This window comes from Canis lupus, chromosome 11 (genome assembly GCF_011100685.1).
Source record: "Canis lupus familiaris isolate Mischka breed German Shepherd chromosome 11, alternate assembly UU_Cfam_GSD_1.0, whole genome shotgun sequence".
NCBI lineage: Eukaryota > Metazoa > Chordata > Mammalia > Carnivora > Canidae > Canis > Canis lupus.
In genome coordinates, this window is record NC_049232.1 from 6,041,349 (window position 1) to 6,329,706 (window position 288,358).

Sequence of the window (288,358 nt, forward strand, 5' to 3'; positions counted from 1 at the left end):
TGGAGGAGCCTCTTCTTTGTGGGCTAGACCATATGTTGGCTCTTTAATATACAACCTGGTGTGATGTTAAGACAGAACTCAGAGTTTGTTAAAGCGATGTCCTCCACTTTGTGTTCCCTTCACTGCAGTAACCTAGAATATACCACACTGCTTCCAGCCTGATGCTTGGAGATGAGCCTTGTCTCTAGCCAGAAACCTGTTGTTTTTCGTCTCTGTGATCAGTGGAGGTGGTGGCAGTGGGTCTCCTTGCATCTGTGCAAGGGTTCCAAATCTTATTTTTATGTCCTGGACTGGGGCAACCCTGGTGGCTCAGAGGTTTAAGCGCCACCTTCAGCCTAGGGCCTGATCCTGGAGACCTGGGATCGAGTCCCACTTCGGGTTCCCTGCATGGAGCCTGCTTCTCTCTCTCCTCTCTGTGTATTCTCGTGAATAAGTAAATAAAATGTTTATATATAAAAAAAAATCAATGAAAAATTCTCGATAAATATGTCCTGGACCCCTTTGGTCAACTGTTAGATCTATGGACAATTTCTCAGAATGTTTGTTTGTTTAGAATGATGTATTTGTTTTTTATTTTTCTAATTATTTTTTAAGATTTTATTTGAGAGAGCATATGAGATGGGGGAGGGGCAGAGGGAGAGGGAGAAGCAGGCTCATCGCTGAGCTAGGAGCCCAAGAAAGGGCTCCATCAGACCCTCTGACAAATGTGTGCATTTATATCAAAGTTCCCACACAAGAGTTCCTTTTTAATTCTTTTTAAAATTTTTATTTATTTAAATAATATTTCCACCCCATGTGGGGCCTGAACTCACAATCCCAAGATCAAGAGCCATCATCTCAGGATGCCTGGATGGCTCAGTTGGTTAAGCATCTGCCTTCCACTAAGGTCATGATCCCAGGGTCCTGGGATCAAGTCTCACATCAGCTCAGCAGAGTCTATCCTTCCCACCCTACTTGTGTGCACTCTTTCTCTCTCTTAAATATATAAAAGAAATCTTTTTTAAAAAATAAAGATGAAAAAATAAATAAATAATTTTAAAAAGAGCCACAAGCTCCCCTGACTGAACCAGCCAGGTGCCCCTGGAATGATGTTTTTAATCATATGAAATAAAATCTGTAAGGTAACAAAGGAAGTCAATTCTATTGAAATACACTTACCAAATGTTAAAAACAATTTGTGACAGTAATATATGTGTTTCATTATTAGCCTATCAAACAAATCCTAGCAGCAGGCCTAAGAACTACCATCATTTTGAAGAAGCGAGAAGTGTTAATAACATTTTAACATAGATCTACAGCAACTCTAACCGGTAATGAAAACATCTGTGTTTTCTCAGGCAAGAAAGTCACAAGTCCTTGCTAACACTGTTATTATTTGTTGGCTGTGTTATAACAGAAGGAAATGCCAGAATTTCAGTTAGAGGTTAGTGGGAATAAATATGTACTTTATTCTTTACTCATCCAAGATCAAAGGCCCTGTGTTGCTACTCTGGTTAAGAGCCCTTATCTTTGGAAAGCTAAGCAAAAAAAAAAAGGGGGGGGGGATTCTGCACACTTCCATTACTTTTCCTGGGACAGATATCTCGGGCTCATAATAAAATCCAATTAAATTTCAGTCCTCAGTGAAATTCGATTATAATTTTCTTTTGCTTTATTTGGAATATAAAGGAGCAAGTCATCCCCCCCACCCCAACCTGTTTGTGGAGAACTGTATTTCACAAAGGAGTTAAATAAAATAAAATAAATTAGGCAGAGGATTTGCATAAGATACTCGTTTCTCCCCTCGCAGTTATATGGATGCTATTTTAGGAAAAATTCTAGATTGCAAAGATGGTCAGAAGATCATATTTTTCCCATGAGGAGGAAAATTTGTCACATGAAGATGGTAGAGGATTTAGGGTCCCTTTGGGGGGAAAATTTTCTTGAGGAAGCACCAAAGAGAGCCCAAGGGAAGAAGGGGCCTTCAAAGACTAGACAGGTCAGGGGAGGTTTCTAGAGGTTTCTTGGAGCAGAGAACCAAGGCTCAAAGGGGGAAGCACCAAGTTAGGTAAGAGATGGGAGGCATGTTTGTTAATGGGAGTGGTGAGCTCAGGTAAGAGCTAGGAGGTGGAGGTGGAGGTGAGACTAGGCTGGAAAGTTGGAGGTAGGTCATTGTAAGGAATCTTCTCTGCTATGTTGAGCTCATGGGATATTATTGGCAGAAAAGAATCACGGATGTCTTACCAGGAATAGGATAAAGAAATATATTATTTGAATTTAAATTCAATTAATTAACATACAGTGTATCATTTGTTTCAGAGGTAGGGTTCAGTAACTCACTGAACCCAGTGATTCATCAGTGTAACACCCAGTGCTCCTTACATCACATGGCCTTTTCATCCATATACCTAGTTACTGGACCCCTACCCCCTGAAATAAAGAAATATCTAATTTAGTAATATTAACATAACTGCAGTGGTTTGGATGGATTGAGGGTGGGAAGAAGATACAGGCAAAGGTTTTAGGATCAGATGGTAAGACTGGATACAGAAAATTATACCTACTTTCCCTAGCCTATCTTTTCCCATAGTTGCAGGACTCATTAACTGTATAGACTACCGAGATTCTTCTCTACAAATTATAACCCCAGGAGACCTTGAATTTGACAGGGTAACTGGGGCCTTGGGGTGCAAGGGCCCCTGGTTCCGGGGGTCCCAAACAGACCAGGTTCGGCCACTATCCACTGACAAAGTCCAAAGGCAGAGAGATGGGTGGTGGCCAAATGAGAAAGGAATTTATTTCAGCGAGGCCAAACTTGGGAAGACAGCAGACTAACATCTCAAAGGCCATCTCTAAACTGTTAGAAATACTTCTAGGTTTATGCAAGGAAAATGTGAGGCCAAGATCGGTGGGTAAGTGCAGGTGGGCAATAGAGGTCAGGTGTATCATTGTCATGGGGTCAGTCACGGAGTCTTGCTGGCTCGACTCAGTCCTGATGGCTTGAGGGGAGACTTTTGTTTACGTCAGGGCACATTTTGCCTGCAGGGTCTTTGGCCTGAGTTTAGAGATAAGCTGGAAAGAAGGGTTCAATCAATGAGGACGTACACACTGAGGTCACAATGGAGTGAGGTTTTTTTTTTTATATTTTATTTAAATTCAATTTGCCAACATAGAGTATAACACCCAAGAGAGTTTGAGGTCCTCTTTCAACAAGGACTTTATAATTCTTAAAACCGCTCCCTGTGATTTTATCATCAAAGTGGGAAATGCTCCACAAGAACGTTTGGCTGATCAGATGTGAAAATGCATGAGAGGTTATCAAAGTAAAAATTGCTCCGGAGTGAAGTTAAACAAGGCAAAGGAGACTTTATCCAAGGCTGTGGTGATAGGAGAGGGAACCCAGGACTTGGTGTGAATCCAGTGTGAGACAAAAGGCAGAAGGAAAAGACTAGGGGACGGGCGGGAGGTTGGTCCATGGGAAGTGTCGAGCACATGGAATTATTCCCGAGTTTGCAAGTGTTTTTCTCTGTGATGAAGGCACCTGTGTTTGCTAATTGGCACCCACCAATTAGCAAGTTGGGCTTTTCCCTCCCCCAGAGACTGGCAAACGCAGGCGCCATCTTTCTGGCTGATTACGTCTCATAGGGCTGCCTCCTCGTCTCTGGGCAAGATGTTCCTGGGTTGTACAACTGGCAAGAAGCTCCGAGAAGATTTATATCTCAATAGGACAGAGAAAGAGCTTACAGTAATGAGTTTACCCAAGTAAAAGCTCTAAGGAAAACGAGGTCAGGGCCAAGAGTCAGGAATAAGCCTGGTCTTGGGTTTTGTCAAGCTGACAGGAACGTTAAGGCTGTCTCAGTCAAGGGTAAGGACTATTAATACTACTACCCCATCTTTAGGGTAGATTCCAGCCGACAGAGAGTGAAAAGGAAGATCACTGTTAACAATGGTAGGAAAGAAAAATTAACTTCTTAACCTAATCCTGGAAACTGGAGAGCAGGATACAGAAGAGTGGGCAGCCAAGGTCTAGTGACCCAGACCTGGGAGTACAGAGGTGGAATGCCCAGCTGGAGGGCAGGTGGTGTGCCAACCCCAGGCCACCTGGTGACTCAACCCTGCCTCCTTTGGTGGAAACAATGCCCTGCTTAATGCCCATCATTAAGGAGGGCACATGATGAGATGAGCAGTGGGTATTATACTATATATTGGCAAATTGAATTCAAATAAAATTTAAAAAGAAAAGAAAAGAGTGCCCTGAAGACAGCCCCAGCAGTGGATGAGGGAGAAGAAAAGCGGCAGGACTGTGGAAGCCCCCTTCAGAGCTTGGTCCTCTCTGAGACAACACTGCAGAGCAGCCTGGGCTGTGCATTTGCGATTAGCATCATGTGTTAGCTTCACCAGAGTCACACACACACACACACACACACACACACACACACACACACAAAACAGTGCCCCATGTATACAATAAGTATTTTGAAGTAAATTAGAGGTATGTCAGCAGCCAAGTTTTCTGGAACACTGATGCCTTCTCCTTATCCCCAGTTGTACTAGAAATTTGTCAGAAAACCTGACTGAGGAGGTCAGGGATTTTAGAGGCACCCTGGGGGACTCTCTGCACTGCAAAGAGGTGACACTGGAACCACAGGAGTGGATGAGATTTTCACAGTGTTACTGGGGATATAGGGCATTCATGTCTTCCTTTTTTTCAAGGGCCTAAGTATAACCCGGGAAGAATGAGGGTCTAAGAATTCATCCTTGTCTTAAAGAGGAGAAGGTCTTAGCATTGCCTGCTCCAGCGAGGTCTGTGATGCTGAGAACTGTAAAAGGTATGTTTGATTTGCTCATGAAACACCCAGAGGAGAAGAGTGTCAGTCAAGTCAAGGGATCTGGGAGTTGGTGGGGTGAGGGTGGGGCGCAGATGCTTGGTCTTAGCTTGAGAGGTAAAAAAAAAAAAAAAAAAAGGTGAGGAAGCTGGATGGCTTTTTCAGGAAACCTGGCTTTGAAAGAAAGAAAAATGTAGGGAAGAAAGTCACAGGACTAAGTTACTGGGGATGTATGATATATATTTTTTAAAGATTTTATTTATTTACTCATGAGAGACACGAAAGAGAGGCAGAGACACAGGCAGAGACTCCCCACAGGGAGCCTGATGCAGGACTCAATCCCAGGACCCCAGCACCTGACCTGAGCTCAAAGCTGATGCTCAACCACTGAGCCACCCAGGTGGGGACACCCAGAGAGGATGTATGATATTAATGTATTCCACTTTATCTCCCCAATTATTTTTTCAGTGATCAGAAATGAATGACCAATCAGACAAAAACAATTCCACTCACGAGGGACACACAAGTCAAAGTCCTCCTGAGAAAAACTGTCACATTGGACAGAAGCAACTGGTATGGCAAATGGATATTAGGGTTTCATGGTATTTGGAGAGGTCTCAATTTGGAGATCTCTGAGGTGAGCGTGGACTTGGGTGGAAGGTGGGTCCAGTCAGGATTTCACAGGAAGGTTCTCTGCTTCTCTATGAATGGGACCTTCCCCTTACACTTTCCACTCTGGTCCCTGCGGGGCTGGTCCCATTTCACATGTGCCCCCCCTCCTCCACCCCCCCGCCACTTACCTCTCTTGATTTATAGCCCAGTGTTCTGTGCAATAAAATCCTGCCCTTGAAGAAGAGTATTTTAAAAACCTTTGTTTTTTTTTCTTCCCTATTATGTGCTGGTCATAATTCTAAAACTTTGTATATATTAATTCACCAAATCCTTCTCACAAACAAGATGCTCCTGTTAGCCCATTTTGCAGAAAGGAGACTCTGAGGTTCAGAGAAGTGGGAGCTGGCTGGAGGCATGCCACTACCGAGGGGCAGCGCCAAGACCTGGACACAGCTGGCCTTGCCCTCAGGTCTCTGTCCCCAGACTCTTGCTATGCAACGGAGAATGGTAATCGATGGTATGGAGTTGCATTTTTTCATGGCCATACCTAATCACCGAGTTGTTTCATGAGGTTAAGTTTGTAAAGCAAACCCATACATACACACACCGCGATGAAAATGTCAAGAAACGTGTGTATGTTATCTTAGGCAGCCTGGACTAGTATCAAGCTCAATGGACTGCCGATCAGGCCGCGACTCTGTCACTGGTTTGTACACTGGTTTGTACAACATCCCCTTTTGTTTCCAGGTAAAATATTTCATCTGTATGTCCATCAGCCTGTGTGTTTGGGGGCCATTCAGATGCTTCTCTCCTAAAATCCTTGAGCAGGGCATGCCCTTTCCTCATGACATATGTGCTACATTTTTGAAATAAGGTATCAGGATTTATCAAAGCATCTTTGTTGCTTGTCTCCATTAGGCTTGGTTTCCCTTCCAATTGTAAATGGACCGTTTCTTTTGAAAATTTCCACTAACACTCTAGAAAGCCATTCTAGGAAAATTTTCTTTTTCAAGTGTGGCTTTCACTGAGAGCGGATCTTTCAGGCTTCATACTGCCTCAAAGCCCTGATGGAGTCCACACACCCAAGTAATGACTGTTTTGAAACCTCTTCGAGAACATGGAATTCAGGGGGAGGGGCCGTGTGCACCTGGGGTTCTCACTGTGGTTTGAGGTGCTTCAGACGCTCCACCTGGGTTTCTCAAGCCAACAACTGCAGGACTTTACTCCCTTGTTTTTGTCCTCCATAAAACGCTAATTCTGACTTTCATCCCCACCAGATTTGAGAAGCCACCGGGTATTTTGCAAGTACAAAAGAAATTTTGTTCCTGCTTGGTTTATATATATATATAAACAACTAAGCAGAACAACAACAACAGCAATACACACACACATACATAATACATATACATAATATATACATATATATATAGCTATTTATATTTATAAATTTAATTTATTTATTTGTTTATTTATTTTATTACTTATTTATTAAAGTAGGCTCCATGCCCAGTGTGGAGCCCAATGTGGGGCTTGAATTCACAACCCTGAGATCAAGACCCAAGCTGAGAGGCACCTGGGTGGTACAGATGATTAAGCATCTGACTCTTGATTTTGGCTCGGTTTGGGATCTCAAGATAGTGAGATTGAGCTCTGTCCTCAGCAGGGAGTCTGCTTAAGACTATCTCTCCATCTCTGTCTGCCCCTCCCCTTCCTTTAAAATAAATACATAAATCTTAAAAAAAAAAAAAAAAAAAAGACCCAAGCTGAGATCAGGAGTTAGAAGCTCAACTGACGGAGCCACCCAGACACACTCCTTTATTTATATTATATGAGTTTTATACTATGGATTTCTTTATTCAGAATCCCCTGCTTTGAGGAAATTTACAACATCTTTTGAAATGTGATGAAATTAAGCTGTTTATTTCTCTAAGTAAAACATCTGTACTTTCATGACATTATGGCAAAAGTTACAGAAGGTTTATTTTGATACAACATAAAACAAAATTATCCAGTTCTTACTACCAATATATGTTATTTGTTTCATAGCAACAGATAGAGCGGCAGTTAAAATGCTTGGCGTTTCAAAACCCGGGCCCACAGGTAGCAGACTTCAATCCTGAAACAAGGCAGCAGAAAAAGAAAGCTCGGATGTCAAAGATGAATGAGTATTTTTCTGTAAAATACAAGTAAGATCATGATTTCTTACATTTGATTTGTGGGATTATAAAATACATGAGTTTTGGCAAAGGAGAGGTTGCCTCTTTTTTATGTTTTAAAAATATCTTTTCTAAAGTACAGTATCACCCAATGTGTTTGGAAGTTAGTAACTTCAAGAAATAGGCAATAATCCCAAACTAGGAATCAATTTTTTTTAAAGAAGAAGGAAGGAATCAATTTTTTTCAAGAAGCCCTTGGATTAGAGTAATAGCTTCAGTAAGAAAGATGATGAAAAGTAAGAAAGATGTATCACCAGAAGGAGAAATAATATAATCGTGGGAATGAATTCAGGTATCAAATATGCAAGGATATATCATAAGTGCAATGATTGCTGATATAGGAAAGATGATACGGTTCAGAGCCAATGGCTAAGAAAGAAATCTTGAGACATCTTTGGTACAAAAAGGTGGTTTTATTAAAGCACAGGGATAGGACCCGGGAGCAGAAAGAGCTTCACTGGGGTCATGAGGAACGGCACATTATGCACTTTCACGTTGGAAGGGGGTTATGGATAGTGTTAGCCTCCCAGGTATTTTGGAAACAAGGTTTCCAGGATCCTGAGGGCCCTAGCTATTGTTGGGAAAGGTCATTTATTACTGTTTAGTAAACCTTCAGTCATGAGTCCATGCAGATGTATGTCAGTGGGTCATATGCTTGGGGATGACTGCCAACATGGATCTTGGTGGGTAGAGATAAAGGAAGTTTCAAAAGGAATTGTTATATGTTAAAGTAGACTCACAGGGTCCTGGGGGTTGGGCTAAGATTGCCTTTTGCCCTTAGCCAAGAATCAACATCAAGGCTGCTGAGTTCCCAGAGGACTGTCACTCTGCCTATTTCAAGGACTTGTCAGTGGGCTGTAGGTAGTAAAAAAATTTAATAATTTTTTCTGCTTTGTTTCCGACATCAATTATTAGCACATCATAAGTATAAGCAAACCCTAAAGAAAAAGATTGATGAATTTGACTATATCAAAATTAAGAATTTATGTCCATTAAAAGACACCTGAAAAATAATGAAAGACAAACCACAAGATAGGAGAAGCTATTTATAATTTGAAAGATTATGTATCCAAAATATATACAAGTCAATAAGAAAAGGTTAAACATCCAAAGAGAAAAATGAACCAATCAACGAACAGGCATTTTGTAGAAGAAAAGGTTAAGAAACATTCAGGATATGGAATCACAGGGCAGCCCCAGTGGTGCAGCAGTTTGGCGCCACCTGCAGCCTAGGGCGTGATCCTGGAGACCCTGGATCGAGTCCCACGTCAGGCTCCCTGCATGGAGCCTGCTTCTCCCTCTGCCTGTGTCTCTGCCTCTCTCTCTCTGTGTGTCTCTATGAATAAATAAATAAGTAATCTTTAAAAAAAAAAAAAGGATATGGAATCACATCAGTGTAGTACAGGGCAGTGCCCCACTTCCCCAGAGAGGCAGTACTTAGTCTGATAATGTCAATGTTGATGAAGCTATTGGTCATGAACTTAGTCTAATATGGTGCAACCACTCTTTAAAAAATTTTAGTATCACCTATATACCTTATGACCTAACATCTTCACTTTTGCTTATATATCCTAGAAAAACTCTTATACATGTACAACAGGGGACATGTTCAAAAATTTCATAGCATTGCTATAACAATAAAGAAAATAAGATAGCAATAGTTGGGGATCCCTGGGTGGCTCAGCGGTTTAGCGCCTGCCTTCAGCCCAGGGCGTGATCCTAGAGACCTGGGATCGAGACCCACATCGGGCTCCCTGCATGAAGCCTGCTTCTCCCGCTGCCTGTGTTTCTGCCTCTCTCTGTGTGTGTCTCTCATGAATAAATAAATTTTAAAAAATCTTAAAAAAAAAGATAGTAATAGTCAAAATGCCCATCCATAATGGAAAAGATGAGAAACTTGTATATTCTCAGTGGAATATACAAGTTATACAGTGGAATGCACATAGAAGTGAAAATATTTGAATAACAGCTAGATGTACCATCATGAGTAAGTTGCAAATCACGACATAGGGAAATGCAATGTGCTTGGGGATTCATACACATGTAACCGAAACAGGGAGATGATTTTTTCCCCACCCAACACGGGGCTTGAACTCACGATTCCAAGTGCCAGGACTCCGAGATCAAGAGTTGCATGCTCTACCAACTGAGCCAGACAGAGACTTGATTTTTGTAACCTGATTTTTGTAACATGATTATGACATGATTTTTATAACAGCAAGCTGTGGTTCCTCTTAGAAGGTGGGGTTGAGGGATGCAGTGGGCAGGGCATGAAGAGGATGTCAACGCTGTTAGACCCTTTATCAGGTTGGGCAGTGGGCATGTGGAGGTTTGCTTCGTCTTTTTTATTTGTGCATGTATGTTTTGCACGCTTGTGTGTGTATGATAATTCAGAATTTTATAGAAGATAGCATCAGGTGGGCAGGAAATTATAAAATTTGCCTGTTGGTATCTGAATTAAGGTGAGGGAATAATTTGGGTTGAGGCAAAGGGACCAGGACAAGGTCCCATATCGGCTCTCCGGTGGCTTCATGACCACCCACTCCCCGATTTCCATAATGGATTTTAAATCCCCTGGTGTGCTGACATCTGAATCTCCTGGTGGGCGTGGCAGGGGGTGGGAAGCCCTCCTGCCACGGATGAAGTGCTTTAAATATCACTCTTCAGTGGAAGGTATTCCTGTGGAAGGGAGAACATGAGGCGTCAGGCAGCGGGTCTCCATAGCGATCCTCTGTTAGGGATCCCTGCTTTGTTAGGAGAAGGAAGGAGGGAAGGAGAGGGGAGAGCATTACTGTGTCTGCTTCAGGACAAAGGGTGGAGAAGTCTCCTAATCTTACCACACGAGCTGAGGGCCAGCCTTTTTTTTTTTTTTTTTTTAATTTCCAATTCTTTTTTTTTTTTTAAAGATTTTATTTATTTATTCATTTAGAGAGAGAGAGAGAAGCAGAGACACAGGCAGAGGGAGAAGCAGGCCCCATGCAGGGAGCCCTATGCGGACTCGATCCAGGGTCTCCAGGATCACGCCCTGGGCTGCAGGCGGCGCTAAACCGCTGAGCCACCTGGGCTGCCCTTAATTTCCAATTCTTAATAATGGATATAGGCTGTCCTGAGACACTTTTCTTACACTAAGGCTTTCAAGCAGCTCAATTTTGAAAGGGTTTATTTCAAAAGAACCTGTATTTGAGAGGCTGGTAAAATTCTTGTGAATGCTTTCGCCTCCTGGACGATGGTGGGGCTGGCAGAGGAAGGGTGGGAACCCAAAGCTGGGGTGCAGCCCCTGATGAGCCTCTAGCAAGGAGCTTCCTGCCCGCGCACAGCGCTTACCAGGGGTCCCACCTCGGTCACCTGCTTTCTCCCTCCGCCCTGGGTAATGGGCAGAACCAGAAAGGAACAGAGGCAGGGGCCCCTGGAGACTGTTAACAGAGGAGGGGTGTGTGTGTGTGTTTTCCCGTTGATGGAACAGAGACAGTTCTAACATTTATCTTAAGTCATTAAAAAACAGAATCATATTCACCAGAGTGCTTGTTTGTAGAAAGAAAAAAGTGTAATTTATCAGGGAAAGTTCTTATCAGGAATGCTTATAGTCTTTTTTTTTTTTTAAGGTTTTATTTATTTATTCATGAGAGATAGGGAGAGAGAGAGAGAGAAAGAGAGGCAGAGGGAGAAGCAGGCCTCCTGCAAGGAGGGACTCCCGCCTCAGTGGGACTCGATCCCAGATCCTGAGATCACACCCTGAGCCAAAGGCACATGCTCAACCGCTGAGCCCCCCAGGCGTCCCAGGAATGCTTATAGTCTTAAAGACAAGTTGGGGGCAGGGCATTTGTAGGAAGAAGCTTCTATCCAGCTGGTCTTTATAACCTGCTTTGGTGCAATATTACTCTCCCCGGCACGCTGGAAGAACGAAGGGTACTGTCGGGGACTAGCCTGGCCCTGTTGGAAATTGGTAGAATTTCGACGGGGCACCGCTGCGAGAGACTATTCTTTTTATTTTTTTTATTTATTTATTTTTTTTATTTATGATAGTCACAGAGAGAGAGAGAGAGAGAGGCAGAGACACAGGCAGAGGGAGAAGCAGGCTCCATGCACCGGGAGCCCGACGTGGGATTCGATCCCGGGTCTCCAGGATCGCGCCCTGGGCCAAAGGCAGGCGCCAAACCGCTGCGCCACCCAGGGATCCCGTGAGAGACTATTCTGAAGCGTGCCTGGGTCATCCTTGGGGTGCTCTTTCCTAGGAATTAAGGGATCGTACTTACGAGGTTTGCTGCATGCTGGTTCTTTTTTTTCCATGCTGAGGAAACTGGTCCTGTCATCTGTTTTCCTGGCAGAGTCAGGAAGAAGTACGACAGAAGTGGCAGGCTGATGTGTAATGACGCTGATCTGTGTGACTGCCTGGAGAAGAACTGTCTGGGCTGCTTCTACCCTTGCCCCAAGTGCAATTCCAACAAGTGTGGGCCCGAGTGCCGCTGTAACCGACGGTGGGTGTACGATGCCATTGTCACCGAAGCCGGGGAGGTGGTCAGCTCGCTGCCCTACCCCGTTCCTGACTAGGAGCTGTTGCACCGGCTGCTTTGGTTCTTCTCTACAGCCAAGCCAACCTGGATTTTAGGGCGTGGGGAAATGTTGGGAAGGTATACGGAAGACTCCTCTTCTCTGCAGCTACAGAACAGTGTAGAATGGGCACTCACTCTGGGGCCTTCTCACCGTGTCTTCTCAGACGGCTTCACTTTGTAACCAGAGGCTGACAGCGTCACCTCAACCACACCTCTATCTCTGCTCTCAAGATGAAAATCTCTTTACTCTTCACTGCCTGAGACAATGTAGTTTTAAGATGTTCAGAATTCTGCAGCTGAGAGCTTTTCTTACATAGCACACAAAATCATAAATTAATAAGACCCAGTTACCCTTACAACCTTACCTACCACCACCAGTTCCAAGCCAGAATTGCTCTTTCAGTTATAAAAGACCCCCAACCCCCATGCCTTGTGATTTTGCACTGTATACCCCATAGTCTTATTTTTTATTAATGTTTTGATAACAGTAAAATTAAATTTGGTAACACTTGTCAATATTTTTATGAAGAATTTGTACTTATATAGCTGGACTTGAATGTCCTAAAAGCTAGTGGTTTACTTTTTTTTTCCATTTCAGGATCAGTATTTTCAAAATTTTTTTCCAAAGGGAGGAAACAAGTTATTACGTAAAAGTGAATTGCATGTTAGCTCATGTTGATGTGCAGTTGATTTGACATGTGATGTGATTTTTCTCAATTCCGATACATCGTAGGAGGTATACAGAAATTTGAATTAAGGCTTCTTTGGATTTGTTTTTTGTTTTTTTGTAAGATTTTTATTTTTAAGTAATCTCTAGACCCAACACAAGGCTTGAACTCATAATCCTGAGATCAAGATTTGCATGCTCCACTGACTAAGCCAGGTACCCCTCTTTGTCAGTTCCAAAAGCATTCATCTCTGCACAATCCACATGTGCCAGGGAAAGTTCCTAATAATTCTTGACTTGTTACTTGACAGGATATTTTGGGACTAAAACAACAAAAATCCTAAAAGCCATGCTATAGTCACAGCATTTTCCTATATGTGTAGCAGGAAAACTTACTCTGTCTTCCACATAATTTCCTGGGTTTTCCAGTTTCAAATCACTTTCACTGAGCCTCTTCTTACTTTTGTGAGCCAGGTGCATCCAGTTCACTACCTTGAACCATCATGTCCTGCGAAGAAGGCAGAGATCAAGCTGCACGAGCATGATCCTCTGAAATGCTCACCAACACCGTGCCAGTCAAAAGGAGTGGGTGCTTCATTTGGTTTATATTTTGTTTTGTTTTGAGAATAACTATTGTTTTATAAATGGCTGACCAAGTGCACTGTTATGGCTTATTTATTTTTAGAAGCATGTAATTTTAAATTTGAAAAGGAATCTCGCATGTTGTCTAGCTAGTGAAGTAGTCAGCAGATAATAATCGAGAGGTTCTTGTGTGCCAGGCATCAGGCAAGGCACAGGGTACTGGGCTGTGAGCACAGCCCAGCTGGCTCCTGTCTTCCAGGGGATTATAGACTAAAACTCATCCTGTGTTTTATACAACTGAGGATTTAGCCCCAGTGAGATAAAATGAGTCAGCTAAGGACACACAGAAGAGCTGGTAGCCTGTATTTTGAACTCCATGACTAGGTCAGTGTTGTTTCCCTGACGCCAAGTATTTCCCTGATTTGCCTGATAGTAAAGCTTCTTTAACTGCTTTTAAGAATGACCCCATCCCAAACTTCAGGAATCAGAACCTCTGGGGATGAGGCCTGGAAATCCATGCTTGTCATCCATTCAGTCATCCAGGTAAGTCTCATGACCAGATAAGTTTGAAAAACACTGCCTTATCACTAGCTGTCCTATTTTCATGTTAAAAACAAAATTAATCTTAGGCAAATTAACCTTCAAGTATCTTTCCCTTTTGTCTCTTGTCATCATTTATGTCTTAAACATTAGATGAGATAATCTGATTTAAAATGGACCTTTTTTTTTTTAAGATTTTATTCATTTATTCATGACAGAGAGAGAGAGGCAGAGACACAGGCAGAGAGAGAAGCAGGCTCCCTGTGGGAAGCCTGTTGAGGGACTCGATCCCAGGACCCCTGGAGCGTGACCTGAGCTAAGGCAGATGCTCAACCACTGAGCCACCCAGGTATCCCTAAAATGGACCGGTTTAAAAAGTGTGTTGGGAAATTATGTTGGTGAGTTTTCTGAGTTAAGCAAAAACTAAAAGTAAAAGACAGCATGATTACTATGCAAACACCTCATACTGCTTTTATGGAAACCCAGCCAGAACATTTGATGGAGTGCTTTTTTAGAAATCACATTATTTCATCTTGATCTATTGCCAATTCTATGCATTTTTAAAAGGTCCTTGCACTAAATGATCATTGCAAAAATAAATTTATGTGAATTGTCAGATATTTATTTGGCAAGTGTCTAATTTTGTCACAAAATGAACAAAGCTCTCTAGTGATTTGAACTGAATTCAGATTAACAAGGAGTATAGCCGAACTGTCTGATGACATTAACCAAGGAAATTATCAGTAGAACAGGATATTCCTTTTGCTGCTTGGCTCTCTCTTAATGCTGGTGGTGTGCCTTCATGTATATGTATAGAAATTGTAGGTATCAGGTTGTCATTTTGTAATGCCTTGAAAACTGAAACATATATTTGAGCAGGTCTGCAGTGTTTAGCCATCTAGGATATGTGCTGTGCGGCCAGAGGGTGCCTTTCGCACAGACGGCACTGTCAACAGCACCACCTACAGTTGTTCAGTAAAGCAGCCCTGCAAGCAGGTGTCATTTGATGTGTGGATTTCTTGATTGCCTAGGATTTATTGATTCTTAGTATGTGCTAGGCATTGAGTGCTTTAGATTACCTCATATTCTTGTATGAAATAATGAGAAGAAAATCCTTATATTTTTTTTTCCAATTTTATCTTTTGGGGGGTGGGGAGAGAGAGAGAGAAAGAGAGCATGAGTTGGTGGGGAGGAGCAGTGGTAGAGGGAGAAGCAGACTCCTTTGTGAGCAGGAAGCCCGATGCAGGGCTCAATCCCAGGACCCCAAGATGATGACCTGAGCTGAAGGCAGATGCTTAACCAACTGAGCCACCCAGGCACCCAAGAAAATCATTGTATCTTATTTCTTTTCCTTCCTTCTTCATGGTGTCTACAACAGCAGAAGTCAGTTTTCAGGTTATTCAGGAGAATGGTCTCTAGTTATGATGTAGCCAAGCAGTTTTATACTGTTTCTTTTTTAGAATCTCTATTTTAATCCTGTATTTGGAATATTCTTTTTCATCTTCACAGATTGCCTAAAATTCTTCCTTTTTTCCATGGTACTGTAGAAAGGAAATGACATCATCACTGACATGTCTATGAAGTGTTGATTTTTGTTTAGACTTTGTAGTTTGAGCAGATATCCGCCCTCACTTTGTATGATTGTGTGTTCTTAAGTTGGCCAATGTTTAGGGCATATATAATAAATTCAGAGATCAGGGGCTGAGTTTATTTTTATTTAAATATTTTATTTATTTGAGAAAGAGTGAGAGAAAGCACGAGGGAGGTGAGGGGCAAAGGGAGCCCAGGACCCTGTGATCATGACCTGAGCCAAAGGCAGACATTTGACTCACTGAGCCACCCAGGTGCCCCCAGGGACTGAGTTTAATTTTTTTTTTCTCCAACACTGCTTTCAACAGTCGTGCATGCTTAATCAATCCACCACTTAGTGATCCCTCATTCATTTATTCATCCGTTAATTTACTAAGCACTTCTTACTTGCCAGACACTTTATTAGGTGCTAGGGATAGAGCGGGTAAGAAAGAAAAAAAATCATAGGTGATATTAAGTAAAAAGAGAACGCACTCCAATTCCCACTGTGTCATGCCTTCTGTCAGGTCCTTATCCATCTGCCAGCCTCTCTCCATGTTTCAGAGTTTTATGCTTGTTTTATTTATAATGTCTAGCCTTTTTAGCTGTATTTACTGAGAGAAATAGAAAAAATATATCCACCCCATCTTTATTGGAAGTGGAAGTCCCTTGTTTAGGTTTTGATATACAGGTAATGCTAGCTTCCCAAAAGGAGGGGGAACAGCTATCTCTTTTTTCTTCTCTGGAAGACTTTGTTTCAGATGACATTCTTCTTCCTTAAATATTTGTTGGAAATTGTAGGTAAAGTCATTTGTGCCTGAAGGGTTTGTTTTTTAAAATCCATCTTTAATTAAATTTTCAAATTTTGAAACTTAATTCTCACAAAATTAACTCTTATTATTTATATGCAGAAAATATCTCCCCCACAGTTTAAAAAAAAAGATTTTTATTTATTTAATAATGGGAGACACAGATTGAGAGGTAGAGGCATAAGCAGAGGGAGAAGCAGGCTCCCTTTGGTGACCTGATGCAGGCCTCCATCCCAGGACCCCAGAATCACGACCTGAGCCAAATGCAGATGCTCAACTACTGAGCCACCTAGGCACCCCTCCCCCACATTTTAACTCTAAACCACTAAAAGGATAGTACAAACCAGTATCCTTTCAATAAATCCCTTTCCCTCTCTTACGTTGGGCAAAGTTGGATTATCTTGTTTATAAACAAAACATCCAAAACCACTTAGAAAATGGAGAGATATTTATACTTGGAGCACTTTCTTTTTCAACCAACCTTCATCAGAAACGTGTTCCTTAAAAAAAATAAAAAAATAAAAAAAGAAACGTGTTCCTTTTCTTTCCTGAGGTATACCTAAGGCCTGATTTAAGAGGTCTGAGTTAGAGGCTCTCTGGCTTCTCAACTAACCTATTTCCAATATGAACCAGTACGCTCCCAGCAGTGACAAATGAGAAACAGTTGTTATACAGCTCAGAATGTGCCAACTGAAATAAAATACAAATTACCTACTTTTTAGGAGTTATTGCAAGCAAGTCCCAGAGGTGGAAGGGAGAGAGAGAGGAAGGGAGGTTGGGGGGTAGAGGTGGGGATGCTTCTTTTTAGAACTACTTGAGATTCAGAATCTCCTCCAGCTTTAAAATTTTCTATACAGCACTTGGCAGCAGAATAGCATTAAGTTATATGATTTCTGTGATTTTTGCATATATTTTGAGAAGATGAGGTTCATTTACATTTTGCAGTTTTTAATAACCCATTTTCTTAAAAGGTTTGTGGAGAAAAAGTTACATGCTTGGTTTTGGCTCCCTCTGCTGGCCACTCTTGGGCATTTGAAGTTTTACACAGAGAACAAAACCAAGACTGTTACTGAAATAGATTTGGGGTTTTTTCCCTCAAGGTTTAATTCAACATTTTAGTTTAACATTTCCAAATTTATGACAGACCCTTAGGTATGGTAAATATATCTTTATCTTGGTACTTTGTTTTTTGCTTCAGGACGATAACTGAAAATGATACATTTGGCTGAAATATAGTTGAGAAAATATTTCAGATAAAATGTATAACTCCCATTATGTCTCTTTCTCAAGCTGTCTGTGTTGAAGATACCCAGTTAGTTATGTGGACTGATATGGACTTTTTTTTTTTTTTTAGTTTCTTTGTTGGCTTTTCATGATCAGCCTATAGATACATTCAAGACAGCTAGGGTTTTGCAACTACAAAGAGCTCTGGCTAACTGAAGCCAAAAAAGGGCCCATCATGTGTAAGGAAATGCACAAGAACTGGCTTTGAGAAGAACAGGTGCCAGGGCAGCTCTCTGGGGATGGGTAGTATTGCATTATAGACCGTGGCCTTCAGGACCAGTGGTCAGGATCTCCGCTGATTTGGGGGAGAGCTGAGTGGTCAGGTTGACATAGTAGCTGCTTAAAGCAACAAATAGAGCCAAAGAAGAAGACTCAAGTCTTTAGGCACTGCAGTGGAATAAGAGGGAGACTAATACCAGACAGAGCAGGACTCCCTCTGTTCCATGTTCCTCCTGGGCAAGGTTCAGGTAGATCTGTGCAAACACTGCCGAGGGAGCCCTGAACGGAAGGCTCCTGCATAAAACTTTATGCCCCTTGTGTTGGGGGAGACAAGGTGGGTAAGGTCTAGACATGGAAGAGTAATGGCTACCAAGTCAGAGTGGAGAAAGGTGTCTTTCAGATTCCTTCCTCCTCCCAATAAGGAGTAGAAGTAACTGAAGAAGATCTGTGCCCAAAGCCTCAGAGAAAGGGACCAAGGAATGGAGGCACCTGGCCAGAAATGCAAGTGTGCCAAGAGCATGAGCCAAAGGGGCTTAGTCCTTGACTACAACTCCCCCTCAGACTCAGTGCCCTGGCTGTGCACCCAACTGGTGTGGGACAGGCAACTTTCTTCCCTGAGGCCTGCCAGGGAAAGCTTCCACATGGTCACGCTGAAAACTCATAAGAGGTTTTTAACCATGGGCTGGACTCCTCCTCATTGTTGGGGTGAATCAACTCTAACCATTTTTATCCTAGTGTCAATCAAGTTCTAAAGTCCCTGGTGACAGTATTGAGTGGTCCTAAGGTGGGTCAGAACCTGCGCCCCAGACTGGCAATCCCAACAAGACAGCATGGAGTGGGAGAAGAGGAATAGTCATAAAATTAGATGCTGTTGCAAAACTGAGTGGAAGAGAAGCTAGGTGGGTCAGCTCAACACCCACTACCCATGCTCTGGTCTCTCCATTTTTAGAAAAACAAAGCAAAACCAACTGTAGAAAATGATCTCTCTTTGGGTAGACGTTTGTTGCTGAGTTCTAGAAATAATGCTCAGCACTCAATGTATCTCTCTTTCTTTCTCTTTTTTCTTTTCTTTTCTTTTCTTTTCTTTTCTTTTCCCTTTCCTTTCCTTTCCTTTCCTTTTTTCTTTTTTCTTTTCTTTTCTTTTCTTCTTTTCTTTCTTTCATAAACTCTACCCTCAACCTGGGGCTTGAACTCACAATTCTGAGATCAAGAGATCCATGCTTTATTGACTGAGCCAGCTGGGTGCCCTCTGTATATCCATATCTGTCACGTATTTCTTCATTGTCAACTCACTGTGTTTGGCATTGGCTCCCCCCAACCTCCATGCACCCCAAACTTCCCTTGCCAAGATCCCCAAGAACACCACTATAGTTAAAGCCCAAGGACCTTTAAAAAAAAGATTTATTTATTTCAGAGAGACAGCGTGAACAGGGAGAGGGGCACAAGGCAAGAGAGATGGAGAGAATCCCAAGCAGACCCCCTTCTGAACATAGAGCCTGATGCAGAGCAGATCCCACGACCCTGAGATCATGACCTGAGCTAAAACCAAGAGTCAGACACTCAACTGATGGAGACACCCAGGCGTCCCAAGCCCGAGGTCCTTTATATCATTTTTTTTGCTTGACCTCCTCTTGGTATTTAATGCTGATGGCCACACTCTGGTTCTTGAAGCCATCTCAACTCTTGATTCTACCGCATTCCTCTCTGACTCTTCCTTCTTAGCCTCTTCTGTTGTTATGCATTCATCACAAAGTTTCTGTCTGTGAGCTCTCTTGAAGATCATGCTCCTTGTTACCTTCAGCCTTTCTGGAACTCTCAGCAGGACAGTGGTGAAAAGTCAAGTCTTGAGTTAGCACATGGCATTCAGGTCCTGGCTCTACCTACCACCACCACTGAATGACCGTGGGAAAGTTATGCAAATTCTCTTTGTTAGTTTCCTTATCCTTGCAAGTGGACCTGCGCATAGAACTGTTGTGAGGTACAATGAAATAATGCTTGTAAAGCACTTAAAACTATGCTGGGCACACACAGTAAGCATAGCTTGATAAAGGGTGGCTATTATGGTACCATGAATACCATGGTGGATTCAGAGCATCCACAGTGACCCGTGTTCACATCAACCATGGCGCTCTTGTCTACTTTGCATTGTCTTTTTTTTTTTTTTTTTAATTTCACCTTAGTTCGTAAGTTCCTCATGGGGTAGGACTGTGTTTTTTAAATAACAGATATCAGATGAATATGGCATATTTGTTACAATTAATAAACCAATACTGATACATTACTATTAACTGAGATCCATACTTTATTTGGATTTATTAGCTTTTTTAAAGCCTAATGACCTTTTTCTGTTTGAAAGTATCACAAAGGAGAAATGACTCCAGTTCTAGACACAGAACTGAGAATGGGCTGGCGTGTTGTTGGAAAAATGAGGGAATTTGGTGACATGTCAAACAAATCCTATGAGTTACCTGGGGTTTTAATGAGACCAGGTAGGACCTCTCTGGCTCTTTGACTTGTTAGAAGAACCGCATTATCTTCAGTAATGTTGTGCTGTCTGATGCTGAAGAAAAGTAACTGTGCCCCTCTTGTCACTACTAATATCTAAACAAACGCTAACGGGAAAAGCTCTTAAATCTCGTGTAAACAAAAGATGGGAGGTTATGCTGAGGAGACAAGTGATTACACTCTTTCTAAATGCAGTAGTATTAATAATTTACTTTGAACCTTTCTTTCTTTAACACAAAAAAGATCTTACGTGAATTTTGATGATGAGTAATGAATAAATATTACTCAAATTACCACAAGAAATGATGTTAATATTTCGGTCACTCAAAGTAATGTTATTGATAGGTAAGCTCTTTTAGCATCTAATGTAAAAAAAAAAAAGGCACAAAAGTAATTCACTTTGTTTTCATTATGTTTTGAATGATGACTTTACTGTTTCTGTACAAACAATACATTCTCATTTTTGGAAATTCCAGCAAGGCAGGGAAATACAAAGTAGATGATGAAAATTATAGAAAAAATCTTACTAGTCAGGAATCTTGCGAACATTTGCCAAATTGAATTCCAGTGATCCCTGTATGCATATTTATGTCTGGATCTTGATCTGTATGTGATATATGCAATCTACCTATAGACATGTAAAATGATTTTAGTAAAGTGGATAAGAGAAGGAAAAGAAACCAAGGAAATTATTTTAGATCATTGCTTCTTTAACAAAGGCATGTGTTCCTAAAATACTCCTCTAAAGCCAGAGTCTCAAACTCAAGGGCCTTCAGGAGTAGAATATGATTCATGAAGCAAGATGTAAATATTAAGTCACTTCATATTGTTTTCAAAATAAAAATCTCTCTGATTATGTTGCCTCTGTCATCACTGAGTAGATCAAACAAAATGAGTGAAATAGTTCCACAGGAATACTGATGGACCATATTCAGACCACAGTTCTGCAGATTGTTACCCTTGCAAAGATTAAGAAAAGCCTACAGAGTTACAGCCAATTTATTGCTTATGCCATGTATTTCATCTAAGATAGTGTGAAAGATTTAGAAATCAGTACTCTTAAAATTTGATTGCACTTATTTTGTCCATTCTGAAACTTGTTCTCTTAGCAGTACATTAATTTTACATCATCAAACATTAAAATACTCATATTTAATTTTATAAACCTAATTTCCATTTTAACTGAACCTTAGTTCTATATGGATTTAGTGTTCACTACATGCCAAAGGACTCCCATTCCCGACTTCTTTATTTTCATTAATGTCTTGGTTGATTTGTTTTCAGCCACCACTTTTCCCAAAAGGAACTCTTAAAAACTATTACTGTAATTCTGGTTGAGAATATGTAACTTTTGCCTAAAAATTGAATAGCTTCTTGGCTGGACATAAGCATTTTTTCTCAAAACTTTGTAGATCCTGCTATGGAGAAGTCTGAAATTTGTCGATTCTTTTTCCTCTCACTTTTTTTTCATTTGGATGCCCAAATAATTTACTTTATTCTTGGAGTTTGATAACTTTACCAGAATTTGTCCTGGGATCACCATTTTGTATCAGGTTCTTTGGAACACAATACACTCTTCCATCAAACTACACATAGAATTTTTTCAATCTTATGGAGAAATTGTCTTCTGGCTTTTATTTGTAATGATACTCCCATCGAAGTGAGGTGGACTTGTCACCCCCAGCTGGAACTGGGTTTGGTGTAGAGACTGATGAAGGTAAACACACAATGGGAAAGTATGAAAGGTTTGTTACTCACATAGTGGGGCTTTCTGGGAGGAGTAGGGCAGGCACCCCAAGCAGGTCCAAAAATGGCCTGGGAGAAGGGAAAAGGGCTCTTGGCAAGGTGTTTCATGGTGTTTAGGGAGTGAAACCAGCATGGTTATCCCATGCACACCAGCAGCTTATGTGGTTTGGACTTCTTCCCAGTGCTAAAGGAGGGAGCCCCTGGGCTTCCTGATTAGTCTGGCCCTACTGGGCAGCAGGGGGAGGTGGTGATGGGGGCTTGAAAGCTGTTAGCTGTCAAACATCAAAAACAGAGTCAGACTTCTATGCTATTTGAATGTATTTTTGTGTCTATCTATTGGGTTCTTTGACTTGGGGACATAGTTATCTTTGTTTTGGCCTTTCTGTGTTCTCAGTATCTACTTTGTGTTTGTCTCTTTCCTTTGCTATGAATAGTCCTTCCTTTCTGTTAAAAATTCAATTTGCAATTGTGTTTAGTCTGTTTTTCTCAGTTTCTGGCTTATATATTAGTTAGGAAATGGTGCAATTTTAGTCCTCTATCTCTTTTTTGGTTTCACAACACCTTCTACATCTAATTTTGATGTTTTTTTCCAAGTTCTTTTAGCTCTTTTTCCACTGAATTTTCTTACTAAGTGCTATCTTGAGCATTCACATGGGATTTTCTTCTGCCTCTTAGGCTATATTTTATTCCAGATTGCACTTTTCATGTGTTTTTTTTTTTTTTTTCATACTGTATACCTCTTTTTCATGTAGGTTTCTATGGGATGACTATGCAGTTGCCATGTCCCTTTTTCTCATCCTGTTTGGGTGGAATGTGGACAGCTCTGCCCAGACCTCTGATGTGGTGCCAGAGTTTTTTAGTTCTTTTGCCTGCTACTGTGAGATCTGTTTGTTTTTCCATCCAGGATGCCAGCTTGATGGCTAAGTGTTGCTTTCTATCTACTTCTCTCCAAAAACTTAGGGGGAAGCCAGGGCTGAGGGTAGCATTTTTTGGTGGATTTAATTTCCAATATCTCAACTCTGAGATTTTAGTCACTGTCTTGTATCACAATTTACCCCTGAGCAGGGATGCCCCAGGCTCTTAGATTAGCCCTTCATTTACTGTGGCACCCCAGAGCCTCTGACTCCTCCTGAGCCAGGCCTGATGTTCACTTCTCTATTCCTTAAGATTTATCTTTTTTGTTTTGTTTTGCTTTGTTTTGTTTTAAGGTGGAGAGGGGCAAAAGGAGAGGGAGAGAGAATTTCAAGCAGGTTCAATACTCAGTGGAAAGCCCAACGTAGGGCAGCCAGGGTGGCTCAGCAGTTTAGTGCCTACCTTCGGCCCAGGGTGTGTTCCTGGAGTCCCAGGATCGAGTCCCATGTCGGGCTCCCTGCATGGAGCCTGCTTCTCCCTCTGCCTGTGTCTCTCATGAATAAATAAAATCTTAAAACAAAACAAAACAAAACAAAAAACAACAAAAAAAAAGGAAAGCCCAACATAGGGCTTGATCTCAGGGCTCAACCCTGACATCATGACCTGAGCCAAAATCTTGAGTCAGGATTCTGAGCCACCCAGGTGCCCCTCATTTCCATATTTCATTCTCTCATTCCCACTTTGTATAGGGGAAGAACTAGGGTTCCTGTGGACTTCAGCCAGTGTTAATAGTGGAGGGAGGAGGGGATACTGAGGGAATCTACTTTCACTACAGCTCCAATGTAATCGTTTCCATTGGCTTTGTCTTCAGGTATCTTTTCTTCTTATTTTCTCTTTTTAAATTTCTAACTCCTTACTCCTCATTTGGGATACTAAATATAATTTTGTTTTTTCTGCCTTACCACTCACTTTTCCCCTTGCCGGGACATGACAAAAGAGTGATTCCTGGAGGTTCCTCCACCGAGTACCAGCCCTCATAGACTTAAAGCCCCCAGGATTTCCCACACTTTCCTCTTGGCTATTTACCTCTCATCCTGCTCCTCTTTAAATTGGGGAATATATACACTGGGGAATTCTCATGGCTTTGTGGACACCTCTTTCTAGCACTGTTTCAGTAGGTGGGGCATCACCTTTAGGGTACATATTAACCAGGCAGATGCTTTGTTTCTTTTCCTGGAAGATACTTTTTCAAATGTGTTATTAAGTTACGCTTCTCTTCTCATTTGCTGCCACTGGGTGGAGTTTTCTTTTTCTGTTGCATGTTTGTTGTGTCTACTACTTTTATTTCTTTACTAGAGATGGGGTTAAAGGGAAACTGTAACAACACCACACACAATATGTCTGTATGGGAAACTTATTTTCCAACTGTGTTCAGTGGTGGAAATTACTGAAGAAACCATTCAATCTTTCACACCTTCCATGTGTAAATATCAGTCCTGTTAATGGCACAGGCCTAGGGGAAGTAGAACGGAGGAAACTAGGTGCAAATTAAAATGGAGGGGTGATAATTTGAGATGATTTTCAACTCTAAGAGTAGAGTAGAAAGGGATCTGTTCATTTAGCACAAAGTATATCTTTATCACATTTTAATAAACATTTCCCTCCCATACCCCTGCCCACACTCCATTTGCTTAATATTGTTTGTTATGGGCAAATGTGGCCTGCAACCTTGATGCTATTCTTTGCTTTGCTTTTCTCTTCTTTTCTCTTCCTTTTCCCCTGAGCTTCTTGCTTCCTTTCCACATCACAACCTCATGTGCAAATACTCAGAGAACAGATGATGCTCATGTGTTCTTTATTCCTGATGTATCTCACATCAAACAGGAACCTTCCCATAACCGACTCATAAAAAATATGCAGTTTTGAGACTTCATTCCCCCGAGAATCAGAGGAGAAATGTGGAGTGAACAATCTCATGTTTCTCATCTAGAAGGGTGTTCTTCGGTTCCACTTCAACCAATTCACTCACACCTATGAGGCAAGTGCTTACTTCAGAGCTAAAAACAGGGCTAGCAACTGTGACCAAGGGGTGTTGTGGAGAAGGGGGAGGTGTGTGTTCCGTGTGGTGTTGAGGAGGAGAAAAACTGGGCCAATGGCTTCTGCAAGAGAATGCGACAAAGCAGCGGAATGTGAATTTTGCATTTGCTAGTCATCTGGGGACAGGGTGTAAGTAGTTGGTAGTTCTAGCCTTCTGCCCTTCTGTGACTCTAACCTTTGAGAGTTTACCTGAGAAATGTGGGATGAGTTGTAGGACTACAGACTTTCAGAGTTAAGGACCTAGGCCAGGTGCTTAGCCAACCCACTGCCAGAATATTCGAGGTGCGTAATAAAATGCCTATGCTCCCAGTTTGACAATATGTATCAAGAGCTTGCTTACAAGGCTGTCCTGGCTGGACTGGGTTCCCAGGACTCAGATACTAGTCTGTTGGGTGAGTAGGTATTACCCTTCCTCCAAATTACCCTTCCTTGCATTGATTTGGGCTGGGCTCCTAGGTGTACCCAGGGTTTCCTTAAGGGTTGGAGGAGACTTTGTGGGGGATAAAAGGCCCAGATCTTGTATTTACTCCACTGGGTATCAAATATGTAAATCATGTGGTGTGGGGAGAGAGTGGGTGCAGACTATATTGTAGGAAGTGGCCATGGGGCTCTTGAAAAAGAACTTGCCCAAAGGGAGGGTCCCCAAACAGGACAAAGGTCTTACCCAGATGGAAGTGTTAGCTCCTGGGATACAGTGCTCCAACCTTGCTGTTACAGACACAGGGTATATGTGAACTAAAAAGCCTGCATCACCAAAGAGCTAAAATATTCAAGGCTCATTCAACTCTTGGGTTGAGATTCCACCCAAGGAGCAAAACTGTCTCTGAGTTATGTACCTCCCCAGATATGCTCAGCTTTACTTCATCCTGAGATGGTTCATCATCTTGGTTCATTGTTCAACTTTCCTGATAAAGGGGCCCCAGTGAACTCTGAACTGTTGCTCTTAAAGCCCCTGCCACTTGCTGTCACCCTTGGCGGGGTGTGTAATGGGAGAGGAGATATCCAAGAGGTAGGGGCAGGGGTTATGCCAAACTCATGGAAGTTCTGGATTTTCCCATGAATGCCTACAAGTGCCAGGTAACATACCCCTGGAATAGAGGGCAGGTGTGAGCCGATGGGACAAATTTTGACCAACAAGAAGATTGGAAAGAGTCTGCAGACAAATGTGCTCACTCCCACCTCCTGGCTGTTCTAAGACACCGTACCTCAAAATAGTGTGTCTGGAAATACCACAGCACTGAGAAATAAACTAGGTTTTCCATCTGTAACCAGCTGGATAACATGTCTCCTTGTATTTGCTTCCCTCCTTTCCTTTTGCATTCACTCCTAATGCAAAAGTGAATGCAATTCACTTCCTCAGGCTGTTTTGTAGACAACCCAGGCTAACACAGGATGAAAAAATAGAAGAAGTTGGATTTGGTGGAAGTTGCAATGAAGGCAAGGATATGGAAGAAGTTTGGGGGCATTCAGCATGTTTAGAAGCCATAACAGATCAGGGCAGCTAATCTGGGCTCTGGACCCATCATCAAGACAAGTTGACAAGTCTGAGGGTTAGGGGTAGTATAGAACTGTGCCTCTAGGAGGTGCATAGACCTCTAGGAGGTCTCTAGCCGGTGGCAACAAGGACTTTTTCGTGGTCTCATATACCTATACTCCAGAGACCACAGAAATATTTTGGGTGAGAGTCTCATTTAAGGGGTAAAATTATTCTCTGCATCAAGCCTTTATAGCAACAAGTACCAATAGAAAGTAATAACCCCATCAATGAAATTAAGAGAAACCCTGGAGATTTTTTTTTTTTTTTTCTAAAACCTTGGAAGTCGGTGCTTTGCATTATAAAGGAGGGGAGAGTACTTCTCCCACATAAACATCACACTGTTTTACTTCTTACCGCAGCCCAGGGGAGCAAACACAGATATTATTCTTATTCTCATTTTTCAGATCAGGAATAAGAAATTTAGGGGAGGCTTCATTCCAGGTTACATGGATTTAGGGCTTCAACCATTCTGATGCCCTTTAGCTCAAAATACTAGCTATGGTTTTGAAGGAAACGAGGAGGTAAATTTCATTACAGATTCAAAATGGTTTTAGCTGGTTAGTGGCTCTACTTCAGGCAAGGAATTAAAACACAAGGGAAATTATCCAGAAGTTGAGGCAACTGGGACCCTTCTAAAATGATGCCAGGTAAAGTAATCTGTGTTTGTATCAGGCACCTATAATTTATGTAGATTCACATACATCTTTTTCTGATACTGCACAAATTGGGGAGTGTGTGGAGTGTTGTAGAATTAAATGTATTTGTATGTGTTCAACACACTGTATAATTGACTCAATTATCCATGTGGGGATTATTCACTTTTAATTTGCAATCTGGCTTCTCCTTTCACTTAGGATGTTTTTGGGCTGCTCTAGGAATGCCAACTAATTTAAATAATAATTTAAGTAAAACATAATTAGGTAGGAAAATTAAATTCAATCTTTTGCCAGCTCCCGAAGATTCTACAGCTGAAATATAACTCTAACTCACTTGCTATTTTTTTCATCCTCTAATGCTATTTTACTACCACAGGATTTTACTGCCTTCCATAGATTATTGCAATAGTTCCCTGTTTGACTTCCCTGCTTACCTCTTTCCAATCCAATCATCATTTGGCTGACAGTAATCTTCAAAAGACAAAAACCAAAAACAAGACAAAAAAAGAACAGTAGCTCTCATCACAAAAATTTCTCTACTTGAAAACATTAATGAGTCCGCATTTCTCACTAGCTCAAAGGCACCAGCCATAATCTATCATTCAAGACTTCATGCCACCTGTAACAGAGAGGTTTCCAGGTCGTGCTTTACCACTTCTCTCACCTCCGAATCCTTTCAATGTACTATGTGTTTTTCCCCAAGGCCTACAAAGGTTTGTATGAACCCATGTTGTGTCCCTGCTCTACTGTGAGATTCTAAATGGCAGTCTGGGTGGGTATCAATTTTCCCTATTAAGCAGGACCTAGCTCAGCACCAGACCACAGAGGGGAGCAATAAAATTTGTCCATTTGAAGTACCGGCAAATCCTGAGGGCAGGCATTTTGTTTTTTTTTTTTGTATCTCCAATGCCTAACACAGTATCTTGCATACAATAGGTGCTCAACAAATTCTATTGGAGGAATGAAGGTATACACTGCAAGCTCTGCCTGGTGCCCTACAGTCGCAGGGATACAGATACAGGAAGGGCTGGTTACGCAGTGCCTAGGCTGGAGCTGGTGGCATGACCTCTCCTGGGGGTTGATGGGTGACACCCCCCAGGCTGGTTTTGGGGGGAGCTTACCACTGCCTGCCCCTCCGCAGCATAGACCAGACACTGGCTGGGGTGGGGTGCTTAAACTTTCTCTGCTAAGTAAACGTTTATGTATATGCACAGACACCTCAATATGTTTATACATGCCTACAACATAAAAACACACATTCAGCGCAGCCCGGGTGGCTCAGCGGTTTGGCGCCGCCTTCAGCCCAGGGCGCGATCCTGGAGACCGAGATCGAGTCCCACGTCGGGCGCCCGGTGCAGGGAGCCTGCTTCTCCCTCTGCCTGTGTCTCTGCCCCTCTCTCTTTCTCTGTCTCTCATGAATAAATAAATAAAATCTTTTTAAAAAAGATACACATTCACATCCAGATATATATACCTTTGACCTGCGCACAACTCACGTTTGAACTGCGCAAGTCCACTCATACTCAGATTTTTGATATAGTACCGCACTGTAATGTATTTTCCTTTTGATTTCCTTTTTTTAAAAGATTCTATTTATTCATTTGACAGAGAGAGCGAGAGAGCACGCGCGCGAGCACCAGGCAGGGGGAGCAGCAGAGGGAGCGGGAGAAGCTGACTCCCCTCTGGGCAGGGAGCCCAACCGCAGGGCTCCATCTCCGGACCCCGGATCAGGACCTGGGCTACCAGGCGCCCCTTCCGAGGATGTCCTTAATAACATTTTCTCGTCTCTAGCTTACTGCAGCTTATTATAATAATATAGTATACAATAAATAGAACCTACAAAATGAGTCAATCTACTAGGTTGTCGCCAAGCAAGGCACTCGGTGAACGGGAGGCTGTCAGTACTTAAGTTTCTGGGGAGTCCAAAGCTCTTTTTTTTTTTTTTTTAGGGAGTCCAGAGTTCTACCTGGATTTTTGACTTTGTGGCCGGCTGGGCATCCTTAACCGCCAGCGGTCCAGGGTCAGCTGCGCATGTCTAATAAGCAAATAGATAACTAGTTGACAGGCACACCGGCTTGAGGCGGAACAGCGACGGCGGAGGGAGCACGGCGAGGACGGCCCCTCCCCTCCGCCCCGGGGCAGGGCCAGGCCCCGGCGGCCCCGGCGGCCCCGGCGGCCCCGGCGGCCCCGGCGCCCGAGGCGGAGGCTGCGCGGCTGGGCCCTCCCGGCTTTCCGTAGGCCCGCCCCCATTGGCTGGGCTGACAGCGCATGGGCGGGGCCAGGCGTGGGAGCGACAAGGATGGCGGCCGCCACGGCGCTGATCCTGCCGGAGAGCCCCAGGTAGCTGCCTGGGGTGGCGGGGCCGCGGGCGGCGCCGGGACGCCCCTGCCGGCTGTCGCCTGGGCTCCGAGACGCGCCCCGCCGAGGGGGTGGCCGTGCGGAGTGGCGAAAGGGCGGGGCGGCCCCGCAGGGGTGCGGGGGACTGTGGGCGTCTCCCGTTCCCGGTGGTTCACCTACGGGGCTGCGGGGCGCCTGGCGGCTGGGGGCCGTGGGCCGGCGTGTGGCGTGTGTCGCGATGCCCAGTGTGCGGTCGGGAGGACCCGAGCCTCCCTGGAGTGCTGCTGAGTGACGCGGGAAGCTGTGGCCTTTCTGTTTTCGCCGCGCTCTCTCGGGCCTGATTATGCTAAGGGCTCGCGTTGGTGCCGGACGGACTTTAATCCCTAACACGTGTCAATATCCCTTAAAATAATTTTTTTTTTAATCATGTATTTGAGGGAGAACGAGAGAGAGCTTGCGGGAGGCCGCGGAGACAGAGACCCAGCCTCCCTGCTGGGCAGAGGCCCCCTCCTGGTTCATCCCAGGACCCCAGGATCAGGACCTGAGTGGGAGGCAGACGCTTAACCGAGCCACCCGGGCGCCCCTTCAGATCCTTTTCAGTCAAGATAGAGTAGCCCTCAGGCCGATAGAGTAGCTCAAGGCCGGGTTTTGAGCTGGTTACAGTATCTAGCCAGAATTTGGTAACATGCCTTTTGATTTCATTTATTTTTGGTTCATTTTTGGTGGGTGAGGTGGGCTGTCCAGGGTGGTGATATAAAGGCCTCTCTTAAAATGCAATTATTTACATAGAAGTGATTCTCATTTCATGGAAAACAAATACTAGCGCAGGTGGTGTGTGCCGGTAAGTAATTGAAGTTGGAAAGTAATTTCCTTGTGCCCTGACTGGGCAGGAATCTTCTTGAAGAAGAGAGTTGTCATTTTAAAGTTTTTCCTTCTTCCTGGATTCCTTGATTTGTGATGGCCAGTTCCTCCCATCAGTGACCTGTTTAATCCCCACCACATCAGTAAGCTATATCCAGTATAATGCAGTAAAATAGTTCTTATCGCCTAAAGTTGATTATTACTGTTGAAGCAGGGTTTTAAAACAATTATGTACTGTTACCCCAAATGATTTTGTCTATCACACACACACTTATAATAGCATTATCTGCTGTGCAGCATTCTTTTCTTCGTATTTTGGTGTCATTGCCACTTTCCTCCTTCCACTCTTTCCATAGTTCCTCTGTGGGTTAAGTGAGTATTAAATACTCGCTGCTGAGTTAATGTCACTCCCCACAGAATGCAAGCTTCCCTCAGTAGTTCACCTTGCTTCAAAGAAAGAGAAACTGCCAAATGGAAAAGTACTTTTGGGTGGCATCTTTCTGGAAATGTCCTGCTTCCTTTGCTGGCCATTATCTTCTTTATAGCAATCAGAGTTGTTGAAATGGAAACTTTGAGACAATAGTAATTATGGACAAGTGTACTTATGGCAAGTACAGTATCACTTAGAAAACTCATGTTAAAATTTTGTTTTACAAATTTGTTTAGCATGAAAAAAGCAGTGTCGCTGATAAATGCAATAGAAATAGGAAGGTTTCCACGGTTGCTCACCCGAATTCTTCAAAAACTTCACCTGAAGGTTTGTATTTTTCATTTCTGTAGTTTATAATACTTTCTTGTGATTGCACTGAAACTCTGTTTCTACTTGAGAAACTTTCTCCAAAGTACAGTGTTCCCCAGTGCTCACTGAGTCTATAGAAAATTTTGTAATGTCCCATCGTCAAAAATTTGGGAAACTCTCTCTTCGTTAAATTTAATCTTTTTTTTTTAAGGAACTTTTCAGAGAGTGTGTGTGTATACATATGCATGTATAAACATATTTATAAATATATAAATATTTATAATATAAGTATATAAAATATAAATATATTTTATGGTAGTGTTTACAGTAAACATTTAAGGGTGAATATGGTGTGCAAGATTTTCCAAACGTGTTTGACCTTGGAACTGTGATATTATGGTATATATTTTGGGACTCAGGTTCTGTGTAACATGCTTTGGGGAAATTCTGATTTCATTCTTCCTCTTAAAAATAATGATGTGGTTTTGCTATCACCCCAATATTTAATCTTTTATTGAATCTGTCTCTTCTATTTCAAGGGTGTGATTATTTTGGACATATTGATGTTTAGTGATTTACTCCTTGGTCACCAATCTAAGTTAACTTCTTTAATGCGTTGTGAAAATTTAATTCCATCCAATACATGTTTATGGAGCACCTAGTAACTAGTAACTGCTCTGCCTGGTGGTGCCAGGCGTCACCATTAAATGAGAACCTGAACTTTAAAATTTTTTTTTTTTAAATTCCAGTTAGTTATCATACTATGTAATGTTAGTTTCAGGTGTAGAATATAGTGGTTCAGCACTTCTGTACCACACCCAGAGAACCTGGACCACTTCCTCTTCCTTTTCCTGGGAGCCAACCGGCTTCAGAGCCCTTTCTTCATCTGATGTGTCTCTCAAATTCAAGTTCTCTTCATAGTCTTAGTTCAGATCCTTTATGTCCCTGCTGTAGAATGCATTAACTGTCTTCAAACTGGTATCTCTGCTCAAAGTCTTCTCCCTCCTGTTGTTGCTTCATGATGCTAGTCTATTTATCTCTCCAAATATTTTTTTCCTAAAAAACAAAAAAGCCCAGTTGATCATATCTTTTTGTTTGTTTGCTTGTTTGTTTTTAAAGATTTATTTATTCATGAGAGACACACAGAGAGAAGCTGAGACATAGGCAGAGGTAGAAGCAGCCTCCATGCAGGGAGCTTGATGCGGGACTCGATCCCAGGACCCTGGGATCACGGCCTGAGCCAAAGGCAGACGCTCAACTGCTGAGCCACCCAGGAGTCCCTGATCATATCTTTACAGTGTTTAAAGCCATCATCGACTTCCCATTACCCCATGGGAAAAAGTTCAAAATCTTTAGCATTGTATTATAATCACTTTATAATAATAGTATAATATGGCCACAAGCTATATTATTCCCACTTTGCAAGTGCTCCAATCACACTGTACTCTGCTCTTTTACTAGAACATGAACTTTTCTACCTCTGTGTCTGTGCATACACTCTTTTCCTTAACTGCAATGTCTTTCTTCCCTTCTTCAGTGAATAAACTAGGCATCTTTCAAGGATTTGGCCATCTCGCTCTCAATAATTTGTTTTCTATGCTTCTAAAACACTTGGTTCATTGTCACATCAGTTTAGTACAGCATAGTATTTGTTTTCTGATGGCAAAGTCTTTCGCTGACCTTGAATACCTTAATTATCATGTCTTACCCATCTTTACCTTTTCCATACCTAATACATTGGTGCTTATGGAGTCGGTGCTCAATAGCTATTCTTAGAGTTATTTCTTTTCCTTGCATGGAAAACAGAAAACAGATATAGGTCCTCAAATTCCTGGCTATAAGGAATCTGTGATGTAGAGGGAGAGACTAGACACCACAACCTAAGAGCAGCTCCATTCCCCGGTATTTGTGATTCCCAGTTTGTTTGCTCCCTCCAATACTGTTCTAATGGCTTTGTGTTACTAATTCATCTGTTCCTTACAGCAACTTTATCTTTCTACCTGCCCAGTCACTACTATTGTTTTGTCAAAACAACTTATTTGATGTATGTTAAAAGGAATCAGATTGACCAACTTGGAAGTTAAATTATAAATATTCATTGCATTTTGTGACTCAGGAATATTATTATAATATTCCTCATATTGATAAAATCTGGTACTATAGGTCATTATTTCATAATTTTAAAAAAGACTTTATTAGAGAGAGCGAGCACGCGTGGGTGCGCACACACACATGTCGGGGGAGGGGCAGGGGGAAGAGAGAGAGAGAAAATCTTAAGCATATTCCACCCTGGAGCCTCACATGGGGCTCGATCTCATGACCCTGAGATCATGACCTGAGCCAAAATCAAGAGGCAGATGCTTAACCGACGGAGCCATGTGCCCCTACGTGATTATTTCAAGAAGATGTATGGTAGTCACAGAAATCCTCCAACTTTTAAGCCAAAACATTTCTCTTGAGGTAAGTGATTGGCATTTTGGCCAAATTGGGTTCATGATTTTCCCAGTCATAAAACAGGTAGTAGGGACTAGGAGTTATGACTGACCTCCCAAAATATGCTACCTTTAGGTTCTAGTGCTGCTTCAGTTGAACAGCCATGTAGTTATTGTCCTAAGCTTTCAAGGCGGGGACTTGTGGAACTTCTGAAATTTCTCCACATTGCTGTTAGGGAGGGGCAGCCGTAAGGGAAAGGTGTTTTTAGTATGTGTGGATAAAGTAGTTATTTTTATGTAAAGTTATTCTGGTAGTTTATATTTTTCATACTTAATAAACCAGTGTCTTTAGGTCAGGGAGATTATTTTGAAAGAAGGGAGGTCAGGGAAAGAAGGGAACTGGTCAGAGGTTCTACTCAGTTTGGTAACCATCTTCTCTGATATTTTGGTTATCAAATTAATGTGTATAATGTGTAAGTCTTGAAAATTATGTATTCAAATTATAAAAAAGACTTAATTTCCTGTTCTATAGATGCTCTTTAAAAAAAAAAAGATTTTATTTATTGATTTGAGAGAGAGAGAGAGAGAGTATGTGAGAAAGAGAGAGAGAGCAAGAGCAGAGGGAGGGGCAGAAGGAGAAGCAGACCCCTGCAGAGCAGGATGCCCAATGCAGGTCTTGATCCCAGGATCTGGGACCATAACCTGGAGCCGAAGGCAGATGCCCAACTGACTGAGCCACCCAGGTACCCCTAGATGCTCTTGTAAATCACATTTTTGAAGAACTCATCAAAATAAAAATTACTTGAATAACTATTTGTTTTTACATGCTTTTCTTTTCTTTTTCTTTTTTTTTTTTTTTTTAAGATTTTATTTATTTATTCATAGACACAGAGAGAGAGAGAGAGGCAGAGACACAGGCAGAGGGAGAAGCAGGCTCCGTGCAGGGAGCCCGATGCGGGACTCTATCCCGAGTCTCCAGGATCACACCCCAGGCTGCAGGCAGCGCCAAACCGCTGTGCCACCAGGGCTGCCCTTTACATGCTCTTCTAACTAGAGTATTGTATACTTGAGGGCATGAAATGTATTTCTCTGTAGCACATAATAAATACTCAGTAAATATACTTGAATGAGGAAGGTGGACATTACTATTAATTACTGTCAACATTTTGGGGTTTTACCTTCTAGTATTGTTTTTTGTAAATGTCCATCTCTTTTGGTAGTTACTGTTAGTTTCCACCTCCTATAAATCATAGAACTTAAAATGATGATGATGGTTTTTTTTTAAATTTAAAATGAGCTTGATTTGGCATGATCCAAATATTGAGTTGTACTGTGATTCTTGAGATAATGAAATTTACAAACACATCAGTTTCTTTCACCCTGCATTCACTTTTTCTTTCAGTTTCTCATCCACATATGAATACATGAATCTCCAAATACTCTTCTGTTGAGTTTTTAAGTTTTGAATACTCGAATGTGTGCTAATAGCTTGCTTTTTATGTTGTAGGCTGAGAGCAGTTTCAGTGAAGAAGAAGAAGAAAAACTTCAGGCCGCATTTTCTCTAGAGAAACAAGATCTTCACTTAGTTCTTGAAACAGTATCATTCATTTTAGAACAGGTATTCTGAGTGCTCCATGCTTCCTAACCATGGTTCGTTTACTGCAGATTGGTACTGCTCTGATAGCTGTAAACATCGTATTTCTTCCAAAAAAGGGTACAGATGAAAGCTGCGAATATATTTTAATTGATAATTTTAATATAGTAAAAAAAATTTTGAATGTATGACTTTTTCCCTACCGTATTGCATTCTAGAAAACAATCTGCATGTTGAGTAGCATGAGTAAAGTATTTGACAGCATGAATCAAGACTTCACTGACTTGAGACGGGCATAAGACATTTTTGTTGTTACCTTGTTTGATAACTTAGAGAAATTTCTCTTATTTAAGAAATTTAATAAATGATTTTGGGGGATTTCTTTAACGAGAATGATAAATAAAACATTTAGAAGAGAAGTAGTTGTTAGAGGACCCTTTGTCATACTGTTTCTTCCCACTGAGCTGCCCTTTTGGTTCCCTAGTTTTTGTCTACATTCCAGTGCATTCAGTTTTCTTTCAAGTCCCACTCCTCTCACTGCCACCATGATCTTTCCCTGGGCAGCCTTCCCCTCATCTGGATCCCTTCTATCCTTGGCTTGTCAGAGTGGAGCACATTGTCACTTCCTGTATGTCAACCTTCATACAGGATTTTGAATCTGTGAGGGACCTATCAGATCTTTAGTTCCTCTTGTATAAACCTAGCACATTGCTGGGCTTAGAATAGAGTCTCACTAAATTCCTGAACGTTGACTTGGTAGAATATTTGTGAAATAAAAGTTTAAATAGTACTGTGGCTTCTAGAGTCTTGTAGAGAACAGATACTGTTAGGAAGACAAGCTCCCAGGCATCTACTACATATAGGCTTGATTACGGATCATGAAGGTGACTACAGTTCTTAATCCTGGTGAGTTTTCATTACTAGTAAAAGATAATCAGGTAGGACAGAGCAACCATGAAGTTTATGAAAAAAATTGTTCCAGAATGATGATAAGAAATAGATGTTACTAGAAATGTTTATAATATTTTATTATATATTACCTAGGAAGTTGATATTGATAATTTTGAGAAAGTGCTTCTTGGAAAACTTTTTCTTATTTGAGAAATAAATGTATATTTCTTTGTTTTTTTTTTTTAAGGTTTATTTATTTATTTGAGAGAAAGAGTGAATATGAGCAGAGGAAGGGCCAGAGGGAGAGAGAGAATCTCAGGCAGACTCCTTGTTGAGCAGGGAGCCTGACTGAGGGCTCAATTCCAGAACCCTGAGATCATGACCTGAGCCCAAGTCAGATGCTTGAAAGAACTGAGCCACCCAGGTGCCCTGTACATTTCTTTGAGATAGTTAAGTGAAATAAGGAAATGATATTTTAATTATGGTACCATTTACATAGCTACAAAAAAGTTTTTCCATGAAGTGGACTTAGGATTACTTAAAACACAGGCAAAAATGGAAAAGCATAGCCTGAATAATTTAGGCCTTTTAACCCTGCATCTTCCAGTTGTGTATATTATTACTGGTAAAATTTTTAAAACTCTGCAATAGAAATAGGAAATATTCATTTCATTCAAATCATTTAAAGATAATTTTGTATTTAATTATAATCTGAGGTCTCTGTATGAATCTTGGAGATATGTGTGATCTTTTTTTCCCTCTTGAATAGGCAGTGTATCACAACGTGAAGCCAGCGGCTCTGCAGCAGCAGTTAGAGACCATTCATCTCAGACAAGACAAAGCAGAAGCGTTCAGCAATGCTTGGTCTTCTATGGGTCACGAAACAGTTGAAAAATTCAGGCAGAGGATTCTTGCTCCCCACAAGGTAGAGGATTCTATTAACCGAAAGATATTTTTCAATAAGAATGGCAAAGATTGTTGTACCTTAAGGGTTTTAGAGTGGTAATGTTTTATGAGAGGTAGTCAGGCAAAAATAAAAAAAAGAATATATACAATATTCCTTTTATTTTTTACTTATTTTTAAAGATTTTATTTATTTGTTTGAGAGAGAGAGAACATGAGCAGGGAGGAGCAGCAGAGGGAGAGAGAGAAGCAGACTCCTTGGCTGAGCAGGGACTGCAATGCGGGGCCCCATCCTAGGATCCCAGGACCATGACCGAACGAAAGGCAGATGCTTAACTGACTGAGCTACCCAGGGGCCCCTATATACAATATTCTTGTAAGATTATTTCCAGACGTATTGGCTACCACAGTGTGATTTAGTTTTAGTTGCTAGTTTAAAATATGTTCGGTGACTTCAGAATGGGAATGAGACAGTCTTCCTTTTTTTGCTTTTCTGAGTACTCAGGCAGAGTTGTTTTTTTTTTTTTGTCAACTGTGTAGCTGTCTGTAAGACTTACTACATTTTTACTGAATAACATAATTACGTTGTTTTTGTGTGTCTGTGTTAGTGCGAGCAGCAGTTAGTGAACAAAGTGAACACTTAGGGACAAATGTAAAATAGCAGCAACATTCAGAGCTCTTCAGCTCTACCTTTAGTCACTGGAGGTTAAATGATCCCACAGATTTTGGCCTTTTTATATTAGATTCTATTGCATAACTGATTTTCAGATTTACAACCCACTCTGTTTTCCTGGGATGGGTCTCACTTGGTGTGGAATATCATCCTTTTTATATGTTGCTATTTGATTTGCTAATATTTTGTTAACAGTTTTTCCATCTGTGTTCATGGGAGATAATGGTTTCTTTGTGGTATCTTTGATGGTATCAGGGTAAGACTAGAATTGTGAAACAAGCTGGGAAGTGTTCTCTCCTCGTCTCTGATTTGCTAAAAGGATTTGTGAAGGATTGGTATAATTGTGCATTTTCCCCAGCATTCTCTGAGAGTTCTAGTACCCTGTTAGCACTTAGTATTGTCAGTTGCTTTTATCAAAGCTATTCATCTAAGGTTTGTGGTGGTATTTTGTGTTTTTAATTTGTGTTTTCCTAACAACAAATTATGTGGATGATCTTTTTATGCGCTTACTTGTCTCTGTATATTTTCATGAGTAAAACATCTGTTCAGAGCTTTTGCCTGTTTTTTCCATACTATCACAGATAAGGAAACTCCACGTTAGTAATCTAAAGGGCAGTCTCAGGTGTCAATCCCAGCATATGGAAATGCATGGGAGTGTTTTTGTTTTGGGTTGTTATAATATGGAGATAGTGTTTGATTTCTTTCTGTTGCGTTTTTTAATTCTTTATGTATTCTGGGCATGTGTCCTCAGATGGGATTTGCACATATTTTCTCCTCATCCATAGCTTCCCTTTTCCTTTTCCTAACAGTGGCTTTTGCAGAAGAAAAGCTTTTAATTCCAATGAAGTTTGCTTTATCAGTTAATTTCTTTTATTGATCCCGCTTTTGGTTTTGTATCTAAGAATTTGTAGCCTAATTCAGTGTTACAAAGATTTTCCCTTTTGTTTTCTTCTGCTTTATAAGTTAATGTTTTATGTTTAGCTCTAAGATCCCTTTTGAGTTAATTTGGTGTACGTTGCAGATTAAATTTCCTTTTTTTCTGCATAAATATGTTCATTTTAGATATTCATTTATACATGTCCAGCATAATATGTTGATAACATCCTTTGTCACTGAATTGCCTTGGCCCATTTGTCAAAAATCATTTGACAGACTTGTGTGTCTCTTTCTCTGGACACTGTTTTTTGGTTCCATTAACCTCTGTGTCTATCTTTATGCTTTTATGCCAATATCATACTGCCTTAATTACAGAAGCATTGTAGGAAGCCTTAAAATCAAGTATTGTGAGTTTGCTAACTTTAGGTTTTATTTTGTGTTTTTTTTTTTCATAATTGTTTGGCATATTCTAGTTTGACTTTTCATATAAATTTGAAAAGGAGCTTTTCAAAAAAATTTACAAAAAATCCAGCTGAGAATTTGATTGAGATTATGTTTAACTTATAGATAGATCACTTTGTGGAGAAATGACTTCTTAGTAGTATTGAGTATAGCTCTCTCACATATTTAGGTTGTCTTTGATTTGTTATAACAGCTTTGTTCATTTTTCAGCATATAAATTCAGTATGTATTATGTTAGACTTGTGCCTAAGTATTTTTTGTTTTTAGAGTTATTGTAAATGGTACTGTTTTTCATTTTATTTATTTATTTATTTATTTTTATTTATTTATTTATTTTTTAATGGTACTGTTTTTAAAATTCTGGGTTGTAGTTGTTTACTGCTAGTATATGGAAACACCGTTGATTTTTATATATTGATCTTGTCTTCTATGACCTGTCCATGAATAGAGACAGTCTGTTCAGGTTTTATTTGTTTTGCTCAGTGTTTTACTATTTTTATTTACCCTATTGCACTGAGTAGTACTTTTAATATGATGGTAAGTAGGACTCATAAGCCCAAACATCCTACCTTGTTTCCAGTTTTATTTATTTAGTTAATTTGTTTGCTTGTTTTAAGATTTTTTAAAAATAATCTGCACACCCAATGTAGGGCTCGAACTCAGGACCTTGAGATCAGGAGTCGCACATTGTGCTGACCGAGCCAGCTTGGTGCTCCACCTTGTTTCCGGTTTTGGAGGTGATGATTCAGTCTCTTACCATTACGTATGATGTAAGCTACAGGCTGTTAGAGAGTGCTCTTTATTATTGTCATTTCTCTCCTTTTTTTTTTTTTTTTAACTGCATTCTGAGAGTTCTCAGGTGTCCTCCACATCATGGCTTCATGTTTCATCATTTAAATTTCTACTTTTCTGTATATCCTGTACAGATTTTAGTTTTCCATTCTGTGTCCTTGAGGTTCTTCTTTCAATTTAGCAACCATTTCAATTTAGCAAAATCTGTACTTGCCTTTTAATATTTGCCTTTTTCTTTATATAATTTTCTTTCTTGAATTTATACAAGTACAGTATACTTATACACTTAAAAATATTTCTTCTTCCTGCTTCCATTAGTGTGTAATTTTTCAGTGTCTTTTGGATGATAGTTTTTTTAAAGTAATATTTTTTATCCAAATTATGTTGCATTATATTAACATCTAAGAAGTGGCTTAATCAGTTGTCATATAAAATATGCAAAGAGGAGGCTGTAAGGACATGATAAATTGTGTATTATTCCCTTAAGAATGCAGAAGATTCTTTTTCTATAAGAAAAATTCTTTTTCTATACACACACACACACACACACACACACCATGTGTCTTTATCCATTCATCTATTGGTGGACACTTATGTTGCTTCCGTATCTTGGCTATTCTAAATAATGCTATAATAAATAAAGGTACATATATGTTTTCAAATTAGTGTTTTAGTTTTCTTTGGATAGGTACTCAGAAAATTACTGAATCATATGGTATTTTTACTTTTACTTTTTTTTTTTTTTTTTAAAGTAAGCTCTATGCCTAATGTGAGGCTTAAATTCATGACCCTGAGATCAAGAGTCACATACTCTACAGGCACTTGGGTGGTTCAGTTGGTTAGGGTCTGCCTTCGGTTTAGGTCATGATCCTGGGGTCCTGGGGTTGAGCCCTGTGTTGGCTTCCTGCTTCTCTCTCTCCCTCTGCCCCTCCATCCTTTCATGCACTCTCTCTCTCTCTCTCTCTCTCAAATAAATAAATAAAATCTTTTAAAAAAAGTCCAATACTGTACCAATTGAGCTGGCCAGGGGCCTCTCTATTTTTAATTATTTGAGGCAACTCTATACTGTTTTCCAGAGGCTGCACAAATTTACATTCCCACCAGCAGTGCAGGAGGAGGGTTCCTTATTCTCCACATCCTCATCTTGTTACTGTCTTTTTGATTCTCTCCATTCTAACAGGTGTAAGGTGATATCTCAGTGTGGTTTTGATTTGCATTTCTCTGATGATGAATGATGTTCAGCATCTTTTCATGTATCTGTTGGCCACATGTAGGTCTTTGGAAAAATGTCCAAGTCATTTTTTAATCAGATTGTGTTTTTGGTGTTGAGTTTTATAAGTTCTTTATTTTGGGTATTAGCCCCTTATCAGATACATCATTTTTGAATATCTTCTCCCAGTCAATAGGTTTTCTTTGCATTTTGTTGTTGGTTTCTTTTGCTGTGCAAAAGCTTTTTATTTTGATGTAGTCCTAGCAGTTTATTTTTGCTTTTATTTCCCTTGCCTGAAGAGACATATCTAAAAAATAATGTTGCTGCGGCTGATGTCAAAGAAATTTACTGCCTATGGTTTCTTCTAGAAATTTTATGGTTTTAGTTTCACATTTATTTCTTTAATGCATTTCAAGTTTATTTTAGTGCATGATCTAAGAAAGTGGTCCAGTTTCATTCTTTTGTGTGTAGCTGTCCAGCTTGCTCAGCACCATTTATTGAAGACACTGTCTATTCTCCCTTGTATATTCTTGCCTCCTTTGTCATAAATTGATTGACCATGTAATTGTGGGTTTCTTTCTGGGCTCTCTATTCTGTGTCATTGATCTCTGTGTCTGTTTTTGTGCCAGTACCATGCTGTTTTTGTTACTAATGCTCTATAGTATATCTTAAAATCTGTCATTGTATTTCCAGCAGCTTTGTTCTTCTGTCTTAAAATCATAGCAAACATTTCATGTATTTATTGTAGGCCAAATGCTCTGCTAAGTGCTTTGTATCTTGTAAAACCTTTTAATAGTTATAGTTTATATTGAAAATAAAATTGAGGCTTAGAGGGACTAAATAACTGGTTCAGGATCATGCATCTGAATAAGTGGCAGAGCAGGGATTTGGCAAAAGTAGTCACACTCCTACACCATGATAGTATACGTCTACCTAGATGTTAGCTACACAGTTTTTCTGTGTCAGGCACAATTTTACTATGTAGGGTGGTTTACAGAGTTTTCTGTGTATGTATGATATCTTTGAAAAGGAAGAAAATAATACTTTATAAAGGGTATCTTTACCACCTTATCGCGCTTGGTCTGTGGTGAAGCTTACATGAGAATCAGGTCTGTTTCTTAAGCTTTGTTCCTTTTAAATCATGCTACCTCCTGCAGCTATAATGCTGTCTTCCTTTTTGGCTCTGATAACTATTTAGGCTGTGTGAAAATAGATAGTGTCATTTAAATAGCAACAAAAATATATGGCAGAGACTTCTTACGTAGTGAACGAAAGGTGTATCTATAATGACTGTTGGTTTGGGTAATTTAGGGGCTCACTTGCATGAACTCTCTATGTAGTACTTGCAGTGGAACATCTGTGGGTAATAATTATAAATTCAAATTGTCAGATTCGGTTAAGTAATAAGTTAAAAAATCAAAGGTGCTTATTTTTAATTTTTAAAAACACCCCTTTTTGTCTTTTATTATTTAGGTCCAGTAAGTCAGAGGCAGACTGAAAATTAATCTTCATGATAGATTTTGCCAGATATGATTGAAGGGATTTTTAAATTTTATCCCATCTCACTTTTTTTTTTTTTTTAATATACCTTATCTCTTTGGAGACTTGATACTGAAATGTCACCACCACTTATTCGAATTTTGTTTTCTTCCCTCTTATCACTGTTGCCTGTGTCAGCAGTGCCCTCCTAACAGGCTTTTTGTTAATTTTTTTGTTATAATGCCTGTGTTACAACATTTATTAAATTGTGAATTTCCCTTGAGATAGAACTTGAATACCGTATTCAGTTTTACTCGTAAAATTCTGTTTAGAGTTCCTTTACATTTATTCCTACTCTATAAAATGTAAAAACTTCTATTTCAGTTATTACTGACATATTTGTCTGTTCTCTGAGACTGTAAAGTGGCAGAGCTGGGATTTGACACAAGTAGTCGCATTCCTAAGCCATTAGTCTATACTACAACCTAGGTGTTAGCTGCGTAATTTTTCTGTGCCCTGTGATTTTACAAAATATTTTGTATAATTTTTCCCCAAAATAATTTTACGTTTTAAGTTAACTCTGCTCCTTAGTTAGTAACAGATGTGATGATGAGAAATGCATGTAAGGCATATGTTAAGCACTCTGAGTAGCCTGCTCCTTTTCTTAAAATGCACTTTTGTGTTTGTTAGAGGTTTTTTTTTTTTTTTTTTTTTTTTAAGATTTTATTTATTTATTCATGAGAGACACAGAGAGAGGGAGGCAGAGACTCCCAGGATCACACCCTGGGCCGAAGGCAGGCACTAAACCTGAGCTGAGCCACCCAGGGATCCCCTGTTTGTTAGAGTTTTTAAAAATATATTTGACACTTAAATTTGTTTGGAATACGTTTAATGTGAATTTCTCCCGTTAAGAATGTTCTTAACTTTACCAAATACCTGGTGAATTTATTCATAATATTTATTCATTTCATTGTACACTAGTGAAATTTCATCGTATCTTCTTCCAGGTTCTTGAGAAAATTCCATTTAAAGATGGATAGCCAATATTTCTAAAATCATAATCTTCTATGACATTCTTAAAAATATATCTCTTTAGGGACACCTGGGTGGCTCAGTGGTTAAGCATCTACCTTCAGCTCAGGGTATGATCCTGGAGTTCTGGGATCAAGTGCTGCATTGGGCCTCCTGCATGGAGCCTGCTTCTCCCTCTGCCTGTGTCTCTACCTCTCTCTCTCTCTCTGTGTGTCTCTCATGAATAAATAAAAAAAAAAAAACTTAAAAAAATATGTCTCTTTAAGGCCATTATAGTACAATACACTTTGTTAAGTGTAACAGCTAATTGTTTGCTTCATTTATTGTTAAATACCTGTTTTTTATATGGAGTATAAGAAATTAGACATTTGGATTGGATACTTGTAAATTTACTGTATTATTTTGCTTTAGCATTTTTTAAAGTATCATATTTCATTTCTTTTAGAATTCTAAGGATGGATGAATAGCGTTATGTAAAGAGGGCAGGAACAGTGTACTTCATGGAGCTAAATCTTGAAGCACAGAGAGCTATGAATGCGTGTTTGAACACTTCTTCAAGATTTAAATATTTATTATCATCTGCATTTATGGAAAAAGTATTTTGTTGTAATTATATCCACGTACAAGTTGAATTTATGCCTCTGTGTTGTTTAGTTATTGGCATGTTATGAATCAAGTGAAAGACATATTTTTTCATGTGCTGGGATTGACTGAGTATAAATGTTTGTGAGGTTTAAATACTGCTAGATTTGTTTATTGCTTTTTATTGAAATGTAATTTACCTGTAGTAAAATGCACAGATTTTAAGAGTTCAGTCAGTGAGTTTCAGAAATTATATACACCTCTTTAATCACCATCCATAACAAAATAAAGAAAATTTTCATCCCCTGAAAAATGCCCAGGTGTTGATTCCTCTACTCTTGCCCTCACTTTCTGTCATCACAGATTGGTTTTGTCTGTTCTTGGATTTAATGTACATGGACTCAAATGTCTTACTCATACCTCTTCACATAATATTTTTTTGGATTCATTCATGTGGTTACTTATATCAGTCATTTTCTTTGTTGCTGAGTGGTACTTCATCATATAAAAATATCAGTTTGTCTGTCTATGCTCCTGTTGATGGACATCTGGGCTGTTTCCAGTTTCAGGATTATGAATAGGGCTGTTATGAACATTTTGTGTACAAGTCTTTCTGTGGACAGATATTTTCATTTTTCTTGGGTCAATACTGTGGAATGGGTTTGCTGACCCACAGGGCCAAATCTGAGGCTTTCTCTTAGTTTGAACAGTCTGTACTGTGTCATAGAAATGTGAATCTGTTACTATGTGTGCTTCCTGTCTTAAATGAGTTGAATTCCCTTAACTTCTACCAGCTTTTAGTTCTTACCCAATGCTTTCAAATCATTTTTTAAAAAAATGTTTTCTCTTTGGGGCACCTGGGTGGCTTGGTTGGTTCAGTGTCCAACTCTTGATTTTAGCTCAGATCCTGATCTCAGGGTCTTGAAATCAAGCCCCATATCAGGCTCTGTGCTGAGCCAGGAGTCTGCTTGACATTCTCTCTCTCACTCTCTAGTTGCCCCTCCCCCACTCTCTAAAGAAATCATAATAAAATAATGTATTTTGTCTAGTGGTTATAATTTTTATTTGTAAAAAGGGTAATATGATATAAACTGTGTCCTACCATTACCAGATTAGGAACTTTAAAAGTGATTTTTTAAAATTCTAAGTCTTATTTTATACCTCCTTTGCTCCAAATCCACCAAAAGCTTTCCATGGGTTAACAGTAGAAGTCAAATTTCTTATGATTGCTTTTAAGGTTACTCCTAATCCATAACCCCCTCAGTCCACCACCTTATCTTGTTGACCTTCACCTCTTAACATCCTTCACCTGCCTGACTTTGGTCACTGCCAGTCTCTTTACTTGAGAAGCTCTTCTCCTAGAGGTTCATATGGCTGGCTTCCTTTTTCAGCTGTTTGTTCTGATGTCACATTTGTCATTGCGTCTTGCCCTGGTCATCACAGTGAAAAGCACTCACACGTCTATGGTACTTTCTTACTTCATTTTTTTAACATAACATATATTCCTGTGTGGCACGTTATATATTTTGCTTGTCTGTTTTTACAGTTCTTTGTCTCTATTACTATACTGTAAGCTCCACAAGAGCAGTTGTTCACTATTATATTTCCATTACTTTAAATAGCCCTTGGAGGACAGTGGGTTCTTAATAAATAGTTGTTGAATTAGTAAACAATAATATCTCTGCTCTACAAATTGTGGCGTTTTGAAGTGCAGTGTATTAGATTTTCTTATAAAGAAGGATTATTTGTATTGATTGGTGGAGAAAGAACAAATAAGGGAGTGGGTTTCTTTATTTCCTAGTATTCTCTCTCTCTCTCTCTCTCTTTTTAAGAATTTAGAGAGAGTGTGTGCAAGTAGGAGAAAGGGCAGAGGGAGAGTAAGAGAGAAAATCTCAAGCTGACTTCACTATGAGCATGAAGCCTGTCACAGGGCTTGATACCATGACCCTGAGATCATGACCTGAGCCGAAACCAAGAGTCAGACACTAAACCAACCAAGCCACCCAGGTACACCTATTTCCTAGTATTCTTTTTTTTTTTTTTTTTAAGTTTATTTATTTTAAGTAGTCTGCACCCCCATCATGGTGCTCATACTCACGACCCTTAGATCAGGAATTGCATGCTCTTCTGACTGAGCCAGCTGGATGCCCCACCCAGTATTCTTTTGTGTTTTCGCTTTGGTTGTACTTCAAACCTTTTGTGGTTCATTTATTTCACAACTCTTGAGTTTTGCTGGAATACTTGGCTTAACCATTTACATTTTTCCCTTTTTAAAAGCGGAAATGCAGGAAGAATTGCTTTAGCTTAAAACTGAGATTCTCCAGGAAAAGAAGGTAATGTCATTAGCTGTATTGCAGCAATCAATTTAAAGAGCTTTATTTCTAAGAGACTCTTAATCATTCTTATTTGAAACAGAAATGTGTTCTCTGCTTTATAAATTATTGCCTAAAACCAGAACCATTAACAAATTAAAGATTTTACTAATGCCAAAAATTGCGTCGTTAGCAAAATTACTCTTATTATGTGCATAGTATTCAAGGATTGCTAAATCGAGTTGATGTACTTTTCAGAGTGTTGCCAATTGTGAGAGCATTAGTTAAATGACAGTGTCCTCAAACTTACGCTATTATTCTCATATGTTCTTGGTATGCAGCAGTGGCCAACAGTTTGAAGGATGGTTCATTGATGTTTTCCCTCATCACTTTACAGCTTGGGTGTGAAGACCATATGATTAGGTATTTTGGCCACGTCTGTGAGTCAAGGAGTATGATTAAGTTCCATGCGACCCTAGTGGCGAGACTAGGTTGACTTTAGTCGCATCTGAACTTAAGGATTTAGGTTGGGAAGTATCCCTAAGTTATGATATGTATAAGAAAGCATTTGTACCTCTTATTATGATTTGGTGTAGCAGCAGCAGTAAAGAAGGGCATTGATTTAGTCACTTTTGGATTTTTGATGTCTTCTGGAGAGTGCCTAATGTGTGTCCCTTTGTAGTATGATTTATGCAGTATGTTTTGTCAAGGTGGGCAGTCACCTAGGGTGCAGATTAACTCCAATATTAATTCAAGGCATTTATCTGTTTGCATCTTTTGATATATGCTCATGTGCTCCCATCTATGTAGTATGGATGCTGTATTGCCTAATAATTATCTCTGGATCCTGGCATTGTCTTTGTGTACTTACAGATGTCACAACTGAAAATTCTTTCATAGGACTTGGGAAGTTGTGTGGTTTGGTCCTTGGAGACCTATTGCCCCCTATTCTTGCCAATGATCAGAGGATGACATAGAGGGTGACAAGAGGGGGCAGCTGAACAACATATAAATAGCTAGTTGTCCCAGCATCATTTACCTGTCATCTTTGTCAGAAGTCAATTGGTGTGTCTATATTTCTATTCTTTTGCCTGTGGCACATTATCTTTATTGCTGTGGCTTTATTATAAATCTTGAAGTCAGGTAATGTATCTCTTCCAAACCTGCTTTGACTTTTTTAGGTTATTTCCATTCCACTTAAATTTTAGAATCAGTTTGTCAATTTCTATAGAAAGTGCCTGCTGGGAATTTCATTGGATTGCCCTTAATCTGTGGATCACATTTGGTAGAACTGACATTTTAACAATATTAAGCCTTTAAATTCATGAACATGGTATATCTCCATATACTGGTACCTTCTTTAATTCATTCCAGTAACTTGTAGTTTTTCAATGTCCAGGATTTAGTCAGATTTTTTAAAGTGTATCCCTGTGCTATAGACTGAATATTGGTGTCTTCCCAAAATTCATATTTTGAAACTTAGCCGAAGGTGATTATACACTAGGAGGTGGGGCCTTTGGAAGGTGATTAGTTTATGGGGGCAGAATCCTAATGAGTGGGATTATAAAAGAAACCAGAGAGAGCTGCTTTATCCCCTTCTGCCATGTGAGAACACAAAGAGAAGTCAGCAGCCCTCACCCCACCATGGCGGCACAGTGATCTTGGACTTCCAGCCTCCAGAACGGTGAGAAATTTTTATTATTAAGCCACATAGTCTATTGTATTTTGTCATAGCAGCTGGAACAGACCAAGACACTGTGTATTGCCATGATTTTGCTTGCTACTACAAGTGGGATTGCATTTTTGATATTTTCTAGTTGTTTCTAATATCTTGAAATACTGTTGATTTTTCACGTTAATCTCATGTGCCACAAGTTTCCTCAAGTCACTCACTAGTTTCTGTAGCTTTTTAGTAGATTACTTAGGATTTTTTACAGACATGATGACATGTTACATCAAAATTGTTTTTGTACATGTTTGTCTTCATCACTATACTTGGAACTTTGAGAGCAGAGATTTTAAAATTACTCATTTTTATGTCACTAGTGCCTAAGATGGATATAAGGCAGATCCATATTCCTTTGGTTTTTCTTCTTCTTTTTGTAATCATATTTGCTACTTTCTCTTCATTTCCACAATTTTGCATAATGCGCCAGCACTCAGTCCCTAGTTTTCTTCTATTTTCTTTTGTACCTTCCCTGGCAATTTCATCTAGACATCAGGGCTTACATGTTACTTTATAAAATTCTTTTTCTAGCCTGGGCCTGCCTACTTAGTAATTTTATTGGGTGTCTTATAGGCATCTCAGACTTAACATTAAAAAAAATAAACAAATTGATCCTTGGATCATTCTTCTTGAAACTATTACTGTAGTTTTTTCATTTCAATTAATGGTGACATTGCTTTGATTTTCTCTATGTGCACAAGCCAGCCTTTATATCATTTTGCCATTATTTAAAAATGAAAAAACCAGTTTGAAAGTCTGATTCTCATGATAAGAAATGGAGGTCTCTTAAACTTAATGGAATTTACATAAAGATAGGAAACATTAATACCGTGAAAGCATCAAGCTTTTTCTCAAATTGGATACTTGTGTGTAGGATGATATCTATGTATGTAATAAAGAAAACTGCATGGATACAATGATGGAAATTGAAGATTTGTCTTAATCCTAAGATATTACCTGTCTTTAACCATTGGGTAAGGGAACTTGACTTTGTTACGTTTTGAGTTTTAGATACTCCTCCAGTTAGGAAAAAAGTAGGGAACCACTTGCATTGCTTCTGTTAAACTACTTGGTAATTTAATCACCATTTACAATGTTATTCTGTTTGCAAATTCATTCTAAGTTCTACATGAGATGTTTTAGAATGCAGCTTTGTAACTTGGGCACAACCAGCTTAAAAATGGGGAATAAAATTTGAGATCTCCTGGAGGGCCTCCAAATGATAGACTGTTTAACATTTTGCTGATATGATTAATGGATCTTTTTGAGCTGATTTTAAGTACCTTCTTCATAGTTAATAGCAATTTCTTTCCAAAGAAAAGAAGGTAAAAAATTGAGGAATAAATCATCTGTATACTCTTATTGGTACACAGAATGTTTCCACTGAAATGTACTCCTAAATTGGTGGTGTCATCTTGTGTCCTTTGGCAAACCCTGTATCTCTTTTGCCTGAGGAAATAAATCTCCATACAGTATAATTGAAATAGAGGAAACTTCTCTGTTTTAGACAAATGTAAAATTACTGACTCTATCATTTTAAACAAAGATTAATTGCATAAACATACATGTACCTGTGCTATTATTCAGGGATCATAAATATGACCTTTTATATATTCAGAAATTGATTTTTCCAGCATGTATTGGTTTCTTGGTGATACATATTTATAATGAGAAATGCTTCAAAGAAGCTAACCTTACTAAACGTATTACACTGAATTGAAAAATCCCCTTCTCCCCTGTGTGAAATTTGCAAAGGAAGATCTTATCTCATGCTTCATTTTTATATATATAAATTTTAGAAACAAAGAATGTGGAAAAGCCAATTAGAATCATAGGGACCGGGCAGCCCCAGTGGCTCAGCGGTTTAGCGCCGCCTGCAGCCCAGGGTGTGATCCTGGAGACCGGGGATCGAGTCCCACGTTGGGCTCCCTGCATGGAGCCTGCTTCTCCCTCTGCCTGTGTCTCGGCCTTTCTCTCTCTCTGTGTCTCTAATGAATAAATAAATTATTAAAAAAAAAAAAAAGAATCATAGGGACCTTGTAGAATGGTAGATTTTCTTTGAATGTCATAATCATGTACCCAAGGATGAGGTATAAATATGAATTTAGCAGAATTTTCATAATTATTTACATTTACTAATTCTCTTTCTCTAATTTATGCTGTTCCTAAGTGAACTAGCCTTTTGATAATGATAGATATACATGCAGTAGTAAGAAGTAATAGAGAGGGATCCCATGTACCCTTCACCTAGTTTCCCCTAGTGATAACATCTTGAGTAACTATAGTACAATATCATAAGCAGGACATTGACATTAATACAGTCAAGATACAGAGCATTTTCATTACCACAAGGTTCACTCAAGTTACCTTTTATGGCCATACCCACTTCCTTTTCATGCCCATCCCACACCCTTCAGGCAACCATTAATTTCTTTTGTATATCTATAGTTTCTGTGATTTCAAGAAGTATAATATAAATAGAATCATACAGTATGCAATGTTCTGGGATTGACCTTTTTCATACTTACCATAATTCTCTGGATATTCATTCTGGTTGTTAGAGTTTTGTCTTGTTTTGCTTTGAGAAAGGAGGAGGTGGGAGTAGGGACTGAGGGAGAGAGAATCCTAAGCAGACTCCTGGCTAAGCATGGAGCCCAACACAGGGCTTGATCTCATGACCCTGAGATCACAACCTGAGCCAAAATCAAAAGTCAGACTCTTAACCAACTGAGCCACCCAAGCACCCCTGAGGTTGTAGAGGTATTAATAGTTCATTTCTTTTTATTGCTATGTAGTATTCTCTGGTATATATATAAAACAGATTGTTTAAGCATTTAGCTTTTGAAAGATAGCTGAATTGTTTCCAGTTTTTGTTGGTTGCAAATGAAGTTGCCATAGACATTTGTATATAGGTTTTTGCATGAGCATAAGTATTTATTTTTCTAGAGTATACTCATGAGTACAATTGCTGGGTGATACATGTTTCATTACATGTTTTGTTTTATAAGAAATTCTCAAACCCTTTTCCAGAGTGGCTATATCATTTTGCATTCTGATCAGCAGTGTATAAGGGATCCATTCCCTCTACATCCTTGGCAGCATTTGGAGTTGTCACTATTTTTTATTTTAATTATTCTGATAGGTGTGCAGTGATATCTCATTGTGGCTTTAATTTGCATTTCTTGGATAGCTAATGATGTTGAATATTTTTTCTTGTATTTATTTTGCTATCTCTATATCCTCTTCAGTGAAATGTTTCTCTGCCTTTTGCACATTTTCTAATTGGATCACTTCTTTAAAAAAAAAAAAAAGAACTATTAAGTTTTGAGAGTTGTTTATATATTTTGGAGACTAATCCTTTCAGATGTGTGATTTGCAGATGTTTTCTCCCAGTCTGTAGTTTGACTTCTCATCTTTCTTAATTAGGGTCATTTGCAGAGCAAAAACTTTCACTTTGTTGAAGACCAGTTTATCAGTTTTTCTTGGAATGGACTTCTGTTTTTTTTTAAAGATTTTATTTATTTATTCATGAGAGACACAGAGAGAGGCAGAGACATAGGCAGAGTGAGAAGCAGGCTCCATGCAGGGAGCCTGATGCGGGACTTGATCCTGGGACTCCAGAATCACGCCCTGAGCCAAAGGCACTCAACCCCTGAGCCACCTAGGTGTCCCTCTTGGAATGGATTTGCTTTTGGTATTGTGTCTCAAAACTTTTTCCCTTGCCCTAGACCCTAGACCATTTAAGCACTTTGGCTTAGTGGTTTTTTTTTTTTTTTCCTAAAAAATTTGTAGTTTTGGGCAGCCAGGGTGGCTCAGCGGTTTAGTGCCGCCTTCAGCCCAGGGCATGACCCTGGAGACCCGGGATCGAGTCCCACATCAGGCTCCCCCACAAGGAGCCTGCTTCTCCCTCTGTCTGTGTCTCTGCCTCTCTCTCTCTCTCTCTCTGTGTCTCTATGAATAAATAAATAAAATCTTTTAAAAAAATTTGTAGTTTTATATTTTTTTATTTATGTCCATCCATATCCCTTTTGAATTAATTTTTATATACGGTATCTGAGTTGGTTGAGGTTAATTATTTTGCCTGTGATTCTTGAGGTTCTCAGATCATTGATTTGAGATTTTTTTCCTCTTTTCAAATTTAAGTATTTGGTACTTTAAGTTTTCTTCTCAGCATTGCTTTAGCTATATCCCATAATTTTGATATGTTGTGTTTTTTATTTTCTAATAGTTCAATGTATATATGGGTTTTCCTTGAGACAGAATGATTATTTAAAAGTATGTTGTTTAGTTTCCAAGGGAGATTTTCCTCTTTCTGTTATTGATTTCTAGTTTAGTACCATTGTGGTCAGAAAACACATTCTGTATGATTTCATTTCTTTTTATTTGTTAAGCATACGTTTTATGGCCCAGAATATGGTTTGTCTTGGTATACATTTTGTGGGTGTTTGAAAAGAATATGTATTCTGATGTTGTTGAGTGAAGTGTTCTATAAATATCAATTAGATTCTTTTGGTTGATGATGTTGTTGAAGTCTTCATATCCTTGCTGATTTTCTGTCTAGTTATTCTAATATCAGTTGTTGAGAAATAAGTTTTGAAGTCTATAACTACAGTTGTGGATTCCTCTAGTTCTTTTAGTTCTATTAATTTTTGCTTGACATATATTGTAGCTCTAAGACCTTTAGCGTTGTTATATCTTGGTGTATTGGTCCTTTTATTGTTATATAATGTCTTTCTCCACTTTGGATAATTTTATAGCCCCCACCCCACTTTGTTTTGATTAATGTTTGCATGATACATCTTTTTCCATCATTTAACTTTCAAACTGCTCACATTATCTTCAGTGTGTTTTTCTCTAGACAGCATGTCGTTGTGTCATTTTTAAAAAATGAGATCCAGTTGGTCTATAACATTATATCTGTTTCAGGTATATTGTAATGATTCAATATTTGTATACATTGTGAAGTAAACACTATAGTAAATCTAGTCCATATATAGTTATCAGTTGTTTTTCTGTGATAAGGGCTTTTAAGATACACTTTCTTAATAACTTTCAAATATATGATATAGTAGTAGTAACTGTAGTACCATGCTGTCCATTTCATCTCCAAGAATTATTTATTTGATAAACTGCAAGTTTGTAGTTTTTGATTACCTTCATTCGTTTTACCCATCTCCCTCCCCAATAGTCCTCTGACAACCTGTGGTTGTCATTCTTTGTAGCAATAGGTTTGGTGGTGGTGGTTGTTGTTTTTAGATTCCACATATAGGTGAGGTCATACGGTGTGTCTTTCTGAGCCTGACTTATTTCATATAATGCCCTCAGAGTTCACCCATGTTGTTGCAAATGGCAAGATTTCCCTTTTTTGTTATTGTGGTAGAATAATATTCCTCTGTGTGTGTGTGTGTTTCACATTTTCTTTAGCCATTTAGTGGTCTATGGGTGCCTAGGTTGTTTCCACATCTTGGCTATTGTACAATGCACATGGGGTTGTGGATATCTTCTTGAGTTTGTTTAGATAAATATCCAGAAGTGGAATTGCTGGATCATATGGTAGTTCTATTTTTAATTTTTTTGAGGAACCTCCATACTGTTTTCCATAGCAGCTATACCAATTTACATCCTCATCAATAGTATACGAAGGTTCCCTTTTCTTTGTATTCTTACTAACACTTGTTATTTCTTGTGATTTTGATAGTCATTCCAACAGGTTGAGGTGATATTGTGGTTTTGACTTGTATTTCCCTGATGATTCCTGATGTTGAGTGCCTTTACATGTACCTGTTGGCAATATATATATTTTCTTTGGAAAAATGTCAATTCATATCTCTGCTCATTTTTAAGAGATTATTTATTTATTTATTTTGCAGTTTTGTGAGTTCTTTATGGATCTTGGATCCATATATGATTTGCAAATATTTTCTCCCATTTGGTGGGTTGTGTTTCCATTTGGCTGGCAATTTCCTTTGCTGTGCAGAAGATTTTTACTTTTAGTCCCACTAGTATATTTTTGCTTGTGTTGTGTTTGCTTTTGGTGTCAAATCCAAAAATTCCTCACCAAGAATGATGTCAAGGATCTTACCACTATGTTTTCTACTAGGGGTTTTAGGTTTCAGGTATTATGTTAAAGGCTTTAATGTATTTTGAATTCGTTTTTGTGCATGATGTAAGATAGTGGTCCAGTTTCATTCTTTTGAATGTGGCTGTTCAGTTTTCCCAACACTGTTTACTGAAGAGATTGGCCTTTCTCTGTTATATTTTTGACTTCTTTGTTGTAAATTAATTGACCGTATATGTGTGGACTTGTTTCTGGACTTTGTAGTGTGTTCCATTGACCTGTGTGTGTGTGTTTCTATGCCAACATCGTGTTTTTGATTACTATAACTTTGTAATATAGTTTGAAATCAGGAAGCATGTTGTCTCTTAGCTTTGTTCTTTCTCAAGATTGCTTTGTCTGTTTGGAGTCTTCTTTGGTTCCATATAAATTTTAGGATTGCTCTATTTCTGTAAAAATACCATTAGAATTTTGATAGAGGCTCTTTTCCTCCCCGGCTGCTTGAAGCTCGGCTGCCATCATGAACGACACAAACTATCCAGACCAGGAAGTTCATGACCAACTGACTGCTTCAGCGGAAACAGATGGTCATTGATGTTCTTCACCCTGGGAAGGCAACAGTACCTAAGACAGAAATTCGGGAAAAACTAGCCAAAATGTATAAGACCACACCAGATGTCATATTTGTATTTGGATTCAGAACCCATTTTGGTGGTGGCAAGACAACTGGCTTTGGCATGATTTATGATTCCTTGGATTATGCAAAGAAAAATGAACCCAAACATAGACTTGCAAGACATGGCCTGTATAAGAAGAAAAAGACTTCAAGAAAACAGCGCAAAGAACGCAAAAACAGAATGAAGAAAGTCAGGGGGACTGCAAAAGCCAACGTTGGTGCTGGCAAAAAGTGAGCTGGAGATTGGACAACAGAAGGAGTAAAGACTCTGCAGTGGCTTTATCTGTGGTGATTGTGCAGATTTTTCACGAGAGGATTAATAAACTAAGAACGTTAAAAAAAAAAAGAATTTTGATAGAGAATTCATTGAATTTATAGATTGCTTGGGTAGTATGGATATTTTAACAACACTTATTCTTCCAATCCACGAGCATGGAATATTTTTCCTATATTTGTGTCTTCATTTCTTTTCATGAAGTGTCCTGTGATTTTCAATGTGTAGGTGTTTCACTTCCTGGGTTAAATTTATTTCTAGGTATTTTATTCTTTTGATGTAGATGTAAAGGGATCGTCTTAATTTCTTTCTGATAGTTCATTATTAGTGTATAGAATTGTAATAAATTTTTATATGTTGGTTTTGTATCACACAGCTTTACTGAATTCATTTATTAATTCCAAGAGCTATTTGGTGGAGTTGTTAGGATTTTCTACATATAAAATCTTGTCATTTTCACCAACTGTTTTATATGTTCCTTTCTGATTTGGGTGATTATTATTATTATTAATTGTAATTGTTCTGGCTAGGACTTCCAATATTTTGTTGAACAAAAGTGTCAAGAGTGGTCATTTTTGTCTTGTTAATGATCTTAGGGGGAAAGCGTTCAACTTTTCACCATTGAATGTGATGTTAGCTGTGGGCTTGACATATCTGGCCTTTGTTATGTTGAAACATCTTCCCCCTATACCCAGCCTTTTGAGAGTTTTTTTTATTTTTTTATTTTTTTTTATTTATTTTTTTTTTTTATTTTATTTATTTATGATAGTCACATAGAGAGAGAGAGAGAGAGGCAGAGACATAGGCAGAGGGAGAAGCAGGCTCCATGCACCGGGAGCCTGACGTGGGATTCGATCCGGGGTCTCCAGGATCGCGCCCTGGGCCAAAGGCAGGCGCCAAACCGCTGCGCCACCCAGGGATCCCGAGAGTTTTTTTTAATCATAAATGGATGTTGAATTTTGTCAGATGCTTTTTCTGCTTCTATTAAAATGATCATATGATTTTTATCTTTGATTTTGTTAATATGGTATAGCACATTGATTGATTTATGAATGTTGAACCATCCTAGCATCCTTGGAATAAATCCCACTTGATCATGGTGTATGGTCCTACTAATGTATTGTTAAATTTGCTTTGGTAATATTTTGTTGGGGATTTTTGCTTTAGTGTTTATCAAGGATACTGGCTTGTAATTTTCTTTCCTTGTGGCACCCTTGTCTGATTTTTGTATTGATAATGCTGGCCTTGTAAAATGAATTTGGAAGTGTTCCCTAATCTTTTGTTTTTGGAAGGGTTTGAGAAAGATTGGTATTCATTCTTCTGTAAATATTTGGTAGAATTCACCAGTGAAGCCATTGGTCATGGACTTTTGTTTGTTGGGAGGATTTTGGTTAGTGAATCTCCTTATTAGGAATTTGTTCAGATTTTCTTTTTTTTCTTTTTTTTTTTTTTGTGATTCAATCTTGGTAGGTTGTATGTTTCTAGGAATTTATCCGGTTCTTGTAGGTTGTCTGATGTATTGGCATGTAATTGTTCATAGTATTCTTTTATGGTCTTCTGTATTTCTGTGGTATCAATTGTAATGTCTCCTCTTTCATTCCTGATTTTATTTATTTGATTCTTCTTTTTTGGGTGAGTCTAGCTAAACGTTTGTTAATTTTTATCTTTTCAAAAAAAAAAAAACTCTAGATCTTGGTATGATCTTTTTTTATTGTTTTAGTTTCTATTTTATCTATTTCTAGTATTTATTTTTTCTATCTTTCTACTTACATTGGGTTTTGTTCTTTTTCCAGCTTTTTGAGGTGTAAAGTTAGGTTGTTTGAAATCTTTTTTGTTTCTTGATGTGGGCATATATCAGTATGAACTTCTCCCTTAGAACTGCTTTTGTGGCATCCCACAAATTTTGGTATGTTGTATTTTCAATTCTGTCAAAGTAGCTTTTTTTACTTCTCTTTTATTTCTTTGATGCATGGCTGCTAACGTTGCATTATGTTTTGATTCTCCAAATTCTATGTACTTTTTGTGCCTTATAGAGCCCTCAGATAGTTGTTCTTTGTATTTTGTTAAGGGATGTAGGTGCTGTTTGTAGAAAGATTTCTTTTTTTCTAAGTTCATAGTCCTTGATACCAGAAGTCACTATTTCTTAAATTGGGCACTTCATAGGATCGATCAGATTTAAAAGAAGAAATCGAAGTCAGAAGTGGTTAAGAAAAAATTTGTGGAGCAAGTATTTAGCTAAGCTTTACAAATAGGTTTATGTTCTCATATGAAACATTTAGTCAACTGCCTAATTTTTGTATTTCATTAGAGTAAATAGAGGTGTATAGTTTCTGTAATGAGCCATATGGAAATGAAGTTTCTATTGTATTTTCTAGTTATAAAGTAGATGGTGGCTTATAGCAACAATATAGATAGTGTTTTCTATTTTAGCAGATATGGCTCTAATTTTGTGTGTTTTCATGATTTATTATGATAAATAATAAAATTTTTCATGATTACCTACACATGTAGTTCCTAAAACTCATTCAGTATTTTTGAGCAGTATTTTCTAACTGTAAATAGCCTGAAATATTAGTGGTTTAGTGGTTTAGAGGATTTTCAAATAGCATTTTCAAAATGAAACATAATGAAACGTGTTAAAGAACACACCTCCAGGTAAAAATTATTCTGTGGAACTTTGGGGCATATATGGTTGTTTGCAACATAAAAAGTATTTCTTACTGTGTTGTATGATCCAAACAGTGGCTTCTGTTTTAGAGCACCCCACTAGTTAAAATATGGTATGAAACTTTACATTTTCTTTTTCCATTTAAAACGGTTAATAGAATTATAATTTTGGGTGATTCTGTGTGATTTGGAATTGTGGTTTACAAAGCACTTATGAAAATTTAAGTTTACATTGAGGTCATTACATGGAAATATGAGAGAGAATGAAGTCATATATATGTATTTATTTATTTATTTATTTTCATATATATGTATTTAAATCATATTTTGAACTGACATATTAGTAACATTGTCAGGTAAGAAGTAATGTTAGCGAGATGTGTAAGAACTATCATTTAGGGGCACCTGGGTGGCTCAGTGGTTGAGCATCAGGTCATGATTCCGTCCTGCTTCTCCCTCTGCCTATGTCTCTGCCTCTCTCTCTGTGTCTCTCATAAACAAACAAACGAACAAATAAGATCTTAAAAAAAGAACTATCCTTTAAACAGTTTGACTTGGGTTGAAACACCTTAAAAATATCAGTGTCTTATTTTTCTTGTGTTTTATGTTATTTTGGTGACATTTATTTTCTATTTTTTTTTAAAAAGATTTATTGATTTATTTATTCATGAGAGACAGAGAGAGATGCAGAGACATAGGCAGAAGCAGATGCAGGCTCCATGCAGGGAGCCGATGTTGGACTTGATCCAGGGACCACGGGATCATGCACTGAAACAAAGGCAGACACTCAATCACTGAGCCACACAGGCATCCCCTAGGTGACATTTAAATCTAGGATGTTGATTAAGATATAAGGACTCTCAGATTTAAATCTGAGTGTGAAATAAGAAAAGAAATATTAAAATGATTCCTGATATTATAATGTATAAATGTCTGCTGTACATGAGGCAGAATTTTATTCTAAATAGAAGCATATATAGTCGAGCTAATGTAAGTCAAAATTGTACACTAGATTTTCTTATTTTATATTTAATTGAAATATTGGTGACTCTTGTATTTTGTAGTTATTAATATTAATGGAATGATAATTCAATAGTATACTATACAGTTTTCACCCACAGTAGTATACTATACAATATCATCCCATTTTAAGTGGGATTTTGCTTATATTTCTATTACTAGTGCCTATTAGAGATATGGCCAATAATATAGCAGTGTGTTATAAACCATGTAAAGAATGACTTCTTTCCAAACTTTTGTTTCTTAGGATATTTATGTTTTTGAAGTGTATGTGTCAATTATTTTTTATAATGGTTCTCAATTTTTCTTTGTCTTCTAGTTTCACTGAAAAGGGTTTATTTGTTTTCCTATTATTACTCTGTGTAGTTGTTAAGTATTCTTTTATAGTTCTAGTTGTTCTTTCTGTATTCCCTCTTCATTTAAGGTTTCTGAATACTGATCATTTTCTAAGAAATTTTGTGTGTGGGTGTGGGTATGTGCATATACATACGTATGGAACTTAGCAATTTTGTTTGCTTCTTAAATTACTCTTTAAAATGGACATGGAACAAATATTTTTAAATCACAGTTTCATGGAAAAGGCTCTGGAATTTAAGAAAGGCAACCCACCAACTCTTTTAGTCATGACTCTTAAAAATTACCTTTCTTTCCTTGTGAGGATTCTTTGATTCATTTCCATTTCAGTTCAGTTCAACAGATACAGAATGTCTACTGTATTTAAGATACTGTAGAAAAAAAGCAGGTAATCAAAAATGCCTTAAATTTATAATACTACTGGTACAGCCACTCTGGAAAACTGTATGGAGGTTCCTCAGAGAGTTAAAAATAGAACTGTCCTATGACCCAACAATTGCACTGCTGGGGATTTACCCCAAAGATATAGATGCAGTGAAAAAACCGAGACACTTGCACCCCAAAGTTTATAGCAGCAATGTCCACAATGGCCAAACTGTGGAAGGAGCCTTGGTATCCCTCAAAAGATGAATGGGTATAGAAGATGTGGTCTATGTATACAATGGAATATTACTCAGCCATTAGAAATGACAAATACCATTTGCTTCAACGTGGATAGAACTGGAGGGTATTATGCTGAGTGAAGTAAGTCAATCAGAGAAGGACAAACATTAAATGGTTTTCATTCATTTGGGAAATATAAAAAAAAATAGTGAAAAGGATTAAAGGGGAAAGGAGAGAAAATGAGTGGGAAATACCAGAGAGGGTGACAGAACATGAGAGACTCCTAACTCTGGGAAACGAACAAGGGGTAGTGGAAGGGGAGGTGGGAGGGGGGTTGGGGTGACTGGGTGACTGACGGGCACTAAGGTGGGGCACTTGATGGGATGAGCACTAGGTGTTATACTATATGTTGGCAAATTGAACTCTAATAAAAAATACAAAAAATGCTAATGAAGTAAACAAATATTATACTAACCTTAAATATTTGTGAAAATAAATTGTTGAACACTCTGCTGACCAAAAAAAAAAAAAAAAAAAATTATAATACTTTGCAGTTTCCAAAACACCTTTGAATATGCATTTTCTTAATTGTTATTACTAATAATTCAAGAAAGCAGATAGTTCACATAGATTAATTCCTATGAAAAAATTGAGGTCTTAAAAGATTGTGACTTAACCATGGTTCCATGGTTCCCATAGCTAGTGAATGACAGCTGAAGCTTGAACGAAAGCGTAAGCTCAGTGCTGTTGTAAATTCTCCTTTACCACTGTTATGCAAAGACAAAGCATGCATTAATTTATGCAAATTATTGGCCATAATGAGGCTGTGTTTTAATTCATTCACTTAATATTCTAAGTGCTTCAAGGGCTAGGATAGGATCAGTAAAATAAGATCAAGACAATATCTTTTAGGTTCATATGAGTATCTGGAAGGTACTTTTCAATTAAGACAGTGACATGTATCAAAATGCTTGGATATATGAGAATGGTTATGGCATACTTTTTCTTATTTATTGGTAGATCTATTGCACATAACTGTTCAAAAGAGTGGTGGGCTGGTATTAGAGACTACACTTACTCTGATGTGTGTTAAAGATCAGTATGTTAAGGGTCCTTAACATACACCATTAAATTGTTTTATTTCTGGTATTGTGGGCTATGTCTCTGCAACATCTTTCCTCTTTTTACCCATAACCCCTCAAAGGCTCAGTGCCAGAAAGAACAAAACCGTATCTTTATTTTGTCATCATATCCTCTCTCAAATAGATCATACTTTCATTGCTCTCTTTCCAATTTGGCTTTGAGTCACTGCTGTGATTCTAGCTGTTGAACAGTCTTTCAAGGTAGCAGTTAGTATTTTGGTTGAGTAAAAATTGTTGTGAGGTTGCCATTCTTACCAATGTAGTAAGTTAGTTTTACTCATTCAGTTATTAGAGCCATGTTGTCTGAGGCATATGACAATTGCATGTTACAGTCTTCCCTAAATATTGATACTTGAGACTCACTGGAAGTTAAATCTCAAAATTTATACTCATAGTTCTGAGATTAGAGAAACCAGTCATCTATCGAGTTTAATAAAGCCACATTTGTGCTGTTTAATATTTTAAGAGAAAACTTAAACTGTTTTAGTCTGTCTTTACTACTTTTGCCCTACCTGATTAAGTTTTGCTATTATTATGTTAATTAATAAGTTCAAAGGAAATGTTCTAATTAGTTTCTGTCATAACCGGGAACCATAATAAGAGTACTTTGGAAAGCATGATAACACCTGCTCACTAATAAATATCATTTCTTTGTCTGGCTCTTTTCCAGTCTCACTAACTATGTCTAAATGTGTGAACCTCTTACCATCTGGGTACTTCAATTTTCCTCTAAATTTAAACAAACAAAAAGTCTTACCTGTATTCTACCTAATGCAGAGTTTTGAAAGATAATGAGAGGTCATTAAAGTGTGAGTTAAAATCTCTAACTATTTAAAAATCATTGGCTTTACATATATACTATCTTAAAATAGTAATTTACTATTTAAAAGCCATTGTCTCTTTTAGTGTACTTCATTGCTTAGCCTAAGACCTCTATTTTTAGAATACAGCGTATTTGAAGACCATCTTTATTGTTGAATTTGATAGGTGTGGCACAAGGCCAGTGTTATGAGCCCAAAGGGAGAATTTGCAGAATATGCAGGTTGAAGGAGCCCGGGAACTGACTTTCCACGAAGTCCAGGTTATTCATGTTCATTCCCATGGATGGGAGATATGCTTAAAGTTGACCGTTGTCTTCCTTCTATACCATCTGATTCCAATCTGCACTTGTCTTTTCTAGCTTGAGACAGTCGAATGGCAGCTTAACCTTCAGATGGCTCACTCTGCTCAGGCGAAACTGAAATCTCCTCAGGCTGTATTACAGCTAGGAGTGAGCAATGAAGATTCAAAGGTAAGAAATGGTATCTCATTGAAACAGTGTATTTTGTTTACTGGGTCATGTACTTTATTGTTAGCAAGGTCTTTGCTCTCTTGGTTGAAAATTTAAATACAATCAAATAAGGATTAACAAATTAACAGCTCTTTATTTATAAGTGACAGTTTTTGATATCAGAATGATTTGTCACTTTAGTATTCATTTGAAGAAATGTCTTGCAAGGTGCCTTTCTTGCAAAAACATATCATAATGTCTCCTTTTAAATTCTGCAATAAGAAAACTTGGTAATGCCAGATACAAGATTTTAATGATTCAGATATTTGTGGATATTTCTGAGTGTTTTGTGTTTTAAGCTGCATACATATGCTAGAGGGACTATTGTTGTCTAACCAATGCCTAGATTATGAAGGTGGCATGAATTGTATTTGTATGTGTATGTGTGTAGCACTTGTGTGCATGTGTTTAAATTCCTATTCTTGCAAAACGGAATTTTGGATTTGTTTTTTACCGCATGGTGATTTCTCCTTTAGTGTTAATTTCAAGAAGCTTGAACGTGTAATCTACTTGAAAGAGTTGGCCTGGAATATTTTCTTTACTGTAGCATATAGAGAAATATATTTTAAGATATCAATAAAAGCTATTTGTTGTATTTTTATTGTAATTGATTCTCTTTCTAAGGGAGTGACTCCCCCTCCCCCCCTTAACGGAAGGAGACTTCGCCTCATGTTAAGACAAATAAAATAAAGATGAGAATGAGGTAGGAGGATCAGAGGCAGGAGAGATTACTCTGCCTGGATGTGATCAGAGGATGACGGGAGAAATGTTATTGTTTATAATGGCCATTGAAGGATGGGATTATTATTACTTCTTTGTTAGAACTTTCATTATGTGTTATATCATGCACATTTTTATTAACCGTAAGAACTAGAACCAATACCTAGCCCACGTTCCATGTCTACAAAATTTTAGGCAATTGAGTTGGGTCTCACCACATATAATTAATTCACCACAGTGTTTCAAAAGTATTTCATTTCATACATTTGCAGTTAATAAATATAAATAATATGTAAAATAATATAAATTTAGTGGTTAAGAGTTGAACTGACTAGTATACTGATATATGTTGAACTGACTAGTATACTGAATTTGGTAGCAGAGTTACTTAAATCTTTATGAGTGTTAGTGTCTTCCCTTGTAAAATGGGGATAATAATAACCTGTCTCACAAGGTTTTATATGAAGAGTAGATACCCATTGTATGTAGTATTTTGTTGAATGCCTAATATTACGTAAATGCTCAAAAAAATGCAGGCTGCTTCCATCTTCATCATCATTATCATCGATAAAACTTTTTTTGGCTGCTGGATAAATAAATATCTTTGTTTTAAACTGAAGCTGACAATAAACTTTTTTCCTGATGGAGTTAATCTTTTGCCTTTCTTTGCCTTCTTTTCCCCTTTTATTTTTTGGTCATGTATTTTCATATTTAGGCTAACTGGGAATTGGGGAGGCAAAGGACAGCCTGGGAAGTCCTTCTTTTCTTTCCCTGAACTAGGGAAGGCATTCCTTTAGGTTTAGGATAATATCTGGACCTCACTGGTGTAGACTGGGACTGTTCTGAGTGAAAGCACATATATGCACCTGTGTATGTCATACATACCTACACAGATTCATATATACTCCAAGGGGGGATCCCTGGGTGGCGCAGTGGTTTGGCGCCTGCCTTTGGCCCAGGGCGCGATCCTGGGGACCTGGGATCGAATCCCATGTCGGGCTCCCAGTGCATGGAGCCTGCTTCTCCCTCTGCCTATGTCTCTGCGTCTCTCTCTCACTGTGTGCCTATCATAAAAAAAAAAAAATATATATATATATATATATATATACTCCAAGGGGCTGTACACTTTCACTGTTGTATTCTCATGACTACCATATACTATGTCTGAATAGCTAAATGTAAAATATAGGTGGGATGGATACTATTTTGACCATATACTGGGTACCTTGAGTATCACAGTTTAGGCAGTGCTTGACTTCGGGATGCATGAATCCTCCTAGGTCCCTTATGTCTTCAAAATGTTTATATGGCAGTGATATTTTTAAGCAATAGGGAGGAATGAATCATGCTTCTAGTAAAAGAGTCATGTTTTTAATTCATATTATTTAGAAAATCTCTACAGATGTAAAATTCACCTCTTTGGAGATAGAGGCTTGAGTACATTTGATGTTCCTGTGCATTGCTGGTTTGAAATTTTGAATGAATGTGTGGTTATCCTTATAACTTGTAGAGCTGGGGAACCATTTTCACTGGCAAACAGATCCTTGGGAAGAAGAGTGGCAGCACACAAAAGTAAAGGGTATTTTTATTTTGTATGCAGACTTACGTGAGCCTCTGTGTATTGCCTATCTTCCCTATAGCATTGTGGGGGTTTGGCCCATTTCTTGTATCTGCTAAACAGAAGACATTTAATGAAGTGTCTGCCCCCTGTCGGCCTGGACAGACTCTTGCCATCTCCAAGTGATGTGTGTCTACACTTGACTACCACATCTCTGTTCTTTCACCAAACTGCTGCTGGGAAGCTGTACTTTTTCCTTTGTTTACATTCTCTCTCTCTCTCTCTCTCTCTCTCTCTCTCTCTCTTTTTTATGATCTGGTACTCTATTCTTTGTACTTGAATGAGAGTTTGGGAATTCTTGACAGGTTGGAATATTAGGTGAAAGGAACAGGAATATGGAGCATATTTTCAAAACCAAGTTTGTTAAAAGAAGGGAGAGTTTTAATTTAAAGAACGACAAAAAGCTAACACTGTTAGTTTATGATGCAAAGTATCATAGAATACAGTTGCCATATTCTGAAATTGGCATTTGTTTAAAACAGGAAGCATTAAATAAAATTATTTTAAGTGAAGATGACACAAGGCAGTTATCCTGAAAATAGATGTGCATTTGAAATAATTCTGAGAGGATTAGAGTAAGTAAAAATTATGAGAAAGACTGTTTTTGATGTTTACTTTTGAGCTGTTGAACTGAAAACTTCCTGTAATTCACTGAAGTGTGCAGTTTCTAAGAGTCTTTCTTCTTATTCACTTCCAACATACACATGAAAAGTGTAGCCTGCAGTGAAGTTTTAATTGCTATCACATTAGATAGCATTGTTGTACTGGTCTCCTTTCTCTTGGAACATTCTTATCTCAGGGCTTTCCTGTTTTGCTACTAATTTTATCATGAAAACTGGGTGATTGTAGCTTTTCCTACAGTATTTTGATATATATTCTAGTTGTTTGCAGTTAATTGTCTTAGCGTTTGTCTACTGCATTTAGCAAAGTAAGATTATCTTCCTGTTTCAAGATAACTCAAAATGAGATTTTTTTTTTTTTTTGGTTTATTTCATTAGAGGGCAGTAGAGCTCTTTGCTTACCTAACCTCTGGCATTTACAGTGTTATTTGAAATAACATTCAAAATAATGTGTGAAGTCCGTAGTTGTGGGAAATGCTAAGTGTTCACATTTCTAATCGGCATATAACAATAGAGTTCTCTTGTTTCTATCAACAAAATTAATGCCTATTAATCAGATATGTACAGAACAAATAAATGAAATCATTATGATTCCATTGTTTGTTAATTTCTTTATGATTATTTGCCAAAATGAAATTTATTAAAAAGCCTTCAACACTGTTGATATTTTTGTTACATTCTGTCACTTGTATTAATTTCTTTATGAGAAAAGAGAACAAAATAATCCCCATGATAGTTGAATGGCTCTAATAACTTATATAGTATAACTAGTTCCAGGCTAATCATAGACAGTTAAAATGTCTTTGTGTAGAGAATAGCAATTTTATACTTAACAATGTTGGCATTTTTGAATAATCAAAGCACCTTAACTTTGAATATCCCAGAAACACTAAAATATTTACATTTTGCTATTGAGTGAGCATTATTGCATTTTCCCCAGTAACTTTGCAATGCCAAGACAGTTGTGTTTTGTTAGTACAGTGGTTCTAAATTTTTTTGGTACGTCTTTTAAGAAAGAATTTTTGTATTTCAATCTTGTCTTCTTTTGAAACAACTGAGACAAAATTCGCCTTGAAGAGGAACGGTCATTTATCTTGATGTTAAGTTGGATTATGCTCAGGTTGTACATGGTACTTTATGGATGGGCACTTACAATTTCGAGTGAATTTAGGACTTTCAGTACCAATTTTTTGAGTTAGAGATCTTTATTCTTTTTTCCAAAATGGATGGCAAATTCTATTGAGAGTGAAGAAAAAGTAGGGAAAGCCCTGTTAGTGCTCACTCTGTGCTAGCTACTCCTTTATTTAAAATACTTCTTTCAGGTGTGAATTCTTATTATTATCCTTATTTTATAGACAGGGGAATGGAAACACATACATGCTAAATTATTCTCTTAGGTTGTACAACTAAAAAAATTGCAGAACTAGAAACCAGACAGTTTTACCTCAGAGCTCTGTGCTTTATTCATTGCTGTTCTTTATTTATACTGTATCTTTTGCTTATTTAATAATTTAGAAATTGATCCTATAATATGCATATATATTTGAGGGTGCTGAAAGCTGTTCTTTTTTTAAATTAATTTATTTGAGAGAGTGTGCATGTATGCATGCAGGAACAGGAAGAGCAGAGGGAGAGGGACAGAGAATCCCAGGCAGACTGTGTGCTGAGTGTGGAGCCCAACATGGTGCTCCATCCCAGTACCCTGACATCACGACCTGAGTGGAAACCGAGAGTTGAATGTTTAACCCACTGCACCATCCAGGTGCCCTGAAAGCTGTTCTAATTGTTGGTTGTTGGTTCTCCAAAAAATGATAGAGATATGGATTCTAAATTTCCTTTTCCTTTGATTAAGTTGAAATAATTTTACACTTTAAGTCAATGTGAGATATAACTGAACACTTTTACATAGTAAGTACAGTTATATGTTCTGATGTTTAGTAGAAGCTCCATTTATTAACATACTTCACTGTAATAGCTACTTGGCATCATGATGCTGATACCTTATGAACAAAGAAATAGGCTATCTCATTACAAAGAAAACATCCTTAGATCTGCTTATGACAGATAATCTTAGTAAGAGGAAAATACGTATGTTGTTCATATATGAACTCTTGTATTAGAAATGTAAAGAATTTTGATCTCCTTAAAAGTGATGTTTGTATTGACGGATTTTGAAGGACCTTCAAATTTCTCTAAGCTACTCTGATGAGCAGGACTGCATTTTACAAATGTTGTATTTTTACAAATTTAATCCATGTAGTGAATGTATTTCAGCGTAGTCCCTTGATAACTTGAGTTAATTTTCTCTAATAGCTGTATATTTATAATGGATCTTTTGAAAATTATAGGGGGAGAAAAGTCAAAGTCAAGTAAAATTCCAAAACCCACAACACTGTTAGGTGTTGCTATAGGACACTCCAGTTGTTTTTTCTAATGGATCTCTTAGAAGTGATTTTTTAAAAATAATGATTATATTTGGCCTAGGAACAAGAATTGAGGTATTATTAGTACTGTTCAGTACTCTATATGGTTATGAGGCGATAATCTCATTCACTAATCAAATTTTTTTTTCTCATTTTGATAAGTAGCAATTATTACCTTTTCTACAACTTGCTATCTTGTGATCTGAATAAACATTCTGCAAAGTTCTGGGCTTTTTACTCACTGATTTTGAAGAGTGATTTTATAAATTTAACTTTGCCTCCATCAACTCTGTATCAAGATACTAATTTTCATCTGTATCATTTGAGATGATTATTTAGGGTTCAGAAAATTTTGAAGACTGGTCAATGGCTTTTCTTCTCAAATGGAATGATTGATAAATATTGATTGTCTTTCTTTTTAAAAAAATTGTAGGTTTTTTCATTACTTAAGTTGTGTATGTATATTATAGAAAACTTGAAAATTCCAGAGATATACAGGAAAACTCATAGATTTACTACCAAGATGCAGCCAGTCTATTTGATCTCTTTTATTTTGGTGTTTATTCCATGGATTATTTTGAAAGTGATCCTATGAATTCTTTGATTTTTACGTATAACTGCTTTTCTTCATGTAACTCTGTAAAATCTTTTCCATATTGCTTCATACTTACATGAATATATTTTAAATGACTGCATTGTCCTTTGGTTATGACATACTATGATTTTCTAATTGTTCCTCTATTGTCACATAATGGGTTTGTTTCCATGTTGTGATAAACATCTTTGTGTATATTGAATAGGTACTAAACAAACATTTATTGAATGACCGATTAATGAATGAATGGATGAATGAATGAAGCCTCCTTGGTATTAAGGGTTATTCCCCACGAGTGTAATTAGGAGTTGAAAGGTCGTGACCTAAAAAGAGGTCTTTTGAGTTTGATAAATGGCTTTCCATAATTATTTTGCAAATACACCTAGAAACTCAAAGTTTGCATTCAAAGAATTTAAGAGCTTATGGAGAAAGGTTTACCATCTCAAATATAGGTTCTTTGATAACTAGTTAATTAATTACTTTGGATAATTTTGGGAGACCAGTGAAAAACTCAGGTATTTCTGTAATATTAGAGAGCCCTCTATTTTATAATTTCTGTATTCGTGAACAAATTAAATGAACATTAGTGAAAAAATTAGTGAACAAATTAAACGAACTTTTGCTATACTTTTTTTATTTTATTATAGAACATGCAGAAGCAGTTTGATCAAATACTCTAGCAGTTAGAGAATTATAGGAACAGCCCTTATTTGTGAGATAATTATCCAGATATTCTGGGAACAAAACCTATTTCTTTGGTTGTGTGTGTGTGTGTGTGTGTTTTAAACCTGGTTCTTTGGAATCAAATTTATTTAAGTATTCCTAAGGCTTTCTGGCTCTAGTTTTCTAATTCTTAACTTTGTTTTGTATCTTTTTTCGTTGTGATCAATTTCTCGATGATAGTGGCCTTCAGGTGTCATATTTTCTACCTAAGAGCAATACAAAATGTTTTTCCCCAATTTAGTGGAATTTATTTTTTTAGTTTTTTGGTCACTTGGACTTTCTGAAAGATCTTATGTATTCAAGTACATTGATGTGTTCAAATCATCTATGTATAGCTCCTTGATATCACAGTGAACCTCCCTGTATCTGTGTGAGAAGAGTGTTTGTGTGTATGTAAACTTTTTACGTATTTCAGGTTCCCTAATGGAAACTGCATTTATCCATGAAAGGACTTTATAAGCTAAAGAAAGAAAGAAAAAAAATATATATATATATAGTTTTGGATGCTATCTTTGATGGGTAAAGACAAACAGAATTTTTTTTTATAAATTTATTTTTTATTGGTGTTCAGTTTGCCAACATATAGAATAACACCCAGTGCTCATCCCATCAAGTGCCCCCCTCAGTGCCCGTCACCCAGTCACCCCCATCCCCCGCCCACCTCCCCTTCCACCACCCCTAGTTCAGACAAACAGAATATTGATACACAATTAGAATGTGATAGAATTGAGTGTTCATTTGGAGGAAATGATAAAAGAATCTTGGAAAAGAAAATCCGTTTAAAAAATACTCCAGAAAGCTCATTTCAGCATTAAAATATCATCTCTTTACTAACATTATTTTAAAAAATTTTGTGGGATTCCAAAGTAGGGAGACAAATAATATCACCCTTATTTGTCTTTGGACAATAGCTTGGAACCTTTTTAACTTTTTATATCCAGAGGCAGTTGATAATTATAATATTCCATAGACATAATAAGAATGTGTTTAGAAATACCTTTACATTTTGTTTGATGTATTTTTATGGAATATAAATGACAATAACAGAAACTCATGGTTTAAGTAATTGAAATACAAGTGTTTGCAATGAATTAGACAACTGCACAAATAAAATGCAGTTTCATAAATTAAGCAGTAGGTTTTTAAAGAGCTCAAATTCCATTCAAGAGATATTTATTAAACATTACCTGTGTAAGAGATACTAGGCAAGATCCAAGTGAGATAGAAAGGTCTTATTTTCCATCATGGTCTAGCAAGCCAGTAAATAGAAGTTTAGTGACTATTACAAAAGAGGAAATATATGGAGCTCCGGAAACAGGGCAAGGAGTTTTAGAGACAGTGACAGGCAGGGGAGTTTCAGGTGAGGGAAAAAGCATATGAAAAAGGATAGAGATATCTTTTGAGCCCATGGAGCATGACATAGCTGTGATATCCAGGTGGAAATGGTTGGCAATCTGGGGCTTGGGAGAAAATTATAGACTAGAAATCGAGATTTGGACATCATTGAATTTAGATTATAATTTCAGTCATGAGAATGGAGGAGATCAATCACAAAGGGACAGAGTATAGAAATTTATGAGCTCCTAAATTTCAAAGGCAAGTAGAGTTAGAGGTGCTTATGACAGTGATTGGGAAGGAGCAGCCAGATACCAAAGGAAGAACATTTCTTAGAGAGTGAATTATGTCACATGCTGCTAAGAGGTAAAAGAGAAAAAAATAAATTACCTAATTTCACCCTCACAGCTGTGAATTAGGTACTAATATTTCCCCTACTTTTCTCAGTAGTTAAATATAAGTACCTAGATTGGGTCCTAGAAAGTGATAAAGCCAAGATCTGAGTCCAGGTTCATCTGACTCAATAGCCTGAGCTTATAATCACTGTTCAGTGGTAAAAAGATGAATTGAGTGACATGAAGAGCATTGGTGATCACTGTCTGGGGCAGGAGGACACGTTTAAGATGGAGGGCAGTATCAAATGCTATTGAGAGGTCAGGAAAGAGAACAGACAGGTGAGTGAGGGATTTGATTCAATGATCTTCTCTGATAACTTTGACAGTTGTAATCTCAGTTACATTTGAGAGGAAGAAAGATGATTGGATTAAACTGAGGAGAGAACATGAAGACACAGAGTGAAAGCCACCATATAAGTAACTCTTAAGAAGCATAGAGATAGGATAAGCAGTGTAAGGAGTGTGGGTTTAGTGAGTGCTGGTGGGAGAGGTTTGTATGCTGATGGGATAGATCCCTCTGGTGGAGAAATTAACAACACAGAGAGGGCTATAATTTAATTGAGAAAGTAAGAAGATGTGGGCAGCCCGGGTGGCTCAGTGGTTTAGCATCACTTTCAGCAAAGGGCCTGATCCTGGAGATCCGAGATTGAATCCCATGTCAGGCTCCCTGCATGGAGCCTGCTTCTCTCTCTGCCTCTCTCTCTCTCCCTTCTCTCTCTCTCTCTCTCATAAAGAAATAAAATCTCTCTCTCTCTCTCATAAAGAAATAAAATCTTAAAAAAAAATAGAAAGTAAGTAAAATGTGAAATCCAGAGCTTGAATGGAAGGGTTGGACTGTGATGGGAGAATGGGGAAAGGGAACATACCATTTGTTGTAATAGGAAGTAAGGAAGAGTGTGGGTGAGGTAGGTAGTTTTGGGTGTCGGAAGAAAAAGTTGTGTCTCTGTTTCTGTTTTCTCTATATAGTCATTGGTGGGGCAGTGGGTAGGTCTAGGAAGCTTGAGAACAGAGGAGAAAGTATGAAAGAGTATTTTGGATACTGAGAAAATTAACAAACTAGGTATTTTAGTCTACCTTGCTGTGTTGAACAGTGATGATTGCCCATTTGAGATTTGTGGCCATGGATTTAAAATGAAAACTGTTGGAAGGTTGCACATTTTTCTTGATCCATTTTTAGCTGCTCTGGTATAGAGATAGAGTAGGTGGAAAATTGGATTTAATCAAGGTTTCATCTTTGCCCAGTGTATCAGATGAAGGTAGAAAGGATGGACTGTATGTGCACACGCACACATGAGTGATTCTAAATCAAGTCAGGTGGAAAGTGAGGATATGTGTGTTGGGGGTAGTGTGATGGAGAGGAACTGGATGGAAATAGAGCTGGAACCCTGGGCCATAGCCTCCCTAGAGTAGTTTGTGGTACAGATTACCCTCAGACAGAGATCTTAGTTTCAGGATCACTCAGGGATTTTTTCATTTGAATCTTCATACCTCTGTGACTTGGCCTGGTATATAGCATATCCTTTACAAGGGAGAGGTAGATAAAAGTAAAACCTAGTATCTGGTCTTGTATGAACTTTTACTCCTACATCAACTTGGAAACTGAAGTGGTCCGACCCTATGAAGATTTGGTCTATATTGTAGGAGTTCTGGAGTGTGGCCAGTGGCTGCTTCTTGATCTGTTACTTTCTTGTTTGATGATAGACTCAGCATCTGTTGGAAAATACTGGAGTAGTTCATAACTAGCCCTCTCTACAAATGATACTATAGCTAGAAATCAATTAAAATGTGAAAATTTTATATTTCAATTGAATTTATTAGCTTTTGAACATCATTGGTGATTTTCTGAATTGCTTTTCTAAGTCTAGTATTCTAATTTTGGGATGGTTATATAATTTATAATATAATATTTATAATTATAAATTTTAGATTCAAGACATAGTAAAGATAGCTAGATTAAGTTGTCTCTTGAGTAAGTTGCATTGTTGAATCAGTCCTAATAATTTTGGCAAAAAAAGGAGTTGGCAAACACTTTTCTGAGCTAGTTTAAATGAGATTTTTAAGTATTTTTGGTGTGAGATTGCCATATGAATTACATAAACATATCTTAAATGGTAAGTTGTGTTTCTTTCAAACTTTTTCTTTATATCAGAATTATGTAGAAGAAATTAAACTTATATGAAGAAGAAGAGTCACTTTTATTATATTTCTTCTCTCAGCAAATTATTGGGCACTATTGACTGTTTCTGTGGTATTGGGGAAATAGATTTTTCTAATATGTTCACATATAAAAATCTCTTTGTAGTTTTTTTTTTTAGCTTTTCAACTGTTATGATGATCCAAAATTATGTAATCTTTAAAAAAAACTCATGTCTGTATATAAAGTTCTTTAAGGATTTAATCTGATCCTCAAATCTTGGATCACCTGCCATTTTACTTGGAAACATAATCATCCCAAGATGCCTAGTCATTGTGAGCCTATGGCTGTTTATCTGTTTGTATGTAGCATCAGCTCCGTGTCACCAGTTTGTTTTTGGTCTGTCCTTAGATGACATGTCTGAGGTTCCGAAGGCAACTGTTCAGTTAATGCACAGAGCGTAGTCGCCTTCAGTTACCTTATATAACGGAGAATGAAATGTGTAAGCAGTGGGAACATGTCATAAGTAGGGCTTCTAGATGAACAAAGGGGTAGCAGTAAGGCTGGTGAAGGAGCATTATCCGTATCTGACCACTCACCCCCGCTCCTGCTAATAGCAAAATCAAGAGACAGAATGTAATCTCATTTCCAAAAATCTTGATAACTTTTCAGAAAAGTTTTGATCTCTAATTAATGGAAGTCCCATGCTATGTATACACTTTTTACGGTGTCATACTTTGTTTTTAAAACTTTTTTTGTTATCATCCAGAGTTTGTATATATAAAGTTTGCTTATACTGAAGAACTCTGCTTTTATAACATCAGTGAAACACTATGTATTTGTTATTATGGTTGTGGTTAATCAGAACTCATAATTGACAACTTACATAAATGGCATACAGATAATAATTTTGAATGAGAATTAGTATATGGCTTGCCAAATAGTACATTTATTATAAATCATTTTTTCCTGCCATAGAGCATTACGTTATAAACATCTTTCATTGTCAGTAGATAAACTTTTACTCCGCAACACCATTTTAAATGGCTGCAGAATATTATGTTTATATGTTCCATCTTCTTATTTTTCTTTTTTTGGTAAATAGGGTTTATTTTTCTAGTAACCCTTCAGCAGTACCTTTCCTTTTGAAGCCATATTTAAACCTTTTGGTAGATACCAGCATAAGGGAAGTAGATATTAGAAATGCTGCATGTGGGCAGCCTGGGTGGCTCAGTGGTTTAGTGCCGCCTTCGGCCCAGGATGGGATCCTGGAGATCCGGGATCGAGTCCTGCGTTGGGCTCCCTGCGTGGAGCCTGCTTCTCCTTCTGCCTGTGTCTTGGCCTGCCTCTCTCTCTCTCTCTCACGAATAAATAAATAAAATCTTTAAAAAAAAAAAAGAAATGCTGCATGTGTTAGAATTCTAGTAACTGCAAGAGTAATGAATTTTTATTGCAGGGTAAGCTGTCTTTTCCAGGGATTGATTATCCATGTTTGGACATAGAGTTTGGAATGTCTTTTTTAAATTATACTTATTTTATTTTTTACATTTTTATTTAAGTTCCAGTTAGTTAACATACAGTGTAGTATTAGTGTCAGGTGTACAATACAGTGATTCAACACTTTCATACAACACCTGGTGTTCATTACAGGTACCCTCCTTAATCCCCATCACCTATTACCCATTCCCCCACCTACCTCCCCTCTGGTAACCATCATTGTGTTCTCTGTAGTTAAGAGTCTGTTTTTTTGGTTTGCCTCATTTTTTTTTTCTTTAATTCTTTTTTTTTTCTTAAATTCCACATATGAGTAAAATTATATGGTATTTGTCTTTCTTGATTAACTTATTTTGCTTAGCAAAATGCTCTGTAATTCCATCCATGTTGTTGCAAATGGCAAGATTTCATTCTTTTTTATGGCTAAGTAATATTCCATTGCATATGTAAACACACACACATATTGATCAGTCAGTGGATATTTGAGCTGTTTCAATATTTTGGTTATTGTGGATAATACTGCTATAAACATAAGGGTGCATGTTGGAATGTTTTTAAAGTTTGTGTGTATTTGTTAATTTATGAGGTTCTCAAACAGGGAGAATTTGCTTGCTTCCTTCCTCTCTTCCTCTCTTCCTCTTACCTCCTCTTTCTGTCTTCTTTGTAATGGAGAAGTGCAGTTTCTTTCAGAGATAACCCATTTTATCTCAAGGAGTTCCAGCCCATCCATCTTAACAGGGTAATTTTATCCAAACTTAAAATGCTACCACTTCCTTAGTAAGGATAATGTAATAAATACTCCAAAATAACCCTTTTGTAATTCTCAAGCAGTAAAAGAAAAGAGTCATTCAGATACAACTTTATTTATGAAATGAGTAAAGGCTTATGGAATTTTCTAGCAAAAAGAGATCTTGGATTTGGCAACTGATTGGTAGTTATGATATCAAAAATGCAAACAGCAAAAGAAGATAAATTGGACTTCATCAAAATTAAAAACTTTTGTGCATCAATGATAGTATGAAGAGAATGAAAAGATAACCTGGAGAATGGGAGAAAATATTTGCACATCATGTATCTATCTAAGAGATCTGTATCTAAAGTATTTGAAGAACTCCTGCAGTTCAACAACAAAAAGACAACTCAAATTAAAAATGGACAAAGAACTTGGATACACATTTTTCCAAAGAAGATGTACAAATGGCCACCAAGCATATGAAAATATACTCAACATCATTAGTCATTAGGCAAATCAAAACTACAGTGAGATACCACCGTATATTCATTGTGGCTATAATTACAAAGAGAAAAGGAAGGAAGGAGGAGAAAGAAAGAACATCAGTGTGGGTAAGGATGGGGAGATACTGGGACCCTTGTAATTGCTGGTGGGATTGAGCTATAGTAGAAAATACTTTGTTAGTTCCTCAGAAAGTCAAACATAGAATTATCATATGAGTCTACAACTCCAGTCCTAGATATACCCAGAAGGACTCAAGTAAGGACATGTACATGCATGTTGACATCAATACTAGTCACAGTAGCCAAAAGGTCCCAAATGCCCATCAGTGGATGAATGAATAAACAATGTGTGGTGTATATGTGCAATGGGATACTAATGAGCCATAAGAAGGAACAAAGTACTGATACATGCTACAGTGTAGATGAACCTCAAAGACATTTGCTTAGTAAAAGAAACCAGACATAAAAGGTCACATATTGTGTGATTCCATTTATTAAATATACAAGTTAGGCAAATCCATAGAAACAACAAGCAGATAGCAGTTGCCAGGGCCTAGGGGGAAGGAATGTGGAGGAATGACAGCCTAAAGGTTTTGAGTTTGCTTTTGGGGTGATGAAATGTTCTGGAATTAGAACATTAGTTGTATAACACTGTGAATGCATTAGGAGCCACTGAATTGTATTAAAACAGTAAATTTGAGAGAGAGAGAGATCAAGAAAGAGAATAAAGGAAACCAACTTTAAGGACATTTCTTTTTAAGATTTATTTATTAAGATTATTTAAGAGAGAGAGAGTAAGTAAGAGAGAGCAAGCTGGAGAAGGGGCACAGGAAGAGAGAGAGAATCTCAAGCAGACTCCCCAGTGAGCCCATCACCAGGTTCAGTCTCACAACCCTGAGATCATGACCTGACCCAAAACCAAGAGCCAGACACTTAACCAACTGAGCCACTCTTAGACTTTAGGAATATTTCAACCTTCTGAGTTTATTGATGAGAAAACTCATGCCCAGTGAAGTTAAATAATTGGTCAGTTGATTACTAGTCTGACAGAATGAAGGGGACAGTGGATTAAAAGTGACAAACTGAGTTTAAATTCTTAGAATGTGGGCAAGAATCTGAATCTTTTTTTTTTTTTTTTTAGCAAATTTCCCAATTTGAAAATGTGGCTGGTAATACCTGTCTGTTAGGATTATTTTTTAGAATTAATTGAAATAAGGTCAGCAAAATGCCTGTTAGAATGAGCCTCACATAGTAAGGTACTTAATATACACTGAATTTGAATTTGCAATTCTGTAGTTTAACCTTTTGTTAAACTATAACATAAGTTATCCTGGAAAATATTTTTAGGAATATATTATGTTGGAAGATTGTTGAGTACTGGCTTGATAGCTTGTATAATAGTCTGCTCTTTAAAAAATATTGTTCGGTATTACACCATATTCTAGTTTGTAACCGCTGAGATTGAATTGTCTGTAGCCATCATTTTTAACAAATCACTGTTCCTTTTCTCTTAATTAGTAGAAAGGATTCCCAAATGAATGTAGAGGAAGAATACAACTTCCGTAATTGCTAATATTGCCGTGTAGGCTACTTGAACTCCCTGTGGGATTTTTTTTCACCCACAGTGACCTTTCATAGAGTATGTGCTCTGAAAGAACAAGTCCACAGGGGTAGCATGGCACTGTGCCAATTATCAATGTAATTTTCTATGATGTTAAATCATCTTTGCTTTTATTTGACCATTCTCAATGACAATACTTCATATTTACTTAATAGCTTTCAGCTACAGGGCTCAAAACTCTTTGCAAATATTGAGCCTCAAAACACTCCTTTGAGGCAGGCATACTGTAATTATCCTTTTGGGCTAAGAGAGGAGGAGGATGGTATCATGTAGTTGTTAATGCTCTAATGAGAAAAGAAATAGTCTATGAAAAATAAGTTGCTAGTTATAGGATGGTTTTGTTTTAAAATGAGAAACCTGAAGTTTTTCTGCCTCATGTGGATGATATTTAAGATTTTCATCCCCATTGCAATTTGGCATTTTCTACTTTCAACTGACTGTAAGGTATATAGACTTCTTTTGATTCTAAAGTACAAGAAAATAAGAAAATTGTAAACATGTACCTAAAGTAGTTTGATTGAACTATGTAAATTTGTCAATCCTTTGTGCTCTCGACAGATGAGTAGAATAATTAATGTATTTCATTTTTTAAGATTTTGTTTATCTATTTGAGAGAGAGAGTGCGAGCAAGCAAGGGGAGGCACAGAGCGGGAGGGAGAAAGAATCTGTTGCAGATTCCTGAGCACAGAGCCCCATATGGGGTTCAGTCTTATGACCCTCAGATCAGCAAATCAGATGCCCAACTGACTGAGCCACTCAGGCGCCCTTATATATGTCTTAGCTTTGACAATGACTCAAATGACTACTATTAGTCAGTTCTAAGTTACATAATAGTCACCTCCTCAGATATTTTAGGTTGGCATGGTAGTGACTCTTTAATAATACTGCTGCCACATAAATGCATTTATGCTTCTCTTTGATGATGCATTTTATGAACAAAGTACTACCTAATCATATATCTTTTAGCTGTTTGTTTCTTGAATGGTGACCTTTGGAGATGGAGAGATTACCCTATAAGTTAAGATACAGAACAAGTTTAAAAATACAGTTGAAAAATGTGGCCTAATTAGTAGTAATCCCTTAAAAAAGATGAAACATTTCTCATAAAGAAATTTAGTTTATGTTAGAAGCAAAACCCTGAGTTGCCTTGTGTCAGTTAACATGGGTCAGGGCCAATTTGGAGGCCCAAGGGACATCTAATTTCTTCATAATAGTATCTAAAATATGCAGGTGGCTGACCTACATCGTCATCCCTTCTGGAATTATCTCTTGCTGAATTTGAGTCAGCCTGGGTTGGGGGAGCCAATCCAAGCCGAATCTCTGTATCTGTGGCGCACAGACGAGTGACCACTACCCTGATCCCATCACATTTAGTCAAGAGGATGACGGTAGTAGATAACATTTCTTGACCACTTAATATCTGCCAGGTATTATTCTTTATGCTTTTATGCTTTGTCTCATTGGACCCTTGAAGTTAATAAACCATGAGTCACTTTTAATTATTTGCCCAGGAAGACTGAAAATAATTTACAATTTAATAAAGTAGCCACTGTGCTTCCATAATGATTACTTTGCCACCTGTCTTTAGTGAGGTCCAAGACCACTGCCTATTCTCACAATCTTTATGCTCTTAAACATTTGTTTTGAGAGCCACAAAAATCTCCGGAGGGTAGGTGATTTATTTCCATTTGCTGTGTCCTGTTCTTTCCTGGTGAGGCCGTCTGGGTGGTAAAGTACGTACAGTACTAGAGAATCTGAGAGTTTCTGGTAGGAAAACAGTCCTTACTGACTTGTTCTTAGAGCATCGCTCCTCAAATGAAGTGCAAGTAGGTAACAGGCCAGCTGAGGTACCATGTGAGGCCTCAGGGCCCCTGGCAGCCATGCCCTGTCTGGGGAGGTGGGGTGTCTAATGTTCCCAGCCAATCACCCAGCCTCAAGCTGACTTGTTGGCTCACCACACAGTCAAGTATGAACATAACCATTTATTCAGTACCAGGATGGCAGTTAGGCTCAGGAAACATAATAATTCCCCTTGAAATTTGTAAGAAGTAGCAATCATATTTTATCTTTTTATTAACCTAATTCTCACCTATTGTCTAATTGCTAGGGGGAAATTAAATTTAGACCTTCAAATTTGTATCTAGCAGCTTATTGTTAGTGATCTCAGAAGTTAGCAGTAGTGATTTGTATAAAAGTAGAACATTTCCTGACTGGTATGGCTGCTTGCTGATTGGATTGACAGAGGGCAAGCCTGACCTATTTTCAGAGGGTGCTTTTTACCTCCATTATTCTTTTGGGAGCAGTTTGGTTTTTACAAGTAGTTTTAGGTAGTTTTTGAGGCTCTGAAATAAAAATTCTTTCACCCAGTCAACTTCCTTTACACTGATTAACATCCACTAAGTGGTTCATGTGGCAAGTCAACCCAAATCAACTTCAACGTGGATTCAGAAACCACCAGTCTCATTTCTGCCAGTCTCCCCCACAAAACTTGTCTCCTTTTTGCACATTAATGTTAAAAAGAATGGTGGCCACTTTTTTTTTCTTTTACATACAGTGGCACCTCACCTTAGGGAGAGACGGGTTTTAGAGTCTCATGGCCATGCAGCTGGTGATGATCTTATAGAGACCGGACTATTCTCAGGCAAAGGGAGTCCCTTAGGAATGCGTCATGTTGGATACCAGCATCACGTTCCTAAATAGGTCCGTGTCTGCCATCTTACTGTCCTTTGGGAGTTTGTTGAACAGTGTGCTGGTTCTTTAACTTGTTAAGTACAGTTCATGTATGTCTTTTAGCGCGGTTAGCCCACATCTGCGTTCAATGATGGAGGATGCTGAAATTCGACATTTTCTAGGCTCATTCAGGGACATGGTGGGTCTAAATTACCTGCATTATTTAATTCTCTCTCTCTCTGCAAAGTGTGTAGGTGAAGTCATATAAATGAATCATAGTTGAATTCACATAATTACAATATCATGTCACTCCCCTGTATTACCTGATGACTTGTGCTGTACATGCTTCGTCTCGCACATGCCTCACTTCTCTATGCCTTCAGAGTTGTCAGGTTCTTCTTTCTTAGAATTTAGAAGTACTGCTGTGTTCATTAAGAAAGTCTCCTGCCTATTACCAGCCTCCTGCTGATTTATAGGATTAGAGTCTGTTAGGAGAGAGAAAAGGTTCTTAAATAGAAGCTCACTGGTATTCTGTATTTGTTAGCTAAATATATTCTTAGGAAATCTTGCAGGTAAATATTCTGTGTGCCCAGTGAAAAAGGGAGGGGATGAGATAATGAAGGTGATAGTTGCTAATTTTTAAACTGACAGGGAAAAGTGTGAGTATATTGACCTAATAAGTGCCAGTTTGAAGAATTCTAATATGATTCTCTGTTTTCTTCTAAATATATTGAGCTGGGTTCTATTGCTACCAGCTAAGTAATTTTAATTGGATTTAGATTCAGATAGGACTATCCTCCATGGTTTTCACTCTTGTAGACTCGACTTCTGCCACTTTGTACAGTAGGGGTTTGCCTTAATTTATGTTAGCAACATTAATCACCTATTTATTTTTCTTTTTTTTTTTAAAAAAAAGATTTTATTTATTTATTCGAGGGGGAGAGAGAGAGAGAGAGAGAGAGAGAGAAGCAGGCTCCATTCTTGATCCTGGGTCTCCAGGATCAGGCCCTGGGCTGAAGGCAGCGCTAAACCACTGAGCCACCTGGGCTGCCCTTTATTTTTATTTTTATTTTATTTTATTTTAATTTTAATTTTAATTTTAATTTTTATTTTTATTTTCTAGGCCATTAAAACATATCACATTCATTAGTATAAGAGGAATTCTAAAACTCAATTATCCTAACAAATTAGGACCTGAAAAATTTGAGAGCAACTGTTACATTTAACTTATTATATTTTAAAAGGTCTGGTTGAAGATTACTATTTGTGGGTGTTTTTTGTTTTGTTCTCCTTCCCCTGCAAGGTCAATATTGTTGAAGAAAGGGTTTAGAATTTGTTACTAACTAGCTGTGTGTCATGGAACCAAAGCATTTCACCTCCTTCATCTTGGTGCTTTCCTGTCCAAAATAAAGGGCTTGAGTTCAGTGATTTCTCCCATCCAGGTCATAAAGAACTCCATATTAGATCTGACAGAGTAAGGTGAATGATTTTGAAGGTGGCATTGATATGCAGTGAAAACAACACAGGCTTCAGAATCACACTGTTAGCCTTCCAGGAAGGAAGTAGCTGAAGAATCTCAATCAGGTTACTTACCTATTTGAGGCTCAAATTCTAATCTGAAAATTTGGACAATAATAGCGGCCTAACAAGGTTTGTCTGAGAATTAAATATGATAGGAAATGTAAAAGTGTCTATTACAGTACAGTTTAGTTCATGGGTATCTTTATCCTTTAAAGAGAAGGTTGGGACAAGATAATTTAAATACTCCACTCTTCATAAGGCTAATACTGAGTTTTGTCAAAAGTGGAGCTGGCTGTGAAAGTAGAAGGCACAAAGAAGATTTCTTTGAATTTGTAAATATCCTCTCTAATATCTTGAGGATAGATTGCTATTTGACAGCAATTGGAAGAAAATATAAGGGAAGTTTAGGTCTGTCATAAGACCTTACTGAATTTTTATCTTCGGTGCTAGTCACCTTCTTTTCTTTTCCTGAAGCATTTGAACTTAAATTAGAAATGAATACTAAGTAAACATTAGGCAAAAAGCTGGATCCAATTCTATTGCTTTTTGAATGACTCTGGGCTAATCACAGCTATGTACATCTTTAGAGATAATGTCAAATTTAGGCCTACTAGAATATATGCAATATTTTGAATATTTAAAGGAAAGTCATTTTATGTTTAGACATACAAAATCAAAGAATATGTACCATCAGAACATTTTGGAGAAAATGGCTCACTCATACAGATAGATAATAAAAGTGTATAAATTTGTCAACATTTTCTGTTAGTACCTCATTGGTAGATAATCTTAATACAGTAGACTCTCTTTTGAATTTATGACTTTATAGTTGATATCTTTTAAAAATTGATGGATATTTCATTATAATCTGGCTTGCACATAGCCTTGATCTGAGTATATTGGGTAAGTATCAAGTACTTTATATACTGATTTGTTAAATACATTGATAGATTATAATAGTGGTGTTTGAATTTAGGCTTTGTTTTGTTGTCTTCTGTTAGGATTGCAAAATGTTAACTTTTACCACTGGAGTTGGGTAACCATTTGGGCTTATTACTGTATTAGCTGTGTGACTTTTATGTAGAAAAAGTGAGATTCTACAATGAAAAAATTTGACTATATAAAAAGCTGTATGCTTAAGATAAAAGCCTATCCCTTTGCTTACAACAAAGGAGAGAATCTAACTTTGAACATTTGATAAACTCAGGACTTTGGCAAGAGGTATGAATATACCTGTTCAATTTTAAAATAAGTTAGAAGCAGGTAAGAGTATAAATTATTATGGAAAAGTGTATATAAGATAAAAATTAGGGATATTATAGGCATTCTAATTTCACATTTGTAATAAAGTTATGAAAAGTTAAATGAAGTGTCTTCAAATTTTAAATTTCTAACCAGAAAAAAGTTGTTTTCTATGAATACTACTTTAAAAAAAATAGTCACTGACTTGGTTCTTAAATATTTAGACTAAGTCCTGTAGAAATTTCATCTGAAATGGTTTTAGCAGCATGCAGTATTTATAATTGTAATATAAAATAAGCATGGTGTTTGGATCTTCAAAAACTGGTTCATGAAATTTGCTTAATGCAATTTCCCCAAATGTTTAAGTGACCTTGAGAATTTTTTTCTTTTTAAAAATTTTTTATTTTTTTAAAGAGTTCTTTATTTATTTTTAAAATTTATTCATGAGAGACACAGAAAGAGAGAGAGGCAGAGACACAGGCAGAGGGAGAAGCAGGCTCCCTGCAGGGAGCCTGATGTGGGACTCAATCCCTGGGACCCTGGGATCACGCCCTGAGCCAAAGGCAGCAGCTCAACTGCTGAGCCACCCAGGTGTCCCTAAAAATTTTTATTTTAATTCCAGGTAATTAACAGACAGTGTTATATTAGTTTCAGGTATACAATATAGTAATTCAACACTTCCATATATCACCTTATGCTCACAATGATAGTGCACTCCTTCATCCCTAAGAATTTTTTTTTTTTTAAACAGTATCAGTCACAATGGTGTCCTGTCAAAGAAGTTTAAGTTAAACTGAAGCTAATTTAAAATTACTTAAGATTGGTGCTTGGTCAGGAGGAATTGTTTCACCTGGCATTTCCCTTGGTTAAAAATCACCTAAGCAAAGAAGTAGATTTAAAAAATATTGGTGAGCTTGCTTTCATTCAAGCCAAGAAAGTATAACAAATTATAACAAATTCTGTTGTTGATATAAATAAAATATTTAAACTTAATGTTTTGAGTTTCAGTTTTTCAGTTAATGTTTTGGAAAAATATTAACCATTAAAGTATGCTTTCAAATACATGAATGGTGTACACAATTTTTTGCCTCAGGTTCTAAGCACTCATAAGAACTTTACAGTAGTATACTGCTGGTTCCCCTTTCCTAGACTTTTGCTATTGTTGCCATATATTTTTCTTACACATTTCATAAGCCTCACACTATGTGATTATTTTTGTTTAAACACATCATTATCTTTTAAAGAAATTTAAGGTCTCAAGTCAGTTGACCTAAGACAGGGAGATTATTGGGGTGGCCCTGACCCATTCAGGTATGCTTTTTAAATGCTTTTAAACAGTTTTCACTGTCTAATGGCAGAAGAAATCAGCAAGATTCACAGCCAGAGACTCCACATTCAATGTTTCCGATTTGAAGATGGAGAATTGGTGAGACAGAATGAGGGCAGTCCCTAGGAGGAAACATGTTCTCTGGTAGACAGCAAGGAAACAGGGAACACAGACCATTAGCTGCAAGAACTAAATTCTGCACCAACCTGAGTGAGCTTGGAAGTGGATGCTTCCCCAGAACCTCCAGATAGAGCCCCACCTGAATGACACCTGATGATAATACCTTCGTGAGACTCAAACCAGAGAGGCTAGCCATGCCTGTCTGAAATTCTGACCTACAGAACGGTGACCTAATAATTGGATGTTGTTTTAAGCCACTATGTTTCTAGTTGTTATATAGCAATAAAAATTAATACACCTTGTGAGACCTTTTACCAGTCTGAACACTTCCCTGAGGCTCTGTGTTAGCTCCCTCTGAAATCTCAGCATAGGATCTTCCAGTCCCACTCTAGATTTTATCTTTACCTGGAAGCCATTACGTTCTTTGAGAATCTTTTTATCACCTGGAGGTGCTTATTAGGTCACAAGGCTTTATTTAACCCGGTGCTTCCTTGCCCCTTTAGAATTAATGGTATATTCTTTAGCTTTCCTCTCATATGTTATCATATGCAGTGAGAATGTACATTAGGAATATTTCGTCTTCTCAAGTTTTCTGCCAACAACAGTATTTCTAAACTTTCTCCCAAAATAAAACAAGGATCCTGCAACCACTGATAGGTCCATGAGGCTTCCACTAACCCTCTCCTCAGTGCCCTTTGGCTTTAATGTTCTCCACCTCGTTTTCATGCCAATGGCCACTAAATTCCTCAGGTGAGCATCCTAATTCAGAAATACAGGCATTTCTGTTGGCCAGCCCCAGAAGTCAGTAGTACCATTTCTGTTGTCCCCTATTGGTTGAAGCAATCACAAAGGTCTGCCAGGTTCATGGAGGAGTGATACCGGCCCCACTTCTATATGGGATAAATCTTTTTTTAAGATTTTATTTATTTATTCATGAGAGACACACAGAGGCAGAGACATAGGCAGAGGGAGAAGCAGGCTCTCTATAGGGAGCCTGATGTGTGACTCGATCCCAGGACACCAGGATCATGACTTAAGCCAAAGGCAGACGCTCAACCACTGAGCCACCCAGGTGCCTTACGGGACAAGTCTTAAAGTCATGTTGTAAGAGAGGGATGAGATACTGTGTCTATATTTGGAGAATTAAATACACTACAGATCTCAGTATGTTAACTTGTATATTAAAATTGCATTTTGTCTGCTTTCTAATGCTCTTTCAAAATAAAATGGTACTAATCTTCTGGCCCATTTCACAATTACAGATTCATAGGAACATGTAAAGTTTTGTTTATAATAGTCCTATAGTATATCCACTACTAACATCAGCCAACTGGTACGTTCTGAATTTAATTAAAGTTATTAGGTGCCAGTTCAAGCAGAATTTTTTTTCTTGTTTAATGACTTTAAAATTTTTTTTTTTTAAAGATTTTATTTATTTATTCATGATAGTCACAGAGAGAGAGAGAGAGAGAGAGAGAGAGAGAGAGGCAGAGACACAGGCAGAGGGAGAAGCAGGCTCCATGCACCAGGAGCCCGATGTGGGATTCGATCCTGGGTCTCCAGGATCGCGCCCTGGGCCAAAGGCAGGCGCCAAACCGCTGCGCCACCCAGGGATCCCGACTTTAAAATTTTAAAGAAAAGTATTCTCTTAACTGAATCTGTCTGTAACTCTCTTATTTGTTTTATAGTGGTGCCTTTTTTTTAAAGAAAGCTCTAATGGAAACTAGGTAATATATTATTATTCTGTGCTATCCATGTCTCTTATCATATAGGTCAAGCTGATAGTATGGAGCCTTGAGGAAGTCTCAAGGGATACAAGGGAGCCTTGTATCTTGTGGAGTCTCTCATCTCTGGTCTTTGCCTCACACGGAGGCCTCCTGCTTTTAGCTATTCTGGCATGAGGAGAGACTCTTTCTCAAGTGTTTCTCCTCATGTAATATTCCATACGGAACTTAACTTACGAGGAGCAACTAGATAAATACCAGGATTTTCTGAATGGCTGTGGAACACACAGCTCAGTAAACTATTACTGAAAGCAAGTTGTGTTCCTGTTGAGATGCACTCACAGTTCATGTCATAATATAGTATCCACTAGATTTTATAAGAATGGCGCAAACGCGGGCAATCCTTTTTACCCCTTCTACTCTTAAACAGGCTGACACAATAAATCAGCGTTGCTTTGATTACATGTATCCAATAAAATCTCAGCAGATCATCTCCTTTTAAAAAATAAATCTCTTCTGTGGTGCTCGTGAACTGGGCACCTGCTTAGTTCTGTGGCTCCCGTAGTCTGACCTGTAGTGTGACTTACATCTCTCACACCTGTCAAATTATGTATATTCAGAAGAATGCATGAAACACAGATGTACAGTTAATCACAGAGCTAACATCTGTGTAACTACCACCCAGAGCAGGGTATAAAATATTGCCAGCCTGCCAGAAGTCTCCTTAGCTTCTTCTAAATAAATTCCCCTGCCTTCCTCTCCCATGCACTCACCCTTCTCTGGTAACATTTTCCTATTTCTCATGATAATTTTATCCCCTAACCATGTATCTCCAAACACCAATTTGGCTTTGACGGTTTTATTTTTGACCATATTTCATAAAAATCATATTGATTATGTTCTTTTGTTTCTGGCTTCTTCGACATTATGTTTGTGATATTCATCCTTGTCATGTAGAACTGTAGTCTATTCGTTTGCAGTGTTGTATAGTGTTTTATTATATGAACAAATGACATTTTACTTATTCTTTATACTGTTGATGGGCATTTGGATTGTTTCCAGTTTTTAGCTAATATATATACTGTCGCTGTGGATATTCTTGTACATTGCCTCATGTTACATAGGATCACCCATTCCTTTTGAGTTTCTGCTTTGTGAGTGGACTTGCTGGGCTTTATGATATGCCCAAAGCCACAGTGAAAATTCTTTCTGAGGCATGCCTCTTTCGATAGACTTCTTTTGGATGTGTCAGACTTCCGTGAGACAACTCTTTGAGAACTGGGAGGCTTTTGATTTAGCTGAGAGGGCCTAGTAAGCCCCTCCATAGTCCATTTAGGGCATTAACAAAAGGTTTTACATCTACTCACCTGATTTGATCTACAGTCCTAGATAGTATTGTGTTGGAGAATGTTTGCCAGCTGAGAGACTGGAGATGAGAAGTTACTGTATTTTTCAACCCAGCAAATCCTGGCCCATCTTTATTCCTCCTAAATTTTCCTTGTAAAGGGATTACTTTTTTCTTTGGTTCATCCCTTTCTTGCCATTATTACCTTATCATGTGTGGCTAGGAACAATGAGGTGACTTTCCACATTTGCCTAGAGATCTTAGGCAAATCCAAATCAAATGTTCATTAAGTAACTTCTTAACCTTCTGAGTATTATATAGGTAACATACTTTTACCTTTTTTTTTTTTTTGCTACATACACAGGCTCCTAAATTTTTTAGCCTCTGATGAAAATTTTCTTACTGTTTTCCAGTTTTTCTTACAGTTTGTGCACCATTTTTCAAGCCTTAGGCCACTTTTTGGTTCCAAAGCCAGTATTACATATATACTATATGTATATAATTACATATAATTATAGGTATAATTATGGCAATACTTCACTGTGGATACTGTTTGCCATTGCTTTATAACAAACCACTTCAAAATTCAGTGGTTTAGAATGCTAACCATTTATTATTGTTCATGAGTCTGTGAGTGGGCAAGATAGTTTGCTCTCTGGGCTTGGCTGATCCCAGCTGGCCTTGCTCATGTGTGGGTGGTTTGCTGGGGGTAGGCTAGTTTAGGACGGCTTCCTTCGTTGCGGTGATGGGGGTGCTTGGGCTTCATGTCTTTCATCATTGAGTGGCTGAGCCTGGGCTTGTTCACTTGGTTCAGAGGGAACGTGAAATGACACCAGGCTTCTTGAGACATAGGTGCAGAACTGGCTCCCTGTTGTTGACTTCACATTCTATTGGCCAAAGTAGAGTCAAAAATAGGGAAATAGACTCTATTTATGGAAGATGCTACAGAATCACATTTCAGAGGTAATGTCTATAACAAGGGGTGAAGAATTGGAGTCATTTTCACCATCTGCTTTAAAGTATGTGTATATTTAATTTTAAAGTAGTTGTATGGAATACACTTACACCAACAGTGTATCAGCATGCTTGTTTGGCGTCGTTACCAGAACGTGGTAAGAAGTCTTTTTAGTTTTAGACTTTTTGGTAAATGTAGCTTTTACTTTATTGTGGCTTAAATATTTATTTTGTAAATTGCTAATAAGATGGCTCATCTTTACCCCCTCCTGCACCTTTTTTTAATTACTCATTTGAATGTCTGCCTCTATTAAGGAGGAAAGGAGGAATGCCTCCAAAGGCTGGGTTTACTTCCCTGGACTGCTTTGGGATCCTGAACAAAAATCGCTACTTTGTTGTCAGCTCTCTAGTGCTTTCATGCAAATGTTTTTGAATTTTTGTTTTTGGATTTTTGTCACGTTTTTCTATTTAATCCTTAGTGGGAGAGTTTGGTCTTAGTCTCCCATTCTTGGAAGTAGATAATTCATTCCTATCTTTGTAGTTTGACTTTCATGAATCTGACAGATTTGGGCATGTGCATCTAAAGCTTTAAGAATTAATCTACATTATAGAAAAACTTTGTAAATGAAGTGCCATTTGTCTTGCAAGCAATTATTTTTTCCCCAGGTCTGGCTAATTTGTTGGCAAACAGTTTAGTTGTGCTTTGACATGTAACAGGTGCTAACATCTTTTGCAGTCTTGTCCACAGGACTAGAGGGTCTAGGTCACATGTTCATTAATTAAGTCCAGGAAATTTTATTTCTCCTGTGGCTAATCATTTATACTTGACAAGAATCTGTCATCTGTGCCTCTAATCTCCCTGCTTCTACCTTTGTTCTCTGAAGCTTATTTTTCACACAGTCATAATTTTTAAACATAGTTCAGATTATGTCATTCTTCTGTGCAGTATGCTCTAAGGGCTTCCCTTATTACTCAGAATAACAACCCGAAGGCCTTAGCTTAGCCCACAAGGTCCTCCAAGAGATAGCTCTATGCTGTCTGGTCAACCTTATCTCTTACCTGTTTCCCCTGCTCACTCTGTTCTAACCACAGAAGTTGCCTTGTTTGTCCTGCTGCACTTCAGTCATGCTCCTGCCTCATGGCCTTTGCACTCCATTTCCTCTTCTAGAATGCTTCTTTGCTTGAAATCTATGTGGATTGCTGTTTCCCTCTGTTAGGTCTCTGCCCAAATATCTTACCAGAGAGAAGCCTTCCTGGAACGCATCACACATAATGACAGCGGCCCTCCTGTCATTCTTTATCCACTTAACTTATTCTACTTTTCTTCGTAGAACTGTCACCCCTAACATAACTGTTACTTACTATGTTTGTTTGCTGTTTCCCTGTCCTAGAAAGCAAACTCCCAGAGAGCAGGAAGAAACATGCCTAAAACAGTGCCTGGCACATGGTAGGTGTCCAGTTATTACTAATTTTTTTTTTTTAAGATTTTATTTATTTATTCATGAGAGACACACACACACAGAGAGGCAGAGACACAGGCAGAGAGAGAAGCAGGCTCCATGCAGGGAGTCCGACGTGGGACTCAATTCTGGGTCCCTAGGATCACACTCTGGGCTGAAGGCAGCACTAAACCTCTGAGCCATCTGGGCTGCCCATAAGTTTTTAATGAATAAATCCCGTAGCCACCACAGTGTTTTTATTTCACACATACAGACTGTTCTAAAATGCTGAGCTAAATAGTTAAGTCGGACAACAGTAAAACATAGAAACTTTTACCAGCAGATAGAATGGAGACCTCTCTGACCTCACAGAAGAGCCAATTTGAGCCCTGAACACATCGGGCCATGGTGATAATGTTAAAGATCTCTCTTCATGCACTGACAGCGATGACTAAGACATTGTCTCTCTGATCTTAAAAATTAATAAACCGCCAATCAGGAATTGATTATAGAGGGAAATATTTTTTTCTGCATCTTAATCTTTATGAGAATTTAAAATGAGTATAATTATTTTAATTAAGCATGATTGCTAAGGAAGCTGGCTGTATAGACAAATACTTTGTTGAATGGAATATGTCTTTTTTTTCCCCAAGTTTTTATTTAAATTTTAGCTAACATACACTGCAATGTTGGTTTCGGAGTAGAATTCAGTGGTTCATCACTTAGATACATTATTCAATGCTCATCAAAAGTGCCCTCTTTAATACCCATCACCCATCTAGCCCATCCACCCAGCTCCTTCCATCAACCCTCAGTTAGTTCTCCTCATTTACGAGTCTCTTATGGTTTACTTCCCTCTCTCTTCTTACCCCTCCCCCCCATATGTTCACCTGTTTTGTTTCCTAACTTACACCCATGAGTAAAATCATATGGTAATTGTCTTTCCCTATTTCACGTAGCATCATACACTCCAACTCCATCCACAAAATGGGAAATAGGGAATTCAAATTTGGCATTTTAACAAATCCAACATTTTGCTAATAAGTGGTTTTGGGAATGGGCTTAAAAAGTTTAATAAATTTAATATCTTAAAATAGTGATTTCAGCTGTGATTTCAGTCATCAAGGGATAGTTTTCTCTCTGAGCCTGTACCTACCTTCTCTTGTCCTATAGTTACCTTCTCTTATACTCCCTGAGCCTGTACCTATCTTCCATCAATCAAAACTCTCAGGATAGTCACACAAATATTTTTCATGTTCTGTGTTAGACACATCTGTTTGGGTACCACCGGTCTGAAGTAAGACTGTAGTCATTGCTGGAATAGGGCTAAATCTGTGTCACAGGGACAATAGTGTCCAAGTACTAGGTATTTAGTATGTGCCAGCGCTTAAAATATATTATCTAGGGGTGCCTGGGTAGCTCAGTTGGTTAAGTTTCTGTCTTCGGCTCAGGTCATGATCAAGCCCCTCTCCTTCTGCCTTGTTTGCTGTCTTTCTCTTCAGATATATAAGTAAAATCTTAAAAATATATAAATTATCTAATTTATTCTTCACAATAGTTCTGTGTAATAGAGACTATTCTTTCCATTCTAGAAAAGCAAGATCATATAGCTAGTAAGTAACTGAGTTGAGATCTGAATACAGATCTGACTCCAATGTAATAAAGCATGTAATGAATAACTCTCCTGATTCAGAGACAAAGTTATTTCAGCAATTGATTTTCAATAGAAAATGGGGAAAAAGAGTCAAAAATGAGAATATGAAAAATATATAGTGGAAAAATATATTGATGTTGAGCAATTATTTATGTCAATTTCAGCCATAGAAGAAAATCAGGAATCAAATTTTACATTAGAATAATAAATACTGATGAAATTATATCTTATATTTTGGGTAAATTCAATTGTATATTTCTGCTAATGAAATGCATAGTGTTAATAAAGTATGAAAATATTTAAAACCCATTATGTGCCATGCTCTGTGATAGGTGGTTCTGCATGGATATAAAAGGGTATGAAGGTTTCTCCACAGGATGGACTCACAGTGATGTGAGCAAGGCTTGGAAACAATGCATTTCATTGGGAAATTTGTTAAGCACCTAAAATGGTGCCTGACATACTAGATACTTCTAAATGGTAATGAGTCATAGAGGTGTATTCAATGTGCAGCATGTACACATAGATGTGGGGGATTGATCTTTTCTATATACCTAGGGAAGACTCCACAGAGGAGTACACATTTCAAATAGGCTTTCAAAAGTGAGTGAAAAAAGGAATGGATAATCTGAGTAAAAGGAAGAGTATGCACAATGGCTGACTATATTCAGTAAGATTGAATCCTAAATATAGGACCTAGAAAAATGCTTAGTTCACTTCCTTTGTGGTTTTTCTCTTTAAACAATTAGAAAGCAGTTTATTTACATTGTGAGTAGAGTCTTCCAATAGCATTGTACTATACTTTGAGGGAGTTAGTGACAAAATCAAGAATACTTATTTTAAATTTTTTTTTTTTATCTTCAGGCATTTGGATACCTAACCTAACTGCACCATGTATAGTATGTCAGGATACTATTTAATCCTTAAAAGAGAAAATTTCCTAACTCTGTTGGCCTATAAGAATTATTTTGTAAAACCATGAGCTTTATTTCAAAGTGACCATGTAGAAGCTTTAGGCATCTAGTGCATATGTTCCATTCTGAAGACTTTTGAGAATAAATCAGGATGAAATAGTAGTGGGTCAGGGATTGGAAGTGGTAAAGTACCTTCATGTGGTGCCTGATACACTAGAGGCTTCTGAATGGTCATGAATTGTAGAGGTCAGTTTCAAGTGCAATTGGCCAGCAAACAGCAGGTGGTTTTCTGTCTGTGGGCCTCCCTTGCTATACTTGTGATCCCATCCTCTGCCTAGTAAGTCTACAAAAATACAAATACCGTGCTTAGAAAAAGGTCAGTATTTCTATTTCCTTTTAGAAAATGTTATCAAACCATGACTATTTATAATTTATTGCAAAATGCTTGTGTTAGTGACAAATATATAATTTAAGGGGCTGAATCAAATAATTAAGAAAATTATTTTTTAGTTGGATAAATGATTAAATGAGAAATACCAGAGAAACACATTTATCTGCATTTTGAATGATACCAAACATATATAGTGATTTTCCTTCTACCTTTGTAAACACTCTTGTGGTTGGTAGTGTTCCTGTCAGAATACAGTATCATGCCATTCTGTAGCATGTGGGACTATACGGCAGTAATTAATGGGGATGAGTTGTTTAGACTGCTAAAATATCCAGGAATTTCCAGAGTTCTCATGCCAGCAGAGAATCATTGAAATACAATCTGAAATTGCCTGTGTTTATAATTTAAATATGGAGGAGATTCTAATGAATATTTAGATATATGCACTCCCAGAATTCTTATCTTTTGTGAGGCCCCTGGGAAGCTCAGTCGGTTAAGCATCTGACTGTTTTGGCTCAGATCAAGATCTCAGGGTTGTGAGATTGAGCTAAGTGTTGGGCTCCGCTCTCACCACAGTTTGCTTGAGATTCTCTTCCTCTCCCTCCTCCTCTCCCCTTATCCCTGCTTGGGCTCTATTTCTCTTTCAAATAAATGAAATCTTAAAAAAAAAAAGGTTTTCTTTTTCTACTGGTCATTGTTTTAAGGACAAACTATGAATTTTTTAAAATATAAATTTATTCTGAAAATTTACTTCAAATTCATTAAGTTACATATTTTTCTAGCTTGGCAGTAGACTAATAAATTCATTATATACTGACCCTCAAAGAGTCACAGAATCCTAATGTGAGATGCTGCATCAAAACATGAGAAAGACACAGTACTTGCTCTTTTTAATTAAATGGGATAGGTAAGGCTGGAGGGACAGGAAAGCAGCTGAAGATGGGTAAGTCTCCCAGGCACGAGGAAATAGATTGACTCTTTTTAACTGCTCTTTTGATTGCATCAGGTGTAAAGATTTTAGTTGAAGGAGAAACCTCAAGAAGGACTGCTGTCTGTGAAGATACATAGTAATACTGGAAATGTTCATTTGTTGGTACCAAAGCTTCTTTACCTTCTTTGGTTTTTTTTTTTTTTTTGAAAGATTTTATATACTTATTCATGAGAGACACAGAGAGAGGCAGAGACATAGGCAGAAGGAGAAACAGGCTCCCTGCGGGATCCTGATGTGGGTCTTGATCCTGGCACTCTGGGATCACGCCCTGAGCCGAAGGCAGATGCCCAACCACTGAGCCACCCAAGCATCCCTCTTTACCTTCTTTGTAAACCTCTAGTAATTTATTTGTCCTCAGATCCTTGGCTTGTAAAACTTCAAGAAAACCCATTGCTTTAGTCAAGGTGACATGCATTCTTACCACCTTGGTTCTGAAAATAGGAAGAGGATGTAGGACAGTTGTTTTAGGTTCTGATTTTCTTCTCTCTCACTGGAAACTACATGCTTCATTTCACTTCTTCCAGCTAGACACCCTGTGATAAAAATGGCAGAATGAGAAGCCCTCAGAAGAAAGAAGTTTGACAAGCTTTGATGACTGTTCTTTCTTCCGAGGGCTTGTTCTTACTTGACAATTATGTCTTTGTTCTTTTTCATGACATTTTCCTTTTGTTTTAGAAAATAATGCTGTGGGTAGATAGAGCTTTAAAAAATATGTTATTTCTTAGAAAATAAAATATTGCCAGTGTCATGAGGCCCGCCAGTGTGTGTGTGTGTGTGCGCGCGCGCGCGCACATGCACATGTATGGTACTGGTCTGTGAAGTCCAGTCATGGGAACAAATGTAACTTTGTGTGTCAGCTGCATTCAGATAAGACAAAATAAAAGTCTGGGAACTGCTAACACAGTGGACAGATCACAGGCTTTGGACTCAGCAAGCCTGATTCAAATTCTTTCTCTGATGTGGTGTTCCTCTTTTTCATCTTTAAAATGGGTTGCAAATACCTATCTCCTAGGGTTATTGTGAGGATTGACCGTGACAATGTGAGTGTGATGGTGTAGTGCCAAGTACATGATGATGTGGAATAATTTTAGTTTCCTCTTTTTTATGTTTTTAGAAATAGTTGGGGGTAGAGGGAATCTCAGGTAAAGTTACCATTTAAATCGAATGTAAACCCAAGAGAACAAAATGAAGAAAGGAAAGGGCCTTGGCACTCTACGTTTGATGAACTTCTTAGTAAAGGGACATGGCATAGTGCCTTGTACATACTTGGAATTTAGTAAATATGTGTTGATTTTAAATTATTGGAAAATTTTGGGTAAGGGAATTAATATAATTGAGTTATAAAATAAAAATACATCAAAAAAATTTTTAAAGATTGATTGATTGATTGATTGATTTATGATAGACAGAGAGAGAGAGAGAGAGAGAGAGGCAGAGACACAGGAGGAGGGAGAAGCAGGCTCCATTCTGGGAGCCTGATGCGGGACTCGATCCCGGGACTCCAGGATCGCGCCCTGGGCCAGAGGCAGGCGCTAAACTGCTGAGCCACCCAGAGATCCCCAAAATACATCAAATTTAGAGAAAAATTGAGGTATTAAATTTTATTATTGTAGTAAAGTAAATCAGACAATGAATAAAATATCATTTTTACATGAATAAGTCATTTTGTTAAGGAATAATAGTACATTTTTCCAATCTCATTTATGCTTATAACCATAATTGGTACTAATTCAAATATGTGTCCTTTATTGTTCTAACATATTTTTACACATTATGTCATTGATGCTTCTAACTCTTCATGTACTGTGCATATTAATAATAATAGATGAGAGAAAGCTGAATTCACACAAGATGGTTAAGTGACTAGCATAGTTGTCATGGTCAGTAAGTGATAATCTGAACCAGATCTTAGAGTTATCTTTTGTTTCTGTTGCTATTGTGTGTGACAGAGACAACTTTAGTAGGACCCAGTGCATTTCCAGCATTTTACTTTTCTCTTTTGCTTCCTATGAATCATTTTAATTCTTATTCTTATAAATTGGCAGTTTTATAAAGAGAGAGAATGATTTCCCCAAGGTCACATTAATGATCTTATAATTCTGAAACAGAATATATTTAATCACTAAACCCCTTTACTTGTCCTGATCTACAGTGAGAACAATTGTTGCCATGACATTTGGATAAAATCAGCCAAAGGAAATCTTTCTTGTCATAGACAGTTGGAATAGATGTCCCAGATACCAGGTATATGAGCAACCAAAGTTTTCAGATTTACATATTCTAGAGAACCTTTTGCAAATTCCTTTAAATATCTAGAGGTTTTATAAAGCAATTCAACTGGACCAAACATATACACATCCACTTTCATTTAGTGAGATATATATATATATATAGTATATATATTATATATATAGTGTCAACTGTATCTTTTATATAATATGTATGTGTGAGGGAAGGTGTTTAACATTTTAAATGGCCAAAGATTATAACCTTTGGTGGCTATTGTCTCCATAATTAGGTTCTCAGATACCAGGCTTGGCTGTGATCTAACCAAATTGTTTTTGGTGAATTTCTTTGCTGTTAGAAAGAATGTATTTATGCAGGTGGAGGGTGACCAGGCCCCACGCCAACTGGGTGGATTATGTATATTCATAATTTTTGATAATTGAACTTGGTTAATTTAGAACTGATTGTGGATGAAGACTTTAAATTGTGGATAACCCAACAGTTTAATGTGAGCAAAAATGTGCATCTTGTGTGAAAGAACAGCATGTGTACTGCCTTGCCAATTTTGTGAGACAAAGTTGAGAAACATAAGTATTTTGGTTTTCTTTTAAAATTTTTAAAAGATTTTATTTACTTGTTACTATTTTTAATATAATTTTTATTATATTGATTTGAGAGAGAGAGAAAGAAAAAGAGAAAGCACAAGTAGGGGGAGGGGTAGAGGGAAAAGTGGGCTCCTGGCTGAGCAGAGACCTCAGTGCAGGGACCCTGAGATCATGACTTGAGCTGAAGGCAGGTGCTTAACAGACTAAGCCACCCAGGTGCCCCACGTTAGGTCTTTTGGAAGAAATACTGGTACATACATGTTCTCATCAGTGTTTGATCATCATCATGTAGAGGATTTTACTTTGAGATCCTACCTTAGGGATCTACTTTGGAGCAATAGTTTTGCATCTATTTTAGGTGGAAGACCTTGTCTTCAAATAGATGGGAAATTCAGAAATGCAACCCCCCCCCCCCCCAATTCTGCCCCACTCTTACTGTGTATGTGCAGGTGTGTGTGTATTTCACAATCATGGAGCAACTCTTGCTTAGTAAACTAGAGTGAGGGAACGAGGCATTGTTAGTAATTTGGCCAGTTCCATTTCTGGAAACCTCTCTAGCAACTAGAGGGCTCCTTATCACTTTTTTAGGGGTTCAAATAAGAAAAGAGGAGTCTTGCAACGTAAAGAATAAGCTAAAAGGAAATAATTATTTACCTTAGTGAGAAGTTTCTAAATACATCAATTAAATAGATATATACAAATACTGTTAATATCAAAATATAAAACATATTTGTTAGTACCTCTTATTTAGATCTGCTTAGATTTTTTTTAAAGCATCTTACTAAAATTTATTTTTAAAATGGCCTTTTTTTCTTGAAAAGATCGTAAATAATAATTTTTAAAACTCAAAAACCAACACAAGGGAAGTATCTTGATTATTTTGCAAATAGCTTATAGTTTGGATTTATTTTATGGCATGAAATTCTTGAATTAGTATGAGATTACTCTTCTGTTCTTGTAATTTATTTTTTTATTTTTTTAAAAATTTTTTATTTATTTATGATAGTCACACAGAGAGAGAGAGAGAGAGAGGCAGAGACATAGGCAGAGGGAGAAGCAAGCTCCATGCACCGGGAGCCTGATGTGGGATTCGATCCCGGGTCTCCAGGATCGCGTCCTGGGCCAAAGGCAGGCGCCAAACCGCTGCACCACCCAGGGATCCCATGTTCTTGTAATTTAAATCGCCAAGTAGTGATATTTCACTTTTGAAATCATTTTTTGTATAGTACCCTGTTTTAGTAAAAGATTAGATGATATATCTATTTTAATTTAAAAATTAAATGATGTGCAAAGAAAAGCCTATCCAGTTTCCATTTCAATGAAATTTGTAAGTTTTTGGTTTTATCTTGCATATGAGGAAACATAGTTTTTTACCCTTTCTTCATTGAAACTGTGGGCTTATAGCTATACAGGGATAATTGAGATTACTTTGTGTAACTATTTTCCCAAAACAATAGACACAAACTTTGTATTAGTCTGAAATTTGAATTTCTGGTTAACTTTTCCCCTCTCTCCATGTAAATGTGGATAATGGACATTTGTTTGTACAAAGCTTTGGGTAGATCTATGATGAAATTTTAAGTTTTCATCAGTTTGGAATAAGTCCTCCTAGTGAACTTGCCTTTGTTGTCTATTTTATTTTCATTCCTGCTAATGAAATAAAAATGTCAAGCTTAAATAGTACCTGTTTAGCTTTTTAAACATTAACTGTAGAAGCTGTCATATTTTGCAAATGACTTTATATATCTTTTTATTTTTTATTGAGGTATAATTGACATACAAATTTATATAAGTTTTAGGTGTGCATTGTAATGCTTCAGTATCTGCATACACTGGGAGGTGAGCACAATAAGTCTGCTCACCATCCTTCACCAGAAGTTACAAAATATATGTCTACATTTTATAACTTCATATATGTAGAAACATTACATAAACTTTATGTATATATATATAAACTATATAGTGTCTGAGTGAGAGAGTGAGAATAAGTGCATGAGGGAGCTTTGAATATATCTACTTTCTCAACAGCTGGAAATATGCACTACCATACCATTGTTACCATACTGTGCAACACACCCCCATGACCTATTCATTTTATAACTGGAAATGTGTACCTCCTGACTCCCTTACCCATTTTGCCCACCTGCCAATCCTCTCCCCAGCAACAACGACTACATTCTCTATATCCATGAGTTTTGTTTTGTTTGTTCATTATTTGTCTTATTTCATTAGATTGCATATAGAAGTTATATCATATGGTATTTGTCTTTCTTTGATTTATGTCTCTTAGCATTATACCTTCAAGATCTTTCCAAGTTGTTGCAAGTGGCAAGATTCCTTTTTTTTTTTTTTAATGGCTGAGTATATACCATCGTGTGTGTGTATATATGTGTATCTAAACAGATGTATATGTACATACACGCACACTATATCTTCTTTATACATTCATTCATCAGTGGACATTTAGGTTTTTTCCACATCTTGGCTATTGTAAATACTGCTGTAATGAACACAGGGGTACGTAAATCTTTTCATTTGGTGTTTTCATTTGCTTTGCATAAATACCCATAAGTGGAATTGCTACAGTCACATGGAATAGCCCTCCATACTATTTTCATAGTGGCCACACCATTTTACATTCCCACCAACACTTCAGGAGAGTTCCCTTTTCTCTACATCCTCCCCAGCACATTTTATTTCTTTTTTTAAATTTTTTTATTTTTTTAAAGATCTTATTTATTTATTCATGAGAGACAGAGAGAGAGAGAGAAAGAGAAAGAGACACAGGCAGAGGGAGAAACAAGCTCCATTCAGGAAGCCCGTTTTGGGACTTGATTCTGTGACTCTGGGATCACACCCTGAGCCGAAGGCAGACACTCAACCACTGAGCCACCCAGGCGTCCCAAGCACATTTTATTTCTTATCTTTTTGATAATCAGGTGTGAAACTATTGTTATCTATAGTAAGACCAGAATAGATTTGATACGATGATTACTAATGTGGAGCACCTTTTCATGTACCTGTTTGCAATCTAGATGTTGGCTTTGGAAAAATGTCTGTTATCCAATCATATTGTTTTTTGTTTTTTTTTTTTTTTTTTTTTTTTGATGTTTAGTTGTATGAGTTCTTTATATATTTTGGCTGTTACCCTTTATTGGATGTATAATTTCCAGTTATTTTCTCCATTGCAATAGATTCTCTTTTCATTTTTTTGATAGAGCTTCCTTTCCTGTGTAGAAGCTTTTTAATTTGATGCAATCTCACTTGTTTATTTTTTGCTTTTGTCACTTTTGCTTTTGAAGTCAAGTCCAGAAAGACATCTCCAAGACTGATGTCAAGGAGCTTACCCCCTATTTTCTTCTATGAGTTTTATGGTTTCAGGGTTTCATTCAAGTGTTTAATCCATTTTGGGGTTGTTTTTTGTGTGTGTGTGTATTGCATAATATAGTAGTCTAGTTTCATTCTTTGGCATGTGACTGTCCAGTTTTCCCTGCACCATTTATTAAGGAGACTGTCCTTTTCTCATTTTATATTCTTGCTCCTTTTGTTTTGAATGACTGTTTATTTCTGAACCCTTTCCTGTTGCATTGGTCTGTGTTTCTGTTTTCATGCCAGTACCATACTGGCTTGATTACTACAGCTTTGAAATTTCAGAGAACGTGAAACCTCCAGCTTTGTTCTCCTTTCTCAAGATTGCTTTGGCTATTTGGAACCTTTTGTTATTCCATACAAATTTCAGGATTTGTCCTATTTTGTAGGAAAATGTGATGGGACTTTGATGAGGATCGCATTGAATCTGTAGATTACTTTGGGTAATATGGACAATTTTAACTATATTAATTTTTCAAATCAGTGAGCACAGATCTTTCCATTTGTTTTGCTTTCAGTTTCTTTTATGAATTTCTTATAGTTTTCAGTGTATAGGTCTTTCACTTCCTTGGTTAAGTTTATTCCTAGGTATTTTTGATGCAACTATGAATGGGATTATTTTCTTATTTTCTCTTTCTGGAAATCCATTGTTACTGTAAAGAAATGGAACAGACTTTTTGTATGTTCATTTTGTACCCTACAACTTTAGTGAGTTGGTTTATTAGGTTTAACAGGTTGCTTTTGTTTGTTTGTTTGTTTAGAGTTTCTAGGGTTTTCTCTATATAAAATCATGTTCTCCAATAGTGACGATTTTACTTTTTCTTTTGTGATTTGGATGCCTCTTATTTCTTTTTCTTTTTCTTATCTGATTATTGCTAGGATTTCCAATACTATGTTCAATAAAAGTGGCAAGAATGGTCATCCTTGTTTTGTTCCTGATCTTAGCTATAAGCTTTAAGAGTAAGATGTCAGCTGTGGGTTTGTCATATACATTGTTTTTTATGTTGAGGTACATTCACTCTGTATTCACTCTCTTAAAGGTTTTTTTTTTTTTTTTTTTTAAAATAAATGGTCAATTTTATCAGATGCCTTTTCTACACCTATTGAGATGATTGTAAGATTTTTATCCTACTTATTGTTAATGTAGTGTATTACATTTATTGATTTGTGGATATTGAACCATCCCTATAGCCTTGGAATTAATCTTTTACTTGATCATGATGTATGACCCTTTTAATGTATTGTTGAATTTGGTTGGTAATAATTTGTTGAGAATTTTTGCATCAATGTTCTTCAGGGTTATTGTTCTGTAATCATCTTTCTCTGTGGTATTTCATCTGGTTTTGCTGTCAAGGTAATAACGATCACTGCATATGAGTTTGGAAGCATTCCTCCTTCACTTTTTTGTAATTTTTTTGAGAAGGATAGATATTAAATTTTCTTTTAATGTTTGGTAAAATTCACCAATGAAGTTACCTAGTCCTGAACTTTTATTTTTTAGGAAATTTTTGATTACCAATTTAATCTCCTTACAAGTAATTGATTTGTTTAGATTTTCTCTTTCTGTATAATTCATTCTTGGAAGATTGTATATTCCTAGGAATTTATCTATTTTTCCTAGGTTGTTCAATTTATTGGCATATGGTTATACTTGGTAGTCTCTTGTGATCCTTTGTATTTGCATGGTATCACTTGTAACTTTTAATTCCTCATTTCTGATTTTATTTTTTTGAGCCCTCTCTTTTTCTTGATGAGGCTAGATAAACATTTGTTGATTTTGTTTATCTTTTCGAAGAATTAGTTCTTAGTTTCATTGATTTTTTTTTTCTTCTGTCTTTTGTGTCTCTTCTTCTTCTCTGATCTTTCTTTCTTTCTCTCTCTCTCTCTCTTCTCTCTCTACTAATTTGGGGTTTTGCTTGTTCTTTTTTCTAGTTTCTTGAGGTGTAACCTTGTGTTTTTAGAGGTCTTTGTTTTGAGGTAACTTTGTATTGCTATGAGCTTCCTTCTGAGATCTGCTTTTGCTGTATCCCATAGATTTTGGTAAGTTGTATTTCCATTTTCATTTGTCTCAAGGTATTTTTTTAATTTCTCTTTTGATTTCTTTGTTGACACATTGATTGTTCAGTAGCATGGTTTAGTCTCCTCATGTTTGTATTTTCTCCAATTTTTGTCTTGCAGTTTTTTCTAATTTCATACTGTGTGTTCAGAAAAGATACCTGCTATGATTTCAGTCTTCTTAAATTTATTAACACTTGTTTTATGGCCTAACATGTGATCTATCCTGGAGAATATTCTAAGTGTACTTGAGAAGAATTTGTATTCTGCTGCTTTTGGATGGAATGGTCTGTATGTATTGATTAAGTCTATCCAGTCCAATATGTCATTTAAGGTCAGTGTTTCCTTATTAATTTTGTCTGGATGATCTGCCCACTGATCTAGGTTGAGTATTAAAGTCCCCTACTGTTATTGCTATCATTTTCTCCCATTAGGTCTTTAATTTTTGCTTTATATATTTAGGTGCTCCTGTGTTGACTCTGTACATATTTACAAATGTTACATCCTCTTGTTAGGTTGACCCCCTTTTGTTATATTTCATTATATACCCCCTTTTATGTCTGTTTATTATAGACTCTTTGTTGTAATGTCTATTTTGTTTGACATAAATATTGCTAACTCTACTTTCTTCTGGTTTCCATTGCATGGAATATTTTTTCCCCATCCCTTTACTTTCAGTTTGTTGTGTCCTTATATCTGACATTAGTCTCTTGTAGGCAATGTATAAATGGGTCTTCTTTTGATTGGATAATTTAGTCCATTTACATTTAAAGTAATGATAGGGATAAGTAGATAGGGATGCTGTTTGTTAATTGTTTTCTGACTGTTTTGTAGATCTCTGTTTCTTCGTTTTTCTTTTGCTCTTTTATTTAGGCTTTATTTATTTATTTATTTATTTATTTATTTATTTATTTTTAGATTTTATTCATTTATTCATGAGAGACACAGAGAGAGAGGGGGGAGAGAGAGAGAGAGAGAGAGAGAGAGATGCACAGGCAGAGGGAGAACCTGGCTCCATACAGGGAGCCCGATGTGGGACTTGATCCCAGGTCTCCAGGACCAGGCCCTGGACTAAAGGTGGCACTAAACCGCTGAGCCACCTGGGCCACACTTAGTTAGGCTTTAATGACTTTCTTTAGTATTATGCTTATATTTCTTTGTTATTTTTTATGTAACTATTGTAGGTTTTTGCTTTGTAGTTACCATGCGGCTCATCATGTATAACAGCGTATATATAAAACAGTCTATTTTAAGTGGTAGAAACTTAAGTTTGAACACATTCCTCTACATTTTTACCCCCACCCATGTTTTATTTTTTCTATGTATATTTTATGTCTCTTTGTGTATCCTTAACTGATTGTTGTTGTTATAGTTATCTTTTTTTTTAAAGATTTATTTATTTATTCATTCAGAGAGAGCGAAGAGAGAGGCAGAGACACAGGCAGAGGGAGAAGCAGGCCCCATGCAGGAAGCCCGATGTGGGACTCGATCCTGGGTCTCCAGGATCACACCCCAGGCTGCAGGGGGCGCTAAACCGCTGCACCACCGGGGCTGCCCTGTTATAGTTATCTTAATGCTACTTTTATCTTTTCACTTTCATACTAGCTTTATAAGTGATTAATCAACTACCTTTACTATATATTTGCCTTTTCTAGTGATATTTATATTTTCACATATTTTGTTGTTCCTAATTAACACTTTTTCTTTTCAGTTTAAAGAAAAAGTCCCTTTAACATTTCCTGTAAGGCTGACTTAGTGGTAATAAACTCTTTTTTTTTTTTTTTTTTTTTTTTTTTTTGGTAATAATCTCTTTTAGCTTTTCCTTAACTCTCTTTGAATTCTGAATGATAATTTTGCCAGGTATTCTTGGTTGAAAATTTTTGTGATTCAGTGCTTTGCATATATTTTACCACTCCCTTCTGGCCTGTAATGTTTTGCTGAAAAATCTACCTGTTTTCTTACTGGGGTTTCCATGTATGTAACAAGTTGTTCTGTTTTTGCCCTTTTAAGATTCTTTCTGTACCTTTAACTTTTGACATTTTAATTATAATGTATGGTGATATGGCTCCTTTTTGAAACTCTTTGCACTTCCTAGATATGGATGTCTATTTCTTTCCCCAGGTTATAGAACTTTTCAGCCATTATTTCTTCAAATAGGTTTTCTCTCTCCCTTTCTTTCCTTTTTTCTTCTGGGACCCCTATATTTTGAATGTTACTCTGCTTGAAGCCCTATGGGGTCCCTTAAGCTACCTTCCGTTTTTCAAATTCATTTTTCTTTGTGCTACTCTGATTGAGTTTTACTATCCTGTCTTCTAGCTTACTAATCGTTTCTTCTGTTTTATCTACTCTGCTGTTGAATCTCTCTACCATATTTTTCATTTCATTTATTGTATTCTTCAGCTCTGGACTTCTGTTTGGTACTTTCTTATACTCTCTCTTTGTTGAAGTTCTCATGTAGTCATCCATTGTTTCCTGTTTTGGTGAGTGTCTTTATTGCTTTGAACTCTCTAGGAGTTAAGTTACTTATCTCTGTTTCTTTAAAGTCTCCCTCTCCCCCAGGCTTTATGTTGTTCTTTTGTTTGAAGCATATTCTTTTTTCTCATTTGCTTGACTCTGGGTTTTTTTCTTTTTTTTTTTTTTTTTTTTTTTTTCTGGGTTTTTTTTTTTTTCTATGTATTAGGTGAAACTGCCAGCTTTCCCAGTCTTGAAGGAGAGGCCTTATGTAGGAAGTAGGTCTTATCTTTCAACCTACTCTAGTTCTTGGTTGTCTCTCAAACCTTTGTGATTTAGGCTGTCTAAGCAGCCTGTTTCATTCTTGATAGGTCCAGCTGTTGAGTATGTGCCAAGACCTGTCAGTTTTCCAAAATGAGGGATTTAAGTCAGCACTTAGTTTCAAGCTGATTGGAAGCTAGACCCTCAGCAACTATTTTAAAAGTATGCAAATATAGTCCTGTGGTCCTATAATGATAATCTCTGCTTGTCTGCAGACCAGGCACTCTGCAAGTGTCCTCTTAGTAACAACTGCAAAAATTGGGGCTTTTAGATGAACATGTATGCTCCTTTTGGGGAAGTGTGGAATTTGTAGCAACACCAAGGAAGAGTGTGAAGATGGCATTCCCTGTACTAGATTACCTAAGAGTACCTTTGTAGCCTCTAGATGTGTGGCAAACCTGAAGTCTGACCCTCAGGTCAGATAAATAAATAGGCCTTTTTCATGGAAAGAGTGAGGATGTTTCCCTCTGCTGTCTGTAGTGCTCTGGGACTGATAGCCTGTCAAGAACTGTCTCTCTCGTTGTTATAGTCCCATGAGGCCCAGGAATCCAAGCTCTGCTGGCCACTAGATCCAGGTGATCAGAGAGCATCTCCTGAGTGGACTGCATGCTCTCACAGGTTTACTAAGGCAGTGGACAGTGCAGGGTCAGGGTGTGCCCATCTGCTTTCATGAGGCAGCAGAAGAGCATAGCGCCAGAGCACACCGGCAAGGTGTGGGAGAACACAGGGCTGGAGTGCACCCCTAATGCTATCAGGATAGAGGGAGAGCACAAAAATGGCACCTGTCAGCACCTCCATATTCAGAGAGAGTCCTAACAAGCCCCCTCCCCTCAAGCAGATGCTTTAAGGTAAGCAAACAAATCTCCACCACAGCAGTCTATGTGCAGTCTATGTGCTTTTCTTATTGCTTTTGTGCTGGTCCTTGGGGTGAATGAATCTGCCTATGAACCCTTTAACAGAGGTATTAGTTCCCTACAGCCCTTGGATCTTCTGGATGTAAGCCCATTGGTTTTCAAAGCCAGATGTTTTTGTGGCTCATTTCTTCATTGTTGGTCCCAAGAGTTGAGGTGTCTCTTATGAGACACAAACCCCTCAGTCTTCATGGAGAAGCTCCAGAATTAGGAGATCTCTCCTCCTGATTGTTGGTCACAATTTCAGGGATGGGTTTTTTGGCAGGACCCTGTCTCTGCCTCTCCTTACCTGTCTCAGTGTGCCCCTTTTACCATTTGTTGTGAAAAACTTACTTAGCTACTTTGGATTTTTCAGAGGGAATTGTTCTGTATGTAGTTGTAGACTTGGTATGTCTGTGGGAGGAGGTGAGTTTAAGATCTTCCTGTATCTTGGAGCGACCCCTCCATCTTGGAGCGACCCCTCCACATGTACCTTTATTTCAAAGAAGCTTATGGATTACTTCATTTACTCATAAAATACAAAGTTGTAAAAAGAAGATGGCAACTGAGCTTTACCACTTTCTAAGATTCAGTTTCATAATTTGGCGGGGGGAATTTTAGACCTTTTTTTTTTAAGAGAGATTTCATTGTACTGATCAAATATATTTTACAGACAGCCACTTAATAAGCTATAATGTGCTCCTGGCAAAATAGAAAAAACAATGGTTATAGTCTGAGCCTTGGAATCTGTTTAAAGTCCTTGGAGGCTAGAGTAAAGCACACCTAAAGACTTGGAAGTGAAGAAAATGCTTTGCCCTTGAGAGTTATCTTGTCCTTACACAGAATGATTCATGACCAAGATACAAAACTCACAGATAAAGCCAGTATTTATCTCAATCCATAGCTTATAACAGTTCCAGTTTATTAACATATCTAAAGAAAGTGTGTGCCCCTCTGAAGTTGCTAATGTGGCCTTGTGCTGCTGTTGAAGGCCAAAGAGAGCCTCTGAGACCAGGGCTGTAATTGGCAGTGCATAAAGAAAGCAAATTTAACTCAAGAAAGTCTGAATAATCTGGTTCTCTGGTTGAGAGGGTGCCTCTGTGAGAAGAATGTTTCAGGCCGTTAAAACATCATACCCCTTAAGCCCCCCTGTTTTGTTTCCTGGCTCCAAGCACAGTTCAAGTAAGGAATACAGTTCACCATGTCATATTTTTAGTAATTGTAGTTTCTTTTCTTTTCTTTTTTAAAGATTTATTTATTTATTTATTCATTCATTGCATTCATTCATTCATTCGAGACAGAGAGAGAGAGAGAGAAAAAGAGAGAGGCACAGACACAGGCAGAGGGAGAAAGCAGGCTCCATGCAGGGAGCCTGACATGGGACTCGATCCTGAGTCTCCAGGACCACACCCGAGGCGCTAAACCACTGAGCCACATGGGCTGCCCTGTAATTGTAGTTTCTTAACATAAAATGATAATCAGCCACTCTTAAAACTCCTATGTACACAGTGTGTTAGTCTGCTAGGGCCACCATCTCAAAATACTGCAAACTGGATGACTGAAACAGAGAATATTTATTCCTCATGGTTCTAGAAACTGGGCAATTCAAGATCAAGGTACCAGAAAACTCAGTTTCTGGTGAGGGCTGTCTTCCTGGCTTTCTCACTGTGTCCCCACCTGGTCTTTCCTTGGTGTTTGCACTCAGAGAGAGCAGGTGAGTGCTCTGATCTCTCTTCTTAGAGGGATGCTAATTCTGTCATAGTAGGGTTCTCTGCCTTTGTAGCTTCATTTGACCTTAATTACTTCCTTAGAGGCCTTATCTAAATACAGCCACATGTGAATCTGGGGGAGCACAAACATTCAGTCACTGCTGTGAGTGCACTGCTATAGCAGACTGCCCAAGCTTGTCATTCTTTGCTTCTCATTTTTTCATCTACAGATGGCTCTGTGGACTTGATGAGTCTGTTTCCCTGTGAAATGGTGGTAATAATCGTTCCACGGAGTTTTTACTCATCATGATTTTTTTTTTTTTAAGTTTTATTTATTTATTTTTACAGAGAGAAAGAGAAAGAGAAAGTGAGTGGGAAGAGGGGCGGACGGATAGGGTGATAGAATCCCAAGCTGATTCCTCACAGAGTGCAGAGCCCGAAGTGGGACTTGATCTCATGACCCTGAGATCATGACCTAAGCCAAAACTAAGAAATGGATACTTTACTGATTGAGCCACCCAGACACCCTGGTCACCATTCTTTAAGGGAAAATATGTCAAGAACTATAAAGTAAGATGCAAAGATCAGTTATTTTTATAAAGATAGTCAGTGTTATTTTTGTATTTGCAAAGCTTAAAGAGTTGAACCCAAATCTTCTAATTCCACGTTTCAGGATTCTGTGAGTGGCCAAATATGCCCATTTTCCCAGAATGATTATAATTCTGTATGGGCAGGTACTCTAGGTAAAGTCCCAGAAGGTTTTATTTGCACCATATTGTGCAGTAAACCAAAATGCTGTGCTTTGTTTTGTGAATTATGTCTAAACTCAGCTGCCGTGGTTGGTGCCCCAATAAAAGATTTTACTCAGTGATTTTTCTAGAGCTATAGAAGAATATCCCAAGACTGGAAAAAAACATCTCTTAGCCCAGCCACTTTACATATTGCATATTGGTAAGTTTGAAAAATGTTATGGAAAAATCCCATGTTGCCTTTACCACCTGATATTTTTTTATAGAGAAAATTTGATTTAAGTTAATATCTAAGGTTGGATGGAGGTGGGGAGAAAAGGAAAGAAAAACTTTCAATTATTACAGGACTGGGAAGGATATTATATATACTGCCTCAAGGCTCACAAGAGGGTAAGAAGAGAGAAAGAAAGATTATATAAAGAAAAATTCTGTGCTGATGCTGACTGCATTCTTTTTCCTTCTCTAATTTTGCTACCCTAGATTATGAGATAACTTTAGTTTTTTGGTTCCACAAAGGCATAGGACTTGTTCCCTCCGACTTAGAGCATTTGCTTGGACTAGCAATTGCTCTATGGTATCTGTCCTAGGTAGGAGATATTTAACTGCTTTTTCTTCACTCCTACAGTTTTAGGCTGATACCTTAGAAAACAGGGCTAAATTCTCATTTGGAGAAATGATTTCCTTGAAGTGTTCTGTGTTGTGAAGCCATCGTGCTTCTGGAGTGTCGCCTTCTGTAGCCACAGCCCTGGACCAGGCTCGGAACCATGTTGCTGCGTGGAACAGGGACCGGTGCTCCTGAGTCTGACTCTGCGTGTACATAGGTTAAAGTTAAAAATACTAATAACTTCAGTCACTCATTTGGAGTAGTAAAGTTTTGGGGCTTGAACTCTCTGTGCTTTTTTAGAACTTTTTGAAAAACTATTTAATATTTCAGTGATGATATTCTTGTAAACATTTGAGTAATACATAGATGAGTATGAGAAGACATCTTTAGTAATTTTATTTAATATAATCAAACCTTTGTCTTTTGCTCTTATAAAGTTTGTAACATTTAAATTACCTAAAATTATGTCTCTATTGTAGTCTTCATTAATGTATATAATAATATAAATGAATATGTATAACCCTCTTGTATTCCTTTTTTGTTCTTTTTTTTTTTTTTGAGAAAGAGTACATACTGGGGGGATGTGGTAGGGAGAGGGGCAGGGGGAGAGAATCTTAAGGAGGCTCCCATGCTTAGCATAGAGGTCGATGTGGGGCTCAATCTCATGACCCTGAGATCATGACCAGAGCCAAAAATCAGGAGTAGGACACTTAACAGACTGAGCCATTCAGGCACCCCAATTCCTGTTTTCTTTTAATATATATCAAAAATATTTAGGTAATAAATGAGATAAGGGCAAGACAAAATCCTATAATCCTGATTCATCTAACAACTATCTCTTGTTCCCTACTTATTTCATTTTTTAAGGAATTAGAAAAAGCCTTGTCACTAAACTCCCTTTCTTAGAAATGAGGAAATGTCTAAGTTATAGTTCCTCTAGCAAACATATTCCAACATTATTTCTACAAGTATAGTAATTTTCAATTTTCCTGTTGTATATATCTTCATAATGCTGTATGATCCAAGTTGTACTAAGCAAGTTAGTAACAGAGTAGGAGAATAAACATTGGAATTTCCTGACTTTTAAAATTGTAACTTTTACTTTGCATTGGTGGACTGGATCATGTAATTTATTTTATATAGTAAGTATAGATATATTTATATCCAGAGAGGTCATGGTTATTTTCAGCCATCACACTGCTTGTGGAGAGCAGTGGTTTGCTTGTGGAACAAGTCTGCTTTGCTCTTGTAGTCTCTCAGAGCAATTTCCTCTCCTTCCCTTACCTTTCCCCTCACGTGGCACCATTCAGAGAGGGACTTCTCTCAGCCTCAGTACTTTCTGTCAGCTTACCTTCCTTTGTCTCCACTGAATTTTTCATCATCTGTCATATGTTTCTTATTTTTGTATCTATGTCATCCTACTGAAATATAAACTCTGCGAGGTCAGTGGCATTGTTTTCCTCTGTTGTAGTCCCAAGGTCTAGAAAGTACTTCACATGTAGTAGTTAATAAATAATTACACATGAATTGAATGAATGAATAGTTTTAGGTAGATATCCTTATGTGAAAACACAGCACAGTATGGCACAGAATTGGTGTTTATCAAATGGCAGCATGAAAAGAAAAATGGCCATCCTTATGCATTGCCAGGGAGAATATAAAATAGTGTAGCCATTGTGGAAAAGTATTGTGATGCCTCAAAAAATCAAATATAGAATTACTATATGATCCAGCAATTCCACTTCTGTGTTTGTGCCCAGAAGATGTGAAAGCAGGAACACAAACATATTTATTCACCCATGTTTATATCAGCATTATTCACAGTAGCTAAAAGGTGGGGCAACCCAAATGCTCCTTGACAGATGAATAGATAAAAACATGGTAAATATATATAAAACAGAATATTACTCAAGTCTTAAAAAAGGAATGAAACTCTGACACATGCTGCAACATGGATGAACCTTGGAGATATGGCAAAATATAATATGATTGTACTTATGTGAGGCACCTAGAGTTGTCAGATTCATAGAGACAGAAAACAGAAGGGTGGCTGCTGTGGGCTGTGAGGAGGGTGGAGTAGGAAGGCAGTGTTTAGTGTTTAATGGCTATAGAGTTTGTTAGAGATTAAAAACACTCTGGAGATGGATGGTGGTGATGGTCATGCAGTCATGTGAGTGTCCTTAATGCCACTAGGTGTACATTTCAATATGATTAAGATGGTAAATTTTTTGCTATATGTATTTTACTATAATTTTAAAAAGTAGAAAAATGGGCCTGATAGGCTATTCTGAGTTTGAATTTTACTTTGACCTTCTCAGCTCTCTGGACACTTTCATGGTATCACTTTAGGCTTTAACCAACAGAACTGAAGTATTCCCTGAGTCGAGATCTTACCAGTATTATTCTGAGGACTTTAATTTTGTGTTTCCTCATTTGTAGGTACTTTAATTCAGTTGTATTATGGTTATTTTATGTAATATAAAAATGTTATTATGTATCTCAGATTTTTATTCTAAAGCCTTAGATTCTCAAACCATAAGAGACTCTTAATCACAGGGAAAAAACTGAGGGTCGCTGGAGAGGAAGGGGGTGGGGGAGATAGAGTATTGAGTGATAGATGTTAAGGAGGACACGTGATGTAATGAGCACTGGGTGTTGTATAAGGCTGATGACTCCCTGACCTCTGCCTCTGAAACCAGCAATACATTATATATTAATTAATTGAATTTAAATAAAATTTAAAAATAAATAAATAAAGCCTTAAATTCTGTTTTCTCATGTTTAGGTCCTATCAGGTTATACTCCTAATAGATGATTCACTTTCATTTTCTCATTATTTGTGAAAAAATATTCCTTATAATTAGTTCTCATGTTCTTCATTGTGAAATAGTAAGTTACTTATTTTTTTACTATTGTTATCAGAGTTTTCTGGGTCCAGTCAGGAGACAGAAACCACAAAGTGATTTAAACAAGGGAAACTTAACATAGAGCTATTTAGCTACTATAGGCAAGTAACTATAAACTGTAGAGAGAAGGGTAATAGACACCCTAGGGCGAGAGGAGAATGTGTCCAGGGAAGGAATGCTTCCAACAAGGGGACCCCTCCCCAGAGTTGGGGTTCCAACCTTTCTAGAGAAGATATGATTGCAGCCTCCTGGGTGGTGGACACATTTGCTGGGTTGCCAGAGCCTGAGTAGGTCCCAGGCACTGGGCAAGCACTGGGCAAGCAGGACCTGACCCTATGGGTCAGAGTCGAGCTGAGGCTAGTGGGTGGGCATGCAGAAATAGTCAGGGGACTACTGACTGGCAGCATGGGGCCCGGAGCTCAGGCCACAGCAGTGGGTTCAGGAATCCTATGGATAGAGTCCTGATAGAGACAAAGAATCTGCAAGGGCTTAATGGTATTGGGCAGAGCAGAAAGAAGCTTGGGCGGGTAGAATGCGGTGTGAGAGAAGAAAGGAAGAGATTCAAGAGAAAGCGTTATTTCTCTGTCTACTAGTCCTCACATATTTAAAGTATATGTAAGTATTATAAATTCTACTTTTATTAATATCTTTCTCCCATCCCCATTGCTTTAGCTGAGGCTTTCATCATCTCCATCACAAGAGATTGAATTAATCTCCTGATTTATCATCTTGCCCTCAGGAGTCTTCCTCTTCCAATCTAGTGCCATTAAAAATAAATAAATAGGGATACCTGGGTGGCACAGTTGTTTAAGTGACTGAGACTTGATTTTGGCTCAGGTCATGATCTCAGGGTTGTGGAATCAAGCCCTGCATCAAGCTCCCCACTCAATGGAGAAGTCTGCTTGAGATTATCTCTCTCCTTCTCCCCGTCTTTCCCCTCGCTCACATACTTTTCTCTCTCAAATAAATAAATCTTTAATACATAAATAAATATATAAATGTCTAATGTGACATTTTGCTGCTTATAATTCTTCAATGACCCCCACCTCCATCCCCACTTCTGAGTGACTCCAAACTCCTTTGGTTGTGTCAAAGCCTTGTAGGTTGTACCTCTGCCTTCCACCCACCACCTTAGATGCTTTCTGGATTGAGTTTCTCTAAGATTGCCAGACATCATTTTATTCCCTGCATATTTTGTCCCTTCTTTGTTCCTTACCTTGCCATCTGGAAAATACCTACTCATCCTTTAAATCTTAAATTTCACCTATTCTATTCCTGTTTGCCCAAGGCTTCCTCAGTGCAAGGTGACCACTTTAACACATTTCTATTTGTTGAGGTATGTCTCATCCCACAATGGAACTGAGGTTTGGTTTTTTTTTTTGTTTTGTTGTTTTTTTTTTTAACTTTATATCTTAGTCTGTTCAGGCTGCAATAGCAAAACTACAGGCTGGATGGCTTATAACAGCAGAAATGTATTGCTCACAGTCTGGAGGGTGAAGTCCAAGATCAGGGTGCCAGCATGATCTGGTGAGGGCCCTCTTCTGACTCTCAGCCTTCTCATTGTATCCTTACATGGTGGAAAGAGTGAGGGATCTCTGTGGAGCCTCTTTTGTTAGGCATTAATCCCTTTCATGAGGCTTCCATCCTCATGACTTAAGTACTTCTTGAAGACCTCATCTACCAATACCACCTCTATCCCAATGTGGTGGAGGTGGGGGGACACTGAATATTCAGGCCATCACACCCTATTCATCTTTTCACCTTGGTACGTACTATACCACACAGCCCATAGTAGGGCTTAGATTTTTGTTAGGTGAATGAATGAACTGTATCCGTGCATACTTGGCTTCAGTTTTTTTACTCAAGTAACATGATCACCTGCCATAACTTTAAAAAAATAGACTTAAGAAGAATAAACACTATGAGAATTATTGGGGTTCTCTGTGTTTATATCTATGTAAGAAATAATACCTTAATTTCTATACTTCTATTTTCCTAATGCTTAAATATTGCATATATATTGCTATGTGATTTGTAGAACAAGTTAGAGATAAGGAAAACAAGGTGGACATGAGCCAATTTTATAGATGAATGATGAAGTTGAAATTAGAAACCACTAATCTAGTCTTTTTTTTTTTTTGTCACTAATCTAGTCTTAAAAATCAAGCAGACAGATAATTATTTATTGAACCCCTTTTATGTAACATTGTGTTAGATACGTGACTAGGTTCTCTTGCATGTCTCAGATTCTGATTGCTTTGTAAGATTTAAGCTTTAAACAAAACTTATTTAAATGTTTTCCCATTGTGGATGGTTATGAAATATTTATTAGCTCTATTGTAAAATTATCACATTAAATAAAATACTATATAAGGTTATAAAATATCTAATGAACATTATGCTGTACTCCTTGACAGTATTAAAAATGTAGCTTTTTATATGTCTGCACATGCTCATATTTACTCGCAAAAACATGTATGCATATTTATATTTTCTAAAATTGGCACATAAATTTATAATTAAAAAAATTGGCACATAAATATAGTATGGGTGATGATGTTCCTGTCTCTGAAAAACTTGTACCATTCTAATTCCTAAGAAGCATGTAAAATTTTAGAACCAGAAAGTACAGCCTCTTTGGCAAAGTTTATTTTCTAGCCTCGATAAGGCCTTTTTGCAGTTGGTTCTGCCATTCCTAGTAGCCTTAAGAAAAATTAGCCTGATAAGATTTTAACAAAAAATTTGATGCCATGACATATCCTCAAGAGTGGTTAGCTGTGAAAACAGCCACTAGAATATATTCATACAAATTATCTTCCATCCCTAAGAGTTTGAAAACATAATATTATATGCCTTAATCATTCAGTTGCATTAGATATAGGTTATTCTGTAATGTACCTGGACCACAGACATATGGATTCCACGTGCTCTTTGTTAAGGGGATACAAAGTAAGCATGTTTTTAAATATAATTCATCATGCTTCTGGGCCCGTGTTCATCCATGTGATTTTATGATCCCTTAACTAAAATAAAAGAGCTGAAAGGGAACCAATATGAGAAAAGGTCAATATTTTGCTGTAGAAGTTGCTAACTGAGCTAAACGGGGGTCTGCCCCTTTTGCCACAGAATAATTTTCTGAAATACTGATACTAAGTATTAGGAAATATATTCTTACGGATCTCCTAACAAGAAATTCTCAGTTTCTGCTTTATCACTTGCTACTTACATTGACTGAGGAAAAGAAAAGGAAGGGAATTGGGTGGGGGGAGGATTTAAAAAGCAAAACAAATTGCCCTCATATCCTAATTTCATGATTTTGAAAATTATGAGATTATTTTAAGGCTTTATTCCTTAAAAGGGGATTCCTTTATTTATCTTGATATAAATAGAGGAGTTGTCAAAGTTAATCAGTCACAGATGTTTATTTAGGATTCTCTTATCAAATTGTGCTATGTCTTTTGAGTTTGCAAAAACATCTAATACATAACTTTTATCCCCAGGATGTTTAAAACCTAGTAAAGAAGATTAAATATAGACACAACCTTTAATGTTTAAGTGTTGAAGTATTAAGGCAGTAAGTATTGTAGGAATTTAAAGAGTTTTCAAAGCAAGGGAGATTTTAGAGATAATCTAATTCAGTTTCTCATTATACTGATGAGGAAACAGAAATCTGGAGCAGAGACTCAGAAGTCTCTCCCAAGTTACCATACTGGATAATGTCAGAACCAGAGGCTCACTGACTTGTAGCCTTTTTGTAGTACTTCCTGTTTCTAAGCAGCCATGAATGGGTAGGCTTGGGTAGGCTTGATTCAAGACCTAAAGAAGGAGTACCTGGGTGGCTCAGTCTGTAAATGTCTGCCTTCAGCTCAGGTCATGACCCAGGGTTCCGAGATCAAGCCTTGCATCTGGCTCATGGCTCATCAGAGAATCTACTTCTCCCTCTCCCTCTGCCCTTCCACCTGCTTCTGTGTGCTCTCGCTCTTTCTTTCTCAAATAAAATCTTAAAAAAAAAAAAAAAAAAAAAAGACCCAAAGAAGTGAGTAGAGTTAGATTGTGGACCGAAAACCAGATGTTCTATGCTAGAGCAGGATTGAAAGAACTGGGGAAGAGCTAAGAAGGGAACAGCCTTATGAGAGCAGAGGGCACATAGTAGGGGTTGGAATAAGGAATCCTTTCAAGACAGGTAGATTTTTAGTGGTAGACAATGGGGTGCTTTTATAGATTTCTCAAATGGAATGACTTGATAAAAAATTATGTTTGGGGAAGATCAGTCTGTGGTGGTGAACAGGAAGGATGGAAGTAAGAGAATGCAAAGGGCAGGAAGACAGGATGGGTTGGGCTGTCAGGTTGTGGTAGTAGGAACAAAGTAGAAAATTCAAACCCACAAGGCATTTCTAGGTGGGGAAAACATAGCCTACGATTGTAGTTTTATAAAGAGAACGAAGGGTTGAAGAGTATAGATGAATGGTATTTCCATGGATAGAAATAAAATAGCTTGGATGAGGACTAATGTGTAGAATTTTTTGTGTAAAAATTAAAATTCAGTTGTAAAGGATTTTGGAAATCGTCTCTGCTGAGTTTGGGGACAATATTAGATCACCTAACTGAATGTGTCCCTTGGGAATTTGGAAATACAACATTGCAGTGAAAGGGCCAAAATAGAGGTTTTAGGATCTTGTCTATATAATTGTATTTGAATTGTCAGGAGATAGCAGCACACTGAAGAAATAGGGGTGGAGAAGAGACCGTCTTGGAGATATTACCTCAAACTGTAAGAGTGTTAAGCAATAGTGAAGAGCTGGATTTATGGACTTCACTCCTACAGGCCTAGATTGAAGGCCATCTCTATCTCGAGTTAGCTTTGCTTCATTGATAAATCATCTTTTTTTTAAGAGTTGATTTTTCTCCTATGTAAAATACAGTGGTAATAGTACCTACATTTTAGATAGGGAATACCACAAGCATTAAATAAAGCCAGCAAAATACTTAGCTAGCTCAGTGCTCAACACCCAGGTACATTCACTAAATCTTATAGTGAATAGGGCCCTAGAATCTACAAAGAATAAAGAAATGACAGTGTCTCTGAAAAGCAGGAAGAGAAACTAACAGGTAACATCTGAAAGATGGGTTTTGAGTAAAGCAGTATTGTAATAGAGTCCTAATTCTGTGAACCTAACACACATTTTTCACTGGTTGTGCCATGGTGAGTTGGCTTTGAAATAGAATTAAATCATTCCAACTCAAAGAATAAGAACTAAGGAAGCTTTTCCTGTTCTTGATATTAAAAGTATTAGGACCAAGTACTAATGAAGGCTTACTGTAAATATATTAACATTTAACCTAAAATAGGATTTTAGGTTTTCATTTGAGAGTTTCACATATCTTGGACAGTCAGTAATGAAGTCTTTGCATTTTAATTTAGGGTTAATGCTAGTTATACCTGCCGTGTACCCTTAGAGACCATTAGGTTATCTCTGTATGTTTCTCACTTATATGTATAAACAGTTTTGAGTAGAAGGCTATTTATATTCAAATTTATAAAAAACCACTATGGGGGTGCCTGGGTAGCTCATTTGGTTGAGTTTCCAACTCTTGGGACTCTTGGTTTTGGCTCAGGTCATGATCTCTGGGTTGTGGGATAAGCCCTGAGTAGGGCTCCACATTTAACAATGAGTCCACTTTAAGATTCTCTCCCTCTGCCCCTCCCTCCACTTGCCTGTGTACCCACACACTCTATCTCTTTGTTTCTCTAAAAAAAAAGTCTTTGGGAAAGAACACTTGGATATGGTTTAAATCTAAAAGCAATAATATACCTCAGTTTGTAATTATCATTGCTCTTTTGCTTAGAATGAATTGTTAACATGTTCACCAGATCCCTTCTACAATCAAGTTATTCATTTACATTTTGTTTAGATCCTAGGCCACCAAGATAGAGTAAAATATAAGAAACAGGCATTTTTTTCCAGTTCAGTTTTTTTTTCCTGTATTGAATAATGGATTTGCTTTTTCATACAACACACTAGTTTGTATAGTATGTTTTTAATAGTACTTGCCTAAATGAGAGTACAGCTGATAGAACATTTTCTATTAGCAATTCGTTCATAAACGTTTGAGAAATGTTAGCTTTTATCTGTTTGTGGCCTCTAATCTGAAAGTTTATTTGAAAAGCAAATGTAGTAAAACTAAAATTAAGAAAGAAAAATTTTCCTGGTTAAAAAAAATGAGTTTTTAAAACTGTTCTCAGAGAATCAATTCTTTTAATTCAGGGACATTTAGGGAGATTATGTATATTATAGTATCCTATCAGCTTTTGACTACATTTTCATTCTTGTGATATAAAAGACTTTTTTTTTTGCTGTCATTTTGAGAAGAAAATAGAGAAATGTTAATCTTTATTCCTGCTATACATCTATTTTAATCACATTTCATTTCCCAAATGTATTTCTATGTTGAATAAATTAAATGGAATTTATGGTGAATGGATATTTAGTTTGTGACTTCTGAAAGCTGACTTTTATGCTATGGGATGTTTATTTATCAGTATCCTTAATATAGACCAGGATTATGCTTTGTATCTGCCATTTTCTGCAAATGTAAGGAGTAGCAATATAAAGTAAATTTAAACTAGTGATTTGTAACTAATGTGTGAGAAATTAGAAGTGGGAGTAGTTTAAACCTATGTACAATATGTATTACTTCTGAGTCATAGATTTAAAAAGTGCAAAGCACACTTAATCATAAAAATCCACATAAAGAAGTAGGGAAACAATAATAGGGAGTCTATTCAGTTGAATGCAGCATTTGTTAGAGAGCCATCATTTTGAAAAAGCACTGTGATCCTGGTACTGCTGGTCAGGGGGAGACATATTTGAAGTCATCAAGATGAAAATGTGAAGGAAGATTTTCTAACATAAGAAAGTCATTTTTAACTTCTAGCATCCGTGGTCTTGTTTACCACAGTTATATGTATTATAAAACTGACCAGCGTCTCAGCATTTCTTCATCTAGACTTTCAAGTGTATTTATTAATTTATTCAATAAATATTTACTAAACATTTAATATGTGCCAGGCATATTTAGAGTAGGAGGTAAATAGTAAGGACAGAGGTAGCTCCTGCCTTCACAGAGCTCACATTTTCCTGGGGAACATATAGAGACACAAACAGGTAAACAGGCAAATTATGGAATTACCAGGTGAAGGGTGTTATATGAAGGACACACAGAGGGGAAGAAGATTAAGATCAGAGAGCAAAAACTATATTAGCTATGGCGAAAGGGATGACATGAAGTTGAAACCCAAAAAAAAAGAGAAGGAACTAGGTCTTTTAGGAGGGAAGAACATTGCCTTAATATGCTTTAATAGGGACAATAAAATGTGCATAGGCCCTGAGGCAAGATTAAAATTCTTTATTCTATGGATGCCTGGGTGGCTCAGTGGTTGAGCATCTGCCTTTGGCTCAGGTTGTGATCCCAGGGTCCCAGATGCCTTCAGCCCAGGGCATGATCCTGGAGTCCCGGGATCGAGTCCCACATCAGGCTCCCTGCGGGGAGCCTGCTTCTCCCTCTGCCTATGTCTCTCTCTCTCTCTCTCTCTCTCTGTCTCTCATGAATAAATAAATAAAGTCTTTAAAAAAAATTCTTTAGTAACTGGAAGTAGATTAGCCTACTTACAAATTTAGGATTGGGAACCAGGAGGGAGGCGAGGGGAAAAAAGAGATGTTGAGGGTGATCCTTAGGTTTCTGGGTTATGTAAATGGATGAGTGGTAGTATTGCTTATGAAAATGGGGAAGGGGATCCCTGGGTGGCGCAGCGGTTTAGCGCCTGCCTTTGGCCCAGGGCGTGATCCTGGAGACCCGGGATCGAGTCCCACATCGGGCTCCCTGCATGGAGCCTGCTTCTCCCTCTGCCTGTGTCTCTGCTTCTCTCTCTCTCTCTCTCTCTGTGACTATCATGAATAAATAAATAAAAATTAAAAAAAAAAAAGAAAAAAGAAAATGGGGAAGAATTGTATGGTTAGAGTCAGTGGGAGCTCAGCCCTGTTTTGAGAGAGTTTTGTCAAAGAAGTAGTCAGTTGACGTAATTAAAATTGTTACTACATCAAGGTAAAATTACGTGGGATGCCGAGGTGGCTCAGCGGTTAAGCATCTACCTTTGGCTCAGGATGTGATCCCAGGGTCCTGGGATCGAGTCCCACGTCGGGCTCCCTGTGAGGATCCTGCTTCTGCCTCTGCCTGTGTCTCTTCCTCTCTCTCTCTCTCTCTCTGAAATAAATAAATAAACAAACAAACAAACAAATAAATAAATTTTTAAAGAAAGTAAAACTACGTGGAGAAGAAACTTTATTGCTAAGAAACTTAGGAGATCTCTCAAATGTTAATAAAATTTAGAGAGCAAAGCATTTTTCTTGGTAAGCACCGAAGCTATCAAGGATTTAGAAAAACAGCAGTCTGTTTTGGGGGATTTAAAGTACCTTGACCCTCACAAAGATTAAAAAGTTAGAAAGTCAGGGCGCCTGGGTGGCTCAGGGACACCTGGGTGGCTCAGCGGTTGAGCACCTCCCTTCTGCCCAGGGTATGATCCTGGAGTCCGGAATTGAGTCCCACATTTGACTTCCTGCATGGAGCCTGCTTCTCCCTCTGCCTGTGTCTCTGCTTCTCTCTCTGTATCTCTCATGAATAAATAAATAAAATCTTTTAAGAAGTTAGAAAATTAAGTAAAAAGATATCAAAATTCCAGCCAAGTGACAAAAGGTAGATTGTAAGTGAAAGAAGGTAAGTGAAAATAATAAATTAAAATACATAATCATCAAGAGATTGTTGGTGAGAGAGGCCACTGGCTCATCAGATAATACAGAAAGTAATTATATCTAACATTATAGTTGGAATATGAAATATTGGAGATACTGAAGAGATGATACTAGAATTGAAAGGAAAAAAATTTTTAGAGGATCTAAATCCTATAGATTTTAGCAAACTCCTTGAGAATAAACTTTAAAGGCCTCAGTAGTTTTAAAAATCTGGGTTTAGCCAACTCATGGCTGAGAATTTCAGAGACTACATAGAATATGAACTCATTAAAATGAGAGTCAGTCTTGTTTTTACTTTTAATGTGATATTTCCCAGTTCTTTAAATCCTTATTTAGAAGGACTTAAAGAATCCATATCCTTCCAGAAGGAAATGATAGGCCTCCTTGAAATTAATAAGGGTAAAGACTTTTGGAGTAGCAGTCAGTTTAAACTTGTGACTTTTTTTTTTTTTTTTCTTCAAAAGAAAGCTTTGTTCTTTGGGAACACCTCTCTTTTTCATTAGAAAGAAATAGAGCATTTCTGTTTTGTTCATTATTATGTTCACCATACTGAGCACAGTGCCAGACATATAGGAGCTTTCAGTAAATACTTGTTGAATGAATATAAGTTTTACAATCAGTTTTGGGGTTTTTGGGAAGCTGATAATCTACAAAGCAGTTCATTTGTGGTGACTGAGGAGATGTCTTTACCGTTACTTCAGTCAGTACAGTGGTAGGGCTGTAACTGAATGATGTAAGTGTTGATCCTCAGAAATGGGGGAGAACATCTTTAAGATTATGTTTTCCCCTGCATTGTAGAGAATATTGGGGTTATTTTAAGCCAGTCTAACTTCCTCTTATAATTTTTGTGGATTTTAATGATTTTGATCATTCTCTTCTTTAAAGTTCATAATTTGGGGTTGACCACATTTCCTAAATTCCATATACTCAAGGATTGAGTTCGTGAGGCTTTTGAGAACAAATACTGTCAATGACTATTGAAAGACATTTTATGGATGACAGATGAGATAGCACAGGACCTCATTTTACTTGGACTTATTTCTGGAAGTCCAATAGATGTACTTATTACTGTAATCACATGCAGAAACATGGCAGACCTCTCTGTCTTCTCCATAGTTCTCTAATTTTTTCACCTAGCAGATAAGTTCTTCTGTTCTTCACTCCCTAGTTTTGTACCCATACCTTATTTTCCCTAATTGTGTACTGACCTACCTACCTTCCTTTCTCTTCTCTTCTCTTCTTTTCTCTAAAGCTCTTTACTAAAATCAACTTCCCTCTAGAGTAATTTGAATTAACTTTGAATTGAATTCCCTTTGTCGTGATCCTGTAATTCAGTGTTTATCTTCTCAAATACTCATTTCTTTGACCTCTCTTCCTTTTACATAGGCACATTTTAGTGGTTGCAGTTTCTTCTCCACCAGCCTTTCTGGGGAATCTTAGTGGTTTACCCTAACTCCTAGGGTGGAGCCTCATCACTTATGGACATGTGGAATGAGGAAATAACACTAAAGAGGCAACATCACCTTTCACTGGCAGCAGTGGGAAGCATCATGATTTAACAAAGGAAAACCAGTTGAGTGGAGATCTGTTAGAATGACTATCACGTGCTATTACTGAAAAATAGTTGATGCATCTCAAGGGTTGAGCTGTTTTTAATATTATGTATGAGAAAACATTCTATGTGCTTAAACCTGGGAATTTTATATATAAATGATAATAAAGGAAAAGTGTAACATTTATTAAGTTGAAGACAAAGTGATATGAATGGACTTTGGGGCTTTGTGATCAGATCCTTCAAATCCTGACCTCCTTCGCTTAGTAGCTTTGTAACTGTGGGCAGGTTACTTTGACCTCTCCAGGCCTCAGCCTCCTGTTTTGCAAAATGTAAATACTATGATTTCCTGACAAGAATTTTGAGAGAATTGAATGCAATTACATACAGAAAATGCCAAATGAAATGTTTGGCACATCTAGAATTTTCCCCCAAAGACAAATAGATTCTATTGCTAAATATAGAGAGGGAGATGTAGAAAAAAGTCTCCGTGATTCACTGGAGCTCTGTACCCATAGATCTGTATATTTTCTCAACCTGAGTGATTCAGAATGATCCCAGCAAGGATGTGTGTTTTAAAAGGGCATGGAATTTTTGTATTTTTGTTTGCTTTGAACAAAAGGTGAATTTGTACTCTGAATTTATATTATAGGTAGCTGCTAGATATAAGGATATGGGAAGGAGAATGATGAACAAGGGCAGTTTAACAGGCCCCCAGTCCTACTCTCTAGTAGAGGAGCTATACTTTTTTTTTTCAGTTTTACCTTTTATATTTTTGTGGAAGATAGCAATTCAATAAAGGGTCTGTGTTTTTCAAGCTTTTTTTGAAAAGCTGGCTCAAGCACTCTATTCCTTGACTTTGCTTTCTCATTCTTGCTTTTCCCTTAGCCTCTTCAAGTTGGTAGTAGAATGGGTGGGTCAGGAGGTAGCAGTTTTCCAGGCTGTCTTATTGGGAGAGTTCTCAGGCAACAAGGGCCCTCTCCCGAGAGGGCAAGGGGTCCTATGCAAAGAGAGCATTCCTGGTGAAACAGTTCCTTGACCTCTCCCTGTACAGCTGATCACCAACACAGCCACCTTTCAAGCCATCCTCAGAAATTTTTTGACTTTGAAATAACAAACACTGTACAGACATCTTGCTTCTGATTACTTCCTCCTTTCTGCCTTTATTGAGCTTTCTTTAGTTGACACTTCCCATTCTCCTTTTCTTCTTCATCCACCTTGGACTTTGACCCATCACTTGACTCCCTTTTCAGTGGCCTAAAGCTCTTTCCCCTATTCTCTTCCGGCACCCACCCTCATGAAATCTGACTGGGTGAATTCCTCTGACTCTACTGTGCCGCCCAATGCTGTTGGAGAAAGTAGCACATTGGGTGGATTAGTTGCCTGTAGTTTCCTGAGCTCTGGCTGTCATCCCTTCCATCTCTTCCAGTTATCTGAGCAGCTTCTCTGTGCTCCCTCCTCAGAGTCCTCCTCTCTCTTGGCCTCTTACTGACAACAGGTAACCATGCTCAAATGAATCCAAGAATCAAATGGAAGTAACAGACGAGTCCTTCCACTGTTCGAGATACAGCCCTCTCTCTCATCTCACAAACTTTTATTTAAAACACATTTATTTTCATAGTCCTTGCAGTTTCTGCTCCTATAACCAAAACTGCTTTTGTAAATTGGTTTTGCTTCCCTGCTTACTAATAATGTTTAGGATCTTCTCATTCCTGTGTGAGTCTCATATCCCTCACGTTACATTCATGCCCTTCTACTCCTCCTTTCCTGTCATGTACACTTCCACATATACTTACTTTGTCCTTGCCTCTCTGGGTTTGTACAGATTCTCTTTGTTCTGTCTGAAAAAAAAAAATACTTCTCAGCATTTTTACTTACCATTCAGTTGTCCAGTGTCATCTCCTGAGAGAAATTTTCTCCCAATTTGACCTGACCTGGCTTAGTCCTCCTGCCTTACTATACCTCCTCTTCATATCATATCACTTGTCACATTTGTGATCATTCATTTAGTGCCTTTTGTCCCATGTCTTCTAATGTGGCCTCTAGAGAATAAGGATCTCATTTGTCATGAGACCCAATACTCGCAAGGACCCCAAGAAATATTTAAGAAATGACTGAGTAAGGGAACAACATCATCTCTCCCTGGCTCAGTAGATCAATATGTCTTTGACCTTTTGAGAACTTGTTTTCCTTGGCAGGATCATAAGTTTTAAGTGGAGGTGAAACTATTAGTTTCTCTACTGAAGTTTACTGAGCCAAGAGTGTAGTGTAATCAGTAGTGCATGATAGCTGCACAGCATACATTCTTTTTCCTTATGGTCTTCTGCTTCTTGCCTTTTTAAAACATTAGAAATATGTAAGAATTTGAACTTTCACTAGAAAGTTGAATATTTTGTTTCTTGTGGCATTTTTATTTTCTTATTTTTTAAAGATTTTATTTATCCATTTATTTGAGATAGAGAGAGAGAGGGAGGAGGAGCTCAAGCAGGTGGAGGAAAAGAGGGAGAGAGACCAGCAGACTCCACTCTGAGCAGGGAGCCCAACTTGGGGCTCGATCCCATGACCCTGAGATCATGACCTGAGCCAAAGTCAAGTTAGACGCTTAACCGACTGAGCCACCTAGGTGCCCTTCTGTGGCATTTTTAATTAAACTACATTTATTGAATACTATTCAGTGTATGCCCCAAATGAAAGTTAAGATATAGATAAATGACTCAAGTTTCCAAAAACAAAAACAAAAAACAAAACAAAACAAAAACAAAAACACTTCAAAAACAGTGTAAAAATACATATCCCCAAAGGAAGCCCCAAAGATTCTGTTTTCTACCTAAACTTATCAGACTTTCCTCAGCTTCTCATGCTCTAATACATAAAATGTTACAAAACCTTTGTAATTAAGAACTGATGGCTAAAATTATAGCAAAAAATATAACCCAAATTAGTGAATATCAATAGGAGCAGATAGTAGTGGCGGTATTTTTTTTTTCTTTTTTTTTGTAGAATTCTCATTTACAGACAAATGATAATGTGTGTATTTCAATACTATCAAATGTTACACATATATACAGAGATTGCTACCATATTTTATGGATTAGTACATAGCATTAGAAGTTATTTTAGTGTTTAAAAGTAACTTTTATGTTACTTGCACAACTACTTTACCGAAGTAAAAAAAAATCCCCATCAACCTACTTAGATATGAATATGACAAAGAATAGTGACAGAATTTGGGGCACCACTATAAAGTAGATTACATGATCTCTTAATTACTTCATGTAGGGATCCCTGGGTGGCACAGCGGTTTGGCGCCTGCCTTTGGCCCAGGGCGCGATCCTGGAGACCCAGGATTGAATCCCACGTCGGGCTCCCGGTGCATGGAGCCTGCTTCTCCCTCTGCCTTTCTCTCTCTCTCTCTCTCTCTCTCTCTCTCTCTCTCTGTACGTGTGTGTGTGACTATCATAAATAAATAAAAATTTAAAAAAAATTACTTCATGTATTAACATTTATATGCAGATATGTTCCTAGCATATTTTTAAAAAATACTTTATTTATTTATTCATGAGAGACACAGAGAGAGAGAGGCAGAGACACAAGCAGAGGGAGAAGCAGGCTCTGTGCAGGGAGCCCGACATAGGACTCGATCCCAGGACTCCAGGATCACTCCCTGAGCGGAAGGCAGATGTTTAACCGCTGAACCACCCTGGCGTCCCTCCTAGCATATTCTAATTCAGACTCACAACAGAAATGTAGAAATGACTGTAGTTGTATTTAACTGAGTTAAGAAAACGTATTGTAGTAATTAAATTCTTTTTTTTAAACAAAGCTTTTTATAGATAAAATTGTTGGCTTCCAAATACTTGTACTTTAATGAAAACAACTGTATGTTGTAAGCCAAATTTTCCTCTTAAATACTTCCTTTATATCTTATGGTTTATTTTCCTTAAATTATAGCTCTGTGTTTTGGGTAGAATTCAAAGAGAATGATAAGGGATTTTATCCTGCAACCACAAAAGTGGTTTGGTAATATAGAAGCCAGGTGACAACTTTTTCTCCAAGTATGTAGATTCATAGGTTGGACAGGAATCTGAAGGGTTGAGCTAACACATTATTCTGTCAGTTGACACCAGAATATTGACTCCATCAGCTTCCAGCGGCCATAATGGAAATCCACCTGGATGCACAGTGATACTTATTTTGTAGTAAGTGACTGACCACTTAACCAGACACACTCATGGTATCTGGTTAAGATATCTGAGAAAGAAATGACTTGTTTATGACCTGCTATAACCTACCCCAGAAGTCAAACTTTGATTATCTCCCAGGTTTATCGATTGTATTCTTAAGCCCACTCAACTTAAATAAAGCCTGTTGTACAGGCAGGGTAAATTTTGTTGGGGGAGGAGATGGAGTTTATTTTTAAGGAATTCTTTCTGCTGCAATTAGAGCCAAATAGCTGGTTCTGAATACTTTGTTTTGCTTACTTTCTACCAATAATTGTATGATTTGGGAAATTATCTTTAGTTGTGTTCCTTTTTAATGATCATCTATCAATCATAGAGGACCATGGTGAAAATAGCACTTGCTGCATACTTACTTAAATTCTGCTTTTAGGAGAATAATAAATTACATTTATTAAGGGTTTATTATAGGTTAGGGTTTACTATAGGTGCTAGGCCCTGCCTCCCACTGTGTGGAGGCACTGTGGTTCTAGCATTTTCATTAGAGGCTTTCTAGGCCAACTCGTCCTTCAGCATGATATTGGGCACAGTTCTGGCTTCCTTGTGCCCTTTAGTTCCAGCTTGTTCCCATTCCTGTTTCTTCGCCTATTTCTTCGTCCTTTTCTGCATAAATTCTCTGCAACTAAGAACTCTGGTACAATTATTTTTTTGGCAAAAATTGGTCTCAGTCTCTAACTATTCAGAAATATATCCTTTTTTTTTTTTTTTTTTGACAGCCACAACTGTCAGTTAACACTGTAAAAGGGAATTTGTCAGTTAACATTGTATTTCAGTTGACATTGTAAAAGGAAATTTGAACAGTGGAAAATAGAAGTTTTAATGCTTTATGTCATAGTATTAAGGAAACAGCAACAAAAGTCTAATGAATACTGTTTTCAAGAAAGTATTTTTAGTTTTCAGCATACTAAAAACACCTAGGGCATTTTTTGGTAGTTTTTATTGTTTGTTCACATAATTTTTATTATGAAAAAGATGTAATTTGTATTCCTGATATTCTGAAAAACATCCTTTTGATTTTCCTTTGAAGAATCCATCCCTTCCTCACTCCTGGGGTCAGGCCACACCCACCTATCAGCTCAGAGATGGTGTATGTGAGCTCCACCAATCAGCTGTCAGCACATTGTGCCTCTGTGGACACACTGATTTGTCCAAATTGGCTAAATACCTATCAGTATACTTTGAAAGATGACTATAGTACCTTCAAGCAAGGAAGAAGAGGCCAGCATGCCAGAAAGTAGAATTAAGAGGGTAGAGAGAGAGAAACTAAGTCCTGATATGTATTTTGAGGCCTAAATCCAGTTAGTCCCGAAGCGATCCCTATTCCTACACTTTAATCCTATGAGACAATATATTACCATTTGGCTTATGCTAATTGGGTTCGGTTTTATATCATTGGCAATCAAGAGTTCTAGCTTTTTTGGGATATGAATGCTAAATCATCTTGAATTGCTGTCATGATAGATACATTACTAACCACACTTTATGGCATTTTGTCTATATCTTAATTATATATAAATTTTGTGTCTGAAATATTAATAAGGTAAGGCAACTAATACTCAGAGGCAAAATACCAATCCAGAAAGAGATGAGTACGAAAATTCAAACCTTAAATTCTGTAAAACTTTGAAGTAGCTGCATTTTTACTTTCTATATGATTTACATCTAAAACTTAAATTGGGAAATGAAAACTTAAAAAGAATATTTAACTTATGTAAAATCTGTATTTTAACAAACAAACATAATTACAGATATTTGCTGGATTATATTTGATTTATAATCAGATACATTTGATTATACATTTTGTGCTGTCTTGTTGCCTTATTATTATAACTTTCTACAGTCTTGACATTGTAACATAGTGGTTTTCTATCAATCATGACCGAAAGTAGGACTTTACAGATGAGAGTCATGCTCCTTTCGGATTTTGTACATAGATATCCCAAGTAGGAAAATATGTTGTGCCCAAAATTGCGAATCCAAGAAACCACCAAGGAGCCGACACCGATGCAAGCGCAGGAGGGTTTATTAGCTAGCTCCAGCTTGGGTCCAAGTATACCTGACAAAGCGCAACAGGGACTTGGACCCCGAAGTGGGTTACAGCTGTTTTTTTTATAGGCTGGTCTAGGGGATTTTCAGAAGGGATGGAGGAATTTCTCAAGTTCTATTTACATTTTGATATGGGGCTTTCAAGGACATTGAGCTCTGTTCTTATTCTAATAGGTGCTTCCTGCCCTAGGCTTGGGCTCTGTTCTTATTCTAATAGGAGCTTTCTAGGACGTTAAGCTGTAAGCTGTTTTCTTCCTGTAACTGAAGTACTTGTGCTAACGCTAAATTTGAGGTGGAATGGGCTTGATTTTTCTCGGCCTCCACAAATATATCCATAAATACTGCCTTTAGCCGCCAAATCTCATTCTGTATGCCTGTATTTACCATTCAGTAATCATTCTTGAGCTGGAATTGAAATTGCTTCTCTTCATTGCCCTGCTTGAATCCCACATCCTTGGGTAATGCACTGGAGAAAGCAAAGAACTAACAAAGCACTCCTGGTGGAGGATGACCTCAAGAGCAACTCTCAGAAACCTGTTAGTCAGCATTCTTTTGGGTGCTAGTATCTGGAGACCTAACACAAATTAACAAGTCACAACTCACTGGCTCAGGTAGAACTGTGAACCAAGAGGTCTCAGGGCAGGATTCAGGGCTTTGAGGAATATCACCACAGTTTTGTCTCCAAATCCTTCAGGGCAGCCTTGCTCTTGTGGGCTTTATTCTCAGGCAGGTATTGCCCCTGGGCTGCACATTCCACATGCAAATCATTCTTGCAGTCCCAGATTTCTGATGAGGTTGAATGACTGTTGTTTGCCTAAGGGACAATTAAAAATCACCAAGGAAAACAAAGTCCAGGCCCTCCATGGTTCTTATGGTCACCAGGGTTTTAGGGGAGGAAGGCCACGTGATTGGTAGTACCACACTGAATTTGGAGTAGTGATATTTACAGAAAAAAGAATAGATGCCAGGAGGAATGTATACATGTCCTCTTCTAGAGGACCAATCTACTTCCCATGGCAAGTCATTCTCCTCGTTTTTATTTCACAATCTACTATACCATCCTTGAATATAGTTATCTCCTTTTTGAAAAATGAAAATACTGCCTCTGGTAGGGTTTAGTTACTTAAGTTCAGTGGAAATTAGATCGGAATAGTTTCTCATGTGTACCATCTGTATTGAAGAATTGGAGATTTGGGCTGTGGAAAAGAGAGTATTTTGAAGCATGGCTGTGTCACAGTGTGATAGACAGCTGGACCTTGGAAGTCATGTGGTCCTGGATATGCCTTTAAACAGGTCATTTCATTATTCAGAGCTTGATTGTTTTAAATCTGTAAGATTAAAATAATACCTGTCTTATAGTGTGGCCATGAGTCACAATGCTCAGTAAGTGATAGCTAATATTATCCGCACTACTAATAACAGTAATAATAATCACTTTTCCCTCTCCACCCCTGTTTCTAAAGGGTTTCCAACTACCTAGAAATTAAGAGTTTTCAGTGGTTCCATAATTCAGCTACATTGAGGCTCACATCAAATTTTACAAGAGTCTGGAAATCTACTGTTCATGACTTTGATTCTATGGAGAAATATTTTTTCAACTCGAAGAAAATATATTTTTGTAATATAACTTCTTCAGTAAAATTAGCCTCTTTTTGCTGTGTCTTTGATTATATCTAGTTGTACCTTTTATGAGGGACAGGCAGCTAAGTAGTGAGGATCTGTTTAATAAATGCTAGAATAAAGTATTTTCACAGAGGCTTCTGATTGCTGTATGAACTTGTATTACAATCATGTGGCTTGCTTTGGGGGCTGCTTAACTCGGAGCCTTAATCAAGCTAGAAATGAAATTTCAAGCTTTTTCATTTGGTTATGTATTCAGATGTTTACCATTTCACTTTAAAAGTTCTGTCATAACTTGTGGCCCCCTTTATAGTGGTAAGCTGATTGACTTGATATGAAGAAATGTGGTTGTGGTAAGCTGACAAAGAATTCTCTTGAATTTGAGGCTGTTTATTGTCCTGAACACTGATCTCAATGAAAGCTACACGGATATGCTAGGATAAATGCACATAGCCATATAGTGGGTGGTCAAGTGGATCTGTTGTTCCTGGTTTTACCAATAATATACAGTATAGATGGATATTTTTATAGGCTATTTGTATTCAGAAAATTTAAAGGAATTGTACTTATGCATATTTGCAAAAATTATTTTCCACTTTTAATTGCTTTGTTGTCCATGGGAATAAATTCATGGCTAAACAATTTTTGATATGCAAAGCTATTAGGATGAATTTCTGGTATAAAAAAACTTAATAGCGAAATCTCTTAATACTCCCATGCCTGCTTTGATTAATGTACGTGATTATCCGAGGATGTTAAGGTGTCAGAGTTAGGGTGTTTTTACTGTACTGGCTTACTTTAAGGAAGAAAGTTCACTATATATAGCTATAAATTGTGTATGGCATGCTGTTTTCAAACATCTCTCATGTTGTTACTAGTATAAATGGCTCATCCCAGTCTAATATAGTGTTTGGAGAAATAGCTAACATAGTACATTCTGAATTATGTGTATGGGTAGAATATTATTAATTTTCAAATTTATTAAACACTAAAAACCTAACAAATAATGGATATTGTTTTAGTGTGACAGATGGTTTTCTAAATAAAGCTTAAAAGCGTTTCTGTACCTGTCTTCCAGTATATACACAAATAACATCTTGATGATAAGTGTTTTCCCTTTATAGATTGTTAATAATTTATATCAGAAGTATATAATCAAGAAAGGATAATTATTTCTGCCAGATAAGTATCCATACTTTTTCATCATTTCTGCAGTAAACACTTCTGGCATTTTTAAATGTAGGATTGCCTTTCATACTTTACATAATGTAGTTCATGATGATAGAGTCTTCAGTTTTGGAAGACACCATAAAGGTCATTTCATTCATTCTCTTGTCTATTTGTAGGTAATGTGTTTTGGAGATTTAAATGAACACCTTGGGTAACATTTTTTACTTTCTAAAATATTATTGTCCTTTGTAAACAGTTTGTTTTATTGCCAAAAAGAATTATAAGTATAGCCGAGGACAGAATTTTATTTTTACACAAACAGAATATCTGTAGAAGAACTCTGCTACTTTTTCTACCTTTCTGAAAGTGCAGTGAAGTGTAAATTACCATATAGGCTCCCATGGACGTGGCCAGTTACCTTTTGAGTAGAATCCAGTTCAGATACAAAAGCACGGGAAGCACGTTATGTGACTTGCCTACAGTAAGTATTGAGTTAGTAGTGGAGGTGGACTTGAAGTGTACTAGCCACGATTCTCAAGTGGGTTCAGCCCAGTGCCAGAACTATGGATGCTTTCTTTCCTTGCAATTATCACATGGAAGGCCTGACAACCAAAGATGTAAAGAGAATTGCCACCCATCGTGACCCCTTCATTTTTACTCCTTTCCACTCTTTTTTCTGCCACATGTACACATACTCCACAGTTTTAACTTTTTAAAAACTAAAGCCTTAAGTCAGGTTATCCTCAGAAATGCCCATTGCTTCCCTTAAAGGGAAAGATTTGAATATTAGTCACAGAGAAAGAAAAGGAAGCCAAGAAGAAGCTAGTTAATTTTTGAGTGCATTTTGGCTTCCCCCTTGCTACGTAGCAGAGATGCATGCTTTTTAGTAGATGTTCCCCTGTAGTAGTCTCTTTACTTTACCCAATACTATAAAGGGTTTCTAATAATGGACTAATGTCAGTTTGTTGCTGTGCAAATCATGTTAATGTCATGAGCTGACACCCTGACTTACTGTAGCATTAAGTGAAAGAATAGGAAGTTGCTGTTTGGTTTGAAGTCTGTAGAGCAAATTCCTGGAAGGTTTTTGATTTATCCAAAGTTACACAGCCTGTAAATGACAAAGGTGGGGGTGAACCTAAATATTTGCTCTCTCAATCAAATTTTCTTTCTCCTGAACTAAACTCCACTTTTCTGAAAAGAAATGTGAATGGTTCCTATAGGGACATGTTACACTGGGGCTTACCTTATTATTTCTGATCTCATACTCATTTAGATGTTTCCTCTTTTCCTCCCTTCTTCTCTGTGCCTTCTTTACTAACTTTCCTTTTGGATCTAATTCCTGGGCTGACTAGTTAGATATAAATGGCAGATATTTATACCATTTTGAGGAGAAAATAATGTCTACTAATGTTATTGTTTCTTTATATTAATAGGCAGAAGGATAACTGAGGACAAATCTGTCTTTCCCTTTATGCATTGGAATTTACAGAATATGTTATCAGTTGTAATATGCAAACAAAAGCATCGTGCAGTCAGACTACTTACATGCTTAATAAGAATTCAGCATGATAATTAAATCACAAAGTTTAACCTCATTGTACTTCATTTTAATGTGAATATTTGATTATACTTATAATGGATATCTGGATGTAAACTTTTTATTTACTGAGGAGGTCATAGTATAGGATATTAAAGAAGACATTCAACTAGAACTCGATTTGCCTTATGAGCTCCCAGGTTCCCATAGCAATTTTAGACAACACATGCTGTTTTACTGGAAGAGTAACTAGAGGATAGAGTCTGATCACTCTCTTCCTCCCCTGGTAAACCTTTTGTTTGTTTTGTGAATTTAGTAGCTAAAGGTGCATGATAAAACTTGCCATCTCTGTTAGATGCTGCTAAATCAGAGAGTAGTAAAATGGCTCCCAAGCTTCAGCAGCTCTTCTTTTTCTTTCATTAAACATCGATTTTCTAGATTTTTTAGACATACATCTGGCATGTCTAAAACCTTACTCTGAAAGCGCTAAAATCTAAGGCATACGTTTTAAACTGAAAGGGAGAAGGGGACTTCCACCTAAGTGCAAATGTTCTTCCAACAAATGCAAGAAAACAGGATTTTTCGTATGAATTTATTTTCACTTTTCTGATCATCATATGATTTGCCTGGCACTATAAAACAGATTCCCTGCAGCTCCTCCCATTTAATTGTTGAAGTAGAAAAGTACATTAAATCTTAATTAGCCATACTACCTATGGTAGCATCTGGTGTTAGTGAGTTTTTGCCTGTATCTAGAAGCAGTGCAGTAATCATTCCTTACCTGGAGAAAAAAGCTCCACCATTCTGTTTCATGAGGTAGTTTTTTTAGTCTCTCTTTCAGTTACATGATTTGTTGAACAAAAATTATATATTTCAGTTACATGATTCATTATAAGAATATACATATGCCTGCATACTCATATGCTACACATATATACACATTTTCATATACACACATGTATTGTATGTTTGTGTGTATTTACCTATGTTCCTTTCTAAATAGTATTATACTTTATACATTGGCAAAATATAAAATAACAACCCAAAACTAAGCTTGTGATGGCTTCTTTTTAAGAGACTAAGTTATGTCATCACTTTCTTAGCACCTACATTATATCATCACTTTCTTAAGCACCTTCACAACACAGATACTAGGAAAAGTTGACGCCTATTAATTTGGTTAGACGTTTTTTAAAAGATTTTATTTATTTGAGAGAAAGAAATAAAGTGCACCCACAAGAGAGCAGTGGGGCAGTGGGGGGAGGGGCAAAGGAAGAGGGAGAAGCAGACTCCCTGCTGAGCAGAAAGCCAGACATGGGATTTGATCCCAGGTCTCTGGGATCATGACCTGAGCTGAAGGTAGACACTTAACCGACTGAGCCACTCAGGTGCCCCTAGAAATTTTTTTTTTTTTTAGCATTTGTTTAGTTTTTACTATGTTTTCTTGATACTCTCAGTTTTATATTTGCTTCCTATTACTCACAGTGTTTCTTATTTGCCTAAAACACTTTGAATTCTACCTCCACTGATTCTTTCCCTTCCTTTGTTAGCTTATATACATGACTGGTGTGTTAGTAGCTGAAAGTAAAAAGGCAATTTAGAAACAAAGTTGGATAAGATTTCATCCTTCTTATTTCTGAAAATTGTTGACTGAAATTATTAGCTCCTTGCTGAATTGTCTTCAAGTCAAGCATTCAGAATATCAGCTACTAGGTGTTTTGTAATTAACTAATTACATTTACAGTATAATTACAGTATGTAATTACATTTACAGTAAATACAGTACAGTATTACAGTATGGTTGCAGTATATAATTGTGTATTGTGCAAAATTCATGAAGGAGATTTCTACAAGTTTATCCTGAATTTTTAGCCAACTGAACTTTTAAACTTACTTAAAAAAAAAAAAAAACATTTTTATTTACTTATCCATGAGAGACACAGAGGCAGAGAGGCAGAGACAGGAGAGGCAGGCTCCATGCAAGGAGCCCGACATGGGACTTGATCGCAGGACTCGGGGATCACCCCCTGAGCCAAAGGCAGACGCTCAACCACTGAGCCACCCAGGCCATCCCTGAACTTTAAACTTCCTAATCCAAAAAATAATAATAATAAAAACAAAAACAACTTCCTAATCCAGGGCAGCCTGGGTGGCTCAGCAGTTTAGCACCACCTTCAGCCCAGGGCCTGATCCTGGAGACCCAGGATCGAGTCCCATGTCAGGCACCCTGCATGGAGTCTGCTTCTCCCTCTGCCTGTGTCTCTGCCTTCTCCCCTCCCCCCCAATCTCTCATGAATAAATAAATAAATAAATAAATAAATAAATAAATAAATAAATAAAAAAAATATTAAAAAAAAAAAACTAAACTTCCTAATCCATTTGTTCTACTGAGTGGTATTAGAGTTGAAACAGCAATTTCCACTTCCCTTATGGGTAGGTGAACCCATGCACACATTCTCATTGATTTCCAGCACTGGAAAAATGTAGAGGTTATATGAGTTGGCTCACTTATATTTAAAGGAAGGAGGAGGGATGCCTGGATGGCTCAGCTGTTGAGTGTCTGCCTTTGGCTCAGGGTGTGATCCCGGCGTCCTAGGGTCAAGTCCCACGTTGGGCTCCCTGCATGGAGCCTGCTTCTCTGTCACCTATGTCTCTGCCAGCCTCTCTGTGTGTCTCTTATGAATAAATAAATAAAATCTTTTAAAAAAATAAAGGAAGGAGGATATTTTGAGATAGTTTTCTTGAAAATAGGATTAGTGAAATAAAATTAAAATTCATATTTACTTTATGAGAGATAAACTGCCAGAAGCAAATCTCTTTGGCAGATGTTTGGGTCAGAAATATATTCCAACCAAAGCAGAGTCTTCTGTCTGACTTTCCTTGAGAAACAGGGACACTCCTTGATGTTGAGCTGATAGGCATGAGGAAGCAATCAGCTCTTCTCCTCTCCCTTCCTCCTAAAATATTATAAATAGAAATATTGTGTCCAAATAACTGCAATAATACAATCTAGCTTTTTTTCTTCTCCTATTTCAGTAAGCCTTTTTATTTTTTTAAGAATTAGGGTTAATGAACTTGGAAAATCCGAAGTAAAAAAAAAAGAAAAGAAAATCTGAAGTACTTTTAAAAATGCTTTTGATCTTACTAAATTTAATTGGTTAGATTTATCAATATAATTATTGCATTACTATGTGCATTAAATTATATGCAATCTAGAATATTTGGTCTTTTTACTTCTCTAATCTTGAAATAAGCATTTAATTTTTAGGTATTACAATTGTCTAATAGCTGTGTTTTGAATTGACATGAATTATATTATGTTTTGTTACTAATAGTTTAGATGAATCTATATGTCCAAGTCTTGACCCACTAAAATAAGTAATCTCCTAGAGAGTACTAGGGTTAAGGATTTTTTGACTTCCTGGGTTCTTCCTGTGGGTCCTCCAAGAGATGGCATAAGGGTAATAATGTAGGTGTTCTGTCTCATCACGTTTTCTCAGTTGATTTCAGAACATTGCCTTATCAGAGGGAGGGGGGAAATCATTTTTTAATATTTTTTAAGATTTTGTTCCATCTTATTCTAAAGCTTTTCAAAACTAAACAATTAGATTAATACTCTTCTTTCTTCTTCTGATTCTGTGTGGAAATTTTCACTTTCATTTTTTCCCCCTCCTTTCTTTACAGATACAAGGATCAAGTATAACACTTTCTGGATAAGTACATACCAAGGCTTTGTAAACCAAGCACTTAAGATTTTCATTGTTTTAATAGAGAAAAGATGTCTTAACTGACTATTTATGACTATTTATGACTATTTATGCCATTTTGGTGTGCCATATCTGTCATTTAAGACTGATTTTCCAGATAGTGTTCCTTGGCATAATAAAACCAAAGTTATAGTGTACTTTATATGATTTTTAGTTCTAAAGAAGTAACATGAAAGTATTGCTATTCTTATTTTGTAAAGCAAAAAGTAGGCTAGAATAGTTAAAGAGACTTATTTGTCATTTGTCCTTTCATATTATTAGTAGTATTAGCCAGTGTGTGGTGGTATTACTAAACTTAAAACCAAGTTACCTGCCTTCTTGTTTAGTTGTCATAAATTAAAATCAAAACACTAAGAAAAAAGTCAACACTAAAAATATAATAGCAGTTGGTAATAATAGCATAGAGTATACAACTTTAGCGTTGTCATAGTATGCTTATTAAAACATTTAAAAATAACTTCCTCAAGGCACTTCTAAAGGAATTTTTTTAAGATTTTAATTTTTTAAAGATTTTATTTATTTACTCATGAGACACAGAGAGAGAGAGAGAGAGAGGCAGAGACACAGGCAGAGAGAGAAGCAGGCTCCATGCAGGAAGCCCCACGTGGGACTCGATCCCAGGACTCCAGGATCACGCCCTGGGCCGAAGGTGGAGCTAAACCACTGAGCTACCCAGGCTGCCCTTTTTTTAAGATTTTAATTATATGAGAAAGAGCACCAGTGCGGGAGGGGGAGGGGGAAAAGAGAAGCAGACACCCCCACTGAACAGGGTGTCAGACACAAGGCTCTATCCCAGGACCCTGGGATCATGACCTGAGCCACCCAGGCTCCCCTTAAAAGATTTGTTTTTATGTACTTAAAAAAAAACTTACTTGGCAGATTTAGCCATTTGTTTAAGATTTTGCTAGTACTCATGCATCAAAATGATAACATATTAATTAGAAAATAACATTTTATATAGTTACTTGTTTAAGCATTTGATGTTATTAAGATTGTGTATATACACACACACAAACACACATATACAGACATGCTCATATGTTTGTTTCACTTATAAATCTTTTTTCCTAGGAAGAATAAGAATTATTTGTTTACAAGAACTAAAGTTAGTATCAACTGATTGTTGGGATGTCAGCAGAGGAAGATTTGAAATACAATCTTAGTATTATTATAGAGGACATACTCAGCACTTTGAAGACTGCCTAATAAATTAGTGTGCATTTGTTGACAGGCTCATTCTACAAACTTATTATTAGATATTGTTATTCATCCAAACATTTATGAATAGTCTATCATAATCACTGTATTCACACCCCATATCCAACCCATCACAAGTCATATTATCTCAACTTTCAGAATATGTAGATGCTAAATGTAACTACTTCTCACTACCTTTATCTCTACTTCCTTACGTCAGAACCTTATTTCACCTTCTTAGAGAGACCTTCCCTATGCATTGTATCTAAAATACTCCCACATTCTTCCCCCTTGTTCCACTTAATTTTTTTTCATAGCATTTCTCCTTTTTGATATTGCATCTTTTTTAACTTATTATTACCTATGTTTTGTTGTTTGTCTTCCCATCAGAATGTAAGTACCATGAGGATGAGGATGAGGAGTTTGTCCTTTTTATTAATCTGATGGTCTCCACCTGTAGAACAATGCCTGGCCTACCTTAAGTATTCAGGAAAATGAATATAGGAAGGAATGATTGCTGTGGAGATACAGGAACTTGGTGCTGACCACTTTCATCAGTGTCAAGCATAGTACCTTAACACATTTTTGCTTGATGCATTTTTCAAAATTAGGGAATAAATGAATGAGTGAATGCAAAAATTAGGCTTTGGTAGTCCACTTTGGGAATCTATTTGTCATTATCTTCTAAAATTGAACGCACATGTGCTTTGTAACCTGGAAATCACCCTTCTAGATATATACCCAACAGAAGCACAGATACATGTTCACCCAAAGACATGAACAGTGTTCCTAGCAGTACTCTTCATGAGAATCCCAATGTAGAAACTAACCTAGTGCTCAAGCACAGTAGGATAGATAAATTCATTTTAATATGGTGATATAATGAAATACTGGATGTCAATGACAGTATAGAACTACAGCTGTATTTAGCACTATGGATAATCACATAAATACAGTATTGAAAGAAAAAAGCCAAAGGCAAAAGAACACAAAGTACATAATTTTACGTATATGAAGTTCACATTTATGTTGTTAGTTGTCAGGATAGTGTTTATCCTTGAAGTATAGTATAGCACTGGAAGAGGACATGAGGAGAAACTTTTAGGGTGCTCTAATGTTTTGTTCCTTAAAGATAAATTTTGCATTTAAAGATATTACAACACAAAGATCCCAGCCTTAGAAGAACTAACTTAATGTAAGAGCAACAAACCAGCTATTAGGCTGAGTAAAATAAATAATGTATAAAGTGCTTTCAGTAAGCAGAGGATTGAATTACTAATTTCATTGAGATATGTGTCAAAAGATGACATTGTAAGTACCTTTAATGTCTTTAATATTGCCTGCCCTTTGTCATAAGTGCCAAATATTTTTATAGCATAAGAGTTAGAAGTACTTTTTTTTAAAATTTATTTAATAGAATCCTCAAAACCAGATAAGTTTGTGTTGAATAGGCCAAGCACTTTTTAAGAGATACTGCCCTATCTAGTGGCAAAACTAGAACATTTCCTAAGAGGGAGAAATTATATTTCCAGACTGAAAAGCTAATTCTTAAATGTTTTAAATTATAGCAACTTGAAAATGGCCATTAAAATATGTAAACACTGTCACAATGCAGTGTCAGCACTAAGAAAAATGAAATTTTATATCAGTAATGATATAACCAATGGAGTATCAGGTAACGAACATGGATGAGATAGCATTTGGCATACACATCAAATTGACAAAAAAAATGGGAAGTCTGATACCGCCAAGTATTTATGTAGGGAAATGAGAACTCTTTATACATTTCTGGTGGCAAAGTTAAATGACATAGGCAGTTTAAAAAGCAATTACCTAACACACCTGGTAATTTTGAAGATGCACATCTCTATGACCCTGAAGTTCATGCCTTCATATAGCAACACTGGAAAGCATCCTAATATATAGGATGATAATTATATTTGTAATAGTGGCAAAGTGAAACAATGTGATGGCCTTTGTTAAGCAGATGATTAAAGAGGTTTCTTTAACCCTGAGATATAACAATCAAAATGCAAGAATTTGACTTCTATGTTACCAACATGGATACATTTCAAAAAGCAGTACTGATTTCTTTTTTAAAGCAAGTTACAAAATGGAATATACAGTTTGGTGGAATTTTATAAAATTTTATTTATTTTATTTGAGAGAGAGAGAAAGCATGCCAGAGTTGAGGAAGGGGAAGAGGGAGAGAGAATCCTCAGACTCCCTGCTGAACACAGAGCCCAGCTAGGGACTCAATCCTACAACCTTGAAGTCATGACCTGATCCAAAATTAGGATACAGATGCTGAACTTACTGAGTCATCAAGCATCCCAATTTTGTAAAGTTTTAAAACAAAACAATGTGTGCTTTTTAAAATATAATTGAAGTAGCAAGTCTGATACTGTTCTCATAGCTCATAAAATATCTCTACAAAGAAAATAATACAGTATAGTCTCCTTTCTTCTGCAAGTATTTGACTAGAAATTTGGGGAAGAAAAGTAAAGTATAAAAGTTAATGTTATTTGAAATTGCCATTAACTTAGGGAAATTTCAGTTTATTCCCTGATGTATTACCAGGAGATCATATTAAAATAGTTTGATAATAATTATTGTTTAGCTTGCTATTTTTACTCATTAGTAATTCATATAAGTTTGCATAAGGAATTTCTAGTGAGCTTCAAATCACATATTTAGGCATTTTTCAATTGCTTTTTCAAATATTTGCAGAATTTTAAATACATGGATTTGGAAGATCGATAAAGGTTTTCAACACATCTCTATTTTAAACTACATTTTAGGGGTTGCCTGGGTGGCTCAATTGGCTAAGCATCTGTTTCCACTGAAGTCATGACCTCAGGATCCTGAGATCAAGCCCTACCTGGAGCTCCCTGCTCCTCAGGGGAGCCTGCTTCTCCCTCTCCCTCTGCCTGCCGCTCTGCCTACTTGTGTGTGTGCTCTCTCTGTCAAATAAATAAAATCTTAAAAAAAAAAAACTACATATGCAGGAGCACCTGGGTGGCTCATTTGGCTAAGCATCTGACTCTTGATTTTGGCTCAGGTCCTGATCTCAGAGTCATGGGAACCCCTCAGGGCTCTATGCTTAGTGCTCAGCAGGAAGTGTGTTTGAGATTTTCTCTATCCCTCCTCTCCTCCCTCTTCTGCACTCTTGCTTGCTTGCTTTTTTTCTAAATCAAATAAATCTTTTTTTAAAAACTGCATTTTACATACACACAATCAGCAACTCAAAATAATTACATTATACAATGATATTAAAACTTAAACATAAAACACAATGATGTGTAGCTGCTAAGAGAACACACATGGATCAGATAGGACTGCGTTTGAATTCCAACCATGGCAAGTTTCCCTTTCTCTGGTTTTCTTATGACGTGTTAAATAGTGATAATAATTCTTTCATTGTATTGACCAAATGAGGATATATGTAAACCACCTCAGTCAGGGCCTCCGACCCAGCGTACTCAGTAAATCATCAGTCTATTAATTCTAACCTCTTTCTCCTGAAAAACAATCTGATAAATATCATTTGGATTTCTTTTCTGACACTCAAAAGTTGACTTGATCCGTAATGTAACTCAGGGTAATATTTATAGCACCTAGAGTAAGTCAACCATCTGTAGCTTTGATGAGGAAATAGGATCAGAGTTCATACTTGAGAAACTAGAAACTGCTTTCCCCTCATAAAGTTCTAGGAATAGAAGCAGGAATCTTCTCTTCAGGTACTTATACCTTTTGAGGTATAGGAGTGGATAAGCCCACATATTTAAGCCAGGGGTGATGGTTCTGGTTACCTGGGGCTGGAGCTTTTTGCAAGGGGCCTAGCAAGGAGATTGAAGATTAGAAATGAAGTTCCAGTGATAGGAGGTGCTGAAACAGCATGTATGTGCCCGGGAAAGGTATGCTGGTGGGGGGAAATGGATAAAGGAGAATGTAAAGTGGGGGCCCAGGTGATAGATGCAGTAGAACTTTTGATGAAAAAAAAAATACCAAACACGCCAACTCTACACTAGTTCAAGAAATTACTCTTGGCATTTTGTTAAAATTAGATAATGAATTCATTACATTTTATAATCCCAACCTTGTTTATTTTAGGATAACTAACTGAATTTCTAATGGTTTGTCTTCACATGACATAAGTCAGTACAAACATTGAAGGCTATCAGCAAATCCATGTTAGAACTGTAATGATTGGGGCAGCCCGGGTGGCTCAGCGGTTTAGCGCCGCCTTTAGCCCAGGGTGTGATCCTGGAGGCCCCGGGATCGAGTCCCACGTCAGGCTCCCTTCTTGGACCCTGCTTCTCCCTCTGCCTGTGTCTGTGCCTCTCTCTCGCTCTCTCTCGCTCTCTCTGTTTCTCTCATGAATAAATAAATCTTAAAGAAAAAAACTGTAATGATTATAAGAATTGAAGGATACTGTGGATGTATCTAACACTTCTAACTACTTGTTTTAGCGTATCCATAATAAAACTTCAGCCATGTGGTTCTTTGTGCTCAATATTTTTAGAAATAAACCTAGTATGGGGTGCCTGGGTGGTTCATTTCATTAAGCATCTGATTCTTAACCTCTGCTCAGGTTGTGGTCTCAAGGTTGGGAGATTGTGCCCCACATGGGGCTCCAGGCTCAGTAGGGAGTCTGCTTGAGATTCTCTCTCCCTCTCCTGCCCCCCCTCCATGTACATGCAAGCACTCTGTCTCTCTCTCTAATAAATAAATCTTAAAAAAAAAAAAAAAAAAACAGTGCATATCGAATGCTCTTAGAAGATTGAGTATATATCTTTTTTATTTCCATAAACTACACAATGATTAGGAAGTACCTTATACAAAATATGGATTTAATAAATATGTTAATGTCTATGAAGATAATGTACTTTATTTTTTTATTGGTTTATTTTCTTTTATAAGCCTGCTTTCTTTTAGAGAATCATCATGATATAATTTGAGGAGTCTTAAAATATATGAAAGCACATTGAGCCCTTTTTGTTATGAGAAATTCAGAGACCTTCAGAATATATTCATGATTACCACTAAAGTACTTCTTGATAATTATTCTGCTAATTATGAGTTGTAAAGCTGCCAGAGTCAAACTGAGATGTGAATGCCAGGCCTCTCCACTAACTTGTGACTTGCTGCTTCACATCAGTCTTTCAGCTTTATTTTAGTGTGACTCAAATGTGTGCCCCAGCAAAATGACAAGTTACCACAGTCTCTGGACCTTTGGGTCACTATGCAAGTAGCCAGTGAATACCAGGCATCTGTGTAAGGGCATGGGGTTATGTGTCCAGAAGGTCTGTGAAGCTCCTAAAATTGCTACATTTTGTGCACACACAATTTTTTTCTGAGAAGAAGTCTGTAGCATTTATGAGTACTGTCAAGCCTATAAATCCACAAAGGTTAAGGACCAATGAATTCATGACGTTACCCTTTGGATGTTTGCCATCTCATCTCCTTGATAGACAGCACATACCTCTGGAGGGATGAAGACACCATGTGGGTTTGCTTATCGGTCTCATTTTAATTTTACAGTCCAGAAAATTTGTAGCCTTTTCATAATAGATTGAGGTTTTTTTATGTGAATTCATATTTTAATGCAAATGCAGTATCAGTGAATGTGATTGATAAAATGTTTTATGTAGTTTTATTATCTGCATAGTCAGCATTGTGTAAAGATGTACATATATAAAGTTTACTTATATTTAAGATAATATCTCAGAATATTTTCAGTGTTATAGCTAGTATCAATGCATTATAGTCAAGTTAAAAAGTCACTGATGAAGATTATATTCAATATTTTGTTAATGCAGGTATAATATTTAGTTTAAAAATAAATGGCTTTTCCCTTTATTCTCATTTGTTTATAATCAATATTTTTAATATAGTCTAATTCTTTGTAGATCAATTCAGAGATTTTTTTTAATTAAAGATTGCCTTTGTGAGGAAAACTTTGGTATAAATCTTGGAAGATATACTGAGTGCCTGGAAGAAAAACAGTTTTTTTTTTTTCCTTCTTACTATTGAGGTAAGAATAGAAAAACTGCTCTTGAGGTTGCCTCCTGTGGGAAAGGAAAAGCCTTATCACTTATGGAACTTAATACCAAGGGGACAGTTGTTCTGAAGTAAGACAACCCAGACCATTACAGCACTGATAATTTTTTGCAGTTAGACAGCTTAGAGGTTTAATCCTAAAAGAACACAATGTCCGATTTTTTTAATATAGTGTTTTTACATACAAAAGACTCATTTTAACATTAAGGAAATCTTTTTTCCTTTGATACTTATTTTTAACCATTACATAAAGTTTTTATTATTGGAAAAAGAAGAGATAGCAAACTGATCAGATTTCACAGTGAGGAGAAAATTTGAATTTTTACGGAGTTTTTATTTGTAATATTTCCTGTTGTGTTTCTGTTAATTCAGAGAATTATTTTACCTACTTCTCAATTATCTGCATTACAAAAAAGAGGAAAAGCTAGTCATAAAAAATATATGTAGTGTGTATGTGTGTGCAGTGTTTACGTGGACCAGAAAGGTTTGTGTTTTCAGTGAAAACACAAGACAAATCTGATGTTCTCATAAAAACAGGTTTTTTGTTTTTTTTTTTTAAGATTTATTTATATTTATTTGAGAGAGAAAGAGATCATGAATGAGGGAAGTGGGCAGGAGGAGAGAGAGAATCTCATGCAGAATCCCCACTAAGCATAGAGCCCGATGCAGGGCTGGATCCCAGGACCCTGAGATCATGATCTGAGCTGAAACCAAGGGTCACCTGCTGAACTGAGCCACCCAGGCACCCCATCATATAGAAATAATTTTAAGAGCATTAGGTTATGTTTTTACTGGAGACTCCTATTTCTACAAAAATTATTATTATAAACAGCATCATCAATCACCAGTAAATTTTATGCATGTCTAGCATGGAACTTTCTAAAGTGGCTATAAATTAAACATACCAATCCTGAATTATAATTTTGTTCAAGTTCTTGTTATCTTTTGTAATTCTTGCATTATCAGCTGAAGTGACAAAAAGGTGAAAACTTGTAAATTAAATTTGTAGGATTCACAAAGATTTTAGGGGGGATAGGTTTTAATAGATCCTTTTAAAGATACTTTTGAGTAAACAGTTATTCAGTAGCCATTAAGAAACAATGACATATTTTTACAAAAGGGTTTTTTAATTCAAAAGTAATAGATAATCATAATAGAAGATTTAGAAAATACTGGCAAGTATAAAGGAGGAAAGAAAATCCCCCCAGTTTCACAATCCCAAATCAACTGCTCTTAACAGTAAACTCCATACAGATACTACTGTGTAGATTTGGGTTGTTTACCAATTTACACTGTTAAAAACAGTTTTGCCTTGCTCGGTTTGTAAGCATACTTACTGGTGAAAACACAATTTTCTAAGTAAGTTGACCCAGCTTAGTAAGCAAAACTAACAGGTCTTTTTTTGGACCTTTCAGAATAGCACAGGAGCTGGCTGTAGGAGTTTCCCTGATTCAGGTTTGGCATATGTTTTTGGGAAGTAGGAAAAGTAGAGTTATAGTTCTAGGAAGCAGTCTCTTGTGAGACAGGGTAGAAAAAGGAAAATAGACATTGGGATAACCATTTAGAGGTGAGTTGTAGAGTAATAAGGGCTCAAAAAAAACTTGCATTGAGTTTTTTGTCATTAGAACATTTTAACTAGGAGATCCCTGGGTGGCTCAGTGGTTCTGCACCTGCCTTTGGCCCAGGGCGTGATCCTGAAGTCCCGGGATCGAAAGAAACCCCGTCGGGCTCCCGGCATGGAGCCTGCTTCTCCCTCTGCCTGTGTCTCTGCCTCTCTCTCTCTCTCTATGTGAATAAATAAATAAATAAAATAATGAATAAATAAATAAAATCTTTTTAAAAAAGATTAATAAATATCATGAATCATATAAATAATCATGAATAAATATCATGATTAAATAAATCATGAATAAATAAATAAAATCTTTAAAAAAAAACAAAAACAAAACATTTTAACTAGCCTTGACTAGGGCTTTTACTCTTCCCCAACATGAACCTTCTTAGAGTGTGCTATGGAACTCATTTGTTTCCCCAAAATTCATATAGTTGAAGCCCTAGGCCTTAATGTGATTGTATTTGGAGATAGGTCCTTTAAAGAGATAATTATGGTTAAATGAGATTCTAAGGATGGGTCACTAATCCAAAATGACTAGTGTCCTTTTAAGAAAAGGAAGAGACATCATGGATACATTTGCACAGAAGAGGCCACATAAAGACAAAGCAAGAAGGAGACCAAGGAGAGAGACCTCAGTACAAACCAGTCCTGCTGGCACCTGATCTTGAACTTCTTCCAGAACTGTGACAAAATAAATTTCTGTTGTTTAAGCCACCCACTGTGTGGCATTTTGCATGGCAGCTCTAGTAAACTAATACTGAGAATGAAACTTTTTTTTAAAGGAAAAGTGTAGTAGGTAGAATAATGGGTCCCTCAAAATATCAGGTACTAATCCCTGGACCTTGTACATATTATAAGGAAAAGTATCTTTTCGGATTTGATGAAGTTAAGGATCTTGAGATGGAGAGAATATTCTAGAGTTCTGGGTAAGCTCTAAACATAATCACAAATGTCCTTATGAGAGACAATGGGAATTTGACAGACCTACATAGGACAATTTGATGGGATCCCTAAAGACATGGCCACAAGTCAAGAAATGCTGAAGTAGATTCCCAGAGAGTACAGTCCTGCTGACACTAAGGATTTGGCCCAGTGCAACTGTCCGCAGACTTTGTGAGTGAGTTCATTTCTGTTGTTCAGGCTATCAAATTTGTGATGATTTGTTACAGCAGCCATAGGAAAATAAATAAATAGCAACTAAATATACCAAGTCCTTTTAGCATCTTATCCACGTAATATTAGGATTTTGTATCATGTGTTATTGGCTTTTTATTTTATGAAATAATGAATTATATTGATTATTTTTCTATTGTTGAACCATCATGTTATTCTTGGATAAATGCTTCTTGATTCTGGCATTATATTTTGTTTTTTAATATCCCAGTGGGTTTGATAATATTTTGATGATTGTTTAGTGCTTTTTTTTTTTCCTGTATTAAGGAAATTGGGCGCTAGTTTTCCATGTTGATACTGTCTTTGTCAAGTTTTGGTCCTAAGGTTATATGCAATTTGTTTGAATGTGTAGCCAGAGCTCAGATTATGCTATCTTTGGAAGCCAAGCATCAAAGCTGAAGCTTCCTCTGACTGGAATTTGGGAGCTATTATTGGTTCTTAAGCAGTAAAGAGACCTCATAAAAGGGGCAGGGATTAGATAATAAGATATAACAGTGCATCCAGAGTCATCTATAATTACTTACACAGCATTATCAAGTATTACAGTCTCAGATAACAAATCCAGGTATTGAGTTTCTCAAACAGACTCTCCTCCATTCATGTTCTTCAGGAGTGAAGGCTTCTGTGTGTTACAGGGTATTCAGTCAGGAAGCAAGGGAACTTTGGGGCACGAGAGAATGTCCTAGTGGGTAACTAAGAGTTGACCATATTTATCTCTGTCTTGTGATTCTTTAATTCCATTCTGTTTTTGCCTGGAAGAGGTAGGCAACATAGATTAATAAACTCTGGGAATGTAAGGGGATAACAGGAACATATTTGTGTGGATCAGAGTTTCTGAGCCTTGGCCTGTGGTGGGAGAAAGACAAATAGAGTTATTGCTAAGGATCCTTTGACCTCTATTTAACCAAACATTATCTCAACACTGAAAAAATAGAATAGCGTACATCTGTTATTTCAGATTTTCAGATGTACGCAATTATTTCATAACTCATCTAAATCACCAACTGAACAATTAGGTTTTTGAATTTGCGGTATATTGGTCATTACTGTTTTAAGCAACAAGTAATGATTATACCTCTTGTCCCATGGGAATCTGTAAAGGGTCTTGTTTTTGTTTTTGTTTTCTTAAAGAAATACCAGTCCCTTCATCTTACTGCTGAGGATATTTATGGTGATAGTTACTCTGTTTACATAGCTAGTCAGTCACAGACTCCTGATAGAAGCCTGTGTTTTCAAGATCACCTAGTAATGCAATGAGAAAGACTCCTTAGATTTACAATACTAATTACTGGTGTTGAACTTGGAAAAAGTATAGATACTCACATCTCTTGATCATGGGCTATGTATAGATTGAAAGTTGTATCATCACTTTCTGAAAGTTAGAGGAGAGTTTCTGTTTTTTATAAATTTTTTTTTAACTAAAAATTGTTTTTGTTCTTTCGATTTAGTAAACTATGTTTAAGGTGGTCCTGCTGGTTGTTTCCAATGTTACATTTTAGTTCTAGCCACTCTTCTTTGTTTAAATGGGTTGTAAGTCAGGAAGAAAATCAGGGTAGATTTTTGGAGTCCTTTATTTTCTGAGATTTTTTTTCTTACCAGAGCAAAAATAACTAGATAGATAAAGAGATAGATGAGAGGACAGACAGTTCAACCAGAAAACAAAAACAAAAACAAATCTGCACAGCAGGTTCGTGAGAAGATGTACTGTACTGAGTCCTTTGATATGTGGTATGTCCTTCGGTGAGCATATGGGCATAGGGATGCCTGGTGCATCAGCCAGCATTGATAAGTGTGTGAATATGTTCCAAATAGATGTGTGATCAAGGGAGGAAAACTTGTTAATTCTCCCTGGGGTATTAAAGAGTTGGGGGAAGACACAGAGTACAATTAAGAAGAAATTGTGATGTCTGACTGTCTAGGGATAATTAAGTTCAATTTAAGCCTGTTGTTCTATTTTCATGAAAATGTTTCCCAAGTAGAAAAAAATAGTTTATGTGGATCTTAAGAAAAGTTAGTTTTGACTATTGGAATGAAATTTTAGTAGTTTAATTTGGAAATTTACTTATCCTGAAATTTCTGTTGGTAAAAACATGGAAACCTGTAATACAGGTTAGAATTATTTTGGTTAATAATTATGGCTCATGTATCTGTTAGACTATCAAACTCTTATATTCCAGAAGATTTTTAATGGACTCATTGATTCATCTAGTTAAATGGGAATATGCTGTTAAAAGTAAGAGAGTGTCTCCTTGTAGCCATAAAGTTGACATAGTGCTTTATGAGCAAATTTAATGTTCCATTCTGAAATGTGAGGTTGAACAGAAAGATAACCTTAGAAAAAATGATCTCAGTTATTCATTCTGACCTTTGTTCACAAAAGAAATTCGAATTCAAAAGAACACAACATTTAGACTTTTTTTTACATTACTTATTTTAGTTGATTGGTATCTGTAAATTGCTCTAAATTAGACTGTAAAATATTTAATAGTGTTTTGTGTTATTTAGCTTTGTGTCTGTTATTCCTTTCAAGTTGACCTCTTTCACTGTGTTTTTGCTGTCCACTTATAAATTACACATTGCAAGTCTTTATAGGAATCAGATACAGTCTATATTAAATGATGTGGTTTAAAAAAAAAACAGGAGGAAATGAAATCTAGGAAATACTTTGGAAATGTCAGTATATTTCTATTGATTCAGTAATGAGTACAAAATAAGTTAAATTTATATACCAGGGAAAAATACAAAATAATATGTGAAACAAGAAATAATGAGTATGCTTATCCATATTTTACCTGAATGCCATTTATCGAACAAATCTTTATTGAGTTCCAAACTAGATGCTGGAGACTTTCCTAAGCTCTGGGAACATATTTACAAACATATTGTTGAATCAGATATTTCATTTATAATTAGATATTTTAGGAGTTCTAGGAAGGAAAAGTTCGTGGTACCTTCAGAGCACAGTCTAGGAATCCTTAACCTAGACCGGGGAATGTCAGGAAAGATCTAAACTGAGACATGAGCTGAAACTGTAAGGTTGAATCAGAGCCAGAGAGAGAGAAGGGGTTTGGAGAGAATATTATAGGCAGTAAGAATAGCATGTTCAAAAACCCTGAAGAGACTATGATGTATTGTTGGGAACTCTTAAAGAAGTTTGTGATCACTGGCATGCAAACAGTGATAGAAGGTAAAGCCAGACTGGAGTGATTCAAAAGGCAGCATTTGAAATCATCTGATTAAAATGAAGCACTCAATGTAGCCTTAAGAATGAAGGTATTCCAGTTGTACTCCTTGCCTAATTGCTTCAAGCATTTTTATGTTTCTAAGAGCTGAGCTCATTGTACCTTTTTTTTTTTTTTTTTTTTTTTTTTAAAGAAAGCATGTGTTAGAAGCACCATTATAAGTCTTTGGAAATGGTTTTACTATTAATCCTTTTTTTTTTTTTTTTTTTTTTTTGCTGTTGAAAAGAACAAAGCATTTTGAGCTTCCATCTCCAGGTCTCTTCACTTAATGATGTTCTTTTTGGTTCTTTAGTCCAAGTCCTCTAAGGAAACTTGAATTTGGAAGTTTAACTCAACCTGTTTTTTTTCTTACAAATTGAACTAATACTTTTTCATTGAGAAATAGTCCATAAATCTTGCTGCTCAAATAAATCCTTAATCTACAGGAGGACTTTGGAAGGGAACTTGCTTTTCAGTAGAATTAGAAGGATGTAGGTAGGAACCACCTCTGTTTTTACTCATCATTGTATCTCCAATGCCAAGCCATTTCCTGATCTGTCACTTATGCTTTATAAATATTTGTTCATTGAATGAGTACTAAATTTTATTTTTGTTTTAATGCCTGCTGAATGTCTTATAGTTCCATGGTTTTGTGATAAAATCTAGGCCTAAGATGGATGAAGTATTACAATGAATTCTTTCACTTAACATCATGTTTTTGAGGTTCCTTGATGTTGTGGAATATATTGGTGATTACATTTTATTGTTTAATAGTATTTCATTGTATAAATATATTTTGTTTAGCCATTCCACAGTTGGATGGACATTTGGATTTTTTCCAATTTAGAACTGTTATGAATAATGCCTCTGTAACATTCATATGCAAGTCTTTGTAGGGATACATGTATGCTTTCATTTCTCTTATGCTAATACCTAGGAGTAGAGTTGGTGGCTCATATATGGTAAGTTTATGTTTAACTTTTTAAGAAATTGCCGGACTCTTCTAAAGTGGCTATACTATTGTACATTTCCACCAGCCAAGTAAGAAGTTTTCAGTTTTTCTTCTTCAGTAATGATTGATAATGGCAGCCTTCAGGATTATAGCCATTCTGTTAGATGTATACTGGTATCTTACTGTGGTTTTCAATTTGAATTTCCTTAAATATGAGTAATATTTTAGAGCAAAACTTTTTAATTTTGTGTTCCAATTAATCAAATTTTTTTCATTATACTTTTGGTGATATATGTAGGAAATCTTGGCCTAGCCCAAGATCAAAATAATTTTCTCCTATATTTTCTTCCAGAAGTTTTATAGTTTTATAGAAGAAAGGAGAGTCTTTCAGTTAGGGGTGCTGGGACAATTAGATAGCCATGTGGTCTGTTCTTTCCTTCATATAATTCCCTGGTGGTACCTTTGTCTGAAATCAATTTATCATAAATGGAAAGGTTTATTTCCAGACTATTCTGCTGCATTGATATAAATGTCCATCTTTAGACCAATACCACATCATCTTGATTACTGTAGCTTTATACCAAGTTTTTGAAACTGAGTTATAAAAGTCCTTCTACTTTCCTTTCTTAAAATTATTTTGCCTACTTTACATTCATTGCATTTCTGTATATAAATTCTATAAAGATCAGCTTGATAGCTTTTGGTGAAAAGATTGTTTTTTGTTGCTAAATTCCTAAGAGTTTAATTTTTTTTAAAAGCTCTTATGAGTAGAATTATTTTCTCAATTTCACTTTTGAGTTGTTGATAGTATATAGAGATACAGTTAACTTTTACTATGGTCTTGTAAGCCATGACTTTCCTCAATGCATTTCTTAGTTCCAGTGGTTTTTGGAAGGAGCAGATTTCTCTGGTTTTCTACATACAGGGTCATGTTGCCTGAGAATACAAACATTTTACTTATTTTCAGTTGTGTTTGCTTTCAGTTTTTCTTTCTGACCTTATTTCACATTCCAGAACTACCCGCCCATTGATGAGTAGAAGTGACTACAGCATATATATGTAGTTTGTTTGTATTAATCTTTGTATGTTATCATTGTTGTCTTTGACATTTTGTATGACAACTTCAGTCATGACCATAAATTTAACTTACTCATCCTGGCATCAAGACCTGCGTCAATGGAATCTGCTTGAGGCTTCTCTCTCCCTCTCTGTCTGCTCCTCCCCCCAACTCACGTGTGCTCTTTCTCTAAAATAAATAAATAAATCTTTTAAAAAATTGTATCTTGAATCTACTTTCCCCTCTTATAATCTGTTGCCACCTGTTCCAAAGTCTCATTGTCCTTTGACTTTCCTGATTCCCACTGGAGCCTCTCTAATCCATTTTTATACAGTTTAAAGTTGACCACCTAAAAATGTTATTTGGAGCACAATACTCCTTGCTTAGAACACTTTTTTGGTAACTCTCCATTGTATTTAGCATAACATCCAGACTCTTTTCTGTGGCTTGTGACACCTTGTCCATTGGGCCCAACTCTCTCACTCTCCCACCTGACCTCATTCATTGACCAGAGTAACACTCATGTCCTTGTAGTTCTTCACAGGATAGTATTGTTCTGCTGCAGTTTATTTGCCATTCTTGTTCATCTGCCTGGAACTCTTCTTCCAGTTTTGCACATAGCTAACTCCTTCTCTGACTTTCTTAACTTAAATGTATGTCCTTAGGGAGGTACGTCACCAGCACCATGTCCATCTCATCTATTGTTAATTTCTTTTTCACCTATTATTACAGCTTGCCATTCTTTTGCCTGTTTTCTTCTATTTTCATCTTTTTAAAATATACATTTCATTAAAGTAAAAGATCCCAAATGCACTGTCTGATCCATAATAAGCATTCATTTTTTACCAACTCCTTGAATGAAAGCTAAGAGTTTTTTGGACAAGTAATTCAGCTTAAGCTAGAGAGTCTATAGGGAGAAAAAAGGACCTGTAAAATGTAATTGATTTTATCTAAACTTGCATTTAAAATTTGGCCATAAATTTATTTTGCCACTATTAAATATAGCATTCAGTATGTATCATTAGACTGTAAATGTGTCTTAAAAATTTAAGTGCTGATGTTCCAGACTACTTATCAACTGAAATTATGTCTTTTTTTTTTTTTTTTTTCTGAAATTATGTCTTGCTTAAAGATTTAGCATTTTTAAATGATTGTACATAAACTAACATGACCATTTCATATTTGGCTTTCTCATTTGTGATATTTTGTATCATGTATGTTTATTATTTATTGCTTATTTTGAAAAATTTATCATAGTCTGTTTCCTATAGAGTCCATACAGAGAGTTTTTATAATTCAGGTGGTAAATATTTTCCAGCTTGCACTTTTTAGAAGCCCAGTGGTGGTTGGGCCTGGAGTGGAATACAGACAGTGGCTAGGTTGTGGGGAGAATTCAAGTTGTGGGATCCATATTCCCATTGGTGAACTGAGGAATGCTGAGTTCCTAAGGTTTGAGGAGAACCTGGAGATCAGCCTGAGAAGACTAAAGCCCTCTTCATTCCTCCAAGCCCCTTGAACCGGAGGAAATTCATCTTCTTCCCTTAATTTGAGGAGCTATGTCTTTCCTTAATATGGACAGAATATGTGGAGCATAGTCTTTAAGTCCCACACAGCCTGACTTAGAATACTTGAGCTCTACTCCTCTCTTGGTTAGCCTCAAGGTGGAGACTGAGGACATGGTTCATTGCTATGGCCCTGTTCCTGCTTCTGGCTTTGGCTAATGATACTTTCAGGTTTCCACTCTGTGCACTCTCAGTGAAGCTGCCAAACAGAATGCTTCTGGAGCAGAGGTCTTGCCAAAATGTCCCTAAACTGCTGCCATCACTTAACCTTCCATGGAACCTTGGATAAATCATAAACTCAGTTCCATTATTCATGTGAAGTGCAATCATAGCAGTACCTTCCTCCTAACTTCATTGTGAGAATTCAGTGAGTTAATGAATAATAAAATGTTTTTCATGGGCACTGGCACTAGGCAAATATCATTTGTTGTAGCTGTCCTCATCGTGGTTAAGAAAACCACCACCACCACCCCCCGCAACAGGACCATTAATAAAGAATGTCACTAGAGAGAAGCTTCTTTTTCTAAATATTATAGAAGTACAAGTCTGCTCTAGAGTATGTGCTCTTCCCCTAACCTCCACCCTTTGCTAGATTACTCCCTCTCCCTTATCACATCTGTCAGAATAGAACATTTCGCAGACTCAAGACACACCATTTTGAGGCTTCAGTGCAGTCATGTTAATGGTAATATCTCTGTTATACAGGTTCATGTCCTACCTGTCACCTCCCTATGATGTGTACCTCAGTTTATTCTGATAGTCTCCAGTGCTCTTTCACTAGTGCACACAGGCTCCGCCTGTTCCTCTACTCTTGTCTTGTCATGCATTCACAGGATCCTCACCACCACATCTGTAATGTGTGCCTTGGGTAGCATTTCTCATTAGCAATGCTGTCTCTTGATGCTCTTCCAGATGTGAATGTCGGAGCATCCAAAATGGCATTGGGTTCACTTTAATCATCGCAGCTGTGCTGGGTTCCGGGTCTCACAGAATTCTTCCTAAAAACAACTTTTGTCTCTGGACCACCTTTGTATAGGTCTAGCCTTACCCTTTCTTGCCTCAAGCCAGGTACCCGTAAGTGTGTACTCCTGTGCCAGTCAGGTCATACACACACTAGTGGATGTTCCTGCTATCTCTTACCATCCCACAGCAGGTGTCCCAGGTACCTCCAAATCCCACCTAGCGTGACTTCAACCACACTGAAATTACATATTTATTCATAAAATTGCAGTTATGATTTATTTAACCCCTAATACAGTATAAGGAGTTTTTCATATAGGCACATTGCTGATTTTGACAGTTTAAAAACATCAAGCACTCATTGGTAGACTTCGTATAACTGCACCTTCATTTTGCACAAATTCTCAAGATTTCTGTGCCCCAGGCCCAAGGTGTTGGTGAATGTACCTATACTATAAACTCTGCCTGACTCTCTTACTCTCTTGCATTCCTGGTTCACAAGGGTGGTAAGCAGGGCCCGTCTCTATCAGCACTCCAGCTTCACTCTCCTTGGCACAAGTTAGAATCAATCATTTAGGAAGTATCATCACTTAAGTACTGGACTCAGGCCAGGACAGAAATTCTTTTCTCTTTATTTCTCCTTATTTGAGGGCTCTGATCCTCCTTCCCTAGTTCCCTCCTTGATAGAGCTTCAATTTTCAGTCAACAGGGCCTGGGTTTCTTTGAGCAGACATTATTATTCCCACCTAATTTTAATGACTTTGTGGTACATTAGTTATGATTATCCGTCCTCTCTCTAATCCATCAGTCCATTGGAGGTACTCTTCTACTTTCCTTTTTCTATCTCTCACAGTATCTTTGAAAGACTCCCTGATTTTACAGCTGTAATCTGGTGCCACCTGCAGAGACTTCTTATTCCATTCATAGTTACTGATAATTTAACATTGAAGAGTACTGTCCTTGAAATACTGCATTTATGTTTTGTCTCAGATGCCTCCCGGCACCAGTCCACTGTTACCGGTGGGGAGCAGGGAACATGGCCAGAAATACTAAGATCCCCTACTTTGGCGGTTTCATTCCTGTTACCTTCATTTCCCAAGGTACTGGCTTTGGGATTTTATTTTATTTATTTTATTTTATTTTATTTTATTTTATTTTATTTTTATTATTTTATTTTATTTTATTTTATTTTATTTTATTTTATTTTATTTATTGCTTGTGTGTTATTACAGGGCTTAGTTTTCCAACTTGATTGATGATGCCAAGCATTCACGACTTTTCAGTTTCTCAGTTTGGAAGCAAAGAATTTTAAAAAGTCACTATCAATGCCTTTTATCATGAAAAGACAAGTAGAAGAAATTAGTCTCCCTCACCCAGGGATGTCAGTTGTCAGTATGTGTATACCAGTGGGAACCAGACAGCATGTCTAGGTAAAATCACTTATCACAATGCTGCTACTTTTTCACTGTGGTAATTTTAGCTGAACTGGGTCATGTTATAAATGTCAACAAGGCAAGAGAGGGAATAAAATGTCATCAGGATAATGCACATATGCTTACATTTCAATGGAGCTTAAAATCTTTTATAGGAATCAGGACTAAAAGGATTTTTTTTTTTTCATCGTGGCGATAAATGTGAATACGGTTACTGTCACTGACTCTTAGGTGTTCATTTTGGTTTCATTCCTGCTTTCCTTAAATTAGAGAAAAAAATCTCAACTTTGCCATTGGAAATTGGTACAGATAGGAGTTTTTCAGCTACATAGTCATTGTAGTGGCTTGATTTAAAAATACACATTGAATTCACCTTTAAAAAGTGGGTTAGGAGAAATAAAATCTAGTATAGTGTGAGCCATAAAACCATCATTTTGATGCTAACATCATTTATATTCTGGGCCAGAGTTTTAAAACTGGAAAAATAAAGTACAGTTTTATTCATTATTGTTGATTTTGCATGACTCAAACTAGATGTTAATTTTAATACAAATTAATTTAGGCAAAGTAATTAAAGTTAAGGAAATAACACATTTATCATGTTCATAAGTAGTATTTTTTTTCTTATTTCAACTGAAAGAATTAGATAAAAGGTGTAATAAAATAGATTTGTCAAAGAACCATTAATAGTCTACTGCTTTTTTTTTTTTTTTTGCCTTCAGAGTTTCAATTAAATCTGAAGAGATGATATAATCCTGCTATGACTTTAAATGGATGTTTTCATGGCTGCATAAATTGTGATTTGTCATGAGTTGTAGGATTGTAGATGACAATTAAGCCTGGATTCTGATCCTTTTCCTCTCAAGCTTATTAAAATAGGACCTTTTGGGACCATTGTGACTATCTCTTCAATTAGTTTCATGTTATAACTTAACCCTGATTATAAACAAGCTTTAACTACTTCATAGTTCAGTTTAATCTTTCTGCATTGGAAAGAAAAATTTATTCACTGTCAGTGAATAAGCACTGGGACATGGTCTTATTTTGGAAGATTAACTTACTGTGAGAATTGTGGTTTTGATTTTGACTCCCTGCTTATGATAGGATTAAGGTTGATTATTTTATCTCTCTGTAAAAGTGTAAAATAAATATCTGTCTATAGGCAGTACGGTCAGTTCACATTACCTTCACATTTGGGCATAAACATGCTGGTACACAGAGAACATTTTCAACTTTTCTACTTTAAAAATAGTGATTTTTATTATTTCCCTTCTTAACTATTTTTTAAATTCCCATTTATGGAGGCAGGCAGTGAATTTATATATAGGATTGATCATTTGTTTTGAGTCAGCTGCAAATGAATAATGACAAAGTCTACTATAGGTGTTTTGGATTGTCTTTAGGTGACAGGTACTCGTATGTAATAAAACTCACCACTTGAATTGGCATTGATTATCCTTGTTGATAATGCTGGCAGGAGCAACATTGAATAAATGTAAAGATTGAATTTGCCCTGTTCTACCATGGTGGTCACGGAAGCAGGACAAAGTATAAAAGCTGACAGCACCAAGGCATTAAATCTATTCAACTGTACTTCAGAGAACAGAGATGACAATGATGAAGGATATGTTCAATTCTACAAGCACTTACTGAGTGGTTCCATAGTCCAGCGGTATGTTAGCAGGAACAAATACAAAAGGAGAAGGCAGTCTGGTTTGCTTCAAAGAAGTTTATCATCTAATAGGGAGACAAATGATTCATATATGAAACAGCTGGGGAACAGAATATGACAATATATAATCTAGTGTGGGTTTGTTTGTGAACCAGAATACATGCACAGTTATTTGGCAATGAAAAGATATATTTGTACATGAAGTAACATAGCCTGGGTTATTTAAGATTTTTAATTATTTGAAATGAAAAGTAATTTGAAACATGTTTATTTAAAATATCGTTGAGCCCAACTTAAACACTAGTTAGGTACGTGAGACCGTAAATAAATTCAAGAATGCTTTACTCCCTTTTTCTGGCTCAGTCCATCGAATATATACTTTATTAGGTTTTATCCAGTTTTTGTTCTTTTCTCTCATATCCTAAAGATTCACTCTGTCAGTTTTCTACTATGTATTCTAAGTACAGTTTAATTTTTCCATTGTCCAGGTTTTCTGAGTTGTGTTTATTTGAAAGTTCCCGTCAAAGAGCATAGTCCTCTGCTTATTAGCTTTGCATAAGGAGGCCATGTGGCTGAGCAGCCTCACTACCTTCAGGTTTATTATTTTTTTCTTCATTGCTTGCTGAATGGTAATATTATTATTATTACTATTATTATTATTACTATTATTACGACCATGGCAAGAACAACTAACATGAGATCTGTGCTCTTAACAGATTTTGATACAGTATCATCAGGTGTAGTTAGGTGCTATGTTGTACAGCACATCTCTTTTTTTTATGATTTTATTTATTTGAGATAGAGTGAGATAGAGAGCATGAGCTGAGGGAGAGGAAGGGCAGAGGGAGAGAAAGAAGCAGCAGACTCTCCGTTGAGCAGGGATGAGCAGGGAGCCTAACGTGAGGCTTGATCCCAGGACTCCAGGATCATCACCTGAGCGAAAGACAGACACCTGACTGAGCCACCCACATGCACTTTTCTTTAATTAAAGAGATAATAGTTAAGAACATTGATCTCTTCAGTGGAAGACATTTATTTTTTAAAAATCAACTTGTTGATGCAGTATGTTGCTACAGGATGCCTTGAATTACTTCAAGCTTGAAACAAAACCAAAAACAAAACCTTGGACAGCTAAATGCAAAGGTTTCAGAACAGTTTGGGATCGTCCAAATGGTTAGTCCAAACTAGTGAAGGCATTAAACAGATCCATATTTGAAAATGACAGAAATGATTACTGATTTGAGTCTTACCCAGTGGTACCTTGTCAAAGCTCAGTCTCCATCATACTCTTGGTTCTGTGCTTTGATGAGCCCATTCCCTGGGGGTTTGTCCCACCCATATAAGGGTTATGGGTTTGGGTTTTCATATCATTGCCAGTAGAAATGGGTTTTTATACCAAGCAGAATTGATATTGCTTGCTTAACTATGAACTCCTGGAGAGCAAACACATTTAAAATTTTTTTAAAACAACCATTAGATTAACGTTGAAATACACGACTAATCCTGTTACAGCATGGTGGATACTTATGAGGTTCTCAGAGCAGAACCTTGAGGTTTGTGGAATAAAACTTAATGGGAGTTTAAGCTGGTTTCTGTTAACAGATGTGCCATTTAGGGAAACATTTTAAAATTACATTAAACCAGTTAAAAGTGGTCAGGACAGTCATCAAAGATATAAAAGTTGCTTGGTCTAGATTCACTGAAACTCCTGCCTTTAAGCCTATTAATCGTAAAACTGTTCTGTTAATTACTGTCCTCCAGGAAATTTGGGAATTTTTTTCTATGTTACCAATGTGGTGAACAATTGGGCTGACAATTTCCTGATGATGTTTTATTATGGTGGTTGCAAGCCATTCTGGAAATAGTATTTTAAGAAATATCTTGCTCAGAAGCATCATTTCTCCCAGGAAGGAGCCTTTCATATTGGTCTAAAAACTTCAAGGATATGGCATCCTATTGGAGCTCTGGGGTATTATTATTTTCAGACCTCGTTTGTGTGCATGAGCTATATTGATTTCCAGATAAAATGAATTTATTCAGAACAGAAGGTTATCACATACTAGACCAAATCATTTTTAGTCGTATTAAGTTCACTTGGATTACAATTAGGAAAATTGTTTGAAACACCAATGACATTATATTCTGACCCCTTAGCTTTGCAGTCATTTCACCTTAACAAAGGATTCTGTTAGCCTTACTCTTCTCAGTAGGAATTGATAGCATTAGTGTAAATCAGGCAGAAGATTTAAGAAGTGTCGGCTTGGAAGAAATGCAGTATGTACTTATTGCATTTAAAATATATATATATATATACACCAACTGAACTTTGCTAAATAATAATTTGACCATATAATAAAAAGCAGATTAAAGGTGATAACTACTTAACTTGATTGAAATGTTTTCTGGGGTGCCTGAGTGGCTCAGTCATTAAGCATCAGGCTCTTGGTGTCAGCTTAGGTCATGATCTCAGGTTCTTAAGATCGAGCCCTGCATTGGGCTCCACAAAGGACACAGGCGTGCAAACTGTCTCTCTCTCTCTCTCTCTCTTAAAAATAAGAAAGAAAGAAAGAAAGAAAGAAAGAAAGAAAGAAAGAAAGAAAGAAAGAAAGGAAGGAAGGAAGGAAAGGAAGGAGGAAGGAAGGAAGGAAGGAAGGAAGGAAGGAAGGAAGGAAGGAAGAAAAAGAAAAGAAAGAAAGAAGAAGAAAGAAAAAAAGAAAGAGAAAGAAAGAAAGAAAGAAAGAAAGAAAGAAAGAAAGAAAGAAAGAAAGAAAGAAAAGAAAAGAGGTTGCTTGTGTGGCTCAATCAGTTAAGCATCTACCTTCAGCTCAGATCATGATCTCAGGGTCCTGGGATCAAGTCCCATCTTGGGCTTTGTGCTCAGCAGGGAGTCTGCTTCTACTTTTCCCTCTGTGATCTCTCTTGCTCTCTCTCAAATAAATAAATCTTAAAAAAAAAACTTTTTTTCTAAGAGTGCTTCAGCTTACAAATCTTGCATACAATTTTTTGGGGGGCATCACTACAAATTGGAATAAAAGTATGCTGTGGTATTGTTCTTTTTCAAAATTTCTGGGCTTCTGATAGAAATAAATTAAAAATAAATCATAATTTTTATAACTGGAACATTAACTCTATTTTAAAAATACTAACAAAGAGGAAATGCATGATTTAACCATGCTTTTTACCCTGAAAAGATTTACCACTTCACTCAAATTGAGAAAAATTGAGAAGTCTGTTTTAGCCTACAAAATCCTAAATGGTATGGTGCCCTCAAGGTTTCCCCTCTCATATTTTCCACTCTTCTCTCTCCCTCACTCAGTTCACTTCAGCCTTACCAACCTTACTGTTCCACAAACATGTCAGAGACCTTCTACTTTACAGTCTATCACTTTCTAACATACTGTGTTATATTTTGATTTTTTTAAGAACATGATGTGTGAAATAAAACACAGAAGGATTCAAAGATAATGTGCATAAATAATATATGTGCACTACATATAGGAAGTTAAGGAAATAATAATTTTTTAAAAATCTCAAGACCTGAAGAAAACTATTTTAATCTTCAGGTGGAAGGGCTAAGCATATATCAAGCAGAATAAATGAATACAATATTCCCATATAAATACATACTCTTAGAGTTTCAATCCAGTAAAGGTAAAGAAAATCTTAAGAGATTCTAAAAAAGGGAAAAAATAGGTTACCAACAAAAGAACATGAATTAGACTGCTAAAGTCACCAGCAACCCTGAATTCTAGGGCACAACAAGGAAAGGTCATTATGGCTCTATACAAGACTGGTTTTGAAACTAGAAGTGTATATACCCAGCCAATCTATCCATGAAATGTGAATGCAAATAGTTAACTCAGACATGCAAAAACCTCTGAAAGTATCTCCAAAAAAATGGCAAAAATGAAGAGATGAGAGCCAAGAAACAGTGAATCTAGCCCTAGGAATTTAATAGGAAAATCAAATACCTGAAATACATATGTGACAGCTTTGTAGCTATCTGGGCAACCAATTCAGACTGACACTCAGCAGGTAAGCAGCAGTCCCACAATTAGCAGCCATAGGGAATTACAGCTTTTATAATTCTCAGTCTTGAAGGACCAGAGAGACCCCTCTAGGGAATTAAGTATTTACTATTGCCCTTTAATCTATGTTTCTGAATGATGAGCTGTTTCTTATTAACCCACACTCTTCTTAATTGTATCAGTGTTTTTTGTTTAAAAAAAAAGATAAGTAGGTTCTGGCACATTTCACAATTGGAGAAAAATAAACAGTGAAGCGGGTATAAAAAGCACCAATCTGAAATTACATCACACAAATGATTGATGTCTTTGTCGCCTTACAAATAGTACCTTCAAGATTCAAGTTCATTGGTAGGGTGTAGACATTTGGATAGATAGAGTGAGGATTTTGTAGCAAATTAAGAAGTCTCAGATCCCACAGAGACTGCATGACCTGGACTCTTTTTGAGTGGCTGGTTAGTAGAGCTGTTGCCCCTTCTCCTCTGGCACCCCCCAAGGTTCCACGTCAGCGGCTTCCTGTGTTCCACCAACCATTTATACTTTAAGGGATCGCTTCACAAAAGGGAACCTGAGACCCTTTTAAAATCAACTCTCTTTAACCTTAAAGACAAAATTATCCTATTGGGTATGTTTTTAGAACTCATAATATTTTTTAGCTAGTTCATAGCTCAATGTGTGTTTAAATTATTTACATATGAGTACAGTTCCAGCCAAATTGCCCTATTTAAATGCATCATTACTGGATACTTCAATAGTTTATCCATTGAACACTGAATTTTACTTCATTTCAACTATGTTTGCCTAAGCAATCTGTGTCATTCCTTATTCATCCATCTTAGTGTATTAAAGTAACAGTTTTACCCATCTTCAAAGCCATATGCATTAGATTATTACTACCCTGAGAATTTATATGCGAAGTATTTTCCTGTTTTCTTATTTTAATGACTGTTAGGAAATTGAAATGGTTTTCCTTTCAGTGCTAAACCAGTACTTTTTTGTTTGTTTTTAGAACAGGCAGTCTTTCAAATGCCTGACTAAGAGTGTCTGTTAGTTAGTAAAGCTGTCCAAATGACGTTCTCGGTCTTTCCCTGGGAATATTTCTTTGAGGAATTCATTACATTACTCTGGTGCTGCTGACTCTGCATTCCCATTACTTCAGCCTCTGCTGTCAACCTGGCATCCATAGCAGATTTTGATTCAGACCCATTTTCCAACTCCAGTGCCAGTGAAAATTTAGCCGCTTCTAACTTCGTTCTTACTGTCAATAGGGACCCTGCCCCTTCAAACATGTTTACTTCATTTATTACCATCTATTTTTGTTTGTTACTGTTAGCCTGTTGTGTTCATGTAAAAAAAACTCCAAGGATTCTTATAGAGCCCTTAAAACGCAAAATACTTTGCTTTTTGGTTTTCTGCACAAATCTCTCAAATGGCTTCCCATCTTAAAACGGTTGCCAAGATCCTAACAGTGGCCTTTTATAATGTATCCCACTACTACCTCTCTTAACCAGTCATCTGTTAATTTCCCTCTTGCTTTCTGTGTTCCAGTCATAATGTCTCCTTGTCGTTTCTTAAAAATACCATACATCCTTGCTTCTCAGGGACTTTGTACTTGCTTATTTCTTTGTCTAGAATGTTCTCCCAGATAATCCTGTGGTTTATTCTTTTATTTCTGTCAAATGTTTAGTCAGATGTCACCTTTTCAGCAAGACTTCCCTGTCTACCTTAGGAACTAATAATTCACCATATTTTTAGCATACCCCATGCCCTATAGCTTCAGACAAGCTATATATTTTATTAGATAAATTACATACTTTACTTGTTTATTGTCTGTTAGCCTCCCCTGGAATGCATGCATACTCTGCAAGAGCAGGGAGCTTTAGTTTTATATGTTACCTTCCAAGCACCTAGAATAGTGCCTGGCCCATCATAAATAAATACTTGTTGAATGGATGAATATAATAAATGCTACTATGCCCCATATTTTATATGGGTGTACATTTTAGCTAGAATCAACCAATCTCTTCCAGTATGAGCATGGAAATTACAATCCGATTACTTGGGTTCAGATATAATTCATGTGACTTTGCACAAGTACTTAACATTTCTGGGTCTCATGCCTTATCTCATAGGTTGCTTGAGGATTAAATGTGTTAATATATATAAAGCAATTTTAATCGTGTCTGGCACACATAAGTACTTTATAATTTTATGTCTAAGAAAATACTCAACATCATCGAATTTGCATTTGTCATTTTTTTTCCAGTTTATCAAGCATTGTTATTTCTGAACTTTTATGCTAAGGTTCTTTTGAGCAGAGAGTACTGGTCCTGACACTGTGGATTGGATTTTGTTCTAACTCAATTGCTTATCTTTTTTTTCTTATGACAATTTTGATACTTCAGTATAAAAAATTTTTCTTTAGGACAGAGATATTTAACTTGTATGTCCCAACAGTTACATAAACCCACATGAAGGCCCCAGCCTTGTAACGTCTTTGAAGCCTTCCATTTCTAATCAGAGCTGCTTTGGCTCAGCCCAGCTTGGTTCAAACCTATATGCCAATGGGTAAGTCACAAATGGCAGCTGATGTGCTGCTGGTAAGAAAAGAAGTATGCAAATAGAGCCCAAGACTTCTTTCTTAAATAGCTCTAGTATGCAATCCTGACATGCCATTAGGGACAAATCCTCCAGATTGTGGCTTTGAAGTCTGTGGCTTTCCAGCTCCCATATAAAATTCAGCTCAGGGATCCCTGGGTGGCGCAGGGGTTTGGCGCCTGCCTTTGGCCCGGGGCGCGATCCTGGAGACCCGGGATCGAATCCCACGTCGGGCTCCCGGTGCATGGAGCCTGCTTCTCCCTCTGCCTATGTCTCTGCCCCTCTCTCTCTCTCTCTGTATGACTATCATAAATAAAAAAAATAAAAAATAAAAAAATAAAATAAAATTCAGCTCAGTATGAAGTGGCTCTTAAGCTTGACACAGTTGAGTACAAGTAATTTAGATAACTTCTCTGCTTTGGAGGGAGTGTGAAGCAGTGTTGTTGAGTTCAGAAGGAGTTGTTTTCATACGTATCTTAAACAGTTCTTTAAATACGACTTGACTTTTCTTTTTCTCCTCTTTATCTGTTCGTTTCTGGATCATATCAAAGGAACTGCTCCAGTATTCATATTCACCTGTTACTTCCCAATTAGTTTCTCTGAAGACTTATAAGTTTCCAATGCCAGTTCTACAAAAATTTTAAAAACACATATAATGATGATTTTTTTTTAATGAGAAAATTTTAGCTATCATACTAAAATAATTTTCTCTTTCCCTCTAATCAGGGTTTTCTGAAAAGTCAGAAGAAAAATTTGCCCATTGTTTAAGAAAATAAATTTATCTTCAGACTAAAGTTGCTAAAGTTAGCCTTTGGTCTCCGTATGTTTTAATGAAGTATAGCGTATCTATAGTTCAGTGAGTTACTACAAAATGAATACACCTGTGTAACCACCACCCACTGAAGAAGGAAAACATCTGCATGTTCAGAAGCCCTCTTTTTTTTTTTTTTAAAGATTTTATTTATTTATTCATAGAGAGAGAGAGAGAGAGGCAGAGAGACAGGCAGAGGGAGAAGCAGGCTCCACGCAGGGAGCCCGATGTGGGACTCGATCCCGGGCCTCCAGGATCACACCCCAGGCTGCAGGCGGCGCCAAACCGCTGCGCCACCGGGGCTGCCCACAGAAGCCCTCTTATTGATTCCTGACCACTACCCCTACTTTGCTCCCCAAAGTTAACCACACTTTCTACTATCTTAATATGCTGGATTAGATGTGTTTTTTGAATGTCGTATACATTGAATCAGTTAGAATGTACTGTTCTGTCTCTGGGTCCTTTTGCTTAACTTTGTGTGAGAGTCCTCCATATTTTGTGTAGCATCACTTTTGTCCCTGGCTGCAGATCATTTCACCATATGGCCATACCATAGAGTATTTAACCATTTTTCACATTGGTGGGAATTTGAGTTTGTACTATGACTGGAGCACATGTGCATGCATTTCTATTCAGTATATACTTAGATATGAATTGTTGGATCACAGGTTCAATTTTAATAGATAGTCAAGTTTCCCAGAGTGGCTCTACCAGTTTACTTCCCACCAGCTCTGTGTGAGAGCTATGGTTGCTACACATCTTCAAAACTTGGTATTGTTGTGTTTGTCATTTCTGGTGACTTTGTAGACAGGTGTCACACTGAACTTGTAGTTTGCATTTCCTTGCTTATTAGTGAGTCGAGCATGTTTGACAAGTGATGTACATGTGACTGTGTAAATAACCACTTATAGAAAGTGCCTTTTTAAATCTCTTGTCCATTTATCTCTCAAGTGGTCTATAGATATTGTAGATACATGCCCTTTGTTGGTTGTATATGTTGAAATTATCTTTTTTCTTTCTGTGGCTTGCTATTAAACTGTCTTAAGGCATCTTTCAAGGAAAAGAAATTTTGAATGTAATGTGATACAATTTATCTCATTTATTTCTCAACCTTTTCTTTCATGGTTTTCCACTTTGTATGTCCTAATTAAGAAATAATTCCAGTCTAATGTCATGAAATTTTCTTCAGTGTTGTTGTTGGAAGTTTTTTTTTTACCTCAACCTTCCTTGATTATATACACTACCGATAAAAATTTAGGAGTATGTCCACTCTATATGTAATTTATTTATATGTGTCATATGTGTGTAATATACTCAACAAATAATATTGTCAAGTAAGTTATTTAAACCATGAAGTAGGAGGGAGCCCCCCCCCAATACTTGCTAGATGGGATACAGCCCAATTTGTGAATCACATAATAAAGCCAATTAAATCTTCAAAATAAATAAATGAATGAATGAATGAATGAATGAATGAATGAAAATATACTGTCAAGTAGGAAACTTCACTCATTGACAGTCCAGCCAGAAAGTTTTATTGGGAAATTCACTTGATAATCAGTTTGAGGAAATATTCTATAAGGCTGAAGTTATTCTACAAGTTGTAATTTAGGAACTACCATAGTCTCAAATTATTTAAGCGTGTGACAGACAGCGAATACTTGATTTTTTTCTAAAATGCAGATTTAATCATTTTATTTCCCTACTTTAAATCCTCAAATGATTCACCAAACAGCTCCTCACATCATACATTTGTCTAAGGTTTTTTATGTCTAAGATTTGGTTGGGTATGCTAAAGACTTGAACTAAGCATGAAATTTTAAGTAAAAAGAAAAAGAAAGAAAGAAAGAAAGAAAGAAAGAAAGAAAGAAAGAAAGAAAGAAAGAAAGAAAGAAAGAAAGAAAGAAAAAGAAAAGGCAGTATTTTTTTTCCTTTTTAAAAAATATCTGAGCAAAGACTTTTGTGTTTTAAAGATTTGTTCTGTCTTCCCATACATAAATTTTTGGATTATGTTGACTTCAATCACTAAACCCAATACATGGCCTCCAGCTCTTTCTTTCCTCAGAAGGCTTCTTATGTATGGGATCAGCAGTCCCAAAGTTAGACCTTTTACAAATGGTGTTTGGAATAAAAGCATATTTATATTATCTGTGTTATGCAGGAATTCACATATTTTAAAATAAATCTTCTCTCAGCTTACAACAAACTCAGATTTGTCTATTTATTTGACCTTCTAATCTATTCATATCTTGGACAACTTAATTTGGCATCTTTACCCAAAAAAATAGTAGAAAATAGAGTTATTTCTGGCTCTTAAGCTATTATCATTTTAATGTTCGAGTATTCCCTTGCGTCAAAAATAAAATCCTGTGACTTCTTCTTTAATCTGTTTTTTGAGGATAAGGTCAAAATAAAAACAATTTAAAGAATATCTTTGTATTAGTTAGGTTTCAAAACATTCAAGAAGGAAATAGGTTTCCTGGAATTATTTAAGCATCTGGTTTTCCAATAACCTACAGTATGCAGCCATTAGTTTTTAAAGGTGATTACATAATTATCAGAAAATCTGGATACTGATGAATTGGAATTTTAATGCATTTGAGCTAGAGTAAGACATTGTAGGTTTGGATATAAAGAATGAAAAACAAAGGCCAAAGTCTGATGTCACCAGAACTCATTGTACTCAGGGTACCTTCCGAAGTATATGCATTTCATTATTGTGTATACATTGTCTGAAGGTTGGTAAATTGTGTACATTAGCATCATAAGATTGGTGCTGTTATTATGATATTCATATGAGCTTACCACTTACAGAATAAGTAAGAAATTAGAAATTATTAAGGTAGAAGGGTGCCTGGGTGGCTCAGCTGGTTAAGAATCCCACTCTTGATCTCAGCTCAGATCTTGATCTCAGGGTTGTGAGTTCAAGCCGTACATTGGGCTCTACTCTGTGTGTGGAGCCTACTTTCAAAAAAAAAAAAAAAAAAAAGAAATTATTAAGATAGAATAAAATCTGTTGCAAAAACATTATAAACATTTCCAAAAATATAAAAGATTGAAGGGCATGAATTTCAGACAACAATACATCTAACCATTTCTAGGCCACATCTGTTTAAAAGAGGGGTACTGTGCAAAGCCACTACAATAGATCCCCTATAATGACTGATAAAGACTTTCTTATCACTGAGAGATGTTTTCTACTGAAAGATGATCAGTTTTTTCCTTCCCATTACTGAGTTCTAAACCATCTTGGGGTACCCACTGGAATCTGCCAGGATATATCTTTGAGTTCATCTGCACTACATTTCACCAGAAACTCATGTTCTTTGTCATATATTGCTTTTCGTAACTGCATAAAGGATCAAAACATGTGTATTTTCCCTCTACTGTGTACTACCGTGTGCTCACATCAGAATATTCATTAAACAGTCAACCCTCCGTGACCTTGAATTCCCCTTACATGAAATTTTAGAGTGCATAAGTTGACTTCAGTGTAGCTTTGGGGCAACATTGAAGTTTCAGTTCTGATATAGATGAACTACAGGGCAACCCTGTGAGGAATAATTAGAGAAAGTACAACGTCAAAGTCAGGAAAGGTGACAGGGATTAAGGAGTGAGTGTACTTGTGATGGTGCGGAAGTAAGTCTTGAATCACCATATTGTACACCTGAAACTCATATAACATTATCTTTTAACTAACTGGAATTAAAATAAAAACTTAAAAATCAAAAAGAAGAAGAAGACGACCAAGAAAGAAAGAAAGCAGAAGTAAACTGGATGACAGAGGAAGAATAAAGAGTTTACACCAAAGACGTGGAAGATATGAGAAGGTAAAGCTGGTCTGTTCCTGGTGTTCCAGACCTAAATAGGCATCAGAACAGCCCATGCGGTTTGTGTTTTCTGATGCAATTTTATTTTGTTGTAATGAACTTATCCTGGTCTAAAGATTTGAGAATGGGCCTGAGCATAGAAAATGTTTGCTAGTGGTCTCTGTTGGTTCTGTTAGTACCAGAGTTGAAAACCACTCTGACTGTGCAGATAATCTTATTTTTCTTAACTTTCCCACCAGGCTTTGAAAACAATACTAAAGCAAAAAACAAAAATAGTTCAGTATACATTATTATAATTTTATGCTGCATTAAATGTTAGTAATACTGTCTTTAGCAATTTTTATTGTTTTTAGTGAAAAAAATTTTCTTAACTATGTTATTAGTTCACTTCAAAGCATGATTACTAGCATATTCTTCCTTTAAAGTCAAAATTTTTATCACCATACTCTCTTTACCGTGGTCTCTTCAGGACTCTTACGGTTGGGACTATTTCAAATATATAAATGATTACAAGTAAGTATTTACTTTTTATTGAAAAGTACTTTACTTTTTGTTTTATGCCAATAGTTAGGTAGGTTCCCAAACATTATTCCAGTGATTGTTGTGGATCAGCATTTGGATCTTTCATCTGTCAGACATCTGGATAAATTAAACAACCTGACCATGGCAGATCACCAAGTCTGATTTCCTAATGTTCATGTGTCTTAATGTAAGATCTTAATTCTAAACACATTTGTCTCATGTAGGATTTTGAGGTTACTGTGAAGTGAAAAGTAACTTTTACTTCTCATGGTACTAAAGCATTAATAAGTAAAGAACTGAGAATGTGAAATAGTCTAGAAAATTTAGAAACGAGAAGACATTGTGGAGGTCAGTTTATTTACTTTTCCCACCTTTAGTAGGGCTCTTTCTCCACCACATTAAATTTGAATTCTAAAACACTTAAAAGATAATGGCAGCATGACAGAGATGGCTGTAGGTTTATATCACATAAACTATACTATTTTGTAATTTTTCAGAACGTTTTTCTATATCTTATTAAAATCTTTAAAATAGACTATAATATGGTGCAGACTTTAAGCAGGCTTTATACGACTTGTACTTCTTGTTATTCTGTTTCTTTGGGAATTCTTGGCTAGAGACCAGTTCCACATCTGATTTTATGCACCAGCAATGAGACAATGGCAGTAAAGTAATAAATCAACATAATGATTCAATTAATTGTGATTCACATAGTCACTTAACAATCATATTTGTTATTCAGTGGTGTGTCTGTCCTAAAGATAGTTTCTGTTTCTAGAATTTTTAAAGATTATATTATTGCTATTTTTCATATTTGATTTTATGAATAATGGCAAACTTTATTTCCCCAAATTTCCATATACTATTGTCATTGATCCCTTTGATTCATTGCCTTCTCTTGTTTGTTTGTTTGTTTGTTTGTTTGGGGAGGGTTGTGATTTTTAAAAATTTTATTTAAATTCAATTTGCCAACATTCAGTATAACACCCAGTGCTCATCTCATCATGTGCCCTCCTTAATGCTCATTACCCAGTTACCCTATCCCCCCACCTCTGCAACCTTTTGACTTGTTGACTTCTTGAGGGGAAAAAAGGCAAGATTTTTATTTTCATTGTCTCACAGCTAATTGCTTATTGTTCAATTGCTGAGTTAATTGGGAAAAAAATACATTTTATCTTTTAGTTTGTAAAGAAACCCTTGAACTTGAAATAGAAACTGAATCTTCTTAAGATTCACTGGAGGTAGATTAGACTTAAGTGAGCATTGGGTGTAGCAATAGTAATTTGTTATCATTCAGTTATGAAAATCGCTACTGATTTCCCATCAATTTATATTAAATTGAAATGCTGTGGAGTTTTAAAATTTATTTAAAGGTGAGAAAGTTTAGCTGTTCTAAAGTTAGCAGAGAAGACTTTTATACACAGTTACAAGCACTAGATGGAAGAAGTCTGGTTAAAATTTTTGAAAAGGAGTCCCAGCCGATACAAGATGGAAGCCTGAATAGACAGGTGGACTTCCTGTCCCTCCTGACACTTCAAAAAAAAGAGGCACATCGGAGCACCTAAAGCGGTAGATCCCGTGCAGCCAGAGATCCCAGAAAGCCAGAGAGACTCACTTGCACTTGCAGGTTTTCAAGAAATTTGTGGGAGAAGGAAAGATGGGAGTAAGCTGACAAATGAAACAAGCCCTGAGGGAGCCACAGGGGTAAGAGGACTTCTCTCCACCTGGCTAAATCTGAAGGAGCCTCTGTGCAGAAAATCTGCGAGTGTGAAGAAGGGCAGGAAGAAGATATAGAGCTGAAAAAAGAAAGATTCATTACAAGTCTATACATGAAACCAGGACACTCCAGGTCTACATCCCCAGGCCAGAAACCAGAGCCTCATCCCAGAAGAAAGGGAGCAAACCCTATGGGAAGGGGTAAGGTTTCCATTGTACATCTTGGCACTGCATAAATAGGCCTGCATTATTCTGGCCTTTGAGGGATTACAGCCCAGCAGACGGCTTCCTGTATACCCACTATGGCTCCTGCTGTCTGATCTGGAGCTTGCCTGTATCCACACGGACCCTTGCACACAGAGCTCCTAGTTAATGCTACCAATTAGGCAGAATGACAGAGGAAAACCCATTTTCGTTATTATTCTTCTCCATTGTTTCTGAAGCCCTCACATTATTACAAATGCTTAATTTTGTGTTACTTTATCTTCATTTTTGTTGTTCATTAAGTGTTTGTGCCCCATTGTACAAATTTTTCACAAATTGAAGCAGACTCTCTTTTTAAAAGAATAAATCAGCCTTGGGAATCTACCATTAACTACATGTTTCCCCTGAAGATGTTTTCCTTTGGTCATCTATTGATGCAGTATGATTTAGGAACAATTAGTCTTCACATATCATGATCTTAGTTTGAATTTAATGATAGCATAAGCTGACACTGATATTTAATAGTGCACATCTATGCCAACTGTAAATTCAGATTTATTTGGATTCTTGGATTGTGTCTTTTTTGCCTGTAAGAGATATAAAATGCTTTATTAAAATATTGAGAAATGTTGATCTCATTAACTGGGAGAGAAGAGCATATTTCTTATCTTTGAAACATTTACTAATGTGAGTTGAGTTGCAGTCTACAGAAACATTGCAGTTAGATCCAATCTTAATTTTTCTCATTTTCTTAAATTTTCATGGGTATGCATATGGAGCTATTTTTGTATTCTTTCTCAGCTAAATAAATTAGCCCAAATATGCATGACTGAAATTACCTTCTATAAAAATTTCCAAAAGCATTTGAAAAATATCCCAAGGGTGGCAAGTCCATAATATTTTACCATATTAAAATGCTGTGCCTGGCTTCTAGATGGATATATGATCAGAAAAAAAGAATCTAAAATGTAATGAAAGTTGACCATACTGTTGTAAAGCCCAAGATGATCTTGTATCACTGAATGACACTGAAGTTGGAGACTTGGGCCAACTTCATATGTAGAGTTTGCAACTTCTCTTCATTTTGGAGTTACTGAATATATGATGAACACTGTTATACCTGTTCCTAAAGTTCAGTAAGCATGGACAGGATTATGCTGAAGTATAATTTGGGTATTGTTTTAATCTGTACTGGACTTTAATGTTTTATATTCTGGGTGCTATAAAAATTATCAGCTCCAAGCATGTATATGACAGTTGAAATCTGAAGACTGGTAGTTAAAAGGTCCTTGGATTTATGTTTCAAGAAGCCAGAGGATGGGCAACTTCTTCCTTCTGTGTCATATTGAGATTTGGGTGTGTTGTCTACGTTTATTTATTTTGGAAGAAGGACAGAGGGCTCTGAGTGCAGAGCCCAAGGCAGGGCTTGCTTGATCTCAGGACCCTGAGATCATGACCTGAGCTGAAACCAAGAGTTGGGCACTCAACCGACCGAGCCACCCAGGTGCCCCATATTGACATTTGAAACAAAATTTTAAAAATGTCTGGGGCTCTTGAGTGTCTCAGTTGGTTAAGTGTCTGACATTTGAGCTCAGGTCATGATCTCAGGGTCCTTTGATTGAACCAGATTCATGCTCATCGAGAATCTGCTTCTCCCTTTCCCTCTGCCCCTCCCCTGCTTGTACTCTCTCTCTCTCTCTCTCTCTCTCTCTCTCAAATAAATAAAATCTTTTAAAAAGATACAAAAAGTCTTTTAAGGGGCACCTGGATGGCTTAGTTGGTTAAGAGTCCAACTCTTGATTTCAGCTCAGGTCCTGATCTCAAGGTCATGAGATGGAGCTCTGTGATAGGCTCCCTGCTCAGTACTGAGTCTGCTTAAGATTCTTTCTCCCTCTCCCCCTACCCCTCCTCCTTCCTCTTTAAAAAGAAGTCTTCTGAATCTTACAAAGACCCTTTATAGATATTTTAAGTATGTAGCTTGTTTACTGAGCAGTGTTAAAAAAAAAAACAGAATTTAACTGAGTAAATTTTAAAGGTTTTATTAGCTTTTTTCCCCCAACCATTTATGAATCAGACAGCATCTAGCAGATAGAAAGGAACTCCAAAGAGCAGCACAAAGATTTTTATAGGCAGGTGGGAGCAGGACAAGGAAGTTACTAGCAAGAAGTCTGTTGTTTCAGGTCACCTTCCTTTAAGGGATGGCAGGGATCTTACAGGCAGATTATCTTACTACAACTGACCAGCTTGTTCCACATTGACTGGTTTAAGATTGCACTCCTTGGAGATGTTGAAACTGTAATTAAGTTAGGTGTTACATCTACATTTCCTGACATGTGCTTAGCACAAGTGGCTCCATTTTTGGGCCCACTGTCTCTTTTTTAATAGTAGAAAGTTAAATTTCTTTTGTTTTTATTCTATTTAATATTTTAAACTTATGAATTATTCATTTCCAGATGGCCTGTGCTATAGAAAATTTATTTATTTTCATTTGAAATTTATGAAAGGAAAATACACAAGAGGACATTTTAGCAAAACCGTGAAGACAAAACAGCTTTTGACATCAGTTTACTCTTAATGTGAACATTGTAAATTGAAGACTCATTTCAACTCTCAAAATTAATTTCCATGAGCATTAGTAGCAAAGAGCCCTCTACCCGATGTCATGGTGCTAGTTTAGGACTTGCTGTTCTTTTTAGTAAATACCATTTCTTTTCAAAATTGTGTACAGTTCTCAGAAAGAAAAATAAGACCTCAAACTTGGTTACTAAAACAAAAGGAAGACTGTTGTGGTAGGTTCAGGTCAGTTTTAATTGAAACATCAGCAGTAGATAATTTGAAGATTCTCATGTGTGGAACTGCTTTAACATCAAGATTCTGTGGTCAGAAGAGGAAGATGGCCACAGAGTAGAAGGACCCTAGGCTCACCTCATCCCAAAAAAACAACTAGGTAACTGCCAATCATCCTAAATACTCCAGAAATTGACCTGAAGACAGATAGAACAAACTCCACAACTAAAGAGAAAGAAGAGGCCAATCAAATGTAAGTGACTTTTCTAACACAGAAAAGAGGCAGAGACTTAGACAAAATAACAAGATGGAGGAATTTATCCCAAGTGAAAGAACAAGATACAGCCATGGCCAGACATCTAAGGAAAACAGATATAAGTAACATGCCTGCTGAAGAACTTAAAGCAACAATCATAAGGATACTCACTGTGCTTGAGAAAAGAATAGAAGACATCAGCGAGACCCTTACCATAGACATAAAAGAGGTGAAAAAAGAATCAGTCAAGAGATGAAGAGTGCAATGAATGAGATTGGAAGCAGGTTTGATGCAATGAACAGCAGGCTGAAAGCAGCAGAGGAAGGAATTAGTGACCTAGAAGTCAAAATAACAGAAAATAATGAAACTGAACAAAATAGAAAAAGAATAATTATGGAACACAAGAACAGACCTAGGGAATTCAGTGACCCCATCAAATATACTAACATTTGTATTATAGGATTCCCAGAAGAAGAAGACATTCTCCAGAAAGATCACAGATTAAGTCACAAAACAGGCCTCAACTAATAAAAAAAGATTGAAGTCATACCATGCATGTACCTTTTCTGACCACAATGCTTTGAAACTAGAAGTCAACCACAAGAAAAAATTTAGAAAGACCACAGATACATGGAGGCTATACAGCAAGCTACTAAACAATTCATGGGTCAACCAAGAAATAAATACATGGAAAATACATGGAAACCGGGCAGCCCGGGTTGCTCAGTGGTTTAGCATGGCCTTCAGCCCAGGGCATGATCCTGGAGACCCGGGATCGAGATCCCCATCGGGCTCCCTGCGTGGAGCCTGCTTCTCCCTCTGCCTGTGTCCCTGCCCTCCCCACCCCCATGAATAAATAAATAAATAATCTTAAAAAGAAATACATGGAAACAGGGACACCTGGGTAGCTAAGTGGCTGAGCCTTTGGCTCAGGTTATGATCCCAGGGTCCTGGGATGGAGTCCCACATCAGGCTCCCCTCAGGGAGTCCGCTTCTCCCTCTGCCCTCTGCCTATGTCTCTGCTTCTCTCTCTCTGTGTCTCTCGTGAGTGAATGAATAAATAAATAAAATCTTTTTAAAAAATACATGGAAACCAATGAAAATGAAAACATGATGATCCAAAACCTTTAGAATGCAGCAAAAGCCATCCTAAGAGGGAAATTTATAGCAATACAGGCCTACCTCAAGAAGCAAGAAAAATGCCAAATAAACAACTTACCCTTATACCTAAAGGAGCTAGATAAAGAAAAAGCAAAGCCCCAAACCAGCAGAAGGAAGGAAATAATGATTAGAGCAGAAATAAGTGATGTAGAAACTAAAAAACAACAGCAACAAAAAAGTAGAACAGATCAAGGAAACCAGGAGCTGTTTCTTTGAAAAAATAAATAAAACAAAATAAAACAATGAACCTTTAGTCAGACTTACCAAAAAGAAAAAATACCCAAATAAGTAAAATCACAAATGAAAGAGGAGAAATAACAACACCACAGAAGTACAATTATGAGAGATTATGAAAATTTATACACTAACAAATTGAATAGCCTTAGATGAAATGGATAAATTACTAGAAACATATCAACTACCAAAACTGAAACAAGAAGAAATAGAAAACTTGAACAGACTGATAATCAGCAAAGAATTTGAATCAGTAATCAAAAAACTCCCAACAAACAAAAGTTCAGAAACAGCTTCACAGGCGAATTCTACCAAACATTTCAAGAGTTAATACCTAATCTTCTCAAACTATTTCCCCCAAAAAGAAGGAAAACTTCCAAATTCATTCTCAGGCCAGCATTATACCCTGATACCAAAGCCAGATAAAGACACCCTAAAAAAGAGAATTACAGGCCAGTATCCCTGATGAACAACAGATGCAGAAGTTCTCAACTGGCAAACCAAATCCAACAATACATTAAAAAAATCATTTACCACAATCAAGTGGGGTTTAAGTCCTGGATTGCAAGGGTGGTTCAATATTTGCAAATCAATCAACATGATACACCACTTTAATAAAAAGATAAGAACCATATGATCATTTCAATAGATGCAGAAAAAGTACTTGACAAGTTCAACATCAATTCATGATAAAAACCCTCAATAAAGAGGGAACGTACCTCAACATAATAAAGGCCATATATGAAAAACCCAGAGGTAATATCATCCTAAATGGGGGAAAAACTGAGAGTTTTTCCTCTACAGTCAGGAACAAGATAGGGATGTCTATTCTCATCACTGTTATTTAACATATTAATGGAAGCCCTTGCCACAGCAATAAAAAAACAAAAAGAAATAAAAGGCATCCAAATCAGCAAGGAAGAAGTAAAACTTTCACTATTTGCAGATGACACGATACTCTATAGAAAACCAGAGTCCACCAAAAAACTGCGGTAACTAAGGAACAAATTCAGTAAAATCACAGAATGCAGAAATCTAATTCCATTTCCATACAGCAATGATGAAGCAGCCCAAAGAGAAATTAAAGAATCAGTCTCATTTACAATTGTGCCCAAAACCATAAGATACCTAGGAATAATAAATGTACCTAAAGACATGAAAGACCTGGGGGTGCCTCGTGGTTTAGCTGGTTGAGCCTTTGGCTTGGGTTGTGATCCCAGAGTCCTGGGATCGAGTCCCACCCACATCAGGCCCCCCATGCAAGCATGTGTCTCTCATGAATAAATGAATAAAATCCTTTAAAAAAAAAGTGAAAGACCTGTATTCTGAAAACTATAAAAAAGAAATTGAAGATGACGCAAAGAAATGAGAAGACATTCCATGCTCATGGATTGGAAGAACAAGTATTATTAAAATGTCTGTAGGAGCCAAAGCAATCTACACATTTAATGCAGTCCCTATCAAAATACCAACGGCATTTTTCACAGAGCTGGAACAAACAATCCTAAAATTTGTATGGAACCACAAAAGACCCTGAGTAGCTAAAGCAATCTTGAAAAAGAAAAGAAAAGCTGGAGGCATCACAATTCCAGACTTCAAATTACTTACAAAGCTGTAGTGATGAAAGCAGTAAGGTGCTGGCACAAAAATAGACACATAGATGAATGAAACAGAATACAAAACCCAGAAATGAACCCATAGCACTATGATCAATTAATCTTTGACAAAACAAGAAAGATTAGCCAATGGGGAAAAATCTCTTCAATAAATGGCGCTAGGAAAACTGGACAGCAACATGCAAAAGAATGAAAATGGACCACTTTCTTATACAATACACAAAAATAAATTCAAAATGGATTAAAGACCAAAATATGGGACCTGAAACCATAAAAATCCTAGAAGAGAACACAGGCAGTAACTTCTTTGACATTGGCCATAGCAGCTTATTTCTAGATATGTCTCCAGAGGCAAGGGAAGCAAAAACAAAAATAAAGTATTGGAACTTCATCAAAATAAAAAGCTTCAGCACAGTAATAGAAGCCACAAAACTAAAAGGCAACCTACAGAATGGGAGAAGATGTTTACAAATGAAATATCTGATAAGGGATTGATATCCAAAATCTATAAAGAAGTTATAAAACTCAACACCCAGAAAACAATCCAGTTTAAAAAAAATGGGCACATGACATGCATAGACATTTTTCTAAAGAAGACATACAGATAGCCAGTAGACACATGAAAAGATGTTCAACATCACTCATCATCAGGGAAGTACAAATCAGAACTACAATGAGCTAAAATAGACACATAGATCAGTGGATCAGAATACAAAACCCAGAAATGAACCTATTGTAATATGGTTAATGAATCCTCACACCTGTCACAATGGCTAAAATCAACAACACAAAAATCAACAGGTGTTGGCGAGATTGTGGGAAAAGGAGAACCCTCTTACACTGTGGGTGGGAATGCAAACTGGTGCAGCCACTCTGAAAAACAGTATGAAGGATCCTCAGAAATTTAAAAATAGACCTTCCCTGCAATCCAGCAATTGCACTACTAGATATTTACTCAAACAATACAAAAATACTAATTCAAAGGGATACATGCACCCCAATGTTTATAGCAGCAATATCTACAATAGCCAAATTATGGAAACAGCTCAACATCCATCAACTGATGGATGGATAAGGAAGATGTGGTATGTGTTTGTGTGTGTGTGTGTGTGTGTGTATCTGTATGTGCCTATATATATATATTATATATAATGGAATATTACTCAGCCACAAAAAAAAGAATGAAATCTTGCCATTTGCAGCAACATGGATGGAGCTAGAGAGTATTACACCAAGCGAAATAAGTCAGAGAAAGACAAATACCATATAATTTCACTCACATGTGGAATTTAAGAAACAAATGAACAAAGGGAAAAAAGGAGAGGCAAACCAAGAAAGAGTCTTAACTATAGAGAACAAACTGATGGTTACGAAAATGAAGGTGGATGGGGGATTAAGGAGCATACTTGTGATAAGTACTGGGTGTTATATGGAAGTGTTGAGTCACTGTATTGTACACCTGAAACTCATATTGCACTGTCTGTTAACTAACTGGAATTTAAATTAAAGCTTAAAAAATAAAATGTATGAAACTAAAAAACAAAAAAATGCTGTGGTCATCTGAACTTTGGAGGACGTATTTTCCAAGAATTAATACTGAACCTTTCTGAGTAATAATTTCATTTCATATGTTATTTCATTGTTTAGTTCCAATCTGTATAGAATATTCAATGCCATACACTATAACTTTTGTCTAATTAGTTTTAAAGAGAGCTCAGTAGCTCCAGGAACAGTATTATGGTGATTTTTACATACCAGTAAGGATTTATTGATGTCTAAATGTGGGTATATCTGGGGACTAGCAAACTCATGTTAAATATAAAGGCACAGAAATTAATCTTTTTTTTTCTTTGTTGGGCATTTCTTTGTATAACTGAATACAAAGAATATTTTGAGAACATTCAAAAGCTTTTCTTTTACTGAACTTTGATAACCTTTCAGAACAGTATCTAGAGCTGTTTAGTATATGTGTATTATTTCTTCCTGGCTTTATTCTAAAATACTTTTGGACTTTAATTTTAGATTATTATTTCTTTTTAACATTATGTATGAGTAATTATTTAATTTTAGTTTTACTGGGGCGCCTGGGTGGCTCAGTGGTTGAGCATCTGCCTTTGGCTCAGTGCATGATCCTGGTGTCCTGGGATCGAGTCCCACATCAGGCTCCCTGCATGGAGCTTGCCTCTCCCTCTGCATATGTCTCTGCCCCCCCCCCCCGTGTCTCTCATGAATAAATAGAATCTTTTAAAAAAATAATTTTAGTTTTACTGAATTTAGTAAATTGAATTTTACTACTTTCGACATCACAATTTTATTTTACATCTTCCTCGTTGATTTGTTTTGTTTTGTTTTAGTAGAATTGACCATTTAGTAATTCTTTTAGATTATATCTGAAGAGGGATCCCTGGGTGGCGCAGCGGTTTGGCGCCTGCCTTTGGCCCAGGGCGCGATCCTGGAGACCCGGGATCGAATCCCACATCAGGCTCCCGGTGCATGGAGCCTGCTTCTCCCTCTGCCTATGTCTCTGCCTCTCTATCTCTCTCTCTCTCTGTGACTATCATAAATAAATAAAAATTAAAAAAAAAAAGATTATATCTGAAGATATAAATTAACCTGAGTCTCTGCATGACTGATAATGTACATTTAGTGTCTCACTTGATTGCTTATTAGACTTGACAGAATTCTACATTTAAATAACTTTAGTATTTTGAAGACCTTGCTCATGACTTTCATTATCTAATTTTGTTAAAAAGAATTCTAATATCAATATGATTTTTATATCTTTATAGATCTATTTCCCTTTCTCCTTTGGTCTCTTCCCCTCCTCAGCCTCCCCTCACCCCCAGAAGATTTTGAAATTTGTGTCCACAGAATTTTGGTATTACCAACATTAGATTGTCTGTGTTTATTATTAGTGTACCCCTTCGTACTTTTATCTGAAAGCCTGAATCTATTCTCAGCCAAGGAAAATTTTCTTCTTTTATTTTTGTCATTACTTTTTCACCCACTTCTGTTTTATCCTTTTGTTAGGTAGCTTCCGGAGCTTCTAAATCTACACCTTCCATTCCTCTTACTTCATGTTTTTCTCATTTTGGAGATTGTGGAGAATCTCTTGCCTTTTTTTGTCTAGGCTAAATGATTTGAAGTTTAGACAGGTCCTTTACATTTATAGTCCATTTTCTTAGGCTTTGTATTGTCGTTATTTTATCAGGCATGTTTTTAATTTTGTAGAAATCTTTTTCAAAATAGACATTTTTATTGAAATATAGTTGACATACAGTGTTCTATTAGTTTCATGTGTACCTTGTGATTCAGCAATTCTATGTATTATACAGTGTTTACCACAATAAGTATAGTTACCATCTGTCACCATACAAAGTTATTAAAATATTATTGACTATATTCCCTATGCTGTACTTTTCATCCCTGTGACTTATTTATTTTAAAACTGGAAGTTTGTACCTCCAAATCCCTTTCACCCAATTCAGCAATACATTAAAAGGATTATTCACCAACGTCAAGTGGGATTTATTCCAGGAATGCAAGGATGATTCAGTATCTGCAATTGAATTCTTGTGGTACACCACATTAACAAAATGAAAGATAAAAGCCATATGATCGTCTCAGTAGATGCAGAGGCATTTAACAAAATTCAACATCTGTTTGTGATTAGAAAATCAACAAAATGGATGTAGAGGAAATGTGCTCAATATAATAAAGAACATATGTGGCATACCACATCATACTTAGTAGGGGAAAAACTGAAAGCTATTCCTTTAAGATAAAGAACAAGACAAGGATGCCCGTCTTGCCACTTTTATTCAGTATAGTACTAGAAGTCCTAGCCACAGCAATCAGACAAGGAAAAGGAATATAAAAAACATCTAAATTGGTAAGAAAGAAGTAAAAGTACCACTATTTAGAGATGACATGATACTATATATAGAAAGCCTTAAAGACCACCATAAAACTATTAGAACCAATAAATGTATTCAGTAAAATTGCAAGATGCAAAATTAAAATACTTTGCGTTTCTGTAATGCATTTCTGTTGCATTTCTTTAAAAAAAAATTTTTTTAATTCTTTATTTGCTAGAGAGCACAAGCAGGGAGAGCAGCAGGCAGAGGGAGAAGTAGAAGCAGGCTTCCTGCTACACAGGGAGCCCAATGTGGGGCTCAATCCCAGGGTCCCAAGATCATGACCTGAGCCAAAGGTAGATGCTTAACTGACTGAGCTACCCAGGTGCCCCTGCTGATGCATTTCTATACATTAATAATGAAATAACAATTAGAGAAGTTAAGAAAACAACCCCATTTGTGGTTGCATCAAAAAGGATAAAACACCTAGGAATAAATTTAATTAATGAAATGATAGACCTATACTCTGGAAACTATAGGATATTGATGAAAGAGATTGAAGACGACACACAAAAAAGCAAAGATATACCATGCTCATGGATTGGAAGAGTTAATATTGTTAAAATGTCTCTACTACCCAAAGCAATCTACAAATTTAATGTGATCCTATCAAAATACTAATTGCTTGTTCCTTTTGTTGTTGATGATATGCTATCTTTTCATTTCACTTAGAATGTTAATTTTATTTTACTCTGCTGGTATGTTATTTCTTCAGTTTAAATGTGATGACTTTCTTGCTGATGTTTCCTTAAATGATTGGTGACTGTTGGTTGTTCATATGTATAGTTGAAACTCTAGGTTGAGCAGTTTTGGTAGTTGTACAGTATTTAATTCTCAGTCCAAATGGGAACCCATTCTTCTTTATTTCTTGGGGGTAATAAGTAAGTACTGACAGAGAAGAAGCCTTCATTCAGTGACTTATAAGGCAAAATCAGACAGTATGGCTGGGCAAGGTGTGACTTCTTGCAGGAATTTGTTATCTGGATTTGGGACTTCCTTACCATAAGTGACCTGGCACCTTGCTGTGTTCCTCTGATCCCACTGTCCACTCTGGGACTTTGCATGGTCAAAAAGCACATTGGAGAAAATATGCTCTTCCTCGTACTATTTACTGATCATGAGGTTTGTTTTTCTGAACTTCTGTAGTAGCTTCCCCTTTGCTTATATTTAGTCCAATTTTCTATGATTTGATTTTTCCCCCCTTTAATCAAATCTCTGATTTTGAGGTGCCTGGTGGCTCAGTCAGTTAAGCATCTACTCTTGATTTTGGCTGGAGTCGTGATCTCAGGGTTACGAGATCAAGCCTCAAGTTGGGCTCTGCACTAAGCATGGAGCCTGCTCACGGAGAGATTCTCTCTCTCCTGCTCATGGAGATTCTATCTCTCCCTCTTTCCCTCATTCCGCCCTCCTCTCTCTCTTTCTCTCTCTCTCTCTCTCTCTCGAAAAAAAATCTCTGATTTTTAGCTTATAGAACTTCCTCGAATTTCCTGTTCTGTGAAGGTACTCTTTCTTGTTTTCCTGAACTATTAATTTTACTTTTTTAAAAATTTTATTTATTTGTTCATGAAAGACGACAGAGAGAGGCAGAAACATAGGCAGAGGGAGAAGCAGGCTTCTCAGAGGGAGCCCCATGCATGACAGGATCCCCAGACCCCAGGATCATGACCTGAGCCGAAGACAGATGCTCAACCACCGAGCCACCCAGGTGCCCCTAATGTTACCTTTCTTAAACAAGATATTCTGTCTGAAATTTGAGGAGAAAAGGAAGAGGTAAATGTGGCCTCATTTGCCATCATGATCCATTTTCTCTTATAGTAAAATTGTAGAAAGCACAGATTTTTAAATTAAGAAAAACTGGGAAAATGATGAAAATTTAATGGAGGCTTATCAACACATTTTAATGGGCAGAAAACGTTTTCAATGTTTATAGTACTTAATGAGTTTGTAAAAGCTGTTTATTTAGCATTAACCTCTTTTGTGGGCTCATTTTCTTCCCCCCAAAAAACAGATTTAAAGTACTGACTTTTGAGTAATATTTGGGTATTGTTTATATTTAGTTACCCTATTTGAGAAGAACTTGGTTAAGTAGTATTTTTATTCCAAGGTAACTTGGAGTATTTTGATGTATTCAGTACTCAGTATTGACTCATTTTATTAAGAAGACATGTTGCTGGGGATCCCTGGGTGGCTCAGTGGTTTAGCACCTGCCTTCAGCCCAGGATGACTTCAGGATGATTCTGAAGTCCCAGGATCAAGTCCCACGTCAGGCTTCTGCATGGAGCCTGCTTCTCCCTCTGCCTCTCTCTCTGTGTCTCTCATGAATAAATAAATAAAATCTTAAAAAAAAAAAAAAGACGACATGTTGCTTTCAAAAGTACCATGGTGTATCAGCGTTTTGATCAATATATATTAATTATCAGTATTAAAAGAAGTAAACACAAACTTTAGTGGGCATAATAAAAGAATTTCACTGTCTTATTCTAGACAAGATTCAATAGAAAGAGAAAATCAGGCATTAATAGTCATGCAAAGCAATAGCTAATTTGCACAAGTAAATTATCTGCTAAAACAAACAGATTGATTTCTTTATAATCTCATTTAAATTAATTACATTTTTGGAAAATGAATGTGGTTTAAAATTAGACCTCAGGCTTGAATTTGTCATATTTTTCTTAATTGTATCTTGAAACAAAATTTGCTAATAGGTGTTTAGAAGAGAAAAGTAAAAATTTTAGTTTACACGGTACTGATATATTTATGGGATAGTATTATATGCTTTTTTCATTAAACTCTTCAAAAACAGGAAGACATGAAGCAACAAGGTCTCTGTGAAAGTTAGAAATTATTAACAAATCAGAGTGGTTCTGTACATGAACTGCCTCATGGAAACTTAGAAAATTTGATTTCACTTTTCTTTGACTTTTTCTAACAAAACCAGTTTCTACTTTAGAGACATCAGTAGCCCATGGAAATTTGTTGCTTTTCTTTTAAAAGTGCACCTGCATCCAAAACTGATTAAAAACATACTTAAAAAGAAAACTGCCATAATGAATTACATTTCTCAGTACTACCTAATTTGCCAATATGACTAGTTTTGAATAAAAAGAAGTTGATTATAATGTTCAAAACTGTTTATTGAATAGAAAAGCTAGATGCAATCAGAAATCAGAGATATACCCATGGAGATACTGAATCTGAAAATCTTGATGTGACAATTGCTGTTTCCTTTTAAGGTTTGGCTAATCTTACCAGGGTAATACTAAATAGCTCTTCTACAACTATTTGGAGGATTTTCTTGGGTCTTTTTGCAGCGGTGGGGTGTGCGGGGGATGGGGGGTGTGCGGGGAGCAGTTTGGAGGGAGGTGATGTTTTTTATGTTTATTTTTTAGTCAGGTTAGAGTGATGTTAATGTGTACTTTTTTCATATGTTAGTAAAGTTCTTTCATCAAATTGATCAGTCCAGCCTGCGGCTGGGTCCTTCCAAAAATATGTTACCATGTCTAGAAGTTTTCATTTCAATGCATTTATTTGACATCTTTCTGTTTATTAGTGACCAAAACTCCTGACTCCTGCCTTTTTTGTTTTTCTCATCCGTTTTCTCATTGTTACTTTACATCCTTTTGCATAGATGTGGATCTCTGGCTTTTTCATTCCTATGAACCAACACTGAGTTTTAGTTTCTTACTTTTATCTTTGCTTATCAACTTCAACTATTCTTTGTTTAAGACTACCAGCAGATTCCATGCTCCTGTTTTGTGTCTTTGGGATCTCTCAATCCGTCAATCCGTGGTAGTACTAGCCAGCCATTGTAGTATTTGGGTTTCAGAAATACTGTGTTTCCCATAGTTTTTAATATTAGCTAATGTTTACTAAGCATCTATTTTGTGTCATTTGCAATTCTAAGACATTACATGTCATACAGTCTTCACTATCATCCTGAGCTAAGTTACTCAGATAAGTGAGTGTGAGGCACAGAGAGATTAATTATTACTTGCTGTGAAGCCCTGCAACTTAATAATTTGTGAACCCAGGATTCAAACACAGGCAGTCTGACTCCAGAGCAGGTACTTTTAACTTCTTGGTGCTCTACTGCTTTTTATTCAATGTTTCCTCTCATCTTTTTCTGTTTGAGTCCATGTTTTCATTTGGCCCACCCTTTCCTATTATGTTAAAACTTTCTACATCCCTCAAAACTGTCCAAATATCATGTAATGTACTTTTCAACAGAGTGAAAGTTTAATACATGTTATGGGCAAATTTCTTGCCCTTTGTAATTAAAATTGAGAACAGTCATTACTAGTTTCAAAGTTAGGCCTAAGATGATTTATAGGTGGCATACATGTGTGTTGTTACGTTATCCATAAATCTTTATTTTCTTAATTGCCACTCCTATAACAAGACATTATAATGCTTAAATTTTATCTTTAGCGATTAAGGTATGATTTTCTTAGGGCCAAAGAGTAATTGTAGGGTCAGCTTTTTCAGGGTTAATTATTTGGAAATATATGACCCTAATCATTAGAAATAGATTATTGCCAAAAAAAAGAAAGAAAGAAAAGAAATGGATTATTGCCTAAATATTAGTTGTCAAGTCCAAGTCTGTGCATTTCCAAGTCTTTTATTCTGAAGTGAGCCAAGGACAAAATGCTTCTGCATTTTGTTCTTTACATTTTGTACCTGCACAATGAAAATACGTTTTTCAAACTTTGTTCCTCATTTCCAAAATAATCTGAGCTACAAGTTAGGCCCATTTGTACAATATCTGCCAATATTTCTATGGCACAGAAATCTACAGTCTTGCTTTAAAATGGCCAGTGTGCTATCAGGCACACCATTATTTCCTTTGTGGAAATGAGCATAAAATTTGAAAATATTGCTTTGGAAATTGTCTTGTTAGTCCCTATAGTAGAAACAGTTCATGTAGCAAAGGAGAAAAACTCAAAATGAGGTTTGATATTTGGTTGTCAGGACTGAAAATGTCTATGGTTTACAGAAGACCTTCAATAATATTTAAGGAAGTTTTTATTTATACACACACACACACACACTTTAGGAAATGAATAGTTCATACTTTACTCTTCAAGGACTTTCTTTGAACATGTGTTAAATGCTACAGTGTATTTGAATTGTACCAAACAACACTTCCCAGAAAGATTAAGAATTAAAGAGAGCTGGACTTTACCCAGAGCAGGAACCTGGTACTTCAGAGCCTTTTACTATTATAATGTAGCCCCTAAATCAAGCCAGACTATTCCACATTATACCTGCCTCTTGCTGTGTAGGATGCATCTGGCTCTGCTTTCTGGGGTGTACATTATCCTTAGATGACTACTAGTGATTGAAGTGCAGGACCTGGTGGCCAGTGGGGAGAGGATTTCATCTTGCCAGATCTGTGCAGCAGTAATTCAGTCAAATTTTGAATATATGTATGAAACCATACTACTGTGTAATAGTCTAGTTCATTCCCTTCAATAGTCAGAAAATGCACGGCTTCGTGCAAGTTCAACTACTCCAGATATCCCTTCAGTAGAATCTCACTGGGCCATTTTGCAGCATTTCCCAGCACCTACCATTCCTGTTACCCCCCGCCCCCCCCCCCCCCGCCCCCCCTGCCACGACACTCAGCATGCAAAGACTAGAGTCTTTGTTTCTTCTCTTCTCACAAGACAATAACCACAATGCCATGTAAAACACAAATCAAGGCCTAATTTGAAAAGAAAAGTGTGCAGTTTTGAGGCCTACCCATTGACATAACACACACAGCACTGTGATCTCCATTATGACTATTGAGCCTGAGCCCTGTGTCATATTGCTGATTCCTTGCTTGCCTATCTTAGCATGTATTTTTCCTAATTAGGAGCTTGATGAAAAAAGATACTGTTTATCTCGCTTTTCACAAAATATCTTGACCTCTTTGAAAGGTGTCCTCTAAATGCAAAATGTGGTCTGTTTTTTTACTGTGAGACATTGTTTATTTGCCTTGCCTTCAAGAATAATATTTACTTCTCTGAAACAAATCTGTACTGTATATATGGCTATGTAGTACTAAACCACAAGTAAGTTCATGTCCTAAAAGCCTCAGATCCCAACTGTATTTGGAGTAGTTGGCATTTCATTTTGCTTTCACATATAGATGAAAAAGAGTAGTGAAAATATTTCTACTACTGATACTATGTCTTCACCTCTGGATTAGGTCACCAGTGGATATGAACTCCATAGACTCCCTACAAAAGTCATTTTGTCTACTTTACAAAATAGTAACATAGTTTTGCATTATTTGGTGGTCTGTGTTCAAGAGATATTACATCTAAAAATAGCTAGAAGTTGCAGTTTTAATATGAAGCAACCTCGTGTGCCATGTGCGAAAGGAAGCCAATCTTCCCCATGCTCTCTGCCTAGAACATAATATTATACATACTGGCTTCTTTTCCTTCCCTGCCCAGAGTCAGGATCCTTTCATGCAGTCCTGATAATGCTCTTGGAACTGACCTTCATTTTCTATGTAAAGGCTCTCTTAGACAACTTATAGGTATGAAAGTAGCTTTCAGAACTGTGAGCATGTTTAGATTATATCCAAGCAGTGCTATTATACCCTTTCCAAAAAGTTAATATATTTGGATAACACTTACATAACTCTATGTGTTTAATTGTTTATTTTTAAAATGTTATATTTGAGAGAGTATTTGCTTTTATTTTCTTTACTCAGTATTTTATATATGGCTTTACTTTCCATTCAATTGAAAAGGCCAAAAAATATTCAACTTAGCAAGCATGTATTAAATGTCTGTTCTGTTCAAGGCTCTGGGCTAGGTACATGTGGAGTATCAAATACCAGGATGGTGATGACAATGATTACAAACAGTTGCAATCTGAATACCAGGCCTCTGGCCTAAAGTGCTTCCAACACGTAAAACTTACATAATCCTCATATCCCTGTCAGGTAGCTGCATTTGTCATCCCCGTATTACAACTGAGGAACCTGAGGCATAGAATATCTCATAATTTGCTCAGGACAGTTGTAAAGGCTGCTTTAAAACACAAGCAGGTTGACACCAGAGGCCCCACACTTCACAGCAGTGCTGTTTATCCTAAAGTGAAGACAAGATCCTACCCTAAAGAAGCTTTCATCCTCCAGGAAAGGTGATGATGTATTTTTGGGGGAAATGCAATACCAGGTAAAATGTGTCATAAGATACTGCACTACTGCCTCAAGTATGAACAGTATTGAGGCTCAGAGGGAGAGATGCGTTCCTTTTGAGAGACAAGGAAAGGCCTCATAGAAGAGGTATTGGGGCTGACGCTGGAGGAATAGCTGGATTTGGGCTGTGGATGTTAGCTGGAGGAGTTCATTCTCTTTGAAGGAGACCGTGGAAGCAAAGGCATTGTTTTGAGAAACACAAGTGTTTGAGGGTAGTAATTAGCAAATTTGTATAGCATCCTTGGGGAGGTAATAAGAAAAAGATAATTCAACTTGAATTGTGGAAGGATTGGAGTGGCAACCTCAGGAATTTGAACTTCTGCCAGTAATGAAGAATCTTCAAAAGATCTGAACTCAACAAAAAAAAAAAGTCCATGATCAGTTAGATTCAAGTGGGAAGAGAAGAGTAGCCTTCGGACTTTTTAAAATCTGGGCAGAGAGCATATTTAGGATTGCATCAAATATTTTAAATATATTTTACTCTGTAACTAAATGAAAACTAGGGCAGCCAAAGTTTGACTGTATAGAAAAGAAAAATCTGCTTACACAGATCCTTGAATATAATACACGTTTTTACTTAAAATTGGAAACTTTACATCATTTCTGAGGTATTAATAAATTACAGATCCAAATTATAGATTCTTTTAAAATTGAATTGCTACATTTTTCTTCTTTAAATGTTGGAGACTAAAAAAAAATAAATAAATAAATAAATAAATAAAATAAATAAATAAATAAAATAAATAAATAAATAAATGTTGGAGACTAGTTCAATGGCAAGGAGTTGTCCAAACTAGAATCTGGCCAAGGTGCTAAGGATTAGCATCACTTTCTTTCAAAGATGTTGGAAAATATTTTACAGGTTTTAATGTTTTACCTCTAATCTTTTTTAAAAGACACTATCTGTACCTGAACTAATAGGTCTGCATTGATGCAACAAAAATAAAACTACCTTCTAAAGAATGACTCTTACTACACTTATTAATTTAAATCTCTTTCTGGGGGATCCCTGGGTGGCTTAGCGGTTTGGCGCCTGCCTTTGGCCCAGGTCGCGATCCTGGAGTCCCAGGGTCGGGTCCCACGTTGGACTCCTGGCATGGAGCCTGCTTCTCCCTCCTCCTGTGTCTCTGCCTCTTTCTCTCTCTCTATGTCTATCATAAATAAATAAATAAATAAATAAATAAATAAATAAATAAATAAATAAATATTTAAAAAATAATAAATAAATCTCTTTCTGGGGATGCCTAGGTGGCTCAGCAGTTAAATGTCTGCCTTTGGCTCAGGGTGTGATCCCAGTCCTGGGATCGAGTACATGGGGCTCCCCACAGGGAACCTGCTTCTCCCTCTGCTTATGTCTCTGCCTCTCTCTCTCTCTGGGTCTCTCATGAATAAATAAATAAAATCTTTAAAACCAATCAATCAGTCCCTTTCTGTAACTTGCCAGTATTTAAAGTATGACTAATCAAAAAAACAACAAAATTTTACATTTACTGTCACATGCATGATTGCACGTGAATACCTCGTTTCCAAGTACTGAAATAGTATTGTCGGAATGTAGTATTTGTAGAGGGGGGACTTCCTACCAAGTCTATCAGAGGAAAGCTGATACACTTGGAGAAATCTTGGGCCACCTACCAAACCTATGATCCTGACCCAGTTTCTGAACCATGTTGTACTGAGATGATTACACAGTCTATGATTCCCCCTTAGAATTTTCACGTTTTACTTCACAAGCTATATTGATCTTTGGATTTCAGGCAGTAAATAAAAAATCTTAATTTGTTCATGTTAGAAAAAAATGGATTAGTCTGAGCTGTATTTTTGCCCGGTATCCTGTCATGCATTTTCATGTTACTTTTTGTGATTTTTTTTAATATAATAAATTATGTATTTTTAATTTTAGGGTTAATCTTCATCTTCTTTAAGAAACACATTTTAAATACCATACTTATTCTTTTCAGGTATTTTAGCCCCTTCCTAAGCAAACCTCTCCCCAACTTTTCCATGAATGTAGCTATGTACTGAGAAATAATTTTTGCCAGTTATTTTGGTTCCTTAGATTGCAGGCCATCTTGGTTTGCATACATACAAGTTTTTAAGAAGGTAATTGTCTTACCCCTTCTGATCTATACTTTGCTAGTCTTAATTTTCTACTTTTTGGTAGAAGAATAAGGGATGGGGGCAGGAGAATTAGTGAATACCCTTACCCCATTTCTGCATACTCAAATCCCATCTCCAAATACTAGGTCTGATTTCACCTCCAGCACAAGTTTGAAATGAAGGCAAAAGAGGTATTAATTGCCATTTTATTGTTATCTTCTTATTTTCACTTTTCCAATCTAAGATTAATAAAATGGATAGCATTTTTTTAAATTATTCTCATCTTGGTGTAGTCAGTAATTCTATTTTTACATATTTAAGTCTTTTGTTCACTATCTCTGATTTCCTACTTTATTTTTTTTTTAAGATTTTATTTATTCGTGAGACACATAGAGAGAGGCAGAGACATAGGCAGAGGGAGAAGCAGGCTCCCCACAGGGAGCCCGATGTGAGACTCCATCCTGGGACTCTGGGATCACGCCCTGAACCAAAGGCAGACGCTCAACCACTGAGCCACCAAGGCGTCTCTCCTGCTTTATGTTTTTATTTCCAATAAGGCTTCATCCTCTTAAAGGGAAGGATTTGGGATGAGTGGTGGCTGACTTTAAGTGTATTTTTAATCTACTCTTTCTAAAGGCAAAATGGTAATATGAGATAGACCTAAGTGTTGGGATATATGAATATCTGCCATATTGGTCCCTCTAATTTTAATATTTCAAAAACTTTTTAATTAAAAAGGAAAAGATAGACTGGGATCAGTTTATTGAAAATCTTGACCAATAAGGCAAAGAGGGTAATGGGTGGAGATACCCTTTAGTAGAAGAGCAGCACTTTACAAAGCTGAATTTGGCCTCTATATTTAGAATGACCTAGAGAATAAGGAAACGGAAGAAATGGAATTTAGGCAAATTCAGCATTCTGGTTTTTGATAAATAAGTTCTTAGACCAGGTGGTGGCATCGAGAATAGAAAGGAAAGAGGAAGGAATACTGTTTCTTTATGTCATCATTTTTGGTAAACATTCTGGAATGAAAGAATGTACTACCAATTCTGCCTAATATATTTTATATACTGCCTATCTCAGATCTAGTTGTTCACTGCTTGAACCTAAGTGCTCTCCGTGAACTGGGTTAACATTTCCAAACCAAGACCTGTAATATTGTCACCTATGTGGAAGATCATCCTCTAAGAAAGCATCAGTTAGCTCTGTTACCAACAATATGGATTTCAAATTACTCTGGCCCGTCTACATGGAGCCTGTGTCTATTTGGCAGAGCTCTCATTTACAACAGTCTTTGGCTGCTTCTACAAGTTTCTGCAAACTTTTATTCAAGCCAGTCTCTTTATAAACTTCTAAAAGAAAAATCCTTAGGCCATTCTTTTACCCCACTTTAAATAGCATTGCTCCACACATTTCGTTTTTACAAAATCACTGACTTTTTCCAATTCCATGACATAAATGAGTAATTTTTTCACAGTTATTTGGGTAAATCCCACCAACTTGATCAATTTTGTATTTATTAAATCAGATCTGACTTGAAAGTAAAAATTACCTGTAATCGCTTTGGGGTTAAGTAGATCTAACCTCTTCTGATATTGTATTCCAGTCATCTAGAGAATATACATCTAAATTCCCTATTCCATTAATCTGTAATTTTGAAGCAGCCCTATGTAACCTGTAATCAAAAAGCAGTGTTTGATAGATGCTCTTACCGTTCTGTCATTTTCCCCCCCATTCAGGATAGGAAATGCCTTTGAAAGTCTTGTTTATTTTCTAGCACTATAAAAAAAAAAAATGCTGTAAAGTAATTTCAGCTTCAAAATTATTAAGAACTTCTTAATAGAATATTTAAAGTTTTATTTTTATTAACTTGGCCTAGGTCATCACAAAACTCATTAATATTAATGACTTAGACTAGAGAGGCATTAAGACTCTCTAATCATCAACAGATACAAAGCATTAAACCAAATTGTGTAGCTTTATTATGTTATGAGTCATTCCAGTCAGAGGCCACATAGGACAAGCAAAAGCTGAACAATTGAGTTTTAATGTTTCTGATCCAAACCTTTGGTTTCTTACTTCTCTTTGTAGATAAACTGGAGTTTTAGAACTACACTCAGACAAATTTTTTATGGACTTCATAGGAGTGTATGACTCATTAAAATAAAACCCTTGGCACTAATCGTTCAAAAAAGTATTTATTAGTATAAACTAGAAAAGAGAGAAAACTTGAGCCAATACTTACTTTTTTAAAAATATCAATTTTTATTTTATTTTTTTAAGATTTTATTTTTTTTTTTTTTAAGATTTTATTTATTTATTCATAGAGACACAGAGAGAGAGGCAGAGACACAGGCAGAGGGAGAAGCGGGCTCCATGCAGGGAGCCCAATGTGGGACTCAATCCAGGGTCTCCAGGATCACGCCCTGGGCTGCAGGCGGCACTAAACCACTGCACCACTGGGGCTGCCCCAAAATATCAATTTTTAAATCACATTTGTATTCGCTTAAAGAAGTGTGCATAAGATAGGACTTTACTAATGTTTGAAAAGTTACATAAATATAAGCCGCTAAGTAATGTATTCTGCATAATCAGAGAATATGATCTAACAGCCTCTGGGCCTATCACCAGCCTTCCCTATTAAAACAGCAGCACATCGGATTATAGTGAAGAGAGTAGGAAGTTTTCAACCCTGAGGTGAGTAATAATTGCACTATATTCAAGACAGCTGATTTTACTTACCTCCCCTTGGGTATAAACAACAGGACCTTTTAAACTGTGAACATAACATGGAATATGGATACTGATTGGGGCATTTTTGGTAAATAGAACTAATAATTTGAGACATTTTTTTACAGTAGGGGTTGGCAAACTTTGTTCTGAAAAGGGCAAATAGTAAATATTTTAAACTTGCAGGCTATATAACTCTGCTCTCCTAACACAAAAGCAGCCACAGATGAACCCTAAACAAATGAATGTAGCTGCATTCCAATAAGCCTTTATGAAAACTGATAGCAAGGCAGATTTGGCCTGTGGACTAGAGTTTATCAGCCCCTGGTCTACATTCATTTGATTCCCTTACTCTATAATCCCTCTAATCAGCAGGGATTAGCTTCTCTCTACTGATCCACCAAAAATACTTGGGCCAGTGTCGCTAACACTGTCCTTGTAATGGAATCGAAATAAAAGCGTATCTTGTCTCAGTTGGTTCTTGGGAGCCTTTGATACTTGAATCACACTTTCCTTCTTAAAACTCTTTTCTTAGGGTCCATAATAACACTTTCCTAGTTTTTTTCCAGTTTCCAGGTCTTTATCCTGCCTCTCAAGGCATCCCTCATTTTTTTGTGTTTGCAAACTTCCACTTGTTTATATCATTCCTTAAATATTGGTGTGCATTAGGGATCAGTTTAAAATTTATATTGTTTCCAGAATAGGCAAATCTATAGGTATAGAAAGTACATTGTCATTGCTTAGGACTGGGGTTAGGAGAGTAGGTGGATGATATCTATAGGATATGGGGTTTCTTTTGGGGGTGATGAAAATGCTTTAAAATTACATGTGGTGATAGTTCAACTAGAGTTGTACAACTCTGTGGATGTAGAAACCACTGAATTATGCACTTTAAATGGGAAAGTTGTGTGGTGTATTAATATCTCTATAAAGCTGTTTAAAAAGTATTAGTTAAAAAAAAATAAAATAAAAAATAAAAAGTATTAGTTAATGGGGCACCTGGGTGGCTCAGTCAGTTAAGGATCTAACTCTTGGTTTCTCTTCTGGTTGTGATCTCAGTGTCATGAGATTGAGTTGAGAGTTGGCCTTGTGTTGGACTCCATACCCTTGGCAGGAAGCCTGCTGGAGATTCTCTCCTCCTCTCTCTCTCTCTACTCCTACCCCCAGCTCACACTCACTTCTGTGCATGCTCTCTCTCTCTCTAAAACAGATAAGTAAAAAAATCTTAAAAAATTACTAGTTCTGGCAGCCCTGGTGGCCCAGCAGTTTAGCACTGCCTTTGACTCAGGGCGTGATCCTGGAGACCCAGGATTGAGACCCACGTCGGGCTCCCTGAATGGAGCCTGCTTCTCCCTCTGCGTCTCTGCCTCTCTCTCTGTGTCTCTCATAAATAAATAAAATCATAAAATAATAAAATAAATAAAATAAAATAAAATAAAATAAAATAAAATAATTATTAGTTAAATTCTCCAGTTATTATTTTCCCTAAATTAAAAATAAAACCCTTGTTCTACCCTTTCCTCAACTACGATAATACCAAGTTAACTACCTGCCAGTACTCTCTGTGTTGAGTTCATTGTACTATGCCCCAGACACGGTAATATGCCCCATTAATATATTTGTTAATTATAGTATCTATATATGCCCATATTCTTACTGGCTATGTAATGTTCCATTGAACATTGAACATTGTTCCATGGTGATGAATTTCTTTGAAATTAATCTTTCAACTTTCCTTTATCTCTTCAGATGGATTTCTTGGAAGAGTATATCAAAAAGCATGAACTTTATTTTGAAAAAACTAAAATGTACAAGCAGATACTGTATTTTAAATGTAAAATGTAATCATGAACCTCAGATTTACTCGGGCTTATAGAAAAGTACTAACGTGTTAGAACCATTTCATCTTTGGAATATGCATTGTTAGTTAATTTCACAATTCCAAGAAGATTGTGCAAATTGTAATCAGGTAATTAGGTTAGCAGGGAATTAATGAGGATGGGAAAATGAGCTCGGGCTTCATCTGTCACCATTACAAGTTAAAAATTTGTAATGGAGCAACATGATTACAAGATAACAACTTCTTCTAGAAGGCTACTGCCTTAAATTAACCCCATGATCAAATTATTGTTCCTGCCTGTCTTTAGGACTTTGGGTCCATTAAGTGTAGAGAGTAGAATAGGGGTTGTCTTATGATTACTCTGCAGGTTCACAAACAGTGCATTCTTAGCTGTCCTAAGCACACGTGTCCCTTAGCACACGATAAATCCAGTGCCATTAAGAACATGAAGCAAATGTTGAACTTACCCTTTTTTATTTTCCAGAAACAGAGCTTCCAATGTGCCAGTAAGAAATATAAATTGTAACTAAATTGTGAAATTAATACCCATTTAGGTGCATATATTAGCCCTCTTCCTTGAAGACTGACATGACAGTGCAAAATAGACAAAAATTAAACCAACATGTTTTTAATTACCTTTTTCTTAACACTGTGAATTATATTCAGTTATTTAATTTAGGATGCAAAATCCGTGGTAGCTCTTGAAGTCCACACACATCATCCACATTTTTGTCTCTGAATACAATAAAGTGATTTTATGAACAAAGGAGAAACTCCAATTTGGACATTGAGCTCAGAGTCTTTAAAAACCATGCACTGGGAACATTTCATTTAGTATCTAGTTTACCTGGAATCCCTCAGCTGGGATACTAACACATGTTTTAAGAAGTTAAGGAATGCAGCCTTTCTAAATCTGTAATGATAATGCTTCAGTAATCAGATAAGTACTTATAATTAGAATAAAGAGTAATTTCCAGAAAAAGATAGCATCACCTATAATATTTATTACAGAAAAGAAGCTCCATTTTGTAGCTGTCAGTGCTCTTAACATAATTTCTCACTACATTTAAGGAGCTTCTTGTAATCATATTCAAAACCTCTTATCTTGCTGATTATATTCAGCAACCATAGCTAAATATTTCAGTACCAAAGCTGAAAATCATAATGACATATCAGCATACACATAATAAATTACAGTTAATGAATACTATAGAAGCTGCATGTTGATTGGCTCCAAGTTTGTGATCTGCTCATGCATAGCATATTGTAATTTTTAAGAGGACAGAAAATATGATGATGATATGACTGCTAAACATACTGTTTTGTCTATGCAAGAACAAAATAATATTTTAGCCAGAATTAAAAGGGCATATAAAAATAATGGGTCAAATGTCCTAGCAGCTGAAGTAGATACCTCTGATTAAGCATTTTGTGATAATATGTCACACACACTTTGACACAGTTTTTATATTGAGTAAAAGTTTCTGGTCAAAAATGGTTCACTGTTCTCTTGACAGCCAAAACTTGTGTTTTTAGCTAAATATGTGAAAAACTTCAAATTTTCTGATTTCACCAGCATAGGAAGGGGCCTTCAAGTGTGAAAAGCCATTTTTCAAGCTAACTAGGAAATCAGTAGTTAAATTACTGTACTTTGTACTTTATGCATATATATTGAATAAAACAAGACTTATGAGACTTACAAGAGTACTTCATCAGTGGGGTAAATACTATAGTATGATGGAAAAATATTGTTATCATTTAGACAAAATCCAGTTATTCTAATCCTCTCTGTATAGTATTTTTCCCCATGGGAGGGAAAGTATTTAAGCATGCTTAAATTTAGCAAACACATTTTCTTAAAACTTAGCTCAATAAGGGGCATCTGGTTGGCTCAGTCGATTGAGTGTCGAACTCTTGATTTAGGCTCAAGTCATGATCTCAGGGTTGTGAGATAGAGCCCTGCCTCAGGCTCTGTACTGGGAGTGGCACCTACTTGAGATTCTCTCCCTCCCTCTCCTTCTGCCCCTCCCACCCCCACTCACACACACTCTCTCTCTCTCAAAAAAATAAATAAAAATTGAGCTCAGTAAACATACGTATTACTAAGTACTGTGATCAATACCATACTTGGCTATTGGCCTACAATGAAGAAAGCATAGCCCCTGCCCTTGAAGAGCCTACCATCTGTAGTACAAAGGTGGGTCATTCCATTCTGTATAGCATGGAAAAGCAGTAACTGAAATATGCACAAAGGGCTGTTAGGTCAACTGAATTAAGGATCTGGCCAAATCCACATGTGTGCTCCTTTTACCCACAAGAGCCATTGGGAGCACCACTGAAAGAACACAGGGAACAGCATGACCAAAGACCCAAAGGGCAGTCTGCAGAGTGTACTGGTATGGCTGGTGCGTACAGTGTGCTAAAAGGATGCGAAAACTTGAAGCTATAGGTGGAGTCAGGGGCCAGATTTCTGGAAGTCTTGAATGCTATGCTAATAAGCATGAAATTCACCTTTACTGTGTGTGTATGTGTATATATATATATATATACACACACACACACTGTCTATATTCTTAAATAGAAAGTGTTTTGGCAAACTTTTTCAAAGATTTAAAAAAGAAAAGCTGTCATTTGGTTGATTTAAGAAATGTCTTTCGTGGCTTGTATTCCATCTCTTTGTTGAAATTGTCCTTTTGCAGCTTTTATAAAACCTTGATATAAACTGAGGTGTCTCCAGTTTGCCGGCTCCCCCCCTCAAGCAGCACGGGCTATTGTGCCCGGGAAATGTGGGAGCCTGCTGGATAGGTTGCTGTTTTCCTGAAGAGCCTTTGGAATCACAGGGTTTGGTGGAGTGATAGAGATCAGCTCCATAGTCAGGTGCAAGTGATTATTTCTCTTACTCTCTCTGTGATGTTCTGTATTCATTGGGCTGACATATTTTTGTTTGTTTGGAATTAGAATGTTAAACATGGCAGTGATACTATGTTAACTTCTATGAAATATTCCTAGTATTTCTTTTTTGTTTTTTGTTTTTTTTTAAGACAAACATTACCTTTTTTTTTTCTGGAAAGTTGTGAGGATTTGAAAATTTAAGTTCACATTATTTCCCTATTATTTAAGACACGTTGGTGCTTTATCAACCCTATTTTTCAAAAGATTTACTCTCAGCATAGCTTCTGTGTATTTATGTGTAGAATTAGAGAGGGGGTGTAAATGTGCAAATTCACGGAGAGAACTTTTTTCTATAAATTAGCCTGATTTGCAGGTGAAAGTGCTATTTTAGGTTGAGTTATCCTAACAGTAAAATGAAAAGAACAATGATTGGTCTCCCCATAATATACTTCATGTTGGTTCATCTTTGTGGGACCAGCTGCCTCATCTTTTGAATAAAAGGGTTGAACTAGGGTTATTGCCAGAGCTCTTTCTTACTGACATTTTGTGGTTCTCTTAACTATCTCAGTTCACCAGTTTAATTTGTTTATAGAGGTTTGCCTTTCAACATCTTCAAGCTCTAGAATTGAAAAGAACCTTGGGAGGTCATGTAGTCAAGCTGCTTCATAGAAAAGTGGAAATTTGCTTTCCCTCCACCTACGGTGCTTTTGCTTGCACCTTCTCAAGCTGGCACCCTCCGAATCAGAGCTGATTGTAACATCTGTTACCCCTTTGGTTGCCAGGATTGATTCCACTGATCTGACAGATGGGCAGAGGATCCCTTCCTCCCTTCTGTCCCACGTACCTTCTTAGCTATAAAGGGCAACCTGCCTACCTAGAGAAGGACCTTTCTTTGGTCAAGGATATCACACCTTCCTGTTTGTCTTTGTATTGGCTCTCTGTAATGTTTCTTGAATGATGACAGAAATGGCTAATGCTTATATGTATCGTAGAATTTCATGGGGTTTTATTTTCAGTCTGTGATGAGAGCTTAAATTACATCCCTCGGTTTTTTTGAGCAATAATAGTGAATAGAGGTACTGGAATATATTTACAGTTATCTATTACTGTATATAGTTAGAACATAATGTTTAGATGTATTTATTAAATAAATGATGCCTACTGTCTTTTGTTTTGTAAATCCAGTCAACATTCAGTAGAGCTTGAAATATTATTTACGTATTATCTTTGCCCTTCATGTAACTGAAAAGGAGAAAACTTCCTCTTTAGGTACCTAGCAAAGTATTTTTAGATTCTGTCAGAACATGAGATTAGGTTTTCTTTTACTGGAATCCTTCACCTCCTCTGATTTTCTAGGTGAAAAGCTAATTGTGTCATTTCTAATTCCAATATCCAACTAAGCAATGTAAATTTGGCTTAACTCTTAACTAGTTGAGACCTGTACTATTTGGGGGTTGTTTTTACTTGGATAATTTGTGCAAAGGCTAATGCATTTCTCACTTGGAAAATGTATGTGTTCCTACTTCCTAAGTAATGAGAAAGCAAAGGATATTTTTACTGTCAGCTTTCTTCAATTTAGACCTCTCTGAAGGCCTTACTAAATTTTATTTCCATGAGAGTTTTGCTAATGGGTAGTGCAACATTATCCAGGTGCTTGTAGATAAGACTACAAATTAAAAATGAAAAGGAATGGGTGAACAAATGTATCTTTCTTGTTTTTTAAGAAGTTGGCAGAATTTTAATCTCGCACTCTGATTTTCACTTTGCAGAGTGTTCAGAGAGGATGCAGAGAATTCTAAATTAGGTTTTAATGCAGGAGACCAGCTTAAGCAATATAAATAATGAATTTCCTAAATGGGTTCTTGGTTGTAATCTTATATGTAGAAGGCAAAAGAGAGTAAATCTTCTAGTCTGTGTATGTTTACCTAATATTATTAGTGACTTTAATGTGTTTTTTTTTTTAATTTTTATTTATTTATGATAGTCACAGAGAGAGAGAGAGAGGCAGAGACACAGGCAGAGGGCTCCATGCACCGGGAGCCTGACGTGGGATTCGATCCCGGATCTCCAGGATCGCGCCCTGGGCCAAAGGCAGGCGCTAAACCGCTGCGCCACCCAGGGATCCCTACTTTAATGTGTTTTACTGGAAAATGGAAGATTGAAGATATATTTAAAAATAAGGCTCCCCAGTTTTATTACCTGTATACTAACTCACTAAATTATTTTGACCCATGTAATAAGTGCCCACCATACGTTTTCACATACTATGCACCTGTCAGTGCTCTTAGCCTAATTTGTGGGCCTGGTGGTACTTGTCATTTATGGAACACCACCTACCCTAAATACTGGAGTTCCATAGGGTGAGCCCCAGACCTTCCTGTCTTCTTATACTGCATTCTTTTCCTGGGCAGTCATATCTACTCTTACAGTTTCATTCTTATTTGTTTTGTTTTGTTTTTTTTTTAAGATTTATTTATTTGAGAGAGAGAGAGAGAGAGCATGCACAAGTAGGGGGAAGAGCAAAGGGAAAGAATCCTCAAGCCAACTCCCTGCTAAGCATGGAGCCCATTGTGGGACTCAGTTGCACAACCCTGAGATCATGGTCTGAGCCAAAATCAAGAGCCAGAGGCTTAACCAACTGTGCTTAACCCAGGTGCCCCACACTTTTGCAGTTGTAAATATCCATATATCATAACAAAATATCAACGTAAGTATCGTTTTTGGCTTTCTGGATTTATTTCATTCATTTGCAGGGAAGTCTCACAGACATAATCAAGCTAATTGTGTCTGAAACTACCCCTTTGATTCTTTCCTTCTTCAGGTATTCTCTAGTTTCCTAATCTTCCCTGCCTCCATCTTTTGCCAGAAAGCTGAGGGTCCTTCTGACTTCTACTCCTTTATACAAATACCCTCACTCAAATCTGTCACCAAGTACTATCTCTTCACCTCTATACCATATCTCATTTTTCTACTTTATCACTGTTGCCATCACATTAAATCAAAACACTATGTGGCCTGAACCAATACAGTAGCCTCCTAGCTGGTTTCTCCACACCCAGTTTGGCCAACTACATTTACAAATAAAAGCAGGGCAGTTGTTAATATGTAAATAAAATTATGTCATTCTTTTTTTTTTTTTTTTTAAGATTTTATTTATTTATTCATGAGAGACACAGATAGAGGCAGAGACACAGGCAGAGGAAGAAGCAGGCTCCACACAGGGAGCCCGACGCAAGACCCGATCCCGGGTCCCCAGGATCACGCCCTGGGCTGAAGGCAGGCGCTAAACCGCTGGGCTACCGGGGCTGCCCAAATTATGTCATTCTTATAGTTAAAACTCTCCAGTGGTTTTCCATTGTTCTTAGAAGAAAGATCTTCTGTCCATCCCAGAAGATGGAGTCTATCTGAGTTTGCCAGGAGTCCATCTGAGTTTGCCAGGGCTGCCATAACAAAGTAGGTCAGACTAGGTTGCTTAAATAACAGAAATTTATTTACTTACATTCTAGAGGCTAGAAGTTTGAGATCGAGGTGTCAACAGGATTGGTTTCTTCTAAGGCCTCTGTCTTTGGCTTATAGATGGCCATATTCCCTCAGTGTCTTCACATGGTCTTTCTCTGTGTGTTCTGGGTCCTAACTCCTATTCTTATAAGGACACCAGTTATGTTGAACTCAGGCCCATCTACATGACCTCATTTTACTTTAATTGTCTAAGACCCTAACACTATATACAGTTATGTTTTGAGATCCTGGGGGTTAGAATTTCAATGTGAATATGGGGGAGACACAACTCAGCCCACAACAGTACCTAAACTGATGGTTGAGGGAGTTGTGAACATGTATAATTTTATACATGCATTTGCATTACTCTAAGTAATGTCTCAATGTTCCTTATGGTCTTGCTTCCACTACCATCTTTTCATCAAAATCTTAACTGCTTATTAGGTCAACATATTGCTTTGAGTAGCTGTTGAAAAGATACTAGAAACATTGGTGTACAAGTATTCACTCCCTGTTTTCATTTCTTTTGGGTATATATTCAGGAGTGGAATTGCTGGTAATTCTTTGTTTAACTTTTTCAGGAATTTCAGGTTGTTTTCCACAGCTACTGCACCATTTTACATTCCCACTAGCAATGTGTATGGATTCCAGTTCCTCTACATCCTCATCAACAGCTGGGTTTTCTCCATTTCCACTGGCAAAATTATATTTTTCTTACTAAAGATGAAGAAGTATCTCATTGCAGTTTTGACTTGCATTTCCCTAATGACTTAGGATGTTGAATATCTTTTCATGGGCTTACTTAACCATTTGTGTATCTTTTTTGTTTTGTCCTTTGCCTTTTTTTAAACTGAGCTTGTCCTTTTGTTGTTGATTTATAGGAGTTCTTTATATATTCTGGTATTATACTCTTACTAGATAATGATTTGCAAGTATTTTCTTCCATCCTATAGGTTGTCTTTTTTTGTCCCTTGCTTCTTTTATATCTTAGCTCAGATGTCATCATTTCGGTGAGATCTTCTCTACCTACCTACCACTGAATCTCCACCTACCCACCTCCCCTTTCCCTGCTTTATTTTTCTTCCTAACACTGAACATCAATAGACATTCTTACATGTATGTATGTGAATTGTTATTGCTGTTGGTCTTACTGTTACAAATCTTGTTTGTTGTCTTCCTTTGTTAATGAGGGGTACTTTTGTCTCTGTCACTCATTACGTATATGTATTTCTAGAATAGGCCCTGTAGGGATTTAATCCATATTTATTGAATAAAAATGAACAAATGAATTTAATACCTAGTGGTTCCATCCTTTTTTTAATTGGTAAAATATGGCACACATACATAGAAGAAGCACAGTGACTTGTAAAAGAGCACCTTTAGCCCATCACCAAGAAATATATACAGTATTGTCATTACATCAGAAGCCTCCCTTATGCCTCCTCCTCCTAAGTACTACCTCCTCTGTCCTCTATCCAGTCATCCAGAGGTGATCACTATTTGAATACATCTGGTAATATCTTTGTTTCTTACTTTATAGTTGTACCACTTAAGAATTTGTCTCTAAAACCTTTTTTACTGTTGTTTTTTAAGTCCCCATATAAATGAAAAAAATCAATACGTGTCTTCTGTTCCTTTCTCTGACATTTATATGTTTGAGGGTCATGCATGATGTCGTATTTAGCTGTAGTTATTTTCACTTCTATATAATGTTCCATCGTATTGCTGTACTACACTTTATTTACATATTCTGTTGAAAGAAATTCTAGTTACTTCCATTTTTTGGTTCTTTTGAATATTAGTGCTATCAGTATTCTTGTACTGTCTCATGGTGTCTGTATGTGTACATTTCAGTTGAACATAACATGAATACTTAGGAGTGAATTTTGGGGTCATAGGGTATGCATATATTCAGCTTGAGTAAATAATACCAGCCAAGTTTTCAGAGTAGTTAACAAGTTTTCATGCCTTCCAGCCATATGGTTGCTAATACATTTTTACATGGTTTTGGCTGTTTGGATGCCTTTTGTGAAGTGACTCCTCAAGCCTCTTGTCTTTTTTTTTTTTTTTTTTTTTTTTTTGCCTTTTTAAAATCAGAGCAAGGCTGTCAAACCAGGGCACTCTTGGGCAGCCCAGAAGTACTGCTGTCTGCTGGGGAAACTGCCAGGAAACCTACCAAGAAGAGAACTATCCAGAATTTTTAGTTTCTCTCCCACTTGTATTCCACCAGAGCCAGGCTTCCAGATCATCAGCACATAGCTGGAGTCCCTTTTAACAATCTCATCTGGCATCATGAGAGTCTTCTGACTGTTTCCTCCTTCACTCCAGCCAAATACCACCAGCCAGGTGGCTTTTTTTCTTAATGAAGTATAACTGACACAACATTGTACTAGGTTTAGGTGTACAACACAATGATTGGATATATGTTCTGGTCCATTTTTAAATGGAGTTTTGCCTCTTTTAATTTGTAGTAATTTTTGTGTATTCTGGGTATGAGTCTCTGTGGCTTTCCTTTTATTCAAAAAAAAATTATTTATTTATTTATGTATTTATTATTCATTCATTCATTCATTCATGAATGAGAAACACAGAGAGAATGAGAGGCAGAGACAGAGGCAGAGGGAGAAGCAGGCTCCGTGCAGGGAGCCTGATATGGGACTTCATCCCGGGACTGCGGGATCATACCCTGAGCCAAAGGCAGACGCCCAACTGCTGAGCCACCCAGGTGTCCCTGTGGCTTTCCTTTTAGTTTTTGATGATATGACTTGATGAATGGAAATTTTGGGTTTTAATATATTCTCACTTATCCATCATTTCCTTTATATTTAGTATGTGAGATAAACAGTACACATCACCCATCCTCTTTATCCCCCACCCAACAATAACAACAAAGCAGAATCACAAAAAAAAAAAAAAAAAAAAAAAAAGATCTTATTTACTGACCTCACCTTTAATGTAAAAAAAAAAAATCTTTGTTTATGTGAAATGGTATGTATAATAGTATCTTGACCTAGTTGGGTATTGCTAAATTACTTCCTTTTTTTTTCTAGTAACATCTTACCTATTGAAACTGTTATCTGTATTTTGTCTCACATGAAAAGAACAGTTCTGGATAGCCCTTAATTTCCAACTCAGACTCTTCTAGTTCATTGTCCATTGTTGCATGGTTGTTTTTCTTAGGTGGCTTTCTTACCATGATGTGCCTCTGTGTGCTCATCTGTTAAAGAGGAATATATTATGACATGCCTTGCCTCTTCAGACTGTTTTAAAATTAACATGAAGTAATGTAGGTGAAAATACTTTGAAATGTTAGCAGTGTCAGGACTTTTAGATTACATATAATCATCATACGAGCCTATTTCTTTTTTTATTTAATTGAATAATTATTTATTTATTTTTAATTTAAATTTTGGTTAATATACAGTGCAGTATTGCTTTCTGGAGTAGAAGTCAGTGATTCATTACTTACATACAACACCAGATGCTCATCATAACAAGTACCTAATCCCCATCAGTCATCTAGCCCATCCCCCACCCACCTCCCACCCTCAACCCTCTGTTTGTTCTCTGTCGTCAGGAGTGTCTTAGGGCTTGTTTTCCGTATCTCCTTTTCTTTGCCCCCATCCCATATGTTCATCTGTTTTGTTTCTTAAATTCTGCATATAAATGAAATCATATAGTATTTATCTTTCTCTGACTGACTTATTTTGCTTAGCATGATGTCTTCTAGCTCCATCCATGTGGTTGCAAATGGTAAGATTTCTTTCCTTTTTTTTTTTTTTTTTTTTTTTTTTTTTTGGTGGCTGGGTAATATTCTATGGTGTGTGTGTGTGTGTGTGTGTGTACACTTCATCTTCTTTATCCATTCATCAATCGATGGACATTTGGGCTCTCTCCATATTTTGTGAGCCTATTTTTGTGTGTGTCTGAAAAACAACTGTAATATTTTTTATTTAAAAGCACACTTGTGGAATTTCATGTTGTCTGCATTAACACGGAAAAAGTAATTATATAAACGCATGTAACCTGACAATTTTTATGGGACCCGTGTGGTCCATCTCTAAAAAGAGTTTTTCTAAGAGTTATCCATTACAGCTAAAGCCCAGGGTGAATTTTCTTTTTCTTTTCTTTTTCCTAAAGTGGAGTTGATATGCAATATTATATTACAGTTAACCTTTGAATAATATGAATTTGAACTGGGCAGAACCACTTATACATGGATTTTTTTTTCATTAATACAGTACAGCACTGTAAATATATTTTCTCTTATGACTTTCTTAATAACATTTTCTTTTTTGTAGCTTTATGATGTATATACAGTATAGAAAATAAAAACAGTAAATAATCTATGTAACTTACAAAATTTGTATTAATCTATTGTTTATGTTATCATTATTAGTAAGGCTTCCAGTCAACAGTGGGCTATATTAGTAGTTAAGTTTGGGCAGAGTAAATGTTACATATGGATTTTCAACTTAAATGGAGGGGGTCAGCATCCCTAAGCCTCATGTTCAAGGGTCAACTTTAGCTTCAAATGTACAAATATTTCAACATTTATGTATATTACAGAGTGATCACCATGATAAATCTAGCTACCGTCTGTCACCATACATAATTGTTACATATTATTAACTATATTGCCTATTCTGTATATAGTATCCCTATGTCTATTTATTTTATAAATGGAAGTTTATACCTTTTAATCCCTTTTCTCTGTTGCACTTATCTCCTCACCCCTCTCCCCTCTGGCAGCCAGATTGTTTCCTGTATCTATGAATCTGTTTCTGTTTTGTTTTGTTTTCTATATTCCACATGTGAGTGAAAATATACAGTATTTGTCTTTCTCTGTTTGACTTATTTCACTTAGCATAATACCCTCTAGGTACATCCATGCTGTCACAGATGGGAAGCTTTCATTCCTTTCATGATCAATATTCTATTTTATTTATATATACTATGTCTTCTCTATCCATTCATCTATTAATAGACATTTAGATTGCTTCTATATCTTGGCTGTTATAAATAATGCTGCAGTGAACATAGGTGTTCATATATCTCTTCAGGTTGGTGATTTGCTGGTGGGTTTTTTGTTTTGTTTTGTTTTTCATAAACACCCAGAGGGTGGAATTGCTGGACCACATGGTAGGTCTATTTTTAAGTTTTTGAAGAGCCTTCATACTGTTTTGCATAGTGGCTACACCAATTTACATTTCCACCAACAGTGCAGGAGAGTTCCTTTTTCTCCCCATCTTTGCCAACACTTGTTATTTCTTGTCTTTTTGTTAACAGCCATTCTGACAAGTCGTGAGATGATATCTCATTGTGGTTTTGTTTTGTGTTTCCCTGATGATTAGTGATGTTGAGCATCTTTTCATGTGTCTTTTGGCCATCTGTAAGTCTTCTTTGGAGAAATACCTATTCAGTTCCTCTTCTCATTTTTAATCATATTGTTTGGGGTTTTTTTCCTATTGTGTGAGCTTTTTATGTATTTTGATAATTAACCCATTACCAGTTATGTCATTTACAAATTTCGTCTTTCATTCAGTAGCTTTTTTATTTTGTTGGTTTGCTTCACCATACAAAAGCTTTTTAGTTTGCTGTAGTTCTTAGTTGTTTACCTTTGCTTTTATTGTCCTTTCCTGGGGAGACAGATCCAAAACAATCTTTTTCAGACTGGTATCCAAGAGCTTATTGCCTGTGTTTGCTTCTGGTAGTTTTATGGTGTCTGGTCTTAAACTTAAGTCTTAAATCTATTTTGAGTTTATTTTTGTATTTAGTGAAACAAGGTGGTACAGTTTGATTCTTTAACTTGTAGCTGTCCAGCTACATTTATTAAAGAGACTGTCTTTTTCCCACTGTATGTACTTGACTCCTTTTTTGAATATTAATTGACTATATAAGCATAGGTTTATTTCTGGCCTCTCTGTTCTGTTCTGTTGAACTATGTGGTTTGTTTGCATGTGTGTGTCTGTACCATACTGTTTTGATTACTACAGCTTTGTAGTATATCTTGATTATCTGGAATTGTGATACTTCCAGTTTTGTTCTTTTTCAAGATCACTTTAAGTCATTTGGGGTCTTTTTGACCATACAATACAAACTTTAAGATTGTTTGTTCTATTTCTGTGAAAGATGCAATTGGTTTTTGATACTGATTGCATTGAATCTGTTCTTCCAGTCCATGAACACAGACTATCTTTACATTTATTTATGTATTCTCCAATTTCTTTTATCAGTGTCTTATAGTTTTTAAAGTACAGGTCTTTTACCTCCTTCGTTATATTTATTCCTAGGTATTCTATTATTTTTTATGCTATTGCAAGTAATATTGTTTTTTAAATTTCTCTTTCTGATTTTGTTATAATTGTATAGAAATGCCACAGATTTATGTATATTAATTTTGTATCCTTCGACTTTACTGAATTTATTAGTTATAATAGTTTTTTGGTAGAGTCTTTAAGGTTCTCTATATTTTGTATCATGTCATCTGCACATAGTGACAGTTTTATATCTTCTTTTCCAATTTGGATGCTTTTTATTTATTTTTCTTATCCAATTACTGTGACTAGGACTTCCAATACTATGTTGAATAAAAAATGGTGAGAGTGGCATGCTTGTCTTCTGACCTTAGAGGAAAAGCTGTCAGCTTTCCACCACTGAGTATAATGTTAGCTGTGGGTCTGTCAGAGGTATATTCCCTTCTGTATCTACTCTGTCAGTAGTTTTTATCATAACTGTGTGTTGAATCTTATCAAATGCATCTTCTGCATCTATTGAGATGATCATATGATTTTTATCTTTTTTGTCAGTGTGGTGTATCACATTGACTAATTTGTGGATGTTGAACTATCTTTGCATTCTGGAATAAGTTCTTCCTCATCATGGTATATGACCTTTTAATGTATGATTCAGTTTGATAATATTTTGTTGAGTATTTTTGCATCAGTGTTCTTCAAAGATATTGGCCTGTAATTTTCCTTTTTTATGGTGGCTTTGTCTGGTTTTGGTATCTTGGTGATGCTGGCCTCATAGGACTCTGGAAGCATTCCTTCTTCAATCTTTTGGAATAGTTTGAGAAGGATAGGTATTAACTCTAGTTTAAATGTTTGTTAGAATTCACCTAGGAGGCTGTCTGGCCTAGGACTTTTGTTTGTTGGGAGGTTTTTTGTTTTTTTTTTTAATTACTGATTGAATTTCAATACTGATCAGTCTGTTCAGATTTTCTATTTCTTCTGGACTCAGTCTTAGAAGGTTGTATGTTTCTAGGAATTGATTCATTTCTTCTAGATTATCCCATTTGTTGGCATGTAATTATTTGTAGTACTATCTTATGATCCTTTGTATTTCTCCAGTATTGGTTGTAATTTCCTCTCATTTCTGATTTTAATTATTTGGGCCTTTTCTTTTTTTCTGGAGAAGTCTGGCTAAAGGTTTATTTTTTTTATTTATTTTTTTTTTAAAGATTTTTTTTTAAATTTTTTTTATTTATTTATGATAGTCACAGAGAGAGAGAGAGAGAGGCAGAGACACAGGCAGAGGGAGAAGCAGGCTCCATGCACCAGGGAGCCCGACGTGGGATTCGATCCCGGGTCTCCAGGATCGCGCCCTGGGCCAAAGGCAGGCGCCAAACCGCTGCGCCACCCAGGGATCCCCTGGCTAAAGGTTTAGCAATGCTGTTTATCTTTTCAAAGAACTAGCTCTGAGTTTCATTGATTTTTTTGTCTCTATTTCACTTATTTCCACTCCTATCTTCATTATTTCTTTCCCTTTACTAACTTTGAGTTTAGCTTGTTCTTTTTCTCATTCCTTTAGGTATAAGATTAAGTTGTTTGAAGTTTATTTTTTTTCTTGTTTTTTGAAGTGAGTCTGTATTGCCATAAACTTCCCTCTTAGAAGTACTTCTGCTATGTCCCATGGATTTTGAATGGTTGTGCTCCCATTTTTATTTGTCTCAAGGTACTTTTTTTATTTATTCATTCTCTGTTGACTGGTTGCTTTTTTATTAGCATGTTGTTTAACTTCCATGTGTTTGTGGTTTTTCCAGCTTTCTTGTTGTGATTGATTTTATTTTCATACCATTATAGCAAAAATACTTGATATGATTTCAGTCTTCTTAAATTTATTAGGACTTGTTTTGTGACTTAACATGTAACCGTTCCTGCAGCATATTCCGTGTGCACTTGAGAAGAATATGCATCTTGCTTTTGGATGGAATGTTCTATATATGTCTCTTAAGTCCATCTGGTCTAATGTGTCATTTAAGTCCAGTGTTTCCTTATTGATTTTCTGTCTGGATGATCTATCCATTGAAGTAAATGGGGTGCTGAAGTCCCCTACTGTTATTGTATTACTGTCATTTTCTTCATGTCTGAATTTACTTTTTTTTTTCTTCTTCACCAAATCTACTACATGTTACCCGTAAGTTGTCCTGGATAATAACAAGTATCCATTGATATTCCTCTTAAACACACAAGCAATGAAAAGCCCTTCCAGAAATAATTTGTAGTACTTAACAAGTCATTATATTCCTCTGCCAGACAATATAAACTCCCTGTTAGAATCACCATTTTTTAAACAAATTATTTTAACTTAAAATACATTTTGCCTTGTATGAAAATATCCTCTGTATCTAATTACTGGAAAAATGGGAATGTAATGTTCTCATAAAGTTTTTTCTTAAACATTTGACTACATAAAAAGTAGTGAAGTACAGTACTATTTGAAGATATATGAAAAATACATACATGTATTTGTTTCACCAAGTGATTAGAGGTATATAGTTCAAGTTTTGGTATATAATGGACAAGGCGACAGCATTTTGATTACTTGCAACTATAGTTTTATGTCACTAAGATATTTCTCTTCTTATTTAGAATGACATAATAGGCTACAGTTTATTATCCAGACTATCTTTCTGACCCTTTGGGGGGAAAAATAGAACTAAGTCGTCAAATCTCATTATCTATTGACAGTGATAGACATGAAGCACATGGATAATTAAACCCATTGTCAAATAGCCTATAAAACTACCATAGCCAGGATTTTCTACATCTCTCACCTGAAAGTTTGTTGTTAGAGTTGCTATTGATAGCTGAGATGGCACGTTTGAATTTCATTTTTATTTTTTTTTCTTGCCTTAACAAAGATACTAATGAACCATAAGTTGAGTCAAAGGCCCAGAGTGTTAATAGAGCTAGACAGTCCAAGCCCAAGCACTGAAATACTAATAATTGGACTCTCATTAAACTAAATACACTTCTTATATCTTTGTTGGGTCTAGGCTGCACTGATTTCTGTCCAGACATGAAACTAAAGAGAAGTTGTTTGAAAACATGCTTCCTTAGTGAACAGAATCTTCCACACATTTTCTGAAGGGTAAACAATGAAGCTAGAGAGTTAATTGTGGTTTGATAAAGCCTATTTGTGACTTTCTGGTTACATTCTCAAAGAAAGCTCAGAGTGTGTTTTTCTCCTAAAAATATCATCGTCCAAAGAAAGATTCTGATCACACTCATTCCTAATATTTGCAGGACCTGAAGCAGTAGTGAAAATGGAGGCCTTGGGCCATATATCTAAATTTAAAGTCATAAATAAAGTTATCAAACTACTAAGTAAATACAATCTGTACTCCTTCCTTGATAATGTACCTTCAGTAGTGTCCTGAAGGGTGAGATTTGAATTTAGAATTCTTGGGCTCTCTGAGGTTCCGTGTCAGAGCTTGACAATGTGGGGAGTTGGCTCTCAGCCAGCCCTCCTTTCCTTTTTGTCCCACATATCTAAGTTCCATCATTTACACCCTAACACAACTGCCCTTGGCCACCCCTTGGGTAAACGTAGATTCTCAAACTCTAAAGAGAATCTCTGTACACATAGATATGGAACACTTAAAACCACTCCTGTATTCTCCCCGTATTCTCCCATATTCTCATGGTCTTCTCTAAGTCGCTGTGGGTTGAATGGGAAATGATAATAGCTGTCAGTGATTATACCTGATATTGGCATAAGTTCTTTGCATATTTTATCTCAGGTATCAGCAGTTTCCCTTCCTGTTGCTGAGTATTTCAGTCAAGCAAAACACTAAATATATATACATATCTCTCCCTATATATACATATATATACACACTGACATGCACATGTGCACACATGTTATTTTAGCTGTTGTTATTTTAAGAAGTACATTTTCAAAGTTACCTTCCTTCCCTTTCCTTAATGTAACCTTTTAGAAAACGCTACCTCAAAACAAAGCAAAATTCAGGAAACAAGGACCCAGCCTGGCTATGACCTCTGAGTGTCCATACAGTAAATCAGTTGTTCACAAACTGATTCAGTCTTTAGTCCTTCCTAACATTTGGATGGGGGGAAAGTAATGAACTTGTCTTGCTTTTCTATAGGATAAACTGAGGCCTATCCTCTTCCTGTAACTGCTGGAAGGAAATATAGCACTACTAGATAATACTGATTTCAACCTTTGGAGATTTAATAATGTGTCAATTAGCCTACTACTTTTATCCCTCCTAAAGAATGAAACTTTAAAGCAGATATGCTCCTTTATTCATTTTAAAGCTAACAACTTAGCTAGGTGTTGCAAGAGAAAAGAAGTGTGGAATTTGATCCTCTGTGCCTTGGCTTCTTGAAAAGGGAGGCAGCATATCTGAACATAGGCTCATTGACTTTCCTGGAGTTAGTGGAAATACTTTGTTTTGAAAACATTGGTTTTTAAAGTAGAAATGGAAATCATCAAAACAGATAAAATGAAGAAAAAAAATAGCCATAGAAACAAGCGATGAAGCACGTGAATTCACATCTGTCTTCAACCTTGGTCTGCTTCTTCGTTCATGGTGCCCATTTTTGTCCTGTGAGCATGACAGCATGGTCAGAGCAGGAAACACATTCTTGGCATTCTCTCCTCATTAACTTTCATTTGCCAAAGGTACCTTGAATCAGACACATTTGACCCATCTTCAGAAACTATTCTAAATGTTTCCTCAGTTTACAAAATCACCTAAAAGCAGGTTGGGGTGGGCCAGATCCCCGTTGCACTCTGCTACACCATTGTGCACATATGCACAGTATTCCTCTGCACCCATGACTCCCACAAAGGTTGCCCTTGTCACATCTGAGGCGAAAGGAAGGAGTGTGTTGAAGTCTCTGCTTTGAAGCTGTCTCGTTAATTGTTAACTTTTGCTGAGTCTGTACATTAGAAAAGGTAACAATCTCAGCATGTTAAGATCATAACTGCTAGATTAATGCTTGGAGGCAGCAGCTGTGCTGACGGGAGGCATTAATGGCTGGATGAGTTCAATCAGATACGCCGCCTCCAGTGTCTTTGCGTAATGGTATTTGCTAGATTTCAAATGGACTGCTGAGAAAGATGAAATACAATCTCATATATTATCTCTGTCTTGAAAAAAAAAAAAAGTAGATCATGAAATTGTTCTTTTGCTGGCATATATTTTATTAACCTTTGTGGAGTCAACTTAAAGAACAGATGTCCCTACAGAGTTGAAATCTTTTGCTAAAGTAGAGGGTCATTAAGTGGGTCTGTGAGTTCTAGGAACAGTGGGGTTGAGTGGAGCAGATATTTTTTTAAACCACTTGGAGAATAAGGCATATTCTGGAGCTAACCAGAGAGGAAAAAGCTACAATGTAAATTATGTATAACTAAATTCATTCTTTTTCTTCTTCCTTCCAGAGCATGGAGAAAGTTCTTGTGGAATTCAGTCACAAAGAGTTGTTTGATTTCTACAACAAGGTCTGTATTTTTAAAATAATATCTGCTATGTGGGGTTTGCATAATGTTGCATTCTTTTTATGAGTTCTTATTTTTAAATGACCTATTATGGAGCTAAGTTCTTTAAACATCCCTTGTAAACACCGTATGTTTCACGGCAGGAAGCATTGCTGAGATGAAGAGAATCTGACAAACTAAATCAGGAAGAAAGTAGAAATGTTTTTAATTAAGGCAAGAGGATTATTATCTTACCTTAAAGTAAAGCATTAAGTAATGAAGTGTGTGGTACCTAGCCACACTGGCATGTTAGGTATATTTAATACTAAATATTTTAATTTGGGGCCTAAGGGAGAAGGGAGATGTCAGGCCTGTAAAGATTTGTCTTTGAGGGTATGTCTTATTTCTTTTACTGACTTTGAAATCCAGGAAGATGCACTACCCACCCTTTCAAAAGTCTTGCATAGTGATCATTCAAATTAAAACAGCTGAGTATATTTAAAACAGTAGAACTCAGACATCGTCCTTAACAAATTTGAAAACTTAGATCACTGCTATGAATTCTAATATCTTCATACAAAAAGAAAACTTTTCTACATGGTAGATCTATTGCTGTATGAATGGATTTTAATATGCATGGTTGCCACTGCCATCCTTTCCCTCCTATCTGCAAGTTTCTGAACAACCCTTCATATGCATTTCTCTCTTTTCAGCCATTTCTTCTCTTGTTTTGTCTTTATAAATAGCTGGAGACCATACAAGCACAGCTGGATTCCCTTACATGATGTTCTCTAAGACCGGTTCCTCCATCACACTCCTGCCACCTCATCATTCTGCTCTGAAGATAGACTGCCAGGTTGTGTTTTCTGAAGGATTCAGTAGCTTTCTTCTTATAAACTGCACAGCTTATCACTTCATAGAGAAATAACAGCCAAGGGAGATGATTGTTTTTAGAGCTCCTAACACACATTCTCTCGCTCTGTAAGCCAAGGGCAAACAATTGTTAAGAATACTTTCACTTTAAAGGGAACAGTAAATACCATACTGTTATTACTGTCTTGTTTTCGCTTTATTGCCTGACCTGTTTATTTTTACATATTTGAGGATACTTTATGTATCAAGGAGGATCCATGGATACAAAGTACGATGTGTAGCTTAGAATACAGAACTCCAGTAATTACATTAATAAAAGCAAAGAAAGCAACCAAATGCAATAAAAAACTTTATTTTTCCTTGAATATAATGATGTTTTGCTTGGGAAATATAGGAAAGAAATTTAAAATAGAGCAAGTAGTAGTATATCAGTTAATTCCACTGTGAGCTTCTGAATACACTTTAATTTTTTTCATTGAGTGTAATGATCTAATGATAGTCTAGGTTTTCATGTGCTTTTCTTTGTACTACAAATTAATAATGATTCACTTCATAGTATGGAAGACAGGTTCAGACCATCAATAAAAATAATTGTCATGAGTGCTAAATAAGTATCCTTAAAATTTCAAAACCGATACCTTTTACATTTTCTTCCTATAAATATGTTAATTTATTTTAGTCCATTAAATGTTTATGTTTTAGAATTAGGTGAACTGAGGTACACACAGAATTTTATGCGGTGATTATATAAATGTGAGTATGGTCGCCTATAAAAAAAAAATACTACCAGTTGAAATTTTATGACTGAAATACTTGTTCTATATTCTTTCTACAAAGAAAGACAGGAGGAGGGAGTGGGAAGATAGAAGGGGGAAAATTGAGGAAGACAGAGATTTTTTTTTTTTTTTTTTGAGGAAGACAGAGATTGATTGGAGTCAAACACAACTTTCTTCATATGAAGAAATTTGATTTCAGAAATGTCCTATGGTTAAACAAACAGCCACTGAAATTAAATCACATTCCTTCTATGAGGTATCTGCATCATATAAGTGCTGAAGGTCTCTCAAATAAATGTTCAATATTTGGAAGTTATGCCCTTATGTATGCCGTATGTTGTTGCTTAGAATGATTGGCAGTTTGGATGATTTCAGAAAGTAATATTACCATTGCTGTCCATAGTTGATTAATTTGAAAAAGTTTTTAACTTAAACTTCCATTAATAAGATATCTGGAAGACGTGTTCATAGTATAACAGCATTTATTTCCATATGTAGCTTATGGGAACTGTCTAATGTTGCTACACTCTGTTCTGCCTGTTCCAGAGGGAGCTCCCTGACTACTTAAACATTTTGGGAGCTATTCTTTCAGACTTCTTATATACAAAAACACATACATCATCTCAAGTGGAATTTGTTAGGGCCTCCTGACAGTGACCATATGGATAGGTAGAAATTTTCATTGGTTTAATGGCCAATTTAACTCCCATTGTAGCTATCTAAATTAAACATGACAGTCCAAAATGAAATTCTCGATTAGTAGCTCATTTTATGCTCCCTAAAAGGCCTGGTTTTATACTCTCTAAGAATATTATCTAAAACTATACAAAAATGTGGTAAAGAGCTTCCTCTCAATGAGTCTAGTTCAAGAAAGTCTGACCAAGGGCATTGAAGAAAGGACAAGTAGAAGGTCGAATTCCAACTGAGAACATAGCTATTCCCAAAATATATTTAATTGCAGATAATTTCATTCCATAAGGCACCACTGTTGTTGTGATGCGCCAAAGAAAATGCTCCCAAACAGTACTGAGTACCTGTTACTTTTTCATAGAAATATGGGAGATAGAGACAAGTGCTGGAATCTCCTCTCTTAGCAGGCACTCTTAAATGAGTGCTTGACATGAGGATGGGGCACACTTACTAGAAAAGAACTAATGTACTATTTTTACACCTACTACAAATAATATTTGTGATTCTCCAGTAATAATTTGTGATTCTTTTTAATTAGGAAAAAACAAAAATCATAAAGAACCTAAAATTATAGACTCTTATCATCCAAATGGCCATTAAATGACATTTTGGTAGATTTTACTAACGTGGGTATTTTTTTTTTTTACCCATATGACTTTCTCATTATTTTTTTCTCTTTTTTTCTTCCTTTCCTAACACATTGAAATAATGCCATAAATAGTTCCATACTTTGCTTTGCTTATGTAACATTATACCTGAGCGTTTTTCCTGTCCTTAGAATCTAAAATATAATTTTAATGTATATTAAATAGCCCATCATGTGCATGAGCTCCACTTTATGTAGTTATCCAATCTGTTGTTGGACGTTTAGACTATTTCCAGTTTTTTAACACATAAAAGAACTCACTGGTGACATATCTTTATATCTACAACCCCTGGACCACATCTGTCATTATTTTAGTAGTATAGACAACTAGAGGTGGGATTACATAAAAAGTATGAAGATTTATTTTCAATTTTTATCTTTAATGAGATTTTATTATAAAAATAATAGTTGCCCATAGTTTTAAAAAAATTTCCTCTTTTGCCAGTCTCACTCCCCACTTCCCAGAAGTGCCTCCCTAACTACTTGGAAACTCTTGATCTATATCTTTTCAGATCTCTTACGTAAATACACACATGTGCACGTGCCTTTTTGTGTATTTTTTTACTTATATTTATGTATGTATGTATGTATTTTTAAGTAGGCTCCATACCCAGCATGGAGCCTAACATGGGGCTTGAACTCACAACCCTGATATCAAGACCTGAGATGAGGTCAAGAGTTAGTACACTCAACCGACTGAGCCACCCAGGCACCCTTATTTATATTTATTTTAAAGCCATGTTTGCATATTGATGAATTTTTTTCCCAAAGGCCCATATCCATTTATACCACCACCAACAGTAAGTGAGAATTCAGCTATCTCAAGACAACTTCATCACCGGTTTCTCCTACTGCTCATCATTTCATTCTCCACATTGTCCTTAACCTGGGACCAGGTTTTGGGAAGAGTATGATGTGAGATAGTTGGACGCTGGAACATCACTAATTACTTGGGGTATGTCACACTGATGACACCAGAAAAGTTGAAGAGGAGATCTGTTCTATAATTAGCAAATGTGAGAGGCACTAGCACAGTATTTAAGTGTAAGGACATTGAAGCCAGACATGTATTTTAACGAATATTCAGTGAGTGCCTATGCCTATGATTCTAGGAACTTTGTATACTAGCACCATATTAACAATGATGAACAAAATAAACATGGTTCTTAAAGCACAATATTTTAGAGTCAATTTTTTAAAAGCAAGAAAATGTAATACATTGTGACGAAGTATAGGATGGAAAATAATTGGCTTCTATTAAGAGAAGATCAAAGATAGAACCAAACTTAGATTGGGGCACCAAGGAAAGATCCACTGAGACTTGAGATTTGAAGTGAGTCCTGTGGGATGAGGTAGAACAAAGCAATTGAAGAACAGAGTAACTAATACTTGATCTTAGCTGAAAGGCCAAGAAGCCATGAGAAATAGAGTAAATAATAGAAGAACAGAGTGAAAAGCCTTCTTGACATGTAGAATGGCCCATGCAGCATTCTAGAGATTGGGAAAGGTTTAGCACATTTAAGGAACCAAAGAAGATCCATGTGACCAGATGTCATGGGTAAGGAGACTATAGAATGCATTATGGTTATAAGGTGGTCCTGTCACTTCTACCACCAGAATGTCTTGCAGATTTAGGGCACTGCCTTTTTGGGCAACCGCTGTCTTTGACCTGGACTACCCTGCCTCCACTCTAGCCTCCTTCAATGCACTCTTCACACAGAGCTGATATTTCTAAAACATCAGTCACATTAGTTATACCATCTCTCTGCTTAGAATCCTTCAAAGGCATCCATTACACTTTAAATAAAATTTTAAGTGTCTGGACCCTCATGACAGTCTAAGAGTCATGTCCTAGTTCCACTACTTTATGTGATACTAAATTTGCTCAAGCTCAGTTTCTTCATCATAACCCAAGATAAGATAACTTGTATATTACAGGATGGGATCAGAATCTGAATTTTTTTTTTTTTTTTTCTGGAGCTCTCTTTCTACATATCTCTTCTGATTCTGACCAGTCTTTTGTTCTAACTCTGTTCTATGAATTTTTATCTCTTACCTAAACAGTGTTTTATACACCTTACTCATTATTCCAGGGGTCAGCAAACTATGCCAGGCCACCCCTTGTTTTTATCAAGTTTTATTGTAACATAGCTAGGTAGGCAGGCTCCCAGTCATCCCTGCCTTTTGGTATTCACATCTTGGTACAATCCTCTGTCTTTGAGGGTGAGCACCACTGTTACTTGCTTCTAACCACTCAAATCTGACAAAGGAAATGGGATGTCCCTCCCCTGATTGTTGCATTATGTAAAACTTTGTTGTGCTACCAAACTCGCTGTAGAGATTTCCTCTCTCCTTGGCTTGGAAGAAGCAAGCTGCCATGTTGTGAGAAGGGCTGTGGGCAGAATGATACGATGAGGAACTGTGGGTGACCTCTGTGAGCTGAGAGCAACCAGCAGCCAGGAAGAAGCTGAGTCCCTAGGCCGGCAGCCCCACAGCCATTGGAAATAAATCTACAAACAACCCAAGTAAGTTAGGAAGTGAACCCTTTCCCAGTCAAACCTACAGATGAGGACACAGTCCCAACTGACCATGACTACAGCCTTGTGAGAGTTTATGTGAAGGACTCAAACTCCAGCCCACAGTAACTGTGAGATAATGAATGTGTGTTGATTTAAACTTCTTAATGTATAGTAATGTGTTATACTCTAACGGATGACTAAAACAATAGTCATGTTCTTTTGTTGACATTTAGTCATAGAGTCTATGACTCCTTTGTCCTGAAACAGCAAGGATGAGTAGTTGCCAAAGAGAATATGTGCCCTAGAAAGCCTGAAATATTTACTGTGTGGCTCTTAGAGGAAAGGTTTGCACATGCCTTAGGCCATCCTTCCCTGGGGCATCTGTAGAGGATGGAGCAGTTGGCAGGGATACAGAAATCTGTAAGGTAGATGTGGTGTATCTCTCTTTAGCAGCATTTTAACTTTTACCAACCACATGGCCATCAGTTGAAAATTCTATTTTCCATCCTCTACAGCTACTGCAGCCATGTGACTAGATCTTGCCAGTGAAATGTGAGTGGAAATGACATTCATCTGCAGTTTTCTTTCCCCTTTCTAGGATTGAAGCATAGATTTGACTGAGCAGACAAGGATAATGCCATCAGGGTAGGGAGCAACAAGATGGAAGGAAGCTGGGTCCCCAGATATCCTGTGGAGCAGTGCTACTGTTACATCCTTAACAAGCTGCGATTTCTAGACCATCAAATAAGGAATTCAACACCTTGTTTGAGCAACTCTGTTTGGGATCTTTTTCATTCAGCAGCTTAGCCTAAAGCCTAACTAACTAATATGGGGGTAACATAATTCTTATTCACCAGTTATCTAAACCATTTGTATTTTTAAAGAGACGTGAATATTTTATGGCAGAGAGTTCAAAACACATATACATATTAAGGAGAAAAAGGGAAGCTTTAAAAAATCGTTGTGCTTGCTGCCTGCAACTTTAGGCTAAGCCCTTGAACTATTGGGAATAGATATATTCACCCTCCTCCCCCAACGTGGCTCCTTTGAAGGAAAAGTTTGAGGAGCCAGCGGTGTATATTATAAATTTCCCCCAAAGTCTTTACATAATCCTTTTTTCCACTGTTGAGGAAGAAGGCCAGGACAATTCTGGCTTGTTCAGGCTCATTAGTCAGAAGCTGCTCAGGAATTAGAATTTAAGTTTCAGATGAGTCCATTTTGCTTCCCCTGAAACTTTGATTTTTGTCATCATTATGCAAATACTTCTACTCAATACACCAGCCTCATTTAATGCTAAAATTAGGAACACATTAATTTGAAGGATTTTATAGTAAAGCTTAATGGCATTTATAATTTTAGAGAACTTCAAGGATTTTATCATTGCTTCTTCTCTGCTGCTCCTCCCCACCCTGACACATACTTTTGAAGCTTTTAATAGTCGTTTTGCTTTTCTCTGAGGTGTAAAGGTTGTACTAGCTGATTGAAGGTCCACAATTTACATCCAACTGATGGTGGTTTTCATAGACTGCTTTGCTTGCTTTATTTGAAATGGAAAGTTATTAGTTTTTATTTCAAAAGAAATAGTCTGCAAAAATAAGACAGTTGAAGCAGGCCCAGTCTAAAAATCTGTAAGGAAGAGGATGCTACAGGATTAGTGAAACTGGCAGGAAAAATAATGAATATATAATAAGCTTCCCTTCATAAAAACCAGAGTTCAGTCATCTTCAGCATCTTTTAATGAGAATCTGAGAATCTCATTTTCTAAATGACTCGGGTTTTTAAAATATTTTCTCTTCAAAGGAATCTAGGTAAAGGACAGAAGGCGAAAGCAGTTAATAGTAAATGTACCTGTTGCATTTATTTCTGGAACTGAGTTTTTAAAGAACACAATACATTGCACCTGAATTATTTAAGAAAAAGTCAATAATAAGGTTTTTCTCATCTGTAATAATTGCAGCTTTGCTGTGAGGCACAGAGCTCCGTGATTTCTCAAGGTGTTTCCCCAAGCCTCCTTGCTTCTGATACTACCAGATTTCCTTTATGCTCTGTTTCTAGTTTACATCTCCCATTCTTCATGCAGGTTCATTTCAGATTCTTCTAGGCTACTTAGGAACAAAGCAAAAAGCTGTCCCCAAAAACAGGCTGCTGTATCCCTCCCACCTTCGAATCTTCAGCATCCCTCCCTGTCCAGAAATGTGGTTATGCTCTGGCAGCAGAGCACAGTAATTTTCCAAGTGATCAGAGAAAGTAGTGACTCATACATCCCAGGCCATGTGCTCTACTTTGCCATCCAGCATCTCGCTCTATTACATGCTGATGTAAGTAATCCTGTGACATCAGGGTCCTTAGGAAATATTAGCTGAGTGAATTAACAGAGTACATAACTAGTTTTTTCCCCCATGCCTCTCTTATTTGCACAGTACCATCCAAATTCTTAAAAACAGAGACATCATAAATTTCAAATTTACAAGAGTATTTTTCAAACTGATTTAGCAATGCACAGGTAATCCCACGAGGGAACAGTTACAACTGTTCTGGGGAGGATCTCCTGAAGGTCACTGAGCAGGAGGTGTTCTTGGGGAGAACAACAGCGCACTGAACTGCTAGAGACCCAGCCTTCTCCCATCCAGAATGCTAGAGCAAGTTCTCCCACTGCTGTGAAATCTATGATAGTCAAGCAGTTGACCTAGACATGCTTTTGGTGCCAGTGCTCTGAAGACTGGAAAGCAATTACATTCCTATGAAATTCAGAGATAATTAACGTACGAGGGTCAAATGAAGTGCTCTGGAAAGACATCAGCCACCTTCTTATGTAGAGAAAGATGATAAATATGTATGGATTTTGTGAGCTCTTCACCCAGATTTTCATTTCCTGTTGAAGAGTGTCTTGATTAAAGACACACACATATACACAATGCCTACAAAGAGGCTTTCCTCACTGATGTGGGGCAATTCAATGACACAGTTTTAGAGAGGTCTCCCCTTCCATGGCACAGATTGTTCTAGGTTATCAAAAACATACAGGGCAAAGATCCAAAAATGTTCACCTAGATAATGAAGAATGCAAGCAAGATGCAGAGAGCCATGCAGAAAGTTTTTGAGCAACATTTTAATTAAAAATTTCCCAAAGCTGGGGCATCTGGGTGGCTCAATTGGTTGGGTATCTGCCTTCAGCTCAGGTCATGGTCCCAGGGTCCTAGGATCAAGCCCCATATTGGGCTCCCTGCTCAGTGGGGTCTACTTCTCCCTCTCCCTCTGCTCCCTCTGCTCATGCTCTCTTTCTCGCTCACTCTCTCAAATATTTAAAAATAATAATAAAAGTTTCCCAGTGCAACCAACTGTGTCTTTAGATGTAGGATCCAATGTGAAGTAACAGTTTCTTCTTGACAGAGTGATGATTTATAACATCCAGCTTTTCTCCCTCACAGCAGAGAAGGCTCCTGCTTTCAGAAATTTGTTGTTTCCTATTGCAAAGTCTGTTCTATACATTACTTGTGTGATCCAAAGTCATTAGAGGAGCAATAAAAAGAAGATTTGGATGCATCTACTTCTGGACTTACAGATTACCCAGTGCAGGCACCCCTCAACCCGCAGGCTTGGATGGCTCCTTTGCCCAGAATGCTGTTAACCTCCCTTGTACATTTGGGTCAGTGATCTTACTCACTTCTGCTGGGCAGACTTAAATGTGTTGATAGGTGCCCTGAGCAGATGGGCCAGTATGGGGGCCATATGTGGGGTGACTCCTTCAGGCACTCTGGGAATCTGCCCAAATGTGTCACTTTTAGCAGTGCTCCTTTACTTACTTCTAGGAACCACTCCTCCCATCTCTGGTTTTCCTGGATCATTTTCCTTGGATTAATACTATTCCCTTAGATGCATTTATACTTCTGGATCCCCCCCCCCTTTTTTTTAGGTTACACTTTCAGTGTAATCAATTTACAATTTGGATAATCTGAAAGACATTTTAATTAATTCTTTTTTATTTTGTAATAATACCCCCTAGCAGAGTTTATGTTAAAACAAAAAGTTTAAAAATTCTTAAATGCTAACATCATTCTCCTTTAGCCCTGTTCTGTCCTACTTCTGCATTTTATGCAATTTTATTTTTTTTCCTTTTTCTTTTTATTTATTTATTTTTATTTTATGCAATTTTATACATCTGTCTTTTTTTTTTTTTTTTTAATTTTGGTTCCAGTAGAGTTACCCTACAGTGCTATATTAGTTTCAAGGGTACAATATAGTGGTACCCAATATACAATTCCATACATCATCTGGTGCTCCTCAAGACAAGTGCCCTTAATCCCCATCACCTGTTTCTCTGGCTGATTTATTTTGTTTAGGATTATACTCTCTAGTTCCATCGATGTCATGGCAAATGGCAAGATTTCATTCTTTTTGATGGCTGAATAATAAATACTCCATTGGCTGTTTGTGTGTGTGTGTATTTATATATATATATATATATGACATCTTCTTTACCATTCATCTATTGATGGACCTTTAGGCTGCTTCCATAATTTGGCTGTTGTAAATAATGCAATAAACATAGGGGTGCATGTATCCCTTTGAATTAGTGTTTCTTTATTTGGGGGGTTGAATACCCAGGAGTGTGATTACTAAATCGTAGGGAAGTTTATTTTTAACTTTTTGAGTAACATACATACTGTTTTCCACAGTGACTGCATCAACTTGCATTCCCACCAACAGTGCACGAGGGTTCTTTTTTCTCCACATCCTGGCCAACACCTGTTGTTTCTTCTATTTTTTATTTTTGCCACTCTGACAGATGTGAGGTGGACAGCTCATTGTAGTTTTAACTTATTTCCCTAATGATGAGTGATGTTGAGCATCTTTTCATGTATCGGCCATCTGGATGTCTTCTTTGGAGAAATGTGTATTCATGTCTCCTCTCCATTTTTATTTTTTTATTTATTTATTTTTTTAAGATTTTATTTATTCACGAGAGACACACCGAGAGAGGCAGAGACACAGGCAGAGGGAGAAGCAGGCTCCATGCAGGGAGTCCGATGTGGGACTTGATCCCAAACTCCAGGATCACTCCCTGAGCCGAAGGCAGACACTCAACCACTGAGCCACCCAGGCAGGTGTCCCTCCTGTCCATTTTTAAATTGGATCATTTGCTTTTTGGGTGTTGAGTTTTGTAAGTTCTTTGTAGATTTTGGATACTAACCCTTTATCAGATACGCCACTTGCAGATATCTTCTCCCATTCCTTAGGTTGCCTTTTAGTTTTACTGGTATTTCCTTTGCCATGCAGAAGCTTTTTATTTTGATGTAGTCCCAATAGTTATTGTTGCTTTTATTTCCCTTGCATCAGAAGACCTATCTAGAAAAATTTTATTATGGCTAATGTGAGAGACTTTACTGCCTTTGCTCTCTTCTAGGATTTTTATAGTTTCATGTCTCATATTTATTTTTTAAAGATTTATTTATTTTAGAGAACACACACATACATGTGAGTCAGGGGAGAGAGAGAAGGAGAGAATTTTCAAGTAGACTCCCCACTGACTGTGGAGCCAATGTGGGGCTCAATCTCTTCACCCTGTAACCTGAGCTAAAACCAAGAGTCTGACGCTTAACTGACTGAGCCCCCCATGTACCCTTCAAGCCTCATATTTAGATCATTAATCCATTTTGAGTTTATTTTTGTGTATGGCGTATAAGGGTGGTCCAGTTTCATCCTTTTGCATGTAGCTGTCCAGTTTTCCCATCAATATTTGTTGAAGAGTCTTTTTCCCATTGGATATTCTTTCCTACTGTGTTGAATAGTTGTGGGGTTTTTGGGGGGGGTTTATTTTCTGTTTCATTGATCTGTGTCCATTTTTGTGCCAGTACCATAGTATTTTAATTACTATAGCTTTGTATTACAGCTTGCAGTCTGGAATTGTGATTCCTCCAGCTTTGCTTTCCTTTTTCAAGATGCTTTGGCTATTTAGGGTCTTTTGTAAAGGTTCCATACAAATTTTGATTGTTCTAGCTCTGTGAAAAATACTGGTGATATTTTGATACAGATTGCATTAAATGTTTAGATTGCTTTGGGTAGTATAGACATTTTAACAATAGTTGTTCTCCTAATCCATGAGCATGGAATGTCTTTTTCTTTTTCTTTTTTTCTTTTTCTCTTTCTCTTTCTCTTTCTCTTTTTCTTTTTCTTTTTCTTTTTCTTTTCTTTCTTTTCTTTCTTTCAGCTCCATACCCATTGTGGACTTGAACTCATGATCCTAAGATAAAGACCTGAGCTGAGATCAAGAGTTGGATGCTTAACTACCTAAACACCTAGTCATCCCATCACATTTTCTTTCTATCCAGTCATATTTTTTGAGAAGTGAACAATTCTCCTATATTAAATAATTACTCCCTGTTTCATTGGCTTTCTAAGACTAAATATGTATTCTGAGTTTTTCTAAAGAATTCTATTCCTTATTATTTCATAAGCTTCTCTGTACAGGGTTTTAAATAGAACTTTTTTGCAGGGAGAAGGTGAATGTCTTGTAGAGGGGAAATGCTTTTAGTTCTCCATTTTCCTGTTCTCTCTCTCTCTCTAGCTTCCCAGCATCTCTTAAGGGAGTATGATTTGCTATTCCATTTGGTCAGTTTTAAGATATTGGTTGGCACAGTACTACGCAGAGAAAACCCTAAAGACTCCACTAAAAACTCCTAGAAGTAATAAATGAATTCAGTAAAGTTTCAAGATACAAAATTAATACCCAGGCATCAGTAGCATTTCTATACACTGGTAACAAAGTAACAGAGAAATTTAAAAAACACTTCCATTTACAATTGCACCAAAAATAATGAAATACCTATGAATAAATTTAACCAAGGAGGTGAAAGAACTGTACTCTGAAAACTATAAAACAGTGATGAAAGAATCTGAAGAAGACACAAATGGAAAGATACTATTATATGCCTGTGGATTGGAAGAATTCATATTGTTAAAATGTCCATACTACTGCCCAAAGCAATCTACAGATTCAATATGATCCCTATCAGAATACCAATAGCATTTTTGACAGAACTAGAATAAATAATCCTAAAATTTATATGGAATCACAAAAGACCCAGAACTGCCAAATCAACTTTGAAAAAGAAAAACAAAACAGGAGGTATCACAATTTGAGATTTCAAGATATGTTACAAAGCTGTCGTAATCAAAACAGTATGGTACTGGCACAAACATAGACACATAGATCAATGGGACAGAATAGAGGCCAGAAATATACCACTCTTATATGACCAATTAATAATCTATGTCAAAGGAGGCAAGAATATATGGTGCAATTAATGATCTATGTCAAAGGAGGCAAGAATATATGGTGCAAAAAAGGCAGTCTCTTCAACAAATGGTGTTGGGAAAACTGAACAGCAACCTGTAAAAGAATAAAACCAGACCACTTTCTTACACCATACACAAAGATAAATCAAAATTGATTAAGACCTAAATATGAAGGGATCTCTGGGTGACTCAGCAGTTTGGTGCCTGCCTTCAGTCCAGGGCGTGTGTGATCCTGGAGTCCCGGGATTGAGTCCCATGTTGGGCTCCCTATGTGGAGCCTGCTTTTCTCTCTGACTGTGTCTCTGCCTCTCTGTGTGTCTCTCATGAATAAATAAATTAAATATCTTAAAAAAAAAAAAAAAAGACCTAAATATGAGACCTGAAACCACAAACTCCTGGAGGAGAATACAGGCAGTAATTTTTCTGACATCAGCCATGGCAATATTTTTCTAGATGTGTCTCTTCAAGAAAGGGAAACAAAGGCAAAAATAAACTACTGAGACTATGTCAAAGTAAAAAGCTTTTGTATGGTGAAGGAAATGATCAAGAAAACAAAAAGACAACCTACAGGGGAGAAGATATTTGCAAATTATATACCTGATAAGGGATTAATATATCCAAAATATATAAAGGACTTATATAGCTAAACACCAAAAATACAGTCTGGTTAAATAAATGAGCAGAGGACCTGAATAGGTATTTTCCCAAAGACTTCCAGATGGCCAACATACACATGGAAAAATGCTCAACATCGCTCATCATTAGGGAAATGCAAATCAAAACCACAATGATATATTACCTTATACTTGTCAGAATGGCTAAAATAAAAATGACAAGAAGTAACAAGCATTGGGAGGATTTGAAGAAAAAAGAAACCCTCGTCCACTGTTTGTGGGAATATAAATTTGTAGATCCAATGCAGAAAAGAGTATGAAGTTCCCAAAAAAATTAAAAATAGAAATACCATATGATCCAGTAATTCCAGTACTGGGTATTTGCCCAAAGGAAAAAGAAGACTAATTCAAAAATATATTGGCACCCCTATGTTTATTGCAGTATTATTTACAACAGCCAAGATAGGGAAGCAGCCAAGTGTCCATTGACAAATGAGTGGGTAAAAATCATGTGGAACAATGGAATATTGCTCAGCATTAAAAAGGATGAAGTCTTGCCATTTGTGACAACATAGATGGATCTAGAAGGTATTATGCTAATTAAATATGTCAGACTGAGAAAGACAAATACCAGATAATTCCATTCATATGTAGAATCTAAAAAAAAAAAAAGACAGAGACAGAAGCAATAAGCAGAATCAGACCTATAAATACAGAGAGCAAACTAATGGTTGCCAGACTGGACGTTGGGTGGGGGCATGGGCAAAATGAGCAAAGGGGAGTGAGATATATAGGCTTGCAGTTGGAATGAATAAGTCATGGTAATAAAAGGCATAGCACAGAGAGAACTTAGGCATGGTATTGTAATAGCTTTGTATGGTGACAGATGGTAGCTGCAGTTGTGGGGAGCATAGCATAATGTATAGAGAAGTTGAATCACTATATTGTACACCTGAAACTAATGTAAACTTGTGTCAACTGTACTCAGATCAATTTTTTCTGAAAATCAAAAAAATGAAATATTGTTGGCCGTGTTTACTGTTGGATAGATGCTGGATAGAGTACTATAAAAAGACTGTGTCTGTGCATGGTCATCTTTTCTTGAACTCCCTGCTTTCACTCCATGGTTTGGAATGCCAGTGAAACCAGGATCCTTCAGGGTCTCACCATCTTTCTCCACCTTAGTGAAACATTATTGTTACATACCATATAGTTGGCATCCAAAATTGGGGATAAAGCAGAAGTGTGTAGGAGAAGAGGGTGGGAGGGTCATTCTTAAGGCTTATGAGTGAACCATGTGCTCTAACCCAGCTTTATCAAGCTCTGAAAGGTAATGATGAAGTATCACTTTGTTTCCCATCTGCTAGGAGTTTTTCAGTATGCAGCTCTCTTGGGAATATCAAAAGTTGAGGAGTGATTGACAGGACAAGATTTGAGCACTTGGAGGTTCTCTAGTCAAGTGCCATTAAATGCAATCACAGTTTTCTCTCTGTCCCTTACAGCTCTTAGCAGACCTTATTTTTCAGTGGTAAACGTGTTAGAGAGCTATGGACAAAAATACCTAAGACATTATTGAAACCTTTTCATTCTCAAGTAGGCACTGAATAAGAGAGCAAGTCTTTAAAATCAATGACTGATTCTCATCGAAGACCAGCTTGACACTTTTAGCCTATTCTCTGACAACAGAGGGGAGAGAGTCAGTTTGCTGAGTCCGTTTCAAAGGCTCATTGGTTGAACACCTACCACAACAGAGAAGTGAGACCGGTTTCCTGCAGGGCGGCAATCAACCTCACCCTCACCTTCCTATACATTCCTGAGAACTTGAACTCCATCCTCGCCCTCTACTTCCCTAGGAAGCTAAGGAAGAATGTACCTTTGGTAGTCTGACATGATTCTGTCTTTCAACCATTTGCTGAATTTGTGGAAGAACAAGAACAATCGAAAACAGTGCTCCTCTCATTCCAGACTAAGCATTTACAACACTACACAGCCAAGTAGGAAACTGAGAAATAAAGTGCATGAGATATTAACGGACTGATCAAGTTACCATTATGTGGTTCAGTAACAGATGACCCAGCCACTTGAGGACTACCTTTGTGCCTCCTTTTCTAAATGTGTTTCGTTATCTGCAAGTCGGTCTGATTTACATCATATGAAACCCACAGGATTTGCTTCAGGCAGGGGAATGAATGAATGAAAGACTGTTTCCATAGTTCATTTCACTCTGAGGTATTGGACCCATCCCTCTGTGTATCAAAAATAGAGCAAACTGATTCTGCCATCCAAGTTGTTTGTGCCTCTGACGATTAACCGCTACCATTGCCGAAACCTGTAGAAGTGCTTAGTGGTTGAACATCATCCACAAAACGTGTCATAGGCAGAACAAAAACAAAAAAAATTATCATTGCATGAGTGATGTTTAGCTTTAAAGAACTTGCAAATTTCTCTGCAGTTCCCTGCAGAGATCTCTGAAATGTCCCATAATACATTTGGTACTAATTAAACTTGCTTGCCTTTTTTCTGCTTCTCCTTCGGGATTGCCATTATGGAGGTGGAGAGCCAGATGACAGGAGGCTTCTCTCCTAGACAAATCCACATGTCCAGAGTTTTTGCCCCCTCCAGCCACAACTTGTTCCCAGCTTTCTCCATACCCGAATCAGCAGCAGTGCCAGGACTAGCAGAGTGGGAGGGGCAGACCCCCAAGAAATTACCCTTTACTCAGAGAGAGACTCTTCAGACTTCAGAGAGTGGTACACACAATGCCTGGACAGAACCCTGCTGAATTCTGTGAGCTTTCTACTGCAAAAATCCGGTAAATAAATGAATAAATCACCAGTTGCTTTGCATATATACCCTTATTTTTTCATTTATTTTTTTTAAAAAGGGAGAGGAAGAAAAGGATGGACAGATTTTTGTGTGCTTTTTAAAGCTGTATATTTAAGCAATGATTGATTTTGGTAGCCTTAGATGCTGGGCAAGACCTTAGCTGGGTGACTCTGCTTATTCATTTATACATTTATCCACCATTTATACATTTATAAATTCATTCATATATTATACATGTATAGATTTATGCATCCATTTAATAGTCCAGCAAGTGAAGTCCTAGTGGAACTCCTGTTCTTTTTTTTTTTTTTTTTTTTTTTTTTTTTTTTTTTTTTTGTGGAACTCCTGTTCTGCTTGAGTATCAGGATCTGCAACAAAGGCATTGCTCCAGGTCCCCAGGAAGAGGCTGATCAGGAGGCAAAAAGGCTCTCCCCAGGGACCACTCCAGCAGCTTCCTGGTGGTAGGAAGAAAGGTGGGGAAACATTCACAAAGGTGAACTATAGTGGATCCATTACTGGTCAGATACAGTGTTACCTTCAGCTCAGCAACTCAGTTAATGAGACTCTGAATAAATAAGTAAAACAGTATAGTTCTGGTAACAAAGACTAAGTGCCTGCTTTGTGCCTAGTGTTCCAGGTACCAGCAGTTCAAAATAAATAAGACAGGGTCTCATCTCCAAGGCCTTAATCTCATCTCCAAGGCCTTAACTTCACCCAGCTTGATGGAGCAGCAACTGTAATGCTGACTACCACTAGCACAGCAGTGACCCGCTGCAGACTTGTAGAACTTCACACTTTACAAAGCCCTTTCACCCTTTACAAAGCCTTTTCACAGTAGTCTTGTTCAGTAAATTAAGCAGGCATTATGTCCACTGCATAAATGGATAAACTGAAACTGAGACACTGGGGTCATGGGTGCACTCAATTTCCAACCCCCAGTTTAGGGCTCTCTGAAATCAGGTCTTGCCCCTCGGCTCTGAATGTCCCCTTCAATACCTGCTCTGAAATAATGGTTGGAAGCCCTTCCAGCTCTTTTCCTTTACAGTGATCACCATGTTGAGCTTTCTCAGTGGAGGCGCTGGAGGAACTAGGCAGGAGGAAGAGGCCTCTCCTACAGGTTCTGCAGAATCCTTTGATGACCACCTTGCAGCCCTGGCCTAGGGAACACCTTGCCATGGTCCTCCCAACACAGACACTCCATACTCTGGGCATCCTGTGCAGAGTATTACCTTCAGTGGCACTCTCTATGCACCTGTACACATCTGGTCACTGGATGTGGCTTACTTACTTCCCAGAAGGTTGCTGAGTGCTCTCCCAGGGACTAGGGACCATCTCTGGCCTGGGAAACCCAACAGACTTCTCTTCCACCCAACAGACTTCAAGCTATACCTTCTCCAACCAGCTATAAACGTTAGCCTTAAAGAGGGAGTTGTTCTTCCAAGTTCATTTTCTTTGAGTGTTCTCCCTCAGCTCTGTGGTACCCTATAAAGTTCTCTTTTATAGTTAATGTTTTGTCATTACTTATAGTCCTTTATGTTAAACTTCCCTTATTTAAATCACTGTATAGTTTCTGTCTCTTGATTGGACCCTGACTAGTAGATTCACTAACTGTTAGTATAGTCACAGACAAAGAAAAGGAAGTAGAGTTTTTTATGGGCAGGGATCTTGTCATAAATCTTTGACCAGTGCAAGCATCTGCCTACTTTGATGCCTGACACACAGAAGATCCTGAATAAGGACTGATTAGCTCAGCATAACTTAATTTTAACACTCCTATTTGACTAGAAGCAGTAGTAGCCCAAGGAGAGATCCAACATGCCATTAGGGTGGAGTCAGGAATTTGTTTATGTATGTGTATGTGAAAGTTGATCTTTGTTGATTTTCTGTTTAGTTAATCTATCCATTGATGTTAAGTGGAGTGTTAAACACTATTATATTATCATCAATGAGTTCCTTTATGTTTATTAATAATCGGTTTATATATTTGGGTGCTCATAAGTTGGGTGCATAAATGTTTACAATAGTTAGATTTCCTTGTTACAGTAAAGTTGACCAAATGCTGGTTGGGAGCAGCAGCATTGGCCCTCAACTGGGAGGTCAAGTAAATGATTGTTACTAGAAGGCAAGCTAAAGGAACATTCTGAAAACAATATGAAAAGACCCAGAAGAAACTAGGGAAATACTAAGTGTGGTCTAACCACTTGTGAGGTTCAGAGAAAATGCGTGACCTATCTAAGATCTTGTGGGTAGTGCCTGGAACAGAAAGCAGGTCTCATGATCCTCAATCCAAATCCTTACTATGAATTACATTGTATTACTTCTTCCGGTGGGCTGCAAAGGGGTGATAGGAACCGCCATCTCAGGAAATGGAGGAAAACACTCCAAAACATGGTTATCTCTTACCTGCTAGTTCAAAAGAGTCTCTTTGGAAGTTCAAGAAATTCCCCTGCCAATGCTATTACCTTTGGGAAAGCAACTAGCTGTCTGTCAAATACATTGAATTTAGGGTTTGTCACTCATTAAGGTAATTAGCCACCTGTTAACTCCCAGCATCTCAGGCTTGTGGGGCAAAGCAAAATATTCCCTGTTCTACCATCCTCAAAGCATCACTGGTTTCTCTGAGGTGGTCATACACCTCACATAAAGCCTCTCCCATCACTTCTTTATAGTATCTATGGCTTAATTTTGCTAATGATTTTCCTTTATCATGTTGGTTTACTTAGGACATTTTGCAATTTCCAATCAGATGTTCTCCAGGGAGCCACGGCCTGTCTTATATTAGTGGAGGAGAGCCAACAGAGCATGTTCCACATACTTCTCTGAAGCTTCCCCAAAAGCATGACTTCTAGCTTGAATCCTACAATGAATGTATTGGCATATGTGATACACTGTGTGTCATTAATTTCTCATCAACAGATGGGTCACACATGAGCCAAGGAGGAGTGTGGATATAGCAAGAGCTGTGTGAGCTAAGTCCAGCCATGATTACAATGTCTTTGTTAGCTGTCATTGTGAAGAAGCCCATGCTGATTAATTGATTTGGGATGTGCATACACTTCTATGGTGGGAAGCAATAGACATGTGGGTGCGCAGAAAATAGGCCTGCCTGTGAGTGGCCTAGAGAGGCCAGATGTCTGCAAGGGGTTCCAGTGAAATGAGAGTTACACTTTGCAGGCTGGCCTGGACTGAAGATGAATCTTGTTGAGAGTTGCAGGTGCACGAGAAATAAAATTCCTCTCACTGGGGAATCTGCTACAGTGAGGATGGCTCTATTTACCTGGACGAGCAAAATCAGTGAAGGACACTGCCAGGATTTGCAAATGCTTAGGCCATGTACTTCATAGCTGGGGTGTGCTCTAAGAGCCAGTACTGAGGCATTTCCCAGCCTGATGGTTGTCTTTGAAGCTATTGCTTTGCTTCCTCTCCACCGCTGGCCTCAGTCTTTGCATTTGTACTGTCCCAGAGACCTAAGGTTTCCTCTGGAAATGTTTCTTTTACTTGTGTCTTATTCATTCATCCCAAAGGCACTGTGCTAGACTCAGAATACACTAGCTCTTGATGGGACTTCCTTGTTATCCAAGACCTCTCCACCCTCTCCTAACACCTAGAATAGGGTTCTATAAACAGAGACATTCAGAATGGTGGACTTGTAGAGCTGGGATGTACCTATGTTTGAAGGAAAGCCATCCCAGGGCTCTAGTCCAGCAGTTGGATACATCACAGGCCTTAGAATGGCATAGCTTGCTCCATTGCAGTGCATCTCCCCAGATGTTGAGATCCAGCTGTCTGTCTGAAAACTAAATATTTAAAAAAAAAAGCCCCAAACCTAGGACCTATTTTTAGTTAAATGTGTTGAGATTTAATTTACATACAATAGAGTATGCTCATTTTTAATGGTACATTTCAGTAAGTTTTGAAACATGAATACATAGATTCACATAACCACCATTATAGTCAAGATATAAAACATTTCCCTTCCTAAAAAATCTCATGTGCTCCTATACACTCAGTCTCTTCCACCCCTGGCCCAAGGCAACCACTGATTAATTTTCTGTCTTTGTAGATTTGTTTTGTCTATCCTAGAATCTCACCATTGGGGAGTATACAGTATGTCCTCTTTTGTACCACGCTTCCATTGTCCAGCATATTTTTTTTTAATTTTTTTTTTAATTTATTTATGATAGTCACACAGAGAGAGAGAGAGAGAAAGAGAGAGAGAGAGAGGGAGGCAGAGACACAGGCAGAGGGAGAAGCAGGCTCCATGCACCAGGAGCCCAACGTGGGATTCGATCCCGGGTCTCCAGGATCACGCCCTGGGCCAAAGGCAGGCGCCAAACCACTGCGCCACCCAGGGATCCCTGTCCAGCATATTTTTAAGATCTATCCTTGTTGTGGTTATGTATATAAAGTTGGTTCCTTTTAATAGCTGAAGAATATTCCATTGTATGCGTATGCCACAAAATGTTTATCTTTTTATCACTTGATGGGATCTTGGATTATTTCTATTTTGGGATTATTATGAGTAAAGCCACTATGACCATTTGTGTCTGTCTTTGGTTTTGATTTTTCTTGTGGAAATGCCTAAGAGCTAATGAGTTGTATGAAAAATGTTTAACTTACAAGAAATTGCCAAACTGTTTTTCCAGAATAGCTCTACTGCTTTACATTCCCACCATCCATCCATCGGATTCTTAACTGATTCACATCCTCACCAACACTTGGTATTATCAGTCTAATTTTAGTCTTTCTGGATGCATAGTGGTTTTAATTCGCATTTCCATGTTGATTAATGCTATTGAGCAATTTCTCTTGTGGTCTCTGCCATTCACATACCTTCTTTTGAGAATTGTCCTTTCAAATACCTGCTTGTTTTTTTATTGTGATGATTGTCTTCTTAATGTTGATTTATAACAGTTCTTTATATTGTCTGGAAATGACTCCACTCTCAGTTATTTTCATTACATATATTTTCTCCTTATCACTGTCTTACCTCTCAAAGGCAGAGTGTGTAATTTTGAAAAAGTCTACTCTTAGCACTTGTTTTCTGTTACGGTTCCTGCTCTCTCTGTCCCAAGAAACCTTTACTTCCCTCAAACTCACAAACATTTTCTCCTGTATTTGTTTTTTTTTTTTTTATTTTGTTTTCAATTTATTTATTTATAATAGTCACAGAGAGAGAGAGAGAGAGGCAGAGACACAGGCAGAGGGAGAAGCAGGCTCCATGCACCGGGAGCCCAATGTGGGATTCGATCCCAGGTCTCCAGGATCGCGCCCTGGGCCAAAGGCAGGCGCCAAACCGCTGCGCCACCCAGGGATCCCCTGTATTTGGTTTTAAACATAAAAGCTGAAACTATAATTTATTTTAAGGTAATTTTGATAAATGATATGAGGTAAAGGCCAAGGTTTTTTTTTCTAAGTAGATATCCAGTTTGCCAGCATCATTTATTAAAAAGAGTATCTTTATGCCCCCATTGAATTATCTTGGCACCTTTGTCAAAATCTCTTGACCATTGATTATGAAGGTCTATTTTGGACTCTTTACATGGTCTCATATTCTTACATCAAACCCACACTACTTGATAACTGTAGCTGTATAGTAACTCACGAAATAAACTTCATTATAATTTTTCAAGATTGATTAGGATATTCTAGAGCTTTTAGGTTTCTTTCTAAATTTTAGAATTAACTTGTCAGTTGACATGAAGGATTAAAAAAAAAAAAAGCCTAGAAATTTTGACTGAGACTGCATTTAATCTATAGGTCAATTTGCACAGAAGTCACATCTTAACAATAGTGAGTTTCCACTTGTTTAATTTTTCTCAGCACTGTTTTGTCATTTTCATTGCACAAATCTGACACTCATTTTATTAAATTTATCTCTTAGGGTTTAATTTTTTAATGCCATGTTAGGTGGTATTTTTTATGTTAAACTTTCTAATTATTTGCTGCCGGGGGATCCCTGGATGGCTCAGTGGTTAAGCGCCGCCTTCAGCCCCGGGGTGTGATCCTGGAGACCCGGGATCGAGTCCCATGTCGGGCTCCCTGCATGGAGTCGGCTTCTCCCTCTGCCTGTGTCTCTGCCTCCCTCTCTCTCTGTGTCTGCCATGAATAAATAAAATAAAATCTTTAAAAAAAAATTATTTGCTGCCATGATCTAAAACTACAACTGATATTTGTATTTTAATTTTGCTTTCTGTGAACTTGATCAACTTGCTTCTTAATGATGGTAACTTTTTAAGGATCCCTCTGGATTTTCTGCACATGTGATCATGCAGTCTGAGGAAAACCATGGCTTTACTTCTTCCTTTCAGATCTCTATGCAGTTTTTTCTTATTGCACTAGCAGTGACCCCCAGGAAAATATTAAATAAATGTTAAATATTGCACTAGCAGTGACCCAGGGATGAGAACAAATAAAATTGCCTTGTTCCTTATCTTAGGAGGAAAGCAAATCTCTTCTTTTCTCTTCCCCTTTTTTCTCTTCTCTTGTCTTGTCTTCTCTTCTTTCTATTTAAATTCCAGTCAGTTCACATACAATGTAATATTAGTTTCTAGCAGACAGTACAGTGATTCAACACTTCCATATAACACCTGGTGCTCATCACAGCAAATGCACTTCCTAATCCCCATCACCTATGTAACCCATCCCCATCCTCCCCTCCCTTCTGGTAACCATGGATTGGAAAGCAAGTCTTTAAACCATTAAGTATCATGTTAGTTCTAAGTTTTTGGTGTATATCATCCAGGCGATTGAGAGAGTTCTTCGATTGCTGAGAATTTTTATCATGGATTAGTTTAACAGGTGCTTTTGCTGTACTTATCAAGAGGAAAATGTTAGTATTTCTCCCTTATTCCATTAATATGATAGATTACATTGACTGATTTTTATATGTCCACCCACACTTACATTCCTGGGATTCAATCCAAATTTGTCACTGTATATTGTGTAGGATTAGTATTTTTTGTAAAGTTAATAGACTTGACATAAAGCCACATGAGTTTTATTTGTGACAAATGATTTAATGACAGTTAGCTTCTTTATGTTTTTGAATTATCCTTGAGTCAACTTTAATCATTTGTTTCTTTAAAGAAATTACCCATTTCTTCCAAACTGTCAAATTGGTGGCCTAAATGTTATTCATAATGATTCCTTGGCAACTTTTTAGTATCTGTAGGGTCTATAATTATATTCATCTTTTGTTTCTAATATTGGTAATTTGTGTCTTCTCTTTTTTTTTTTTTTCTTGTAATTCAGGTGCAATTGTATCAGTTTTATAGATCTTTTTTAAAACCTAGTTTTAGATTAATAGATTTCTCTGTTGCTCTGTTTTCAATTTCATTGATTTCTACCCTAATCTTTAGTGGTATTTTTCTTTTTTGTGCTTCTTTGAATTAATGTATTTATCTTTTTCTTGCTCCTTAAGATAGCAGCTTAAGTTAATCCTTGTAGATCTTCTTTTATACTATAATACTTTTAATACGATATATTTCTTTATAAGCACCACTTTAGCTGCATCTCACAAATTTGACATATTTTGTTTTGAATTTCATTCAATTTAAATTTTGTTCAGGAGTATATTGTTTAATTTTCCAAATATTTGGTAGTTTTCCAAAGAATTTTTAAATATTTTCTAGCTGGGGATCCCTGGGTGGCGCAGCGGTTTGGCGCCTGCCTTTGGCCCAGGGCGCGAACCTGGAGACCTGGGATCGAATCCCACATCAGGCTCCCGGTGCATGGAGCCTGCTTCTCCCTCTGCCTGTGTCTCTGCCTCTCTCTCTCTCTGTAACTATCATAAATAAATAAAAATTAAAAAAAAATAATAAAATAAATAAATAAATAAATATTTTCTAGCTGAATTCTGGCATATGCTAAGAGATACTTTGGATGATTTCTTTTCTTTATAATCATTAAAAATTTGATGGGCCACAAAATTGGCTATCTTGGAGAATATTCTACTGCATTTGTGAAGAACCTGCATTTTGACATTATTGGATGGAATGTTCCATAAATCTCATGTAGGTCAAGTTGGTTGATAGTGTTGTTCAGATCAGATATTTTTACTGATTTCTGCCTGTTTGTTCTATCAGTTACTAAGAGAGGACTTAAAATCTCCAACCACAATATTGGATTTGTATATTTCTCCCTTTAGATCTACCAGTTTTTGCCTTATTTGTTTTAAAACTCTGAGGTAAAGCGCATACACATTTAGGATTAGTGTCATCTTGAATAATTGACCTCTTTATCATTATGTAAAGGCCCTCCTTATCTCTGATTACATTCCGTGTTTGTTTTTTTTTTAAGATTTTACTTATTTATTCATGAGAGACGAGAGAGAGAGAGAGAGAGAGAGAGAGAGAGAGAGAAAGGCAGAGGGAGAAGCAGGCTCCATGCAGGGAGCCTGACATGGGACTCGATCCTGAGTCTCCAGGGTCACACCCTGGGCTGAAGGCAGCACTAAACCACTGTGGCACTGGGGCTGCCCAACATTCCGTGTTCTAAAGTCTACTTCATCTGAAGTTGAAATAGCTAATCCATTTTTTGCTGTTGTGTAGAGTACATTATATATCTTTGTCCACTCTTTACTTCTAACTTATATATGTCTTTATATTAATAGTGGGTTTCTTGTTGATGGCCTAGGGTTGGGCAACTTTTCCACCCACTCCGCATCTGACATTGTCTGTCCTTTAGCTAATGTTTTTATTTTATTTATTTTATTTTTTATTTATTTATGATACTCACAGAGAGAGAGCGAGGCAGAGACACCGGCAGAGGGAGAAGCAGGCTCCATGCACCAGGAGCCCGACGTGGGATTCGATCCCGGGTCTCCAGGATCGCGCCCTGGGCCAAAGGCAGGTGCCAAACCACTGCGCCACCCAGGGATCCCTAGCTAATGTTTTTAGACAACTCACATTTATTGTGATCATTGATGTTATTGGATTAAAATCCTCATTCTTTCTTTCTTTTTTTGCCTTCTCTACTTATTTGAACATTTTTATTCCATTTTACCCACTCTGTTGACTTATTTATGCTTTATATTTTTAGTGGTTTTCTTGGGTGTACAATATACATTTTTAAGTTAATCTGAATCTACATTCATACAATATTATACTAATTTATATATAACTTAAAACCCTTACAACATATTGCCAATGCCTCCCATTCATCATTTGTGCTATTGTTTTACATTTTACTTCTCGATAAGATATAAATGCATAATACATTGTTCTTACTTTGCTTTAGACTATCAGTTGTCTTTGAGAACAGTTAATAACCAGAAAGGTAAAATATTTCACTTTATCTTCATTTTTTTTCAACCTCTTCATTTTTTTGTATAGATCTAAATTTCTGACCTATGTTCTCTTCATTCTGGTTGAAGAACTTCAGTTAACATTTTTTTGTAGAGAAGGTGGCAGCAAAATTGAATACCCTCAAGTTCCTCAGTTTTTGTTCATCTGAGAGAATCTTTATTTCTTCCTCCATTTAAAAGGATGTTTTTACTTCATATAGCATTCTGGGTTGACAGTATCTTTTTTAAGCCCACTTAAGATCTTTCTTCATTTTCTTCTTACTCGGCTGGCTACTGATAAGACATTGACTCTAATTTTTATGCTTTTTCTCTTATTGATAATGTATCTTTTTTTTTTTTTCTGGCTGCCTTCAAGATTTTCTCTTTGTCTTTGGTTTTCAGCAGTTGGACAGTTGGACTATGATATGTCCACCTAGGTTTTTTGCTTTGTTTTTGTTTTAATCCTTCTTGGTGTTCTCTGACCTTGGATCTGAGTTTGATGTCTGGGTCTTAATTTTAGAAAATTCTCAGCCACTATTTCTTCAAGTATTTACTTTGATCCATTCTCTTCTTTCTTAGGGATTCATATTTTGTGCATGTCAGGCACTTGATAGTATCCCACAGCTCCTTGATATCTTCTCTAGTTCTTTTTTTTCCCCATTCCCTTTTCTTTTTGTTTTGTTTTCAGTTTGCACGAATTCTCTTCTTCAGAATTCATCAGGTTCACTGATTTATCACCCCCATCAGCTGTGTCATATGTACTGATGAGTCTATTAGAGTTTTTATCTCTTTACTGTGTTTTTTTATTTCTTACATTTCCATTTTTTCTTTCTTATACTTTCCATTTCTCTATTGCAATAATCTATCTGATCTTACATATTGTTTACCTTTTCCATTATAGTGATTAATATTATTAATCACAGCTGCTTTAAATTTCCTGTCTGATAGTTCCAACATCTGTATCATATTTGAGTCTGGTTCTGATCATGATTTTATCTCTTTGTACAGTGTGAGGAGACATCCTGTGTCCATGATGAACAAAATATTACTGAAGTTTTCATTTGCCTCAGGTTTCAACATAGCTCAGAATGACACTGGTCTCTTTTCTTAAACTTTTGATATTTTCTTCATTATGAAAATTTGAATTATTTTTGCATTATTTTTTATTTTTTTAAGATATTGCATTAAAATATTATGTATCTTGATTGCAGCATCCCTCCACAGATTTTGTGCCTGAGGGAAGAACCTCACTTGGCTACCCCAGTCCAGGACTTTTGCTCTCTTATTTCTTGAAGCTAACAACATTGACATTTTGATAAATTACAGTGAAATAAGGAACCCTCATTCAGAAGGATGAAAAGCCTTCTGAAAATGTCTGTTTTAGGCAAAAAATGCATAAAGTGCCCAGTTTTCTTGAGCTCTTAGACTGGGGAAACGTGTCTTATTGACTTCTCACAGAAGGGTTTATGTAACTATACTCATGATAAATCTCACAGAGGTTTATCCCACTGTAGCAAAGTAAGGTGTCTCCCAGAACCTACGAGTGAGCCTCAGCTAGGTGCACTGTCATGTTTATAAGGATTATTAACTGTCATCTGAATGCAGCCAAAGGGATGCTGGGGCTTGTTCTCCATAAGTAAAAGGGCCCAGGGCTGACCAGGTCCTACTGTTGATGGGACCAGCACATGTAAGAGCCACCACCCTGTAACCACCTGACAGTGTCTGGAGTGTGAAAAGGTACCATGATAGGAGTAAATGCTCATCATAACCCTTTCCCAGTCCCCTCCAGTGAGGGAAGCCAGGAGAAAGAAATGGAACTGAAGGTAGCATTTTGGTGTCTCCTTTCTCTGACCTTCATGAGGTCACCAGTCCCTTCCTGCATTGTGGGAATCACATAGAGGTGTGGGAGTACCCTTGTGACTGTCTTCTCTCAACCCCAAGAAGTCACGTTTTGAAGAGGAATGTATGCAGCCACTTACCTGGCTGTTTTGCTTTAGCTGTGCCTCTCACTGTGATCTTACCTCCCACATACACCATAATTCTTTGCATAGAAAAAGGCTCAAAGAAAAAAAATAAGAAAACTTTTTCTGGGGCAGTGCTGGTAAGATAACTAAAAACTGAGCCGCCTCCTTAGAGACCTAGGGAGTGAATCTGAGGACAAAAAGGCCAAAAGTCTGCTTATACCTAGATCAAGGATTCTATAAACACTGTGGTTCTAGGTACTGTCCTAGTGGTTCCAAGACAAAATGACTCTCCCCAGCCTCTCACCTCTCACAGTAAAATGGCAAGTCACTCTGGGTCCAAAACACAGGGATGTGTAAACAGGTTTTAGGAAGTATAAGATTTCTTTTCTACTGAAGTGACATTCTTTGTCATTAAAAGCTTTAAGTTATAGAGAAGAGCTATCTTTTTTTTTTAAAGGTTTTATTTATTTATTCATGAGAGACACACAGAGAGAGGCAGAGACAGAGGCAGAGGGAGAAGCAGGCTCCCAATGCTTCTCCTGCATCGGGTTCCTGCAGGACAACCCGATGCAGGACTCAATCCTAGGACTCCGGGATCACGCCTTAAGACAAAGGCAGACACTCAACCACTGAGCCACCCAGGTGCCCCAGGGACAAGCTTTCTAAAGCCTGATGAACCATTCCTGCGCCCTAGAATGTGTGACTGTCCCCAAGTGAGTGGTGATGCCTGTGATGGACAAATAAAAGCACAGAGCTTAGACTTTTCTTAGTAATTAGGTAAACTCTTATAAAGCATTTTCTACAATCTTATAACTAGACTCAGGACATGTGTTTAGTAATAGGTAGTTTTCACTGAGAAGAGCAAGCTCAGGCAAAATTCAATATAACCCCTGGGAAAATGTTAAGAACTCTTTTTATTACACATCACTGTTAGCACATGTACTTACCTCAGTACCTCTCAAACTTTCTCTCACGTGATGCTATGCACAGAAAGCAATTTTCCAAAGTCACAGAAGAGTTTTGAACCCTCACCTAGGCTGCTTGCAACTTTAAAATTGAAAAGATGTTTGTGTCAGTGGGAAAGAGCTATATCCATGAAAATATAGTGAGTTTCCACCTCAGTGAAATACATAAGGATCTGGTTAGTTGTCAGGACCTACCAAACAAGTTGCTGAACCTTATGTCCTATTCCATTAAAGGGAGGACACAATGCTTGGTGGGCTTATTTGGACTCTGCAAGTATAATGTTTCTCGTTGGGATGGCAGCTTTGCCCATTCAGTAATTACCTGATTAAGATATTTAGATGATCTAAATACTTAAAATATTTTGCTACCTAAGTAATCCAAAATAAAATTCTAGTTTATGAAAGATAGATTTAATATGTTTGCTAAAATTAAATTTTTCTTTCTAGATTTTTAGATTTCAAAAACCTAAGTTCATTGAAAGTGAATCAATCAGTATCCCTCTCTTCCTCTGTTTGTCTGTCTCTCTTTCTCCCCTGAGCACAGACTTATTCTGCTTAATGAATAATCTAGTCTTCATTTGCCATGTGATTTTTTTTTAGATTTTTAAAAATTTACTTATTTTAGAGAGAGAGAAAGAATGTGAGCAGGGGGAGAGGCAGAAGGAGAGAGAATCCCAAACAGACTCCCCACTGAGTGTAAAGCCTGATAATGCAGGGCTTGATCTCATGACCCTGAGATCATGACCTGAGCCAAAATCAAGAGCTGAATATTTAATGAACTGAGCCATGCAGTCAACCCTACCATATAATTTTTTAAATTTTTAAAAATATTTATTTATTTATTTATTATGATAGACATAGAGAGAGAGAGAGAGAGGCAGAGACACAGGAGGAGGGAGAAGCAGGCTCCATGCCAGGAGCCCGACACGGGACTCGATCCCGGGACTCCAGGATCGCGCCCTGGGCCAAAGGCAGGCGCTAAACCACTGAGCCACCCAGGGATCCCCCCATATAATTTTTAAAAAGCTGTTAAGTTTGAGTAGGTCTTAAGGAAAGAAAGGGCAGTCTAATGGGTGTAGGCACTGGTGCTAGCGACTCAACAGAGTCCAAAAGAGCTTGTGGTATCTGTAGCAGCTTGGAGTATTATATCAAGTCTTTGTTGAATCCTGTAAGATTTTGGAGCAAAGCCTTTGGCAGGTAACTCTTCTCTTTTTTATACATTACTCCCAGCTTTTTACTGGGCTCTGGTGAATTTTAGACACAAAGCACTAAGTGACCCTAAGATCCAAACCACCCCCAACATGAAAGCTATCTGCTCTCCCTTTCTATAATGATGAGAAGGTTAAAAAGCATTCCATTATTGGCTAGAAGTGATGTTTATGAGACCAGGGTCTGCTATGTCCATTAGGCCTCATGGAAAATTCCCTGTGACCAGCTACCTGAAGGGGAAAAAATTAAAATTCAGGCCTAATTATAAATGGTTTTGCATTAAATGTTGGCAGCTGCAAATATTGGAAAGGTCAGCTACAGGATAATGGTCCCACTCACAGTGCATTGAAAGATGGAAAGGCAGGAAAATCTTCCCAGTAGGCAGAATTTCTTAATCAGTACATATTGTTGTCTATTTGCTGGAAAGTGGATGTGGCCTGAGCCCAGGAATACAGCCTATACTGATTCCATCAGGAATTTGTACAAGGATTAAAAACAATTAGAGCTCATAGTTGATTTGTGTAAAGTATATGAAGGTCCTGGTAGCCACATAGCCACCGTCTATATACATACCTAAGCCCCAGGGACTCCCAGACAGGAATTATAGGTTTTACAAACCATTACAGGTGACAAGTAGCAGGAAAAATATATCCTTGGAGAATTGATGTGAAGTCACTGAATTTTTCTCCGAAGATCTCAAATAAATTCAGTTTGACTCAGCAAGCATTTATTAAATAAGGACTTATCTGGTACAGACACTGTGCTCACTCCTGGAGATATGGCAGGACACAAAGCATGGGGCCTATCCCAAGACTCAGTAGGAAAGCTCCCTCAGTCCAAGAACTGAAATGCAAATTTTTTTTCCAGGAGCCCAGGCCAGATCTCTATTACACGTTTATGTACTGCTAAGGTAAGAGATTGGCTTGTTCATGAGTACAGAGAGCCAGATGGTTGTGAAATGTAGTGGGGGGTTGAGAAATGTTGGATGAATTAATGACTAAAACGATATTCCTGAACCCTCTTTCACAAATGTTGGCAGCTAAAGCCATGAAAAAGTCCCAACTCCTGCTAATGATCAGATCCTGTGTTAACCTTGAAAGCCTGCCCACTTGAGGCATGATTCTGAGCACATTCTGACCCCAAGAGCTGAAACATGGAGGATCATACTAATTAATTAAACTCAAACAGCATACTGTTATGCCTGTGATGGGTGGTGGCTTGGTTTTGAATTTAGTTCTCTAAGTTTTAGCTCCAAGCTCCTTCTCACTCTCCCTAGCATGCATGAGGCATTAATTAGCCATAGACTTGGACTAAGTTTATATACAGAATTAAGATGTGATTTTTCTCTAGCTCTTTCCTTTCCAATATTCCCTCTTTTTTTCTTTAATTACTGTGGTTGTCCCATGCTTCTTTCTCTGCTTCCTATCAACAGTAAGTTAGTTGGTAGATTTTCCTATTGAAGTTTTAGTGACTTGGCACTGTTGTCACTACATCTGTGACTACCTTCAGGGTAAAGTGACCCAAACAAGAAATTTATTCTGTACAAATCACTTTTCTACATTTCAACTCCCTTCTACAATTAGCCTGTGTTTTTCCATTTCCAGCCTTCAGATAGTTTTTTCACCTTGATGTGTAGTTTTTCGGGGTTATAGCTGTTATTTGAAGGAGCATAAGTTCATTAGGAGCTCTCTCCTTCTAGAGTAAAAGTGGAGCTTCTCATTTTGCAGTTTCAGGATATCAATTTGACTCTTTTGAAATATAGATTCAAATTCTTTGTTGTAATGATTCACTTTTTTCCATTCAATAGTTATATCTTTTTTTTCTGTTTTATTTTTCTATTAATCTTGTGTATTTTGCAGGCCTTGTCTGCAAACTTCAGTGTCTGGTTCATTTCTTAGTCTGCTTTTATTAACTGTTTTAGCTCTTGATTATTAGTCATTTTCCTGCTTCTTAAGTTTTATTTTGTTGTACACTGGAAATTGTGGATTTTAAACATTTTAGAGGCTTCAAACTATGTCATCTTTCATCAAAATTGATTCTTCTTTTCCTTTATGAAGCTTACAGTCTGGAGACTGATGACTTAGTCAGAGACTGAACTAAGGAAATGCTTAGCTGCAATTTTTGTAAGTCTCAGTCTACCTCTGTTTCATCCCTGCTCTAGGGGATAATCATCCAAGTCTGTGCTGATGTGGTCATTTGGTATACCCATCTTGTTAAGTCCCAAACTCTAGTCTTTGTTTCCTCATCATTGTGAGACTACCCCAAAGTCCATTCTACTTTTGATATGTTTTCTACTTGCTTTTTAAGCTCACAATCAGTGTAACTTCAGAATTTGGGAGACATCTTTAGGGAGAAACTGTGGTTTTCAGCCCTGTGAGATGGTTTAAAAAAAAAAAAAAAGTCTTCTATTTTCTCTCATTCTGCTCTTCAACCAAAATCAACAGATGCCTACAGAGAAAAAGCAGCTACAGTGGATCAGTTCACTTGTCTTCAGTTTCTCTCTAGAATGTTGACCTGTTATCCCCTCAGGTGTCTTTATACACATGATTTCTAAAAAGAAAAATGGTGTGTCTTTTTGTTACAGGGCTTATCTAGTATCAGTGTGAGCCTTAGCATGTCATAAGCCAGAAGTCAATCTTAGGAATAGATATATAAATAAAACAAGAGAAATCTGAACAGAGCAATTATGATAATGTGCCATGAACAAAGGAATATGATTCACTCTAACCTCTGCACTCACTCTCAACAGCCAGAATGATAAAGAAAACACAAAGAGAAAAAGAGAACAGTTTCACAAATATACTCTGCAGTTTCATGTCTCCCTACATTAGCACATGCTGTTTCTCTGTTGGAAAGACCCTAATTCACAAACAAAAAACAGGGATGGGTAAAAACAGTAAGAGTTCACATTTTGGTCATAGAGGTAAAGGACAAGGCCATCAGGGAAGATGTGTCTTTGAAAAGAGGGGGAATGAACCCTATCTGGTTCCATTTTGCTTCTGTTGACCACCATTTTACCAAGAAAAGGGGGAGAGGCACATTCCTTCTCAGAGAGAGGGGATCCTCAGGATGTCACCACTGATCATGTATCACATGTGCTGAGCCTGTGCTCTGTCCAGCAGTACACTAAGCACTGAGAACAGGGGTAAATTGGAGCACAAATCTCTGCCCCAGGGGAGCTCCCACTGCCTTGTCACAGCTTTTTCTGCGTGTTTGAGGGCCTAGCTAGCAGTTGCTAAGGGACAAGCTTTAGTAATGTGCTCAATGAGATGCCTTTTGTTTCCCCTTCCTGCCTGTATCTTCTGCCAACTTTATATCTCTGCAATTAATGCCAACCAGGCAGAAAGTTGTAAGCAAAAGACATGAGAAAGTTTTGTGCTTCTCATGGCTTGAAACTGACCCCACAGTTCACGATCCTTTGCTAAACACATTAATGCCATTCTCAGAGCTCTGCCACTGTGTTGAAAATGGGAAAGGAAAATCTTTTATAGGGATTATTATATCAACCAGATCATGCCTGGGTCCTTTTTTGATAAGGTAAATGGGGAGATTAATATCTAATGGTCTCTAGCCAGTAATAGTTAAACTATGAATTTGTATTTGAATAAAATGTTAACACTCCTGGCATGCAGAGATTATAGAAATGTAAATTGTATCAGAAGAAACAGTCCCAGTTGTATAGCTTAAAAAATACCAAATTCTACTTGCAATTATTACCAGAGACTTAAAAATTAAGTTTCCTTCCCTAGAGTAGTTTAACTGTCAGTATGCTTACTTCTATTATCTGCCCATCCAAAATTATTCAGTTGATTTAATCCCCTCAAAATTAGGGGATTTTCACCATGGGATTTAGCCAGGGGATTTTTCCAGCTCTGCTGATACCAACATTTAAAGTGATTATGTATAATCTATTTCCTTTCCACTATTTCATCTCAGAAAATACTATTTTCCCAATTTTTCTCTTTTTAGCAGAAAGGACATCAGGACTGGATATGCTATCAGAATTCAGCTCTGGGCCATTTATTGGACAAAATAGCTTTAAGAATTGCTGCTGAGGTCTCTGGCAATGGATTCTCTTTCCAAAATCCTGATTTGTTCGACCCAGAGCTGTTTACAGGTCAGAGAAGAGTAAGGGGTTGGGTTGACATAAGAAGGGTTAGATAACCCAGGAAACATTTGGAGATATAGTCAGATGTCTTTGTAATAATATATCCCCAGTGAATATTCCTATTCAAAGTGATAGGTGGCAAGGAAAGGGAATGGGCACTATTGTTATGTTCAGTGTCAAGGAGTGGCAGGAATTTACACAACTGCATTAGAAAAGTTAGTCATAGCCATATTCACAAAGGCATAGAGTACACAATAGATTTTACATAAATTTAAAAAGCTGGGTCACTTATTATCCTCAAGTACTAATACCCTTCACCATATGTTCCCTGCTTTATGTACAACAAAGGCCAGAGTTGATGTTGGCTATACGGCAATTTAGATATAGTCCCAAATGGCTTATTATTGATAATAGGGTCTAAGTCTTTAAGACATAAATATTTTGGATAACATTTTTCAAAAACAACTTTTGGTCCCTTCAGCCTTTGGGAAATGTACATGGTACCACATTTCTGCATCTCCCTCCATCCCTGATAAACATAAATAGAACTGTTTCTCCTTCTGGCCATGAAGGATTAACTGCTGTAGAAGCACTCACAGGGGTCTTTTGAGTCTGGTCGTTACCGATCTGAGTGTACTCTCTTTGTTCAAGGAACTGAGGGGCAACATGAGCATAATGAATACAGAAGTAAAAAACATCCCACAAAGTTAGACAAGACCAACTTCCAAAGTAAAAAAATTACAGGAAAACTATAAAATAAACAATTCCCAGAGCTCACAGAGCACTGGGGATATTTGACTAATGTGCAGCCACAGTAAAGAGACACTGTTGAATTGAAGAATATTCCCAGTAGAGCCCTCAGAAGGGCAAGTCTTAGAAGTAGGGAATAAGGGCTCCTTTTATACAGAACTTTTAAAAAATATTTCAAAGGAGTCAAATTTAATGTGAAAGTAACTCACCTACCTGCCAGAAAATGTTAAACTCACTACTTACAGGAATACAACAACACTGAGTACTCAACAGTGTTAAACTGACAATGTCAGGGGATGCCTGGGTGGCTCAATGGGTTCAGCATCTGCCTTTGGCTGATGTCATGATCCCCAGGGTCCTGGAATGGAGTCCTGCATCAGGCTTCCTGCTCAGCGGGGAGTTTGCTTCTCCCTCTGCTCTTCTCCCCTGCTCATGATCTCAATCTCTCTCTCTGTCTGTCTCTCAAATAAATTAATTAATTAATTAATTAACAATGTCAGGGCAACCAATAAAAATTACTATACATATAAAAAACCAGGACAATGCAATCCAAACTGGGAGAAAAGTCACTAAAAATAAACCCCAAGTGATAGGGATAATTAAATTAGCAAGATGTTAAAATAGCTATTATAAATATGTTCTGTTTATTCAAGTAATTAAAGAAAAATCTGGACATAATGAAGAGGGAAATGAAAGAAATAAAGAAGAATTAAATGGGACTTAAGATGATGAAAAATATAATATATGAAATGAAAAAGTACACTGAGTGGCATTTAGAGCAGGGTAGACACTGCAGAAGGAAAGATCGGTAGACTTGGGAGTTGTAGAATATAAATCCAAATACAGAAAAATTTATCCAAAATGAAACAGAAATAATTTTGAAAAATATGAACAGAATATCTGTGGGCTATGTGGCAATATTAATCAGTCAAAGATAACGTGCAGTTGCAATCTCAGAAGGAGAAGAAATGGAAGGCAGCAGAAAAGAATATTTGAAGAAACAGCCAAAGTTTTTTCAAGTTTTGACAACATATGAAACCCATAGATCCAAGAAACGCACTGAACCTCAAACAGAAGAAACACAGCAAAAAAAAAAAAAAAAAAAAAAAAAACACTGAAGCACATAATAATCAAATTGCTGAAAATCAGTGACAAAGGGAAAATCTTAAATAGTACCCAGGCTTCTGGTTTGGTAGGTAAGGAATTTGGAACTTGTTGATCCATCCTAACAAGTAAAAAGCTGAACAAATTGAAAAATCAATGATTCCTCTTAGATCTGTCAGAGAGGTGAGGTCATAGGGCAAAACCAGTGTCCCCCTACATTGGAGAGACAGACAACCAGTTTCAAAGAGTCACACTCTCCAGGAGAAGATACCTGTGAGCAAAATGCTCTGGAGAACCATTACCAGGTAGAAAACCTAAACTGTAAATGACAAATTGCTGGAGGCTCAATGTAGACAAATAAGAGATTAAAAACTCCAGGGAGATTAGTCAGAGAGGACCCTCCACACTTCAGTTGGATTTTGCCAGCAGGGACCCCACCAGGTTCTCATGATGAATATTGGAGAAAAATCCCCTCATGCTTCTATGGTATGGGGAAGGGGAAGTTACCTTTCTGAAATATCCCATTCTGTTCCTCACAAGGCTTGCACTTAGGAAAAAAACTGTTTTATTGGAGTTTCATCTTTTGAGGTTTCCCTAGAGCTTAGGCAACTTAGGAGACACAAAATACCCAACTCCAGCCCCTTCTAGCCCTCATGTCCCACGTAAGAAGGGAAAACATTGAGACGCCCTTGTGAAGTTCATAGTTCAGAGGCACAGTCTTCACTAGAAGACTGAGATTTAAATATAGAACAGAATGCTTCTTCTTTGCTCATGCACTACACCACATGACTAAAGGCCTATTTCCCAGAGTTTCTTTTACCCAATACAGCAGGTGAGACTTTCACCAAAAAGTTACAAGGCATATAAAAAGCAAAACATTGTTTGAAGAGGCAACATAAGCATTAGAATCAGACTGACATGACAGAGATGCTGGAATTATCAGACTGGAAATTTAAAACAAGTATGATTAATATGCTAAAAATCTAATGGAAAAAATAGCATGCAAGAACAGAGGGGTATATAAGCAGCAAGACAGAAATGCTAAGAAAGAATCAAAAAGAAATGCTGGAATTCAAAACCACTGTAACAGAAATGAAGAATGCCTTTTATGGGCTCATTAGTAGACTGGACACAGCTGAACAAAGAATCTCTGAACTTGAGGATATGTGGATAGAAACTTTAAAACTGAAAAACCAAGGTAAAAAGAGGACCATAAAAAAATGGAATAGAGTACCCAAGCACTGTGGGATAATTAAAAAAGAGAAGAAAAAGGGAAAAGCAGTATTTGAAGTGATAATGACTGAGAATGTCTTCCAAATCAGTGTCAGACACCAAGCCACAGATCCAAAACTCAGAGAACACCAAAGAGGATAAATGCAAAAACAAAAAACAAAAACATATAAAAATGAAAAACTTTACCTATGCATATTATATTCAAACTGAAGAATTTTTAAAAACTAAGAAAAAACTTGAAAGAAATATGGGGAGGAAAACCCTTACCTAAAGAGGAATAAAGATAAGAATTGCACACACCTTATCCTTAGAAGCCACACAAACAAGAGAGTGGAGTGAAATATTTAAAGTGTTGAGAGAGAAAACAAAACAAAACAACATACCAATTTAGAATTCTGTGTGCTGTGAAAGTGTCTTCAAAAGACAAGAAATAAAGACTTTCTCAGACAAAAATTGAGGGAGTTTGTTGGCAGTGGATCCACCTTGTAAGAAATTTTAAAATAAATTCTTCAGAGAGAAGGAAAATGGTATAGGTAAGAAACTTGAATTTACATAAAGAAAGAACATTGGAGAAGGAATAAATGAAGATTAGAAAGCATAAAAATAATGCATTACATCTTCTGGAGAAATAAAGCTAAATGTGACAGTAGATTTCTCAAGAATAAACTCGAAGGACATCTTTAAAGTAGAAGGGAGTGAAGTAAGTCAATCAGAGAAGGACAATCATATGATTTCACTCATACGGGGGATATAAGAAATAATGAAAGGAATTATAAGGGAAAGGAGAGAAAATGCGTGGGAAAAATTAGACAGGGAGACAAACCATGAGAGACTCCTAACTAAGGAAAGTGGAAGGAGAGGTGGGTGGGGGGATGGTGTGACCTGGTGAAGGGCAGTGAGGAGGGCACTTGATGGGATGAGCACGGGGTGTTATATGTTGGCAAATCGAACTTCAATAAAAAATAAATAAAAAGTAAATGAAAACTTGAAAAAAAAGTACAAGGGAAGTCAGTAGTACAACATGCAACTCTTGATTTCAGGCACCTATTAAAGCCCCAAGTGGGTGTGGACCCTACTTAAAATGAATGAGTGAATGAATGGAGAGAGAAAGAGAAAGAGCTAAACCTAAGTTTATTTTCTTCCCAGAAGGCTAATTATTAATAATTTACCAACACAGAATGCCAGAGCATTCTGTTTTTAACAAAGCCTGCACTTAAGATAAACGGGGAAAAGAGGCCCTCTCATACTATTGTTGTTCTGAATATAAAACAGCACAATCTGCATGGAATTTTGTTAATATCTGGCAAAGTTGTTGACTCCACTCACCTTTCAAAGCAACAATTCTATTTCTAGGAACATGGCCTAGATATTTTTGCACACGTGAAATGCTATGCTTTTATTCCTTCTTTTTTGTTTTTCTTTTGTAAAAATGCAAATGTCCATCAATAGACAATTGGTTTAAAACTTGTAGTACATTTTATACAGTGGAATGCCAAGCAGCTATTAAAATAGATGGGAGCATCCTTTATGTCCTAAGACAAAATGAGATCCAAGCAACCATGCAATAAATATTATATATCTTTCTCTAAAGTGGTGTGTATTATGTAAATAAATATATAATATGTAAATATTATATTTACATGTAATATATTTAATATAATATGTAAATATATATATTGTTTTGCTCTTTAACATAGCAATTACAGTTTTGGGTATTTATCCTGAAAAAATTAAGCAGAGGTGAAATCAAAGATTTATATATAAGATGTTCACCATGATGTTGTTTATTTATTTTAAAAAAGATTTTATTTCTTTATTTTTAGAGAGAGAGAGCTCACGTGCATTCACACACATGGGGGGAGGGGCAGAGGGAGAGAGAGAGAGAGAGAGCATCTCAAGCTGACTCTGAACTGAGCACAAAGCCCACCATGGGGCTCAATTTCACAACCCTGAGATCATGATGTGGGCCGAAATCAAGAGTTGAATCTTTAATCTACTGATCTACTACCCAAGTTCCCCCAATATGGTGTTATTAAAACAGTGAGAGATTAGACATAGCCTAGATGGTTAGTGAAATGGAAAAAGTTTAATAAATTTGGTTCAGCCATATAAATGGAGGAATAGCCCTTAAAAATAAAGTTTTGAAAAAAATTTTAATAACTTCATCAACATACTGCAAATAGAAAAGATGCAACATGCCATACAGGTTATAACACTAACTTTCTTAAAAGCTATGTATGCATATTGACATGCCTACATTGTATTACATACAAATACAGGAAAAAACACACAATACATTAAGAGAATTCTTTCTGGATAACTCAGTATCCTGCAGTCTCTTCTTGATACAATTTTCAGTATCTTTTTTTTTTTTAAAGATTTATTTATTTTTGAGGAAGAGCAAGAGAAAGTGCATGCATTCGTGGGGGGAGGAGCAGAGGGAGAGAATCTTCAAGCAGATTCCCCACTGAGTAGAGCCCCAAGTGGAGGTCAGTCTCACAACCCTGAGATCATGACCTGAGCTGAAACCAAGAGTAGGATGCTTAACTGACTGAAACAGGCACCCCCATTTTCAGTATTTTCTTAATGTTCACTTATATTTTATAAATTTTCTATGATTTGCATATATTTTTTTAAAATCAACTTAAAGGGCACTTAGAAAAATTAAAATCTCTTATGCTTTACAGCATCTTAAACATAAAGAAATGCCTTGCATCCTATTGTACAGTACCCCCACACACACAATCCCTCTGTGCATTGTTACCAAATGAAGCATGTGGAGCTATAAAACACTTCATCCATAAAAATGAAGACAAAAATACAAATCTATCCACTCTTAGCCAAATTTTGTTGTAAAGAAGTAGGGCTTCCAGAAGAAGAGTCCTGCGGTCAAATAAAGTAAAGAAAACATTAAAGCCACATTTTGTATCTTCCTCATAGAGTTATGTAATTAATATTACCATATAAAAGTGTCAGAATGACTTGGCAGTAAGGAATATTGTTTCATTGTTTAGCTTATAGTTTATTTTCCTCCCTCCCTGTCCCTCACCAGATGTCTAAATATGGCCTAGTCTCCCAAAGAACATAGTTTAGAACATGAGAAGCTTAGGAACTTATAAGACTCCTTTCTCTCATCTTTAATGTGTTTTGGTTCTGTGGCATTAGATCAGAGTAATATCAGTGACAGCAAGTGTGAGGGCTGCCCTAAATCTCTGGTCTTCCCTAAGGCAGGAAGTCACACCTGCTCACTTCCTTGTCCCTGGACACCCCCATCCCAGCAGGAGGGTTCATCTGCACATTACTCCTCTGTCCATTAGCATACAGAAGAAAGGATCAAAAAAATACTTGGACCCATATTAAAACACACTGCGTTGTGTTTCTGACAGGACACAAATTTTTAGCTTAAAATTTTTGCATTTTCTAGTGTTTCCATTTCCTTTAGAAGAGGGAATCTCCTTTTTCTGTTTCCTTTCCTCAATTTTTCCCTCTCCTTTGCCATCCCAGGAAGTCTGCCATTTTTAGAGGTCCTCTTTGAACTTTGGAGTTACAGGTTTGGAATAACAGGCAAGCTGTAGGGAGGAAATTTGGAAGAGAAATACAATGGGAAAGCATACAGAATATTTGAGAATAGAAGAAGAAAGAGAGAAGTGGGATTTTAAGAATTATTCTTTTGAATGTGTGCTGTCTTTGTGGTCTTCAAGAAATGATAAAGAAATGTGTGAGGAAGGAAACAAGAAAGAGAAGAAGGGTGGGACGATGGAAGGTTACCTTGAAAATTCTATTTCGAAGGCTAGACTGAAGTTCTGGGACCGCAACACAGCTCTTAAACGGGCCATGGGAGTCCCCTTAAGTAGTATAACAAGGTTCAATGTGTGTTCTCTAAAGCTTGCACACTGTTAATAGAAGATTTTATGGGCTTGGGAAAAACTGCTGGGATACCACCAGTCACTCATTGTCTTTGACTGGAAAGGAGAGAGGAGGGGCACCTGGGTGGCTCAGCGGTTGAGTGTCTGCCTTCAGCTTAGGTCGTGATCCTGGGGTCCTGGGATCAAGTCCCACCTCAGGCTCCCTAAGGGGAGCCTGCTTCTCCCTCTGCCTGTGTCTCTGCCTCTCTTTGTGTGTCTCTCATGAATAAATAAATAAATTTTTTTTAAAAAAAGGAGAGAGGAAGTGAGCCAATTCTGGAGCATCAAGAGAGAAAAGAATTGCAGCCCTGAAATTAATATCTTAGTCACTCAGGTAACTGCATCCTCATCAGACAATGTGGTTTAGGAGACTCTGAATGATCCCACACCCTGAAGACAGCTTTCTGTTATGAAAGAAAATGTGATCAGAAAGCTGAACTTTGCACGGGACAAACTAATGAAAAGGGGGGAAAAGCAAACAAAGCCAAGGCTGAATGGAAGAAATGCATCAAATGAGAATATAGATAGCTCAGCAGACAGTAACAGTTCAGTAGCACAGTTTGCAAAAGAACACGGGTAATCATGCTCAGAGCATCAAAGGAGGAAAATATTGACAAAAAGGTTGCCAATGGACTGCCACTTTTATAAACTGATGTGATAGAGGGACTATGAATTGGTAAAACTTTCAGAAGCGTAGTCTGGCACTATGTACCAAACTCTAAGATTGGAAATATGTATCCTCTTAGCATGGCGATTCTCAGTAGGAATTCATTCTGAGAGCATAGGTAAATAAGTACATAAAGATGTATGGCAAGGATTTTTTTGAAACTTATTTTTTATATAATAGCAAAACAAACTGAATAACTTAATTATCCATGAATATGTGGCTTGATTTAACACATTCAGTGGAATACAGTGGAATACTCTGCACTGTAGAACCCCTATAAGCCTAGGCTTTGGGGTCAGTCTGTCTCAGTTCACATCCGACCCTACCACTACGTGTGTGATTTTATCACAGTACGTGTGTGATTTTTTATCACACATTTTATTGAGTATCTCTTTGCCGACATTTACGAATCCAGAAGATGTCTTAAAACCTCTAAAATAGCTTCAAAATTTATAAAATCTATTTCAGAAAGTTGTCCCAAAGATTAAATGAGTTAATTACATTGAAAGTCCATGCCCGTGGTAAATACTCAGTAAGTGCTAGATAGTATTACTGTACAAACATTATCAATGATGATATCTGTATTAACATGAAAAATGATCATGTTGGGCAGAAGTAACAGACTATCAAGTAATACAGGTTTATAGAGAATAATGTATGTGTGAATGTATGCATAGAAATAATTCTGAAAAGGTTTTTACTGTAACTTTAATTTTAATAATTAGACATCTCTGACAGTGGTGTTTCAGATTATTTTTATTTTTTTCCCTTACTTTCTGCTTTGACATTTTTTATTAACATAAAACAGAATAACTCCTGAAATGCTGAGTTAGGAAATTTAGATCAGCTTTTCTGCTGGGGAAAATCAAAACTACAGATGAAATATAAAAGTTACAATTTTAAAGCACTAAAGAGCCAACGAGAGAGGGAAGAATTACCAAGGCAAAATCTTGGAAGAGATAGGTTGCTCACTCAACTCAACTTCCACTCTGAGGACTTTTGCTGATCCATAAGAAACAGATGATAACTGAGTTATAGTTGTGATGGCCTCATGTGATGGGAACAGAGGTTAAAGCCAAGGATTTAAAGCTCAGGATGTGAGTTTGATGACAATTGTTCCATATACATATTAAGCTGGTATCCCGATTGGCTTCATCTGCAAAGTAAGGGTGAACTGAAAGTAATTCCTTCTTTATTCAATTTCTTTTCATTCATTTATCCTCTTCCTCTTCTTAATCTTCTTTTTCTCTCTTTCTCCCCCCCCACTCTGTTTCAGCTTTGTAGCCTGAGTTAACATAATTTGGGTGGTTCAAAACAACTTCCAGCCCTGAATTTGTATTAAGGTGGTCCTAGACTCATGATGAGCAAATGAAACAAAAATCCTTGGGAGGAAGATAATTTCATCTTAGTTAGCTTTGAATTACCTCTAAAAACATCGTATTTTTAATCATAGTGGCCAGCATGCAATCAAGGGTAACCAAACATACAAGGAAATAAGAACCTTGAGTGAAACATAACATAAACAGATTTTAAAAGATTAGAATTGTTAAACACAGACTATAAAACTCTTATTAAAGTCAATTCAATCAGCAGAAAATAGGAAAGTATAAGTGATATAGAAGATATTTAAAGGAGCCTAAATAGAATTTCTAGAACTAAAAATGATATAATTTAAATTAAGAATTCAATGAATGGGATTATTAGCACATTAGACTAGATTGAAGAGAGAATTAGTAAATTGGAAAATAGATCAAAAGAAATTATCTCAACTATTGCACAGAAAGACCAAAAAACTAATTAACTAGAGAGAAGGAAAATACAGGAGAGAATGAGACACAAGCGATAGAGTAAGAAGACTAAAAATAAGCTTAAAAAGAGTTCTAGAAGAAGAGGAGAGAATGGAATAGATGGAAATTTAAAGAGACAATTGCTGATCTTCTTCTTCTCCTTCTTTGCTGATAATTTTCTAGAACTAAAACCACATAATATGCCGAACTGTACACACAGAAAGAAATCCACTCCTTTACCAAACCAAAGGGTAAAATCACAAAACAGTTAGGAAAGAAAGATAATCATCAAAGGAACAGCTATTAGAGTAACAGCTGACTTCTCAACAATCACATGTGAGCTAGTGACCACTAAAATAATGAGGTCAACATGTTGAAAAAACAAAATTCAATCAACATAGAATTCTATATCTATCCAATATAGTCTGTAAGAGTAAGAAGAAATTAAATTTACAAATATAAAGTCTAGGACCAAAACAAAAAGACAGAGAAATTTTAATCACTGGTAGACTCACAATAAAGAAAATTCTAAAGCATATACTTTAGGCAGGAAGATAGTGATCCCAGATGGAAAGTGTAAGATTGAAGAAAGAATAAAGAGCAAATACAGTGGAAAATATTTAGGGAAACCTAAATGAACTTTGATTGTATAAACCAGTCATAATATTTGGGGGGGGGGGGGGTTATAATAAAACTTGAAAATACAATTGTTTCTGTGTGTGTGTGTGTGTGTGTGTGTGTCTACATGTGCACATTAAAGGAATAACAGAAGATTTAAAAACATTCTTCTCTTGAACTCTGGAACACTGTGATGAGAATGTCACCTGGAAGTGTAGGAAAAATAGTCACAGGAAGGATGCCTAAGGGACACTTTGAGCCACAGTAATCTTAAGCAGATATTTTGAGAAAGGTATAGATTGCAGTCAAGGAGGGTATAGTAGATACCACTTGTGTGTGTGTGTGTGTGTGTGTGTGTGTACTTGTAATCACTCTTCCTCTCGTTTTGGAGCAGCACTCTCCTTTTCTTTGGAGGAACTTATCTTCCACTCCATCTATATCCTTTCATTGGTACCTTCATTATTGGTACCTTCAATCATAATACCCAATAGTCATGGAAATAGGCACAAAACCTGTGTATCTTGGTTACTGAGTGTCTAGTCTGTTTGGGCTGCTATAACAAAATACTATGGCTTAGAAACAATAAATAAAATGAAATAAAATAAAATAAAAACAATAAATAAATTAATTAAAAAATAAAAACAATAAATAAAAAATACTATGGCTTAGAAGCAATAGAAATTTATTTCTGACAGTTCTGCAGAGCAAAAGTGTGACATCAGGGTGCCAGCATGGTCAAGTAAGAGCCCTCTCCCAGGCCACAGACTTGTTACTTGTTGTTTCTTCACATGGTGGAAGGAGCTGGGGATCTCTCTGGATCCTCTTTGATAAGACACCAGTCCCATTCATGAGGTCTCCTCCCTCATGATCTAACCACCTCCCAAAGTCCCCATCTAGTAATACCACCGTTTGAGGAGGTTTGGGATTTTAACATAAGAATTAGGGAGATGGGAACCCAAACATGCAGACTGTAGCACTAGGCCAGGTCAATCAGAATGCTTCTCTAGGAGTGTGCATTGTGTGTATGTCTTTGCATGCACGCCCACACACACATGCTATAGAAAGAGATTAACCCCTCTGAGAACAGACTGTCTATTGTGGGAATGGCTGGTGGCCAGTTTCCAAGGAAGCTTTCCTCAGAAGATGAACTGGACACCAGAGAAGACAAGAGAGGAGACTGGAGAAGGAAGGACCTGGAATTATTCAGGTCTTTGTCCCATTAGTCATCTCCTTCCCTTCCTGTCCCTTCCCTACCAAAGATTTACCTTTTGGCCGCAGCCCTTCTACTGCTAGTTGCTCTACCAAATACACAAAGGGGCAGTGGGGCAAGCAAGAAAATCATGTTTGAGAGCGTGGCTGGGCTACCACAGCTAAGCTGCATAGTGCAGCAGAAGCCAGGGAGTGGAGGCAGGTGACACTCCTGATCGGGAAGGGGACAAGCTGTTGCACAACTGACTGGAGTTGGTTGGGGACCCATTACTGAGTCATTGGGTTTTTGTTTTTGTTTTTTAAGATTTTATATTTATTCATGACAGACAGAGACAGAGAGAGAGGTAGAGGCAAAGGAAGAAGCTGGCTCCCCACACAGCAAGGAGCCCAAGGTGGGGCTTGATCTCAGGACCCCCAGGATCATGACCTGAGCTGAAGGCAGACACTTAACTGACTGAGCCACCCAGGTGCCCTTTTTGGTTTTGTTTTGTTGTTTTGTGGAGGCATGGGGGTGGGGGTGGGGGGTGGAATGCTACCTACATTTCATGGGAGCAGAAAAAACAGGCTAAAGGAGTCAGTGGATATTACCCAGAACTCTCAAGACTGAAGCCACAAGTTATCTGTGGATATTTAGGGAGAAACAAGAGATCTGGATTTTTTTTTAAAAGATTTTATTTATTTATTTATTTATTTATTTATTTTTATTTATTTATTTATGAGGAGATCTGGATTTTAAAACATAAGTTTTTCTGAGATGATACGTGGAAAAACATAATTAAGAGAACATCTTATTTATGTTAGAAAGTGCTTCTTCGTACCTGTGAATTACTGGTTACTGAAATCCTGTTAGGTATCCATGTTCACTCACTTCTTAGAGGTTAAAATTAGCATTAGTTTCTGCTGTAGTTGTTAGGAAGAGTTGGTATGTCCAGTATATGTGAGCTCACAGTCACGTTAGTCCCGTGTTCCCTTGGTGGCAGCTGCTTACTGTGCCAACGATCCGCCAGTCCTGGGATTTGATAGGGACGTTGCTCCTAGAGTTCCTTACTGAGACATGGTATTTTTCATGTCTTGGTTTTGTTGCTTGAAGGTTCTTCCCTCATCACATGCCCTCTGCCTCCCCCTGCCAGTTTTGGGTGGTATTATTTTGTAGCTTTCAAGAACAAAGACGTTCCACCTCCCAGTCTCAGTGGAGGAGTATTTCCTCCTAAGGCATGCTGCTCCCACGCGTGTTGTCAGACGTGTCCCACTGCAGGTAACTCTCAGTAAGATACAGCAAACTCAGCTCGCTTGTGTTCAGAGAATTAAAGCCCAGATCAGAAACCACAGTGAAGGGCCAATTGGGCAGCAGTCTGCGTGCTGGCTGCAGGAGGAGAGGCGGCACTTCTGGCTTCCCAGCTCAGATTTTTCTAGCACAGGAGCAGGGACCAGCTCACCAGTGGTCTGGGAGTGTCTGAAATCCTGCCCTGCCTGGTGTCTCCTGGGTAGCAGCCTGAGTGGTACTGAAGTGGCAGGCAGCTGTTCTTTGCTGTTAGCAGCTGGACTGGAATGGCTGGGATAGGCTGGCTGGGATCGGCTGGGTTGAAAAGTAATTTTACTGGAGATTCCAAAATTTGAGGTCACTCTCTTTCTTTTTCTCTTTTCTTTCTTTTCTTTTCTTTTTTCTTTTTTCTTTTCTTTTCTTTTCTTTTTTCTTTTCTTTTCTTTTTTCTTTTCTTTTTCATGCCTGTAAAGAATAGAAAACCCATTGTCTGAGGCATGAGTATTTCTCTTGGGTTTTTTGTTTTGTTTTGTTTTGTTTTTAATCTTTTAAGCAGTTGTCCTTATCTAAACAAGTAGACAAATGATCTAAACAAGTCTAGTAGCTGAGATCTCCTCCCCATTCCTTGCATTTTATTAAATTTTTTTTTTTGCATTTTATTAATTGCCTGATTTTATGTACCTTCCTGTCCACAACTCTGTCACTCTGGGTTTGAAGTGATGTGGAACCGAGTTTAAAATGTCTACCTTTGGGGTGGGTAGGTAGCTCAGTTGGTTAAGCATCTGCCTTCAGCTCAGGTCATGATCCCAGGGTCCTGGGGTTGAGCCCTGTGTCAGGCTCCCGGCTTCTCCCTCTGCCTGCCACTCCCTCTGCTTAAATAAATAAAATCTTTTTTTTTTTTTTAAAGTCTACCTTCAAATTCTGTCTTCTGAGAAGTGTCAGACTCACAGATCCACGGCAGATCAGAGGAGTTCAGTCTCACAATCATTCACTGAGCACCTGCTAGGTGCCAGGCATTGGGGCAGATGCTGGAGACACAATCCTGGATAAAACAGGCTTGCTCCTTCCGCAGTTTTTGCTTCGAAACAGTTAACAGGCTTTACAAGAGGTTTGGTAAAATTCTGCTTTGAGCGCTGGAATACCTTAAGGTTTTGGAAGGATGTGCAAGGTTAAAATACAAATATGACTATGCTTGACCAGTTTAGGGTGAGTGACACAGGTGTAAGGGCTGAGGTGTTATAAGACCTGAGACTCTTCTGATTCTGATCCTGCCCTTTGTCCATTCCTTTGGCTTCAGAGATAGATGTGCACAAATAGAAAACAAGTCAGACAGAGCCTTAGGGTTATGTCTCTTCAGAAAAGCCAACTTGCATTTCCTCGCAAAAATTTATCCTACTGGTTTTTCTCTCTCATTGAACCAAAGCACCTTCGGATAGATCTGAAGTCCAGCCTGGGTCTCAGAGCTCTGTGATGCTCTAGGCTTCCTACCAACTGGACATGCTAGCTATCCTGTCCAGTTTCTCACAGATTATGCTCTGACCTTTTTGCTGCTGCTCAGAAGATCCTTTGTTCCTAACTCCTGAGTAGCTGCTTTTGGGTGATTCAGGATGGGTGGAAGAGTGGAGATGCCATCAGGCTGTCCACTGGAGTGCAGGTCGAGCAGCCCATTGCTGTGGGTACTGAGGAGCTGGAGAGAGGCAACTCCAGGCAGAAGGGAGGGTGGTGTGTGGGGTCCAGCGCCCAGGGGCTGTCAGGGGTAGTGTTGCAGCACAGGAGGGGCTTGGGTGCAGTAAGACTGGCCAGACCCCGCAAACTTGGGCTGTGAACCCAAACCATAGGGAAAGGGAATTTGTTCCCCCTGAACCAGACCTGGTATATACTTGATGCTACTTAATCCTCACGGAAACCCTAGTAGTTGAGCACTGCAGGGAGCTAAAGCCAAGGAGATTAAGTCCCAAGTTCACGAGACCACACAAAGATGCTCACTTCAAATTCAAACAGTCGGCTGATTCCAAAGCTTGTACTCTCCACCACCCCGAGCCTTCTCAGTGGGGGAAGGGCCCCTGCTCACGTGCCACGCAGCACAATACCAGTGGTGGCGTCCTAGGACACAGAGGACAAAGGCTGGACTCCCTGCGGCCTTCCTGTCATCCGGGGGCTGGTCCCTGGCTGCCAGTTTGGATGGACTCTTCTCCTAGTGTTTTTTGGGCCACTGATGTAGCCAACCCATTCATTCCTTTGCACCATCATAGGACCACACAGATGCATAGGACGCATGATAAGCTGTATTTCTAGATTGAAGTTCATGCTATGCTGTCAAATTAAATCTCAAAATAGAAGATCCCACTTTACAGCCATGTGGCTCCTCCCTCCAGCTCCCCTTGCAAATGCTTGAGGTCCACATCTCTGGCCAACTCTGAGGAAGGGTTCCCAGAAGATGTCAGGCCCCCCCCCCCCAAGGGCTGTGGGGCATCACACCTGTGCACAGAGGCTGGAACTTCTGTCTGGCCCAACCACAAGGTCAGCCAGACCTCTGGGCTGTCAAGACCAGCTCCTGGGACTGAGCCATGACGCAGGTGATCTGCTGCAAGATCCCGGGACCCCTTCCTTACCAGGTGGAATCCAGCACTTCCCTCTGGCATTACTTCTGCCCCAGAGAGCAGGGGGACAGGAGAGAGGCAAGGCAGCCCTCTTCGGGGCTGGAAGGCTCAGGAAAGGAGTGGAGCGCCAGCTCAGGTACCATGCAAGGCTTCGGGGGGAAAAAGAAACAGCTGGGTGCTCATTCCCACCACGTAGACACAGTACAGTTGGCGCCTCCTTTGGGCTGGTTTGCTTTTGAAAAATAGAACCGTTCCCCTGCTAAGAAGCTGGCAGGGCTCATGACGTAGTTCCACCAGCCCCTTGCTGTGTGCCCTTCAACAGTGGCTCCTTCATGTCCTTGCACCGACCCGCTCCCTATATATTCTGCATGTTCACGCCTCTCTCCCCCACCTCCTGATTTCCCGGGCTTTTTAGGGCCTTCTGATATGCTCAGCACAAAGCCACAGCCATTTATTAAGTTCCAGCCACATGCCAGCTATGTGCACCTGGCTCACTTAATTTTCCCGGCAACCTCAGCGTGCATCTCCAGCTGACAAATGAGAAGACAAGCCCAGAGAGGTTCGGTACTTTCTCAACATTGCAGAGCTTCTCATAAGTGGCAGAACTGGGATTCGAGCTTCTGTCTGTTGGATGCCAGAGGCCGTGCTTCAGCCCCTACCTCCCTGCTCTGTACTGCTCCGGGAGGTAAGAGGCAACTCCTCAAATCATGCTTCAGTATCTGTGATGTTGCTGGACGATGAGTGAGCCCCGCATTCAGCGGCCATTCCCGGGGACCGGCAGGACCACACTACCTAGGGCTCTGGGTGTCAGCTGTTGGCAGAAGCTCCCCTGGGGTTGCCTGCTGCTTGGAGCTGGCCAGCAAGGAGCCCTCACCCTGCTCCCCAGAGATCCAGCTGCTATTTGCAGCTCAGTGATTTGAGCAGGCCTCCCAAAGAAGCAGTTATTGCAAACTCGGCCTCGACCCCTCCCTCTTCCAGGGATTGCAACTCCTGGCTCTGGCTGGAGGTCTAGATTGCAAGATAAGGAAGGAGCTGGGCCAATTTTCTGGTGGCTTCTTGGCACTGAGTTCTCATGTTTTTGCAGCAGCCACAGGCCCTACCTACATCCTTCCTGGAGACTCCAGGGTAGAACACAAGCAAACTCCCCTCTTCTCACTTCCCCAGCCCCTGGCATGGGAGGCTGTCTTGATTTGCTATGCTCAGAGCCCCCCTTGCTGAGTGGGGGCTTCCATATGGCCCCCATTAGTAAAGGATGGTTTTTGAGGGGCTCCTGGAAATGTGTTGCAGGTGGGCTCCCGGGCGCTTGGCTTTCTTACCAGCCTCCTCGGCTCTGTTTGCTTTGCCTAATTGTGTTTTCTCTGCTGATTTGCCTGAGTAAAGTTTTTCTTCCCCACTTTATCCAAGGTCTCCATGGTGCATCTGGTACCCATTTGGCTGGGGAGGGGGCAGAAGCAGGGTAGTTAATTGAACGCTTGGCACAGGGCTGCAAGAAGCAAACTGAGAAGAGAAGCAGGTCCTGGGAGAGCTCGGAGAATGCGGTTGGCGGGAGCCTTTGTACGGGGCGCAGACTGCACAACATCCGTCTTCCCACTTGGTTTCCATCCAGGAACAGAGCCATGGGAAGGCCGAGAGAAGGACTTTGGGGTGACTCTGGCACTGGATTGCAGCCCCTGCTTCAGTGTATGCCCCACAGGGACCCATCTCTCTTGCTCAGCAGGGTGGCGGGGGGAGGCATGGCTTCTCAGCAGGTGGCTGGGGTGCCAGGAAGCCCTACCTGCAAGATGGGGGATGGGGGGATCCAGGGGCTGGAAAAGACACCTGGGTCTCTCTTCCTGCCTCCATCTAGTCTGGAGTCGGGTCTCTCATTCTGTGGCAGGAATTTTGGCACCAGACTGTGGTCTGCTTCTAGGATGCGGAGTAGAAGTAAAAGTGAAGCAGCACCACTCAGAATCCCCACTTCTGGCGGGGGCCCAGGGCCCACCCAGTTGAGATGGGAGTGTTCTTTGTCTGTTCACCTGCCTGCCTGTCTGTACCTAGAGAGGCCAAAAACACCCTAGGCTCTAGAGTCACAGAGTTTGGATTTCCAATTGTGGTGCCTGCTTCATGCATGTCATTCAGTGAATGCCGATTCATTCTGGAGCCTCAATTTCCTCATCTATAAAATGGTACCAAATTATACTGCTCTGAACAGTAATCGAAATGATTCAAAACACATCAGCTCTGCACCTCTTAAATGACTGTACACATATTGCTTCACTCAACCAACAACTTAGGAGGAGGGTAGTTTTTTCACCACCGTCCAGCATCCCCATCTTATGGAGGAGGAAACAGGCAGAGACAAGCCAAGTGACTTGTCCCCAGTCTCACAGCCAGGCTGGGAGCGTGGCCCAGAGCCAGCACACCCAGGTGGGCCCATGGCTGGTGGGAGGAGGCACATGCCCAGCACCAGCCCTCTCTCTTGCTACCTCAGGCCTGCTGGAGCTGCTCAGGCCACCCTGAAGGACAGTGACATGGGGCCAGCAGACAGAGTACAGGAATGAGACATGAGAGGAGGAGGCTGGATCAGGAGGACATGCTAGGCGGGAAACCCGAGGGGTGGAGCAGGGGACGTGGGAACCGGGGTGGGCCAGCCCTGTTCCAGTCGCTCCCACCGAGGCCACAGCTCCTCCATGCTGGATGTTCTCAAATCCATAGTTTATTTGTGGCTCCCAGCATTCTGACCACAGGTCAGCCCTGGTGGCCTGCTGCTGCAGGCCAACATCTCCTGATTTAGGACTTCTCCATCCGATTGCTCTTCCCTGGCTACTGGGTGCTTGCAAGTGGGACCAATGTGCTCCTGGGACCTGGCTGCCTCCCTTCGTCTTTTGCAAGAGAGGCCAGTATCCCATCTGCGTCCTGCCTGCACCCCGCCCTGCCCCCGCCTGCACACTGTCATTACTGTGTTGTGGCTGCTCCCAGTACAGACCAGGGTCTCCTCATGGAAAGAGGTGGCCTGGATGCTTGCTGGCCATACCCCTGGACTTCACCCACCCCTCCAAGGATGACCTACTTGGATGTGATGGATCACAAAGCTCTGGGAAGAGAGTGACCTGAAGGAGAGAGGTACATGCCTTCACTGGATGGACATGAATCTTCCCAAGATGCCCTACTCCTAAAAGAACAGTAGGGAAGAAAGCAAAGAGTACCATGGGGAAAGCATGGAGGAGAGAGGCTTCAGGGGGCATGCCGAGTGGCTGGCCATGTCTTAGCGCATGATTCTGTCTGTATTTACACACATCTGATCAGGTTGAGCTTCTAACAACTTACTTTTTTACCTCTTACCTTCTACCCAAGGCTAGTGCCCTCATATTCCTCATGCTGGATGGCTGCCACCTAGCCCAGGAAAGCAGGGAAATCTGTGTCAGTGCTCAGGAGATCTACACAAATGACTTTCAGAGCTTTCTTTACCAATAACTATGGTAAATGGGTGGTTCAGCACCTATGACCTGCTAAATGCAAGGCATCAAGAGGTGGGCCTCTTAGGGGACAAAGGTCCCTGCATAAAGCAGTCAACTTCTACCATCTCAGTGCTGGCTGAGAATGAGGGAAATGGGGACTGAGTGGTAGAAATAGACAATGAGTATCAGCTATGACTTTAAGATCAGCTGGAATAAGGGGACCAGGGCTCGTTTCATTCGCTGTCTTGCCTGGAGTCTGGGCAAAGCTTGTAGCTTTGGATAAAGACTCAGCTGAATTGGAGGGTCTATGATGGATATGGAAAGTGCCGGGGACTTCCTTTCTGCCTTATTTCAAATCCTCAGGGACCAGTCTGGAAGGCTTCAAAACAACTCAGCCCAACAGCAATGTGACAGTGTCTGCCCCAGGATGTTCCTGAAGCTGCTGCATGAATGCCCACAGAATATGCTGGGCACTCATCCTGGGACAGCCTGGAGATGTGGGGGAGTTAGTGCAAGAGCCACCATTGACCCTTGGGAGACAGCCTATAAGTCAACGCTCACCATTTCATTACCTGAGCAGAGAAATCTGAGCTACACTCACTCAGGCTCTTCAGAAATTACAATGGTCCTCTGTTGCCCATAGGAGCAATCAACTCAGTCCTACATCTTTGCCTTTCTCACTTTTCCCTGTTTCACTACTCAGGTCCTCTCTCTGGATCCTTGGAATCACTTCCCGAATAAACTATCTTCAAGTAAGCCTGTTTCTCAGGCACAGCCTTTAGGGGAACTCAAATGAAGATAGCCATTCATAAAATTGAAAGAAGGAGGGGAAGGTGTGAAACAATTGTCATCGAGTGGAAGTATCATAAAACTGCCAAACATGCTGGGTTTGTACTTGGGGTGTGCAGTAATGTGTTTAAGGTAAACCCTATAGCCCCTCTGTATTTTCAGCTACCACTTGGAACATCTCAGCTATGGTCACAAGATATGTGGATATGGATTTACTCTTGAATGGACTTATGCCAGATGGATTTAATGGAAAACAAAAGGCAAGAAAAATACGAGAATTCATAAAGCATCCATTGTAATGGTAAACCATGGAATGAAGCAGAACAAGGAGGTAAGTGAGGATATAAGGAGATATATATATATATATAAACACATATGTGTGTGTGTTTATATATAAGGAGATATATATATCTCCTTATATATAAAAACTCACTGTATATAAATAATCTTGCATACATATGCATATATGTTATCTTGGCATATATTTTGTATCTTTATAAAGAAATATACAAAGATGGTAAAGTCAATGGATTGGTATTGGAGAGATGTGATGTCAGGGTTTGGAACACAAGCATGAGACGGTGGCTGAGGGGGAGAGTAGAGATTAAAGATTGTTAGAGGGGAGGCGGTCATGAAAGGTATGGAGTGGTCTGCTCTTCTAAAAGGTTGTTAAGTCACCAAGAATGGTGACAGGAATTGGCATGGAGAGCTAGATGCTAGAGTCATTAATGAATGAAGGAGAGTAGATTGGTAGACAACAGTTGCAAGTAAGAATGGCAGGTAGGAAAGTGTGACATGAATTTCGAAGGACTTGGGGGTTTTGAAGTTGGAGGGAAGAGAATTGAATTACAAATACATTGGGATACCTGCCCCACCCTCAAGCCCTCTGATATAAGGAATGAATGATGGTGAGCCCCAAATAGCCTCTCCACTTGAGAAAGTACAGATGATGTGGCCTTTTTGGGAGACAGCCAATTTTCCATTAGGGCAAGATATGAAGAGATCTTACAACTAAAGACAAAGAGCACAGATAGAGGCACCTGGTGGTAATAGATCCTGTGTGTCAGGATGCATAGTATGCATAGTATGTAAAGGTTGGGAACATGAACAAGGAGTGAGAAACAGAGACAATACTTGCCTTGTAGGATTATTGTCAATTCGAGAGATAAGTTTATATAAGTGGCCAATAGAATGTCTGGTGAAGATGATGATGATGATGACGACAACAATGATGATGATGGGGGTGGAGGTGGTCATGGTGGTAATCACAGTGATGATGGTGATGATGATGATCTCAAGTAGAGCAAGAGTTAAAGACATATTTCAGGTAAAGTCAAGAGAAGTACAGTGTAGGACCCAAGTGTCCTTGAGTCTCATCCTGGCTCCGCTATGGCTAGCTATGTGGCCTGAAACAAATCTGTCATCTTTCCTCTCTGGGTCATGGTTTCTTCATCTACAAAAATGAGAGGAATGTATAACATCCGTGGCTGTCAACTCAAGATGGCAGAGTGGTCATACATAAAATATAGATGATAACTTCCTGAAATACTTTTTCCAAATCTCTATTTGCTCCCCAGCCCCAAAACCCTCCAACACCTACCCTACCATCCTCAACAAGTCAACTCTCATTCTCGGGTTGAGGACCCAAGTCTTCCAGGTGATTTAATAAATGCGCTCCCCACACCCAGCCCTATTTTCTTTCTTTAGGGAACTGCGGTGCCAAGAAGCTGGTCTTTCCTCTCCCAAACGTCATTGCTCAGAAAGCGATAGTGAGAAAGATGTGGTTTGTCAGGCAGAGCTGGGTCAGAGCATTTATCAGAGGGACCAGATGCCCTAAGCTCTGCCCTTGGTGGGCAGATGGCCAAACAGCAGCCAGAGTTATTTTTACAGCTTTATTCTTTGGGCATTTCCCCCATTGAAATGCATAAGAATGAGAACTAAATCAGTGCAACTCCATTCTCTTGCTGCTGTTTTGGGGGTTTTGTGGAATATCAGACCACACCGTGCTGTTGGCCAGCCTGGGCATTGGCTATGCCTGAGCAGGTTAGCCCCTCGGCCAGTCATCCAGGAGAAGTGCAGGAAATACAGGCACAGTGGTAGGCATGAGCCCAGCACACGATGCGATGCTCAGGCCTGCGTCAGGCACCCCTCTGTGCCCAGCAAGAGGCATAGAAATGTACTCAGCACATAGTAGAGATGCAACAAATACTGGTTAAACTGCAATCTAAGGGAAAGCAGCAGTGGACCGAAGGATAGCAGTGTAGGGGAAGTCATTGGTTTTCAGATGCAGGAGAAAGAAAGGCTACAGAGAACTATCATGTTAGGGTGAGAGCCAAACTAGCATCAAAGTTCAAGGGCAGACTAAAATCACTGACACACAAGGACTTGACCCCCACAGACCCTCTCTGAGCAGATACACTCGAGTGTTTCTAGCAAGAAGAAAAGCGACCCTAAGAAACAGATCAAGTCATAAGAAAGTGGCAAGCCAATAAGCATATAAACTTAGTAGTTAAATCTAAAAAGTTTGTGATAGTACAATGTGAAAAATAATGAATACAGCTAAACATGAACTAAAATCTTGGGGCACCTGGGTGGCTCAGTGGTTGAGCATCTGCCTTCAGCTTGGGTCATGATCCTGGGGCCCTGAGATCGAGTCCCACATCAGGCTCCCCACAGAGAGGCTGCTTCTCCCTCTGCCTGTGTCTCTGCCTCTCTCTGTGTGTCTCTCATGAATAAATAAATAAAATATTTTTAAAATAATAAAAAATAATCCCAAATGATTTCAGTGTGCTGGGTTTGGGACAGAGAAGAAAGTGAAAGCAGGCTAATATTAGAATTGTATCAAATCAATAGATAACTTTTCAGGGAGAGTATACAGACATTGACTAGTACCAGAGATCCATAGAAAAATAGGTGCCTAAATGTGTTTTCAAGTGTAAGGGTGATCACCAGAAAAACATAGATATAGGATCTATAATGTCCAAACTTCTGGAGGAAAAAAAATTCAAAGAATTCAACCTGCAGCTAAAAACCAATGACTTCCTCTAAACTGCTATCCTTCAGTCCACTACTGCTTTCCCTTAGATTGCAGCTTAACAAGTATTTGTTGCATCTCTACTATGTGCTGAGTACATTTCTATGCCTCTTGCCTGACACAGGCCTGAGCAACGTGTGCTGGGTTCACACCCACCACTATGCCTGTATTTCCTGCACTTCCCCCTATTAAAGCAGAGGAAAAAGGTGTGGGGGGTGCTAGCTAACAGATATTTTTGAAGTAGGATACATGGAAAACATTAAATAAGGTTGTAGAAATATATCCAGTCATATTAGTTATCATAATATATGTAAATAGGCTGAATTTCTCCTGTTGAGACAGAGACTCATGATTTGGGTAAAATAAAATCCACTGTGGGCCATGATGTGAAAACATTAGAAAGTTGGGGGATACACTCCAAAACATTAGTAAAATTTCTAAGTCAAAAATTATGTGCTGATTTGGTTTTACTAGATATTGCCTCACTGCTCTCCAAATTAATTGTATTAATTTACTTTTAGAGTGGTGGTAGAGTTCCCCTTGCCAAATATTGATTTTGTTATACTTTAAAATTGTTGCCAGTATATCAGGTATAATATGCTATTTCATTGTTATTGTATTTTGTGTTACCTTACTTAATAATGAGGTTGAGTAACTTTATAGTATTTTTTTGCTATTCCAGTTTTATTATATGAACGGCTTGTTCCTGTCATCTGTCCCTGCATTTATACATTTTGTCTTATTCTTATTGATTTGTAGAATTTCTTTATAAATTTGGAAAGTAAACTTTTCTCAGCCATATACATTGCAATATCTTGTTCTTGTCTTTGATTTGTCTTTTCATTTTGCTTGCAGCATTTTTGAACTACACTAGCTTAAAATTTAATGCAATCAGATTTTATAGGCTATACTTACTGTGACTCGTTTAAGAAATTCTTTTGTATTTGAAAGTCAGAACCAGGTTCTTCTCAGCCCAAATGCTACTTCCTTAGGAAAGCCTTCTCCAATCCCTCAAAATAGTGCATGTCCCATTGTTAGATGCTCTTGTGATACTGTTTTCACTTTTTTGTTGCACTTATCCCAATTGTAATTATACATTTATTTATGCAATTGACAAAAAGTCTGACTCCTCTATTGTGAGCTCCAGAAGGCCTCAGACCATGTCTTATATTTTCTCTTTCATTGTAATATCAACAGGGCTTAGCATAGTTCCTTTCATGTGATAGGAACTTATTAAGTTCTTATATGCAAGCATTATTTTAGGACTTCACATGTTCTCATTTAATAGTTATGACAGACACAAAGAAGAGGTGCTATATTGCCCACATATTAGTGATATAGAAACTGGAGCACAGAGAGCCTAAGTGGCATGTTCACTGTCACATAGCTAGTTAATACCAGAGCCAGAATTCACACCCAGATGGTCTGGCTCCACACCCTTTGCTCTCAGGTGTTAACGTATGTTCCTCAAAGGTAGGAACTCAACAAATATTTACTGGATGAAATAAGTGAAAAAAATCCACAATTTTAGCACAGTTCTCTCAGAAAGACCATTTAAAAAAAAGAAAACTGGTATGTTTGAATAAGAAACTACAAGCTGTATAAGTTATTTTTAACAGAATTACATATATTCCTTCAAATACTCATGGAGCAGTAACAAAAATGTACTATCTACTATGATTCAAAGGAAATCTCAATAAATATTAAGTAGCTGAAAGTATTTAAATACATTTACTAGCCAACTGCTAATTGGCTAATAATACTGTAATATTAGCTACATTTAATACTGTAAATTAGCTACAGAAAGTGGGCAGAAAACCTCTTTTTTATGGTGTTGTTCTTCTTATTTATATAGTTAAATGCACAGGTATTCAGTGTGCAGCTCATAGAATTTCAATGTACACACCTATATAATCATTCAGTGGCAGATCTAGAACACTTCCATCATTCAAAAATTATTCCTCCTGCCCCTTCCAGTCATCCTGCCATCCAGAGATGATCACTATCTGTTCTTGAACTTTATGTAAATAGTGTCATGCAGAAGATATTCTTTTGTATCTGGCTTCTTCAACTTGGCATATTTTGAGATACATTCCTGTTTATTGTGTGTAGCAACAGTTCATTTATTTATTATTCATTTCTTTAAAAAAAGATTTTATTTATTTATTTATTTATTTAAAGGGAGACAGAGATCATGAGTTGGGGAAGGGGCAGAAAGAGAGAATTTCAAGCAGACTCTGAGCTGAATATGGAGCCTGATTCAGGGCTCAATCCCATGACCCCGAAATCATGACCTGAGCTGAAATCAAGTCAGATGCTTAACCAAGTGAGTCATGCAGGTGCCCCTATTTATTCATTTATTAAGTATCTCTCTGTGCAGATATATTACTCACTTGGTAATAACAGAGTTCAGTTTGGGGTTATTGTATATAAAGCTAATAGTAACATTTTTGAACAAGGGTTTTTCTGAACATATGCATTCATTTCTTTTGAGGTATATACCTAGAAACAGAGTCTCTGGTTTGTAGAGTAGGGATATCTTTAATTTTATTAGAAACTCTTTTTTAAAGTGGTTGTGTGATTTTATACTTTCATCAGCAACATAGAAGAGTTTTTGTTCTACTTACTCACCAACATTTGATATTTTAACATCTTTTCAATGGCAGCCCTTTGGTGGATGTCAAGTGGTATTTCCCTGTAGTTTTAATTTGCATTTCCCTCATGACTGCTAATGTTGACTACCTTTTCACATGGTTTTTGGCCTCTTATGTGTCTTCTTGATGAGTTGACTGTTCAAATTTTTATTCATTTTGTAATGAGCTGTCTTTTCAGTATTGATTTGTAGGAGTTCTTATGTCTCCTAGATATAATTACCAGGACATTTTAGCACAGACTTTTAAATAAGTCCTAAGTTAACGAGAAAATCTTACCAAAATGACAAATAACTCAGGAATAAATGAAAAGGTAAGCACAGTATTAGGCATAAAGTTTGTGGGATGCATGCAAAATGATACTCAGAGGACATTTTATAGCTTGAAATATCCTAATTAGATAATGAGATGGAGTTTTTTTAAGGATTTTATTTTGGGGGCAACTGGGTGGCTCACTTGATTAGGTATCTGACTCTTAATTTCTGCTCAGGCCATGATGTCAGGGTCATGAGATTGAGCCCTGTGTTGGGGTCTGTGCTGCACATGGAGCCTGCTTAAGATTCTCTCGCTCCCTCCCTTTCTGCCCCCACCTCATGCTTGTGCTTTCTCTCTAAAAAGAAAAAGAAAAAAAGAAAAAAAAGTTATTTTTAAGTAATCCCTATACCAACATGGGGCTCAAATTCACAACCGTGACATCAAGAGTTGCATGCTCCACTACCTGAGCCAGCCAAGCACCCCATGACAGATTTTTTGAAAATAAATGGAACATCTGAATCAAGAAGCTAGGTTACAAATTAAAGTGATCCTCCAAAAAGCAGAAGGAAAGAATTAATAAGCATGAGAAAATGCAGGGGTTAATAGAATAAATGCAAAAAAGAAAAATGATCAAAGCTTTGATCAAAGCCAATTATGAACAAGAAAGAAATTAATGAAACATTATAAATAAGAAAGGACATATATTCTATTAAGAAAATTAAAACATAAAACACACCATGCTCAACTTTATAAAATAAATTTGCTAATGTGGATTTTAAAATGGGTGATTTCTTGGTAAATATAAATTCTAAAATGGACTAAAGAGATAAATAATTACAGAAACATGTAAAAATTAGGCAGTTAGCCATAAAGCTCAGATAATTTGGGGGTTATATCACTTCTTTCAGAGCACAGAATAAACTTGGAAGCTTCTCAGCTCCTCTATGAGACTTGCGTAACCATATTATAAGACTAAACAAAGATATTGGGAGGGAAGAAATTACAGATTAATCACATTTATGAACAAGGACAGCAAAATCCTAAATAAAGCATTAGTAAATTAAATCCATTTGTGCACTAAAAGAATAATACATCTTAACTAAGTAGGGCTTATCCTTGGAATGCCAGGATATTTCAACATGAGGAAACATTAATGTCATTCATTTGATCAGGAATTAGGAGAGAAAAACCATAATGTCTTCTTGATAGATTCAGAAAAAAATATTTTAGTGAGTTCAACAAAGTCCCATCTGTGATGTAATAAACCACTTCACAAAATAGAATTAAAATAAAACAGCCACATTTTAACAAAGGAAAGAAACCCCTCTACAAACTTCATATTCAATGGTGAATCTCTAGTTTGAAATCAGAAACAAAGACAAACACCATTATGATTCAACATCCTAGCTAATGGGATACAATAGTATAAAATAACAAAACGTATAAATACTGAAAAAGGAGAGACAAAGCTGTTTTTTACTTGCAGACCATATAATTGTCTCTTTGAAAAATCCTTGCAAATCAACTGAAATATAATCTCAACTAATAAGAGAATCTCAGTAAGTTGGCCAGATATTACATCTCATTAAGAAGCAATTGCAAAATGTCATGAGAAAAAAAAAAAAAAGACATTTTTGGAACTCTAAGCTACCCAGAGTAAACTAGAAGATGTGTAAGAACTACACAAGGGGAAAAAAAAACCCAAACAGAAACAGTTTCCCACAGATTGAAGGAAACGTTATGAAGCGTAGGAATTATGAAGGGGCCCGTCTGGGTGAGACAGGACCACACTATAACATTTGACCAATGACTTCCCATTAAGACCATGAGTTTTGGGACACCTGGGTGGCTCAAGGGTTGAGCGTCTGCCTTTGGCTCAAGTCACAATCCGAGGGTCCAGGGATCGGCTCCCACATTGGGCTCCCTGGGTGGGCCTGCTTCTCCCTCTGCCAATGTCTCTGCCTCTCTCTGTGTGTCTCTCATGAATAAATAAATAAAATCTTAAAAAAAAAAAAAAGAGCATGGATTTACTTTCTTTCCTACAGGGTGTCCCAAATTTTAATTCACAAGTCCATGCACCTGTCAGAATCAGAATTAGATGTTATTTGAGCCCTTGGCCCTGATTGACCCCAAGCCATTTGTCTACTTGTCTCTTTCTCAGTTTGATGTGTAAGTTTTGCAGAACTGAAAGCTCTTCCTTGAAATGACCACAGGCCATGTATTCACTGCTCGGCTCAAGCAAATCATACAGTCCTTGTAGTTTCTAGAAAGAAAGAAAGTGGGGTGGAGGGATCAAGGCAGTTTTTGGCTGGATTTGGGCAGCAGGGAAGAGTGGGATCTGGTAACAGCAGCAATCATGCAGCCATGGAGTTAATATTATCAAAGAATATGGGAGGTGGGGATTGGAGGAATATCTGTTTTCTGCTTATGCTGAGATATTTTCTCAGCATCTTTTGAGGACTGGGTTCATGGGCCATTTTCTTGGTCACAGAGGCAGGCTGGCATCAACAGTGGTGGCTTTCAAGCTCTCACGGGTGTATATGTGTGTTCCATATATTTGAAACCGGTTTGCAGCCCCATCGAGGCATAACTGGCGTCCTGGCTGGGATCTACAAGACATCGGGACATACCCGGTTTTCACAAGCAATTTGAAACTTGAGGGAGACACAGTGAAAAAGCCTAAGGTGTTCAAGGTTCTTGGAACACTGATAACCTAGTAGCCTAAGTAAAGAGTGGAGACAAATGCCAGCCCCAAACTTTGGGAAATAACTCTGGGTGTCAGGATAGAAAAGTTTCCCAAGAATTTGGCAGCTTGTCTTGAGGCAAGGGGTACTCATATAAACAGAAGTCTTTCCAGGGCAAGGGTGACCTGAAAAAAAAAATCAGGGTGAAATAAAACATCTTAACAACTTAATTCCTGATTCCAATGGGAAACTACCAAATATGTGGCCACAGGATCGCTCCTTTACATTTGTTTCTTCATTTTGTGGTTTGTCCAGTGAATGTTGATGGCCAGTCTCCAGTCCCAGGAACACGATCAAGGCTGGTAAGTCTAGAAATAAGGTCCCATCAGGAACACTCTACAGCCACACTGGGGATTTGCCTCTTTCGCCAATGACCCTTGTCTACATGGACAATGGAGATTTCTAGCTGGGGACAGGAGTCTAAGATAACACTGGCTGATCACTGCCCTCCTCTGAACTCTCCTACTATCCCTGATAGAGAAGTAGGTGGCCTACTCGGGGCCCATTTTGATGTTTGGCAGATGACAGAGGTAGTAGCAGAAGCCGGGAGGTAGTTTGCTGATTTTAGGGCAGAAGCAACAGAACATCCTATTCAACTGAACCTAAAGGAAGCTGGCCAGCTCTGGAACAGGTGGGCTCTTAATTTTCCTCCTTTACAACAAGGAACTGAGATTTTGGTGTTCTCTTCTGCAAATCCCACCTCTCGCGCCTGGTCAGGTGAAGCTACCAGACCTGCCCAACACCCAGGCAAAGTTCCTCTGGGACACCAGCAAGCCAGGTATGATCTCTGCTCCACATCAGGTTTTGTGTCAGCTCTTGAGTTCATTGCTTAGGTGTGCTTTCAGTCAAGTTAGCATAGTGACACGCGTTGTCTTTGTTTGAAGGTACCTTGCACCCTGTGGGGAAGGAGGTTGAATACTTCAGTTTCAATATGATGAGGAGGAGGAGATCCATGCCACAAGAGGATGAGCCCTTTAGTCAGCTGTCCAGATTCCTTTTAGGTGAATGGGAAACCCCACAGCCACAGCCCCTCAAGTGGAGATTTTAAAGCAATAACATCTAAGCACTCAGATATTTTAAAGCCATAATTTAAAATTATAATCATATTAAAAAACCAACAGGTTTGGCAGTCATGAGATTTTTTTTTTCAGAATTCTTATTTTGCATTCAGTTCTTAATGTGCCGGTTTCATCTTCTCCTTGGAGTATAAACTGTCAGGCTGTTGGTGGGTTTTGACATAAAGTTCATTTGGCTCCAGCCACTCTGAAAAAGGGAGATATTTTGTGTTTGGTTGGGTTTTTTATTTGTTGGTCTGTTTGTTTTGTTTTTAAATTCTACATCCTCTAGGACAAAATGGAAAGGGTACTTGAGTGAAATTCAGTATATTTACCAGGCTTAAAAATCAAATAATCACATGATGAAAAAGAAGGCCACAAACTGACATTCCCTGAGTTTGCCAAATTTTGTTCCAGAGGTTAGTAACCTTCTGTTTCAAAACAGGAAAGAGGCTAAATCATGGGGAGTCACCTACACACAGACTTTGCTAGGTAATTATTCAGCTGACAGTTTAGGGAGCTTAACAAACCCTGCTCCCTGGTCTCTGAAGACTGCACTCATTACGTCTTAAACAAGGGGAAAAAAATCCCCATTGGGATTTTCAGATCTTAGCACTTTCTTTAAATATGTGGTTTACCTGTTTAAGAACTTGGCAAAGAAAATAAAAATGCCTATCTTAACAGTTACATCTCAGGCTTTAATTATTCCTATTTTTGATCTTGTAGCTCTAGCTCTAAATTAAACAGTCTTCCCTTCATGTGGGTAGGTGCTTAAAAAAAGCCTTTCAACTCGTAGGCTTAAAAAAAAATTTTTTTTTCCTCTTGCGTGAACAGCTTGGGTGGGGAGCGAAAAGAAAGTGCCAACTACGGCCTTTTCGTTTTACTGGGAAGCTGATGGGCAATTATTTGGAAATGTCTGGAGTCTGTTGTGCCACACAGATGGGAGAGGTGTGAGGAGTGCTCAGAGTCGCCCTCGCAAGCCCCTGCATGCAGCAAAGGTAGCTTCCTTCCCACTGGGTCTTTTGCCAGCACTTTCTGTGAAGATGACTTTTGTCCTGAGCCATTTTTAGGACTGTGAGGATTGGGGTCTGGGTAGGGAGAGGATGGAGGGTGGGGTTTGGGAACATTACTTCCATGAGTTTTACCCAACTGGCCAAAAAGACAGGATGCTCCCCAGAATCTTCCTTTAATTCTACTCCTCTGCTGTTGAAGATTGTTAAAAGAGGCTCTTGAGGAGAAATATTAAGAACCACAGCAGCCCATCTTTAGGGAGAGTGAGGGACACAGCATAACTGCCCCTTTCTCGCCTATCTCCTGCGAAGATATGGGGTTGAGCATGGGAGTGGTGGCAAGATGGACATGTTTGGGGTATACTGAGTTTTTAAAAATTAAATCTACATCTGTTTGTAAAATGTGGATACATATTTCCCTGTGTGTAATTGGGGAAGGGTGGATCTACAGAAATGTGAGTAAACAGAGAGTTCCAGAAGAGGAACTGTCCCCAGCGCAGGAAGCTCTGAGCTGCCCTAGGATCGTGATAAACAGGCAGAGGGAGAGTCCAACTGTGTGTTACAACACAGTGGATTAACTCTGCATCCTGGTGGAGAGCTGACTGGACAGTCTCTACTCCCTTTCTCCTGCAAGGTGAAACCTCTGAAGAACACCACAGGTTATGAGATGTCCCTCAGGCATAAGAACACAATAGCACCGCAGTCAGCTGTTTACTGTGCTCCAGATGCCTCACCGGAGCTTTACCTGCATCCACTTGTTCAGTCCTCAGGACAACTCTGTAAAGGAGGAGCTATTATTATCCTAGTGTTACAGCTGCAGAGAGTTTAAGTAACTTGGCTAAAGCCACATCCATAGGAAGCAGCATTGCAATGCAGGTAGTCTGAGACCAGAGTCCATGCTAAGAATGGCTGAACATTTGATAGAAAAAAAAAAAGGTTGAAATAAACACTAAGTCCAAGTAGGAAATGCTATGACCAAGACTTGAAGGATATCAGGTGGGTGGTGGGAAGTTCCACTGGAAGACTAAGAGGTAGTCAAGAGAAGAAGAGGAGGAGGAAGCTTTGCCATGTATCTTACCAGAGCTACAACCCAGAGTCATGAAGTCCCTACCACCTTCCTGCTGGATATAGAGTCTCTCTAGGGGCAGGTGATCTCCAGAGGGGATCAGGTGGAAGCCTTCCCTGTTCTGTTGACCCCAGCCTGTTCCAGGGCTGATGACCTGCAGGGGATAAAGAAGTGTGCCCCTGCTGGTGGTGGATTTGCAGGCTCAGGGCTGTCCTGGGGCAGTCCAAGTTGGTAGATGTGGTGCAAGTTGGGAGACCAGTCCAGAAGGAGGATGAGCTGCTTGCTTACAGTTGCCATTGATGGAGAGATATCAGATGGTTCATGGAATTGCCTACTAGCCATCAGTGGATCTGGGAGAGAAGCTCAGTAGACTCAATATCAACAGACGCTAAGCTACAGAATGCTTGTCTCCAGCAAAACCCTAGGATAGAGCTACTACTAGAGTTTTACCTTCTCCTCACAATGAAGGCAGTGTGGGCTTGGAGAGGGCCAACTTGCCCACAGCTATGCAGCTGGCAAATGGCAGAGGCAGAATGAGTGAACCAATGTGCTCAAGCCCATTGGTTTAGCCCAAGTGCCACAATGAAACTCTGGCTATCCCTCCTTGTGTCAAATTATACAACCTCTTCTTTTCTAATTAAGCTTGGCTGCATCTGATTGCCCAAACCTCAACTAAAAGTTATTTTGTGATTCCTGTAGAACTCTAATGAACATAGGTGTGATCGAAACCATCAGGGCTTTGAGGGTGGCAAAAATGACTCATTTCTCACCTTTATCCACAAAGGGCAGAGGTGGTGCTTCAGGACTGAGTGAAGTCACAGGTGCAGAAATCAGAGCTGTTGACTCACAGCCAGTGAACCGATTCATGCTCACCACAAACCAGAAGGTTCTTCAGCCCCCACTCCTCCTAGATGAGACAGAGAGGTCATAGCAAACTTGGCTCTTGTGATGCCCTGTCCTCGGGAGACTGAGGGGACAGAGAAAAGTTTTGGGGTCGTTGGGATATGACAAGATAGGAGCTACATGTTACTAAAAACTTTCTATCTGCCAGGTATTTGGCATAAATTCTCACTGAATGGATACACCAAGGTTATGAAGTGAGGATTGTTTCTAAACCCATTTTGCCTATGAAATTAAAATCTTAGTAGATGAAGTCACTTGTCCAAGCTTCATCGCTCCAGAGCCCAAGCCTTAGCATTAGGAATATTGTCTCTCCCACGCTGATTACATTAGCTTACACGCAGCTGTTGCAGTGGGTTGAGTGTGTGGTCTAAAAGGAAACCTGGTTCTGCCCTATTTTTCAGCCCCCTGACCCCTTGGCCTATGAGGCCATGGGAGTCCTGAAAAGCGAGGTCACCAGCTCTAAGAGGAAGGAAGCACCTCATCATTTTCCCATGTGAAGCCTGCCACTTCTTCATCTCCAAATGGATTTGGAAGAACTTCTAGTTTCCGCCTGGAATGAGAGGTCTGAGGGATACAAAGGTGTCCTCCAGGCTACGTAATCTCAGGTCTGGTCAGGGGGTCTCCAGTATGGGAGGCATATATCTTTAAATGCCAAACCGTGGTGATGGACTGGAACCTTCAAAGTGTTTCTATATCAAGAAGTTTGTAAACTACAATCAGGACTAAATATGCAGGATGATCGTCCCGGGTGGAATTTCCCTCAGAGGGCAAAGTTGTAATACTTTGAGCAGGAGATTCGCTCAAAGGTACCACCCTCCACAACTTGCCTTGAATTTAGGGCTCAAATTAAGACAAGTAGCCTTGAAATTTCCTCTCCAAATGGTGGTGGCAGGTTTTGGAAGTGAAAATATCTTTGGAGATAGATGATTGCTTTTTTTTGTTTTGTTTTGTGTTTTCCAAAACACTTTCCTGTTGTTATTTTTTTTTAAGGTTGGTTATTTATTTATTTATTTATTTATTTATTTATTTATTCTATTACACAGAGAGGAGAAGCAGAGACATAGGCAGAGGGAGAAACAGGCTCCCTGTGAGGAGCCCAATGCAGGACTCGATTCCAGCACCCCAGGATTATGACCTGAGCCAAAGGCAGACGCTCAACCACTGAGCCATCCAGGTGCCTTTAAGATTTTATTTATTTATTCATGAGAGACACAGACAGAGAGAGGCAGAGACATAGGGAGAAGCAGGCTCCATGCAGGGAGCCCGACATGGGACTTGATCCCAGGTCTCCAGGATCCCACCCTGGGCTGAAGGCAGCGCTAAACCGCTGAGCCACCCAGGCTGCCCAAGATAGATCATTTTTGACACTGATACAATCTCTCCATTTTATAGCTGAGGAAAATGAGACTAGGCTTTCTCAAGGTCATTCCTCGACTGGCAAGGCTGAGACTTAAACCCATGTCTCTTAACCAAAGAAGTCCAAATTCCAAGACTTGTTTATGGGCAATGGCTCACTCATGTCATTGAGTGCTTGAGGCATTTGTTTAAGTTGGGAGCACCTGGAAAAATCCATCCTCATGATCCCTCTTCTCAGAAGAAAATATGATATTCAGGCTGTTATAATATAGTCTTAAAGAATAATGTATAGGATCTCATGGGTGAGCATTTAAGCATCCAATTCCCTGCTTCTATGAGAACAAAACAGAAACCTATTGCAAACCTATCCAAAGTATTTGTAATCATACACATGCCTTTGTCACTAGAACTTACTGAACGAAACAAACATTCTCATGTGAGTCAAGATCCTGCAGTATGGCAAGGTCATAATCCTAGAGATCTCAATGTGTAGCTGCTAAGAAATAACCTAGTCTGACATTTTTTAATTGAATTTTTTGGCCGTTTGACCTTTCATGTTTATAAAAGTAGAAAGTTAAGTGTCTAATTAATTGAGAAGTTATGGTTAGTTGAATTCTGGTTAGTTGAGGTCTTTTTATACTACATAATCTGCTCTACCTTTGTCCTCCCAGCCTCCTCAAACAGGCTGCAAAGAACATTTAATGGCGTAGAAACTTCTTGATATTTGTAATACTGCTGTGCATTCTTCCTCACCTAGAGCATGTTCACTGTAAACCCAATAGGAAAAAGATAAAACACCTGAGTGATTGACAATTTAGCATCCTCCTAGCCTTCTTGTAGCCTCTCATCTTGTGTCAGAGTCCACAAGGCTCAAGGAATCAGGTGGAACAGGGTTTTGACTTCTTCTCCAGCCGTATTTGCTATGGTGCCCATGCTGCTGGCCCTGCCCAGAGGGAGACAGGAGAGCTGCTGTGACTTCAGTTTTTCCAGTCTCCAATGGGCAGCCTTCCTGCTGGGAGAGATCAGACACCCATCACTCTCCCTCTGAGGCAATCAGGTTACTCAATAATCTGTATAAATGGCAGCGCCTTTGACTGCCTCGGATCATCCTCTCTGTGTCCAGTGATTGCAGAGCTTTGGGTCCTCCTTCCTTTAATCAAATAGATTAGGAACAATTAAATGTGTTCTCAATATAATCACCCTTTCCTTTCTGGGCCCGGGCAAAGCAAGTCTCCCCAAGATGTCTGTTGTGTGGGGGTTTTTTCCCTCTCCCAGGCTTATTTTCAAAGAAGGGATAGAGACTTCTTGAAGCTTGCCAAAGTAAAGGGAATTAATGTTAAGGTGCGTGTGCAAGTGAGGAAGTCCAGAAACAAGGGGATCGGTAGCTGGGTCATCTGGAAATGGAGCAGGATTCAAGGGGGCTCCAGCAGGGTCATTATTCCAGCACTGCACCATCGAGACAAAATACCTACATTCTATGTCTCTTTCTTGCTCACTCCCAGCCAACAAGAGCTTCCTCTGCCTGTCTCCTGCCCCAGCTCGCCCCTAATTTTGGTTGCTTTTGTTCTAAATTTACCTCATGACTCTTCAGGAGTAATTTCTCCTGCCAGTGGGAAATTCTTCTCTTATTCATGGCTCATGTCCAAGAGAGAGAGAAAAAGAAAGAGACACAGAAAGGCAGAGGGAATGTAATAGGTTCAGTTATTTCTCTTCCTTTTATTATTTTCTTGGAAACCATATGGCTCATAGGTCATTGGAAAGGTATTGAAGGGTCCTTTTTGTGGGTTAGGCCTCCAACCCCTGACCCAGTGAGCTGTGTAGGAGGCGTATGGATGGGGAAGAAGGTTCAAAAGTAAGCCATCTAAGCTGTAAGGGCTTTACATGGGTTAATTTCCCTTTAGGTAGAGTACCCAGCAAGATAACCAGCAGTTGAGTATCTTTTTAGAGGAGCCATAATCTATCCATAAACACTCGTTTCTATGGAAGAGCTGGTTCCACAGGAGAAAGTGAGAAATGTGTCTTTGGCTCTAACAGTCTAATATACATTTTTCAATTTCAGACAAAGCCGTGGGCGATCTGGCTTTTTCAGAGTAGAATGGAAGAGACACACCCACAGCCTCTTTGCCTGTGCCCTTCCCCAAGCTTCAAGTCCTGCTCTGGAATCAAAACCAAGTCTTCTTCACCAGCACATGCACGCACACACTGGGAGGCAGGGGTAGGTAGGGGCTTGGGGAAGGTGTGAAACCACCCTGTAGTCCTGATGGGAAGTCTCTTGTTGCCCTGTCTCATTGTCCTGAACTGAGCAGCCAGCAATAGCTCCTGCCCTTTCAGACAGAAATGCCTACAGAGCTGCTATTGTTTCCTTTAGGTGACAAATGCCATGAGCCTGGGCCAGCCAAGCCATCCTGGAGCCCAGCTGCTTCCGCGCCACCACATGAGAAGGGTGCTTTGTTTTAATTGTCACATTTGTTGTTTGGAAGGATGCTCTTCAACCATGGAATTTTCTGGGTGACCTTTCTGTAAGAATTGCATGCAAATGTCCCAGTGGAAGGTCATGATTGGTCTGGAAAGGTTATCTTCATTCGTCTAGACGGTTGTCTTCACAAAAGAAAAAAGTTCAGGTACAGAACTCAGGGCTGGGGCAGCTGAGGAGAAAAGTCATCTGGTCTACCCTGCTCTGTCCGCTCGGCCCCACCTGCTGGTGGCTGTGTCCCTTTGCTTCTGGCCTCCCACGGTCTGCCTCGACCTAGAATAACCCCACTGGCTGAGGTGCCATCCGAAGCTTTCCCCAGATCACCGGTTTCCTCCTTCCTCCAGACAGGCTCCCTTTGACCAGATGTAACGAATCCTCCAGTTGCTCTCAGATTGGCTCTGGCAGAGGTCTCTCCCCTCTGAACAACTGAAGCTCCCTTGATAGATTCTTGAAGGATCTGTTAAAGGAACAACTGATTAATGGTTCACTCTCAAACAACAACACTATTTGAACAACTGCCCTTTCTGAGCCAGAACCCAATCAAACCAAACCAAACCAAAACCCAGCATCTCTGGAAACTCGGCTGAGATTAATATGTTCCTTCTTACCACAGAGCAATCTGATAACCCCGTATCCCTCGTCTCAGGCTGGCAATGGGAGAGGGTGGATTTTAAGTGAGACACTCTCAGGTTGAAGCTGTCAATGGACAAGGCCTCTGTCATGATTGATGCGTGAGTGAGTGTTGCGGGGGGGGGGGGGGGGGGGAGCTGGATTTCTTGCCCCTCTGCCCAGTCACTCTTGCTCAGGTCAGACTGTTTCTTTTCCTTTGGGGGAGCGGGGGGGGGGGGGGGGCTGGAGGCAGCATCATTAACCCAGGCGGTCTCGCAGGGCAGGGGTGGGGGCGCGGGAAGGCAGGGAGCACCAAGCCACGGAGCGCGCCCTGCGCCCGGAGACCACAGAAGGTCGGAAAGGGGAGAGGGGACTGCGTGGAGGGGTGCGAGGTTCTCCGGAGTCCCGTCCGCTGTCGACCGGCCTCACGACAGCTGCTGCGCCGTCGGGCGCCGTCCCGGGGAGCAGGAGGCGGGGATGCGGGGCCAGCGCCCCCGCCGCCTGCATTAGCTGTGACTGCGCCGGTGGCCGCGGCCGCTCCCAGGAGCCCGCCCTCCCAGCCCGTGGCCCGTCAGCTGTAACAATGGGCCGCAGTTGGCCACGCAGGAGTCTGAGGCCTGAAGCAATTTTTCTTTGAAATCAGCTTCTAAATTGCAGGGAGTCCAAGTAAATTGACACATTTACTAGCTTGAGCTCCTTTCGCGCTCCCGCTTCGTTGCGTCGGCCTCTCTTCGCTTGGAGTGGTTCTGTGCGGGGAGCCGGGGGGCCGGGGGGCGGGGTGCGGGGGTGCGGCGTGGGGGGCTCTGCTCTCTTTTGGAGAGGGGTCTCTCTGTGCACGGGTGCTCATTACTGACACCAATGCATTTCGACTTCCCAACTGAAGACACCCCCCCCCCCCCCCCAGCACAAGAGAATCTGTCATCTCTTTGGGGGGGGGGGGTCATGCAAGAAAAAGCAAAGACGTAGCAAGGGCACGCTGCACGAGCTCCCGTGCTGCACCGCCGCGTGGGCCCTGTCGCCGCCGTCCTGTCCCCCGGGAGGGCAGAGAAAGCCCCTCTCTCCGGTGGCGGAATGCTCTTAGGAGCCAGACTGAATCCTCAAGTGCCTCCCGCCCTAATGGGAACTGGCATCAGGGGACCGAAGCAGGCCCTGGGGACGACACCACCGGCCGGGTCGCTCAGCATCCGCGGCAATGTCTCGGTCCCTCTGCGTGGAACCGCCGCGGGCCGCCGCTGGGCAGCCTGGAAGCCGGTGCACAGGAAGGTGGCATTGGCCCTGGGTGGTGTCCATGAGGCTGAGGGCGGGAGCCGCGGGCGGAGCCAGGAATGCGGGTGCCAGGTCGGCCGCTTACTGGGGGGGGGGGGGGGGGGGGCAAGGGACCTCATCTCCTAAGACTCGGGCTCCTGGTGCGTCGGTGGGGAATCCCAGTAACTAGGTGAGGGGTAGTCTGGGATGAAGTGACAGGGAACCAGCACCCGCTCCTATAACCTGCGTGAGTGTCCACTATTTGTCATCCTCCCTGAAGATCATCAGGCTCGTGTTTTCCATTCACAAGGCTGGGCGAGCTCAGGCAGTTGGGGGGATCACATGCCAGGCTCCTCCTGGATGTGTGCCCCGACTTTCTGCCTCCCATCCTCTACACCCCGCCCTTGAGCTAGGGGGGCTGGGGCCTTCCCTGCCCCCAGTGGACCTTTCCATCTCCGACTTCTGCTCCTTTGCTGTTGTCTTCCCCCTGCCTCCCCTCTCCATCTGTTTTAACACACTGCTGGAAGTCCCACTCCTCTGGGAAGCCTCCCCAAAGTCCTCCGCAAGGACACTCCTAGAGCACTCATTAGCACTGCCTGCCTCTTACCCAGTGTAACACTGGGATATTAATTAGCTTCCAATGAATCCATGTCGCCTCTTAACCCAGAGGGTACGAGTGGCTTTTTCTGTTTCTTTGTTTTTTCCTCGATTCCAGCCCAGGGTCTAGCTCCAAAAGGGTGCTCAGCAAACGCCTCCTCATTCGAGGACTGCCATAAAAATGCAGAGTGGCCTGAAAACTGGCCAGAAGATCAGAGTTTGTGGAGATTGCCTCTGGAATTGACCAGAGATGTGGCAGTGAACGAAACACACAGGCACGAGAACGAATGTACCGCACTGGGATTGGCATTTCTTCCACAGGTGGGATTGAGGGACGCGGAGGTAGAAGGTCACCACTCTCTGGACAGGCATCAGAGCAGTTTTGTACTACCGCAGCACAGACAACCGGAGCTGTAGTCCCCGGATTTCCCTGTCCCATATGGTCCCAGGTGAGCAGTGGCCACATGAGACCAAAATTGGGAAGCTGGAGGTGAAATAAGAACCAGAGTTCTCAAGCTCTGAAATGTAGGGCAGGGCTACAGGTGCTCTAGGGGTTTGTAGACACCACCGCTAGCCCCGCCAGCTCCCCGGGGTGGTGAGGGACAGGCCAGGCTCTGGAGATCTTGTAGCGCCCACCAGACCTCCTTCACCCTCTCCAAGTCCTGCGCCATGTGTACGTTCAGCTCTGCAGCAGAGGGGGCCAGCTTCCCCCGCACGTCACCCGAGGCATCAAGGTGACAGGAGACACAAGCAGGTTCCCCTTCCTCTCCACGTTTCAGTTGTCACGGGAATTTCAGCTCACCTTTGCAAGTTCCAGTTTGTTCTTGCTGTCACCTACATCCTGCTTTCTTTTCAACTGATGGCCTGGCGGACCTGCAGTGGCCGCACGCTCAAGACTGGATGCCAAAGTAGCAGCCGCATGGTTGGCATGGGTAGCCTGGTCTAGCACAGCCTTAGCCTCTGCGAACTCCACAGATCCTTCCCTGGTCACCACCCCCTGCCCTTCGGCTTCTCCCATTCAGTGCCGCCTGATCCAGGGGATATCGCAGACCCCATGTATGGACCCTGGTGCCTACAGGTATGGTGGTGGTCACGCCTCATCGTCCAAGTTCACGTGCAGTGAGTCGGCCTAGACCCTGAAAATGCCATCGCAGAGGTGCAGGACTGTGGCGCCCACCACTCCCTGTCTCTCCTGGGCTGTTCGGGTTGGGACTGGGGTTGACGCAGGAGTGGTAGGACTTCCTTGTGGAAAGTGGAAGCCCCAGGAACAGCCTGATCATCAAGGAATGGGCACGAGCAAGATGCAAAAGCTGCTTCAGGCTGCCGTGACTTTCCTTGCGGCCCAACAGATGGTTGCCTGGCTTCGCGTGAACTGGTGTGTGTGGGGGTATCCCAGGAATCCCATTTCCTCAGATTCGGGGGATGCCTCTGCCTTCAAAGCAGCAGCAGCTGGGCCTGGTCCTTGAATGATGATGCTCGGGGGCCAGCTGGGGCCACAGGCATTTTCACACGAGGCAGCCCTTGAGACGCGGCGCTGGAGGGCACTTTGCCATGGGGCCAATCACATCCCTCCCGAGCAGCAAGGCTGCAGGGATCCAAGGTAGGTTGAAATGAGGAAAAACATCCAAAATGGAAGGAAAATATGCAACAACATATATATTCACATGAGGAAAACATAGGAACATGGAGAAAGGAAAGAATGGAAACAGTAAACCTCCCAAGACACTCGGTTATAGAGCAATAAAGTGAAACCTCCACGTCTGTCACCAGAGTGCTGTAAGTTTATCATCCTTCCCACGCAATGCTGTGCTATTTTGGGTTCTGTTTTGTTGTCGTTTTCTTTCTCCCCCCGCCTCACCTCTGTGTGCCCAAGATGTCTCATAAAAAACCGTGTACGAAAGTGCTTTACTGTCCCCAGCATGCATGGAGAATTTATTATAGGAAACGCATCTCCGAGCTGCCTCCTCTGTGTCATCATGCTCTCTGCCCTGCAAAAGATTTCATCTGAAAAAAAAAAAAAAAAAAAAAAAAAAGATTTCATCTGAGAGCAGAAGCCTAATTAGTTTGCCCACGATGGTCTTATGCCCAGGAACTGAAACTCTGCTGCTCTTCACTCCAGGATTCTTTCCCTGAGCCACGGATCCAAGCAGCACGGAAAACCCTGCCAGCCTCCCTTTTGCAAAGAAAATGTGCCTCCCCGCCCCGATACACACACTGTGTCAATGGTTTCTAGGTCCTGCTTTGTCTAATTTCCTTTGTAAAAGAAAAAAAAAAAGGCAAAACAAAACAAAAGAAACTTGGAACTCCTTTGAGGACAAGGAAGGAGAAGCCAGAGGAAGTAGAAGCAGTTGATGTTATCTGATTACCATCTGTTCACCTAAGTTAGATATTGAATCAAGTGAACAATCGAGAGCCTGTAAAAACCAGGAACGCTGATGGTCGTCCTTAACCATGCCACGCCTTCCCTCCCCTGTCTTTCCAGCCAGGCCTCCTCCTCCTTTTCAGGACTGGCCGCCCTCATCACCTGGCACCTCTTCCAACTCCAGTTGATGCCAGGGCCGCAGGCTGCACCCTAAAGGCCCTGGGTGGTTTCCCCTTCACACCTGCACTGTCCGGGCAAGCGAGGTGCCAGCTCTGCTTGGTGGACCCCACCCTGCCTGGAGACCCGAGGCTGGGACATCCCTGTACAGAGCCTACCAGAGGCTATGTTGTGTTGAGAATGGTATTTTCAGCAGTGGGACCAGCCATGAAACTTAAGGAAAGAAGGGGCCATTCATCTCCCGCGGGGAGGAACAGGACAGGGCAGTAGACTGGTCACTGACCAGCCTGAAGAGCCAGCTGCTAAGATCGGATCATTTCTCCATAGAACATGGTAATACTTCACCCTAAAAATGGAACTGAACCAGTTTGGGACATTGGCTGGGGCTCATTCCAGCTCCGGTTAGAAAAAAAAGTTCCGTTTCCCTTGGGAGGGTTTTGCTGTGACAGCAAAAGGGCTACTGCCAGGCATTCCCAGACCTTCTTCTCCTCGCCCAGCTCACACATGGTCTCTAAGTAAATAAATCAAGTCTTAAAAATAAAATAAATCACTGCTAACCTAGGCCTCTCTCGAAGTGCCTGGCATCTTGCAATATGGTTTGGCCCACCATGTAGAGACTCAGTAGGGCTAGATGTGTGTTCTAGAAGTAGAAGGTAGTGCTTCAGACACACCCCAGACCCAGGAAGGGCTGTGGAGAAGCCACGGAATTTTTGTCATAGACCTGGTGTGAATTCTCAAATTTGGGAGTATTTACTACAAATTCTCCAAATACTCCATGCAAGTATGACTCCACAGCCCTGTTCTGAGGATCATTTGTAAAAGGCCCTGGTGGTTTCAGCTAAACCTGGGTTCTACTGGTTCTTATCCTACCTCTCTTTGGAATTCCGGGGCAGGTGAGAGAAAATATGGGGATGGGAAAGAGCAGGGGGAAAGGACAGAAAGAATGAGAAAGAGAGAGAGAGAGAGAGAATGAATTACCAGTTGATTCCACTGTTGTTTTTCCACTTTCCCCAGTTGTTACCA

The 288,358-nt window shown here is 38.1% G+C and overlaps 2 protein-coding genes and 1 pseudogene across 5 annotated transcripts; all 3 read left to right on the forward strand.

Moving 5' to 3' along the window:
• The first annotated feature begins 5,282 nt into the window (after positions 1 to 5,282).
• On the forward strand, positions 5,283 to 15,096 carry ARL14EPL (ADP ribosylation factor like GTPase 14 effector protein like). Its single transcript, XM_038551602.1, has 3 exons — positions 5,283 to 5,378; positions 7,464 to 7,603; positions 11,959 to 15,096. Exons 1-3 carry the CDS (start codon positions 5,283 to 5,285, stop codon positions 12,179 to 12,181), a joined length of 459 nt encoding a protein of 152 aa, XP_038407530.1. The 3' UTR covers positions 12,182 to 15,096.
• Positions 15,097 to 29,478: 14,382 nt separating this feature from the next.
• COMMD10 (COMM domain containing 10) lies at positions 29,479 to 214,627 on the forward strand. 4 transcript variants are annotated; one of them, XR_005366529.1, is made up of 8 exons: positions 29,479 to 29,586; positions 31,111 to 31,201; positions 35,123 to 35,233; positions 36,870 to 37,025; positions 62,119 to 62,229; positions 154,887 to 154,996; positions 212,631 to 212,690; positions 213,413 to 214,627. XR_005366529.1 is itself a non-coding variant. In XM_038551854.1 (7 exons), the coding sequence occupies exons 1-7, from the start codon at positions 29,546 to 29,548 to the stop codon at positions 213,449 to 213,451; spliced, it is 609 nt and encodes a 202-aa protein (XP_038407782.1). In that variant the 5' UTR covers positions 29,479 to 29,545; the 3' UTR covers positions 213,452 to 214,627. The 4 variants fall into 4 exon arrangements, 3 of the variants coding, with proteins under 3 accessions (XP_038407782.1, XP_038407784.1, XP_038407783.1); XM_038551854.1 differs by lacking the exon at positions 154,887 to 154,996; XM_038551855.1 differs by lacking the exons at positions 29,479 to 29,586; positions 154,887 to 154,996 and adding an exon at positions 29,763 to 29,975.
• LOC119876774 lies at positions 54,736 to 55,128 on the forward strand (annotated as a pseudogene).
• Positions 214,628 to 288,358: the final 73,731 nt, after the last annotated feature.

What these genes read in the sequence shown, in the direction of transcription:
- COMMD10 (XM_038551854.1), top strand. Translation starts at nt 29,546, where the DNA reads ATGGCGGCCGCCACGGCGCTGATCCTGCCGGAGAGCCCCAG. An exon ending in ATCCTGCCGGAGAGCCCCAG is followed by an intron (nt 29,587 to 31,110) that starts GTAGCTGCCTGG and finishes AAATTTGTTTAG; the next exon opens with CATGAAAAAAGCAGTGTCGC. An exon ending in TGTTTGATTTCTACAACAAG is followed by an intron (nt 212,691 to 213,412) that starts GTCTGTATTTTT and finishes CTTTATAAATAG; the next exon opens with CTGGAGACCATACAAGCACA.
- ARL14EPL (XM_038551602.1), top strand. Translation starts at nt 5,283, where the DNA reads ATGAATGACCAATCAGACAAAAACAATTCCACTCACGAGGGACACACA. An exon ending in ACATTGGACAGAAGCAACTG is followed by an intron (nt 5,379 to 7,463) that starts GTATGGCAAATG and finishes TTTGTTTCATAG; the next exon opens with CAACAGATAGAGCGGCAGTT. An exon ending in TATTTTTCTGTAAAATACAA is followed by an intron (nt 7,604 to 11,958) that starts GTAAGATCATGA and finishes TTTTCCTGGCAG; the next exon opens with AGTCAGGAAGAAGTACGACA.